Source organism: Ptychodera flava, unplaced genomic scaffold (genome assembly GCF_041260155.1).
Source record: "Ptychodera flava strain L36383 unplaced genomic scaffold, AS_Pfla_20210202 Scaffold_45__1_contigs__length_1260105_pilon, whole genome shotgun sequence".
NCBI lineage: Eukaryota > Metazoa > Hemichordata > Enteropneusta > Ptychoderidae > Ptychodera > Ptychodera flava.
In genome coordinates, this window is record NW_027248367.1 from 42,501 (window position 1) to 263,827 (window position 221,327).

A 221,327-nucleotide genomic window follows, 5' to 3' on the forward strand; every position below is an offset into this window, starting at 1 on the left:
CTTGCAGCTATATTTATTATTATTATTCTTCTTGCGACGAGCTTCTGCAACTCCTATGCGAACACCGTTGCACCTGGAGACTTCATATTTGGTACACAGGTACAACTCAGCAAAAGTAATTTTTTGGTCACATGACCATAACAATAGGTCACGTGATCTGGCGGCCATTTTGAAAATAAACTTTAAAATTGACTTCATTTGCATAAAAGGTGGTAAATAAAAATTCTGCTCCAGTCACTTTTTAGACCTTATAGCCTTGCTCCTTCATGCCAAATATCAAGGTCACAGGACTTGCCAATTTTGAGAAGAAGATTTTTAAAGTATTATTTTTCTGATTTTTCTATGACCTTTGACCTTCCTATACCTGTGCAGCTAAGCTATGGCAAAGGCTTTTTCTGGCCTATCTAAGGGTCCCAATAGGCAAGTGTGTCTTGAACAATGACCTTTTGGGGGACCACATTGAACACCGAAATTTTGGGAATGCCCCTTGACCTTTGACCTTGGCACCATTTAGCACATTATTAAATATGCACATATGCAATTCTGGAGTACCAGATACAGCAAGAGGTCTGATTTTTGCTATGAGGAGGCAAACAAAGTTTTTGAGGTCAAAGGTCATCCTGGTCACGTGACATTTTGTCAACACACTTTGCTCCTATACTTCTCCCTGTGTACCAAAAATCAGATCCCTAGCTCTATTGGCTAGCCCGGAATTAGATATGCGCATAATTAATGAGCGAGGTGATGTGGTATCATATTGTCTTCCATCCCACCAAATATCAATTCAGTAGCACTTGCGGTTACTGATTTACAAGCCTATTCGTGAAATCGAGGTCAAAGGTCATCCTGGTCACGTGACTCTTTGCCAAAATCTTGGCTTCCACTCGTCTCCCCATGTACCAAAAATCAGACCCCTAGCTCCATTGGTTTGCCCAGCATTGGCATTAGCAGCCCCTGTGCAGTAATGCTGGCTGAGCATATTCCCTATTCATAAGCTATAGGCTGGCCTCGTACGTAACTCAATGAGATGAACCCTCGCTGGCTTCACATTCTGAAAAAACTGATCTGATTTTGCCGTGAATCTCATGTTGGCTCTAAAATCAACTTACAACCCATGCTCTATCTTTGTAAGCCACAAACTGAGTGCTGATCAGCTGCTATTCAAGCATAGAGACAGGCACTACTTTTTGAACCGGACTATCTTCGTGGGTAACGGATGACCTTTGACCTAGTAGCTCTACCTTTGACCTCAGCATCTCAACAGCATATCCCCGTGTATGTGTACCATGGCCCATATGCCTACAGCTTTCCCCTATTGCTTTCATTGGGTTTTTCTTATTATTAGGGTTTCGACACCATGGGTGCGAAACCCTCTTGTAATCGTTCTGTTTTTTATTATTATTATTATTATTTTTCTTCCGCCTCCTAAATGCGCTTGCCATTCGAACACTGTTGCACCTAGAGTCTCCAAATTTGGCATATAGATAAAACACCTGGCAAGTAATTTTTTGATCTCATTACCATAACAATGGGTCACGTGACATTTCGGCCATTTTGAAAATAAACTTTAAAATTGACTTCATTTGCATAAAAAATGATAAATCAAAATTCTGCTCAAGTCACTTTTTAGACCTTATAGCCTTGCTCCTTCATGCCAAACATCAAGGTGACAGGATTTGCCAATTTTGAGAAGAAGATTTTTAAAGTATTATTTTTCTGATTTTTCTATGACCTTTGACCTTCCTCTACCTGTGCAGCTAAGCTATGGCAAAGGCATTTTCTGGCCTATCTAAGGGTCCCAATAGGCAAGTGTGTCTTGAACGATGACCTTTTGGGGGACCACATTGAACACCGAAATTTTGGGAATGCCCCTTGACCTTTGACCTTGGCATCACGTAGCACATTATTAAATATGCACATATGCAATTCCGAAGTACCAGATACTGCAACTGGTCTGATTTTTGCTATAAGGAAGCAAACAAAGTTTTTGAGGTCAAAGGTCATCCTGGTCACGTGACATTTTGTCAACAACTTTACTTCTATACTTCTGCCTGTGTACCAAAAATCAGATCCCTAGCTCCATCGGCTAGCCCAAAATTACATATGCGCATAATTAATGAGCTACATGATGTGGTACCATATTGTCTTCCATCCCACCAAATATCAAGGCAGTAGCACTTGTGGTTACTGATTTACAAGCCTATTCGTGAAATCGAGGTCAAAGGTCATCCTGGTCACGTGACTTTTTGCCAAAAATCTTTGCTTCCACACGTCTGCCCATGTACCAAAAATCAGACCCCTAGCTCTATTGGCTTGCCCAGCATTGGCGTTAGCAGCCCCTGTGCACTAATGCTGGCTGAGCATATTCCCTATTCATAAGCTATAGGCTGGCCTCGTACGTAACTCAATGAGATGAAAGCTCGCTTGCTTCACATTCTGAAAAAACTGATCTGATTTTGGAATGAATCTCATGTTGGCTCTAAAATCAACTTACAACCCATGCTCTATCTTTGTAAGCCACAAACTGAGTGCTGATCAGCTGCTATTCAAACATAGAGACACGCACTACTTTTTGAACCGGACTATCTTCGTCGGTAACGGATTACCTTTGACCTAGTAGCTCTACCTTTGACCTAAGCATCTCAACAGCATATCCCCGTGTATGTGTACCTGGCCCATATGCCTACAGCTTTCCCCTATTGCTTTCATTGGGTTTTTGTTATTATTAGGGTTTCGACACCATGGGTGCGAAACCCTCTTGTAATCGTTCTGTTTTTTAGGGTTTCGACACCATGGGTGCGAAACCCTATTGTAATCGTTCTGTTTTTTATTAGGGTTTCGACACCATTGGTGCGAAACCCTATTGTAATCGTTATGTTTTTTATTATTAGGGTTTCGACACCATGGGTGCGAAACCCTATTGTAATCGTTCTGTTTTTTATTATTATTCTTCTTCTTCTTCTTCTTCTGTCGCGCTTCTGCAACTACCACGCGAACACCGTTGCAGCTAGAGACTTCATATTTGGTACACAGGTACAACTCAGCAAAAGTAATTTTTTTGTCACATGACCATAACAAAAGGTCACGTGACCTTTCGGCCATTTTGATAATAAACTTTAAAATTGAGCTCATTTGCATAACAAGTGATAAATCAAAATTCTGCTCCAGTCACTTTTTAGACCTTATAGCCTTGCTCCTTCATGCCAAATATCAAGGTCACAGGATTTGCCAATTTTGAGAAGAAGATTTTTAAAATATTATTTTTCTGATTTTTCAGTGACCTTTGACCTCCCCTATACCTATGCAGCTAAGCTATGGCAATGGCTTATTCTGGCCTATGTTTAAGTCCAAGACAGCAAGCGTCTAATGGACAATGGCCAGTGGGGGACCAAATTGCACTCCACAATTTTGGGGATTCCACTTGACCTTTGACCTTGGCATCTTCCTGCAACTCATTTATTATGCGCATATTTATTTCTGAGCCAGCTAATAGAGCTAGAGGTCTGATTTTTGGTATATAGGGATAACTTAGCAATACAATTTTTTTGACAAAAAGTCATGTGACTAAGATGACCTTTGACCTTGAAAATACGTATATGTCAATAACTAAGTAACCACAAGTGCTACACCCTTCATATTTGGTATGATGGGAGACCTTATGACATCACATCCTGTAACCTCATTAATTATGCGCATATCTAATTCTGAGCCAGCCAATAGAGCTAGAGGTCTGATTTTTGGTATATAGGGATAACTTAGCAATACAATTTTTTTTGACAAAATGTCATGTGACCCCGACGACCTTTGACCTTGAATATACATATATGGCCATAACTAAGTAACCACAAGTGCTACACCCTTCATATTTGGTATGATGGGAGACCTTATGACATCACATCCTGTACCTCATTACTTATGCGCATATCTAATTCTGAGCCAGCCAATAGAGCTAGAGGTCTGATTTTTGGTATATAGGGATAACTTAGCAATACAATTGTTTTGACAAAATGTCATGTGACCCCGATGACCTTTGACCTCAAATATACATATATGGCCATAACTAAGTAACCACAAGTGCTACACCCTTCATACTTGGTATGATGGGAGACCTTATGACACCACATCCTGTACCTCATTAATTATGCGCATATCTAATTCTGAGCCAGCCAATAGAGCTAGAGGTCTGATTTTTGGTATTTAGGGATAACTTAGCAATACAATTTTTTTGACAAAATGTCATGTGACCTCGATGACCTTTGACCTCAAATATACATATATGGCCATAACTAAGTAACCTCAAGTGCTACATCCTTCATGTTTGGTATGATGGGAGACCTTATGACACCACATACTGTACACATTAATTATGTGCATACTCTAATTTTTTTTTTGCTCTAATGCTGCCACTTGTGTCGAAACCCGGTCATCGCTGCTTGCAGCTATATTTAGGGTTTCGACACCATGGGTGCGAAACCCTATTGTAATCGTTCTGTTTTTTATTAGGGTTTCGACACCATGGGTGCGAAACCCTATTGTAATCGTTCTGTTTTTTATTATTAGGGTTTCGACACCATGGGTGCGAAACCCTATTGTAATCGTTATGTTTTTTATTATTATTATTATTATTATTATTATTATTATTCTTTTTCTTCTTCTGTCGCGCTTCTGCAACTACCACGCGAACACCGTTGCAGCTAGAGACTTCATATTTGGTACACAGGTACAACTCAGCAAAAGTAATTTTTTGGTCACATGACCATAACAATAGGTCACATGACCTGGCGGCCATTTTGAAAATAAACTTTAAAATTGACTTCATTTGCATTAAAGGTGGTAAATCAAAATTCTGCTCCAGTCACTTTTTAGACCTTATAGCCTTGCTCCTTCATGCCAAATATCAAGGTAATAGGTCTTGCCAATTTTGAGAAGAAGATTTTTAAAGTATTATTTTTCATATTTTTCAGTGACCTTTGACCTCCACTATACATTTACAAATGCCCATTACAGGCTAGCCAATAGAGCTAGGAGTCTGGTTCTTTTTTGACATAGACGATCATTGGCTATTAATGTTGACCAAAATATTTTGGGTCAGGTCACATGACCTTTACCTCATTAATTATGTGCATATCTAATTCTAGGCTAACCAATAGGGCTAGAGATTCGAATTTTGGTACACAGGGACTACTATGGGGTAGAAATCTATTGCAAATATGTCACGTGACCAGACCTCATTAATTATGCGCATATCTAATTCTAGGCTAACCAATAGGGCTAGAGATCCAAATTTTGGTACACAGGGACTACTATGGGATAGAAATCTATTGCAAATATGTCATGTGACCAGACCTTATTAATTATGCGCATATCTAATTCTAGGCTAACCAATAGGGCTAAAGATCCCAATTTTGGTACACAGGGACTACTATGGGATAGAAATCTATTGCAAATATGTCATGTGACCAGACCTCATTAATTATGCGCATATCTAATTCTAGGCTAACCAATAGGGCTAGAGATCCCAATTTTGGTACATAGGGACTACTATGGGATAGAAATCTATTGCAAATATGTCACGTGACCAGACCTCATTAATTATGCGCATATCTAATTCTAGGCTAACCAATAGGGCTAGAGATGCAAATTTTGGTACACAGGGACTACTATGGGATAGAAATCTATTGCAAATATGTCACGTGACCAGACCTCATTAATTATGCGCATATCTAATTCTGAGCCAGCCAATAGAGCTAGAGGTCTGATTTTTGGTATATACGGATTACTTAGCAGTAAAATTTTTTTGACAAAATATCATGTGACCTTCATGACCTTTGACCTATATATACATATATGGACATAACTAAGTAACCCCAAGTGCTAGAGAGCCTTCATATTTGGTATGATGGAAGACCTTATGACACCACATCCTGTACCTAATTAATTATGCGCATATCTAATTCTGAGCCAGCCAAAAGAGCTAGAGGTCTGATTTTTGGTATATAGGGGTTAGCTTAGCAATAAAAATTTTTTGACAAAATGTCATGTGACCTCGATGACCTTTGACCTTAAATATACCTATATGTCCACAACTTGATAACCACAAGTGCTACAGACTTCATATGTGGCATGATGGGAGACCTAATGACACTGCATCCTGTACTTTATTAATTTTGCGCACAATCTAATTTTTCTTTTGCTCTTAATGCTCCTACTTGTGTCGAAACCGGTCATCGCTGCTTGCAGCTATATTTATTATTATTATTATTATTATTCTTCTTTTTCTTCTTCTGTCGCGCTTGTGCAACTACCACGCGAACACCGTTGTACCTAGAGACTTCATATTTGGTACACAGGTACAACTCAGCAAAAGTAATTTTTTGGTCACATGACCATAACAAAAGGTCACGTGACCTTTCGGCCATTTTGAAAATAAACTTTAAAATTGACTTCATTTGCATAAAAGGTGGTAAATCAAAATTCTGCTCCAGTCACTTTTAGACCTTATAGCCTTGCTCCTTCATGCCAAATATCAAGGTAACAGGTCTTGCCGATTATGAGAAGAAGATTTTAAAGTATTATTTTTCATATTTTTCAGTGACCTTTGACCTCCTCTATAGATTTACAAATGCCCACTATAGGCTAGCCAATAGAGCTAGGAGTCTGGTTCTTTTTCGACATAGACGATCATTGGCTGTTAATGTTCAGCGAAATATTTTGGGTCAGGTCACGTGACCTTGACCTCATTAATTATGCGCATATCTAATTCTAGGCTAACCAATAGGGCTAGAGATCCGAATTTTGGTACACAGGGACTACTATGGGATAGAAATCTATTGCAAATATGTCACGTGACCAGACCTCATTAATTATGCGCATATCTAATTCTAGGCTAACCAATAGGGCTAGAGATCCAAATTTTGGTACACAGGGACTACTATGGGATAGAAATCTATTGCAATTATGTCACGTGACCAGACCTCATTAATTATGCGCATATCTAATTCTAGGCTAACCAATAGGGCTAGAGATCCAAATTTTGGTACACAGGGACTACTATGGGATAGAAATCTATTGCAATATGTCACGTGACAAGACCTCATTAATTATGCGCATATCTAATTCTAGGCTAACCAATAGGGCTAGAGATCCGAATTTTGGTACACAGGGACTACTATGGGATAGAAATCTATTGCAAATATGTCACGTGACAAGACCTCATTAATTATGCGCATATCTAATTCTAGGCTAACCAATAGGCTAGAGATCCGAATTTGGTCAGATCCGAATTTTGGTACACAGGGACACATATGGGATAGAAATCTATTGCAAATATGTCACGTGACCAGACCTCATTAATTATGCGCATATCTAATTCTAGGCTAACCAATAGGGCTATAGATCCGAATTTTGGTACACAGGGACTACTATGGGATAGAAATCTATTGCAAATATGTCACGTGACCAGACCTCATTAATTATGCGCATATCTAATTCTGAGCCAGCCAATAGAGCTAGAGGTCTGATTTTTGGTATATAGGGATAACTTAGCATTACAATTTTTTTGACAAAATGTCATGTGACCTCGATGACCTTTGACCTTGAATATACGTATATGTCCATAACTCAGTAACCACAAGTGGTACACCCTTCATATTTAGTATGATTGGACACTTTATGATGACACATCCTGCACTTCATTAATTATGCACATATCTAATTCTGAGCCAGCCAATAGAGCTAGAGGTCTGATTTTTGGTACATAGGGATAACTTAGCAGTACAATTTTTTTGACAAAATGTCATGTGACCTTCATGACCTTTGACCTTATATATACATATATAATGCATAACTAAGTAACCCCAAGTGCTAGACCCTTCATATTTGGTATGATGGGAGACCTTATGACACCACATCCTGTACCTAATTAATTATGCGCATATCTAATTCTGAGCCAGTCTATAGGGCTAGAGGTCTGATTTTTGGTATATAGGGATAGCTTAGCAATAAAAAATTTTTGACAAAATGTCATGTGACCTCGATGACCTTTGACCTTGAATATACCTATATGTCCACAACTTGATAACCACAAGTGCTACAGAATTCATATGTGGTATGATGGGAGACCTAATGACACTGCATCCTGTACTTCATTAATTATGCGCACAATCTAATTTTTCTTTTGCTCTTAATGCTGCTACTTGTGTCGAAACCCGGTCATCGCTGCTTGCAGCTATATTTAGGGTTTCGACACCATGGGTGCGAAACCCTATTGTAATCGTTCTGTTTTTTATTATTATTATTATTATTCTTCTTCTTCTTCTTCTTGCGACGAGCTTCTGCAACTACCATGCGAACACCGTTGCACCTAGACACTTCATATTTGGTACACAGGTACAACTCAGCAAAAGTAATTTTTTGGTCACATGACCATAACAATAGGTCACATGACCTGGCGGCCATTTTGAAAATAAACTTTAAAATTGACTTCATTTGCATAAAAGGTGGTAAATCAAAATTCTGCTCCAGTCACTTTTTAGACCTTATAGCCTTGCTCCTTCATGCCAAATATCAAGGTAAAGGTCTTGCCGATTTTGAGAAGAAGATTTTTAAAGTATTATTTTTCATATTTTTCAGTGACCTTTGACCTCCCCTATAGATTTACAAATGCCCATTATAGGCTAGCCAATAGAGCTAGGAGTCTGGTTCTTTTTCGACATAGACGATCATTGGCTGTTAATGTTCACCGAAATATTCTGGGTCAGGTCACGTGACCTTGACCTCATTAATTATGCGCATATCTAATTCTAGGCTAACCAATAGGGCTAGAGATCCGAATTTTGGTACACAGGGAGTACTATGGAATAGAAATCTATTGCAAATATGTCACGTGACCAGACCTCATTAATTATGCGCATATCTAATTCTAGGCTAAGAAATAGGGCTAGAGATCCCAATTTTGGTACACAGGGACTACTATGGGATAGAAGTCTGTTGCAAATATGTCACGTGACCAGACCTCATTAATTATGCGCATATCTAATTCTAGGCTAACCAATAGGGCTAGAGATCCGAATTTTGGTACATAGGGACTACTATGGGATAGAAATCTATTGCAAATATGTCACGTGACCAGACCTCATTAATTATGCGCATATCTAATTCTGAGCCAGCCAATAGAGCTAGAGGTCTGATTTTTTGGTATATAGGGATAACTTAGCATTACAATTTTTTGACAAAATGTCATGTGACCTCGATGACCTTTGACCTTGAATATACGTATATATCCATAACTCAGTAACCACAAGTGGTACACCCTTCATATTTGGTATGATGGGAGACCTTATGACATCACATCCTGTACCTCGTTAATTATGCGCATATCTAATTCTGAGCCAAACCAATAGAGCTAGAGGTCTGATTTTTGGTATATAGGGATAACTTAGCAGTACAATTGTTTTGACAAAATGTCATGTGACCTTCATGACCTTTGACCTTATATATACATATATGGGCATAACTAAGTAACTCCAAGTGCTAGACCCTTCATATTTGGTATGATGGGAGACCTTCTAACACCACATCCTGTACCTAATTAATTATGCGCATGTCTAATTCTGAGCCAGCCAATAGAGCTAGAGGTCTCATTTTTGGTATATAGGGATAGCTTAGCAATAAATTTTTTTTGACTAAATGTCATGTGACTTCGATGACCTTTGACCTTAAATATACCTATATGTCCACAATTTGATAACCACAAGTGCTACAGACTTCATATGTGGTATGATGGGAGACCTAATGACACTGCATCCTGTACTTCATTAATTATGCGCACAATCTAATTTTTCTTTTGCTCTTAATGCTGCTACTAGTGTCGAAACCCGGTCATCGCTGCTTGCAGCTATATTTAGGGTTTCGACACCATGGGTGCGAAACCCTATTGTAATCGTTCTGTTTTTTATTATTATTATTATTATTATTCTTCTTCTTCTTGCGACGAGCTTTTGCAACTACCATGCGAACACCGTTGCACCTAGAGACTTCATATTTGGTACACAGGTACAACTCAGCAAAAGTAATTTGTTTGTCACATGACCATAACAAAAGGTCACGTGACCTTTCGGCCATTTTGAAAATAAACTTTAAAATTGACTTCATTTGCATAAAAATTAATCAATCAAAATTCTGTCCTAAATTTTGTAGACCATAGGGTTACGCTCCTTCATGCCAATATCAATGTCACAGGTGTTGCCGATTTTGAGAAGAAGATTTTTAAAGTATTATTTTTCATATTTTTCAGTGACCTTTGACCTCCCCTATAGATTTACAAATGCCCATAATAGGCTAGCCAATAGAGCTAGGAGTCTGGTTCTTTTTCGACATAGACGATCATTGGCTGTTAATGTTCACGGAAATATTTGGGTCAGGTCACGTGACCTTGACCTCATTAATTATGCGCATATCTAATTCTAGGCTAACCAATAGGGCTAGAGATCTGAATTTTGGTACACAGGGACTACTATGCAATAGAAATCTATTGTCAATATGTCACGTGACCAGGCCTCATTAATTATGCGCATATCTAATTCTAGGCTAACCAATAGGGCTAGAGATCCGAATTTTGGTACACAGGGACTACTATGGGATAGAAATCTATTGCAAATATGTCACGTGACCAGACCTCATTAATTATGCGCATATCTAATTCTAGGCTAACCAATAGGGCTAGAGATCCGAATTTTGGTACACAGGGACTACTATGGGATAGAAATCTATTGCAAATATGTCACGTGACCAGACCTCATTAATTATGCACATATCTAATTCTGAGCCAGCCAATAGAGCTAGAGGTCTGATTTTGGTATATAGGGATAACTTAGCATTACAATTTTTTTGACAAAATGTCATGTGACCTCGATGACCTTTGACCTTGAATATACGTATTTGTCCATAACTCAGTAACCACAAGTGGTACACCCTTCATATTTGGTATGATGGGAGACCTTATAACATCACATCCTCTACCTCATTAATTATGCGCATATCTAATTCTGAGCCAGATAATAGAGCTAGAGGTCTGATTTTTCGTATAGAGGATAACTTAGCAGTACAATTTTTTTGACAAATTGTCATGTGACCTTCATGACCTTTGACCTTATATATACATATATGGGCATAACTAAGTAACCCCAAGTGCTAGACCCTTCATATTTGGTATGATGGGAGACCTTATGACACCACATCCTGTACCTAATTAATTATGCGCATATCTAATTCTGAGCCAGCCAATAGAGCTAGAGGTCTGATTTTTGGTATATAGGGATAGCTTAGCAATAAAAATTTTTTGACAAAATGTCATGTGACCTCGATGACCTTTGATCTTAAATATACCTATATGTCCACAACTTGATAACACAAGTGCTACAGACTTCTTATGTGGTATGATGAGAGACCTAATGACACTGCATCCTGTACTTAATTAATTATGCGCCCAATCTAATTTTTCTTTTGCTCTTAATGCTGCTACTTGTGTCGAAACCCGGTCATCGCTGCTTGCAGCTATATTTATTATTATTATTATTATTATTATTCTTCTTGCGACGACCTTTTGCAACTACCATGCGAACACCGTTGCACCTTGAGACTTCATATTTGGTACACAGGTACAACTCAGCAAGAGTAATTTTTTTGTCACATGACCATAACAAAAGGTCACGTGACCTTTCGGCCATTTTGATTATAAACTTTAAAATTGAGCTCATTTGCATAAAAGATGGTAAATCAAAATTCTGCTTCAGTCACTTTTTAGACCTTATAGCCTTGCTCCTTCATGCCAAATATCAAGGTCACAGGTCTTGAGGATTTTGAGAAGAAGATTTTTAAAGTATTATTTTTCATATTTTTCAGTGACCTTTGACCTCCCCTATAGATTAACAAATGATCATTATAGGCTAGTCAATAGAGCCAGGAGTCTGGTTCTTTTTCGACATAGACGATAATTGGCTGTTAATGTTCACCGAAATATTTTGGGTCAGGTCACGTGACCTTGACCTCATTAATTATGCGCATATCTAATTCTAGGCTAACAAATAGGGCTAGAGATCCAAATTTTGGTACACAGGGACTACTATGGGATAGAAATCTATTGCAAATATGTCACATGACCAGACCTCATTAATTATGCGCATATCTAATTCTAGGCTAACCAATAGGGCTAGAGATCCAAATTTTGGTACACAGGGACTACTATGGGATAGAAATCTATTGCAAATATGTCACGTGACCAGACCTCATTAATTATGCGCATATCTAATTCTAGGCTAACCAATAGGGCTAGAGATTCGATTTTTGGTACACAGGGACTACTATGGGATAGATATCTATTACAAATATGTCAAGTGACTAGACCTCATTAAATATGCGCATATCTAATTCTGAGCCAGCCAATAGAGCTAGAGGTCTGATTTTTAGTATATAGGGATAACTTAGCAATACAATTTTTTTGACAAAATTTCATGTGACCTCGATGACCTTTGACCTTGAATATACGTATATGTCCATAACTCAGTAACCACAAGTGCTGCACCCTTCATATTTGGTATGATGGGAGACCTTATGACATCACATCCTGTACCTCATTAATTATGCGCATATCTAATTCTGAGCCAGCCAATAGAGCTAGAGGTCTGATTTTTGGTATATAGGGATAGCTTAGCAATAAAATTTTTTTGACAAAATGTCATGTGACCTCGATGACCTTTGACCTTTAATATACCTATATGTCCACAACTTGATAACCACAAGTGCTACAGACTTCATATGTGGTATGATGGGAGACCTAATGACACTGCATCCTGTACTTCATTAATTATGCACCCAATCTAATTTTTCTTTTGCTCTTAATGCTGCTACTTGTGTCGAAACCCGGTCATCGCTGCTTGCAGCTATATTTAGGGTTTCGACACCATTGGTGCGAAACCCTATTGTAATCGTTATGTTTTTTATTATTATTATTATTATTATTATTATTATTATTCTTCTTCTTCTTCTTCTGTCGCGCTTCTGCAACTACCATGCGAACACCGTTGCACCTAGAGACTTCATATTTGGTACACAGGTACAACTAAGCAAAAGTAATTTTTTGGTCACATGACCATAACAATAGGTCACATGACCTGGCGGCCATTTTGAAAATAAACTTTAAAATTGACTTCATTTGCATAAAAGGTGGTAAATCAAAATTCTGCTCCAGTCACTTTTTAGACCTTATAGCCTTGCTCCTTCATGCCAAATATCAAGGGAACAGGTCTTGCCGATTTTGAGAAGAAGATTTTAAAGTATTATTTTTCATATTTTTCAGTGACCTTTGACCTCCCCTATAGATTTACAAATGCCCATTATAGGCTAGCCAATAGAGCTAGGAGTCTGGTTCTTTTTCGACATAGACGATCATTGGCTGTAATGTTCACCGAAATATTTTGGGTCAGGTCACGTGACCTTGACCTCATTAATTATGCGCATATCTAATTTTCTAGGCTAACCAATAGGGCTAGAGATCCGAATTTTGGTACACAGGGACTACTATGGGATAGAAATCTATTGCAAATATGTCACGTGACCAGACCTCATTAATTATGCGCATATCTAATTCTAGGCTAACCAATAGGGCTAGAGATCCGAATTTTGGTACACAGGGACTACTATGGGATAGAAATCTATTGCAAATATGTCACGTGACCAGACCTCATTAATTATGCGCATATCTAATTCTAGGCTAACCAATAGGGCTAGAGATCCGAATTTTGGTACACAGGGACTACTATGGGATAGAAATATATTGCAAATATGTCACGTGACCAGACCTCATTAATTATGTGCATATCTAATTCTAGGCTAACCAATAGGGCTAGAGATCCCAATTTTGGTACGTAGGGACTACTATGGGATAGAAATCTATTGCAAATATGTCACGTGACCAGACCTCATTAATTATGCGCATATCTTATTCTAGGCTAACCAATAGGGCTAGAGATCGAAATTTTGGTACACAGGGACTACTATGGGAAAGAAATCTATTGCAAATATGTCACGTGACCAGACCTCATTTACTATGCGCATATCTAATTCTGAGCCCGCCAATAGAGCTAGAGGTCTGATTTTTGGTATATAGGGACAACTTCGCATTACAATTTTTTGACAAAATGTCATGTGACCTCGATGACCTTTGACCTTGAATATACGTATATGTCCATAACTCAGTAACCACAAGTGTACACCCTTCATATTTGGTATGATGGGAGACCTTATGACATCACATCCTGTACCTCATTAATTATGCGCATATCTAATTCTGAGCCAGGCAATAGAGCTAGATGTCTGATTTTTGGTATATAGGGATAATTTAGCAGTACAATTTTTTTGACAAAATGTCATGTGACCTTCATGACCTTTGACCTTATATATACATATATGGGCATAACTAAGTAACCCCAAGTGCTAGACCCTTCATATTTGGTATGATGGGAGACCTTATGACACCACATCCTGTACCTCATTAATTATGCGCATATCTAATTCTGAGCCAGCCAATAGAGCTAGAGGTCTGATTTTTGGTATATAGGGATAGCTTAGCAATAAAATTTTTTTGACAAAATGTCATGTGACCTCGATGACCTTTGACCTTAACTATACCTATATGTCCACAACTTGATAACCACAAGTGCTACAGACTTCATATGTGGTATGATGGGAGACCTAATGACACTGCATCCTGTACTTCATTAATTACGCGCACGATCTAATTTTCTTTTGCTGTTAATGCTGCCACTTGTGTCGAAACCCGGTCATCGCTGCTTGCAGCTATATTTATTATTATTATTATTATTATTATTCTTCTTGCGACGCACTTTTGCAACTACCACGCAAACACCGTTGCACCTAGAGACTTCATATTTGGTACACAGGTACAACTCAGCAAAAGTAATTTTTTGGTCACATGACCATAACAATAGGTCACGTGACCTGGCGGCCATTTTGAAAATAAACTTTAAAATAGACTTCATTTGCATAAAAGGTGGTAAATCAAAATTCTGCTCAAGTCACTTTTTAGACCTTATAGCCTTGCTCCTTCATGCCAAATATCAAGGTCACAGGTTTTGCCGATTTTGAGAAGAAGATTTTTAAAGTATTATTTTTTATATTTTCAGTGACCTTTGACCTCTCCTACAGATTTACAATTGCTCATTATAGGCTAGCCATTAGAGCTAGGAGTCTGGTTCTTTCTCGACATAGACGATCATTGGCTGTTAATGTTCACCAAAATATTTTGGGTCAGGTCACGTGACCTTGACATCATTAATTATGCGCATATCTAATTCTAGGCTAACCAATAGGGCTAGAGATCCGAATTTTGGTACACAGGGTCTACTATGGGATAGAAATCTATTGCAAATGTCACGTGACCAGACCTCATTAATTATGCGCATATCTAATTCTAGGCTAAGCAATAGGGCTAGAGATCCAAATTTTGGTACACAGGGAGTACTATGGGATAGAAATCTATTGCAATTATGTCACGTGACCAGACCTCATAATTATGCGCATATCTAAATCTAGGCTAACCAATAGGGCTAGAGATCCGAATTTTGGTACACAGGGACTACTATGGGATAGAAATCTATTGCAAATATGTCACGTGACCAGACCTCATTAATTATGCGCATATCTAATTCTAGGCTAACCAATAGGGCTAGAGATCCGAATTTTGGTACACAGGGACTACTATGGGATAGAAATCTATTGCAAATATGTCACGTGACCAGACCTCATTAATTATGCGCATATCTAATTCTAGGCTAAGCAATAGGGCTAGAGATCCAAATTTTGGTACACAGGGAGTTCTATGGGATAGAAATCTATTGCAATTATGTCACGTGACCAGAACTCATTAATTATGCGCATATCTAATTCAAGGCTAACCAATAGGGCTAGAGATCCGAATTTTGGTACACAGGGACTACTATGGGATAGAAATCTATTGCAAATGTGTCACGTGACCAGACCTCATTAATTATGCGCATACCTAATTCTAGGCTAACCAATAGGGCTAGAGATCCGAATTTTGGTACATAGGGACTACTATGGGATAGAAATCTATTGCAAATGTGTCACGTGACCAGACCTCATTAATTATGCGCATACCTAATTCTAGGCTAACCAATAGGGCTAGAGATCCGAATTTTGGTACATAGGGACTACTATGGGATAGAAATCTATTGCAAATGTGTCACGTGACCAGACCTCATTAATTATGCGCATATCTAATTCTAGGCTAACCAATAGGGCTAGAGATCCAAATTTTGGTACACAGGGACTACTATGGGATAGAAATCTATTGCAAATATGTCACGTGACCAGACCTCATTAATTATGCGCATATCTAATTCTAGGCTAACCAATAGGGCTAGAGATCCGAATTTTGGTACACAGGGACTACTATGGGATAGAAATCTATTGCAAATATGTCACGTGACCAGACCTCATTAATTATGCGCATATCTAATTTTCGAGCCAGCAATAGAGCTAGATGTCTGATTTTTGGTATATAGGGATAACTTAGCAGTACAATTTTTTTGACAGAATGTCATGTGACCTTCATGACCTTTCACCTTATATATACATATATGGGCATAACTAAGTAACCCCAAGTGCTAGACCCTTCATATTTGGTATGATGGGAGACCTTATGACACCACATCCTGTACCCAATTAATTATGCGCATATCTAATTCTGAGCCAGCCAATAGAGCAAGAGGTCTGATATTTGGTATATAGGGATAGCTTCGCAATAAATTTTTTGACAAAATGTCATGTGACCTTGATGACCTTTGACCTTAAATATGAGTATATGTCCATAACTCAGTAAGCACAAGTGCTACACCCTTCCTATTTGGTATGATGGGACACCTTATGACACCACATCTGGTACCTCATTAATTATGCGCTTATCTAATTCTGAGCCAGCCAATAGAGCTAGAGGTCTGATTTTTGGTATATAGGGATAACTTAGCAATACAATTTTTTTGACAAAATATCATGTGACCTCGATGACCTTTGACCTTAAATATGAGTATATGTCCATAACTCAGTAACCACAAGTGCTACACCCTTCATATTTGGTATGATGGGACACCGTAAGACACCACATCTGGTACCTCATTAATATGCGCATATCTTATTCTGAGCCAGCCAATAGACCTAGAGGTCTGATTATTGGTATAAAGGGATAGCTTAGCAATACAATTTTTTTGACACAATGTCATGTGACCTCGATGACCTTTGACCTTAAATATACCTATATGTCCACAACTTGGTAACCACAAGTGCTACAGACTTCATATGTGGTATGATGGGAGACCTAATGACACTGCATCCTGTACTTCATTAATTATGCGCACAATCTAATTTTTCTTTTGCTCCTTATGCTGCTACTTGTGTCGAAACCCGGTCATCGCTGCTTGCAGCTATATTTATTATTATTATTATTATTATTCTTTTTCTTCTTCTTCTTCTTCCGTCCTCTAAATGCAACTGCCACGCGAACACTGTTGCACCTAGAGACTTCAAATTTGGCACATAGGTAAAACTCCTCACAAGTAATTTTTTGATCACATGACCATAACAATGGGTCACGTGACCTGGCAGCCATATTGAAATTAAACTTTCAACTTGGCTTAATTTGCATAAAAATAAACCAATCAAAATTCTGTCAGATATTTTTGTAGACCATAGGGCTAGGCTCCTTCATGCCAAATTTCAAGGTCATAGGCCCTGCCGATTTTGAGAAGAAGATTTTTAAAGTATTATTTTTCACATTTTTCAGTGACCTTTGACCTCCCATATAGATTTACAAATGCCCATTACAGGCTAGCCAATGGAGCTAGGAGTCTGGTTCTTTTTCGACATAGACGATCATTGGCTGTTAATGTTCACCGAAATATTTTGGGTCAGGTCACGTGACCTTGACCTCATTAATTATGTACATATCTAATTCTAGGCTAACCAATAGGGCTAGAGATCCTAATTTTGGTACATATGGACTACCAGTCTGAAAGGAGGGTACTTCATTTGCATGCATAATTAGGGATTTAGTTCAAATTCGAACAGCGCCCTCTAGCCAGTGAGTGACGGTTATGGCATTTTCGCCAGAATTTTATCCGCAGATATCTCAGCCTTCGTTTAGCATCCGTCCTGTTTCCAGTTAGCGGCTGAATTGTACTCTTAGTTAGTGTTCGCCGATGATTTTTTATGGGGTTTTATCGATTCGTTTTTGCGTTAGCCTTATTTTCATGGTTTTCGAGCGACCGAAAATGCCGTTCACTAAACACTGCCGCAAAAGCATATCCAAAGTCAAATTTCCATGAGAAGTAGGGAGAAGACGTATCTTGAGTAGGTCCATACGATCTGAAAAAATCTCAGTGGCTTAAGCCTCCGTTTTTGAAATACGTCTCGTTGAAGTTGACTATGCAGCGACATTCATGTGTTAATCTAACATGGCGACCTACAGTGCAGCGTGAGTGTACACGTATAGACTCTTTGACTCTTTCAGCTCTTTCTCGGTCCTCACCGGCTTGGCAGATTTTTTCGGTTCTATTTATGTTTTCAATGATTGTGACGAGGAAGCAAGACTGCAAGCTTGTGTTACCTCACTGGCCAACACAATCTGCCTGCTGGCTTCTCGGTAAAGTCTAGTCGTGGACAGCGCAAATGGAAAAAAAAACACTACGGTGACAGAAAGGCTACGTTTATCACTGTCTGCGGCCGTACACGCAGTGGTAGACACCCGTCGCACTGACTAGCAGTGCTGTTTTATGAGTGATTTTTTCCGTTTTCGCATTCTAGTAGCTAGCAAGCATACAAAAACTGTAGGAAATAACATCGACTGCAAAAAATCTCCGTGGATAAATACGGCTACTCTGTATCCCGCACACGAGTACGTGAATATAGATGCGGCTAGAATGATAGCCGGTAAACAGCTGCGCGTTGCGGCCATCCCTGCTAGTGGGTGCTCGAACTAGACTGGCACATTTTATAACTCATGTAACTAGCAAATTTTTTTTAAGTATTGATGGTCATAATATGACATTAATTAAATACTTTATTTATATATAACATCAGTGACCCGATTATAGGAGTAAACTTTGAAAAAAATGAAAGATTAATCGTGTAACACCCGCGCCGTGTGAACTACAAGTGGTTTGGTCGCGGTAAACAGCGTGGAGTGTACGTAGCGTAACGGGTGTTCGTATACTCATAGACCCTCGAGATCTACGTATACAGCGATATGGTAACTGCATGCCAACATTCAACACTGCCGCAAATACATGTCCATGGTCGCACGGTCATGAAAATTTCACCAAATGTTGATAATAGTTAAATGAATATTTTCTGAAATTTTCGGCTTGGCTTAAGACCTCTAAGGTCATTATCGAGCTGTTTTACGAAAAAGGTGAAGTTTACTTCCGCATTTGGCAGGTCGACCTCGCCACCCACTTTGTAGCGATTTAAATAAAATCTTCTCAACTTTTGTGAGTTTACCCTAGGAAAACAGATCATTAGTATGTATGCTACAACTGAAAGCAAAAATTATAGTTCTAGCTATTGTACGTTTTGCTGCACGTCGATATTTAAAGGCCACCCTTTCGCCGTATTTTATCCCTCACTGCAGTGGCGGTCAGCGTAACGAAAACGAGGCTCTACAACACGAACTTTTATGCAAATTTCATAGGCTCCTTTCAGACTGTACTATGGGATAGAAATCTATTGCAAATATGTCACATGACCAGACCTCATTAATTATGCGCATATCTACTTCTAGGCTAACCAATAGGGCTAGAGATCCGAATTTTGGTACACAGGGACTACTATGGGATATAAATCTATTGCAAATATGTCACGTGACCAGACCTCATTAATTATGCGCATATATAATTCTAGGCTAACCAATAGGGCTAGAGATCCGAATTTTGGTACACGGGACTACTATGGGATAGAAATCTATTGCAAATATGTCACGTGACCAGACCTCATTAATTATGCACATATCTAATTCTAGGCTAACCAATAGGGCTAGAGATCCGAATTTTGGTACACAGGGACTACTATGGGATAGAAATCTATTGCAAATATGTTACGTGACCAGACCTCATTAATTATGCGCATATCTAATTCTAGGCTAACCAATAGGGCTAGAAATCCGAATTTTGGTACACAGGGACTACTATGGGATAGAAATCTATTGCAAATATGTCACGTGACCAGACCTCATTAATTATGCGCATATCTAATTCTAGGCTAACCAATAGGGCTAGAGATCCGAATTTTGGTACACAGGGACTACTGTGGGATAGAAATCTATTGCAAATATGTCACGTGACCAGACCTCATTAATTATGCACATATCTAATTCTAGGCTAACCAATAGGGCTAGAGATCCGAATTTTGGTACACAGGGACTACTATGGGATAGAAATCTATTGCAAATATGCAACGTGACCAGACCTCATTAATTATGCGCATATCTAATTCTAGGCTAACCAATAGGGCTAGAGATCCGAATTTTGGTACACAGGGACTACTGTGGGATAGAAATCTATTGTCAATATGTCACGTGACCAGACCTCATTAAGTATGCACATATCTAATTCTAGGCTCACCAATAGGACTAGAGATCCGAATTTTGGTACACAGATAGTAGTTTTGGATAGAAATCAATTGTCAATATGTCACATGACCAGACTCATTAATTATGTGCATATCTAATTCTGAGCTAACCAATAGGGCTAGAGATCCGAATTTTGGTACACAGGGACTACTATGGGATAGAAATCTATTGTCAATATGTCACGTGACCAGACCTCATTAATTATGCACATATCTAATTCTAGGCTAACCAATAGGGCTAGAGATCCGAATTTTGGTACACAGGGACTACTATGGGATAGAAATCTATTGCAAATATGCAAGTGACCATATCTCATTAATTATGCGCATATCTAATTCTAGGCTTACCAATAGGGCTAGAGATCCGAATTTTGGTACACAGGGAGTACTATGGGATAGAAATCAATTGTCAATATGTCATAAGACCTCATTAATTATGCACATATCTAATTCTAGGCTAAGGTGATAGAGCTAGAGGTCTGATTTTTGGTATAAAGGGATAACTATGATATTGAATTCTTTTAACAAAATGTCACATCACCTCGACTACTTTTGACCTCGATTTCACAAATACTACCATAGCCTCCCATCGTTTTGCATATGTATTTCTCTATTGCCCCTGTTGACAGAGATGTCTCGAAACCGGTGATTGCTGCTTTGCAGCTATATTTCCAGAATTGTAATGGTAAAAAGATTATTGCTTTGACAATATATGAACACTTAGTGTGAATGGATTAAATTTCACAACTTTGATGTTTGATAATTTTTACTGGAATTTTCTTGAAAAGTGGATTTATTCATGAAATAAAATCCCAGTCAATAATTATGCAATATTACATTATTTGACAGGCTTTGTTGAAAAATGCACTTTATTCAGAACAGAAATAGCTTGTCGTAGAGGGCGCACTTGTTCCAGCATGATTTCATGTCACTGACCTGAAATCATTATGGCATGATCAAACAAAAATTATCACACATCAAAGTTGAGAAATTTGATGCATTCCCTTGAAATTTATTTATTTTATTTAGTTATTTACTTTATCTTTAACACAAACTGTTTTTGATGAACAGTGATTTTCTTAGTCGATATTGATCACCAATTTGAGTCATCGGGACCTCTAAGACAATGAAAACAGATATTTCAGTTTGTAAACTTTATCCCAAAATTCATCACGCAATGGTTTCATAACTTTATGGTTCAGTCCATATAATGTAATGTAGGGGTGTAAAGAGTACACTTGCAGAAATCTAGTGAATGATATGGATTTGATTTGCTTGTAGCTGTTACAGAATGTACTGGATGAAGTGAAATAAGACAAAATAGCCAAGGAGAATTTATTACAAGTCAACTTGAATGGTTTACTTCAGACAGATGATAGGATTGCTCTCAAGGAAATTACAAGACAGCTACAACTGGAAAATACTCTTGGAGATGAAGTCTTTGTAAGTGATAGCATTTCTGATGTTACCATACACAAATGTAGGTAACAGACAAAAATTACTGGTACAAATTGTTTTGCCCTACTTGAAGGTAGAATGTGCCTCTATGTTCCATTTGGTGTATTGAATGTTTACAATGTACAGAAAAATAATTTCAAAGTTTCAACATATTCACAGTGTTACATTATATCTATGCTGTACCGGTACATTTAATCTATGTTGATGAGGTCATTTTGAAAAAGAGTTGCTGGTATATTTGTTTTGTGGTACCAATATACATGTGCTGTGGTATCAGTTATATATGTATGGTGGTACTGGTATTCATGTATGGTGGTATTGGTTTACCGGGTACATGTACAATGATACCACCATACGGTACATGTATATCAGGTTGGGTATACATGTATAGTGGTACCACTTTACATGTGCGGTGGTATCAGTGTATATGTATGGTTGTACTTGCGTACATGTGTGATGGTACCAGCATATATTTATGGTGGTACTGGTGTATATGTGCAGTGGTACTACTGTACATGTATGGTGGTACCATTTTGCATGTGTTGTGGTACCACCATCAATGTATGATGGTACTGGCATACATGTTTGTACCTGTATAAATGTATGATGGTACTTGTGTACATGTGCAGTGGTACCAGTATATGTGTATGGTGGTACTGGTGTACATGTGCAGTGGTACCTGTATATGTGTCTGGTGGTACTGATGTATATCTGCGGTGGTTCCGCTGTACATGTTATCAGTTTGGTATACATGTATGCTGGTACCATTTTACATGTTTGGTAGTACTGGTGTTTATGTGCAGTGGTACCACTGTACATGTACAGTGGTTCAAGTATAGTTCTACCATCTTACATGTAGGATGGTACCTGTATACATGTATGGTAATACTGGCATATGTGTATGGTGGTACTTATGTTTTTGTTGACAGTAGCATAATGTTGGACAACATGATGCAGAAAAGAAATGATCAGAGGCAATGTGATCATGTTACATCTCCCAACAGTAACAGTATTTGATGATAGCGTGTCTAACCTCAGTACAGAGTCTTTCAGTGTACATGGTTTCAACCCCAACCCCCTCTTCCCTACACGTGACATCCATCATTTCTGAAATCTTTGATTTCCATTTCACAGGGTTCATTTGCAGAAACACTGGCGTTTCGTCTGGAGGCATTGAAAAGTGGTAAGTAGTTGTCGTCTCTTTGTGATTTCTGATAATCACCTCTCCTTCAGTTGAGTACTGTGTTTACTCATACAAATCTCCCTTAGACCATGGACTGGTGAACTAAAAGTCTACTTTATTACTGTGCCTGGCACAAGTGTAGGATTCCGTATATAAGGTCTTGCTGTGATGCCAGAGACAATCAACAGTGGTGTCCAAATATGTTCAGTTGGTATGAATATTCATGAGTACAGCACACAACTCAGAACTGACACATCTGCAAGTGTAAATGTGACAGACATTTGACCATATTAGAATTGCTAAATTATTTTCCTCGTCACTATGCAGGGATCCATCTTTGCCACTGAAATCATTTTGTGATCAAATGGGTCACACATGGAACACTGAGGCAATTGAATGCTGGTAATCTTAACAACGTCATGTCTATTTTCACCAAATAGGAATGATTTTTTTCTGTGTTGCAGGTGACAAGACATCGTGGCCAATCCTTTTTGTATGGGAGGAATTTGATCTGTTTCCACATAATGAAATAAGACATTGTTGTACAATCTGTTTTATATCTCCCAGTCAGCTCAGACACCCACTGCTGTCATCGGACTCAATTGTAGACGTACAGGTCACTCTGATAAAGTTTGATATCTCCCAGTCAACTCAGACACCGATTGCTGTCATTGGACTCACTTATAGGCTGGTAAGTTACTGCGATACAGTTTGATATCATCCAGTAGGCTCAGACAGTCATTGATGTCATCAGACTTAATTGTAGACTTGTAAATGGTTTCGATAAAGCTTGATATCACCCAGTCAGCTCAGACACCCATTGCTGTCATCGGACTCACTTACTTACAGACTGGTAAGTCATACAGTTGATGTCACCCAGTTAGCTCAGACAACGATTGCTGTCATCGGACTCACTTATAGGCTGGTAAGTCACTCTGATAAAGTTTGATATCCCCCATTCAGCTCAGACACCTGTTGTTGTCAGTGGACTCACTTAAGACTGGTAAGTCACTCCGATGAAATTTGATATTTCCAAGTCAGCAATGGAAATTGATTCATAACATTCTTATGACAAACAGAAGATTACATAAAACAATTCCATCTAAAGTACCTACCTCAAATTGTACCTTTTGTCGGAGTGATATTGAAACTGTTTTACATTTGTTTTATGAGTGTGAGGTAACTAAGAAATTTTGGTCTTCTCTTTCCAGACCTGGGAATATATTTTCACTGTACAAATATTGTGTCAGCCAGAGTAATTTTGTTAGGAGATCCCGCATTACCAGAGCCGTTAAATTTCGTTTTATTAGTTGCCAAGAGATATATTTACATTAGTAGATGTGAAAATAAAACACCACCATTTGTCAGTTTCAAGTCCTTTATTTTCAACAAACATACTGCAATACAATTTGAATCTCCAAGTAGGCTCAGACACTCATTGCTGTCATCAGACTTAATTGTAGACTGGTAAATTGTTCTATAAAGTTTGATATCCCCCAGTCAGCTCAGACACTCATTGCTGTCATCAGACTCACTTGCAGACTGGTAAGTCACTGCGATATAGTTTGATATCTCCTAGTCAGCTCAGACACCCATTGATGTCATCGAACTCACTTGTAAGCTGGTAAGTCACTCCGATAAATTTTGATATCTCCCAGTCAGCTCAGACACCTTATTCTGTTATCGGACTCACTTACAGACTGGTAAGTCACTGCGATACAGTTTGATATCTCCCAGTCAGCTCAGGCACCCATAGATGTCATTGGACTCACTTGTGGACTGGTAAGTCATTTCGATAAATTTGATATTGCCCAGTCAGCTCAGACACCCATTGCTGTCATGGAACTCACTTGTAAGCTGGTAAGTCACTCTGATAAAGTTTGATATCGTCAAGTCAGCTTAGACACCAATCACTGTGAATGGACTCACTTGTAGACGGGTAAATCACTCAGATAAAGTTTGATATCTCCCAGTCAACTCAGACACCCATTGCTGTTATCGGACTCACTTGTAGACTGGTAAGTCATTTTGATAAAGTTTGATATCGCCCAGTCAGCCCAGACACCCATTGCTGTCATCGGATTCACTTGTAGACTGGTAAGTCATTTTGATAAAGTTAGATATTGCCCAGTCAGCCCAGACACCCATTGCTGTCATCGGATTCACTTGTAGACTGGTAAGTCATTTTGATATAGTTTGATATCTCCCAGGAGCTCAGACGCCCATTGATGTCATTGGACTCACTTGTGGACTGGTAAGTCATTTCGATAAATTTGATATTGCCCAGTCAGATCAGATACCCATTGCTGTTATCGAATTCACTTGTAAGCTGGTATGTCACTCTGATAAATTTTGATATTGCCAAGTCAGCTTAGACACCAATCACTGTGAATGGACTCACATGTAGAAGGGTAAATCACTCAGATAAAGTTTGATATCTCCCAGTCAACTCAGACACCCATTGCTGTCATCGAACTCACTTGTAAGCTGGTAAGTCACACCGATAAATTTTGATATCTCCCAGTCAGCTCAGACACCTTATTCTGTCATCAGACTCACTTACAGACTGGTAAGTCACTGCGATACAGTTTGATATCTCCCAGTCAGCTCAGACGCCCATTGATGTCATTGGACTCACTTGTGGACTGGTAAGTCATTTCGATAAATTTGATATCGCCCAGTCAGCTCAGACACCCATTGCTGTCATCTGACTCACTTACAGACTGGTAAGTCACTCTGATTAAAGATTTCATATTTTGAAAGGACTCTAAATGTTTCATGATATAGTATTCCTTTTTGGGATATTAATGTATGATTAAAATAATCATTTCCAAAATTTGTCTAAAAAGACTGACAATTTTGTATTGAAGGTTTTATCAGTAACAGTAAAACAAGTTGCAGTGCCTGTCAGAATGGTGTCACAACAGCAGAGGAATTGTTGGAAGTTGTACACAAACAGTTGTTGATACAATTGTATTTCCCATATGAATACAGTGTTGAATGTTTAATCTTGAAGTTAAAGAATTGGCATAGCCTTCCAGATCAATAATTTTATGATGTCACTTGTTTCAACATCTCTCACTCTGTGATGTCATACATATTCACAAAACTGATCTCCTCATCATATTAGAATGATGTCTGTCTTGCTTTGATGTGCAGTGATACAGGAGTAAACTCAACAATAAAAATACTAAACCTGTTCATCCCCTATTCCACACAGACAGGTCCACACTCACCATTGTCAACAATGAGTTTAGGCCAAACCATGGTTTTAAAAGGGTTACAACCTTTGCTGGGCAGAGCAAGGCTAGACAGATTTTCAGGGGATAAATCACATTACAGAATTTGACAACTGAACTTTTGTTTCATAATTATTTGATTTATTGCTCACACTTTATTTCTAATAAAATACAACCAAATTTTTTGTTTGATTTCGTACAGGATGTCAAGGAGTTACTTGAGAAGAGGATGAAATCATGTTTCTCACACCGGCAAATTCACATCTTCAGATCACTTACATTTGAAGAGTACAAAGAAGTCTTTGTTAAATTCTTAGTCTTCCAAGAGAGAAAATCTATGCAGCAATGGAATCAACACGTGAAGATGAGTCATGTCATATCATGAACCAATCACAGACGAGGGCTAGATAAAGGAGGTAAGTCATGTGATATTTTGAGCCAATCACAAAGGAGGGTCACATCATGGAGGCATGTGATGTCATACTCCAATCAGTAAAAAAGGGTCATATCATGTTTAATTTCAGTTAATTGCTACAAAATCAACTCATATTGCTGAGTTAGCCCATTAAGAAGAATCCCAGTAGGATAGCTGTATACCATGTCTATGTTAAATATTACTGTGCATAACAAAATTACTGTATTGAAGAATATGGAAATCATTATTGTGACATACGCACTGTTACAATTGAACAATCTCACTGCAGACATGACTTTCAAAAGGCATCAGTGGGTTTTGCTATCAAAAACAAAAAGCAATTTTCAAAAAACTTGTATTTATTTTTTTCCTGTTTCATTGAATGACAAATAGTTGTGTGTGCATATCATTTTTGGTGATAGTATTGGACTTGAAATGGTGAGGAAGGCTTGACATTATCTCTTTGTTTTCTTTCTGTGCAGGAATTGTCAGAGGAGACAATGACAGTTGATGTCTTGCAGAGACTCTATCACTCTGATAAAAACATCAGAGCTTTGAAGTCATTTCTGGTGAGAAAAGTCAATAGTATCCTAAAACCTGTCCTTTTTGACACCTCTGTGTTTAGGAAACCTTGTTATCAGGTCACCTTTATAATCAGGATACTCCTATAATCAGGACATCTGTATTGTCAGGACACCTCTGTAAAATGGATGTCTCTGTTACTTGTTTATACGGATGCACCTCTGCTATGTACAAAATCTACAAGTAAAATGTTTCAAGTTTAAAGGCCTGCGTTGGCGTTGAATTGTCTCATCAGAAAGTTAACCCACAAGATTACAATTTAAATGGAAAACAAAAGGCTATCACACCTCCATAATCCTCTTACAGACTAGAACAAAGGTGATCCAAGGGATTGCCAAAAGGCCTTTAAAGGTAGCGGACTCCATCCCAGTGATTGAGTTTGTTCTAGTCTGTAAGAGTATTATGGAGGTGTCATATCCTTTTGTTTTTCCCTGATATTGTAATCTAATAAGTAGATTTTCTGGCAAGACAATCTGACGTCAAGCCTGCACCTTAAATTGAATTGAACCTTTCTGTAAAGGACATTTGATTCTTGAATAAATCTTGAGATATTTGTGTTGTAAGAGTTTGAAGACAGACATATATACTGAAGTTTAGTGTAGAAGACAGACATATATACTTAAGTTTAGTGTAGTATCAATGCCAGAAGATTTTAACTGACATTTTGGTTGAAATCACTCAAAATGGCACAGAATACTTTTGGGTAAAATTCAAAAAAGGTAAAATCTCTGTGTACAACCAGAATATATCTATTAAAATGGAAGTAACATTTATATAATAAATACAGTCAGTACAAGACAAAATTGTTTTTGCACACTTGCCAAACAATGAAATTTGCCGCGTACAGCATTGTAGCACTGACACATGGCTTTGTAAAGTTTGCAACGTCAGTGTCTGCAGGCCACTTTAATAATTGCAATTAACATTTGTTATGAACATCTGTACAACAGAGATCCAGCAATCATAAAATAGTTGTGTGGCTGATATTGATTAGATTTCTACATCATGTCAGTGATGTTGAAATAAGTGTATGTTTTGAGTAAGAGAAGACTTCATAGACCATTGTTTTGTTTATTCATGGATATAATTTTGTTATTGTTGCAGCTGCTTCCAGTTTGTAAATTGACACCAGACCACTGCCAATTGGAGAGCACAGATTTTTTAGAATCCAGCCAATACTTGACAATGGACTCCAAAGCTGCTATGTTACATGGTGAGTAAAATAGTCCAATCTTTCAGATTCTATGATATTTTTTATTTTGAATTTTATGTTTACAAGGATGAGTAGCTCTGTTCACTGTACCAGTGGTCCATAAATCAGCATCAAAGCAGAGAAGGTTGTCCCTGTTCCAGCTTGCTTTTTCCAGTAGACACTTTTATTGTACAACTATAGTACCACAAAGTTGTCTACTAGACAATTAGAATGATGACCATCATGTGATCATTGTGGTTTTGGTGTAAAACCTTGGTGACCTTTGACCTAAGATCCTTTGAATTAATAGTGGGGTGACACTACAACAGAACATACTCATGCAGAAGCTTTAATGACACACCTACAAAGATCCAGTAGATTTTGTTGTTAGATTCTCTTTCATGGGATTTTTACCAATATTAGCAAAATGTTACAAAATTTGGTGAAGCACTTTCTTTTTGATTCTGTATCACATTGCAGGAGTGTCTGTCCTTGAGTTGTGTCTGATCATAGCAATGAAACAACTAACTATTCTGTATCACCTTGCAGGAGTGTCTGTCCTTGAGTTGTGTCTGATCATAGCAATGAAACAACTAACTATTCTGTATCACCTTGCAGGAGTGTCTGTCCTTGAGTTGTGTCTGATCATAGCAATGAAACAACTAACTTTTCTGTATGATGGAGATCCTGTCAACTTTGAGATGGTTTATAATGGTTTGTTAAAGTCATCTTTCTTCCAAGTAGTTCCACTCACCCACAGTTATTAAGCTTACCCTTTCACCGACATGGTTTGGCCCTAACCCATTGTTATCAGGGGTGATTTTGGACCTGTTCATTGCAAACCGGGGGTGAACAGGTCACTGTTAGTTGATTTCAGACTCAATTTTCAATGTAGACACTGTCTAAATCAATAAGTATCAATCTCCTTAAAGGTCTATTTATTTGTCCCATGACTATCAATAATCTGCAAATACATGTATATTTTTTGAAATATGAAAACTACACGTACTATTGCCAGATGTGTTGTACATTAGTGTTTGACTTTTTTCAACTTAAGGACATATAACAGACATTAAATAAAATTCAACTCGGTCAAAAGACGCTAAGTACAGTTATCACATGCACAAGCCAAGTTTGTCCTCTCCGAACAAAAAATACGGGATTTATTCTCTGGTCGTTCTACGTCACGACAACCCGCGTCTATGTCATCAATTTTGGTGCGTCGGACCTTTTTTTGTCGATCTTCGATGTGCTCGTAAATATGTAAACAAACAACATGGCGGCCGATGATCTAAAGTCATGTAATAAAATCGATATTTTCACAGACTACGACATTACTAATCCGAACAATGTAAACACAAGAGTGTACCGCCTGTGTATTCCGAAGGAATTACGTGAATAATTTGCGGAAGCAACGAACTCGAAGCTGGTCGCGCATACCGTGGGTTCCGTACGCATTGCAAACAGGGTCAGGCGCGACGTTTACAGTGGTCTCGCCGTCGAGATTTAGTCGATATTTGTTCCCGAAAAAAAGCGTATCTTCGTCTGTGATAAATTTCTAGGACTATGCTATCTTTGAAATAGAGTATAACTTTGCGGAAGGTAGCCTACATGTATACCGAGAGCTGTCATTTGCTCCACACACGAACGAACGTGAGCGCTAACGCACACGACGGACGACTGGAAATGATTGACAACTTGTGCACCGCGTACTGATATTATTCCTAAAGTAGTTCAAAAGTTTAAACGCGGAATCGTCATGGAAAACTTATTTACTTTGCAAAAAATAACGAATTCTTGGCTTGTGCATGTGATAAGTATATTATTCCCTAATATTTTTCTTCGTTCAGCTCGGAAAATACTCGTGACGTAATGACCGTGTCACCACTCGTCTTCGACTTGTGGTGACACGGTCATTACGTCACTCGTATTTTCCTTCGCTGAACGAAGAAAAATATCAGGGAATAATATCTAATTATCCTAAATTTCTTTGACATATTTTTACAGTCAGACACTTTTGTAAGTTTTCAGATGAAAATGAGTAATTTCACCAAGATACCAGTGACAATAAACAAATAAATAAATGATTCAATCCTAGAAAACTAATAGCAAATAATCGCCAATTATAGAAACAAAAAAATGAAGAATTATATTTATGCCTTTATTTACAAACTAAAGTTGTCTTTGTTATTTGCAGAATATCAGACATTTGTTCAAAGGAAAGGCCATTCAATACAGTGCTATGAAAAACCAGTTGTGCTGAAAGTAAGTGTACATTAGCTTAAACAAGTTTCATGTTTGTGGAAAATGTTATGAAAATCTCTTGTTGATATTGTTAATAATTTTTATCTGACCATCACCTTTATGCATAATGTACTTCATCTGGCAAACATTGAGATTGCTTCCGATGAACAGAAACTTTGTTTAAGTTAATACAGCTCTGTATAGTTTTTGCAAGATTTCTTTGATTTGGTAGATTGTTAAAATGAGAACAGTAGATATTACTGTCTTGGAGTCATCATTCCATGAAATGTTGATTATTGAAAAATAAGTTGAAATCACAAAGCAAATTAAAAATGATCTTTCTCAGGGAATTTGTCAAAAGAAATTTAAAGATAATTTTTTGTAACTGAAGATATAAATTAATTCAAGTTGTATCTCCTCTTTAAGGCATTTGAACATTTACAAGCTCTGGAGTTGTTGAAGCCAGCAGATGGAGGTCAAAGGTCACAGAAAGAGTATCGACCTATGACCTTACTAGTGGATGCCTCACAGATCAACGACGCATTGCAGAAATATCCAAACTGTCCAACAGAAGTTAAACAATGGAACACACAGGAAGTGCATGCCTAATTATGCAAATGAACCTCAAGTTATTTGAATGTTAAAGCCCCAGTAATGCTAACTTTCGATGATTTTTTCATTATTTTTTTTTTATAATCAATTGCAACTTCTTATTCTACTCCCAAAGAATGTTGAAACACCCACTATTTAGCTTGTCAACTTATCATTCAAATGTGTAAAATGCATTTTTATTGTTTACATTTGAATTGTAGTCTGGACCAGAAGTCACTTTTCAACAATAACAATGCAGTTTACAACCATAGGGGCTGAGTTGACAAGCTGGATACTGTGTATATCAACATTCTTTGGGGAGAAGAACAAGGAATTATGGTTCACATTCAAAATAAAAATGGCGAAATTATCATCAAAAGTTAGCATTACTGGGGCTTTAATCCCCACATTTGGTATCTGTTCAACATAATATATTCAAATGGGAAATACCCTGGCATTTTGCTGGCAAGTTTGATATTAATGCTGAGAAAATGAACTGTCAACGTAGATGCTGTATTTTGTTACTGAATAAAATGCTTTCATGTTTATTCTAAGTGCTTTCTTTGAATTAATTCATTCATCACCTCTGACCAATACACATGTCAGGAGCATACGTGAAAAGGGCCCATGAAATCTTGATTGTTTAAAATTCATTTCAGTCTTTAAAAGTACACTGCCATTATCATTTTCCAGGATGCTTTCAATCCAAGGATTTGGACAAGTTTCATGTTCCTAGGCACACTTATGACAATTTTCTATTGAAAATCCAAACAAGAATTTGTAATCGGCTAAATGTGAAAATGATGAACAGAAAGATGAAAAAGTCAATCTTAATGTTGCAAAGGTGTTTGACAACAGTCAGATAGTAACAGGATAAAGTTCTGTTCAAATGCCCATGTAGATCGACGGTCGAAATGTCACAGTAATTAACACAGGTAAATCACTGAAATCAGCAATCCGAGCAGGTAACTTTGAAATGTTGTCTTTCCTTTGTCTATTTTTGAAGAACAATAATTGGATGTAATGGTTCGAAAATTTTCTTTCAGTAAGTCGTCTTATACTTTGGAATCTATGTTGGTATTGTACGTATTTTGCGCAGATTTACTTCACAAATCAATTTGAGGCTATATTAATATAATTTTCTCATAAATATAATGTGCAGTACAAGATTATATAACGTCCGATTTGACCCTTATATAACAGGTTTTGTCAGACTTGTTTCTAGGCAGGACGTACAGTTTGTATTGAGGATATCTTGGCAATCGCCGAGCGAAGTGAAAGGTTCATTGTAAAACAAAAGTAGTGGAAAGTATTTGACTCGTGATGGCGCCCTTCTATACACTCTGCTCAGCCATGTAATGGTCGCGTAAGTTTTACCGTCGGGTGACACTCTTATTTCAGATACTGTGACACGGAGTAATCTATCCAAAAAGACTTACCACACAAAGGCATTTGAACCACTCTCTTGCCAATCTAAAAACATCATCTATGGCATAGAGTGTTCTTTGTGTGGTTTAATATATGTTGGAGAGACCGGGGAAAAACTTTCAAAGAGGATGTGTGGGCATAGGTCTGGCATAAATAACAATTTGCCTACCTGCCTATACACCCACTTTAATAATCCTCTACATTCAGTTTTAAATATGAAAGTAAAAATATTGGAGATCTACCACCCTTCCAATAGTTCTAAACTAAGCAGGAGCTATCGCAAACAGCGTGAACACCATTGGATCACTGAACTCGGCACAGCTATGCCATATGGCTGTAATGACAATGTTCTAGGTGTGGGTAATCTATCAAGCCCTAGAGGGAAATCTGTCAATGTCATGGGTTTGTTCAACTCTCGTCCGAGAAGACGACGAAGCCATGGTCATAGACATGGTAACAACACTAGAAATCCCCAGTTCAGTGATCTCTTACCCATGCTTAACCAACCTTTTGGTGTTCACAAAATAAGAACTGAGCTGTTTGGATGTTCCTTGCAAAAGTTAAGATCGCTTTTGTTGACTGTTGATAACATGAATTACAATCTGGAAACACCCGAACATCGGTTGATATCTATTATTATAGATATAGGCCATCATCGGCTATTTAGACCTGTTCGGACGGACAGCATCAACAGTCAGCAGAGGATGTTTTTCCCTGTACGGTTTGTCAACAAAGGAATTGACAGTATTAATATCAGCAATATTTTACACAACAAGGATGTCATTGATAAAGTTCCTCCACATTTTAAATTTCAAGAACCACCTATAGTTTCCTACAGCTATTCTAGAACTATAGGTAGGAAACTATTTAATTACAACAAGGTTTTAAAGGATCTAGACCTGGAGAACATTCATGACATTACTTGTGATTGCACGTCATCTTCCTTTTGTTACAAGCCGTATGGTCATGTAATAACTGGTGACCTAAACATCGTCACGAATAATAAACTTCGGCAGTTGTTCCAGTATGGCCCTAAATATCGTGAGCCACCAACCATAAACTGGAACTATAATTTTAAAATCATTATGGATGCTGCCGAGACTTATGCAAAGAAGTGGGCCTCTGTAGAAGATGAAGACGTTGAGTGCCTCTCTGACTGGTTACGTACTGTCAGAGATAAAGTTCAGAAACGTATATCACGTCTTCGTTCTTCATATACTGTCATCAAGACAACATCTTCATTTGATGACTCCACCATACGTGAATGCCTAGATGCATTGCATGATAAATATGTTGTCGTGCCTGCAGACAAAGCTTCTAATAACATCATTTTTGTCTGCAAGCAATTCTACATTCAGTGTTTGATGAATGAACTGAAAATTAATTCAGGTGACAGTAATACCACCTACTGTCCATCAAGCCTGTCCAAACAGGAAATATTTGATAATCATTCATCGGTTTTGAATGCATTTGGCATCAAGCTATCAAATGATGACAATGTTCTACCTCGACTATATTGGATTCCCAAAATCCATAAGAATCCATATAAGCAACGTTTTATAGCAGGTTGCAGCAGATGTACAACCAAACGCTTGTCACAACTCTTGACCACAATTTTGTCAACCATCAAATCTGGTCTGGTACGATATTGTGACAAGGTTTATGAAACGAGTGGGATTAATCAGATGTGGATATTGAAAAATTCTAAAGAATTATTACATACTCTAGATACCAACAAAAGCAAGTATGGTTCAATCCGCACATTTGATTTTTCTACACTTTACACCACCATCCCACACAACAAGCTTAAAACTAGGTTGTCATCATTGGTTAAGCAGGCCTTCTTTTACAAGAATGGCAGTCGTAGGTATGATTACATTGTCATCAAACACAATTCAGGCTATTTTAGTAACAACAGTGATGCCAAATGCAAATACACTGATACGGAAGTAATTAAGATGCTACACTTCCTAATTGACAACATATATGTCTCATTTGCCGGTATGACATTCAGGCAAACTATAGGCATTCCTATGGGTACAAACTGTGCACCACTTCTTGCTGATTTATTTTTGTATTCATATGAAGCTGAGTTCATGCAGACTCTTCATAGTTCAGGATCTAAAAGAGGTGCAAAGTCCTTTAACAATACCTATAGATATATTGATGATCTCATCAGTTTGAACAATCCTGGAATTTCTAATTACCTCCATCACATATATCCAGATGAATTAGAAATTAAAGAAACAACGGAGAGCATGAACTCAGCATCGTATCTTGATCTATTTATTGAAATTAGACACAATGCAATACACACCAAGTTGTATGATAAAAGGGATGATTTTAATTTTGAAATCATTAACTTTCCCTACTTGACCAGTAATATTCCGTCGAGTCCAGCTTATGGTGTGTACATTTCACAACTACTGAGATACTGTAGAGCTTGTGATTCATATGGAGATTTTCAAGAGAGACACAGCTTATTAGTCTTAAAGCTGGTGAGACAAGGATTTTCACAAAGTAGGTTGGTTAGATCTTTTAAGAAGTTCTATGGTAGATATGGAGATCTTATATCTAAATATGGCAAATCTGTCACTCAGATGATGAAAGACAGTATTCCCGACTTTGACTCAGAACAGTAATTTAGCAGATAGCTGAATTACCGTACAATAACTTTGTCACACTAGTTCAATCTTGACGGGTGTAGCATGCTAGCAGGGTACGCTTACCCATTCCGGACACTGGTACCACCACTTATATAGTGGTTCAAGATTGTACTACCGATTTTGTCAGTGATCTTATGTTTCTTTGTGTGTTTGTTTTACTGTTTATTGGACCTGGTAATTTATTTGCCTTGAATGATAATGATTGCTGGAATCGATTTGATGTCATATATATATCACTATAGGGAAAAAGTGCGTGACTAGAGCGAGAAACTGACGCTTTCTCGCAATCGGTGAGAATCTGTTCTTATTCTCACCGCTGTCGGTGAGAAAATTTTAATCTCCACTGGAGATTGGTGAGAAATGCACTCCTTGGCGAGAATCAAGTGTGAGAATAAATTCTCACCGGTGAGAATGGAAATTCTCACTAAGTACAGCGAGAATTGAAATTCACTGGCGAGAATCATCAAGACTCGCCTTTCGGAGTCTTTATGATTCTCGCCAATGAACGGCGAGTCTTGATGATTCTCGTGAGTGAATTTCAATTCTCGCTGTACTTAGTGAGAATTTCCATTCTCATCGGTGAGAATTTGTTCTCACACTTGATTCTCGCCAAGGAGTGCATTTCTCACCAATCTCCAGCGGAGATTAAAATTTTCTCACCGACAAGCGGTGAGAATAAGAACAGATTCTCACCGATTGTGAGAAAGCGTCAGTTTCTCGCTCTAGTCACGCACTTTTTCCCTATAGTGACTTGTTTCCCGGTGTTGTTCTCCCAGCCAACCTATTGTTTTGTCAATTTAGATACCAGGAAAGAAACCCGTCTTTATTTGAAGTTTGTAAAAGTGAAATTTAAGGGAAAACACTTGTGTGCGGCTAGATGATTTGACTATTAGTGTAATACATGTATGTCCAAACACCAAGCCCTACCCGGTCCCGCCCTGCTCTGCAATGCAACGGCCGCCTTTTTCATAATCGGAAATGCCCGAAATCCGAGAGTGAAATATAAGTAATGACAAGCAAGATAGGCCTGTTGTTTGATATAATATACAAATGATGTTGACAATAGTATTTCAGTATCCTCTGAAATTTCACTTTTTTCAAAACTGTACATAGTCACTGTTGGGGGAACGTAAATTTAGTGCGCATTTCAACACTGTGGTGAATGATTAGTGTCAGCCCTGCACTCAGATAATAAACATACATCTGAACTTCGCTCAGACCAGATCTCTCGAACCAAGTGAAATATGGGAGTAAGTTTATTCATGCTTTGTAGTAACTGTGATAATTGTAGCCCTCAGGCCGTGCGCTTGTTCCTACTGTCGTGTGGTAGGGCCGCGCGGCGCTTCACAGTCAACACGACAGACGAAACTGGTGCTCGGCACGAGGGCTACAATAATTGCAGCTAGGTTTAAAACAATGCATTATTCGTCCTTATTATAGCTGCAAGCGAACTTTTATCACAAAGCTTCTGTAGTCAAGTATTAATACAATGTCTTTAATTTCACAATTTACAAAGTGACCCTTCGATTACACGTGGGAACATAAACGGTCGCGGTGTACAATTTGTATGAATGTTCATCCCTTTATAAACAAAAATCTAAAAACAACTTACAGAATTATATGCGGACACTGCAATATTTTGACTAATATCACATTTGATCTTGTGTGTAAACGAACCGTCACAGCAAAGACACATACAAATGTTTAGTCGAGTCGTGCCGCACACGAGAGAAATTCGCTGAGCAAAATTTCGTTCGAGGCTGTTTAGGGACGGACCATTAGATCTTGGGAGGGGGGGGGTGGTCAAAAACAGAAAAAAAAATTTTCAGAGCAGAAAGTTAGGAAAAAAAAATCTTCAAACTAGTTTGCAAAATAAAAAAAAAATAAATCAGAAGACAAAGGCGAAAAAAAAATCTGCAAAAGTCTTTAAAATTTGAATTTTTTTTAGATTTTACCGACAGAAAGCAACTTTCTGTATTTTTTAGTACATCCTCCAGGCACATTTTTAATTGTAATTTATACATTTAGAGTGACTGTTTCCCTTATACTGGAAGTTGTGATTATCTTATCTTTTCAGGACTTTTGTATTCTGATCACTTGAAAATTATGAAATTATAGAGCCTGTTTTCTACTTGTTTCCTGCGTACAAACCAAGCAGGTACACTAGGTAAAACATTGAAACTATGGTATGGTTGTCAAGACAGAAAGTTGCATTTGCCTTTTAAGATCAAGGTAAACAGATGCAGGCCACATCAGTTTCATTTTTTTGACAGCATTTTATTTCAATGATGACTGCAAGAATGGTGAACAAGTAGAAACACGTCAATAATGATAAAACAACATATCAAGTCATTATGTATTATTTTGCTTTTAAAAAGGCATTTTCAATTCTTTTTTCTCAAAAAACAGCCTCAAAAAACAACAGCAACACATGTTTTAACATTCAACAATACACTACGTAGAATGCCATCTATCCAACAAATCCCAACACAAAAACACACAAAAGGGTTGAACTTTGAAAGTTTCTCGATAGCAAATACTGAATAAATCTGCATGAATAATCGTTTTTGTGTAGCAAATTTCAAAGAAATTGGACAAGCCCTTTCAGAGAATACAGATTTTTTGACCATGAATGGCATAAATTGCCCTAAAAAGACAAATATTGAAATTTCAACAGATCTATACACATCCAATCAATTGGACATGCTGCTACAGCGAAATAGATGTTTTGATCAAAAAAGTGCATCAATTGCTCTAAAAACACAAATATGCAAATTTAACTATATTATTTAGCTTATTTTAGCTTCTCAGCTTGTCAAAATCAATTGTAAATCATGAGATATGCATGATGTTTGGTGGGGTGAATGTAGGCATTTCACCACGCAGTAGAAAGGGAAGCCAGGAAACCAAAATAGTCAATTTTCAAAACTATAGGAAGCTACTGAGGAGCAAGAAGACCATGTTTCAGAGGAAGATGTGTAATCCGAAAAAAATGCTCCCAAAAGTGCCACAAATAACACCATTTTTATCTCTATTTTTCAAAAGCTCCAACAGCAGGAGGGGGGACACCCCCCTCCTGACCTCCCCCGCAAAAATACTCCCCAAGTGCCACCAAATAACACCATTTCAATCTCTATTTTTCAAAAGCTCCAACGGCAGGAGGGGGAAACCTCCTCCTGACCACCCCCTGCAAAAATACTCCCCAAGTGCCACCAAATAACACCATTTTAATCTCTATTTTTCAAAAGCTCCAACAGCAGGAGGGGGGACACCCCCCTCCTGACCTCCCCCCGCAAAATACTCCCCAAGTGCCACCAAATAACACCATTTTAATCTCTATTTTTCAAAAGCTCCAACAGCAGGAGGGGGAAACCCCCTCCTGACCACCCCCCGCAAAAATACTCCCCAAGTGCCACCAAATAACACCATTTTAATCTCTATTTTTCAAAAGCTCCAACGGCAGGAGGGGGACACCCCCTCCTGACCTCCCCCCCCCAAAAATACTCCCCAAGTTTAATCTCTATTTTTCAAAAGCTCCAACAGCAGCAGGGGACACCCCTCTCCTGACCTCCCCCCCCCCCGTGACCGCTTCGTGGCCGCTTGTGGTGCTTGGCACCACATCTTTGCCCTCTTTATCTTCAGACAGCGACGAACTAAAAAAAATTATAAATCTGAAAATTTACTCTGAAAAAAAAAATTTGCACAGCTAATCTCAATTGGAAAAAAAAATTTCAGAAATTTACAATAGTAAAAAAAAAATTTTCACAATTTCATTGTGACCACCCCCCTCCCAAGGTCTAATGGTCCATCCCTTACGCAGCATCGTTCACGTTTGCTGTGGCATTCATTCACAAATCACATCAACTTGATACTTTGATACACTGCAAGTCATAGCTACCAATATAATCAGAGAATTGGAGATAGTCACGTGGACTTGTAAATTTGTATACATTGTAACTTTACATCTGTCAATCATGGTTTAATTCAGAATGTCTAGACGCTTGATAAACTTCACTGCATATAGCTCTGCATGGCATGGCTGTGTGTTACCGGCGTTATGCGGCCTTTCACCACCACATGTACGTGGTGGGAGGCCGTATAACGCCGGTGATCTGCGACCTACCCTACCTGCGATCTACTCTTCCACTCATGAATAATTAATTAGATTTATGCAAATATTGCTACTTATGCCTGACAGCGAATTCTATTCAGACTACACTGCCTATTTCAAAACGGAGTGTGGTAAATACGAAAATGTAATGGGAGAAACGTGGTTTTTACGATCACGCAATCACAGAGAGGTTATGCATGTTATGCTTACGGATGTGATGAACTTCTTGTCCATCATGTTTAGTAACCTTTCAATGTTTTGCACGTATCACCGCGTATCATTATGATTTGATCATTGACAGTCCTCGCATGTGACTCGGAGTCGTTGACGGGTCAAGTCGTAGAGAGATAAAATTCGTCTAATTACCTCCATCCATGGCCAAGCTGAACTGACAGGTATGTTTTTCCTAGTCTTCTGAATGTGAAAATGTTAGGTCAAGACAACAACGCAACATGACAAGCCCGGCGAAGTCGTCAATGTGTGGCACGATTTTCATAGAGCTAGTGTATTGATCATAGTGTCGATTGGATTGATCAACAGTTGGAATACAGAATGTGTGAATGTGATGAAACTGTTCGACTTGTGAACGCTGATGGTCTTCATTAGTGTACTGTCGGTCGCTCATGTCAAAAAGCGCACTTGTTTTTGAAGTACCGCTGCTTATTGTTATTTTCCTGTACAGAGTGAAGACTTACACTTGCACGGAACTTGTCAAGTATGACCGATGAAGTGATAAAGTGTATGACAAGGCCAACGCAAGGCAAGGCTAAAACCTATGTGATACTCATTATTCAAAGAGCGGTACAATAAAGGTGTATTTCATCTTCTACAGAACTATCATTGCAATCATGGAGGTAGTAGTACCTCCATGTTGCAATAAATACATTTTGTATCTTGTATACTTCTTTCCCTATATCTACCAGTGTCTGTACAGGATGGCAATATCCCAAAGTAAATAGGGCATGAATTGGACAACCATCCTTCAGTAAGATGTTAAATAAATAGTTGTACCTTTCATGGGTGTTTTTAAATATTATATATCTCTCACTCCTTAGGATTTTTGGAAGGTATAATTCGGTTTCTCCATTTCTAGGTCAGGATTAGAAATGCAAAACTGTAAGCAAATGTTTTGTATTGTGACTTATTGTTTTATACAGTTGTTATCAGAAGAATTCTGTTTGACATACACCCATAAGTTATGGATAATTTTGCCTATCCTTTTTCACCAAAAGTCTGTTTTATTTGATCAAATCTCGACCCCATGTGAAGACATGGAAATAAAACACTTTAAAGTTATTTTGTTTTATTTTAATATGCCTTATTTAGTTGGCAGTGGGGTTGCTATCTATATGACCTGCATAAGAGACGACATGAAAAGTTCAACATATGATAAACAATGTATATTTCTATCGCTGTAAATTATCATAGGTTGATAGACGGAAGATAGCTGGCAATGGGAGTATAGATGGCAATGGGAGTATAGATGGCAATGGGAAAATAGATGACCTGCATAAGAGACGACGTCAAAATTTCTGACCCAACACCCAAACGCCCACCTCCATTGAAACTTAATTGATGCATATCAATAATCAGAGGTTCCCATTTAATCTTCACTGTGATAATTCCAATCATACTTAAAACATTACCAGGATGGAAAGTTGCAAATAACTACAATGTTCTAATGAAAAAAAAACCATTTATTTCTGTTCAAAAGGCTTATCGGTGAGATAAATCCCTGTAATATAAGCAGGTCAATATATAAATGTCTTTCAGACAAAATCAAACAAGAACATCGTTTTATGAAGGATGAAACTTTTTTGCGTTAAACCCCCCTCACCACAAACCCACCCCACCCCAAACTTAAAGAATTCGGATTTTTATCTTTTGACGTGGTCTACAAGGGAAGTGTTGAGGTTGCCAGGCTCAAGCTATACCTGCGAACTACACTTCCCCGGCGACCATTGACACTGGCTGTACTGAATAGCTGTGACGCCTGTGACTCTTATGTGGTGAGGTTTTTGGCATCGATAACCAACCCCTAATTATTGTTTTAGACTGGCTTAATATTGACTGGAGTCTATAAATTGAACGAAATCAGCAAAATGTATTTGGGAAGCGTAGATCGCAAGGGAAGTATAGATCGCAGAGGTATCGGCGAGGTAAACATCCTGCGACCAACACTGCACTTCCCCGTGGCGATGGATGTGAATTATGTTGCGGGGTTTGTGGTATCGAAAATTATTTGATCCTGCGTAATTGTTTTAAAATGTTTAGTATAAGTTTGAATTATCAATCGAACGAAACAGTAAAATGCATCTGGGAAGCGTTGATCGCAAAGGGAAGTATAGATCGCAGAATTACCTGCGAGCTATACTTCCTGCGATCAACAATGGCTGCCATTGTGGTGATACTAGTTAATCGTATGTTGCGATCTTTGTTGCATCGACATGGATCAACGGTCACGGATAATTGTTTTTTGGAGTGATTAGTATTAACTTGAATCTATAAATTGAACGGTAATAATAAAATACGTTTGAGAAGCGTAGATAGCAGAGGGAAGTATAGATCGCAGAGCTACCTGCGATTAACACTGGCTGCCAATGTGCATGCCATTGTGGTGATGCTAATGAATCGTATGTTGCGATGCTTGTGGCATCGAGGTCGGTCAACGATCTCGGATAATTGTTAAATCGAATTTATAAACTGAACGGTAATAATAAAATACGTTGAAGAAGCCCAGAGGCAAAGGGAAGGATAGATCGCAGGAGGAAGTACAGATCGCAGACTTACCTGCGAGCTATACTTCCTGCGATCAACATTGGCTGCCATTGTGGTGATGCTAGGTGAATCGTATCTTGCGAGGCTTGTGACATCGATAATCGATCCCTGATAATTTTCTGGTATGATTTAATATTATATCTAATTTATAAACTGAATGGTAATAATGAAACACGTTGGTGAAGCGTACATAGCATGAGGGAAGTATAGATCGCAGAGTTACCTGCGAGCTAAACTTCCTGCCACAACCATGCATCCCGGATAATTGTTTTGGCATGACTTAGTATTACATCGAATTTATCAACTGATAAGCAATAATATAATACGTTTTGAGAAGCCTGGAGGCAAAGGGAAGTATAGAATAGTAATAATAAATAGGTTGGAGAAGCATAGATAGCAGAGGGAAGTAAAGATCGCAGGGAGTATAGATCGCAAGGGAAGTATAGATCGCAGAGCAGAGTCACCTGCGAGCTATACTTCCTGCCATCAACACTGGCTGCCATTGTGGTGATGCCAGTGAATCGTATCTTGCGAGGCTTGTGACATCGATAATCGGTCCCGGATAAATGTTTTGGTATGATTTAGTATTACATCGAATTTATCAACTGATTAGCAATAATAAAATACGTTTTGAGAAGCCTGGAGGCAAAGGGAAGTATAGAATAGTAATAATAAAATAGATTGGAGAAGCATAGATAGCAGAGGGAAGTATAGATCGCTAGGGAAGTACAGATCGCACAGCAGAGTCACCTGCAAGCTATACTTCCCGCGATCAACACTGGCTGCCATTGTGGTGATGCCAGTGAATCTTATATTGCGAGGCTTGTGACATCGATAATCGGTCCCGGATAATTGTTTTGGAATGACTTAGTATTACATCGAATTTATCAACTGATTAGTAATAATAAAATATGTTTGAGAAGCCTGGAGGCAAAGGGAAGAATAGATCGCAGTGTTACCTGCGAGCTATACTTCCTGTGATCAACACTGGCTGCCATTGTGGTGATGCCAGTGAATCGTATAATTGCGAGGCTTGTTGCATCGAAAATCTATCCCGGATAATTGTCCAGGTATGATTAATATTACATCGAATTTACCAACTGAACAGTAATAATCAAATAGGTTGGAGAAGCATAGATAGCAGAGGGAAGTATTATAGATCGCAAGGGAAGGATAGATTGCAGAGTTACCTGCGAGCTATACTTCCTGCGATCAACACTGGCTGCTATTGTGGTGATGCCAGTGAATCGTATTTTGCGAGGTTTGTGACATCGACATCGATCCCGGATAATTTTTTTAGAATGATTTAATATTACATCAAATTTATGAATTGAACGGTAATAATAAAATAGGTTGGAGAAGCGTAACTTGCAAAGGGAAGTCTAGATCGCAGTCACCTGCGTCTACGATTACGATCATTGCTCCGCGATCAGACCGACACTGCCTTTAGATAGGGTGACTTCATTTATTGAAGTTAGATGTTGCGACATTCGCGGTACGTATCGAGGTGTGGCAGTTAGCTTGTGACAATTCTTCTGTGAACCGAAAGAATAGATATGCGTGCTATAAAGTTGTAAAATGTGTTGGAGTTGCGTAGATAGCAAGGGAAGTATTGATCGCAGGTGTGTTTGATAGAAAACCATGCGATCTACCCAACTCTATCTCGTCGTAATTTGATCTATAAGCTTACTTGTAGGCCTACCATTTAGATGAATATTTTATTTATTTGATTTATTAAAGGATGGATGTGCCGATTATGCTTAAATCTTTAAATTTATCAGGACATTATTTATTCCATCATGAGTTTCTTACGTTCACATCGCAAGTAATTACAACCATCTCACCATGACTAATACACCAAATAGCCGACAATACTCATGATAAAACATGAATATTAATAATTCCGAAATAATACACAATCAGACCATACCACATGTACGGGACATCAAAATATACTAATGAGAATTGTGGAGCAACCTTCCTCTATTTTACTCAGACATTAGTATAGAGTTTATGACACAATGCAAGGAAGTGATGGCTAGAGGAAAGTTTTAAATTTCCCACTTAGAAGATTTGCAGTCGTCACAACAACATTACTGGCTGCAAACAGATCGCAGCGAAAACGGTGATTAGCGAAAAGCACGCAAACTTTGCCGACTTTGCAGTTTGCTCCTACCGACGCTCGCGCTCGCTATAAGGATCTGAAGTACAAAATGAAAATGAAATATAAATCAACTGAAGGCCTCCTTTACATCATGCACCGTATCGGACTGAATGTACGGCTACAGTTGGTTGCAAATCTGCAATCGAGCGTAGATCGCAAGTCAGCATAGCTCGCAAGTCAGCATAGATCGCAGTATATACCTGCGATCTATTCACCCATCTTTCACGGGCGCACATGAAATTTGCATAAACCTGTACATTTTTGAATAAATCTAATTAATTATTCATGAGTGGAAGAGTAGATCGCAGGTAGGGTAGGTCGCAGATCACCGGTAACCCACAGCCCTGCCATGCAGAGCTAAGCTACAATCCATACAACGGTGTTACAGTACTCTAGAGCTGACTGGCGTGTCGGTATCTTATTATCAAAATAAAATCTAACAACACAAATCTGAATTCTGATCCAACATTTTAAAATTGTAACCATATATACAGCCTTGCTTCTACTCTCCGTCATGTAACATACATGCACCAACGGCCACTGTAATCTCATTATAAACACGTCTACGCGTACGACACTGATGATGTCACTGATTTAACTTCAAAAAATAAACTACTTGTAGAGTATTCAGTGCCGCCTAATCCCTGACTATCAACTATTCGTCTTCGCAGTGTCTTACTAATTTGACATCATTGCTTCTGCAAGACTCTGGCGGCAGATTTCCAGTGTACGCAGTGTTTGGAAAACACGTTTATACCTGATATGACCCCAATTAAAACACTGATCTCATCAAAATCACAAGGAACAATCATGGCGAGTAAAGGAATATTTGGCCATTTTTTTCGGAACAAAAAAGGAACAGATCAATAAAACATGCCGATAATAAAACATTAACGATTAAAACTATTTGACTTTTATTTCAGATCGTTTAAAATTGACATTTGTACATAGATGTATAAAAATTAAAATCTGAACATACTCAAAATAAACCACTGTTTGTTTACATCCGTTATTTTGTAAGATTATTAAAGACTTCCCATCAGACAAAAATATTGCCACTACTACACTGTGGTACTAGTTCATTGTATTCAAACTACACAGCAAAATCTATAAAATACATTCAACTCTCTTCTAGGATTCAAAATACATTTAAAATTGTACTGGCAGACAGTGACAAATTAATCTACCGAACAGTCAGTCTATGCAACAATTTTCAAACAACTTACATCTTTATTGTTAATACCTTAATTTCCATCAGTAAACAGCACAACAATGCATTGAAAATAAATTTCATATGTTTTTGTAAATTACCAAATGTCTGAAGAAAATTAAATATAAATATCAGTGTATCTGTACAATGTCATCATATTGCTGTTGTAGATATCAAAATCAAGAGGTGACGCTCACCTATTCCTGTACATGTTGGTAAAAGTTTGGATTGAAATCTAAAACAAAGGTTTGTTCTCATGAACGTCACGAGAAATAAACGACAATGCCTTAAAATGGCGATCTACGCTGGTGTCACATTCATGTTTGTTTACATCTTACACACGTCTACGTCTGTGATGTAAGCGTCCTTAGTTACTGGTCTAAATTTTGATACAATGTTTCATACAGCATCAACCACTTTCCCAAGGACCACCGATAATTCTCACTGTAAAGATGTCTAGAGTCACTATTTACAACAAAAGTAGGAAAACAGCACACTGATACAGAACGAAAGCATTGTGAATATTTCAAAACTACCCTTGAAAAGTTTGTACAATTGGTACAACGAAGTAATGCCCAGAGTTGACCCAACTCGCGTGCCCCTCTCAACAAAGTGAGATCGACCTGGATACAACGCCCTCAACGTGCGTTCATAAACTTAGAATGGCGGTGATTGCTAAGGTTGAAGTCGTTGTTTATAAACCATAAATCGGAGTAATCTTCCTCCATCGGATGGAAATATCGACAGATTTCAACAAAATTAACATCATCAGATATGCAGGTATTTTATCTCATCTTATTTTGCACACACAATTGATATTCCGCCCGATATTTATGGCGATGTGATGGAAGGTGTATCTGTACTATTCCCTGTAGACAACCCCTTGTCAAAACTGATCAAAATTTTCAATAAAAATTTCACAAAATTTGCAAGATTGTTTCACCGGTATACAAAGGAAGTGAGCGACTGCATCTCTAAGATTGTCCGATCCAAAATTTCAATTTTAAAATGAAAAATAACGCCAACATTTAAATATCAACAAACATTTTTGACCAATGTTGTCATTGGGGTATGCCGTGTACAACGGCAGTCAAATACCTCCATGACAAAATTGGTCAAAATTGTTGATGATAAATCCACAAAACATCTCCGTTTTGGATTTCTAACATCCCTGAGATGAATCGACTGACAAAAATCACAGTTTTTATCAACAACCATATTTCTAAATTTGTAAAAATAACCTTGCAATGGACTTGTTGCCATGACATCCTTGTCAACAATGCAGTCAAGTCAATGCAATGCGTTCAAAATTCAACGCTCACAAAATTATTCCTTTCAAAAAATTCCTCCAAATTCTGACATTTTGATGTCATGTAGACATACACTTCATGTTGGTGTATTTTATCTACTTGGAAAATACTTTGATTTGGTCACTGCCCCACTCTACAACACCAATTTTATCACCCATGACTGCAATGTACCAGGGTCTACTCACATTACCTTCCAACAGATAACAGATCCACTTTCCATCACATCGATATTTTAGGATTCTATCAAAGTAGTTACAAACATAAACATTATCATCTTCATCCACAGCAATGTATCCATATCCCACAATGCACCCTGATATCCTTGATAGCTGACTTTGTCCGAATTGATGTAAAAAATTCAGGTCGCTGTCAAAACACTTGATGCATCCATTGCCATAGTCATAAACCATGATGACATTGTTGCTGTTTACAACCACAGACACCGGCCAGTTGAATTGTCCTTGGCCTCTAATTTGACCATTGACTTCTGCTAGATATTCTCCACTTTGAGTGTACTTGACCAGTCTATCATCTCTGTCCTCAGGTCTCAGCAAGGTGTCCGGAGAGGTCAAACTCAAAGTGACCAAAACAAAGTCATCCATCAGAGCTATGTCAAAGACTACTTCAGTGTTTCAGGTAGAGTAATTATTTTGATAATTTACCATTTTCATCACAAACAACAATTTGTTTATTTTCATCATCAAGTATGAAATAGTGGTTGTAACCTGAGATGGCTACACTCAGTGGCCGGAATGGCTTTGCAAACTGACCATCAAAGCTTCCTATGACTTTGTCACAGGTATAATCTTTGTTCAATATCTGTACAATATTGTTACCACTGTCACACACCACAAGTTTATCACGGTGGAAGGCTAAACCTCTTGGACTCTTGAACTTTTGTCCTTGGTCTTTATGTTGACCATTAACCAATGTCACTGACCAGTCACCTGAAAGGTCAAAGGTCAAATCTGTGAAAATTATTGAATGCATTGTTGCACAGCTTACTTTTTGTTCTGCTGTAAAAAGAAACACTTTAATTCACATAATTTTTTCACTGCAACATAATTTTTTTAAACTCACATTGATTCTTTTAAGTGTAATATTATTTTTTTACAACTTCTATCTCAATTTTTGGTCATTTTGCAAATTTACCATGGCAACATTTTCAACAGAAATAGGCAAAATCAGTATTTTTGTCATACATTTTTAATTTTTTATACTAAATTTCCAATTCTTCCAATTATGCATATTTGTTTATTTTAAAGATGTAGCTATCATGTACCGAAATACGAAGTCATACATTTATTACTAGTAACCATGGCAACATGTTTTTAAGACAATTGCTCAAAATATTTATTTTCCTGTAACTTTTGTATTTTATGTAGTAGGTCCAAAATTTTTTCGCAAAAGATCACAGATTGTCATAAGCTTGTTTAATATGTATTAATGCATTAGTATTATCATGCATAACAAGTAACCATGGCAACATACATGTTCAAAATTTGCTTTTCTTCATATTCTGTTTTGCTTTTGAAGTAAAATGAAAATTCTTTCGCAAAAGTTGTAAGACTAAAAAGAAGCTTGTTCATAGTGTCGCAATACACAGATACACATAAAAACATATTTTTTTTTCCCAATTGCTCAAAATTACCATTGCCTCATAACTTCATTTGTTGTTGAAATAAAAATTATCAAGGAAATATTGACATATTGTAGTTAACTTTTGTCATAATTTTTTTAATTTCTTAAACTAAATTTCAAATTTTTCAAATGTATCACATTTGTGTATTTTAAGATGTAGTAGTCATGTACCAAAACTTGAATTCATTCACTAATTACTGTAACCATAGCAACTTTTTTTTATGACAATGGCCCAAAATATTTATTTTTCTTTTACTTTTGTATTTTATGCAGTAGATCAAAAATTTTTTTGCAAAAATTCACAGATGGACATTAGCTTGTTTATCATGTATTAATGAATTAGTACAGGCAAGCATAACAAGTAACCATGGCAACATAAATGGTCAAATTTTGCTTTTCTTCATAACCCTCTTGTTGTTGAAGTAAAATGAAAAATCTTTCGCAAAAGTTGTAAGACTGAAGTAAGCTTGCTCATGGTGTAGGAATACATTACTACACTAGAGAATTATTAGTCACCATGGCAACAGATTTAAGTCCATTTCTCTAAATTATCTTTATCTTTATCTTTTTGCAGTTGAAATATAGATTATCCTGGAAATATTCACTGGCACAGAATATAAACTTTTCAATGATATGCCAATGAATTGAAACACTCATACAATGTTTGGCTGGTATCCATGGCAATGTTTTATTAATATCGCTCAAAAATTCTTATTTAGTCAACAAATTTTGAATTAGTGAACATTTTTAACAAAAATTCTGTAGTGTTCTCCTGCAGATTTGTGAGTGTGAATATAAATGTTGGAGTTTCAGTGAATTTTGGTTTAATTTTACAGTCACTTTAACCAAGATCTTCTTCTGTACATAAACACATTAGTGCCATAGTGCATACAAGTAACCATGGCAACATAAGATTTAAAAGTTGCTTTTCTTTGTACCTACTCTAGGGGTTAAAATATAATGAAAATTCTGTTAAAAAGGTTAAGGACCGATGTAGACTTTCTATTTGTGTATCAATACCGTTACATTAATACACTTATGTGCTACTAGTGACCATAGCAAGTTTTATTTTATTTGTTTTAAAATTTCATCATAACAGTTTTCTCATTCAAAATAATATGAAAATTCTCTAGTATCAATAGTTCTCATACTGTTGCCAAATTCCAAATGATAATTCAATGAATTGATACAGTCTTGGAATATCTGTTCTCGATGGAAACAATTTAATGATTGTAACTCAAAATTCTTATTTTCTTTTCACAACTTTTGATGTTCCACCAGATGTTTGTGAGTTGAAGTCATATTTTTTAATTTTCTAGTCATTTTGACCAGAACTGTACATAAATACAGCTTTACTAGTTGACAGTAGTAATGTTATCTCAGTTCCTGGATCATTTACATATTCCTATAACTTTGGTAGAAACACACACAAATATTGCATTGCATTCCATAATGTGATTTTCTTCCATTTTAATGGTTAGACAGATTTCAAATTTTCTGAGATATCTGCAGTCTGGCATAGCATCACAGTTTTAGAGATCATTTAAATAATGTGTGAAGACAGTCTCTTGGTAAGTAACTGTTTCTTCAAAAAATCAATCGGCAATTTGCAATGTTTGACCTTTAATTCATTTTATCATATCCCTATGCCCAAATCTCTTCATTCTGGTGACATTTACTGTAAAACATCAGCCATCATATTATATGAGAACTGTCTAGTTTCTGTTACCCAAACTGCACTTTTGGCTGTCATCCGGCTGCCCCAACACAGTCTTAGGAAATCCCATTCAAAAATTTCTGAGCAAGATGGTGCATTACGGACAAGAGAAATGTGTCCTGGGAGCAACTGATCCACGACGTAATTTAGACAAAATCATGTATAATATAGCTTCAACATGTTCAAGGTTATGCTAAAGTGGCTTTTGAAGTCCAGCCTTTGTAATAAAGAGTGAACTGTGAATTTTATATCTTGGGTCCGTTGTATTCTACTTGTCTATAAACTGATCCAAGACATAAAAGCTATGGTTCACGCTCATACTAAAAAGGGACTTCAAAAGCCACTTCAGTGTAACTTTGAAGGATTATTTTTTCAGTGACTTTGTTTCAAAACATGATAATTACAACGTAAATCAGTTATTCCCTCGCCAGAATGCATGGCTCAAGTCCGTATTACACCATCTTGCTCAGAAATTTTTTGAATGGGATTTCCCCACACTGTATTGGGACAGCCAGATGAGAGCCCAGAAGTGCACTCTGACCCCCTGGGTAACCTAGACTAGATAAATGTCGAGATAACAACAACAAATGTTTTCAACTTTTGAGTGTTCCTGAGCCACATTTGCAAAAAACAAAATGGCTGCCACTCTCTGCCTTCATCTATAAATCTGCACTGTGTAAAGACAGCATAAACCCTTGAATGTTCTCAATGTCAGTATTTTACGAATTAATGTAGATTCATGTCATATCGAAAGGTTAAGCTTTTCCTAGCTTTGGCAGTTTAGATTCCTAATAGATTCCTAAATTTTATAATTTTTTTTCTTTTATTCTATTAGCAACAATTGGATGAAATGGTGAAAGTTTTTAAGATATCCAACTAACAGTAAAATGTCTTACCCTCTCAAGAAAGCAATACTCTTTTCAAATCTGTAGTGATGGGCAAACTGCATCAATATTATTACCGAAAATTTATGTGATGAATCATGGAATTTTGATGAACCATGAAATAGTCTATATTTATAAAATGTGCACTCTGACCTCAGGTCTATTCCAGAATGCATCAATTCTGATAAAATGGGTTTGTACAAATTCTTCCTACAGCTGATTACTGTTCATAACAGAGACAGGATTACTTGATCATCAAGGCAGATATTTATGAAATTCAACACATGGTAGACTGTGTTTCCATGTGATCAGAATTGATACATGTAATAATGATTACTTTCCTGCAGTCAGTGTGTTCATTACAGCTGTAGTGGAAGGTGTCAAAGTGACTTCTTTCTTGTAGGTTTTTTACAACTTGAAAAAAAGATGGTGTCAAGTTTAAGCATCCTTTGTCAATGACAGTGGTCTGTCAATAGTTGTTATTGTCCATGAAACCAATCACAACTGTAGTGGACTGCAGGTAACCATGGTGTTTACAAATTTATGTAAACAACTGATGCAATGCAATCAGCTCTCTGAATGGTGTAACAAAACCTAAAAAACAAGTCACAAATACAACACCTTCAATGAAAGCTACAATGTGCACTCTGACCAAAGATCTATCCTGAAGTCCATCAATTCTAATGATATAAGGTACCAGGTACTACCGGTATGGCACTCGTGTAACAATTTTTCTTTACATTTTTTTTTCTCTCAGATTTTGCTGATACAGAATACCACAGTGAAAGTCTCCAAGACTTCAAATTATATTGTTGTGTGATGTTCTGTGATGTTGAAAGTTCACAGGTACATGTAAGTGAGTACATTAAAATCGGGATTTCCATAAGTTGTCATTCCTGACATGAATGAAGGCATGGCAAGAAATGTCCGATGACGTCATAGAGTACCAGGGGGGTCAGGGTGCAAAGGGTTAATGTGAACTTGTAGTCAACAATCTTAGTCAGTTCATGTCAATACCATAGTTTATATCTTCGCCTTTCCATGGGACAATTAAGGGAGTACTTGTAGAGTGTAAGTTCAAGTTGTACATGTCATAGTTTTTGATGTACTAAACACAGACATATGAACGTTCCAATGATATCAGGATCTGACTGAATTAATTCGTGGATATATTTTCTACAGTAAAAGTTCACACATTTTGAAGAATTTTTCTGAGGCATTTGATGACAGTTCATAATAATGTTTCTATTGTTTTGTAGATTGTGACACATGGCTGATACAATGGTGAAAGTTTTCATGACTTCAAACGATGATTTCCTGAGTACCTCATTGTGTCAAAGTCAATGGTGAGTGAATCAAACACACTTTGTTTTACGGTAAGTAGATTTTCCCATCATGCGCGCAACTGCAAAGATGTTAGGGAGTGCTTTGTAGGTCTTAGAAGAAGAGAATGTAAGGTACAACCTGAAAAGCAATCTATAACAGCAAACTGAGAGTCTATTATCTGGGACACTGTGCTTTTCAAATGAATTGACACTTTTGCAGTGTAAGGTACTGTGGCTGGTACGACCCCCTGGGGAGGAGGTACTCCGAATATTTTTATGTGGGGGTATGCCACTTACGTTGAAAATATCTAACCATGAATTAAGAAATATATGACCCATTGTTAGGGATATTCTTGACAAATTGGGGGAATTTTTAGATATTATTTTACTGCATTTAAAGATCTCCTTGATTACTGACCCAGAATAATGGATTTCTGGATGAAGAGTGACCCATGTTTAGGGATTGTTTTGTGAAAAAGTGTTCCACTCAGGCGGCACATGCATGCACATTTTCATGAGAGTGTTAAATAATAAGGAAGTCATTATGATCATAAAATCAATGGTTTATCCCAGTAAAGCTACTATTGAATTTCATTGTTCTATGAACAGTGATATAAAAAACATTTTGACTAAAAAAGAGAAAACTAGCCTCTAAAATTGGTATATGTATATTTCTTCATCATTTGAAAGAAAACTACAAGAGGTCATCCCTGACAAGTTACAAACCAATGTGATTGGTATTGGACAAACAGTTTCAGAGATGTCAGAGATGCATTTGTTTGAAGAAAATTGAGAAAAAATTGATGATCAGTAAGGGGTAAAAGTGGGTGGTACCTAAACATTTCTAAATGAGATAGTTGTTCTATGAATATGAAATGATGTTTCTTTAACATCAAATCAAATTCTAAAAGTTCTGTATGAAGAGGGGGAACCCCCTCTCCCACAGGATCCTTGGAAATGCCTGGCCAATAAAGCAAAGATACATGTATCAGTATCTAGTAGAAATGTAGTGACTACAAACACTGAACCTGGCTTGAAACTATGGGCCTGTATTTTCTTGATGTAATATGCTTGTCTTTGTTGCATCTCTGACTGCTAGAGGACACTAAGTGAATTAAAGTGGTATAGATTCAGTGTCCATAAACATAAAATATATAAATGTGTGTTTGATGCACAGCTTTAACCCTTCAATTATTGTGCCATACAGAATCACTTTCCCAAATATGCCAAATTAGGAAAAGGCAGTAAATATGATCCAAAACGTTGGATATAATTTTCAACTATATGGCATGGTATGTCATATATAGCAGCTAGGGTTTATAGACCTGGTGTTTACAGTATCTGGATTTTCAGGGGCCTTCATATCTTCAAGCCCTTGTTAAAATGCAACAAATTGGAGGGATTATGCCTCAACTTTACCTGATTATGATTTGAACTTGACAGGATAAAGATGTACACTGTCAGTCAAAAACTGCTGTTATGGTCATCCCTATAGATCATTCACAACTTTACGTAAACATGGTGACTTGCAAAGTGTTCGTCTAACACTCCGTCATTTCTGTTGCACAGAAATTATTATTACGACATCTTACGTCACTTTGTAGCAGTCAATGTTCCCGGCCCTAAACAAAACAGGTACCTCACTTATGTGGTATGATACTCAATTTTGGTGCAAAACCTGTGTATATTGGTATAAGCCATGAATATCTGACTGGATGTCATCTGTCAAAACTGTTTACACTAAATTCAAAAAATATATATTTACTTTTACTGATTTCTACCCGTGTCACAGGGAGTCCACTCAAAAATGACATGCTTGTGTCATATGATTTTAAAGAGGCACATGACATTGAATGACATTATTGTCATCTTTTTTTCTGAATTCACTAGTCAACACACCACCTACACTGAAGCCTGAAGGTTATTCCATAGCCATCCTGTATAAAAGGGAGGCCACCTCCATATAGTGGTCAGTTTTTCTTGATCTTATGCATGACCATTATACATACACAACTTTGACTGTAGTTGTGACATGGACTTATTATTACAGCACTTAATTTTGAGTTTGGAGTTTCACTGTTTGGGACACATGGATTTCTTGACTGTGAAGCACAAGTTGTTTTAGTCGAAGACACAACATTGAAGGATGTGCAGTCGATTGCTGCATGTTCTCTTACCATACAGAACGTTAAAATAAAAATACACTGTAGCAGAACTTTCACCTCTCTAAATTCTTTTTTCCCGGTTCACACGTATGATTGGCTCAAAACTTTGCAGTCTGGATCAACAATGAATATACCGGTATGCCTGCCTTTCTTTCAGCAAGTCATAGACAAAAATGAACTCTGTGTGACTTAATGGATGAATTGTTGCATTTCGGTCAAGTGATTCTTTGTGTTTAACACGTACTATACCTTCGGGTGTAACAAACAAGAAATCTGTGCGTGTCGAACAGTGAACCTCCTAAGTCAAATGACAAGCGCAGCTGTAATCTAACACATAAAATCAAACACTCCTTAATACCTTTCTCTCCTTGTTTCTTCAGATCAGATTGTTCCAATTGATGTTCTAATTCTGCTACGGGTACTTTGTCCTGAAGTTCCTTGATCAGCTTCTGGTTCTGTTCAAGTTCACTCTGTAATTTCTCTCTCTCCATACTGTTCCCAATACGTTGACTGACCAATGACTGCTCAGCACTCTCTAACTTCTGTGTCAGTTCCTTACATCTGTCTTCCAAGGTACCCTTCTCTTCCTTTGCCTCCTTCAGTTGAGATTCTAGAGTTGTCCTTTCCATCTCAGATTTAGATTGGATATCTTCAGTGGCTGACAGCAACAAAAAGTGGACACATTTAATTAAACCAACAGTAAGTGTGCACATGCAAAAGCTAAGTTTGTCACCTCTGAAAAATAAATACCAGGATTAATACTCTGGTTGTTCTACATCAGGACAATTAAACATTGTCTATGTCATACATTTTGGTGCATCATAAGTTTTTTGTGTCGATCGTTTTGATATGCTTGTCAGTGTAAACAAACAGATAGCCCATAACATGAACATTTTGAACAAATCAGTCATAATTATTAGAGTCCAACAAAATACATCCACTTGGCAAATTTTGAGTCCTTGTATTTCAGTTTTGTTGCCAATGTGGGAGTTTCCATTTTTATAAACCCAAATGCCACCGGAACTTTTGAGGCACAGAGTACACTTTCATGTGTTAGACACACAGTTTCAACTGCACTGCAACAAGGGGACCTGGTCATTAAGTGCTGCATCCAGGCCACACTCTAAACCTCCAAAGTTGTGAAATGAAATCAATACTTTTAAAGACTAAGGCAATAATAATCCTCGAACAATGAAAACAGGAGAATGTAATGCCTGCATTAAAGGAATATGTGAAAATAATGAACCTGAAGCTGGTCGCATTTCCGTGGGTTCATTAAGGTAGAACACACCTTGGGGATCACAGTTGGACTCCGTGTAATTTCTACAATTCTGTTCTGATCTACTACTTGTTGGGGATCATTTTAAAGTGCTTGGAGAAAGAAAAACTCTTGACGTCTTAGTTTCTCGAAAATCTAAACTGTAATTTTTCCCCATAGAGTTAACACAGTACAGGTGGGTTGCCTTTTGAATTTCAAGTATTGCGAAACGTTGGATAGCTTGTTTCATTCCAAACTTTGCATGGTGACCCCAGATTTTTATTGTTGATTTGGTAAGAGAATGGTTGAAAGTCTTTCACTTTTTAGGTGCATACTGCTGTAAAAATTGAAACCAGGGTCAGGTGTGATGTATGTTACACACACACTGTCTATGCTGTTGAGATTCAGAAGATTTTTGTTCTGGAAAAATAGCGTAACTTTGTCTGAGGTAAATTTTTTGGGCCTGTGCTATCTTTGGAAATCGTGAATAACTTTGCAGAAGGTACGTGTGGACTGAGAAGACCATTGGTATTTGCTCTGCTCACAATAGGTGAATGCCATTTTCCTCACTCAAGCAAAGCACAACCAGAAATGATTGATAGCTCTCCCATGACGTATTGATATTACCCCAAAAGTTGTTCAAAGTTTAAATGTGGAATCATTATGGAAAACTGCTTGTATATTGCAAAAAATAACGAATTCTTGGTTTATGAATATGATAAGTATATTATTTCCTAATACTTTTCTTCATTTAGGTTGGAAAATACAGTGACGTAATAACCATGTCACCACTCGTATTTGACTCATGGTTGCACAGTCATTACATCACTCCTGTTTCCCTTTGCTGAACGAAGAAATATATTAGGGAATAATATCTAAGTATCAGTATTGCTATTGATGAAATGATAATAATCAAATATCCACAATATCTGTATCTTCTGTGACGAATGTAAATGGATGCATGAATGATTATCTTCAACTGTGTTATAACACTAATGATGAGTGTCAATGTGGCCAAAGATCAGAATAGATTACATGAGGATTGATATACCGGTATGTCATAAACTCCTGGATATAGATACCAATCAGAATTTTTATGTTAGCTAATAATTTTTTTGAATATCTTGTGATCTCAATAAGAAGTATAAACATACATTACAGTACTTACATTGTCTTTGTTCAGTCTGAGAACTACTATCCATTCTTTCTGTGACCATTGTGTCAGATTTCTGATCAGTGTCTTCATCCTGAAATTGTTAATGTAAAGTATAACAGGATATTTGATAGGCTGTCCTTTCATTGGTTTTAATGAGATCATGAAATTAACTTTCTATTGTGAATCATGATATATAAAAGGTCTGGCCTGAAGGTGAGCACAGTGTAAGGTTTTGACATTGATATTATAGATTTGTGCAGACCCTCCAGTTGCCTTCCCACACTGAAACAGTTTTTGAAAGTAAAGTAAAGTAAAAGCCTTTATTAAGTCCCCGCAAGCGGGGACTTTATGGGTTAGGTCATGTCCGTCCCGGCGTCCTTCCGTCCGTGCACCTGTCATCAACGATTTCTGTGGCATCTGTGAAGCGATCGTTTTGTAACTTGGCATAAATGTAGTACCATATGGTCTCTTGATGCACAGTCCTTATTATCTCAAAATAATTCAATTTAGTCACCAAAATTACTCTTGATGTCTTTTATTCAGACTTTTTTCTCTGAATCCGAATCTGAAGCCAATGTTTGGATCATGTAAATACACTGATGACGTAAATCACCGGACTGTACGATTATTTATGGGGGAGACGCTAGCAAAGGTTGTAGTCGATTCCAAAAGGTATTTCGCAGGACTGGTGACGGTTTCGGTTGGTCAGTTTTAGGAGTTTTAGGCGTCAAGCGTTGTCTGTCGTGATGAACGAGAGCCACAGAAAGCTTTAGTAATTTGCAAAAAAATGTCATCTCGTCAGTTTTAAACGTCATCGTTGACAAGCACTACGGTTGTTTATGCGGGCTCCCGTAAAATAATGGTATGTTCAGACGATTTGAATGGCTGGTAATCATCACATGCCTCACAGCTGATCAGTTTTATGTCGCCCTACTATTGATTGTGCCCAACCACGGTCCCTCCACAAACGCGTGTGATGGGTGAGTGCATGGAGGTAGCTACCTCTAGAGTGTAACTACATGTTCCGAAAACCATTTCGTTTAGTGTTACCGGTATGTCGTCTTCAAATTTCCTGATCTAATTCATTTGTTAACGTGCAAAAAAAAAAAGAAACTAGCAAACACAACAATCAATTTGACGTTTAATGCATACTCGACTCGGAAACAAATCCATGGCATTGTTTTCACATGGAGTATAAACGAGACCAAGTTTGCTCATACAAAGATTTTATCGGTATGATTTGATTTTCTAGAGTGCACTATTTTTTCTAATGTAATCGCCTTTTCCCGATATTCCTTTACGAATTGTGAGTCATTTCATGGTGGTAGCAGCAGGAGTTTCGTTCAAGTTTAACTGTCTGGTTTTGTATGTCTCCTGCCCGTAGTAGGCACGTAGTGTGCCGTGGATTGGAACGTTTTAGGCGGGCTCTGCGTGAGAAACAGCGTGCTTGACATGTCATTGCTGCGAAAACGAGCCCTGCCACTCCTTGACGTGTTCACTCCAATGACCAACCTACCTGAGTGGTAGAGGCTACGGATTCGCAGCAAGACATGTCAATGACTGTTGGTTTTGATTGATTGAAATTGTGATTGTTTGATGAAATTGGATCAGTACACATGCAGAGATATTTACCAGTATTTCATCCCGTGATTTGTCAGCATACGTGTCATGTACTACTAGATGCAGTTTCCGTTTGCTGAAAATTTTGCGTACTTGCGTAATTACACGCAACGAAATAATTTGAATGCATATTGAGCCGGTCATTGCGTACGGCATACGTTACTAAATTGGCTGCTTTATCTTGCAAAAATATACAAAAACCCGCTTCAAAAGGGGCACTGATTGGCACCTTCTGTTCTCCGTGTATTTTGAATAAGACTGAATCACTCTAAACTACGCGACCAGCTTCTGATAAAATGTAACAATATCACTATAGAGAAAAAGTGCGTGACTAGAGCGAGAAACTGACGCTTTCTCGCAATCGGTGAGAATCTGTTCTTATTCTCACCGCTGTCGGTGAGAAAATTTAATCTCCACTGGAGATTGGTGAGAAATGCACTCCTTGGCGAGAATCAAGTGTGAGAACAAATTCTCACTGGTGAGCATGGAAATTCTCACTAAGTACAGCGAGAATCATCAAGACTCGCCGTTCATTGGCGAGAATCATAAAGACTCCAAAAGGCGAGTCTTGATGATTCTCGCCAGTGAATTTCAAATTTTCTCACTGACAGCGGTGAGAATAAGAACAGATTCTCACCGATTGCGAGAAAGTGTCAGTTTCTCGCTCTAGTCACGCACTTTTTCCCTATAGTGTATTGTGTCAGCAGCAAGAACCGATATACTAATCCGTCGATCACGCGTCACAGTGAACACGTGTTGTGAAATGTGGCTGTTTGACAAAGTTATCTGTTTGGGATCAGACGGTCCGTCATGACCAGACGAAAAAATGAAGGCGGCGTTCGACGTCGACTGCATTGGCCACGAATGATGCCGTCCGCAAAGTAATGCAGTACCGAAAAACCGTCATTAATATTCAACTTTTTTCGCTACTCGGAAGTTGAAAGAACGGCTAGTACGGGATCGAAATAAAATACTCGAGAAAGAACGTCGACTTTCAAAGTCTGAAGGAGCCATGCTGTGCCCGATGGCTATCCCTTGGTGGAGCGTAACGGTGCGAAGGCCCGCGCTGTTTTTGGAGTTTGGTGATGAATGCCGCAAATAACAACGTTGCAGACGGCTTGCTGAAGCAAACAATATTCGTTCGTATAGCCATGACATGCATGTTGATGATGCCGATCATTGACCAATGTAATTTTGTCTTTCATAGTCAGGATGCAAACCTTTCGATAATACAACCAATGAATGATACAGTCGACCATCGCAGAATTACGGACAGTGTTAGATGTAAAGGAATCATGACGCGGGTTCAGAGAAGAAATCGAAGCCAACCACACGACCTGACATATGCTAATGAGAGCTGCGTCATCCGCTTTGCCTTTGCAAACTCGCGTCGACGCTTCATCGCGCCGAACATTTGATACAGCGAACGGAGGAGCGATTTCCTGCCAACTGTACTACATGTACTAATATCCTATTGTGTCTTGACAAAGTCATAAATGCAAGTAAATACCAGAGATTGACAATGAACTCCGTGACTACGGTATCGAGGACTTGAAACTTCATCGATCATCTTGGATCAGACTACGTAAACCGTGAGCACTCACGGCAACGCGTATTCTTGACCGCGGACATCCGGGAACTTGCGGATTTTTACGTCATTTTTGCGTCACACTGCCGTGAGAACAAAATATGAAGTGTGGATTTTTCAACATTTACAACAGTATTCAAAGTTTCAACATTATGTCAATGATAAACACTAAGTTCTGTACTTTGTCACATAATTTCTGCATTGTTCACTGTCCTGTATAGTCAAATCCCATTTCACCTCACTCGCGTGCGTGAGGTGAAAGTGACGTCACTCCGCGGTCAAGAATAAGAAACGACTTCAGACAAGCGAAGTTTACACTGAGAACTCGGAGTCATGTCGTTTGCTAATTCAAGAATATGCGGAAAGGTGTCCTGCAGTTCGACAATTGACATGTATTGCAGTAGTAATTCCTGTATCCTTGGTTGCATGCGAAAAGGGCTTCAGCTGCTAAGACAGGAGCCCGTAGTAGATTTTCCGACGGCAATGTAGATAATTTGATGTTGCTCTCAATGGAAGGGCCGTGTGTTGCCGATTTCCCGTACGGCAGAGCAAGGGAGATATTTGCCTCGAGGGCTCGCAGAAACCCTAGGAATTCTTAGATGTTGAATGTTATTGAGATTTGTCAAAGTAAACAATGGCCCGTTTATGATAGTGTTGGTGTCGCTACCGCTGTCCATTGCCTATCGACAGACCATTGTTCACATTTCCTTGCAGACGCAATAAAATCATCCAACCCCACCGGCAGCGCCCCCAAGCGGTGAAATGATGTAAAAACGAAACAATCAAGACATTTCAGAAATCGCCTAATGATACTCAGAATTCAACATTAATACAATTATCAGTAGTTTACAGCTACTAAACATTCCAAACAATGTAAACAGCGGGGACTGTGTCATCTTTCGATGACTTGTTAAAATCATATTCCTATTGGGATCTTGATCATAAAGTACAATAAAGGTTTTGCAAAATCAACAATGAAAGAGTATTAAAATAAAAGATATATATATATATATATATATATATATATATATATATATATACCACAGTCTCTGCTGGTGAGAATTGAGTAAAATATAGATTGATTGATTATTATTTTATTCTCACCATTAATTGCTCATATACCTATCACTTTGTTTGCTACATGTTTTAGAGGTAAAATGGCTGTCAATTATTTTCAAAAATAACAATATATTTCAGCAGTTTAACTTGAAAACGCCAAGTGATAAAGTTGACCAACTGAAATAAGTTAAAACTAGCAAATTACGTAGTAGATCAGTTTATACATGTAGTTGGTCAGAAACACAAGACACCTGAAGCAGAAAAAATAATTGTTTTTGTGGTTGGTGGCACTCTGCAACTCGAATTTGAATTCCCTCGCAAGTTGGCAATTCATTTTTATGGACCTATGTAATTCTCGTGAGAGTTGGGGTGTTTCAAAATGGCAGCACACAGTAACTGAACCTGGCTTTTAAAAATGATCAAAAATAATCATTTATGACAAAATTTTCTACTGTTTTTGAACAGAGCAGAGCTTCCCTTGTGAGAAAAACCTATTGCCCAGTAGGATTTGTGGTCGATGACATCTTTTATTTCACGCAATCCGTGACAAAGTAGCCAAAATTGCCACCCATATGCATATAAAGATCAGTATAAGTGCACTACTATTTCCTAAATCATAGATATAGAAATTACATTCCAATTCCAAATAAATTGTACACACAGTATCTTCAGTGATCGCTTTGCGAGTGGCTTTCGTAAATAATTATTACTTGTTGACATTTCCCAAATATGAGAATTCTAAATAGAAGTAAATCTATTGATAATACTTTTAATTTAGATCCTAGTAGTTTTGTTTAATAATAGTAAACTTACATCAGTGAGTATCTCTTCATCATCTTCTCCCTCAATGACATCATGATACATTTTGACAGGTTCAAGTCCACCTCCATCTCCTGAATGAAAATACGGATATATGAAATACCCATGCTGATTATTGCTAATAAACAATGGTCATGATTGTCAGTCAGAGGTATATGTAAGGATTGATATCAATAATTCAAATAAAAATGGATCAATGTAGTATGCGCCTTCTTAATGAAGACTTTTACTCAAACATTCCTAAATGAAACTTTCAACCATTCTCTTATCAAATCAACAATAAAAATTGGGGGTCACCGTGCAAAGTTTGGAACTAGCGAAACAAATTACCAAACATGTTTTAAATTCAAAATGGCTGCCATCCCTGTGTTAACTCTATGGGGAAAATTAAATTTTGGATTTTCGATAAACTAGGAAGGCTTGAAAAGGAATCCCAACAAGTGATAGGTCAAAAAAGAATTGTAGAAATTTTTGAGTCTGAATCTGTCCCCGAGGTGCGTTCTACCTTGTAATGTCAGAAGGCATGCAGATATTTTACAAACGGCTAGCACATATAGACATAGGCTTACACCTGTTCTCTAAACCAGATTGACAACTTATTGACTTAGGGATTTTTTCTCTCAGGAAAGAGAATTTGACATTTTACATCTCCTGGTATTTGATTGATATTGGTAAATTTTCAGAAAACATTTAGTTTGATTAAAACATCACTTAAATATCAAAAGGTAGCGGTTTGAAATGGCTAGATGTACATCTCACACATTGTCCAATAACCTACCCCAGCATTTGAGTTGTATCTCATGGAGCCTGGACTCTGTTCAAGAAATGTAGAGAATGCATGCAGCGCTAATAATGTGACTACAATTGAAAACTATCAACATCCAATTGTCTAATACTTGAGAAGACTCTGTTCAAGAAATGTAGAGAATGCATGCAGCGCTAATAATGTGACTACAATTGAAAGCTATCAACATCCAATTATCTCATACTTGAGAAACAACAAATGTACCATAAAGGTAATACATATTCAGAGACCTGAAGTTTTCCATTTACCATTTATGTTAAATGTATGAAACACAGCAAACTTACTGTTTATGAAGAACAGTTCCAGTTCATCAAATCTGGCTTGGTCATATGTTGCTGTCAACTTGAGTTGTAATCCAACTTTGTCAGCCTCCTCTCTCATCTTATCAGTTATCAATAGTGGTTCAAATGAGTCAGGAAAACTACCAGATAGACATGTTTGTTTCAGTCTGTACAGGTTATACAGAGAAGGTAGGTCAATTGAGATTGCCAAGGAGTCTCTTTTTGTACTTTTGGTCACTGTTCCTTCACCAAAGCTGTCCCTGCAGTTTTGATCTACTTTTTGGACAGAAGTGTTATTTGTTATAGCCTCACTTTCAGTTTTGTCAAGCTCTCTTTGGATCTTCTCCCATGCTGCTTCCAGTTGCTCCGTTTTCTTCCTGACACTTCTTGTTTGGACTTGACTGTCAAGATCTCTCATTTGTTGCTGGTAGGATTCTTCATCTAGTCTAACATGTACCATGAAATCATCTGAAGCTGGTGTGTGTAGAGACCAGATGAGAACAGCTTATTTGGTTATATCTAGCTTTGCACTGAAAGTCAGTATACTCTCAAAGTTTGTAATTTTCATTCACAACACTTTTACTCATTGCTCTACTGTGCAGTGATAATATTTGAAAAAGCAAAAAAGCATCAAGTTACTCAAACATAAGCAAGCGATGTAATCTTTGTATATCAGAAAAACTGAACATTATAAATGCTGACAAATCTACACTGTTAAACAAACGCTCAGAGATGGTTTCAAAATGTCGCCACCAAAACAAATATTATCTATCAAATTTAACACCACCTATAAAAAGAATGGTACGTCCCGATCATATATATAAGAGTGTTGAGCTAGTATTACTTTCACTTCATCTGTCTGATGATTGCAGGATGCATGAAACTTAAGTAACAGATACCATTACTTTGTACTTGAAGTAATTTTGTGTATTATATATATATATATATATATATTATATATATATATATATATATATATATATATATATATATATATATATATATATATACTGGTATATGCATTATAGCATTAAAATATTGTCCTTTTACTCTGATTGAAAAATCTTAACCATTATACATTACCTGGTTTTCCTACAGCTGTTATGGAATCTAATGGTGATGGATTGCTTTGATTGGTACTGGTTTCTTTCATCCTCTGACTTTTGTGTTCAGTCCATTTTGTTTTTATAGGACTATGTTCATTTCTTTCAGTCCTTCCAGGATTGGATTGTTTGTGTTGTCTACTGCTGATTTCTTTTCTTGGCATCTTAGGATTTCTTACTTTGTCACTTTCATGCATCTTCTTTCTTTTCCGGTGATGTCCTTGTTTTGTTTGTGTTTGTTCTTTACTGGCACTTTCTTTTTGACGAAATGTCCCACTTTGTTTGCTGTTCTTTGAAGTTGTTTCTTTGTCTCTGACTACCCAAGATTGTTTTTTAATAATATCTGTTGTCTCCACACCTGCTGTATCTGACATCCCAGGCTGCATTGCTGTGCTTTTACCAGTCTCTGTGTTAGTGACTGACGTCCAATGGTGCACGGCTGTGGTGTCTGTACCCTCCATATCTTCTTTGACTGACTTCCCATGGTGCAAGGCTGTGGTGTCTGTACCCTCCATATCTTCTTTGACTGACTTCCCATGTTGCATGGCTGTGGTGTCTGTACCCTCCATATCTTCTGTGACTGACTTCCCATGTTGCACGGCTGTGGTGTCTGTACCCTCCATATCTTCTGTGACTGACTTCCCATGTTGCACGGCTGTGGTGTCTGTTATACCCTCCATATCTTCTGTGACTGACTTCCCATGTTGCACGGCTGTGGTGTCTGTACCCTCCATATCTTCTGTGACTGACTTCCCATGTTGCACGGCTGTGGTGTCTGTACCCTCCATATCTTCTGTGACTGACTTCCCATGTTGCACGGCTGTGGTGTCTGTACCCTCAATATCTTCTGTGACTGACTTCACATGGTGCATGGCTGTGTGTCTGTACCCTCCATGTCTTCTGTGACTGACTTCCCATGTTGCACGGCTGTGGTGTCTGTGCCCTCCATATCTTCTGTGACTGACTTCCCATGTTGCACGGCTGTGGTGTCTGTACCCTCCATATCTTCTGTGACTGACTTCCCATGTTGCACGGCTGTGGTGTCTGTACCCTCCATATCTTCTGTGACAGAATTCCCATGTTGCACGGCTGTGGTGTCTGTACCCTCCATATCTTCTGTGACTGACTTCCCATGGTTTGTATCCTCACTATCATCCACTCCTTTGTCCTTGTCTTTTGCATTTACATTATGTTGTTCTGTAATAATAAAGGGCATACTGTAAATGTCATGTAAACATCTGAAATATGTTATTACATCATTGCACAAGCCACGTTTGTCGTCTCTGAACAGAAAATACCAGGATTAATACTCTGGTCGTACTATGTCAAGACAACCTGTGTCTGTGTCATCAATTTTGGTGCGTCGGAACTTTTTTGCTTCGATCTTCGATGCATTGTGATGTGCTCGTCAATGAAAACAAATGACAGGGCAGCCCATATTTCTCCCATTATCATAATTAATTGTCTGATGTGAAAATTTGTGAAAATCAGCCATCATTTTTGGAATCCGACAAGTACATCCATTTAGCAAATTATGAGCCCTTCTCTTTTAGTTTTGTTAACAATGTGGGGTTCTATTCATATAGACGGGTACCTACTACCACCTGAACTTTTTATGCACTGAGTATACATACTGTTAGGTGCAAAGGATAACAGATTACAGAAGACTGATGGTTATGACAACCACCAGTTTGATAAGCTCAGCATTGCTTATAGCAGAGCTAAAAAAGTCACAGGGATACTAGCCGCATATTAGGTTCAAACATACCAATTGTGTATTTGCTATATGATCAAGTGAACGTTTGTGCTATTTGAGTTTATGCCGTAAAAATTTTTTATGGGTTACCTAAAAATTCTTTCTTTCTGTGGTGAAATAGATATGATATAGAGGTTTTCAATTGGTTTTTAGTAAATAAAATAGCGTTTGACAAATAGAATAATGTTCCAGCTAAACAGATCCCTCCTATTTTATCATATACCTACATTCACGTGCCTGTGTAAAGCTATGGGGGAAGCGCCCTCAGATTTGGGCATTTTTTTACATATCAATCACGCCCCTACCCAGTGCCCAAATATGGGCAGTCGCGTGCATCTCCAAACTACCTTGATTCTTCTTGCTATGCGCATGCTATCTGCAAACGTCCAATTCGTACACAAAGCCAGCACGAGATTAGGAAAACGTCTGCTTGTTCATATCCTAGTAGTGCATTGCAACAGTGGAGCCCGGATGGTGACATCAACTGATATTTCTCAGTTCTAGTGAAATCCTGTGTAAATCAAGTCCGTGCCTATTCAGTATAAATTACCATAAATTGACATCCCGCTTTTTGTCCTTCTTACACCTTGATTTCAGCCATAGTATCTTGGTCACATACTAGTACGCATGTTGCTTTGCGCGGTTTAGAATTCTGCTGGTAAACAAATGACGTCATTATGTATGTCAATCCACGACCGGAAGCAGCCTTCACATTTATAAAAATTGACACGAATGGCGATGATTTTTTGATATCGCACACATTTTATCTCCTAAACAATGTAGAATATTATGTAAACGACATATTTTCAAGCCATAAGGTATATGATAAAACCCTAATGACCCTCATACAGCATTGCGGCCCTTGGTCGTACGGCGTACAGGCCCCCACACGCTCGGGCCCTTCCGCAGTACTACCTCACGCCGCAAAAGCCGTATCAGGGCCGTAAAGATTGTTATTACAAATATCAACATTTTCCTTTTTTATGAATATATGTATATATATAGTCTCCCATATGTATACCTCTCTCAAAAAATCAGGGTGCCATTTAATTTTTTCAAACTTTAGCAAAACTACCATTAAAGATCTGAATGAAAATTCTTAATCATGGATCATGATGCAAAAAATTAAGCCATTGGCTTTGATTAAGGTTAAGATTGACAATGGTTAAAAATGCCTTCAACAATTTTGTATAGTTATTATTTCAGAGCTATTACTTTTCTTAAATACATAAATATCCGAAGGATTCAGAAAAAATGGCTGTCATAGGGGACTTGCAACACCATTTACATATATCATAGAAAACTTCAAACTGAAACTTCAGCTATTCTACTAGTGGCACAGAAAGAGAAGAATTGAATTGAGACCTTAAGGCGATACGGAAAGATAAACACACACGTGATTGCTAATGCTGGCATGGCAGTGTTCCAAATGGGCGCAATTGCACATGAAAATCATTTGCTGGTTACGTAATTTTCTAGGCACTCTGGCCTTCTGCTGTTGTGCAAATGTTCAGAATTTTTAAAGTCGATAAATTTTCAGTCTGTGTAAATGAATTTCAGCAGAATTTTAGACACTTCCAAGATAAATAAGGCTAAGCATGCGGTTTAGAAAATTCTTAATAATTTTTGAGATATGGCAAGAATAGTATTAAAAACGGTACAAAATTACAAAGTAACATTTGCCATTCAAGAACATAGTGTTTGTTTCACGGCTTAATTTTCCATGTCCAGGACAATGAAGAAGTATGTCAAGTATCACTGAGTAAAATTCCAGGGGATTTGAGAAAACCAAGAGTGGCTTTCTCTTTCCAAAGACATGCTATGCAAATCTGCATATCTATGATGTCACCTATTCCCTGACTGGCAACTATGCGTCTGCTCTGCGTCTTTGGTTCAAAAAATGCACAAAACTAATATTTTAGTGGATTTGACAAATTTTCCTTATTAGCAACTGTTGCCTAGGTACTCGAATCCTTCAGTATCGCCTTCATGTGTCCCATTGGAACATTGAGTCACTATGGCACTAAAGTGTCCTGTGTGATTACCATTTTATATCTACCAGACAATACAAGACAATATGTTTGGCATATTATGTACGTAACACCGTGGCGCTTCAATATTTATTGATATTCTTTAAGAAATTTTAAATTGTTGTCAGCATAGAATGTATCAGTACCTGATTTCTTGGTCCTTTTCTCCCATTTGAACAGAGAAGCAAATTTTGCCAAGCTTGCTGTGACCACTTCACTCTGGTAAAAATCTTTTTTAGTAAATTCGCTTTATCAAAAGCTTCAGTGTTTAAAGTTAGACTTCTTGATATTTCGTCTATGTATGTCTCCTGACGAGTCATGACACAGACATCCTTATGCATTGGAAAGTGCTTTTTAATCATACAAGCAATATGTGAATCATCCTGGACTGTTGTTGGTAGACCAGCTGCCATTGCTTCCAAGCCTTCAAAACTGTAGTCAGTGTAGCATGATGGAGGAAGGCATAGGTGAGATTGTTGGATGGACCGTAGCAATTTCTGTACTGAATAAGTTGGATAAAGTTTTGGCATAACATGAGCACTGTTAAGTTTTTGAATGAGATATTTTCTTGTTTTCTTTTTATTCCGCTGGGAAACTCCTGTGATCTTCCAGTCTGGGGATACCTTATGAGATTCCTTGAAGTTGTTAGCAACATTTCCGATAGATACAGCTATTGACTCACAAGCTTTTAAGGCTTCCTGCGTGCCAAGCTGTCCATATGTCAATATAATAGGAGCTCCGGACACAGTTTCAGTCACTAATTTACTATCAAAGTAAATTTGTCCAGGTTTTGGAAGAATCTCTTCATGAGGGATATCTGAAAGCTGTCTTCCATCAAAGTTTGTTCTGTAGACATTTTTAAAGTACTCATATATTTTAGGACCAATTGAAAATAGCATATCAGCTTCACTTGCCATTTTCAACATATCTTCTTCCAATTCAGGATTTTCCTCACCACCATTTTCCAAGAGGCAGTTTTTCTCTGGGTAAGCATGGTTTATCAAGACAAGCTTGGCATAGGGGAACAGTGTCTCTCTAATATCTGCAGCAGATAATGCAGTCTTTGGAGCATAACCAACCACATACTTGATGTTCTCCAATTTTCCAAGGTTAGGGTAACGGCTCTGATGCTCCATCAACCACTCTAACTTTGGCAAATCTTTTTTCTGATTAGCTCTTTTCTTCTTTTGTGCATGAATCAAGGTAACTCCACATTTCTTAGCATCTTTCTTCTGGTCCGCACTGACTTCTACATCTATTACAGTGGAATATGCAATGAGAACTTCCCCAGCCTTGGCCTTCCTTTCACAGAAATCATGGATTATAGTTCTGTGATAGTTTGTCAGTCCACAAGCATCCTTATCCCAAATGTCAAAAGTAAACAAGACCCCATTCGGCACAGGAGGAGATAGCTGGTGTAACTGAGCTTGAGGAAAAAGACTTTCATGGATAGCACCTGCTGCATTCTTTGTCTTGGGTGAAAAGCTGACTACATGTTTTATATGCTGCAACTTCTTTAGTCCAGGGTAGTATGTGCCATGATTTACAAGCCAGTTAACTCCAGGTGGGTCTTCTACAGGATCTGACCATTTACTTCTTGTAGCTGGAATCAAAGTAACTCCAACACTCTTTGCATCCGTCTTTTGGTCTTCACTGACTTCAACATCAAGGGTAGTACAGTAAAGTTTGTACACTTCATCAGACTTCAGTGTGCTGTCGGAGAAATCTTTGACCAGTGTTTTTGTTGGTTGTGATGTCAGGTCATCTGATGCTGTATTCCAAGATACTGACACAAAGCAGTGCTTGAGAGACTGTATTGGCCATCGTCCCTGCAGGAAAATAATGAGTTAATTGGCAGGATTGAAAAGAGAAATAATTGTATTGTGATTATTGATATGAACAAAAATTTGTGATCACCCAAAGGGCAGAATTAATGTAGTGTTTCCTTCAACTCTTAAAATAGTTCATGAAATGACAATGTTGGTAAGCAGTAAAATTGCTTGATTTCATCGATTTCTTTGTAGAAGTTGAAACACAACTACTTTTCTTTTCTTTTGTATGTTTCAGAAAATAACCCTTTGGTAATGATGTTTATCAAGATTTAGTCTGTTTTAACTCTGCTGTCAGCGACGCGGAGCTTATCAAATAGGTTGAGTTTCCGTCGACAATTGCCTTCTCCTCTGAAACCGCAAGTCCGATTGCTTTGAAATTGTATATGCAGTTCACTTGGGGTGACCTCACTTAAGTTTGCTCAAATTGTGGTGAAATTTGCATATTTATATATTTGGGGCATTTTTTGCTGTTTTTGGTAAAAAAATCTTTTCCTCTGAAACCGCATGTCCAATTGTTTTGAAATTTGATATGCAGTTTACTTAGGGTGACTTCATTCAGATTTGTTCAAATCGTGGTGAAATTTGCATATTTGTATTTTTAAAGCAATTTTTGTAGTTTTTGGTAAAAAAATCTTTAAAAATCTTCTTCTTCAAAACTACCAGTCAGATAGCTTTGATATTTGGTACATAGGTCCCTAGGGATGATCTATTGCAGATTTTTTCAAATTATGCAGAAATATTCAAATTTGCATTTTTAAGGCAATTTTTGCCACGTTTGGTCACAAAATGTGTTTCTAAAAAGTACTGGTCTGATAGCTTTGAAATTTGGTATACAGGTTCCTATAGATGAACTAAGTGATCAATACATATTGAATTTCTGATGAAATCTGTAATTTTGTATTTTGGGGCATTTTTTGCCATTTTTGGTCAAAGTTTCAAACAATGTGTTTCTCAAAACGTACTGGTCTAATAGCTTTGAACTTTGGAATACAGGCTTCTACAGATAAACTAAGTAATTAATATATATTGAATTTCTGATGAAATCTGTAATTTTGTATTTTGGGGCATTTTTTTGCCATTTTGGTCAAACAATGTTTCTCAAAACGTACTGGTCTAATAGCTTTGAACTTTGGAATACAGGCTTCTACAGATAAACTAAGTAATATCAGGGCTCGAAAATTCTCGCCGCCCGACGCCCGGGACAAGTGAATTTTGAGTCCGGGCAAGTGAAAACAACATTCTCTCAGCCCGACGGACAAGTGAATTTCAATGAGGCCACTGTACGTACGCGCTGCCATTCTCTAGTTCTTTGAGTGTACCGCTTTAGATATGGCCGGCCGATAAAATAGCTCTGTTCTACTTGGTTACAAAATAGCAAAATATTGACGTCTTTGCAGCTCTTATGTTTTTTCTTCTCATGAAATCATGTCACGATGCCTCCTCAACAGAAAACTACAGCTTACAATAAAATGTTGTAAGGTGTTGAAACAATTTACCCTCCTTCCTACAAAGTTACAATGAATTGAAACACTTTACTCTCCTTTCTACAAAGTTACAAATTCCCTGGTACGTGAAGCAAACATTGTTGCAATCGCGGTCCCTCAGTCCATCATGGACGGACCGTGGTACAATACATCATGGAGGAATGATGAATATACACTGAGGCTTGGCTTTGCCTCCGTGAGTCCCGCGTACCGGTCGTCCTTTTTAGTCCAAGTTTTATTTACTTTGCTTGAATCAAAGTTTGGCCTGCAATTACTCAGTTTGATAGTAAAAACCATTATTTCAAAGGAAACTTTCACAAACAGAGTCAGAATACAAGGGAAACCAAAAGGAGAAAAATTTGAGGTTTTCTGAAAGGTCAAATCTGGGTCATCTTATGTGATGTCATGAATGAAGACCCCTTAAGTACACAATTATGGTTCAAAAGAAACCACCTAGGGAGGTCCAATAGGTACAATCTTATGATAAATGGTATTTCTTGGTGCTTTCCAATTTAATGGCATGTAGCTTGACTGTCAGTTTTAAATTAAATTTTATTAACAGTTATGGCAGAGGGAAATTGTCAACAGTAGTTGCAGTAAGCATATCCATTTCAAATCATCACATTAATATTTCTGCAGATTCCTCCAGTTTAATGATGTAATAGTGAACATCACTGGACATTTCTTGGTGATATCAAAATATCAAATGAAATGTTCCTGGGCTACAATGTTATCATTATCATTAAAACTATTATTACTCTTTAAAACATTGGGAAATGAATTGAACAATATCATTGTGTCTTGTTTTAAAGGATACTTATGCCAAAGATGTTATTGAGCCTGCTTGATCACAACTATACTTGTATCTACACTGTCACTATGCTACCGAATGCTTTCTTCTGCATGGAAAATTTGTATTTGTGTGGCTAACAAAATTTACATCATGACTTAAAGAGTGCATAAATGTGCCACATAATAAGGTAGTAGAGCTTGTAGTGTATATGTATGATAAGTTGTCATACTGTGAACACTAACTCAATGCTGCAGAAGTATTCTGTATCTGTGGTAATACACTTCACATTGCTACCTGATTTTTAGAATTGCCACCTAATTATTTCTTGTGGCAAAAAGTTTACCATCAGAAATGAAAAAGTATTTCGATCCCTTCAATGTCATAAAAACACAGATAATTAATGTAATAAAAACTAAACAAATATTTCTTTAATGTAAAAACTATCATGAACAATATACAAAACATCTTGATTTGTAAAATTAGTAACTCCTGAATGCCAAGAAAGCTGTTGCTACACTTGAGATCATAAACTGTTTAAAAGTTGCTCAAAGTGGCTACAAGATTTTTTATTTGGCTAAAGAGTTGGCTAATCATTTTGGTGACTTAGGGGAACCCTGCAGTTTATGAACATACCACGTGGTAGCAGTAAACTAAATGATACTGAAAGTTTCATGTGGGCACAATTTGACACAACACCGGTGGCCCATTATATACTTACCCTTAGTGCACCTACCTGACTTGCCTATTAAAATCAGGTACCAGGTCATGATGACACACAATGACAATGCACCGGTGTTGTTTTATTGAAATACATTACATGTCCCCCAAAAATTTAATTGGTCCCCCATTAAGACCTACTATGGGTCACTGTGTCCCCATGCTAGCAAAAGCTGGCTGAAACACTGTGTATGTGTACGTTACATAAGATATTATTTTTGATACACAGAATAAGGACACAAATTTATCAGTAAGTTACAGCTATTGTTTCTTTACAATGACATTAATAAAACCATACACATTTACTCTTAAAATCATCTGAAATTCAGGGCAAGTGAATTTTTCTTCCGGACAAGTGAAATTGAAAATTCACTTGCCCTATGGCAAGTGAGTTTTTAAAAAAAATTTTCGAGCCCTGGTAATATATATTGAATTTCTGATGAAATCTGTAATTTTGTATTTTGGGGCAATTTTGCCATTTTTGGTCAAAAATGTGTATTTTCAAACTACTATCTGATCTGGTGAAATGTGCATTTTTTATTTTATTTTTTTTTGGGGGGGGGGCAATTTTTGCCATTTTTGTTCAGAAATTTTTTTCTCAAAAAACTACTCTTCAGATAGCTTTGGTTGACATGTTCTTAGCGATGTTCCGATGTGATATATTCCAATTATGATAAAATCTTCAGTATTTTTGCAGCTATTTTAGCCACTTTTTTTCTGGCCACTGAAATGAGCTATCAAAGATTTCCACCCTCTTCATCAACATGTGTCAAAAATTGTTATGCTCTACATAAACACAGCGGAGCTATATCGGCTGTTAGGTCGCTTGTATCAAAATATGCTTACAAAACAGTAAGCCTGTTTTACGTGAATGCCATTGGTTTTTTCACATAATCAACAATTACCAAAGTCCCTCTACATGTCAGTCCAAAACTAATTGTATTTCCTGGTACACATTTCATCAAAATGAGTGGAGAGAAATAGAGAATTTTGTTAATTCTTGTCAGGGAAACTTTAAACATGCACTAATTGAATGTAGTATTCATTTACAAAATGTAATACAATTCAGAATTCTGATGTTTGTTAATGTTTGTCTATTTTCCTTACAACTGCATTGATCTTTATCAGATATATCACATTGTGCAGAAATTGCATATAAAAATGTTTTCAGAGATAATATCAAATATGTGGCTATATCATAATTCTTCATAGAGAGAAGTTATAGAAATTCAATGTATTGCCAGATATCAACTGAAAATGCTTACGTTTTATTATATATTGCAGCTGTGTGTAAATTTAAACTTTTGCCACATGTTTGAAACTTCATTGAAAGTGTTATGATCAACATAATGAACAATATTCACCACAGATTAATTCTTACACTTTTTCATCTATCATCGAACGCCCAACTTCAGAATATGCACCGTGCTCATATGGCTGGTGACACCAACACAGAAATTAGTTCGTTCAGGGTGGACGACCTCCTAAGACAACGGAGGCTTTGTTCGACCCACAACAGGTAAGTGATGTCTGTCCGTCATTGGATGTTACCGAAGGGACGGTTAATCCCGGTGAAACAACGCAATTGATTTCCACCGCGGGTTCTAATCTGCCCAGTTTCGCGCCAAGCGAGACCACGCCACATATCTCTGGGCAATCTGTAGTCTGGCAGAGACCCTGCGATTCGCGTTCTTCCCTGTTGGAACACGCATGCGCCCTTCAGAGACGCGACGCAAATCCCCGGGTCTGGACGTTCTTGCAAGCGACCGGTCGGATTTCTGCCTGATCCGGGTACTTTATAGAACTCCACAAATCCGTTAATCAAAACAAAAATGACAGGTAGCATAGCCAAATAAAATTAAAAATGAAAAATAAAAATATACCGCGTATATAGGTCTACCAGTTACTAGTATATATTCTCTCCGCCCAGTTAGATAGGTTTCTCTTTTGACGTCACTACCCTTATGAATATTCATACCCTTGCAAAAACGGAAAGTCGCTGTGTCTGGCAGCGCATGCTCACAACTGCACAGCTTCGAATGCAGGCCCATCACGGCGCGCACAAAACAAGGCACAGCGACTGTGGAGAGTCTAGGCAATCTGCTGCCGGTACCGGGGGTCCTGGACTTATGCACACTAATCAGGTTGTCCAGGGGCCAATCCCGCAACAGGGCGGGATAGTACCAGCTGGAGCACGATTAGGTCTCCCTAATCTCAACCAGGCTACAGTGAGTGGGGTCCCTGGTCATATGTACACTACTCAGATGAACCAGGGACTTTTACCACAGCCGGGTGGGGCAAGCCAGTCATACACTGCCCAACCTAGGGATCAGATGGGCCATCCTAACATCAACCAACAGTACCAAGGTTCGATGTTTGCCCCTAATGGGCCACATCAAGGCCCTTACCAAGGAAATTTCCAACAAACCAGCACTTTTCAGCCGTATGGAAATTATCCTCCCTTTTTCCACCGGGCACGTATTACCAGCCTCCAGGTTGGAATTACTTTAACCCAGTTGCTCCTGGGCAACAGCTACCATACCATCACCCAGTCGGGGTGAATGTTACACAGTCGGGGTTTCAACCGGGGCCTAACGTGGGTACAGGGCTTCCTGCTGAACACATTTGTCCCACGGGGCCTACACCTGTGCAGACGCTCGTCTTCGATGGGCAAACAGGCTGTCACTCGTTCGACTCATAAGTCAGTTTCCACTGGCAAGGGACGTCGTGGTGTTAAGCGCATGCATACGTCTCCTGCTAGCGTGAGTCGTCCTGGTGCCCCTTGTGACGGGCCCACAGTGTCGACGCATACTGGGCGGCCTAGCGCAACAGGGCAGCCTTCAGCGGTTAGAACCGGTTCTCAGGTAGTGCCCATTGTTGCAAGAACTAGAAAGTCTCAATCCCATGACGCTCATAAACGCCACTCGACCCCAGCGTCAAGCATTGAGGATAGCGAAGATGGCTTGCTGCCCACGTCGCACCCTCACGATATGGGCATTGACCTTGACAGTGTGTCCATCCACGCTTCCTCTGAGGATCGCGATTTGGACGGTCACGAGTAAGACGCAGCAGCTCCCGAATCAGTTGCCAGCGACGCTAGGTCAACTCGAGGAGAAGGGGACGCGGAGGAGTCACAGTCTTATGTCGAAGATACCGTTGTAAAGACATCAGACAATTATTTCCGTCGCTGCTACGGATATATCTATGAGACATTCGGGGAGGAGTGTCCTCTGCCTCCTCCGCTGTCTCGGCCTGAATCTCACGTGTTGTCGTATGTCAACCCAACAGAGAAACAGACCGAACCTCGTTTTTTGCCTAACTCTCTCGCGCTAATAACCGCAATAACGAAAGTTCAGAACGAGATTGCAGGGAACAATGCTAACACACTGCCATTACCTATTGGTAAGTTGCCGGCAGCGTCCCACCTCATGCGCAATAAACAATATAAGACGCATGACTCATTATTCACAGCCGGCCTCCCTAAATTGGATGCAGATGCCGGTAAAGTGGATAATCAGGCTGGCTCATTTAAATCTATCACGATTGACCACACCTTATTGCAAGTAGTGGGTCAGTCTGTCAACGCGACAGTAAGGACGCTCTCTCATTTGGACTGGCTCGTGGCTCAATTGGTACGTATTACCGAGACCACTGATCACCCAGACCAATTTGCGGATTTGACTCAAGCCGTGGGAAACACCCTCGTGCATGGCCTCGAGTTTTCCGTTCGTAGTCATGCTATGCTACAGTTATTGGAGCGTGATGCGTTTCTAAATCGCCCTTCGGTCCAATTAACTGACGAGCTTAAAGCCAGGGCCCGTGTCGTGCCCTTGGATCCTAAGGCTCTATTCGCTGGCAAGCTCGCTGAATTTGCCAAAGAGGCCACTAAAGATGTTCAGAGTAACGCTTGGCTGTTTGGTCGGGATGGGGGAAAGTTGGACGGCACTGGGGCTACACGCCCGAAACAGTCCTCCAAGAAGTCTAAGCCCAAGGGTAAGGCACAGTCTAAGTCATTTCGTACTCGTGCCCAACCCTACGACAAGGACAATAGAAATAAGGCTAAGAAGCAATTTTCAACGTCAACTTCGTCGAATGCGAGCCCCAAAGGTCAGCGCTCCTGACGCCCTAATAACACTACCGCCCATTCCGTCGCCAGACATTTCGGTGGGAGGGCGTCTTCGTCACTTCGCCACCGAGTGGCAGAAAGTGACAAACGATCATTGGGTATTGTCAGTGGTCCAAGACGGGTACAAACCAGTTTTTTCAATCGACCCTCCTCGGGCGTGGGACCCATCGTGTTTCGCCCGCCAGACAAGCCCATACTCGTCGGCAATGGCCAAAGGAGTGCAAGGGCTGATGTCAAAAAATGCGGTGCGAATTGTAAACCCCTCCGTAGACGGCCCAGGGTTTTACAACCATTTCTTCCTCGTCCCAAAAAAGACGGGGGGGGGGGGGGGGGGGGTGGCGGCCGATTCTCAACCTAAGACCACTAAATCGGTTTCTGCAAGTAGAATCGTTCTCCATGGAAACCACTCAGTCCATTCTAGCCGCGGTACAGCCGGCGATTGGATGGTCTCCATAGACCTCAAAGACGCGTACTTTCATATCGCAATTCACAAGGACTTTCGAAAGGACCTGCGTTCTCAATAAACGGGATTGTTTACGAGTACATAGTTCTCTCATTTGGTCTAGCATCAGCACCTCGCATGTTTACCAGAGTAGTGCTGGAGCTAATAGGGTTCATCCACCGCCAATCCGTCAGAACACATCCGTATCTCGACGATTGGTTAATACCCCATCAAAGAAGAGACGTACTCGAAACACATCTCACCCTGGTCTGGTCAATTCTCCTCCGCCTCGGGTTCATTCCGAGTGTCGAGAAGTCAACTCTCACCCCTTCCCGCGACATGGCATTTATTGGGATGATCCAGGCTCATTACTCACTCAGGGATTGTTTGCCCAACCCAGGAACGAGTGGACAGACTGTTAGCTGTTATCAACTCTATCCTGCCCCGTCCATCTATCCCGGTCAAGCTCCTGCTGGAAGCTATCGGCATGATGGTCTCTATGCTGGCAATCATCCCCTGGGGGCGCCTTCGCCTTCGACCGATTCAACTGTATTTGTTGGCACTTTGGCGCCCCACTCGACAGCCAATTACTCTCGTTATTCGTGTGAGACCAGCTCTCCGTGCCACCTAGGGTGGAGGCAGGACACAGAGAATTTGATGAAGGGCGTTCCCCTATGGGTACCACCGCCCACCCAGTTTTTGTTCACGGACGCCTCCACCACCGGTTGGGGAGCGCACCTGGAGGAACTGACAGCATCGGGCAGTTGGTCGAACAACCAACGGGAGCGCCACATCAATTGGCTAGAACTCCAAGCAGTGTTCCTGGTGCTCAAACGCTTTCAGCTGTCAGTAACCAACCAGCATGTCCTGGTCAATACAGACAATGCTACAGTGGTTGCCTACATAAACAAGATGGGAGGGACCAGATCCCCAACACTGTGTTACCTGGCATGGGACTTATTCATGTGGTGCAAGGAACACAACATCCGCCTTCGGGCTCGTCACCTGCCCGGCAAACGGAATCACATTGCCGACGCCCTATCTCGAGATCGAAAAGTGATTCCAACAGAATGGGAAATTCCCCAGGAAATTGCCAACAGGATTTTCGCAATTTGGGGAACACCCATGGCAGACTTGTTTGCGACGTTCAAGAACCGCAAACTACCTCTGTTTGTGTCGCCGGTCCCGGACCACAGAGCCTTGGCGGTCGACGCACTGTCAATGTCATGGAGGAACTTCTCCTGTATGCGTTCCCTCCATTGCCTCTGTTGCCACTAGTTCTACGGAAAATAGCAGACGAGGTAACCACCGTGATACTAGTAGCACCAGCATGGCCCAAACGGTCATGGTATCCGATGCTGCTGGATCTGTTAGTAGAGCGCCCTCTGGAGCTACCCCTCCGCGAGGACCTACTATTCCAGGGTCCACAACTAGTTCATCCCGAACCAGGCGTGTTCAAGCTTCACGCATTCAAGTTGTCGAGCAATACCTCATTGCGAGCGGATTTTCTCGAGCAGCTGCCGCCACATCGCTAGACTTCAGAGAGCCAGCACCTTGGCAACTCACGAGGACAAGTGGTCAAAATTCTGTGATTGGTGTGGTAAACAGAGTGTTGATCCGCTCAAAGTCTCTGTTAGCCAATTAGCTGAAATCTTTCTATTTTTACATAATGACAAAGAATTCTCCCCGAGCACCTTGTCTGTTTATCGCACTTCCATCGCAGCGACGATCAGAAGTGTTGGGGGCCCGGATTTTAGTCACAATACAGCCTTGACTGCAATGCTCAAGAATTTCAAAATTGAGAGACCCCCTTCGCGGCGTTTGGTCCCTCAATGGAGTTTATCTTTGGTTCTGAGTGGCCTACAATGGCCGCCATTTGAACCATTGGAATCTATCAGTTTAAAGGCACTTACCCTTAAAACTGTTTTTCTTGTAGCATTAGCATCTGGCAGTCGCAGGAGCGAAATTCATGCTTTTGGTGCCACAGATGGGTTGTTGACTATTACCAAGACAGAAGCAATCTTGCGTACTTACGACCAGGTTTCTTGGCTAAGAATCAAGTACTGGGTACTAAAACCACCCAGTTTACTATTAAAGCTCTTGACTCGCTGACAGGCCCAGACCCTCAAGAGCGTCGATTATGCCCGGTTCGTTGTCTTTGTTGGTATTTAAAACGAACCAAGTCCTTTCGTGCGGGGATAGTTAGACTTTTTCTACCTATTCCCCCCGCTTCCTCACAGGACATTTCCAAGTCAACCATTTCAAATTGAATTACAAAAACGGTCCGTTGGACTTATAATGAAAGTTCAGAAACTGACCGTCGCCTTACCAGAGTAATTAACAGCCCATGAGGTTAGGGCTCTCTCTGCTTCCTTGGTGTATTCGGCCGGTGTTCCTGCGGACGATGTCCTTCGAGCAGGTACATGGCGATCACCTAACTCATTTGTCAGTTTCTATCTTCGGGACATGGCATCAGAATCGGACGGTATGTTTTCCCTTTGTCCGCTTTCTGTAGGCCAACAGGTTATCCCTGGTAATAAATACTAGTTTCCCCGCCTCCTAAGGTCTGTGGGATTCTGTGTTTTTCCCGATAGTAACTGGGTGAGTATTTCAAATAAGCAGAATTGTAGTTTATACCTAAACTAATTTCTGCTATGTAGAAATACTCACCCAGCACACCCGCCCACCTCCCCACTTGGTGTTTTGTATAACCTGGGGGAGTGTATTACACAGATTTTTGTGGTGGATGGGTGTGTTACACCCCCTCAATACTTGACTAACCGTTCTTTTCTGGTTGTTTTTGCACCTGGCGGTTCTTCTAGTAGTTTGGGGAAATTGTCACTTCCTAACTGTCGTATTCTAACGAGCGTGGACAGTCTCTTATGGAGTATAACTGAGTAACTTAGAGAGTCCGGTGACCTACGTCACAGGAAGTCTAGGCAGGAAGTTCAAGTTTTTAATCTTGCATAAATGGAGTCCAAAGGGTTATTTCGATCCCGATAGTAATTGGGTGAGTATTTCTACATAGCAGAAATTAGTTTAGGTATAAACTACAAATCTGGTCGAGGTCGTCTGTGAGCGCGTATTACAGAAATTCTCGAGCACTATGGTACTTGAACAGTTCAAAATCCAAGTTGTTTATAAACATATCCCTCACGGTTGAAGAGGTGACAATTTTTTGCCTAATTACTGTTTATAAAGTGCACTCCAGTCTTCCCTTTTTATTTATTTATTTATTGGGGGAACCCTGCTCAAAACAGATTCAGACACCGGCCAAACCGTTTGTCTGTTGCAGAACAAAAGACGGAATTTTCCTCTTACCCCGGGCCCCACACAGCACAGCAAACTTTGACTGTCAATCAAAAATTTGCTACAAAGTTGCTGCATGGTAAGATCACGACCTGGTCGCATGACCTAATTTCGAGAAGGTCATATTTACGTATGACTGGCTAATACAGTATTGCAAAAGATCGTTGACCTCAACCCAGTCGACTGATCACGCACTGAGTGACAGGTCAATGGCATGATGGCTGATGACAAGATCGACAGAGTGCAATGCATGCACCGTATTCACCGTTATATCATGTAGTGTTTACATGCTCTGATTTTGATCACGCACCGCGGCATCGAATTTGAAATGAAAATTCTATCCAACTTCAAATATTTTGCCTTTGGTTCTTTTTACAGCGAGGAAAACGTTTCCGTGTAGGGGTAGGGGTAATCAGACAACACAATAAATGTATTTGTAAATGTTACTTACATCATGATCACGATTTTTCGGCGATCCCAATACCGGTTGTTGAACGGGTTGGCGGGACTCCGACAGAGGCGACTCGTTCTGTAGAAATGAAAATGAAAAAAATTACATGAAATATTTTCCTTCAAAGGAATCCCTTTCTCACTTTAAAATAGTTTACATAAAATATGTAGAAAAAAACGGACGTGAAATTAAATTATGTCAATTTGATTACATGCACATGCAGCACGGATTTGTCACTTCTAACACAACAGTACGGAACCCCGATCCCTGAAAAAAAATCGACCACAAAAATAAAAAAAATAGATTAAATAAATAGATAAATAAATAAATAAATAAATAAATAAATAAATAAATAAATACTTACAGCATTTTCATAGTGTTGGTCCGCCAATGCAAATACTGTGTCCTGTTGGGAATTTGTCAGTGACAGATCATCCCACTTGCACTCATTATCATCCATGGTTAAGCTTACGGCTCTTTGAGTTCAGTCACCTCCGCCAGGGTCAACGAAGCCTAATGTCATGGCCCTTATGTTACCCTCTTTTTCTAGTATCCCCACGTTTGCATAAACCAATCAGAGTGCGGGGGCTATACAACCCAAGCACAGGGGAGGGTGGACTATATAAGCCCCTGCAGAGGGGTCGACTATATAAGCCCCTGCGCAGGTGGACCATACAAGCCGGGCTGGACTATCCTGACCCATATACCACTCAAGTATTTTTGAAAGTTGCCCAGTCGGTGCATTTGAACGTACACTTGTCCAAGTCTTAGACCCTAGAGAAAAACCGAAACAGTCCACTTTTTTTGAAAGACCGAGGACAGAATTATGATACACAGATAAAGTGTGGGGTTGTAACTCACCTCTTGGTAAAAATAAGTTGGGATCGATAATGAAATACATCTCTGAAGCATCACATTTGGGTGTGATGTACACATATTATTGCATTGAGGCGACAGCGCACCATGCGCTTTGCTTTTCACTTATATATACAGTTATAAATTGACACTTCCTCGCAGTAGCGGTATGTCAGATATTCTTTACCTACGGTAAGTTTGGGCTGTAACGATATAGACCAAGAAGTTCAAAATAACAATGGGATGACTCCTGGTGACTATGATGAAATTTGACATCAAATGCAACTAGCAGTGTCAGCGTCCAGCTCTCGCTGCATCAGGCAACACACTCTGCAGAACTGTTCATCACATTTGCGGTGATCGCACATCTGGATAATTTCAAAACTGCTTGTTTTCTGGTACAGTTAAGGTCCAAATTATCCATCAAAAATAGTTCCTGTAACTTCACTGTACCACCCTTGAATGTCGCGACGGTCAACGTATACCGTATACGCATATGCGGTACAGAGTGGGATAAATCTATTTTACGTATGCCACAAAAGGCAGGACTATTGTTCTTATGTAATTTTACGTAAAAATCTGTTACTTTTTCTTTGATCTGAACTCTCTAACTACCCGTTTTCTTTGTCTGCAGCAGCAGGTATTTTTAACAAGTGTAGTGTTCGTGTTCCATGCGAATAAAATGCAATGTTGATGAATGTACTGCGTATTTATCGTAGGATACGGTATGCGGATACGTAATCCCAACTTATAAAAATGCTCGGTCTTGGCCTAGAATTTCTGACATTCGATTTCTCAGACGTCCGTTTTCTGCATTTGGGGCTTAAAGCCCGCTGCGGTGGGACCCGGGATCCAGCTTACGCAAAATTTGTGTGGGTGTTGATCGGGTGTGTTCATGTATAATGAGTATGTAAGTAGCGGTCCAGAGCGTTGATAGTTTATTTGCGTAATCTGTTTGCGCCCAAATAAGCTCAGACTGGCTATAGCTGTACGCGTATAAGCTTCTTTGAACAACCTTCAGCGCATTTCGAGCGGTGATCTCACTCTAGAACGGCAGTTTTAGACGATCAGAGACTACGGTACAATGAATGTATACATACCTGCTACGATCTTTCGCAGCTTACGCTGATCGTGCTTTTGCCATTTTCAATTTACAGAACGGAAAGAAAGAATGTGTACTGGAGACCTTGATAAGTCATGAGCGGCGTGGGTTTGTAAAGTGAGAAACATTTCTGAGTGGCCGCACAGTGTGTTGTCGATGCCTGTTCATGCTTGACATGGACAAATCACGCCTAATAGTATGGAGACGACATTTCTAAAAATCAATCTGCCACCTTCGCGTGATTATGATACTTTATATCTTTGCTTTATTTCACATTATTGCTACAACGTTCCACATCATTGATTTCCGGGGTTGTGTCATGACGAGTTTTGAAGGACCAATTCACAGTGATTTTGAAGTCATCTACCAGACAACTCGGAAATGTACAATATTTGCTATTGCTTGAATATGATGCGAAAAGTAGAATACATTTCCGTCAATGTGGCCGCTGTACAGCCCGAAGTCGCAGAGTAGCAGAATTGCGTTTCTTAGGGAGGTTCACTCGTTCGAGGACGTTGGTTCTAATGAATTAGCTACCTAAATGCTGGTGTCGCAATGTCTTCGTTTTTCTCGAGGGTCTATGGTTATTCACACATTATGACACTTATTCACAATTATTGCATTGTTCCTCATCATACTGCTCTACTTTTTTTTATGTGTTGTGAGTGCTCGGCTGTAGCATGGCTCGGCCGCTGCAGACTACCCGGGCGAACACCAAAAACATGAATGCTTGTGCAGCGGTTGAAGAGCAGCGACGAGGACGGCTGCTCCTATGCAGGTCATCAAAGGTCAATCAAGCGATGTGTAGTGCCGATACCGTCGACCTTGTAATGACCCTCATCAGATAGACGCAATATTCCCCACCATATTTCCACAGCTACCTCAATGCATGCGTACACAGGTTTGAAATTCTTTTTTTCTCTAGCGATCAAAGTTTCTCTGGTAACACAGTCTAAGATTGTAGCCCAGGGAAGACAACTGTTAGCCCATTGTGTGCGAGCGTCTATTGAAATTGTGGAAACATCCACGTATGGCTCAAAAGAAACTAAAAAAAACCATGGCACAGTGTACTGTGGAGGGACTGTGGACAAGGGCGAAACTGCATGCTAGACAAGCTATATTTCCAATTCAAGTATGCGGTTGGTGATATCGAAGTTTGAACCATGCCTGTATGCCACTATCATATGATACCCAGTGCTAAAAATTATTGCATGTCATTCAGCTGTTGTGACGTGAAAGACGTGGAGTGTACACATCGAAAAGAATATATAGCCAAGATGTAGTTGCCGTTCAGTCTCCATGGATAGTGGTAAAGTATCAACGACAGAATTGTTGAAAACTGTAGCTAAAGCATTTTGTAAGGATGCACGTTGAAGTCGCCGAATGATCTCGATCGCAGTGAACCGCAATCGTTTGATCATCGCACATTTTCATGGCGTTGAAACCCAAAATCCTCAGACCGAATTGTGTAAAAGGGAAAAAATACGTCAAATTATGAGTCACGGAAACATGAGGGAGACAAATCGACAGCAACCGATCATATCACAAGCCGAACATTATATGTCGATGATGCATGCTACAAAGATGACGCAACTAAACTGGGTGACGTCGATCGTTACTTGGTGACCCTTTTATTTTTTTGTGTGTTTCTCATCTCAAGAGGAATACTCGGGCAGGGCGGGCGGTCGCAATAAAAAAACAAGTACAAAAAAAAAACCCTGTATTTGTTTCAGTTCATTGTTCTGTCCATTCAGTCACTGCAATTTCTTGTCTTTCAGTTCAGTGTTCTGTGCTCTCTGTCCTTTCAGTCTGAGTCGCCGCAATCTCACAAAATAGGTAGAGCCGTTGCTAGGATGATCGCCTCAGAGGCATCGCAAATAAAAGACGTTTTTTTTATTTCATGTCGGAGCTGAAATTTACGGTCGGTCATCGGGAGATGAGAAACACAAAAAATAAAAATGTCGCTCTAATATTGGGAGCGCTTCATAGGAAGGTAAATCAAAGCCTGTGCATGGTGGAAACACTTAGGCGATGTCTGTAGCTATAGCGACATGCGTTTCTCGTGACAAGCGAAGCCTGTTCGTGACAAGCGTATCAGTGCTGGTATCTGATAAGTCTACATCTGTCGAAGGTGTGTGAGGGAATTGCGATCATGGGAGGTGTGAAAGGGGTTTTTGATTAGCGGAGGTGCGTGTTGGCCCAAATGACAATACCAGAAGAATTTAGGAAGACAAAATATGCATGAAATTTCTGGGAAAATTTTTACCGAGAATTTCCAGGAAAATTTTGTCTGGTTGAATTTTTTTATTTGCTGCATTTATTGTCCTTTGTCCGATGTATAACAGCTTTTTACATGACACAGCTCTGAAAGTTTCTGATAACACTGCACCAGTCAAAGCCATGAAGCTTGGTGTCACAAAAACTGGACAGCGTTATTTTTTCAACCATAAACAGTATATTTAGGTTTCCACTTAGTTTAGAGACGTGGAAGTCCACAGAAGTTCCAATTTGAAAATGTAATTCACCCGATGAATGTTTTCGTTTCTAAATCAACTTTGGCCTACGTTTTGTGAATGAGATGTCCCTATTTTACCTAATTAATTAATAATCTTCACCCCGACCACAATCAAAGCATGATCGAGCAGCGGGACTGCCATTAGCAAACTCATACTCCCTATAGATGTGAATTGGAGGGACCTTGGAGTTTACTCGGCAAATGCCCGGAAAAATGAAAAGCGCGCCTGGCTTACGTGATTGATGTTTTCAGAAACGATTTCTTCGCATCGGTCATCATTGAAACAACGTTTGCAGTTGTTGATCAAGAGAATGTTACAGTAAGCTACATCTCTTTACGTTTATAAGCAGAAATTTTGTGTCACGAGCATCGATGACAAATGTGTGTATATGTGCTGTCATGGACGTAAACCCGACTCCCGTCTACGTATCTTCCGATATTTTTATTAATTATCCTGCGAGGAAAGAGAAAGAATCATAGCTTGTCAGCTGACACACATAACTAAAATTGCCTGTAGTGTGTCGGGGAATCCACTTATACACATGGTAGTCTCCAACAAAATTTGGTCTTAGTTAGGGACGAAACAAGTTGGGTTTGTATAATTTAGGGCGGAGCCGACTTCGATGGAAACACCTCGGCGGTGTCGGTCGCTGTATAGAAGACCTAGGATAAGTTTCCCCAATTCTCATAGTAGAAATATACGAATTTCACCATCGCGATGTAGAGGCATATTACTTTTCATGTTTCTAAATTGAGTTACTACAGTAAAACGCATGTGTCAAACGTACAACACATGTGAATTCGCCAAAGTCTGTCTTTTATACAAATTTACTGGTTATATCTGGTCACATCTTCCTTCTAATCTGCCACACTCCCACCGTTTTTGACGAAAATATCGTGTCTTGGTTAAATATTTGTGATGAGTACTGTTTGCTGAAAAGACCAAAGTGACTCCTTCATTCAATTTACGAAAGCGGCGTTGTCATCCAAATAAATAATGCGACCATGTGCGAACTTGAAATCGATCATGGAGAGGATTCCATACTGAATAACATCGTGAAAAATCTTACTTTACAGGAACGCAGTTTGCTTCATTTTATTGTAATCTTTAGTATGTAAATATATTTATTTTTCTTATAAATTTTGCTACACAGGTTGCGTATGTCTAATTATCCCATGGTTGACTTATAGCGACACAGAGGATAATTGACGATGTCCTCCTTTTATCTGACTTTCTAGTACCTTCTTACCCTCTTTCTGAAAGACAAAAACCACATCTTTTGGCTGATAGTGAAGTTTCAAACTTTTGGCGGGTGTTTCTTACAAGAAATCATATAACCAATTCCATTTGTTGATGATTGGGGGGGCTTTTCAAACTTATGAATAGTTCAACCAATAGAAAGCTTGCATATGCACGGTCCAGACGAGATGTCGCCAATGTGTCTGGATCATCAAGCTATAAGTTTCATTCATAAACAGTCAGTTGTTAGTAGAGTTACCCAACTCGTACATACAACATGGGTCGCGTACTCAGTATTGCCGTAACTCCAGAACAAGAAAATGCGATACGTGGTTTGTTCACGCATTATGGATGGGATCTTGAAGAAAGAGGCAGTGCCGATGAAGAGACGGTAGCAGATGATAGTCTCCCCAATGACAGTGTCGTCACTATCGGCATCCAAGTCCCTAGAGACTACGATGCAGTTGAATGTGAGCACTGTCTCTGTCAACCCTGTGTCACAGCATCGCGACAACAGTGGCTTGGCAGTGGTCAGAGACCGAGTATTACGAATGCTGCCGTCCGAAAAGGTATTTACCGAAAATATTGGACACTCCTGGATAGAAGAGGGGCGTGGAAGGACGAACGATACTTGTCGAGGAAAGCTGACCTGAGGATGCTGGCAGATGGGGTGGTCGTCACCAAAAGACAGGTAATGCCTGCTTGCGTTCTCAGGCAAGTACGGTACCTTTACCCAAATCTGCCGAACCAGCGCTACAGTGGTCATCGCTGGTTGTAGAATATATCTTCAGTGTGTTTCCAAAACACACACATACCAACGGCCCTTTTCAGGGCCAGCACATTATCCAGAAAGAGAACTACCGTACCCTATTTTTTACTTTTTTGGGAGCTTGCAAGTTTGGCATACAAAATGATTTTTCTTGATTGATTTGAATCTAAATGTGGACGTTTCGGAGGCAGCTTGACTAAACAAATGCATAACCTCTCATACTTTCATAACAAAGACAAAACTTTTGTTTTTGTTGTTTTACGCTACGTGGCATGGCGAAAGTAAAGGTCTTGTAGATGTATCGCAGTGGGTGCACACCGTTAGCCGTACAGCTATCCCATCGGATACGTGAGTTATTTACGCAGTGTAATTGATCCGTTTTCATTGCAAATGTTTGAACGTTTACGCTTCTGCGCGTCCCTCAATGATTGACAGCTGTTTGAAACAAGCAACAACCGTTTCCCATGGACGCTGAACAATGGGTTGCCGCCGATTTTCCGGCTAAATCTTCTTTATTTCGAAAAACTGCAAAATATTATGTGGATAGCTATGAGGCCGACAGGTTTACAAAACCAGACGTGCTCGTTTAGACCTCTTTCGGCTTGGTTGAAGCGCGTTCAGGGCGATTTTCATGGAGCACCGAGCTGAGCTCTTACCACTTGTCACTCACATTGCTAATGAATCTTTAATAAGTTAGGGGGCCTTTTATACCCCGCAGCGGCCTTTAAAAGTGATGAAAATACACCAAATAAGCAGGTATGTAAGGGTAGCTCAAACCCCTAACTGGGACCGCCAACTGGGACTCCCAGTTGGCTTAAAATGCACTCTGGGACCGGTCCCAGTTCACTTCTGGGACCGGTCCCAGTTCACTTCTGGGACCGGTCCCAGTTCGCTTCTGGGACCGGTCCCAGAAGCGAACTGGGACTGGTCCCAGTTGGCCTCTGGGACCGGTCCCAGTTGGCTTCCAGGACCAGTCCCAGTTGGCTTCAAAATTAACTCTAGGACCGCGGCCGCGGTCCTAGTTGGCCTCCAGGATCAGTTCCAGTACACTTCAGGGACACATCCAATTTGTAAACTGGGACCACTATGAAAAAACCCAGTTACTGGTACTTAATACTAACAATCTGTTAATGTTTTCATCTTTTACTCTGCCATAATCGTAGGTATACGCGACATTTAATAGATCCCAACTATTAAAGGCCAAAGTAATTTAATTCTTTGTTTTGTCTGTGTGCACATACTGGGTTTTTTTCTACTGCCAATGGTTTGAATAGGATTTTACTGAGCTTTCCTGTTTACAAAATTTCACATCTTGTGGTATAACTTATGATGATCACGATGAAAGGAAGTTTCTGATGATTTTGTATAGACACTTATGTTGTTACATGGAAATAATCAAGAAAATATAAGGTGTGTTTGATTTTCTTGTATGTGTTTTAGTATTGCCTTCCCGCTCATGTTTCGAAACATTTGAGTGGGCGTGCTAAACAAAGAATTTGATTACTTTGGCCTTACTGCGATGTACTCATTCTTAGAACTAGTAATTAGTCCTGTGCTATGGTGTGTGTTGAAATCTTACTGCACGGATCACGTTGATAGAGAGACTGTGTACTGAATCAGATGAAAAAGGAGATGAAAATACCTGTGCAAGACTAGCAATTAACTCATCAAGGCTTTCATTACATTAAAAACAGCAAGCAAAACCTTTAACGAAAACCCGCTGTGTTTTAATAGAATTGCAATTCACTTGCAGTATATGACTGATATCTTAATTTGGACCTAGTTATATTTCTGAACAGATAGACACAAATAGGAGAGGGGCAACCATTAGTGCATGCATGTGCTGTTACAGCAGAATCATTTCATTGTTATGCGAGGAAAAAATAGACATCAATGAGGTGATAATAGTCCCATTACATTTTAAGACAAAGGGTTTGAATATACAAGTCAACAACATGCACTGCTTCAAAACTTCATCGACAGCTAGTAGCTATATGTAGTATATGCTGTCTCAGTGGTTTCTATTTCAGTCTGTATGTCTGTCATAGCTCTATGGAGCTACGAGTCCCAGAATTGAAATGAGACCTGACTGTCCTTGAATGAAACTGGGAGATGTTAGCTTCCCACACAAAAAACATACATAATTTTCACAACAGTACAGAGAATATGAATAAAACAAGTGCATACAATTGCTACAAAAGGCATATAGTGGGATGGGAAACTTCTTTCCCATTAATATTATGGTTTCGTCATTACAGCATGGAGGTACCTTACCGCCATGGTACAGTTCATTTGATACAAGTGTGTTTCCCCGCAATCATAATGGTCCCAGTTACGTCGAGCAAGTACGCTTCTGGGACTGGTCCCAGTTCGCTTCTGGGACCAGTCCTAGAGGCCAACTGGGACCGGTCCCAGTTCGCTTCTGAGACCGGTCCCAGAAGTGAACTGGACCGGTCCCAGAGTGCATTTTAAGCCAACTGGGAGTCCCAGTTGGCGGTCCCAGTTGGGGGTTTGAGCTACCCTTACATACCTCAAGTAAGACAACAAAGACACACAAGTTGATATAATATAATAGCAGTAACCTCCGCCACAGTCGGGTATCCACTCAACTTTGGTACAATACCTAGCCTATCCCTTACGAAATTTTTTTTTGTGGCATATGTCCCACTGTCTTGCGGCTTATAAGCTACACACAAAAAAGGCTGCCAGAACTTATTTTTCATTATGTGCCGATATGTGCCACTAGAGGCACTTAACAGGCACACAAAGACAATCAGTCAAATCTTTTGTGGCAGGTATGCTAAAATATTTAAATAAACACAGTTTGAGCAAGATATTGCTCACTATAAGCCACAACATTGAGTTGACACTCCACTTGATCACGCATTCTTAGATGAGATATCCATTGACAGTGACACTACAGCTGGCACAGCAGGAAACCTTTGATTTTCAACAAATTGTGTGAAAAACTACCATTTGACTTTGATCGGTGCAATAAATCAATCACTGACTTTTTATGTACGTTTTGCAAATGATTGGTTCTCACTGACAGCGTAACTGTTTCTACAGAAAAAAAGGCTTTGCAAAATATTAACTCTGGCGAACCATATATCGACGTTAGTTAGCCCTGCGTACGATGCTGTGTGTTCCGCTACAGCTAATTGTGGTGAGCGGGGCGATTAGCTGTAGCGGAACACACAGCATCGTACGCAGGGCTAAATCGACGTATAATGAACTTATTTCACGTGCATATCTCCCTTGAAAAGACTAGTCTTTCAAAGAACTGCAACTCAAAAATAACGTATATCTTGTTCTTTTGTGTTTTCTTACGCCCTTTCCACACGCGGGTCTTAAATGAACTGCAAGTACGGAGTAGGTCTTGAAAGCGTACGTACGGCATGGAGGTACGTACGGTAAAGCTTACCAGCGTATAATAATGTACGCATAGTTTCATAGTGATCACGCTGGGCTTCAAAATACGGACGTGCGCGATGAAAGTCATCGTCGGGCAAAGTTTGTAAGTCACGAGACTGCTATGTCGGAGCCGTTTTTGTAGAGTTTTGTGTTGATCTAGAAAGGTTATTCCCATGTATTTGTGTCGTTTTGGTTTTCAAACGCAAGCTATGCAGCTGAGCTCGAGCTCGATCAAGCTGCTTGCTGAAGCAGGGAGACAATGCGTGGGTCAGACTTTGAACCGGAACTCTAGAATCACGCCTGATGATGTCATAGATCATGTGAAGATTTCTTTATGATTGGTCAGATTGCCAAAAGGTCATGGGTCAAATCCTGAGCGGCAAATTAAATCTGATATGCACTGGTAGGCCGTTAGGATGTTTGAGCGAGGAGTATATCGTCGCCGTTTTTCGCTCTGATTTTTGTACAGTTTAGCGTAAAATTACCGTAGGACATTATCATTCAGGGTACGTAAAGGTTAGCTATGAATTTAAAACCAACAAACAGCGTTTGCGATGCGTTGATGGCCCTTGGATGACCGATTCTGAGACCGCGATATCGTCCCGAAGAACAACGGTCACGGACACACTAAAGTTTGATCGAAGAGCTACAGATCGTTTAAAAATTCGGTAAGTAATTTTCAATACCACGAGTTGTCTCTATAATTTTCGCAGTTCTCACTGTCTTTACGCTTTTGAAAATTACGAATGCAAGAACGACGAAAATACAACTTAGTGGGCTAACTGCTAGTGTAACAATGAATACCAATAGGCATATCCACGACTCAGAGTACAAGCTGCAAAAAACAGCAATGTATGCAACATTGATAAAATTTGTCCGCATTTCAAGCTGCATGTCCGATATTGCGCGCGTACAGCTATATTTAGTAACAAACCTGTAACCATGCACTGCGCTATTATAAAGGGATACTTTTTGTTTTAAGGTAGAACGCACCTCGGGGACCAGACATTCGGACTCTCAAACTTTTACAGTTCTCTTCTGATATACTACATGTGGGGGTTCATTTTAAAGCTCTTGGTGAAAGAAAACTTTTTACCAGCTTAGTTTTTTGAAATTCGAAAATTTTTATTTTTCGCCATAGAGTTAACACAGGGATGGCGGCCATTTTGAATTTCTAATATCAGTAAATCTTGGGTTATTTGTTTCTCTACTACCAAAAGTTGCACGGTGACCCCCTATTTTTATTCTTGAATTTGAAAGAGAATGATTGAAAGATTATTTGAGGAAAGTTAGAGCAAAAGTTTAAGTCTTTCACTTTCGAGGTGCATATTACCTTAAAACACGCAGGGGGCTCATTTATGAGACAGTTTTCCATTTACATTTCTTCTGTTTGAGATGTGCTGAAACCCAATCACCGCTGGTCAATAGTTGTAGTTTGGAGTGGTGTGTCACAAGTAAATAGTGAAAATGAGGCTGAAAAGCAATGATTTGGTAATCACAATAACATAATGTATAGATATGTCATGAGTTTGTATCATTAGGTAAATTATTTAATATTAATTATTATAATTTCTTTCACTCACATGAATGCTCTTTTCCGTGAATTTTTGTATTAATATATAATAAGGGTAGTCGACAAAATACAAGCAATTTCACTTTGCACATGTAATAATATCCTTGTCTGTTATTTATCATTTTTATTCTCAGTGTATGGGCAAAGGCCATGAAGCTGAACAGACCAATGGATCAACAGGAACATTCAATCTGAAGTTTCAGAACAAGATCGTAAACATTAGGATGGCATCGAAAACAACTTTGGATAATGTGAAAAATCAAATGCAGACTTTTAGACGTGTTCTGTTATGTTTTTCACATGAACCTCATTAGATTATTGAATTTTGATTTTATTTAATTTCTTAGTGGTCCAGCCTAGTGTACCAACATCATTGTTTTACATATCAAAATAAACAATGGGGTATTATCGTGAAGATATGTGGTAAGTGTTTTTTTTTGTTTGCATATGTGAGTAGGCGGTTTAAAAGGCAGTAGCTGTAACTTAATTTTTATGCAGTATTTTTATACTGTTATGTGTCTTGATTTTTGCCTATTTTGCCAAGTGAGTAAAGTGAAAAGTTACCTCAACACACAAAAGTTAAAAGAACAACATCATAAGTTACAGCTACTGTCCCTTAAAACAAATGAAGATGTGAAGTGTATGGTAATCTCCTGGCTAGTATAAAACTGGTAGGTACAAATGCAGGTATGGTTGGGGAGGGAGGGGGTAGCTCAGGAAGCATGCATAGCAGCATTTTACCATGAAACCTTTTACCCCACCATTTTTTGTGGCATATTGTCTGCAATCACAGCGGCTTCTATGCCGCTAAAAGCCCCGTCCCATTTTTTTGCGGCATATCGTCTGCAATCACAGCGGCCTGTATGCCGCAAAACTGTGCCAGAACAGATCTTTGCATGATAAAATATGAATAACCTGCTTATAAGCCACAAACAGTTGCAGCTTGGTATCCACAACTATTGTGGGTTAGCATGCACAACTATGTGCCAGAAGCCATATTTTTTCGTAAGGGATCGGCTCGTGCTATATGTCGCGCATTGTACCAAAATCTCGTGTATACCCTCCTGCAGCGGGCGTTATTGCTTAATTATATTACAGCTTTGTCAATACCAGTGAATTTTGTGACGTCATATCCCCACATTATTACTGATAATGTATTCCATTATTCAGCATTGCGGCCCCACAGCGAGCATAACAATACAAGTTTTTTTTTAAAACGAAAAAAGGACTGCACATTTAAAAGGAGGGAAAGTATGGGATAAACCATGTAATACACAAAACGATAAATCTTGATAATGGTGCACAATATTGATAATAATGTCTTACTGTACGATTTATCAATTTTTTAGTCCTCCCGCATGCACTCGTCGTCTGCTCTGTCTGGCTCGCGCTCAGCATGCAGTCCCCGTCCGATACGCTGCAGTATGCAGTACTACTACTACATTGTTTACAACATGGTTCGCTTCGTTGCCGTATAGGTGAAACAGAACTCAGTACGCTTGCAAACTCCTAGATGATACTGGGTTTGACACATGGCATATTATGTATGTCAGTGGCCATGTAAACGATGCAAGCGTGAAAGGCCACTCGAACCAGCCATAAAGAGGCCAACAACGGCAGCTGCCACCAACCTTGGACCGAAAGTGTTTATGGAAATTATCACGGAGCCATTCAAAGTCTCGGTCCAGGGTCAGCTACTGCCAACAATCACGACAACCATGGACTCTCCATTGATCTTACATCTTGGCCACCTAGTTCTGATGCACTGACTGTAATCAGAGATACTTTCATTCATCTTTTTTTAGTCCCCACAGAGACCGTCTGGGGGGACTAATAGGTTTGGTCATTGCCGTCCGTCTTTGCATCCGCCGTCCATTCATGCAGATATGTCAGAGATGCCTGGCATGATTTCAGTCAAACTTGGTACAAGGATTACTTCATTACTTCAAGGATACTATGTCATACGTATGCATGTCAATTTGTTTCATGATATGATCCAATATGTCCGCATGGCGGCCATTTTGTTACAATTCTTTCATGTACGAGCCATAACTCAGGCACATCTCAACAGATTTTATTCAAAGTTGATACAAGAACATTGACCTATGTCATGCATATGCACATTGATTTGTTTTATGATAAGATTGAATATGGCAGCGTGGCGACCATTTAGTTATGATTTTTTCATGTCTGGAACCATAACTCACACATATATCAACCGATTTTATTCAAAGTCTGTACAAGCACATTGACTTATGTTATACATATGTTCTTCTATTTGCTTCATGATATGATCATATATGGCCACATGGCGGCCATTTTGTTATTTTTTTTTCATGTTGAGAGCCATAACTCTGGCAAGTCTCGACCCGGAAAGTTAGTACATTGACATTGACTTATGTGATACATATGCATTTGATTTTTAAGATGGTAAGATCAAATATGGCTGCAAAAATGTTTGGCAGCATCCTGTTTAAATCATTTAATTATCTTTTGTAATTAGGATGTCAGCCTACATTGTTTTTATGTGTTCATCACCATGGAACTCATTTTGGCCATAAGCCCCATCTGTATCGCATTATTTTAATCACAGACCTAATTAATGAAGATGACTCTATCCTTTCTGAGGACTTGTAATTAAAGTACCCAATAACAAGTGGGGACTGTGTCATCAACGATGACTTGTTCTCCCTGTCTATGGTTTCACCTTGCCTTATACTCGATATTGTGATGGAAGACCCCTGTGTGTTTGTCAAGTGTACCTTTCAAGCACCTGTTTACGTCGAGTTTTCTCGTTCGCCAAAATAAAATAGCTCTTCTCAAGAAGTCATCGAAAATTTAATTTATAGACAATTTTTAATGAAATTTAATAACATTGTTGGACTCTGTTGATAACGTTTGCAATTGAATGCTGTAATACTTGCGACATAACAATGATCGTATTGATCAGCTTATACCATGGATGCAGCTCGCTTATCATACTGATGTTGATGCATGAACATTCCGTTTTCTTTATGTCTGGCACTTCACCATGTCGGCTTTTAGAATGGCGTGATATTAAAATGTGATGTTTCAAGTTCGATATAGACGGTTGGGATGCAATTTCTTTTCATTTGCTTCGAAAATACATCATTTTATATTTCCAAATTGAACCATGGAAGTGCTGCTCATTTTTGTGTTGAACATAGGAGTTCAGTGCAATGCAGTGTTGAGTACTTGTAAATGTACAAAGTATACAGAGTCAGGGCGATCACGCTGGACAACGCTCACTGGCTTCAAACTCAGTTTCAAGTTCCTCTTTTATTAGTTTTCTACATCTAAAAGTTCACTGGCATTGCCAAAACTATCAAATAATAGCAATAATTAGCCCACCCCCAACCCTTCCACCCCACCAATAATTGGACGAAAGCAAACTTTACACTCCATAATGTACTCGGCTTCGCCTCGTACGTTATGTCGTGTAAAGTTTGCTTTCGTCCATTATGGGCCGGGAGGGGCTACATTATTGCTTATATAATATTTCAGAAATATTAAATTGTTGTACCTGATTTCTTGGTCCCTTTGTTCCCTTCAAACACAGAAGCAAATTTTGCAAAGCTTTTTATGACCACTTTACTTTTAATGAAATCTTCTTTAAGACTCCTTGCATGATCAAAAGCGTCAGTGTTGGAAGTGAGACATCTTGATATTTTGTTGTCCATGCATGTCTTCTGAGGTGTCATGACACAGAAATCTTTATGCATTGGAAAGTGCTTTTCAATCATACAAGCAATGTGTGAACCTTCCTGGACTCTTGTTGGTAGACCAGCTGCCATTGCTTCCAAGCCTTCAAAACTGTAGTCAGTGTAGCATGATGGAGGAAGGCAGAGGTGAGACTGTTGAAGAACTTGTAACAATTTCTTTACTGAATAGGTTGGATAAAGGTTTGGCACTATGTAACCACTTTTAAGTTTTTCAATGAGATATCTTCTTGTTTTCTTTTTATTCCGCTTGGATACACCTTTAATCTTCCAGTCTGGGCATACCTTATGAAATTCCTTGAAGTTGTTAGCAACATTTCCAATAGATGCAGCTATTGACTCACAAGTTTTCAAGGCTTCTCGAGTGTCAAGCTGTCCATACGTCAATATAGTGCGAGCTCCGTCAGTGTCTGTTCCAATCACCAGTTTGCTATCAAAGTAAACTTGTCCAGGCTTTGGAAGAATCTCTTCATGTGGGATATCTGAAAGCTGTCTTCCGTCAACATTTGCTCTGTAGGCATTTTTAAAGTACATATATATTTTAGGACCAATTGAGAATAACACATCAGCTAAAGATGCCATTTTCAACATCTCCTCTTCCAATTCAGGATCTTCCTCATCACCATATTACAAGAGACAGTTTTTCTCTGGACAGGCATGGTTGATCAAGATTAGCTTTGCATCAGGGAACAGTGTCTCTCTAATATCTGCAGCAGCCCATCCAGTCTTTGGAGCATAACCAACTACATACTTGATGTTCTCCAATTTTCCAAGGTCAGGGTAACGGCTCTGATGTTCCATCAACCACTCTAACTTTGGCAAATCCCTTTTCTTATTAGCTACCTTCTTCCTTTGTGCATGAATCAAGGTAACTCCACATTTCTTAGCATCTTTTTTCTGGTCTTCACTGAGTTCTACATCTATAACAGTGGAATATGCAATGAGTTGTTCACCAGCCTTGGCCTTCCTTACACAGAAATCATGGATTATAGTCCTGTGATAGCTAGTCAGACCACAAGCATCCTTATTCCAAATATCGAAAGTAAACAAGACCCCATTTGGCTCAGGAGGAGATAGTTGGTGTAACTGAGCTTGAGGGAAAAGACTTTCATGGATAGCAGCTGCTGCATTCTTTGTCTTGGGAGAAAAGCTGACAACATGTTTTATATGCTGCAACTCCTTCAGTCGTGGGTAGTATCTGTCATGATTGACTAACCAGGTTGGTGCAGGTGGGTCTCCTTCAGGATCTGACCATTTGTCTCTTGTAGCTGGGATAAGAGTAACTCCAACACTCTCTGCATCTTTCTTCTGGTCTTCACTGACTTCAACATCAAGGACAGTACAGTAGAGTTTAGAAACTCCATCAGACTGAGGTGTGTTTTCACAGAAATCTTTGACCAGTGTTCTTGTTGGTTGTGATGTCAGGTCATCTGATGCTGCATTCCATGATGTTGATACAAGCAGTGCTTCAGAGAGTATGTTTGCCATTGTCCCTGCAGGGAAAACAATGAGTTGACCAGATTGACTGGAGAAATAAAATTGTGTTGTGATATCATGGTATTGATATGAACAAAATTTTTGATTAGTGGTACACCTACATTATAATCAACAGGGCAGAATTTATGCAGTTTTTCCTGCAACAATATGCATAGGCAGTAAAATTGTTTGATTTCATCGATGTCATTGCAAAAGTTGATAGACTTGTACTTTTCTTAATATGTTTCAGAAAATAAACATTTGGTAATGATGTTACTAAGATTTAGTCTGTTTTCATATCAAAATATGCTTATAAAACCGTAAGCCTGGTTTACGTGAATGTTTTTAACGTAATTAACAATCACCATAGTCCCTTTACATGTACGTCAAAAACTAATTGTGTTTCCTGTTGCACGTCTTTTCAAAAAGATCAGAACAGATATACAACGTCTATAATCATTTCGTGTTAGGAAACGTTGAACGAGCAGTCATTAACTAAAACTAATACAATTCAGAATTCTGATGTTTGTCTATTTTTCAAAGATTGCTAGTTGAAATAATAATATATTGACCACTCAAAGTAATGTTTCCCAGAATAAATAATTGACATTAAGCAACTTTACCGGTATAATAAGATACACAAGATAAATGGTAAGTTCAGGTCATCTAATTTTACAACTGTTTTTCAAACACTAAATTTAGTTGTAAGTTACCATTTTTTTAATGTATTAAATGCTGTTATCACTTGAAATGTACCAAAATTGAACAGGTTTCAGAATGTGAGAGTATAATGCTATATATTTTCAGCTGCCTTACATCAACAGTTCCTGTACATTATTTTCACTTCATTACGATGCAATGATCTTCATTAGATAGATCACATTATGCAGAAATTAGAAAGAAAAATGTATTCATAGATAATTTCAAATGTGTGTATATTTGATAACTTTTTAATAGAGAAGTTATAGAAATGCAATGTATAAAAATCTTTTTATAATTACACAAAAATTGAACGAGGAAGCCTAAAAATATCCTAAAGAGTTTGTACTTTTGGATGAAAACATTGACAGGTATTGTAAATATATGATACTGTTGTTATGGCTTTGCTGAGTTTTAACTTACACAAATAGGCATCTGGATCTTCTGAATTTCCAAAGCAGAATAGTCCTGTGAAGCTCTGAGTAGCAAAAGAAAGCAAAAAGTTTACAAATATTCCTGAAGTTGGGTAAAAATTTACTCAAAAGGTGTCTGTAATGTTGCTGTGTTTGCTTAGAACAATACTTAAGTAACATAATGTATAACAAACTGATTGTGTTGCTGCTCTGTTGAAACATAAAACAAATGGGTCCATAGTTCCGTTGTCGCTGACCTTTGCCTGTCATGCATTGTGTACCATTTTGCTGACAACATATTGGTTTGTTTGCATTACCAGTCACATGATTGCTTTTCTGTATTGAAACAGTAAAGAAATGGGTTAAAGGTTCAGTTTTTTCTGACATTTGTCTGCCATGGTACTTGTGTACTGACACTTCAACTCATAAATCTTAGTTATTGATAGAATGAACACCTACATGAACCAGTTCAACAGCAGATATAATGTTTGTCTACGGCCTTGTGTAGTTGGCATAATCATCACGTTGCAAAAATTAATTCTTAGCAAATTGTTCAACACAAAGTTACATGGCTCAGAGGCACTATAGTGCATACACTTACGACAAGGAGTCACCTGTAAAATTTAAACGGCAAATAAATTTTGGACACCATTCTACCTGATCACAGGGTAATGCTTGGCAATCTTCCAAGGTTTCTACAGTTTTGTCCAGGGTATATGATTTGCATCATCGGCAACTTGGCATTTTCAACAGTAACAGATATATTGGGCATATTAAGAGATTATTTTAAAAGTAAGTATTCTTAAAGATCTATTACTCTTTTTTGTTAAGATTTAATATAATTAGTGGTTAATACTGAGTGGTTTATAAATGTGATATAAGATTCAAATGTGTAACTTTGAAATTTTCACCACACCTTTCAAATTATGTTCAATCTTGTAAAATTCAGCTGAACATTCATTCAAGTACTAATGTTTTGATTAACAGCCTTGTTGCATGTGACAGGCGGTTTTATGGACTACAAGCCCATTGGATTAATATTTTATATTAAGTATTTTTTTTTGTTGTTGTCTTGTCATTTTCTTTTATGTTTTTATATGGACGTTTTTTATGTCTGAATTAAAGATTAAATAATAATAATAATAATTCAAGAACAGAAATTTCAGCTGATTTTTTCCTAGACACTATAAGAACATTCCAATAAATATCTCCTATATTACGTGAAAACCCCATGTTTTTTTAGCTTATATATACCGGTATGTACAGCTGGACGGTTATTAAGAAGTATTGCATTTGTGATCAAACCATTATGTTCAGATTAATTTTTAAATCATGTTAATTATGGTTTTACACCATTTTATCATTTTTATGTAAATTTCCACATTTTCATCATCAATTTTTATGTATGTTATGATATTATCCTATATCAGCAACATTTGCAATAATTTTGCTGTGAGAAAATAATGAGTGTAGAAATGAGGAAGTCTTAATCCTTTCACAACCATGGTTTCGGCCAAAACTTATTGTATTCAATAGTGATCTATTTACAGGACATTTGGTGAATAGGTCAACCCGTGTTTTGAAAGCTATTGTACGGCACACTATACACACAGCAGATTATTATTTTTCGCTGAGTTGTTTCCAATTAAGTGATATTTTAGAAATTTTGAGAACGTTTTAAGGAATGCTAAGACATTTGTTGATCAGTTCATGGAGGTAGTAAATAGAGAATAAAACACGAATTCGAAGTTGGATGATGGGTTTGATGCACATACTGCAACAGTTTATAGATAGTCATAGGAATTTGACAATTACTGATAAAATTCAGGGTTCTACACAACCTTTGCACACAAGCCCGGGTCTAGTAAATTACCGGGACTAATAAAATTGGTAGATGGTAGTCAGACAAAACAGTGATTTTTGATAGGTACTTATAGATAGAATAAAAAAAATGCAAGTTTACAGTAATATTTTTCAGAAGCATAACTGTGAAGCATGTGATTAATGAGTCAAACTTCTTTAATATCAGATCAATAGAGGTCAAATACTTATTTTGTTAAAAATAAATCAAAATAATTGCAGGTTGAACAACAATTTATTCAAATGACATTACTCATCCTTACTCTGATCACAATCTCCTGGAAAGTAGTTTGGATAGTTGCTATTGTTTACTAGAATTATATTGTCAAGGATGCCAAAGTGATATATTTTTCTAAGTACTATATTCATAATCAATTTTAAAAATGATATCATTCATCAAATATAATCTGATGTTGAAGATAAGATTGCTTTGATACCTGCTGTTTTATGTATATTTTATGGGCATGTAGTTACAAAAAATTCAAAGTAAACTGCATCTGTCTGAAAACTGTTTTTTAACTCAGATATACGGTTACGCATAAACATTTTATATTTGTCTGTCATTAACGTATTATTTGAAAGAAATCAAACTGACACTTATTTTTTTTAATTAAAAAAAGCAAGAAATAAACAGTAAAAACTGATACAAAAATGTTTCTCAAATTCTTTAGGGGCATAACGGCATTGTGCAACTTTAACTTCTTTCAACATCAAGCAAATATGAGGATAGAGACAATAGATTACTGTACTTTAAGAATGAGTTCCACTTAGAGTTATTGGGAAATTCAAATTATAGTATTATAATGTTGATAAGGTTGTGAATCTTAATGCCAAGAAATGATACAGCCTACAAGGACTATAGTTTGACTGATAATCTAGGGATAATAGGCTGTCCATAATTCTTTCAGTTTTCACCTTAAATGTTCAAGTCATTAACTGTATTTATTTGCTAAATGTCTTCATGACCCTGTGAGGGGTGAAAAATCATGCACTTTTTACTGTATTGAATGCCGGGATCACTTGAAATTTATCAAAATTTGTAGGGCAGATCAGTTTTCAGAATTACAAAGGACAGTATTAATTATTAGCTGTCTCTCATGAAATATTTTTGTACAATATGTCCACTTCCTTGTAATCACAGTAATTTTTATCGGACATATATCACACTGCAGAATACAGAAAGACATGATTCAGAGAGAATTTCAAATGTGTATAAATGATAATTTGTTCAAAAGGGAAGTGGTGAAAATCCGATATTTAAAAATAAAATGACATTCTTTTTTATACGAAAATTCAACAAGGAAGCCTCATAAAAAATTGACACACATAGTAAACATATGATACTGGATAGAGAAACCATAGAGAAACCATAGCGTACCTTAGTTATTATGGCTTAGAAGTTTCCACTGACACAAATAGGCATCTAGATCTGCTGGATATCCAATGCAGATTGGTCCAGTGAAGCTCTGAGTAAAAGAATCGAAAAGTTTACAGGTATCCCTGGCTGTGGTAAAATTGACTCAAAAGGTGTCTGGAATGTTGCTGCGCGTGCGCAGAACAAGTAGGTATGTAAAACTGAAATCACATGATTTACAACAAACCTATTGTGCTACGCTGTGGAAACAGTAAAGAAATGGGTCAAGAGTTCATTCTTTGCTGACCTTTGCCTGTCATACGATTCTTGTGTACTCAAATGACCCTTGGTAAATCATTGCTGCTAGAAGAACCCCTAAAGGAACCAGTTCAACAGTAGACATTGAATTTATCTTCAGTGAAGTAGATGAGATATTATAAGGAAATTGCAAAGCAGCCAGGGTATGCAAAAAGACATTCCTGGCACTTTTTCAACACAAAGTAACGTGGCACATGCAGAGCCACTGTTCAAATTCCTACTCCCTGGTGAAAATGATGGTCATCATTGGTGAAATCTATTTACAGCAGATCTATTTTGGACACCACTTTACCTACCGGTATATACCGGTATATATACACACACACACACACACACACACAACTGATTAATAAGGACTACTTACATTTATGATCCAGCCATTCTCTTCAGATTCATTTTTAAATCGTGTTTATTTATTTATTTTATTTATTTATTTATTTATTTATTTATTTCGAGAACCAGCTCATACACCAAAAAACATACAGAAAAAAGGGGGACTGATAAACTATAAAAAACTATAAAAAAACTAAATCATAATGGAAATTAAAACTGTCAGACAGAAAACTTTAAAAGCAGTCGGAAAACAGTCTTTTCCAGAACAGGCTACCACACATAATATATGTATTGATAGCAGCACTAATAAGAGAATTTTCACTATTCATCAGCCTCCTATAAAATTTCGAGCGTAAAATGCGCTGTTTACTTTATAACAGTTTTACATCATTTCATGTGAAAGTTGTCTTTGCAGCCATTTTTCTATATTTATGTGCTCTTCAGTTTTTATGCACATTAATTAAGTGATAATATCATGTACTCTGAAAACTAAGCACCACATGCGATAATTTTATTGCGAGAACTAAAGTGTGCAAATGAGGAAGTCTTAATCCTTTCACAACCATTTTTGACCAAAACCAACTGTGTTCGTTAGTGATCTGTTACATGCAATTGTGTTGAACAGGTCAACCTGTAAACCACCATGCCCAAATACATTAATCTCCTGTATACAGCACTACACTCACTTGAATACATTCACACACATAAGGTTAAGTATAGTCTCTGAAAACTCAACACCACATTGTGAGAAGAAAAAATGTAAAAATAAGGAAGTCTTAATCCTATCACAACCATGGTTTCAGTCAAAACCCAATATATTCTATAGTGATCTGTTTACAGAACACTGGGGTGAACCAGGTCAACCTATAAACCGCCATTCCCAAATACATTCATCTCACGCATAGCACTACATTCACTTGAATACATTCACAAACAACAGCTTAATATAGACTATGTCCTCATTGTGGTTCAGAACTTTCCTTCTCGCCTTTAACATCACTTGACAATTGAAAATTCTCCTTTCCCTTTGCAGCTACTTCTATATATATAGGACTAAAATAATGATATCATTTATAGTCTAGCCATGGCAGGTATCATTAATGTTTACAGCAAAACTTGGTTAATTATTTTCGTCATTTATATTTAGTCAGGTAAGTCACTTATCAGCTGACTGAATATCTCAAGTCTACAGGCCATGCTGCTGAAATGAAAGGCATTTTGAAAACATTATTATGGTAGCTACACAGAAGATAATTATTTTTGCTGTAGTGATATTTTAGTATATGTTGAGAATGTTTCACTGAAGACTTTTGTTGATCAGTCAACGGAGGCAGAAAACAGATGATTTAACATGATTCTGAAGTGTTGATGGTGGACTTAGATCAATACACATACATTTTTATACTGCAACAGTTTATGGATGAGTCACATGAAATTTAGTGATTAATGATACAATTCAGGGTTTGACATGACAAAGCTTTGGTCAACTATCCGAGGTCAAGTAAATTTTAAGGACCATTAAAAATGTTCAATGGTAGTCAGACAAAATAATGAGTTTTGATAGGTATTTAGGGATGACACAACAAATAAACACAAGTTTACAGTAATATGTTTCAAATGCATATGTTTGAAGCTTGTGAGTAATGTGTTAAAATGTCATTTAATATCACATCAATAGACGCCAAATTCTTATTCTGTTGAAAAAATAACAAATTACTCACAGGTTAAACAACTACGGATTCAAATAACATTACTCAACCTTGCTGTGACTTGATTCTCCTGAGAACTATGGGTGGATATGGTTGCTATGGTTACTTGAATAATGTTGTCAAGATGCTTAAGGGATATATTTTTCTAAGTGCCAAATTCAGGATCAATAATGAAAATTACAACATGATCAAATATAATCTAATACAGAAGATGGCACTGACAAATGCTGTCACAGTTGTACCCATATTTTGTGTGTATGTAGTTACATGCCCTTACAAAATAGACTATAGAATTATGTAAAGTTCTGTATCTGTATATATGTCTATCTATAGAAGATCAATGGAAGTTTACACAGTCCTGGCAACATTTATAGCTCCCATATAATATGCATATGTATATATGCAAATGGGAGGTATTCGTATAAGGTGGATAAATGTCGTCTGTATGTATGTATGTATGTATGTATGTATGTATGTATGTCCGTCCACATCAAAAACTCCTAAACCGTAGCACCTACTGTCTTAGTATTTGGTGTACAGGTGCACCTAGGGGTGGAGATCAGTGTGCGAAATCAAGAGAAAATAGCTTCAGGTCATAAGGACCTGCACCAAGCCAAAGCTTCCGGTCCTTACAGAAAACTGCCGGTCCTCAATAAATGCAGTTGTTAACGACCATTAAAGTCAACTTCTCCACCATACTATACTTTTGAATGCTGTAATATTTAATTTTTCATGTCCTTTTATCAATAGAGTCAGCAAGTATTCACTCCAAAAGACTATTGTTCACATAAATTGCAGAATAGTGTAAGTGAATGATCATGAAATATTCATCTACATGATCTGGAATCTGACAGGATCTGTCATGCGCACACATTTATCAATGTTTCCACCACGGGGAGGAGGGAGATTATGGGACTAAAAGGAGAATTTGACATTTTTTCTAGCCATGTCAATCCCCACTCTCGGACTATAAAATGATGTCAAACACCCAGGGGCCGGGGAATACAGGCTCATGCACTGGCTACATGTGGATGATGAAAGCGAGAAAGTTTGTCTCTCATGACTTTCTATGGGGAATGGTGTTCTCTACATTGCTGTGTACAATTGTACACTACACCAGGGCATGTGATATTGTGATTTGAAAATGGTTGGCGAGCTGAAAATCACTTCTGAAATAAGCCAACGCAGGTGGTAGAAGAGTGAGTGAATAACTTAGTACCCTGAAAACAGTCATGAGTAAGGGGAGTGTATTGAATAAATGATCGCTACGACTTTTTCATTGTAACGTAAAACAGAAGGGAGAAAATACCTGGTATGTTTTTTATATGACGTATAGATTACTTTCAAAATTTTTCAATAAATAAATATGCTTAAATATGACCTCTGTTGCATTCATGAAGAAATAGATGAAGTTATATTTTTAATTAAAAGAACAAGTATCGTAACTTTTTCTCAATTATAGAAATTGCAGACAACATGAATGGCACATATTTTCTGATCGAAAAGTTTTGCCTGAGTGATTGCTGGGTCTCATCGCCCTTTGAAAGCTTAAAGTTATTAAAATGACTCTGAAAAGTTTGACAGACACTCGATACTGCTGAAAACCATCGACACGATCAGTTAATGATACCGTAAAATCTTAAAAGACGTAATTTTTGCGACATTTAGCCCCATACAGTTCAGGATGACGGTGAGTTTTGCCTGCCTGTCGACAGCTGTCGTAAAACGGTATACATCGAAACAATTTGAAGCCCTACTCTCGGCCTCTGAGAGTATACACGACGGATCGTGCAACTCGACAAAACTGTTAATGATAAGGCCGCTCTGTTTAATGTACACTTGTTTCACAATATATCGTGGTAACAGTTGGCCTTGTGAACTTTGGTTAAAGACCAACGAGCAAGCAAGATGTTCTAGCGGTCCACAAACAAACGCAGCGAAACGTGAACTTGCCTGTCGACTGCAGGTAGCACAATCGGGCTGTCGTGTAACATCTAGTCCTTGTATCGGGCGTAGTTCAAAACCATGGAGGTAAAAAATACCTTCATGTTCAAAACCAAATGTGTTTATTTTAGTCAACAGCACTGTTCTCGTAGTAGGTTTTTGTCTTAAACTCTTCTATGGACCGCTTATGTTTTGAAGTCAACGCTTCAATGGAAAATCAAAGCAAAGAAAACGGTTTTTTATATGACGTATGGATTACTTTCAAAATTTCAGTTTGATAAAATGAAGGGCTGTATTATGCACACTTGTGTAGGTCTACATGTAAATTCCAAACTCCAAAATTCCAAATTCCAAATCCAAAAGTTTGTGGAACTAGTGAAGTGATACTGGGTGTTGTTATCATATGACACAGATATGCTACCATTACCAGGGTTACACTCACTAGACGAGTATTATTGTAATATTTTGTCACATTGTTGCACCAAAATCAATGCATTCCATTGCTAGAATCTGCATGCACGGACGTAATTCATACTGATCTGAGTGTAATCAGCTGCACCGTGCTCTGCGCGTCGATCGGAGGGATTAGACTCTTTGTAAATGTAAAAAGTCGCAAGACCAAAAATTACTATGTTGCGACATTGTCAACCCCCCCCCCCCCCCCCGGTCTGGCGTACCATAGAGATCGAATTCCCCACTACCAGGACACGAAGTGCGATCAATATCCCTTGTTGCCCCGCACTCCCACGGTGGAAAACATTGATAGGTGCATGACATTCAAGTCTGAATCACATGATTCAGAGTCAGTCATCATCTGCATCTGTTACAGGTCTTGATGGAGAAATTTTCATCATTTATTCCAAATTCCAGTCGGTCATAAGGACCGACATGTTGCTTAAAACTTTCGGCCCGACGAGTAATCTGTCGGTCTCGGACCGTCGGACCGACGTTAATTTCGCACACTGGTGGAGATGTGAATTTGTTCAAATGAACATGTCAGTGCCAAAAATATGCAAATGAGGGGGAAAAAAAGGAAAAATCCTGCAAATGGCTAAAACTCAGTAAGCAGTGGTCAGATTTGGTTGAAACTTGGTATGCAGACTTTTTTAGGTATTCTAAAGTAAGTGTGCAAAAATTGGGATGAAATTGCATGTTTGTATTTTTAGGGTATTTTTTTCCATTTTTAGTCAAAAAATCTTGTTCTCTGAAATCGCTCATCTGATTGCTATGAAACTTCATATTCATGTTCCTCAGAATGACCTCAGTCATGCTTCTGCAAATTGTATTGATATTGTCATATTTGTAATTTTGGGCAATTTTCATAATTTTGATAAAAAAATTTTTTATCCAAAAACTACTGATTTGATAGCTTTGATATTTGGTATACAGGTATCTAAGATTAATCCCAATATAATGTATTGAAGGTATGTTGAAACTGGCAATTTATTTTTATTTTGGGGCAATTTTTGCCTTTTTGGTCAAAAAATTTTTCTCCTAAAACTTGTGATCTGGTAGCTTTGTTAATTAAGGTTTATGTTAATTTGATATATTTAAAATTAGGATGAAATCTGCAATTTTGTATTTTGGGGGGGCAATTTTTCTCATTTTTGGTCAAAAAATTTGTTTCTCAAAATTTACCAGTCTGATTGCTTTGATATTTAGTAAACAGGTTCTTTGGGTTTTGTTAATAAGATATATTGAAATTAAGTTGAAATCCGGAATTTTTAATTTTTGGGCAACTTTGCGAAACTTTCAGTTTTACTGGGATATCTTTCATTTTGTATTTTTAAGATTTTTTTGGTAATTTTATACCTACTGGAACTAAGAGTATATAATGTGCACTGCATGAAAACCCGATAATTCATATAAATTCACATTAATGAGTTCCCTGTATTATAGTATAATACACGTGAATTCACATAAATCCACATGAATACAGGCTTGCTGAATACAAAAAATGGATTCTTGACTGTATTCATCTGTATATGCACTCTTCAGCTAAAATACAAGCAATAATCCATGTTAATACAGTAAGTATTATAGGGTTTTATGCAGTGTTGGTGATTTAGTAAGCATTTGATATGGTAAACTGTATTTGGTGTTGAAATGCAGTAAAAAAATCCTGGTAATTTTTTGAAAAAATTCCAATTAAATAACTAAAAAATTCAGCCAGAGAAGGTTTGACAAAACGAAAAGATGGAGAGTGGGGAAAAAAGAATGTACAATGGATCGGATAAAAAAAATACTGTAATGTACCTCATCGATCTTCCAGACACAGTCCCTTATCAAATAGTCCACCCCGATGTATTTTTGTGCACAATTAACCATGCAGTGTATTTTAGTTTAAGATGTCAAGTTAGGTGAGGATTTGAAAGGGATGGTCAAGTTCACCACATTTTAATTTTATCTCTTGTTTCATCATCCTTGTGTAATTGGTTAAGTTTGTAAGTTGTTCCAGATGATGATGCACCAGCTGTTCTGGAAGAAAACAATGTTTACTTTTCCGTGTAGGGTTTCTGAGTTGATGATTGTATGTTGAAATTTCTCCATGTATCTGGTGTATGGGCAAAGTGTAAACATAGGTTGCATGTTATGTATTTCAGTCTTTGTCAAATATTGTAAATGAAAAATCAAGAACAGTTTACTGTGTGCTTGTAAAAGATAACATATTTGTCAATACATAAACTGCCTTGCAGATTGATTGTCTTAAAGATTATCACAGGAGTAGAAAAGGAAAAGAAACTAATCAACTGAACTAATCAAATTGCTGTAACATATTCACTCTCAGTGCCTGTATAGGTCTATACTTAACTATTTTATCATAACATTCAGCTGTTCGTTATCTCCATGAGCCAAGGCACACTTAGGGTCAATGTCATCACTCTGTGCCAGTCTGTGTATGTCAGTCTGTCTGTATATGTATGTCCATGTTTCATACAATTGTTGACTTGTTTTGATAACTACCGGTATATGGGAGCGAACAGTGATGTTGTCACTATTTTTATAAATAGAATATACTATAGAAATTGAAACAGTATTCTTTAGAATTCTGTAATTCAAAGTTTAAATAACATTTTTCCTAAACCTTGGTGCCATTGTATATGAAACCACAACCCTGAAATATTGACCAAATGGACCGTCTATATACAGTGATAAAGGCTTAATTACCATAAACAACAATATGAACTAAACTATCTCCACAAACATGAATATTTTGTCCACTTTTCCTCTACCATGTGTTGAAGTGATACTCGTGATTAGAGTTGTGATATTATACAGCTATGGTTAGCAGTCCAAACTTTTTAAAAATAATCTCCCATATGCCTCTACACGAGCTCATACCTTTACCCATGTATCTTACCCTAACCCTTACCCAAACCAAGAATGCCCTGGGACATGTGATATGTAGACTTTCTTCCATTGCTTAAAACAGGTTTAACTAAGGTGGTGGATGCATTATTCTTCAAATTGGAGAGATTTGAAGTATGCACAGCTCAGCCGACACAGATCATAATAAGGCCAAAGTAATTAAATTCTTTGTTTTGCGTCCACTCCATATGGGAAATGGTACACGTCCGGGCGGCTGAAAAACACACACAAGAAAATTAACACAATGTAATTTGATTGCAGCAAATAAAAAATTGTAACAAAATTTTAGTTCAGAAAAGCTAAGCGGTTATGTCCTAAAATTTCCTATTCAAATACACTGTGTGTGTTTTTCATGAAAACCTTAAAAACCTAAGCGGGTGTGGACGCAAAACAAAGAATTTAATTACTTTGGCCTAATTATTGATTTTCTTGTGCTTTAATTTGCTTTCTCAAAGAAGACTATATTGTGGCTCAAAAACTTGGAAAAACACCTCATTATTTATTTTGACAGCTTATAATGACTTCATATTGTCAAATACAAGCTGTTCAGTGATTGGTTGGTGAAGAACATTTTGTTTAATAAGTTATTGACTGTCAATAAAATGGTCCGGATTTCATTCCATTTTCATGTCACTTGATAATGCACTTTCATCGGAATCTGGTGGAGAACAGGCATAACAGACTTCCTGAAAAGAGGATTCAGAAATACAAAGGTGATGTTCACAGACAAATTGCAGTAACAATAGATTGGATTGGATTTCTTCTTAAAATACATAGGCAGTGGCTAAAAGTGAGTTTCCAAGGGGAGATCATGATGCACTGATTTGGTTTTAAATGTCTCATACATTGGCCATGTGATCAATTTTAACCAATTGCGATTTCGTTTTGAATGTCTGCAATGATGATCAGGTGACCGTTTTGAACCAATCATTAAACTTGTTGACATTTTTTGTTTAACGGCTGCAATAGCTTCTTATCAAATTAAATCATGTAACCAAAGTCAGACATCAGAACAATATGAAACAATCATTTTGCTGTAGAGTTTCATTATAGTGATACAGTTGACTGTACATAGCATATTCCTGTTACTTTTCAGTTTATAGAAAGTGACATTCACAGACCACATATTACATTTCAAGTAATCATTACCTGCATACTTAAAGAAGACTGGGCAAAATCTTATGTATAAAAACAATTGGACTTTCTTAGGGAGCCTCCTACTGCTTCATGAAACAACAGTTTACCAAGCCCCCTAGAATTATGTTAATTTGAAAAGTTGTACAGTGCAGGTCCAGCAGACTTCTTCAGTCATGCATCCTTCTATTGTTTCAAAACTTTTATCCACCAACTGTATGTCTTCATAACACTCTTTTCAGCGTTTCATAACCTTTATTAACCCACCTGTATGTCTTCCCAAACCTCTCTGCAGTAGGCCATGTTACAGTTCTCAGATTCACAGTGATGTGTGTTGGCATCCTTTCCTTACAGATCAGACAGCGTTTCTTGCCAAGTCCAAGCAAAGCCAAACTACAACACAGCTTTGGAAAACTGTATCAGAGTGATGTCAGTATGCTGTGATCAGCCTGGATTGAAATATTGAGAATTGAAATTGGTGTATCTCAGTTAGCTTTTATATATTTTCAATATTTTTGAATTGCCTACCATACTGCTCGAGTGTGTTGCTGAGAACTAAAGTAAATAAAGTAAAGTAATGTGAAGTATGATTTTCAACCACAATTGTTCTTTCACCCATTTGCCAAGTATATCGAACAGAATCTGTGAGACAGTGAGAGATTATCATGATTGACCTTTGACCCAAAAATTGTGCACCTTTAACTTGTTCACCCTTTTATCTGTATGTAGGTCAGTCTTGGCCTACCCTATGGTAATCGGATAATATGAGGTTATCCCTCGATATCACCCCTTGGTGGGGTCGTTTGCTGCGAGTGCGGTGAGTGTGATGCGGCCCACAACCACACGAGCAGCAATACGACTCTACCAAGAGGTGATATCGAGGGATAACCTCTTTATCAAATACCTATGCCCACGTTATTGAATGAATAAATCTCGTATATTAAAATATGATACGTTTCACAGTGGTTTTTCTTGATGGACTACATTTGTGTGCGTCATCTTGCTAAGGCGGATTCATATACTAGCGTCTGACGTAATCTATCAGTTGGCTCATTGACAATTATTTTACGGTTGAGCAGAGAAATGCTTGAACTCTGACACCAAACATGTAGGATATCTACCGAATCCCTACGGTACGTGCAAGTGTTGTGTTTGGTATTATTTTACAGAACGCATTTACCATGAATACATGATATTTTTGAAAGTTGTGCTTTTGAATTTGCCGGTCCTCCGACATGTTCGATAGCACTTTTGCTTGTCGTCTGTGCGTCTGTGCTTATGCATGGACGGAACAGCTGGTCGGTCATCTATCTGTCAGTGCCCGTACGGTGTGATGCTCTGCTCTTTAATTTGTTCAAATTGGTAGCACACTAGCAGGTCAATCCGATATCGACACATGTGTTTTATTTAGATATCCCGCATTTCCCTATGCTTAAAAACCCTGCCACTTTTGGAAATCGGACATGATATCGTAGTCAAAGTCAAAATCATAGACGGGCACCACGGTTTGTTTTGATTAGAACGCCACCATGTAAGTAGTCCAGTATGCAAATCAACAGGCCGTATCAGGCTTTGTTATGTAAATCAACATGCCTTATCGTTTTTTCATATGCAAATATTCAATTGAATGAAAGAAAGACGCGCTGATCATTCCTTTCATATGCAAATCAACAAGGCGTATCACTTTATTGACATGCAAATCAACATGATAAATCATGTCACTGAACTCAGTACAGACACAATACAGGGCATAGGTATATGATAATGAACCATTTTGAATTTCAAATATCGATAAATCTTGGGTACTTTGTTTCTCTGGTACCAAGATTTGCACGGTGACCCCCAATTTTTATTCTTGATTTCTAAAGCGAGTGGTTGAAAGATTCCTGGAGGAAAGATATAGCAAAAGTTTAAGTCTTTCACCTTCGAGGTGCATACAACCTTAAGTCACTCCACGTCATTATATGCGTAAAACATTGTGTCATACATTATAAAGTGATTAACCTTTGCATCTGTAATCCAGTTTTTCTCTGTAATTGTCTTCAGGATTCTCTTTTCTCTTTTCTCTTGGTCTCTCAAACTCAACTTCCTCTTCTATTTTGACAAATAATTTTTTCAGTTTTCCTGATATGTCAGACCAAAACAGATCTGATGCCATTTCTTTACAAAATTCAAAAGCTACATCTTAGAACGATTTTTACGATTTATTTTGCAAATTTAGACTAAACAACATCTGATTTTGGCAACATACACTAACAACTCAAGAGTCCAAATTGTAAAATTGTGCCTTCTACCATATACTGCATGATTGGCCTTAGGATGATATCTTATCACAGTTTTCCACATTATTTCTTTGACAAAATCAAATAAAGTTTTCCCAATGGCTTTGAAAGATCACCTCAGGGGTCAAAGTTCAAGGGTGAGTTTGTTACCTGTATATCTTTGAGGACATCTGAAAAGGGTTGATGCATTAGTTCGTAGAGTAATTTACTGTTGTTGTAGGTCAGTGATGCAGTACAGCTGATGGACCGTGAAAGCTCCCTGGCATTGGTGAAGATGTTTGTGACCGGACCGTACATAAACAAAAAGAATACTTTGATGATACAGTACATCTCATTATGGCAACCAGAGGAGATCAACGATGAAAATGATGATAACATGGAACGATAATGACGATGATGATGATGATAACATGGAACGATAATGACGATGATGATGATGATGATTATGATGATGAGAATGATGATGATGATGATGATGATGATGATAATGATGATAATGATGATGATGATAATGATGATGATGATGATAATGATGATAATGATGATGATGATGATAATGATGATGATGATGATGATGATGATGATAATGATAATGATGATGATGATGATGATAATGATGATGATGATAATGATCATGATCATAATGATAATGATGATGGTGATAGCGAAACTGTTCATCATAGTCATCACAAATGAATGACGAAGAACAATCCAGATACGGCGACGATAATGTTGCTGCTGCTGCAACAACGATAATGTTGAAGACGGTGATCGTGATGATGGCAGTTTTGTTATAGTCGATATCATCTTACACAACTTGCTGATGACATGATGTAAATATTAACTATTCAGCCAGAGGGATTATAATGGGATTTTTATTATTAATGCTTTTGAATAATAAACTGGCTAGTAAAGGGAAAGCAACTCGAGTATAGCACTAAGAGGATCTCCACATATTGTTATTCTCTAAACATAGTTGGTTTTTTTCACTAAAAGAATGAGTTAAATCGTAAATTGTGTTGTTCGAATTCACACTGCAATAAAATTTAGATACCTTAATTCAAAACAACTTACCACTTAGTAACATAGCGATAGTCATGGTGCTGACGATATTTCTGCCATACTTGCTGAACAGATATGGGATAACCAGGATTATGGTACATCGAATCTGAGTGGATGTTGCAAAGCACAAGCGCTCCTTAGCCGGGTAGTCTGCTAAAAAGGTCGATTTTTGGCTTGATCTATCGATCCCGTGGTCGATATACCCGCCACTGCAACCTGAGTATTAAGATTGCAGAGGCGGGCATATCGACTACGGGATCGATAGATCGATCCGAAAATCGATCTACGTAGCAGACTACCCAGCTAACGAGCGCCTGTGTTGCAAAGCCTATAACCAGCAGTGCCTTGAGAGCGCCCCCTATCAGCAACTTTTCCCCATCAGTGAAAGGTAGCCGGATCAACACAGTAAAATAAAGAGCTGAAAGTGGGGATGAGAGAACTACGTGTTTCGTATTTTAAAGACTTAATCGACAATAATGTATGAGTCGCCTGAAAATCAACTTCAAATCACAAAGATTTTGAAAATGTCGCACTGTAACTGTACAAAGAATAGATAACTAAAACGGCATTCGCTGAAAATAAGAAAATACGAAAACAAATCAAGAGTCGTCGAGTTTCAAATAATGTAGGTGATGAACCGTACGCTACATTATTTTAGTCCAATTTAGGGGTGAATGCCGTACATCACAGCTTATCGGCGTGCTTGAAAACAGATTTGAAAAAACTTAGTCAAAACTATTTTTGTTGTTTAAACTTCTACCATTTGAAGAAACTCAACGATGAGCATCGCATCCTGGAAAATCAACTAAAATCTCAGAAAAAGAAGATTTCTTGCCGAGAGATCGGAGCTGAGAAAGGAACTATCTTCATGAACACTGACCAACACCGACCGCTGAACCAAAACAGAACCCAAGCACTGCTTTAATTAATCTGCTTATAAACCTATTAACAAAGTTCATTAAATATGCAAATGAACCCTTAATTAATTTCACACTACTAAATGCTTTACACTACAGAGTTAGATGTCAGTCAGATCAGTATCTGCAGCAAATTTCATCACATTTGGTGAAGTTATATCGGAGTCATATGACCAATTACAAACCTTCATAAAATATGCAAATGAGCTATTTATTAACTTGACACTGCCTAATGCTTCTAAGTATAATTAGATATACATCAGATTTATATTTGTTGCAAGTATCATCAAGTTTGGTGCAGGAATTTTAGAGTTATCTCACTAATAACAAAAGTTCATTAAATATGCAAATGAGAAGATAATGGACATGACACTCACAGTATCATCATAATGTTCTTAGATTGTCATCTGTGAAAAGTTTCATTAAATTTTGTGCAGTATTTCTTGATATATGACTACACTGTCATTACCGTCTCCATAGGGAAACCATTGTACGGAAAAAAACGATATTGCATAACTTCATTAATATGCAAGCCACACTAACCAAAATCTAATCAGTTCTTGCAAGTAGCATATGGTACCTGTGTATCAAATCTGATTTGAATCCGTTCAGGCGTTTTTGAGTTATCGTGTAAAGAGACAGACAGACACACACACACTAACACACACACACAGACACGGACAGACAGACAGACATCGCTATGACATTTAGCCCACGTGTTTACACACGTGAGCTAAAAATGCTCTGTCTCGGGCGCAGAATTTCCGCCATTCAATCTCTCAGACGTCCGTTTTTAGCTCACGTGTCGATGACGATCTAAGAACATTATGATGATACTGTGAGTGTCATGTCAATTACCTTCTCATTTGCATATTTAGTGAACTTTTGTTATTAGTAAGATAACTCTGAAATTCCTGCACCAAACTTGATGATACTTGCAACAAATATTGAACTGATACATATCTAATTATACTTAGAAGCATTAGTCTATGTCAAGTTAATAAATAGCTCATTTGCATATTTTATGAAGGTTTGTAATTAGTCATATAACTACGATATAACTTCACCAAATGTGACGAAATCTGCTGCAGATACTGATCCGACTGATATCTAACTGTAGTGGAAAGCATTCAGTAGTGTGAAATTAATTAAGGGTTCATTTGCATATTTAATGAACTTTGTAATTAGGTATATAACTCTGACATTACGGCACCCAAGTCTTTGAAATTCTGCACAGATATTGTTTTGATAAATATCTAATTGTACTGAGAAGCATTTGGCAGTGTCAAGTTAACAAATAGGTCATTTGCATATTTTATGAAGTTTTGTAATTAGTGACATAACTCCAAAATAACTTCACCAAATGTTATGAAATCTGCTGCAGATACTGATCCGACAGATATCTAACTTGTGTGAAGTTAATTAAGGGTTTATTTGCATATTTAATGAACTTTGTAATTTGTGTTATTACTCCAAAATTACAGTGTTAAATTTGATGAAACTTGCTACAGATGTTGATCTGATAAATATCCAATTGTACTGAGAAGCATTGAACAGTGTCAAGTTAATAATTAGCCCATTTGCATATTTCATGAAGTTTTATAAGTAGTCATATGACTCCGAAATAGCTGCATCAAATGTGATGAAAACTGCTGCATATACTGATCTGACAGATATCTAACTGTGTTGTAAAGCATTTAGTAGTGTAAAGTTAATTAAGGGTTCATTTGCATATTTAATAAACTTTGTAATTAGGTATATAACTCTGAAATTACGGTACCAAATGTTATGAAACCCGCTACAGATATTGATTTGATAAATATTTTATTGTGCTATGAATCATTGAACAGTGTCAAGTTAATATAGGGATTATTTGCATATTTAATGAACTTTGTAATTAGTGACATTACTCTAAAATTACTTCATTAAATTAAATGAAACGTGCTACAAATGTTGATCTGATGGATAGCTAATTGTCCCATGAAGCATTGACCAGTGTCAAGTCAATTAACAGCTCATTTGCATATTAAATAAAGTTTTGTAATTAGTGATTAAAATCTGAGAGTACTGTGCGATGTTGAAAAAACCTGCTTCATTTAGTGATAACATATATCTTATTGTTCTGTGAAGCGTACTTCTATTAATGAACCTGTTGTAAAACACGTGAGCATATTCAGTTCATATCTGGTCTGCATTTGGGGCTTAGAGTGATAAAAATACCTTTGTAAGACAACAAAGACACGTAAGTCGATATAATATATATAATAGCAATAACGCCCTTCGCAGGAGGGTATACACTCGATTTTGGAACAATTCGCTCCATATAGCACTCGCCTATCGGCTCGTGCTATATGTCGCGCATTGTACCAAAATCTCGTGTATACCCTCCTGCGGCAGGGGTTATTGCTTAAATAATAAGAATAACAGAGAAAACAATGACACTGGTTCTGTATACATGATATTGTGTCTACAGTCGTAATTTCTGTCGCAATATCCTTATTCTTGCCCGCATACTCTATATGCCCATATGCTTTTACACCTGTACTCTAATTCGATATGAGTTTGCCTTCAGATCTGCAGAGATGCCTCAACTCTTAGGCAGATTACCGTACAGTGGTGAGATCCGCCGTTTAGTCAAGTGTCCTTTTCTGTCTGTATGGTGCGAAATAGCCATGAAAAACTACTTTGCGTTCTTCGCCGTAAAAATTGACAGCAAATCAAAAGATTATACAGTATATATCTTTGCATTTACATTAAGGCGTACTGCGTATTTCAAATCTACGCCATGGGGTAAAAATCAGTGCGGTGGTGTTGCTGAATTGTGTGCAAAAGTTCTCATAACTCAGTTTCACCGCGATATTAGGAGTTACCCTCTACCGATTCTGTTTCATCATATTATTCGATATTTCATTTTTACATCAAATGCAATCGATACATAAATTGATCTCTTCTAACTTTCAAAGAGAAAAAAAGTATTTCCTCCGTATTCCTTGGATGGGATAGACAGATAACAAGGTGTGATACATCTTATTCGAATGCATTTTGAGCTAGCTATTTTATGGTTAGGTTTGACAATTTTTTAACGAAGAAGTCAAACAAAATTGTTGAGGTGAATGATTAGTCACAACTATTCCCTTTACAAACAAACAAACAAACATACAAACATACAACAAATCATAAACGTTAAAATCCTTTGATTCCTAAGGCTTTGTCTGGCCATATTGTCTTTTCTGGTACAATTAAATTTTTAAAACATTAGTCAATTCAACGGCTTTTTTGAAGTCAGATTTAATATCTACTTTTGTTCACGAAAACAAAAAATACTTGACTATTGATAGAATATTTCAGAGAACATAGCACATGCAATTTAAGTGACTGAAATGTGTTTTTTAAATTCCTTTCTCAGTAGTTTCCTTCCCGTAATAATGTACATGATGAAAGTATTTAAATTACACTATGAAAGGATTTAAACAATTCTCTTTTTTTGAAACGAAACCCCGATAAAAACAAAAATATCAAAAACACTCGCAGTTTTCCGCATTTATTGTAAATTGATTGTGACAAGTAAAAGCCCTAAATGTATCACAAAATGGAAGGTATACGATTACGATATGTAAAACAGGCAATTGAATTTGAAACACATGTAAGACACATTAATGTTAAACTGACTTTAGTAGACAATCCCCGACATTGGTGTACAGAATCGTCAACTAAAACGTACAGTAGTCTAAGAAAGCATTTTGCCTTCTTACACACCAAAATGACTTTTACTTAATGATTCCAGGGAAGTGCTGTCCCACACATCACATGACATCGGCCATGATATATTAAGTTGTGTACATTCAGCAAATTGAATGAAATTGATTTATGGAAAAGCTCGATATGTTAACGCTCCTGTGCCTGTTTTTAAGTATTCCTTCAGTGTTGTTCTGTTCACATACTAGGATTTCCTGTTCTGAATCAAAAAGTCATCGAAATGGTGTCAAGCTTATCAACACCGTGTTTGTATGTAATATCTGGTGTTAATTGTTGACAATTCCATGTCATCGAAATGTCGATACTTTGTAAACAATAACGTTATTTACACACTGTAATATCATCCTACTTCTTTCTTGAATAAAAATAAATTGTCAAAAGTTAGAAATCTTCTTCATTAGCTCATTAGCGTTACAAGCACGGTTTCGGAAAATATGTTGATAATGACTTTCACGCGACAATAGCCAGAATATTACATATTATATTTCAGCTTTGTCAATACCTGTGAATTTTGTGCCGGAATACCCTCAGATTATTACTGATAGTGTATCTTATTACCCTGCTAACAAATGTTTTCAACATCTACAAGTTAAATTCACTGACATTGACAAAACTATAAAATAATAGCAATAATGTACCCGCCCTTCTTTGTTTCTTGATTTCTTTGTTTGGCAGCATTTTGTGTTCTTTTTTTGTTTTCTTTCTTGTTGAATGTATGTAAAAATTGTCAGTCTTAATGTACGAGGTATAAGGGAATATACTAAACGGAAAGCTATTTTCAGATTTTGTCGAAGACAACAAGCAGATATTATCCTTCTGCAAGAAACCCACAGTACTTTGGAAGTTGAACGCAAATGGAAATCGGAGTGGGGTGGTAATATAATTTATTCGCATGGGACAAATAATAGCTGTGGTACTGCTATTCTTTTTCATAGAAAATTTAAGTTTCACCTCAACAGTGTTGTAAAGGATACTTTTGGTAGATTTGTATATGCTGAAATCGGTATTGATGACTTTATGATTGTTATTGCAAGTTTTTATGTCCCAAACAAAGAACGTGAGCAAATTGAGTTTTTGGAAAGTGCATCAGCAGCTTTCCATGCAAATTTTCCTCACAGTAAAATTATTGTAGGGGGTGATATTAATATTACGTTGGATCCAATATGGACAAACGAGGAGATACTCTTTACACTAGAAATGTTTTTAGAAGTGAGGTCCATGAATTTATTGACACTTTTAGCCTTGTAGATATTTTTAGAATACGCAATCCAAACGCTTATAGATTCACATGGAGAAGGGGCAACTCGGCATCCCGTTTAGACTACTTTTTTATGCCTTCTTCTATTCAGAAGCAAGTAAAACAAAGTAATATTATTCCTAGCATCAAATCAGATCATGATGCAATAACGCTTACATTAGAGATCTCAACAAGCAAAAGAGGCCCAGGTTTTTGGAAATTTAATTGCAGTTTATTAGAAGATACACAATACACGCAAATGATAAATACACTGATTACAGAAACAATACATGAGAATGTAAACTTAAGTGATAGTGCTCTTTTTGAATTTTTAAAATATAAGATAGGGACTCAACAATTACATATTTAAAAAAGAAAGCCAGAGACAGAAAAGATAAGGAAAGAGACCTTTATTTAGAATTGCATAGATTGGAAGAAAGAATTGATGATAATCTTAATGAAGGGGTTCTGAATCAATATGAGTCTGTAAAAATAGAATTAGATAAGATAACAGATGTAAAGGTGAAGGGATCAGCAGTCAGATCTAGAGAACAGTGGTATAAAGAAGGGGAAAGAGTTCAAAATATTTTTTAAATTTAGAAAAAAGAAATTACACTAAGAAAACAATAAGTCAACTGAGAGTGAGTAATCACCTTATTCAAGGTGAAAAACAGATTTTGCATGAGATAAAAACATTTTATTCCAACTTGTATTCTTCGTCTTCCGTAGATTTAGATACAGCTGATGATTATGGTTTTTTCAATCATTCAAATATTCCAAAAGTGCCTCCAGATAAAGTTCATCTGTGTGAGGGTCCACTGACAAAGGATGAGATCTTTAAAGCACTAAAACGAGCTCCAAAAATAAGTCTCCTGGTAGTGATGGTCTACCTCCAGAGTTTTACTTGTTTTTCTGGGAAGTAATTAGTGATGCCTTGTTGGCCTCTCTGAACTTTGCTTATAACAGAGGAATGCTCTCAAATTCACAAAAACAAGCTGTCATTACTTTATTACCAAAGCCGGACAAAGACCTATCCCAGCTTCGTAATTGGAGACCAGTATCTCTGCTCAATACTGATTACAAGCTGGCTAGTAGATGTATTGCCAAAAGATTGGAAAATGTTTTGCCGTTAATTATTCATGAGGACCAGTCCGCATTTATCCCAGGAAGAAAAATTATTGACAATATTCGCTTAATTTCAGATATTATAGATTTGTATGATAGCACTGGGCAACCAGCAGCAATGATGTTTATCGATTTTACTACAGCGTTTGACACCTTAGAATGGAATTTTTTGAACAAAGCCATTGATTTATTTAATTTTGGAGATTCCTTTAAGAAATGGGTATCTGTATTTTACAATAATATTGAAAGATATGTTCTTAACAATGGTCACTCTACTGGCTGGTTCAAATTACAAAGGGGAATTAGACAAGGTTGTCCCCTGTCTACTGCACTTTTTGTGATAGCAATAGAGCTACTGGCTATAGCAGTCCGCTCCAATTGTAATTTAGAAGGTATAAGACTACCAAATGGGCAAAAACAAACCATTTCCGGATTTGCAGATGATACCACTTTAATTTTAAAAAGATCAAAAATCTGTTAAAATTGCTTTGTCAATGCTTAGCCATTTTAAAGACTTTTCAGGGTTGGAAGTTAACTTAGAGAAGACAGAATTATTGCTTTTGGGTACTTTGAAACATCAGTGGAAAGCGATGGATGAAATAACACCCACAAATGATCCAATAAGGTATTTAGGTATCTTTCTAGGCCACAATGTCTCAAAGAATTTATATCTTAACTTCAGTTGTAAATTAAAAAATGTGGGACAAGTTAAATATTTGGAAATCAAGAGATTTTTCTCTTAGAGGAAAAGTGGTACTTTTAAAAGCTTTTGGAGTCTCAAACTTACTTTATGTTTTGAATTCGATTTCAATTCCAGATAAGGACATAAGTTGTACAAGGTCTCATTTGTTCAGCTTTTTATGGAGGGGAAAGAAACACCATATAAATAATGACTCACTGATTGGAGGGTTGGAAGAGGGTGGACTACGTATGATTGACATTGACATTCAAAATAAGGCCTTCAAATTAGCATGGGCCGTACGTATTGCTGAAAGTACTGCTTCATGGGGAATAATACCCAAATTTTATTTCCGTCCTTATGGGGGATTGAAATTTTTATTGAAGTGTAATTACAATATTCAAAGAATGCAAACCATCATCCCCTTGTTTTACAGGGATGTCCTGAGATTTTGGAAAGAGTTACAAAATTATAGTTTACCTACAACTCCTCAAGATGCTATCTCAGAGATAATTTGGAATAATGAGAATATTCTAGTTGAAGGTAAATCAGTTTGTTATAAAAAGTGGATTAACAAGGGCATCGTATATATTCATAATCTTATTGATGATGATGGTAAATTCATGTCATTTGCTAGCTTTATTAGTAAATACAGTGTTTCCACTGATTTTGTAACGTATTTGGGCATTATTAATGCCATACCAAGAGAATGGAAAGATTTAATTTTTGCTTGTAACCACATTTCAAATGTAGATATTTGTGAGAGGATTGTTGTGGATATTGGTAAAGGTAAATCACAGGACTTTTATAGTTTACTTGTTAAAAGAAAATTTGTAAGACCTACTGCTGAGATTAAGTTTGAGCAAATGGACTATGTTAAAGATACAGAAGTAAACTGGAAACAAATTTGGCATCTTCCTTACAAAGTTACCAAGGAGGAAAAGCTTAGAGTTTTCCAGTTTAAGGTTCTTCATCGTATCATAGCAACAAATCTCTTCCTTTTCAAAATAAAGTTAGAACTGATAATACTTGTGAACATTGTAGCCAGATTGAAACTGTAGAGCATTTATTTTGGCATTGCGAAATTGCACAAAAGTTGTGGAAAGCTATAGAAAATTTTTGAAGGTCTATGTAAGTGTGTCATTTTCATGTAAGACCATTATATTAGGTTCTCCAAGTGATTCTAATGTACTGAATCATACCATACTTATTGGGAAATATCTATTGTATGCAAGCAGATATACAAAAATTACACCATCTTCTGGGAGTGGAGATTTAGCCGAGCGGTTCTGTCTCTGGCCTCTCAGCTAGGCGACTGATGCCGTATGTTGTGGGTTCGAATCCGATTGAAACTATCCGTATTTTCTACCCTGGGTTGTAACACTGCTGGTGGACAGAATTGTCCCCGAGTTATCGTTCGCCCAGTTAAAGCGATTAAATTCGTTTCTCTTCGCTTCGATAAAGTGTGTATGTGCGATGTATGATAGTGAGCATGCGTGAGTGAGTGCTTCACGAACTCTACAACGTGTTGAGCGGTCTCAGTCAGAAAAATGTAACAACTTAGCCGGCTATTGAACCACTCTTTTTTGGGAGTGGAGATTTAGCCGAGCGGTTCTGTCTCTGGCCTCTCAGCTAGGCGACTGATGCCGTATGTTGTGGGTTCGAATCCGATTGAAAACTATCCGTATTAATAACCTTCACTGAGAAAGTAAAAGAAATAATGGCCATTGAACAGAAAGTTTTAAGTGAAACGAAATTTAATACGAAATGGGGTATGTTTGTGCCCCTAGTAATGTAAGCTTCTTTACCTCGTACACCTGTGTTTTCTGTGTTATGTATTGTTTTGTTGTCGTTTTGTGCGCTTTTTTTCTTCAAAGTAAATAAAAATTAAAAAAAATGTACCCGCCCCGGCCTATCAATGGACTCAAGCAAACTCTGCACTCCATAATGTACTCTGCTCTGCCTCTACATGGTGTTGTTAGAAGTTTGCTTTCGTCCATTATGGGCCAAGAGGGGGTACATTATTGCTTAAATACATTACATTATATATGTATTGTTTTTTTATTAATACAGTTACATTTTCTGAATGGTACCCCTAATGTTTGTTTAAATACCAAGTATTTGCTTTGCCAACACAACATGTTGCAATTGGATTAAATATACAGTATTATTTTTACAAATACATTCTAGTCAGGAATACATTTACATTCTGTATGTCGTCAACAATACCATTTGACATTATACACACATAGAATGAATCAATAAGTTGCACACTGGGAATATCGATAATTTTGGAGTACAACACGAAAACAGTGGAAAGTACATAAAAAGCAGTGAAGCTGTCAGATTATGATAGTGTCAAGTACGTTATTAGCTATAGTAACCGTGTCAAAACAATGATTACTAAGTTGTAGTAAACTTGAGAATCTAAGAGAACTGAAAGTATTATACAAATACTCTACAAAAATGTATAAAAGCTATTAACCACGAGTTGTATAGCCATGTTACGGAGCAGAGCTCCTCCAGTCGAATTTGTCATACGAAATACATGAAACAAGCTGACTGCTCCAAATAAACATGACGGAACAATTCATACTAAAATCATGAAAAATCTATATTGAATGTGATTTGTTCAATGTAATTTAAAATGTCACTGCGCGAACACCTTGACACGATGATTGTAACTGTCGGCCACGACCACTCTGCAAGGCACATCATCTGTCAGTGCTATACCAGTGGGGGTTTTCAGTCCATCCTTGTCACAATCAATGCGGCAAACAAAATCACCGTTACTCTCAAACTTCAGCAGACACCTCGGGTGAGCCGTAACATAGAGGTGTGTATTATTGTCGATGGATATTCCTCGGGGCTTTTTCTTACCTCGGCCCCCGCTCTTACAGTCAAACGAATTCAAGTACTTCTTGTCGGCGTTGAATACTTGGATACGATGGTTGTTACAGTCTGCTACATAAACCATTCCTGTACTTTCCACTGCAATGCCCCAGGGCAAATTGAACTCCCCTTGACCTTTACCCTTTGACCCAAATGACTCGAGGTATTTGCCATGTTTTGTGTAAACTCTGACACAATTCCCACCATAGTCTGTCACGTACACATTGCCATCCACAGGCTTAACAGCTATCCCCTGGGGATCTTGTAACTCATTTTGTCCAAAGCATCTGATTACATGTCCATTCTCATCACTGACAACTACTTGATTATTGCTGTCATCTAAGCTGTAGTATGTATTGTCACTTGAAATCACTATGTCACACGGTCTGAAGGGATGATTGAATTGTGTGAACACCAAACTTTTCTTAAACTTGCCGTCTTTATCGGTTACTTGTAATCTGTTGTTGGCAGTGTCGGCAATGACAATGTCTTTGTCTTTGTTTATCGCCACTCCAAATGGATGTTGTAACTGTCCCTCAGCGTTTCCCTTGCTTCCAATGGTCTTCACCAAACCTCTGATGACAGGACTTTCTTGTGGTGGGTGGGTTCCTATTGTGACGGTTACCTCATATACACCATCGACTTGACGACATAGTGTAACTGTGTAAGTTCCATCTTCATTATCGGAGACGGAAAGCTCTTCTAAAGCTCCGCATGGTTTTCTTACCTTGGCTTTTACTTGTTGTTTTGGGATGACTTGTTTTCCTGATGAATCTCTTGTTGTGATCAGTAGGTCTACAGAGTTACCTTTCACCTGTTGATTTGGAATGTTTTCATCTGTACAGGTTGAGGTGCTTCCATCCCACCTTAATGATCCAAGCATTCCAATTTCATTGAACTTTTCATTTGCTTCAAACAGATCTACATTTTGTACACACGGTTTCATAAAGACGCCAAGAAGTTGCTGAATGCGAGGCAATGCATCAGCTCTGGTTGACAGCAGCTGGGCAGAATTCCCGTGGTGCATCAGTGCTTCCAAGTAGGTGCATGCACTCTTGATATTGGCATGTTTTAGTTCCAAGTCATCGATGTCTGTAGCTGCTTTTGCAATTTTATCTGTATAGATATGATTGAGTTCATCTATCAGTCTCTGCTCCTCTCTCTTTGTTTTCTTGATGATTTCTTCTGCTTTCATTCTCACCATCCTTTCTTCTCTGCTGTACCGCTCTGTAAGATCAGTGTGTATCTGCTTGGCCAGGGTTTTGTTCTTTTCAGCTTCCTGTTCTTTCACTTTCAGTTTGTCAACCATGGCTTTCAATTCTGTAAGATACTCATCTGCCGCATCTTTCAAGTCTCTGTGTACATGTTCTGGTATGCGGTGTTTGACAATAGTACAGTTTACACAGACAGGTACCTGACAGGTTTCACAGTAGAATTCAAGTTCATTGTTTGGATGAGCGCTGCAAAATTCCAATGGTTGCAGCACCACTGGGTTAGTTGACTGGACTGTTCTGAATTCATCAATGGTTATGAGTTGATGTGACCGAGTGACTGGAATAATTCTATGTGCCTTAACACAGACATCACAAAGAAGAAGTTCACACTCAACACATCTGCGGGTGCCGACATTTTCCTCGCAGCCTGAACAGTCAATCTTAGCTCTTTTCACGGTCTCTAATCTTTGTTCGAACATCTCGATCAGATTAGTCATAAAGGTATTACCTTTAAGTGCCTCCACTCCTCCAACAGGAAGCTGATGTTCGTGTCGACATTCTGGGCAGTTTAGAGATCCAATCTTCTCGACCAGTGTGACTAAACACTGCTCACAGAATGTATGCAGACATGGTAGAATTTTCGGTGATTTGAAGTGCTCCAGACAGATGGCACAACACAAAAAATCTTCACTTATCTTTTCAAGAAACTTGCTTTCGGGAGTAGCAGCCATTTTGACGCTCATCTGCAGTTAAGAGTTTTTCTCCCTGTGCTGCTGAATATTGACACAATCCCTTCCATTCTCACAGAGTAGCAAAGAACACATTATGCACAGGTTGCAGCAAATTTCTGGTAACCTAAGAGTTCTACAAGGCCTATACTCTGTATACTCGTTGGAACCCGAGACAAGGGTCACTGCATGTGAATACTAGCTGTCATAATGTCAGAGGTCATTCTTGATCCCACAATCTTCAGCAAGCGTTTCCATTCAGGCTACAAGAAAGGAATGTTAGGTCAAAGGTCAAGCGACTGCAAATTCTTTTCAAGGACTTCTATAGTGACTATTTATGTCTGTAACTGCTATTAAGGTAGTACATGACTCTAAAGTGAAAGACTTAAACGTTTGCTCAATCTTTCCTTTATGAAATATTCAACTATTCTCATACCGAATCAAGAATAAAAATCACGGGTCAGAGGGCAAAGTTTGGTATACAGAAACAAATCGCCCTACATTTACCAACATTTCAAATTCAAAATGGCTGCTATCCCTCTTTTAACTCTATGGGGAAAATTAAAATTTTCGGTTTTCAAAAAATTAGGGTGGTTCAAATTTTCTTACTCCGAGATATTTAAAAATAGCCTTCACAAGCAGTAGGCTAGAAAAAAAATGAAAAAATGGCGAGTAATGTATGATATCTTTCTCCTAGGCGCATACAACCTTAAAGCACATCGGTTGTTGATTGTTTTTGACCCAGTTAACGACACAGGTACCGCCATATACAAGCTGCTCAACAAGTGTTTTGCTGGGGGTAATATACAGCTGCTGACACGCTACCATATACAGCCAGTTTAAAGGGACACATAAACTGTTACTTGTGGCAAGTTTTTTTCAGTATTCTACTTCTGTATATCAACTAACATGTCTGACCCTAATCTGTTTGTCATGCTGAAATTTCGAGTATTGTTTTTGTCAACTCAGCTTGTGCGTAGTGATCATTGCATATTGTTTACTAAGCTTACACGATAATACGAACTTTTGTGTTGACAGAAAACCTTGTTAAAATGTGTAACAGAATGACGTTCAGGTTGAAATACCAGAGAAGCGCCTGCAGCTACATGACCGCTCACAAGCGCGATCACATTGACCAGCCATTTTTTCGTTATGATCGCGGAAAAAACATACGCATACGTATGAACACTCGAGCGACCTGAGGTCTGTCGTCTCGCGCAACTCTATATCTATATATCTATCATCTATCTACATATATATATATATATTATATATATATATATATATATATATATGTGTGTGTGTGTGTGTGTGTGTGTGTGTATGTAAGTATATATATATATATATATATATATATATATATATATATATATATATATATATATATATATATATATATATTATATATATACGCACATACACAAACGTGCGCCAAATCATTTCTTGGCCGTGTGTACGTATTTACCAATGATGTGAGTCGTATTCCATTGCACAAACGAAGTGTAAAATTTGAAATGACATTGAAAACGTTTGGATCTAATTTAGGATAATTAGATGGTGAAGTAAGTTTGTATTAACCCGCAAATATAATCTAATCTGCTTTTCTCTTTAAGTTACACACTTGTTTTCATGAGTAATTTGTAATTATAGTCAGCTATATGGCAACTAACACTTCTGAGAAATTTGAAAAATATGAAGATCCAACTGTCAGGTTCCATGGGCGCATGCGCAGACCCTTCTGTATTAACGTTTCTGACACCGGGACAACAGACGAAAGTTCTGAGCCGGGCAGGTATGCAATCAGTCAGTGTATTTTGCCCACTGTTCAACGTCCATGACGTCAAATTTGGATTGTCCTGAGCAAAATATGCAAATTCATGGTATTTTTTCATTGAATGGAACACAAGTCACCCTTTCTCATTGACAGCTGATGAATTATTGCAGAGACACACCGTGTGTTGAAATTATTATATCGTTAACCGGCGGCATTTGTCCAACATTTAAGAAGTTTTTGGATTCATGGCCTAAAATACTCAGCAGAATTCGAAAGAGAAAAAATTATCAGTCGATGGGAAAATTCAGTTATTATTGTGGTGACGCAAATTTAAAATGAAAAAACAAACGGAAAATCACGTCATCGACCTAAATGCGCTGGTGCAAAAGTTATGAGGCTCAGAGCGCCCTCTATTGCACAGTAAATGTCAATCATTTTAATCTCGTTTTGATTATTTTTTCTAATATTAGTTCGCACAGTTCTATTCCAATTTAAGGTCAAACAAATTCGATCGAAATCGGAAATTGAAGGCCTTTACTGTAATCCTACTATTTTTAAATGATATGTACCCATGATTTTGTTGGACTTGAAAACTCGAGCACGTGTAGCGTTCCTGTGATGTGGCTAGCGATTTCCCTGGAGACACTCTGATAAGTCCTAAAATAGTTCCTTTGTAAAATTGACACAAACAGAATGATATGTGTTTCAATAATTGTAAATCTCAGGTACCATTTCTAAAGGATATTCAAGGGAAATAAATTATTACCTGAAGCATTGTTGTGAATGTATTATGGCGCTTAATTGGAAAAACAAGAAGTTTATAAACAAAGGAGCATACAGAAGACGATATTTGCACTTGAATTTCAATTTTATCACCATTTCTCATGGTTCCGTAGCCCTTCCAAAAATATCGGATCCGTTTCCAGTCCACGAAGAAAATTATCGAGAGTCTCAGGTCCTGCGACTTTGAGTACTTCTAACAATTAGGCTGAATGAAAAGTTGATCACTCAGTAGCAAAAATGTGAAGTCATCAGCCTTTATCTGTGAGTCAGTAGAAAGATAGTCCCTGTTTTCCAAAGGTGTCAATGGTCGGCAATAAGAGAGTGATTCATTACGCAATAAAACAAACCCACACCGAACACTGGCAGTACTGTACCAACCGTGACAGCTCTCTGGATTACTTTGAATGATATCGTTGTTAAAGTTAGATAAAATGTTGCTCATCTGGAGTGGCAAAACAGAAGTAAACATCGCTCTAGGTAACAAACCACGTATAAGAGAAGCAGTGACATTTTGACGTTACATTTGCGGAGATAAAGAGTTTGTTGAAGGATTCTGCCAAGTCGGAGGGTAACCCGCTGTCAAAGATGAACAGCACAGATCTGACTGACAAATCCGAATATGCTACCGTAAAATCTGGCCGTTGTGGAAAGAAAACGAAGATCATCGTGTTTGTGGTGGTCGTGCTGGTGTGTTTAGCAGTGACCGTAGGATGCTTGGCGTATTTTTTGATAAAGGATGACACGAAAGATGAAAGTGGGTTTAATGGGTCTCTCTCTCTCCTCTCTCTCTCTCTCTCTCTGATTTGATATTTGGAGTAGCTCAGTTACTAAGCTCAGCAAACTTAAATATAACCCTTTCATGTTGTTAACAGCTATTACAACTACTTGGTGATTTTCTGTAAGAATATTTTTCGTTGCCATCGCCTCAGCCTGTGGTGTTGTCAATATTCACAGTGCTGGTTTTTCTCTGGACTGAAACACTTTCACCTTAGTCACCAAAAATTCGGACAGTTATTGTAAACAACTCTTGTTCGTTTATTTTTTAAACTAAATTAGCCGGATTTGCTCACCGAAAGATATTCTTGACTTGGCAACTTCATAATTGTTGTTAAGAAAGAAAATAACAAGAACTAAATTTTGTTTTATGGATTTTTAGTTTTCCCTTTGAGGGGCATAAAATCGGAGGCGTTGACAAGAAGCAGCTTTTCTGTGCACCAACCACCCTGACTTCCTGTATTGATAACTTTCTTGATATATCGTTCAATCTCTTTTTATTATTTTTTCTGTTCTGTGCAAATTTATAAAGATATCTCGGTATATGTTATTAAAAAAATTAATATCTTACATTTTTTATGATGATGTGGCACTCTTGATGTGAAATCGAGATAATTATAGTGATGTTAATTGTATGAGACGCTTAAAGATCAGAAAGTAAATTTAAACAAACAGTTTTGACCAAGACTATTCACACATTCACAGCCTGTAAATTGAGAGAACTTCGGTGGAAGTTTTGTAGCGCTGATAACTACGATTGGTTCAAATTAGTAATTCGGGACATGGCGATGCAGTATACCAATATGTTTTTTCTGTCTCGTGTTTTCTTTGCAATGTCAATAATTGTAATACGTACATTCACTCAATATCGGGTATTACACAAAACTAGGAAGAATAATTAAAATTAATTTTCGTAATCGCCACCCCTCGCCACTTTGGAATTTAACAAATATAGTGACAAATATATAACTTAATCATTGCAACTTTTAGGGCAGTTTTGTTGAGCATTAGGTTTTCTTTTCTTTTCCTTTCGCTGCTTGTGGAAAAATTCAGAATTTGTTCTGTAAACACTGCCAGTATAACATATGATGCCTCTATAACTTGTTGACAGTTTGTGAAATATAGTCCAAATCGGTGGAATATTTTGTTGGTTCGTAAAAAAATTAATCAAGTCACTCAAAGCTCCCATAACTTTGCCAAAAAACCCGAAGGAGTGTTATTTTTACTGTGCTTGACGATAACGTTTCATTTTTATTGCCACTATTTCAGATGTGTCTTCAACAACAGATTCACCAAGACCAGATCCGCCACCTTACATCAGAGGTGAGTAAATTAAAATCCATTAAAACATGATTGTCACTGTCTCTGAGAAGAAAATGCAACATTTGTACCAAAGAGTAATGTTCAAATTTCAAAGTACCAAATAAATCATTACTTGAGATTGTTGAACCCGTCATGCCCGATACGTTAAAGTGTGTTTTATAGCATGAACTAGTCGTTTGTTGTCTCCGGACCAAAACTACAAAGAAAAACCTCAGGCTGTTTTGTCGTCTATGTGGAAATTCGGGTACGAGAACCCGAACCCTCTACGCATGCACATGCGCATTGTTAGGGACCTTACTTCGTTGTGATATCACCATTTCGTCATTTCATTAAAATACGACAATTGCTAAATCTTGAAACGATATTATCGAGTTGTGATTGCGATAAAATGCAAAAAGTAATGTGCGGGCCCCGTTTTCGTATCTGCATTCTCGCGAGCCAGAGCAATAGTTTCCGCTCCGCTGACCTACGCAAAAATCAAGAGGTAACGGGTAGCGCTGAGCTGTTGCCGTAAAGAGGCATGTGTAATGTGTATCTGCTGTATGGAAGCATTCTAAGATCGGGCTTCCTTAAGTTCCTTAAACGAATTTTGTCACCGAACTCCACAATGTCAGCGGACAAGGACTAATGGGGTTCACCGATTTGTGAGGAAGAAGAACGTCGTAAAATAGTCGGAGGTCATTTCAAGCTATGCGGTGTAGGTCGTTCGATAACTGTTCAGTAGGCAGAGGGGAAGATGAAATAATTCTTCCTTTTTTCCCGACCGTTAGCTAGACCAAGATGTAATAGTCCGTGGGCTGGAGGGGCCCACCGTGCACCCCCCCCCATAAACCTACTACATGGGAATTTTTTTGTTCTTTGGGATCTGCTGAACTAGAAAAAAGATGTTAACATTGGATATTTTGGGATGCACTACCTGTCTGCACTGGTTTTTGATTTGTATGTACCGCAAAAAAATGGCGAAAAATGGGTAGGGGTAGGGGTACTATATCCTCCCCTAAATTGAGTAAACTAGCATGAAATAGCACAAACCTTACATTTTTGGAAAGCTCAGATACTGATCTTTCTGAGGAATACCAACTTTAGCAAAATTAATTTGTGTACATAGAATAGGACGACTTTAAAATGAATTTTTTTGACAATTTTGAAATTTTTTACCCAAAATACCATGTAACAATTGTGATTTACTTTTTATTAAGCAAAATTTTCACAACTTTTTGTGTTTAAATTATTTATTCCGACATATTAAACAAGAAAAAAAGTGTTAACATCAGATATTTAACTATACACTACTTCTCTGGCGTCAATTTTGAATTGCGTGTATCTGTATGGGGTGTACAAAAGCTGGGGGTAGGGGTACAACATTCTTTCCTTGATGAAGTAAACTGGCTTGAAATGCCATATACCTTATAGTTTTAGAAAGCTTAGATACTGGTCTTTCTAAAATGCATAAGGTTTTAGTAAAAAAAAATATGACGTCATAGAATTGGATAACTTTAAATCGATTTTTTCTGGTAATTCAGCAATTTTAACCGGAAGAAAATACGATAACTATTGTTTCCTTTTAATACAGCAAATCAAACAGATTTATGGATGTTATTTACTAATTGTAATGTGCTGAAGAAGAAAATAAATGTCAAAATTGGGTATTTACAATGAATTATTGTCTCTACTCACTAAAATTGCAAGTTTTGCTACATTGGTATATCTCGAATGGGCATTTTATTGTTATGCAAAGAACTAATGCACAGGCTCAAAAAGAAGACTTTAAAACGCACACACATAGTCATATTTCCATTTTCTCCTAAAGTAAATAGATTGTTGATGACTGGCTATATTAATAATTTACTTTTTAAATATTTTTTTATAAAATAATTTTGATAAGACGTATTTGGAAAATTGTCTATGCCTCCTTGTCTTACTTATACAGCAAGCATTACTGACAATCTATTAGGCCTTGGGCTAAAGAGGGCGTCTACGTGCACCTCCCCGCCCCCCAACCGCATCGGATAACAAACCTGTATTTTTCAGAAGCCTCGGGATCCCTAGAATAGGAAATAGGATTTTAACAGACAAAATATAGGGACTCAATAGCTGTTACGGTCATGTTTTGAAGGGTACCACAAAATCACGATTTTGTGACCCACATGGATTTTTGTCAAACCTGTCTTCATGTACGTCATCTGCTGAGCTTACTGTTTAACATGACCTGGCTTATGGGGTACCATTAGAACGGTGATTTATTCTTCTTGAAAATGGTATATAGAAATATGTAATATCTTCTATAGTTTTCATGAAATAGGGCCATAATTTATCCCATATCCCAAAGTTTATGTCGCAAATTACTGTCAACACTAATCTAAATTCTACCAATTATTTACCTAGACATAATACAAAGGGCAATGCTGTGTATTAACTTTGTGTTATTTGCTACAGGTACATGTTAGAAACCTGAAATAAACTTTTGACAGAAAAGTATTGGTATCCTGTAGCTGTAATAGTCATATTTTGAAGGGTTCCGCAAAATCACAGTATTACTGAATCAAATTCGTGTTTGTTAAACCTGTCTTCTTGTAAGTCTTCTGCTGACCTTATTTTGAAAATAAAGAGACATATGCGGTATCATTTGAAAGTTAATTTACTTTTCTTTAAAATGATATATTGCAATATGCAATATATTCTATAGTTTTCATGAAATGAGACCAAAACTTACCCCATACCCCAAAGTTTTATGTTGCAAGTTACAGTCAAAACTAATGTCAAATTCTACCAATTATTTTCCTAGACACTTTACAAAAGGCAATGCTTTGTATAAAATATATTTTATTTGGTACAGGGACATGTCAAAAATATGAGTTAGACTTTTAACAGACAAAATATTGGGATTGAATGACTGTTACTTGCATGTTTTGAAGGGTACCGTGAAGTCAGTGTATTACTGACTCGCATATGTTTTTTGTTAAATGTGTCGTCTTGTAAGTCATCTGCTCAGCTTACATTTTACCATAACCAAGCTTATGGGCTGTCATTAGAAAGACAATTCATTTGGCTTTAAATGACATATTGTAATATACAATATCTTCTATAGTTTTCATGAAATAGGACCAAACTCTACCCCATACCCCAAAGTTTTATGTCGTAAATTACTGTCAAAACTAATCTTAAATTCTACCAATTATTTACCTAGACATTATACAAAAGGCAATGCTTTGTATCAAATTGTTTTATTTGATACAGGTACATGTTAGAAACTCGAAATAAACTTTTAACACAAAAATATCCGGATGCTGTAGCTGTAACAGTCATATTTTGAATGGTACTGCAAAATCACAGTATTGCCAACTCGCATACATTTTCGTTAAATGCTGTCTTCTTGTAAGTCGCCTACTGAGCTTATTTTTTATTATAACGTAGCAAGTTGGGCATCATTAGAAAGTTAATTTACTCTTCTTTAAAATAATATATTGCAATATGCAATATCTTTTACGGTTTTATGAAATAGGACCACAACTTACTCCACACCCCAAAGTTTCATGTTCCAAATTACAGTCAAAACTAATCTCAAATTCTGCCAACTATTTACCGGGACATAATACAAAGGGCAATGATTTGTATTAAATTTAGTTTATTTGCTACAGGTTCATGTTAGAAACTTGAAACGAACTTTTAACAGAAAAAATATTGTGATGCTGTAGCTGTAACAGTAATATTTTGAAGGGTACCACAAAATCATGGTATTGCCAACTCACATACGTTTTTGTTTAACCTGTCTTATTGTAAGTCATCTGCTGAGCTTATTTTTTTAACATAAGTTGGCTATTGGGGTATCATTAAAAAGGTTTTTTTTTCCTTTGATATAACATATTGTAATATACAATATCTTCTTTAGTGTTCAGGAAATAAGACCAAAACTTACCCCATACCCCTAAGTTTATATTGCAAATTACTGTCACTACTGATTTCAAATTCTACCAAACTTTTACCTAGACATATTACAAAAGACAATGATTTGTATGAAATCTGTTTTATTTGCTACAGAGACATGTCACAAATATGAGATAGACTTTTAACAGACAAAAATACTGGATCGAATGGTTGCTGCTGTCATGTTTTGAAGGGTACCGTAAAGTCACAGTCTTGCCCACTCGTATGTGTTTTGTTAAATGTGTCATCTTGTAAGTCATCTGCTGAGCTTACTTTTTACTCTAACCTATCTTATGGGCTATCATTGGAAAGACAATTTTTGCAAAAAAGCAACCGACATAATGTAGTATTTAATATCTTCAATAGTTTTCATGAAATAGGACCAAAACTTACCCCATATCCCAAATTCGCAAACTGCAAAGTTTTAGAACAGATGTAGTTTGCAAATCAAACAACGGGCTGGGGTGATGAGGTTTTTTGCTATTTCATTACAACTTAAGATGATAATGCACTTTATGATATGCTAAAAATAAGAGTGATAAAATCTTTGTAATCATACCCTACAATCTGGGTTATGGACAAAATAAAGGTTGGCAGATAAATTTCATGTAAACCTGTTTAATAAAATTTCACGGGTTTCAGCAACATATCCTGCTATCCTTCAAACCATGATGCTAACAGCTATTAAATCGCAATAATTATCCTGTTAATGGTATCTTTCATAGTTGAAAATGTCCCTGTAACAAATAAAATAGGTTTCATACAAAGTTTGTCTTTTTTATATAATTTTTCAAAATTAAATGTTAGTTTTGACAGTAATTTACGACATAAAACTTTGGGGTATGGGGTAAGATTTGGTCCTATTTCATGAAAACTATAGAAGATATTGTATATTACAATATGTCATTTTAAAGCCAAATAAATTGTCTTTCTAATGGCAGCCCATAAGCTAGGTTATGCAAAAAAGTAAGCTGAGCAGATGACTTACAAGACGACACATTTAACAAAAACGTATGCGAGTCGTTAATACTCTGACTTCACGGTACCCTTCAAAACATGCAAATAACAGTCATTCAATCCCAATATTTTGTCTGTTAAAAGTCTAACTCATATTTTTGACATGTCCCTGTACCAAATAAAATATATTTTATACAAAGCATTGCCTTTTGTAAAGTGTCTAGGAAAATAATTGGTAGAATTTGACATTTTTTTTACTGTAACTTGCAACATAAAACTTTGGGGTATAGGGTAAGTTTTGGTCTCATTTCATGAAAAGTGTAGAAGATATTGCATACTGCAACATATCATTTTAAAGAAAAGTAAATTAACTTTCAAATGATACCGCATATGCCTCTTTATGTTCAAAATATGACTATTACAGCTACAGGATACCAATACTTTTTCTGTCAAAAGTTTATTTCAGGTTTCTAACATGTACGTGTAGCAAATAACACAAAGTTAATACACAGCATTGCCCTTTGTATTATGTCTAGGTAAATAATTGGTAGAATTTAGATTAGTTTTGACAGTAATTTGCGACATAAACTTTGGGATATGGGGTAAATTATGGCCCTATTTCATGAAAACTATAGAAGATATTACATATTTCTATATACCATTTTCAAGAAGAATAAATCACCGTTCTAATGATACCCCATAAGCCAGGTCATGTTAAACAGTAAGCTCAGCAGATGACGTATATGAAGACAGGTTTGACAAAAATCCATGTGGGTCACAAAATCGTGATTTTGAGGTACCCTTCATTAAACATGACCGTAACAGCTATTGAGTCTCTATATTTTGTCTGTTAAAATCCTATTTACTATTCTAGGGATCCCAAGGCTTCTGAAAAATACAGGTTTGTTATCCAGTGCGGTGGGGGGGGGGGGTGTACACGTAGACGCCCTCTTTAGCCCAAGGCCTAATAGATTGTTAGTAATGCTTGCTGTATAAGTAAGACAAGGAGGCATAGACAATTTTCCAAATACGTCTTATCAAAATTAATTTATAAAAAAATATTTAAAAAGTAAATTATAAAAATAGACAGTCATCAACAATCTATTTACTTTAGGAGAAAATGGAAATATGACTATGTGTGTGCGTTTTAAAGTCTTCTTTTTAAGCCTGTGCATTAGTTCATTGCATAACAATAAAATGACCATTCACGATATACCAATGTAGCAAAACTTGCAATTTTAATGAGTAGAGACAATAATTCATTGTAAATACCCAATTTTGACATTTATTTTCTTCTTCAGCACATTGCAATTAGTAAATAACATCCATAAAGCTGTTTGATTGCTTCATTGGGAGGAAACAATAGTTATCGTATTTTCTTCCGGTTAAAATTGCTGAATTACCAGAAAAAAATCGATTTAAAGTTATCCAATTCTATGACGTCATATTTTTTTTACTAAAACCTTATGCATTTTAGAAAGACCAGTATCTAAGCTTTCTAAAACTATAAGGTTATGGCATTTCAAGCCAGTTAACTTCATCAAGGAAAGAATGTTGTACCCCTACCCCCAGCTTTTGTACACCCCATACAGATACACGCAATTCAAAATTGACGCCAGAGAAGTAGTGTATAGTTAAATATCTGATGTTAACACTTTTTTTCTTGTTTAATATGTCGGAATAAATAATTTAAACACAAAAAGTTGTGAAAATTTTGCTTAATAAAAGTAAATCACAATTGTTACATGGCATTTGGGTAAAAAATTTCAAAATTGTCAAAAAAATTCATTTTAAAGTCGTCCTATTCTATGTACACAAATTAATTTTGCTAAAGTTGGTATTCCTCAGAAAGATCAGTATCTGAGCTTTCCAAAAATGTAAGGTTTGTGCTATTTCATGCTAGTTTACACAATTTAGGGGAGGATATAGTACCCCCTACCCCTACCCATTTTTCGCCATTTTTTGCGGTACATACAAATCAAAAGCCAGTGCAGACAGGTAGTGCATCCCAAAATATCCAATGTTAACATCTTTTTTCTAGTTCAGCAGATCCCAAAGAACAAAAAATACCCTTACAGTAGGTTTATGGGGGAGGGGGTTGCACGGTTGGCCCCTCCAGCCCACGGACTATAAGCTTTGATGTTATTTTCACTTCATTCCCTTTATTCTCGTACTATTACTTTCTGTCAAAATACAATGTCAAAAGATATGGCCATGACGGGGGTAGGGAAATAAATAGTAATTATATACTTTCTTAGCAAAACACTGAAAACGAAAATGTCAGCAGATGCTTAAATTTCTGTTCATCTTGCATTGTAAGAATCCACAAAACATTTTTACGTGTGATTGTTTAGCAAGGATAATGTGTGTAAGTGTCAAGCGGCTTTCTAACGGTACATATCTGGTCTTGGGTTGGGCATAATTTGTAATTTGTTTATGTTGTTTGGTTTTATGACCATTTCCTTAAAATTTAAATGAAAATAGATCTGTTATGGAGTGTCCGTTTCGAAGTACAAGCTACACTGGGGGTTTAGCGAATTACACAAACTTTACATAGGATAGGATAGGATAGGTTAAATAATTTACATAGCGCCTAGTATCCATCAGCAATGTTCACTGGCGCTTTACACTAGGTCACAAGTAAGCTCTCTTGAAGAAATGAGTCTTGAGCATAAATCTGAAGGTGCGAATGTCCGGGGCTGATCGAATAGGAGCTGGCAGTTTGTTCCATAGAATTGATGAGGAATAGGAGAAGGATCTGTACATTTCACTTAGCACAATGAAGCAGTCAGGTCATGACCTCCAATGTTATGAATCATGCTGCAGCAGCCAATGTGTAAAGAAAGAACGTCTTTCTAGTGACTGACTGACAAAAGAATATTTATAATCGCGACCCACTTTCATCAGTCAGTAAAAGAATGTTGCATTCATTCTTCACAATAGAACAGCTTTGTTACACAGAACGAACAGACTAAACCATTCAACGTATAGTGTGTCAGTGGACGAGATAGAACAGCCTGGCACGAATGATGACGTCAAATGCCATCATCTTTGGTTTGATAAAGTGTTGGAACCATAATTTATGGCTGGAAATGTCTTATATAATGAAAGGCTCATTTAGAAAGATCACGAAATTGAAAGGATCGACGGAAGGAATGGTACCCCCTCTCGTGCTATCCCCCCTGGGGATGTTCTAACAGTGTTATTACTTAGTAAAAAATAACTAATTCAAACCTCTCAGATTGCAGCAGACTGCACCTTTGCACACGTCAATTTCTCAACATTTTCCATACAAGATAGGGAAGAGCCCCTCTTATTCCAATCAGCCTTTCGCCAACCCCCCCCCTCCCACCGTACTTTCAAATTCTATCCAGTCAGATATCCTAGTGAAAACCCTATCACATACCCTACTATATGGTTGGATACTGGTTTTAGCATTAGCTTTTATTTTGTTGTAACTTCGAATTTCATTTTGTTGGTTTCACCTTTTTCAACCGTCATGAGATAACCGATGATAATTTAGCAAGGTATATCAGATTTGAAAGGTCTTTACTATTTTTGTATTTTTGTACATTTTAAAAATACATGTATTGGTATTAAACTTTTCTAAGTTTGGGGAGTCAGTCAAAATTCTGAGTTAGAGAGGGGGGTACTCAAGTTCATCATTGTTGGCAGGGGGTACTCGAAATTTCGGAGTTTCCCATGAAATTCCTCCGACCCCCGGCCGTAAGTAATGACGGCTCCCTTATCCTTTTTATCAAGTATTGCAGAAAAGAATTAAAGGCCAACCCAGATGAAATATGAAAGTCGTTTTATTAATATTAATGTAAAATTTCATACTTAGGATATTCCCAATTCACCTATTTTTATCTCTAACAATCTACAGTTTCTTACACTAGCCATGATACTTCTCTGTTCGTGTATTGTCCGTCTCTTTTCTGTCTGTCTGTCCCCGTATGTTTGTCGGTTTGCTTTTGTGTATCTGTGAGAGCTTCTTTGTCTATCTCTCTGACTCTTTGTCGGTCTTTTTTCTCTGTTTCTGTCCTTGTGTCTCTATCTCCCTCTGTACTCCTTCTTACTCATGCTCTCTCCTTCCATCCACCCGTCCATCCCGGGGTCCATACATTCTCTCTCTCTCTCTCTCTCTCTCTCTCTCTCTCTCTCTCTCTCTCTCATTCTCTGTCTGTTTCTCTGTCTGTCTCTCTGTCTATCTGTTTCTCTGAAAATACTCATATATGTGTTGAGTAGGAAGCACAGGCTGGGTAACCTGGGGTGAATGGTCTGCCTGTGACGTCACGTGTGGTGGTGGAAGCCAGATACGTTCAAGGACATGTTACTCACTTGACGAGACAAAGACATGTGTTGGTAATCCAACACAGTCACGGACCTGTGGTGGCTGGAACTGTCCAGGTAGGGCATAAGGTCTTCCCTAGTAACAACCTATAGAACTTTACCCGAAAATGGCGTCGTGAAAAAAATGCTTTTTTCTGCACAAAAAATTAAATGGTGTGTTGCAGAAACGAAATAAAGGCTGAAGTGACCTAGAAGCCAAATCGGAGAGGGTCGAAAAGGGGGAGCGAAGCTTTACGAAAATATTTCGTGAGAGATTTCATATTGCCATCAAAAAGTTGGACTAAATGAAATGACAAATGATGGCATTTTGAACAACATTTGCTTGTGCTTCCATTGGCAGTGCTGCAATTATCCTTTAATGTCGATATGGCTTTAGGTTAATCGTGTTTCTTTCTTTCAGCGATATGTTCTCGTACACTTATTGAGGGACAGAAACTGTAACATTCGATAACATTCTCATTGTTTTTTTATTTAACAAAAAATCAAAATTGTCATATTGCTAGTCCAAAACTGGCCTAGCTAAAATGTACGGTAGTTTTTCCTGATGTAAAGATCTATGACAGTACATAAGCTTACCTGTCTGTTGTGAGAAAAGTTAAATCAAGAAATATATTCAGAAATGTCACATTTTATTTTTTAGATTGTTCACAAACTTGCTCTATGGGGCAGCTGGATCCTCTATGTTTATTTTGTATTTGTGATGGTGATACTATTGATGGCATTGTCCAAGATGTGTACGGGAAACCTTTAGAGGGCGCTATCATATACAGAGCAGAATATCCACTCGAGGCCATTGGTCATTCGAACGACACTGGGCACTTCATGCTTGAAGGTGTATGCGTGAATGACTATATATTGATTGTGGAAAGGGAAAAATTCGTCAGGGAAGTAACATTTTCAGAATCACGGAAGAAGCGAGACTTGGACTTGCTTACTATTGAATTGAGTCGACAAGGTACGTGACAGATTAGCACCGTCACATGTACTTTTTATAGAAACAGGACTGGAACTAATTTTGGATAATTGGAGCTTATATTTTTCAAATTTCTCAAAAGTGTTACATGCTTTATAGCTGAATGTTGCAATACTACAAATTACTCATAAAAACAAGTGTATAACTTAATAAGAAAAGAAGATTAGCTTGCATTGCAGATTAAATCGACATTACTTTACCATCCAATTTATCCCAAATTAGTTCCAATCGTGTTTAGATGATATCTATATTGGATTTCAGTAGTTAAAGAGATATTGATAAAGTCTTCACAGCCATGAGGTTTGTTCAGCTTACCAATTTTTGCTGCTTCACCGTAAAATTCGGCATATTTTTACTTGATACATCATAGGAATTAAGCATACTCAATCAAAATCAAATTCGGAAAATAAAAAATTAGTTGAGCACTTTATGATGACAAAAACTGAAATCTGCCGAGAAATTATTTTAGGATCTATTGAGATGTTGCAGACTTTTTCACTCAACCTGTGTATTTTGTCATATTAACTGAACTATCCAATTCAAATGTCTTCGTACAAGTCAATGAAAACATTTGGGGTGCAGTTTTACAAAATCTTAATCGACAATTATTATTTTCTTTCTCCATCCTGGAAAAGAACACATTGTTCTGCTGATTATAAATTAGGTTCCAAAAGAAAACACCCCAATATTGGTTTTTGAAATTCGTTTGTGTGATGTTACTGGAAAACCACGTTTTCTGTCTTGCTCAAATGAAGTTGTCACTCAGACTCTAGCGATAACATCTCATCGTAGGGTCTATGGCTGAGGGATCTTTAGGGAAAGAAAGATTTTTAGAGGGAGTAGGCGCTGCAAGGAAACAACGCGGAGGATCATTTTTAATCTTTGACATGCTGCAATTTCTCGGGGGAGTGTCGTTGTTGTTTGAAATTTTTGCGAGGTTTAAGTCATTTTTATTTCATTAAGGGGAAAGTTCTTTAAAACTAAGATGTTCCTCCTTCTGTTATTAGTGCACCCTCCCCCTTGGTTAGAATTGCCCCGTCCCTTAGCAGATTAATTTGACCTTCATCCTCAGAATCACCGGTAATAACAGAACACCCACAGTCCAAAGTCCGACAACAAGGTCAAAGTGTAACTCTTTGTTGTGAAGCACATGGAGTTCCTCCTCCAAGCTATTATGAATGGTGAGTGAGTGATATTATAAAGACGTTACTTCGATGTTTTCAGTTTTATGGTATTATTGTTTATTGCATTATATGCTAAAATGTTACAAAATAATCTGAAACTGACATCTAGCTTCGTTTTAATGGAGCACAAAATTGTATTTAATTGAGTATCCTGCGGTAGATATGTATTACTAAACGAGAGAAAATGTCCGTCTTCCTGCAATGAGTGATGTAAGATTATGTGAAAGCAGAAAGGTAGTGCAATCTGTAGGATAAGTCTTCATTATTTATATTCATTTGCAACTGATTGCTTCACAGGAATATTGGCTGCCGGTAACCAGTATGTAATGGCAAGTCTGAAAGGCCCAACAGTAAATTTGGTAAACAGTCGCAACTTAAAATTTCTTAATCTTCATCAAACACTAAACATACTTAACATTTCCCCTGTTCATTTTCTCTTAGGTTCAAAGATGGCGACATTCTGAATTTCGAACAGTACTTTGAGAACTCGATGACGTTGACCAACCTGGAGTTATCTGACGGTGGTCAGTACACATGCAGAGCAAATAACGATGCTGGTGCACAATACTCGGAACCCGCAACATTGTTCATCAACGGTAAATTATTCACAATTGCTGTCCTTTAGATCCTTTCGATATGTAATCCCCGAGGCTTTATTTATGCCACTGCGATAGTTTATGAAAATAACGACATATAAACGAAGAATGTTCCAGCCAAAGACATCGATTCTGCATAAACTGTTCCCCGTAGGACTTAATAACATCATGCGATGTCTGTAAAATGTTCCTTAGAGTTTTGGCCTGGATGAAGCTTTGGTCAATTAAAAGCTAAATCTCAGCTGTTTATGATTTATTTACTAATAGTGTGGCACACTCCGAGAGGGATACGCCTGTACTTTAAATTTGTGATCGCTGACAATTTTACTGGAAAATCTTGATAACACTGATATCTTGAGTGTGAGGTATATTAGCAGCTGTTAAGTCAACCTGCCCTGTAAGAAAGGATCACTTTTGGTCACCATTTAGGAATTTTTTGGAATTTTATACTTGGATACACATCAAAATAGACTAGAAGAGAAGTGTATATGAATGATTCTGATGCTATTCCACTTTCTGTATATTTGCATGTACCACCTTTTTAAATTTAATTACAAACTCCTGTATTTTTTGCTCACGTGTTCACACACGTGAGCATATGTCGCAGCGATGTCTGTCTGTCTGTCTGTCTGTCTGTCCGTCTGTCTGTCTGTGTGTCTGTCTGTCTGTTGGTCCATTTTCTCAAAAACGGCTGAACGTATTTCAGTCAAATTTGGTAGACATCTTCAGAATTCAAATGGCTAGAACTGAAAAGGTTTTGGTGGGCGTGGCTTGCATATTAATGAAGTTATCACAGTTTTAATTTTTCTGATACATGGTAGTCTATGGGAAGCCGGTATCTGTGGTTTGAGGGCGCTATATACACTCTGGCTAGACGATGCTGAAATTAGACTCGGTTTCGGATTCGGTTTCGGATTCGGTTTCGGATTCTGAAAGAAATTTTATATTTTCAGCCAATTGTTACACTGTGGAATACTGGATTTTCCTTACTTTCCCTGGACCCTTTTTTCAGCTAAAATAATATCTAATCACACTAAACAAAGTGAAAATAAGTATATAGGGATAACTTAGCAATACAAATTTTTTGACAAAATGTCATGTGATCTCGATGACCTTTGACCTTAAATATGAGTATATGTCCATAACTCAGTAACCACAAGTGCTACACCCTTCATATTTGGTATGATGGGAGACCTTATGACATCACATCCTGTACCTTATTAATTATGTGCATATCTAATTGTGAGCCAGCAAATAGAGCTAGAGGTCTGATTTTTGGTATATAGGTATAACTTAGCAATACAATTTTTTGACAAAATGTCATGTGACCCCAATGACCTTTGACCTCAAATATACATATATGGCCATAACTAAGTAACCCCAAGTGCTACACCCTTCATATTTGGTATGATGGGAGACCTTATGACACCACATCCTGTACCTCATTAATTATGCGCATATCTAATTCTGAGCCAGCCAATAGAGCTAGAGGTCTGATTTTTGGTATTTAGGGATAATTTAGCAATACAATTTTTTTGACAAAATGTCACGTGACCTCGGTGACCTTTGACCTCAAATATACATATTTGTCCATAACTCAGTAACCACAAGTGCTACAGCCTTCATGTATGGTATGATGGGACAGCTTATGACGCACGTATTGCACCTCATTAATTATGCGCATATCTAATTTTGAGCGAGCCAATAGAGCTAGAGGTCTGATTTTTGGTATATAGGGATAACTTAGCAATACAATTTTTTGACAAAATGTCACGTGACCTCGGTGACCTTTGACCTCAAATATACATATTTGTCCATAACTCAGTAACCACAAGTGCTACAGCCTTCATGTATGGTATGATGAAACACCTTATGACGCCACATATTGTACCTCATTAATTATGCGCATATCTAATTTTGAGCGAGCCAATAGAGCTAGAGGTCTGATTTTTTGCTCACGTGTGAACACGTGAGCATATGTCGCAGCGATGTCTGTCTGTCTGTCTGTCTGTCTGTCTGTGTGTCTGTGTGTTCTGTCTGTCTGTTGGTCCATTTTCTCAAAAACGGCTGAACGTATTTCAGTCAAATTTGGTAGACATCTTCAGAATTCAAATGGCTAGAACTGAAAAGGTTTTGGTGGGCGTGGCTTGGATATTAATGAAGTTATGAAAGTTTTAATTTTTCTGTTACGCCGCGTATGACAAGTGAAAACAATCGACTGTTTGAGGGCGCTGTGAAATGTGCTTGTCCAGGTTGGCTACAGCTGGATAGCTCTGGTTTCAACACGGTCCCTCCGTGTTTCAACCTCGTATTGAACATTAAAAATATGATATTTTATTACTCATTCAACTCACTATTCAAGATAAAATATCGTTTAGCAAATTAGCTTTATCCTTGGTAATTGATTGTTTCCCTCGCTGCTCGATCGCCAGAAATGAGTAGGCCTACATACGTTCTCTACCTAGCCCTGCGTACGATGCTGTGTGTTCCGCTACAGCTAATAGCCCCGCTCACCACAGCCCTGCAAAGACCCGTACGTAGAGTTGGTGACTTCAAATCCATTTTGGACTTGACGTAAAAGCCAAATTACTGCCGAAATCAGCGTTCTTGGGCCCAAGTCGTATCCCGGCCTACCTCAGCTACTCGATCGCTTCCGCTGTGTGTTAGGAACGCACACAGGGAATGCACAGCGTACACTGCGTACGTACGCAGGGCTAGCGAGAGAGTTGCCGACATCGACGGTTATTTACGAAAAAAGAATAAAAGACTGGCATTTTTGGAAGCGATCGAGTAGCTGAGGTAGGCAGGGATACGACTTGGGCCCAAGAACGCTGAATTTCGGCAGTAATTTGGCTTTTTACGTCAAGTCCAAAAATGGATTTGAAGTCACCAACTCTACGTACGGGTCTTTGCAGGGCTGTGGTGAGCGGGGTTATTAGCTGTAGCGGAACACACAGCATCGTACGCAGGGCTAGTTCTTACCTAGCCTCATGGCATGGAAGTGCTGATGAATAAAAACTTTGGGTCAAAGGTATTGAAGTGTCCAATCAGGTTCGTGCACAGAGTCCAAGGCCATGACCTACTTCATGTACTTCTGCACTGTTTTGATTTTGCTTCGCCAAGAAACGTGTTCGTCATTGTCCATAGAAGTATGTTTGCTCTCCTTTGAGGTTGTTTGTGAAACAAATTCCGGGATAGGCCTTGGAATGCATACGATCGGCATCGCGGCAGTGCATGTAGCTAGCCCTACGAGTATGACGAGAGTGTCCGGCTTTGGCTACGCCGCCTCCCACCTCCGGTAGGCGCCGCGTAGCCAAAGCCGGACACTGTCGCCATACTCGTAGGGCTATGCATGTAGCGTACCATGCTTGTGTAACTGCCGAGCTCAACGTGCATTCACGGTTGATACTCGTGTACAATCATGATGTGTTCAATTCTGATGAAGATTCATAAGTCTTACTTTTGCAGTCTTTTTTCCGTACGATAATCCCGACAATACGTGTTACTGTTAGACGAGGTGGCCATTTTATGATAAGTTTCAATACTGCACAGCTACATAGCGTCACTATCGTGTGATCGAGGTACAGCGTTGTTGAACGGGATACAGAAACTCTGCAGAGGGAGAAACGATCGTTGACATGAACAGTCAATGTACTTCAGCACGTAGTCCGCAGATAGCAGATCGAGAAAATAAACGTGTCCCAGTAAATAACGGAATATTTATGTACATTAACTCGATATTAATCAAATTTCCAGCTCATCGCAAAAAAATGTATTGGAAAGATTATTTGTCACTGACAAATACTGCACTGTATGGAAAAAAACAGTCTGTAGAATAGTCACTTCAAGTGGTATTACCCGAGACAAACACTTGTGTTGTCAATTTTGATTTCATTTCATTAACTTCATACTTCATCGAGTATCGTGTATTTCAGCCTTTGTGAAGCCATTTTATTGATATTTTCAATTTTTGTCTTGGCTTTGTTGTGGAACATGTTGAATCGTCTCCGTGGACATGTAGGCAAAAGTGTGACGGGGTCGAAGTGACTTGGGTACCTGGGGCCGACCAAAACCAGTGTGAATTACTGGGGTCAAAGCGGACAGCGGCTGGGATGACGTGTTCCCCAAGCGAGCTACCTTCAGAAGTCTGTTTCATCGCAAAAAACGTCAACTTTTAAAACCCGTCATTTATTTACTGATGTTATTCTCAGCATCACAAACATATAGCCTCTGCTATGTATCACAGCAAATAGTTATATTTGAGCGCCCGTAAATGGGATCCTCGTTTTTTTGCGAACCCGGAAGTGTGTCTTGCTCAATGCATTTCCTACCCATAGCGAGGGAAACTGCCCGCGTTCCCATGCTCCCATGCACCCTTTTTCAATGCCAGTGCAACGCCATCTGTGCAAAATTTGTGGTGGTATGCTCCCGTGTGATGGAAAACCCTCTCTTATTCTAACAATGACGTAGTTGACTTTGGACTTCGATTTCGTAAATGTGATGTCCATGCAGTGAGTTTGGGTTGGCGCGCTTATAATGCAATCTTCGCCCGCCTGCGGTCCGATATCCCGCATTTATTAGCGATATTTATCTGTTTTGACTTGACCAAAGTTGGCAAAACTTGCTATGTACATTAAAGATACTATGATACAAGATTATTGAAAGTCATTTGACATTTTTTTCAGCCAATTCCCAATATGCATATTTAATGAACCTTCCAAATTAGGGATATATACTGGCATTTACTTGATAAAATTTGGCGAAACATGCTGTGTACATTGATCATTATACCAGGTTATAACAGTATTGAAAGTCATTTTGCATTTTCATGTCAGCTAATTCATAATTTGCATAAATAGCTAACAAGCTTTCACGGTTTGGCATATAGAGCTTGAAGGACTTGACCAAAGGTAATTACACATGCTATATTGTGATACAATGACAGTACTCAAAGAAATTAATTATTTTTATTTCAGCTAATTACATATTTGAATACTTAATGACCTTTAGAATTGATCTGTGGTGAAATTCATTGTGTTGATCATAACACTTTAAATGTAGCAAAGCATGTAGCAAAGGTTCAAACTTGCACATAAATGCAATATATAATGAAACACGTGAGCATTTTCAGTTCATATCTGGTTGGTATATAGGGATAACTTAGCAATACAATTTTTTTGACAAAATGTCACGTGACCTCGGTGACCTTTGACCTCAAATATACATATTTGTCCATAACTCAGTAACCACAAGTGCTACAGCCTTCATGTATGGTATGATGGGACACCTTATGACGCCACATATTGTACCTCATTAATTATGCGCATATCTAATTCTGAGCGAGCCAATAGAGCTAGAGGTCTGATTTTTGGTATATAGGGATAACTTAGCAATACAATTTTTTTTTGACAAAATGTCACGTGACCTCGGTGACCTTTGACCTCCAATATACATATTTTTCCATAACTCGGTAACCACAAGTGCTACACCCTTCATGTTTGGTATGATGGGACACGTTATGACGCCACATACTGTACCTCAATAATTATGCGCATATCTCATTCTGAGCGAGCCAATAGAGCTGGATGTCTGATTTTTGGTATATAGGGATAACTATAGGAGAGAAATTTTTGACCAAATGTCATGTGACCTCGATGACCTCTTACCTAAAATATATGTTTATGTCAATAAATAAGTAACCACAAGTGCTATGTCCTTTGTATTTAGTAGGATGGGAGACCTTATGACAACACACGCTTTACCTCATTAATTATGTACACATCTAATTCTGGGCAAGCGAATAGAGCTAGAGATCTGATTTTTTGGCATATAGGGATTAATTAGGAATATAATTTTTTTTTTTGAAAATGTCATGTGACCTTGATGACCTTTGACCTTGATTATACATATATATGCATATTTCAGTAACCACAAGTTCTATACCCTCCAATTTTGATAGGATTAGACCTTAAGATGTCACATCTTGTACCTCATTTATAATGCGCATATGTATTTTCTGGCTGGCCAATACTGCTAGAGGTCTGATCTTTTTTCCCGATTTAGAACCGTAACTTAGACATGCCTCATGTGTTTCAAATTGGGAACAACGACATAGACCTATGTGCCCATAGATCTCAACATATACACTCCAATGATACTTCTTAATGACCACATTTTCCTGCCCCATCAAGACTAGTACTCCTATTACAAGTGGGACTATGTCATTGTAAATGACTTGTTGAGTTAATGGTTGTATCACAGTATTCGATATATCTAATTCTGTATTTTTTCCATTTATATTCTGAATAATTACATTAAACATATTTCACTGTCTTCAGTACATTTCATTTAAAGTATTTTCACTTCATGCACTTTATCCCTTTCACACATGTTCAAATATCTGACCAGAAACAAACACTAAATAGTCCAGGATGGAGCTACAGTGTCATTGACGCTATTTTTACTTCAGCCAATTCCTAATTTGCATATTAAATGAATTTTCATACTTAGGGATATTCATCTGAATTGACTTGATCAAAATTGATGTAACTTGCTATGTACATTTCAGACACTGTAATACAATATTATTGAAAGTCATTAATCATTTCTCTTCAGCAATTCCTAATTTGCATGTTTAATGAACTTTCCTAATTAGAGATATATATCTGAATTGACTCGACCAAAGTTGACAAAACTTGCTACATATATTGCAGATACCATGATACAACATTATTGACAATCATTAAGCATTTTTACTTAAGTCAATTCCTAATTTACATATTTAATGAACTTTGCTTATTAGGGATATATACTGGGATTTACTTGATCAAAGTTGGCAAAACATGACAACATTGATGATATACCTGGTTAAAACAATATCGAAAGTCATTTCACATTTTCATGTCAGCTAATTTACAATTTGCATATCTAATGAGCTTTCACAGCTCGGCATATATGGCTGAAGGACTTGGCCAACGGTAATTACACTTGCTATATAAATGACAGCAGTCAAAGAACTTTAATATTTTTATTTCAGCTAATTACATATTTGTATACTCATGACCTTTGAGAATTAATCAGCGGTGATTATTGTTCATTATGTTGATCATAATACTTTCAATGAAGTTGCAAACATGTGGCAAAGGTTCAAATTTACACATAACTGTATGAAACACGTGAGCATTTTCAGTTCATATCTGGTTATATGACGTCATTAGGAGCTAGAGCGGTATGCCATTCTACACCTCTAGCCTACATGATGAAGTTGCCAGAGGGATGTTCCTCTGCTGGAAATGCAGGCTACTACAGCGTTGGAAGGTGTTCAGGAGAGAGATGTCCTGGTATGCTGGGAAACACAACTCAATGTACTGATGAAGAGGAATACTGCTGTATGGCAACTTCCACTGAATTGCACAGCGTTGAGTGTGACTTGTTCAGCATATCAGTGCAGGTTGTAACTGGTTGTGGGTGTACTCAATGCGGACGACAAACAATTACAGTGTGAGGGAGTGCGGCAGGTACAGGGAAGGACTCGAGCATTCCGCTAGTGGGTGGGTATATCTACTTTGGTGATGAAGAGGTCGGTCAGACAGATGAAAATGGTTTGTTTGATTTTGAAATGCCAAAGGGCACTAAGAAACTGGTTTTAAGATTTAAAGATCGCTGGAACTACTATGCTGAAACGGTGAAGGTGATGCCTTTGAACGATGACCAATCTAGTGTTTATCTTGTGGTGTCACTGTATAGGAAGGGTGAAACCGTCACCATCCCAGGAGACAAACCTTCAGTCATTGTTCTCGGTAATACTGATGTCAAGGCTAACTTACAGGTTGAAGGAAACTCCTTTTACAAAGAAGATGGTAGTCTCTACACTGGCGAAGTAGAAGCTGACGTCACATTTTATGACCCCTCTGACCCTGCTGCTGTGGACGTCATGCCAAGTGATCTGACTACAAGAGACGTCGAGGGAAACTCACAGCCATTGAGAACATACTGGTATGTTTTCATTGAAATTTGAAGACACAGATGGAAACAAGTTGCGAATTGACAAACCAATTCAGGTCTCTATCGATGCGTCAAAGGCTGGAATTGACTTGAATGATGTCGATGATAATGGTGAACATCGAGTTCATTTGTGGGAACTGAATAGTCTCAGTGGACAGTGGGATAATATCGGTGCTCTAAAAGTTTCACAAAGCGGACGACGTAAACGACAAAGTGAAGAGTTCCTTATCGGAAACATTGATATAATTGGTTATGACATGAATATTTTTAATTTCGATACACCGGAGGACAGGTTCATATGTTTCTTGAAAGTTCGAGTTTATGACGACAGCAACTTCAGTGGTAATCTGCAGAATGCACTTATCACGGTTGTTGCAGCAGATCCTACCAATCAGTTTGGTTTGGGCTTTCTATATTACTTCAGCAAAAGTCAAACGTCACAGGACGGCAGTGCTTGTTTGATGTCATTCTGCGACAGAAGTGGAAACTTATTCAAGACCCATGTAAATGCAAAATATGAACACGAGATTTTATCCCCGATTCATCTAAGCAATGTCCCGACAAATATCCATCCAGCTGCATGGCCGAATAACCTGTTACAATCGTTTGTGTTACCGCAACCAGGAGACGAATCAGGGTTTGCGTCCATGGATGGCATCACACCCCAGTTGGCATATGATAATACTTGGTATGACTGGATTTATGACGATCCTAACTATGATTATGATGTAATCGTTAATCAAGACTATGGTCCATTGTATTGGCAGTTTTCTGATATATGGATCGCAGAAACAGAGTGTCTTCCGCTGACACCAGTGAGAACTTTGTAGCTTTCGTCTTGCCTGAAACAGGTTTAGAAGACTATAATACAATAAATCAACAAGAAGAAGACCCCCGAGTTCCATTGTCTTGGTACGCCTTTGAAGGAAATCAAAAGAGGGCGTGCTTCATCAAAATATCTGTCATCGGAACAAACGTAGCGCGGTTTACCATCTCTAGCTCCGGAGGTGACGTACCGGAAGTTGCAGGCATATCTTATGGATTTCGAACGGACAATTCGAAATTTAGCGACCAAGCAGGCATATCTGCTGCCTGCATTGAGTTTAAATGTAGCGGTCAAATACGAGAGGGAAATCCCTATAACAATGTACCACCAGGTAGTGCTACAAGTCATGGTGTAGACAAAACTGTCGTAAGTATCAGCCCATCCTATCCAAATTGCCAACTGGGAACAAATAACAATGGTATTAACCCTGGTTTGACAACATTCGTAGCCAATACCGGTGGAATCACCATTGCTGGCTCTCAGGTCACTTTTCAAGTACCCGATAACAACATCAATGGTCCAACAACTGGAATCTATACGTCTACTGGACAAACTGCATACGACAATGCCTACCTGAATTGCCATGTTGGAGATGATGATGGCTATACCTTTAATCCGCCGCCTCCAGATGATCCCTCCCTGGGCTGGGCTTTCCAGTATGAATGCTCGTAACTTGGACACAGTCAAACTTCTCCTGAATATTTATCAAGATGTTGAACACTGGGTCTCTAGAGTTTCTGCATTAGAGAGGTGGTGCATCATTTAGTATAATTATCTTTTGGAAAATAATTTTGCCGGACGTTTTCTTTAACTTAAATGCGAACTCTCTCCGTTGCCCGCCAATCTTCATGCTATAGTCGATTTTACAAGAAAGGTGTATACTCTTCCATTCCTTTCGACACGGCATGGTAGTTACTTGGGAAAGTAGCAGTGTGTATGAGAACAGAAGGTACGTTTCTTGCTTAATGATTCTCTTCGCTGAAGGGATGGTGCTTTGAAATCTAAACGCGTTCACAGGCGTACAAATACATTTCTGCTTGGTATTGCAATTAAATTTTAATTTACACATTTCATTATTATCTATCCTAACGTTTATTATTGAGTTATTCTGCATAAATAGAATAATATTGATGTTTCAAATGGAGCATTGATTCACGCAAAAGTGTAGTAAACGTATTTTATAATTTGAAAATGGCAGATTGACTGTCAGATTGATCAATGACTCAACTTTGACAAATCTTGCTTTGAATCTCTGTGGTTTATTTAAGTTAATACGTTTTCAATAACCATAGGAAATGTTACATCATGTCAATTAATCAATGTAATTTGTTAAAACGTATAAAGTGCATTTTAGTAATTTTCATTCTTTTCTAACGATTAAATATTATCAGTTAGGCGCATGTGTAATGATTCATAAGTTCCTGGTTGTCATAAAAGTAGTTATTTGTACATGTGGGAGATATTGTCCTCACAAAATAATGCCTTTTAATATCACGTACACAAGCCAAGTTTCTCCATGTGTGAACATGCAATTACACGGGTCAAACTTCGTAATACTGATTGATAATTCGGTTTACAAAATATATAACTCTTGTTATCCTTGCTATCCTATTGAGTTTAAAGGATACCGGTATGTAATCACTGTCTCCATAAACAGTACGTTCAATATTGTCATGCAGATTTTCCTATCACACAGTCACATAGACAAGAAATTAGATTTCTTACATCAACAATGGAAACATGTACTCGGATATTTTTAAGAGCACGTTACGTTTTGACAACTTTAATCAAGAGTTAACTGATGATTGCGCATAGTAAAGGAACCGTTATTAATTATACATTGTTTTTTTCATTTTCTTCTAATTTGAAATTTCATTGCCTGTGTTTTGTGTATTTTGCATCATTTCAGCGAACTTCATTTTGTCTCCCACCCTCTTAAAACAAAACAAACAAAAACACAAAAAGATATCATGAAATCTTTGCCCTTTCAAGTGATAAGTATTTTATTCCAAAATATATTTCATCGTTCAGTACGGAAAATTCTCGTACGTAGTGACCATGTCCATTAGTCCTTTTTGAAAGGTCATAACATGGTCAGGATGTCACTCCACCGGACGAAAAAAAATGAGAAGAGTATACAAATTGCATGTTCAACATTTTATCAGTTATAAAAAGTAACAAGTGGGTTTTCAAATACAATAAAATAATCACTTTAGTTACCTGTAAATGGGTTTTAATATTCTGTTAACTGTATACTGGTATCTATCAGCAATGTTCCGCTCATTAAATATCATTTTTAATTTTTCCAATCAAAGTCAATGGGACATGAAATCATTTTATTCCATCAAAATATATACTCGATATTTATAAGTGCAAGTGATATATCAACAAGTATAATTAAGATTTCATAGATTTAATACATAGAATAAAGTTACTGTTCATGGTTAATAGCCTTGCCATATGTATTCATTTCTACGTTGATCTTCCATCGCCTGTATCTCGTATATTTTGTCAGTCTGTCGGTGAACTGCTCATAACTTGGGTAGGACGCACAGAGGACAGACATTTTGACGCTTAAATTTTTCCCAATTCTTTACTGGTATGCATTTTGCATTGGTTCAGTTTTAAGGCTGTCGAGTAAATGAGGTTTTCACCTGGTTATTTTCGTGAAACTTGAAATCTTAATCCCCCAGGAGTTAGCAAATGAATAGCAGCCATTTTGAATTTAAGATTTTTCAGCCAGTGTGTTTCCCTGTCACTAGATTTGCCATGGTGACTTTTATTCTATTGTTGAATTTAATTTGTTATTTTCAGTGGGTTTATTGTGCTTCCTTTTTTCTTTGTCTGCCAAATAAATCAAAATCAAAATATGGTCTGGTATTTTGTGTTTGAGGTTGGGGAAATATGCAGTGAGAGGTACCAGACAGGTTTCTCAGTGTAATTCGATAGAAATAACACTGCAACACATTATTGCGTTAGTCTGACTGGTATGGTTGAAGAATATGTGTTGACATGTGTGTTAGATTATTGTGCCCTTTGACATTTATATTATATTGATTACATTTGATCTCCTCACAGCCGTGAGTATGTACGCCGTTAGTATGGCCAGGCAGCCTGCATGCTCACAATCTTGGCAGTAATACATCCATTCTTAGTTTCAATATATTGATGTGATTTTTAATTAACAAATTGCTATTCTATACTGACAATATCCTATAAAAACTGAGGTTCCTATCTAGAGAACGTGGCTGTTTAGGCAGTGTGACGAAACACTAATCACAGAATGTGCGCAGATGATTTAGAGCTTTAGGAGATTTGACCTTCTCCAGGCCTGTGCCACAAAAAAAAACTTCACCGATTATTTTTTATGTAGTGAGTGGTATAAATTTTACAGGATTAACAGGCTAAATACGAAAACCGTTGAAACTAATGGGTATCCAATTATCAGCTCAAAACACAATGAACAAAATATGGTAACTTTATACTGAACTAAAGAGTTCTTCACAACCGATGTGTAAATCAATAGGTAAAGGTCATGACATGTAAATACCACCACGCTTTCAGCACCAAAGGTCATCTTTAGTCCACAGCTTACAGCAAGCAATTCAGGTCACTTGAAATCCGTGCAAAGTTACTGACCAAGAAAACATACAGTATTTAAAGGGTTAGAAGCTTTACCTTTGGATGATTTTTCCCCACTATTTCCGTTCTTGATGTCAATTATGGCTTCGTGACCTACTTCCGCATGCACATTTGGATACTATGAGGTTATCCCTCGATATCACCTCTTGGTGGGGTCGTATTGCTGCGAGTGTGGTTGTGGGCCGCATCACATTTGTTTGCGTCATCTTGCTACGGCGGATTGATATACTAGCGTCTGACGTAATCTATCAGCTGGCTCATTGACAATTATTTTACGGTTGAGCAGAGAAATGCTTGAACTCTGTCATCAAACATGTAGGATATCTAACGAATCCGTACGGTACATGCAAGTGTTGTGTTTGGTATTATTTTCCACAACGCATTTACCATGAATACATGATATTATTGAAAGTTGTGCTTTTGAATTTGCCGGTCCTCCGACATGTCCGATAGCACTTTTGCTTGTCGTCTGCGCGTCTGTGCTTATGCATGGACGGAACAGTTGGTCTGTCATCGATCTGTCAGTGCCCGTACGGTGTGATGCTCTGCTCTTTAATTTGTTCAAATCGGTAGCACTACTAGCAGGTTAATCCAATATCGACACATGTGTTTTATTTAGTTACCGCGCATTTCCCTATGCTTCAAAACCCTGCCACTTTTGGAGATCGGACATGATAATCGTAGTCAAAATCATAGACGGGCACCATGGTTTGTTTTGATTAGGGCGCCACCATGTAAGTAGTCCGGTATGCAAATCAACAGGCCGTATCAGGCTTTGTTATGTAAATCAACAGGTCGTATCACTTTTTCATATGCAAATATTCAATTGAATGAAAGAAAGACGCGCTGATCATTCCTTTCATATGCAAATCAACAAGGCGTATCACTTTATTGACATGCAAATCAACTTGATAAATCATGTCACTGAACTCAGTACAGACACAATATAGGGCATAGGTATATGATAAATTCAACTTATCAACTCAGCTTGTACATGTTAGACTGCATTGTTGGCAAGTCCAGAATAGAAATCAGATGAAAACAATAATAGTTCATTCTACAGTTACAGAAGCTGTGTTAGCAGGCAAATACAGTACAGCATGTTACTTTAAGGTTTGTACACCATTTCACCAGTCAGAACACACACATGCTCGTGCAGTGCTTGATTTTATTCTCATTAATAATGTCCCTTACAATACGGGCAAGTTCGCTATCCAAAAATGTCGAATTGCTATATTTAAAGAAAGCCAAAATTCATATTTCAAGTACTCCACACAGTCCCCCTGTGTCTACTTGCTGCAGTTAAAGTTTGACTGATAATAATAATAATAATAATAATAATAATAATAATAATAATAATAATAACTCCGACGAGCTCATATAGATCAGTCACCTCGATTCAGATTGAATTCCTCTTCATTAATTTTCAAACACAGTTGAGACGAAACTGTACGATACTACTCTCATTAGAGAGGCTATATCAAGAATTCATATTACCTGCCACTAAAAGAAAGAAATTTCAGGTGTAGAGTTTTTTTTAGTCCATCAGATAAAATCACCAGGTTATAGAAGTGTAAGAAAAACAGTGTTCGCGGTGACTTTTTTCTCCTCGCGTACGCGTACGGCATACGCTCATAGTCTGCTAAAATTGCGTATAGGCTGTATTTGAGTGCGTAATGTCACTTCCGCACTCGATTGATGGAAAAAATACTGACTACAAAATAAAATGTGCCGTTCAATAAACCTACACTACATATTCGGATTGTACGATGTAAGATTATTTTCATGAAAACAGTTTAACGAACAACTTGAACAACTGGGCATTGTTTCAAACATGCTGAAACGTAACAGCACAGGGTATTTTTTGGTAACCGGTGCATCATCATCACGGCTCACGGCTTCACTGTGGCACTGATCCCCTGTTGTTGTATCGGGACAATATGTCATGGATTCCGACATGGGTTCAACTTCACTGCACTTCTCCGTGTTCTCCATGTTGGGTTGCCCGGTAGTGTCTTTCGAATGATCCTCTGAATCATTTTTTTTACGGACTCGTAGAGCAAAGTTGAAAGAAAATAGAGTTGTCTGCTTCGACGCCATGCTGCATGTGTGCTTTGATCAAATTTGGGGACAGAAAGACGCGATGAGAGTGCACAGTTGGCATTTAATTTGTTGCAACATTTCTGTTAATCACTCACTTTGTGTCAAAAGTTTCAGAAACTATCGCTGGCTTGAAAATTAGCAACGTAATTTACAGGCACAGCTGACATGATAACGTGCCTTTGAACTACGATGCCGCTTTTTCGGACCACGCCCAGAGAATCCGAAACTTTCCACACAAAATGAATGATTGACAGAAATGTGTTGCAACAAATTTAATGTCAAGCGGGCACTCTTCTCGTCTGGTTGTCGCCTAAGCTCAGTCGTGGGGAAACATTTTACTGTTATCCTTTGCGTATAGAAAACGCATAACAATGGAAAAAATGCGTACAGGGTCAATTTCAATGCGTAAATACGCATGATTTTTGCGTAAACGCGAACTCTGAAAAAGTTATGAATTAAGGTATATCCTTGATTTAATAGATGCTATAGACAAAGTTACAAAAATAACCCTTTTTGCAGCATTTTGAAAATAAAATAATCGCAATCATACCAATCCATAATCCAATAACACTAGGTCAAAATTTGTAAGACAATAGTTGTAAACATAGACACAAAACAGCACAGAACAGACAGTAAATAGACGGTACAAACAAAGTCAAATTCATGAAAGAAAGATATATGGACCTCTGGCCAAAAGACCAAGAAGTAATGTCAGGTGTTTCGAAAATAGTAAGCACAGAAGATTGCATGACTATTGTGGCTCAATGTCCTTATTTCGCTCTTAAAAACTTGAATGATAGCTATGGTGCATTCTTTTGATGGCTTCGTGAATATACAAGCTGATCAGTGAAAGTCTGTTTTACTCCTCTTGAAAGAATTTCCTAAGTGTTGCAGCTCACAAAAATTCGAACGGACCACGGTACGAGTGTTTACAAAACGCGCATAGCAATATGTATATTTCTAAACGCGTTTGTACGCATTGGCTTGTTTGTACCACCATAACTTGATCTTGTAGGTGCACTGAGTCTGATCTCAAAAACAATGGTACAGTGAAAGAACACATTTTTCTTATGTAGTAGAATTATTCTAACCGATGTCTTATTCTAATCGATGTCTTCTTCTGCAATGCAGCCACGTGTTCTTAAGACATGAAAATTCGAAATACGAACTAATACGAATTCATCCTTGTGGTTATGAATAACGACTATTCTATCCTCCTAGCACAGGGGGCAGATGAAAGTCCCCTGGGGTGGGGGAGGGTTTTTTGTGAAATGGTTTACCTTATTTGATTTTATTAATTTTGACTGTGTTATTTCAAATAAAGCTTTCGACTCCAAACTGTCTGACTGTGTTTCCAATACCTACAATTCCTTATCTCCTCTTCAACCAGTGCACATACCACTCTAATTGCTGCGCAAACATTGCCAACTTGTTAATGACTGAGCGTATCAGCGGATTAGCTTATTAAGTCAACACCACAGCCGTCCCACACGTAGTATTATTTTAATGCGAGTGGGACGGCTGTGGTGTTGACTCAATCACTTAATCCGCTGATACCGACAGCGAATTAGCAAGTTGGCAATGTTTTCGGAGCAATTATAGTGGTGTATACACAAGTTGAAGAGGAGATAAGGACTTGTTGGTAATATATAAAGCAGTCAGACGGTGTGGAGTCGAAATCTTTATTTGAAATTCCACAGTCAAAATTAATAAAATTACTTGTAGTAATAAAGAAAGCAGTCAGACGGTTTGGAGTTGAACTTTATTTGAAATATAACAGTCAAAATTAATAAAATAAAATAAGGTAAACCGTTGCACACAAAAACCTCCTCCCCGGCCCAGGGGACTTTCATCTGCCACCTGTGCTCCTAGTGTGTCTCTTCATGGAGAAGGAAGAATGCCCCTCCAAATTGAAACACTTCAACTTTTGCTAAAACTTTACTTTTGGAAACTTCCACAGAACGTCTTTCGAAATCAATGATAAAAACCGGGGATCGCTGTGCAAATTTTGGTAACTAGAAATCAAATTTTCATAAATTTGCCGATATTTGAAATTCAAAATAGAAGCAGCCCTCTAGTAACTTTTCAGATAAAAACTGACATTTAATTTTTATAATAGTAATAAGGTGAAAGCCTTGTTTACCTAAAGAGTTTTAAAATGAACCCACACAAGCGGCGGATCAGAATAGTTATGTAAGCAATTGAGAATCTGAATATCTGCCCCGATGTGCGTTCTACCCGAGGGAGGCTATTGGATCAGCTACAGAAGATACAATCAAAATACTGGTTCATAACTTGAATAATCAGGGCCGAATGATGGTGGACATTTAGTCTGGCAGTTTGGAGAGATGTACCGAATGTAATCAAAAACTTCCTTGGGCTGAATTCCATTGCCAGTGAGTCAAAAAGTTTTGTATTGTTGTAGCTGCCATTGCGGTGTGTGCTCCAAACGATATTGAGCACTGAGAAAATTGGTTTATTTTGACGGAACTAGAATGACCGATCTCACTCATATATCCTTAAAAAGCTTTAGCAGCTATTTGAATCATGCATATTTGAACATCCCATTGTGATCATGGGATACTAGTAACCTGTGTGTGATATCTTCTGTGCTAGGCACAGCATGAATTAACAAATTAGTAGTGATTGGACTGTAGGTCACTCTTATCTTAAATATATTTTCCTATTATATTCCAAGTAAGAAATGACATGAAAGCAATAAAATACTTTGATCATACAGCGTGAGAAAGTTTCTGGGAAGGGCAACTTTTTAACCACTCGCAATAAAAGTGAATGTACCAGTGCCTGGAATGGGTAATAGGCTTTGCTGCAATGAAAGGGTATGTACCCAGTACCTGGAATGGTAAAATCATGCTTTGCTGCAATGAAAAAAGGTTGTACCCGGTGTTGTGAATGGGTAACCATGCTGTTCTGCAATGAAATAGATTGTACCCAGTGTCTGAAATGGGGAACCATGCTTTGGTGCAATGAAAGAGGTTGTACCCGGTGTTGTGAATGGGTAACCATGCTGTTCTGCAATGAAATAGATTGTACCCAGTGTCTGAGATGGGTAACCATACCGTGGTGGTTTGGTACAACAACAGAGAGAAGTCCGCTCGGAATTGTCAAATAAAGTAGTAATTGGATGACGCCTCTGGATTATTATCTGCAAAAACATTTACAAAAGCAATTAATGATTACCTTTGATGTATTGTAAGATCGTTTTCAAAGAGTATAATTTCTACAAATATTTATCTCACTGCTCACTTTGGGAGAAACCATACCACAACAGTATCAATGCTAATTCGCAAATGATGAGTCTATATTTATGAAATAGTGTACATGATTAATCAGGACATTGTGGATTATGTTACGTTTGGCCCCGGCCCAGTTCTTGATGGCGATGTTGATGGCAAAGTGATGGCATCACAACGTTTACAGTATGAAATAAGGTACTTTTATTTTAATTCACCATCTCATGAGCAGATTCTTTTAATAACTTATGATAATGGTGCATGGACACAATAACATGTTGCACAATTTGGAAACCATTCATTAATGACATTATTAGATATATTTAGCAATATGTTTGAACAGTCTAAATATATCCGATTAACTCCACAACATTTATCCACATGATTTCGATAATAAACAACAAATAGTATGGGCCAAGCATAATACCTTAATATACATTTTTAAATGAGATACTATATCAATCAATCAATCAATCAAAAGCATTTATATAGCGTCAAAAGCCATTACGAGGTTATGTTCTAGGCGCTGAAACAAGAACACAAAAACGTATGAAAAATTGACTATTGTCATTTTGAAATCATGCTCAATCTTGACGAGGGTAGTATGCTAGCAGGGCTCGCTTACCCATGCTGAACACCTGGTACCACGAAGAAGCAGTGGTTCACCATTACCATATTGTTATTCCCCTTGTATATCTGTTTCTTTGACCTGGTAAATCATTTACTGACCTTGTCATATAACATTCTACTTTATTGTGGATACTTTGAAAATCCAGGTTTTAGATTCATTTGAATTTTATTTATGTTTTAATGTGAAAAGGTGTTCTGGGGCTAGCTTATATTAATCGCATAAGATAGTATAAATTTGACATGGCCGACTTAGGGTTAAAAATAACGAAACATAGAAAGCAAAAATATAATATAAATATAAATATATATAAATATAATACCGCACGCCTCTTTCTTCATACATTGTTCTAAGTCTAGTATAAAAGTGTGACAGAGTTACAACTAACAAATTAAGGTTTTTACCGGACTCAAGACTTAAACGTTCATTAATGCTTCTAGGAGTTCTCTAATTTCACTGGGTTTGATAGGAAGGCAAGACTCTGGTTTCAAGTGGCAGATAAAACCATTATTCAACGTTTCGGTCCTTCAAAGGGACCTTCTTCAGGAATCTAAAATGAATAAAAACACAGTCGGCAACGATAAAAAATACAGAACATTGGAATAAAAGGACGATGGAAATGGGTTAAAAAGAGTACATGAAAAAATAAAATTGCTTCCTTAGCCAAAGTAAAACCTTTTGAAGAGAATAAAAATTACTTACAGGTAAATTCACTGTTAAAATTTCACTGTTAAAATAGTCTTTACTCAGATAACAACTATCGGGTTTTCAATCTTCTTGCAGGTTTCATCATTTTTCTCCCGCTCACTGACCCTGATGCCGTGAAGGACTTAGGAGTAATAGTTACAGCGAGGTCACTTCCAAATGCTGTACATGATGCGGATACTGGTGGCGCTGTTGACATAGAATCCAAAGAGGTCCTACTATTAAGATTTCCAAATGTGCTTGTGGAACCAAAGACAGATGTACCAGGCATTCCAAACATCGTTGCAGGAATGGGTCCTCCACTCAGTGTTTCTGCCGTTTTAGTTGTTGATGGTGTCGCTGCCGGTGTGGTACACTGAATAAATACACTGGAATTTGTTTCGGTAGATGCACAATTACCTGTCCTCGACACACTGAGAAAATTGTTGCAGCTTGCCGACCCTTGAGATTTCCTGTGATCTACATTTGTTGACGATTGTGATTTGTTGTCAGACGGAGACACTTTCTCGATTTCCGCACCTGCTGTAACGCTGTCGTACAAAGTACTGTTTCCAGAGTCTTTCGGACTGTGCTTTGCATCTTGGGATGCAGCTGCAAAGTTGAACCCATTAGTATCTTCAGAAGTGGATTCAAGCCGGATTAACGTCAACATTCCAGTCGTTAGTTCCGTTTTGGTTGTAAAACCTTGTTTGCTGAGATGTTGCAAAGCATCCTTAAAAATCGGAAAAAAGGAAAGATTACTTAGTACAGGTAAAGTTTGAAAACAAACATTTTCTTTCAATTTTGTATAGCTACATCAGTGTTGTGTAGGATAAGGACGGAAAAAAGGTGTCAGTTTTTACTCCAAAATCTAGTGCTATTATTGAATTTAAGATGTCATGTTACAAAATTCTGTTTGGAGCCAGAATTCAACATTTGTGAAAAAAATTATAGACTTAACCATAAGATTAATGTTATAAAACAGTACTTACTGCTAATTATCAAAAATGCAAAATGCATCTGCGACACATATCAAACCTTGCTAAATTCATTACAGCAAAACATCTAAAATTACAGCAATGAGTATAATGAGAGTCAGTGTCAACCAGCATAAAGCCTTAAAGGCAATTCTTTCATTGCACCATGCTTACACTTTTAACCTATACTTTCTTTTATCTTCATTTCTGTTATCAAAAGCGCGAGGGCAATTATTTACAGCAACGATTCACTATAGCAACACTGTAAAAATTACATTACTTATGGCATATGCTGCTAGTGCAGGAACATTTATGTGGCACAATTTGTTCATGAAGGGGCAAAACCGAGAAATGTTTGTATACTGCATTAGAACATTATCTTTCTCTCATTACATACTTAACCGTTGATAAATGAGCGATAAAGAGCAGACACACTCAAGATCAATGCATAATATGTACAAGTTGCCATATTTCAAGTACTCGTATTTTAAGGTATAAAATTAGTGACTTTGTTTACATAATCACATAAAAACTGTCTGCACTGTTATCTGGTATTTAACAAGGAGGTATGAATAGATAAACAAGCTACCCCAAAACTACAGTAACATTGCAATCGTCGTCTCGTAATATCGCTTTTCAATTACAGTAATTTACAATTTTGCCTTATCCCTAACTCACAATCCAACCAATCCAAATACTGACAGTGTGCATTTAACACATATTGAATGGCTAGGGGTCTTGCTGCTGCCACACACTAGATAACACGAATTATCCATGACCTTTGACTCCAATGACCTAAATCTTTTGAGGTCTTCTTAGTAAAGCCTGACCTAGCCAACTAAAACCAAACATTGACACAAATACACTGCTATACAAAGAAGTTACTTTTGCCCTTGAGGATTTTTGGGACAAAATTTGTTCTCATATTTCCGTCACCTTCACAATCTGATACTATAAATGTCGTCTGCTGACGCGTCCTAGTGCTTACCTTAGCTTTCACGGTCTGCTTTGGCGTGCCCTGAGTTGATTTTGAATCTCTGGCTGTGAAAGGCAGATGTGTTGAGTTACCATTCAAAATTTGTTTTACACGGCTTTCCGTCGCACACTTTGAGATGTCAAATTTACAGTATGATTTTGGTAATCCGACAGTATCTCGCTCACAGAGCTCTCTGATTTGCTTGAATAATAATCCATTGCTTTGACCTCTTGGTTGAATTTCCATGGCGACTAGCTCAATGATGCCACTGAGGGCATCATGCCTCGTTGATAAAAGTTGAGCAGCAGTTCTGTAACACAGCAGGCTCTCTATATAATCGCATGCCCCTTTAATGTTACCGTATTTTAATTCCAGGTCGTTAATATCAGCAGCTGCTCTTATAACCAGTTTGTAATTGTTTTTCAGTTCATCTATCAGTCTCTGCTCTTCTCTCTTTATTTTCGTGATTTCTTCTGCTTTCAATCTCACCTTCCTTTCCTCTCTGCTGCACAGCTCTCTAAGAACGCTGTGTCTCTGTTTGGCCAGGAATTTCTTCTTTTCAGCTTCCTGTTCTTTCACTTTTAGTTTGTCAACCATGACTTTCAATTCTGTAAGATACTCATCTGCTACATCTTTCAAGTCTCTATGAACATGTACTGGTTTTCTATGTGTGTCTATAGTGCAGTTCGTACAGACAGGCAACTGACATGTTTCACAGTAAAGATCGATTTTGTTATTGATGTGAATACTGCAATATTCAACTTCTTGTACACTTTCTGGACTGGATTTCTTAGTCATTTCATACTCTTCAATGGTCATAAGTCTGTGAGACCTTGTAGGTGGAAGGTTTCTGTGAGCCTTGGCACATATGACACAAAGACCAAGTTTACAATCAAGACATCTGTGGGTGCTGGACTTTTCCTTGCAGCCTTCGCACACAATCTCAGCTACATCCAGTCGTTGAGGCATTACCTCCAACAATATCTTCATAAATCTATTGCATTTGAGTTCTGGCACTCCTGCGGGAAGTTGACATTGCTTTTGGCATTCAGGGCAGTTAAACGTTTGTGTATTCTTCACCAGTGCGACCAAACACTGTTCACAGAATGTATGTAGACATGGCAGAATCTTAGGTGACTTGAAGCGTTCCAGACAGATAGTACAACGCAAGAAATCTTCATGAAATTCTGAGAGAAACTGACGATCAGAAAGAGTAGCCATTTAACGGATCAACTGAAAGAAAGACTCCTTATCTTCCTTATGATTTGAACTTCCAGATCACAGCTCCTTCGAGCTCAAGCTTTCCTGTATTAATACGCTCATAATACACCAGTCTTCATACAATCTACATCACTATTATGTTCTGTGAGCTAAGCCTCTGAATTTTGTTGGTTTATATATGTTCTGTAACAATGTGAGCGCGTATAGATAGCACGACGGAAATAACGTGGGAAAGGTATGCTGGTAGGGGATTCCCCGAAGTGATGAGTCACACCGTTCCACACCAGCTGCGATACATCATTGCAGTGTTGAATACGGTCAGTAAATAAGGTAACGTATCTCTTCTTCGCATTCGAACTCACTGCCACATGCGAAAACATGCCTTTTTACTGTTATGTCACTATTGTTGATTCTACGGTTCGAACGATGCATAGGTAGCATGCTTTTGTTCTCAGTATCCGTTCCAAGACTCGCTGTTGGAGAGTTGTAGTGACGTAGCTTGATGTTTTCCCTGACGTAGCTTACATTTGACTCTGGGGGAAGTACGTTGCTCTCGTTGACACAAATAAACTCAGAAAATCCGCTGGCCATTACACTGGTACCCGGCGGTGCATGACGACACTCCAAGGGAAAGGATTGAAAATTGGTATCCTTGCGTCTTCAAAAATCAAAGAAAAGGGAGATTTTCTGTTCTCTACCACCACGCCGTATAAAAACAAGAAGAATGGGTACACGGAAATCGTCGCCCTCGAAAGGATTAGAATACCTACTGGGTACCCTAAACCATTGAGTAGGTAAAGTCTGTATTTCAAGAGGTGCTACAAAAGCGGTGTTCGGAATGCAGATTTTTGCCTTTTTCTGGGATTAGACCCCTATCTAATTAATCTATCCAGCAATTGCACCGCTGTAACTGTATTTTGATACTATCTCTCCTATCTCTTCTAGGTTTCGATATAATCGGGATTCGTCAAATTTGTTCCATCATTCTATTTTTTTCTTTTTTCGTGAAATTAGCTAGTGTAACATTCTCGGGATGTTTTAGAATATTTGAAAATATTTCATTACTTCATTTCAGTAGGGTTTTTTTCTAGCAAATGCATTAGATAGAAATGGCGGGACAAATTTCATCAGAAAAAAATAAGACTAATCTCTGTAGGTACATAACGAAGAATACAGTTTTCTACCAAAGCCCAAAAATGTTTGCGGTAAAAACCTGACCGAACCTAGGTCATCTCAGGGAATCGAAATTTTCATATTTGAAACAATCAGCAGTTTCTGAGAGGGACGTTTTAATAAAATCGCACAAATACCGTTGAAAATACAAACGGTGAAATTTGAACGAATTTTGAACAACATCTGAATTAGGCTACTCCTAGACACTATCTTGCAAAAGAAAACATCAATTGCGATAATGGTTGTTCAGATACAAGCTTTTTGACAAAAATATGATATACACATCATAAAAATTCGTACGTGTATCATGTTTCGAACAAATCTGAAAAAGGGTTTCCTTGGGCCTCCACACTGTTTATTACAAGAGTCACAAAATTGGTTTATAAGTTTTCAAGTTTACAAGTTAGTTTATTCTAATCATGCAATCTTCAGAAATTTCTTACAATCAGAAAATATTATGAAGTGGGTGGTCATAAGGTGGTATCATTGATGAACTCAATCAAGCCATTGACATCGAGAAGAAGTGAACTGATGTATGGCGAAAAAGACGAAGTGTAAACATTGGACTTCTCGCCGCTTTGTCATGTCATACGTTCTCTTCTGTACTAATAGACCGAGGTTCGGCCTTCGGCCTCACGCTTCGATCCCGGGCATTCGATCGACTATCCAAGCAACGCTGCGCGCTCCTGTGCCGTAAGTCAGTCATGATATGACTACTTTATGTCCATAAATTGAATTGACTACGAAGAATATCAGCAATACAGTTATTCTGAACCAATTTCGTTTTGTTGGTGGTGGTGTGGGGTGACGCCAAAATTAAGGAATTGCTTTTCTAGTGCGTCAGTTTTTAAGGTTGACAACCCCTTTTTCCACATTTGTGACATATTTGATTCCTGATGTATTCACAAAAATCAAGTACACGTGTATTTCTTTTCGAATATCTTTAGAAGTCACCCTCTATCATACTGTAACTCCACGTTACATATCTAAGAGTTTTCTTCATTTTGGGATAAACTATAATTAGGTCATGTGAGGTGGCGATAAAAATATTAGAAAAATATCCAGGGTCAAAATCACCGTGACTAGCTGTAAAGTGGTAAGGTTAATTGCATTCTGGAAGACAGTTCACAAAATTCATCTAACTTTACAAAAACTACAGAAAAGACAAACAGGGTATCGATATATGCTTAAAAAGTCCAGTAGAACCATTTCTGACACGACTATATAGATTACTGATTTGATATCATTAGATAAGAAGGCAAACGTGACCTTTCAGCTTCATAATTCATTGAGTAAAACAGTCGATGTGACACATCAGCGTGGATTGACAATTTTCGCTGCGTCGCTTTAGTCCCTGTAATTTTGATATTTAGCAAACACAAGTTTGATGGGGAATTTTTTATTAAACAGCCAAGCATATTCACCGGACAATTTGGTACCGTATATGTTAAGAGAGAAAAATACATTCAAGCAGTAAAATGCTTTTCTTTTGGATAATATGAACCACTGAAAGTACAAGTAAATCTCGAAGCTGGAATTCTGCGACATTGCGATGTATTTCATAGCCTTCACAAAGATCTCGATCACGGAAATTTATCAAAAATCTGTGTCAAGCTGGGAACAAAAACAATCTCACAAAACTGCTTTTTTCGTAGTGCATGTATCGTTTTCCTGTTATTTGGTCTACCCTGTCCAATTCTTTCGATAAAACCAACAACCTAAATAAAATGGAGTCGGTGTCACGCAAATAACTGAACCACTACCAGTGTAATGATTGAGAAACTTAGGGGCAGAACGCGCTTCGGAAACAGATATTTAGACTTTCAAAATTTTACAGTTCTTTTCTGATCTACAAATTTTTCGCTCATTTTAAAGATCTTTGATCAAAAATAATTTACTGTCTTGTCTTTACAAAACTCCAAAGATTTATTTTTCGCCCGGGCCGCAGAGTTAACACAGGGATGGCCGCCATTTTGAGTTTGTCGGTTCCTGTTGTTTATTCTTGACTTGGTTAGAGTATGGCAGAAAGTTTTATGTCTCACTTAAGCATCGCGTGTTACCCTAGGCGCTAACTAGTGTCGCAAACACAGGAAAACGGACATGAGAACCACAAATATGAAACTCAGTAAAATTGACGAAGCAGCATCTCCAACAACGGGCGTACGTGTTGTTTGTGTCGATTCAGGTGGTATGTAATCTTCCCAGTTCGTTACATTGTACATCTCCAAGACTTGATCCAGAAAATCGTTCCATTTTGAAGTCCAAATATCGGTACATTTTACTTTTTGGACATCACTCAGACTACTGTATCTGAATAGACAAAGTAGATCGATCGATACATGGATCGATCGATAGATAGATAGATAGATAGATAGATAGATAGATAGATAGATAGATAGATAGATAGATAGATAGATAGATAGATAGATAGATAGATAGTAGGTAGATAGATATGTAGAAAGATGGACAATCGATTCCATAGGTCATTCGATATATAGACAGGTGAATAGATAAACAGAAAAATATATGCAATATTAATTTAACTTTAATTGAGATAAATAGTTAGATGCATGGACACAGAAATAGGCACACGGAAAATATATGTAAAATGGATACACATAATTAGGTAAATTATGAAGACACGAAATCGAGTAAATAATTAAATAAAAACATGATATAGGAAGCATTCTATTCTGTTTTCGAAGAAGCAAAATTCTTTTCGTTTATTGTTTTTTTATTTGTGTCTCTACCATTCCACTACGTCACTAATCGTGTACAGTGACGAACATATTACGTCAACACAGCAACTTACTTGATCGAATCTCTTGTCAGCTGTTTCAATAAGCGTAGATCGGCTTTATATAGCACTGGCGATACCCATGAACATCTCGTAGTAGTCATGTGATGCGGGACTCGCTCCCCAGCATGCCCTGTTGTCTGACGTCACAACCACGGGATAACCATGTGATAGTAGGTACGACCCAGGATGGTTGCGGAGGTCAGGAAAATGCATTAGCACCTTTTGATAATTTAAATATACCGTGTATGAAATATAATTCCATTAATAAACGGCATTTTTTTGTCGATGATAGACATGAATTAAGAAATGAGTTGCTGGATATAATCAAGCGACTAGAAATCTTACACAGCAGCATGTTTCCTTTTTATTAATTCGTATGATGTATGTATGTATGTATGTATGTATGTATGTATGTATGTATGTATGTATGTATGTATGTATGTATGTATGTATGTATGTATGTATGTATGTATGTATGTATGTATGTATGTATTTATGTATGTAAAGAAGTACTTGTTTACTTCAATACAAACCTGACCAGATATCGGGCTTATCTCAATGGGAATATCGCGATCTCTAATTTGCTTTAACACAACTGGATGCTTTACAGCTGCATAGGCATGTCCAATTCGTACAGCTTTCAGAAGTAGTGCGTCGAAAAGATTTTCATCCGCAAATGTTCCCTGCCAGTCTGTAGGATATAAGGGAAGTTCATACCGTGTAAGACTCTGATGTTTTTTCTCATATTTTATGTTCATTGTGTCAGTTAGAAAACACGCCTTTCTGTTAATGTTTCTCTGTCTTCATTTGGGTAATATTTTATTTCTCTCTTGTCAAATACGAAATTTTGAAAAGCGAAGATTACTTAGAACATGTCTATTAGCGCTTCCTCACAAAGTAATACCGTTTAAGACGACGGATACCGACGTCGACAACGGGTACCAACGAGGATTTGAAAATTTTTGTTCAAAACAGTTGTGTAATTTCTTTTTTACATTGAATTTTCGTTGATTTCTTAATTTCTGTATCAGTTGATAAGATTTTCATATTTAATTTTTTACGAGAATTAAAAAAATACAGGAGGTAAAGAGATGTTAATTTCGTTTATCAATTGGCGCCCCATACGACCATTTTTCGGTTGTCGTGGTGCCGACCCTCTCCCTTTATCTCTCTAAATGTTATGTTGCAACATCCTCCTATAGTTTGTTAATTCATAATAACTGGCTATGATTTATTGATAATGCTCGTACGTCCACCTACTTGATTCGCTGGCATGTAGGTAGTACGGTAAGTCGAAGCCCTCCTGCGACGGTATTTGAAGCTCTTCCCAGAAGTGAACCAGGGGATACGGTTTGTTTTCATGTCCAGCTACGTCGAAGCCGCTGACGAAATTTGAGTACTTTCTTTTGAGGTCCATGGACAGCCGTACTCTGCTTTCCATTGCCGGTTTGGTAAGAGCTCTAGATTTTAATATGAGATGTCATTGAGTTAGGTTACAATACACACTATTTAGGTAGCTTCATGTGGTTGATGATTTGCTAACAAACTGGCTATCAATAAGTGTATGTATGTATGTATGTATGTATGTATGTATGTATGTATGTATGTATGTATGTATGTATGTATGTATGTATGTATGTATGTGTGTATGTGTGTATGTATGTATGTATGTATGTATGTATGTATGTATGTATGTATGTATGTATGTATGTATTGTGCACGTATAACTAAACTAGTATGTATGTGTTTCTGTATGCAAATCACTGAATATATAATTCGACTCTGGATGCCTACCTCGGTTGACCGATGATGACTTTGAAGCCCATGGAGTCGGCATAGTCTGCCAGAAAAGCTCGGTTGGCGGCTTTCAATTTTTTAATTACGTATTCTTCATCATGTGTTGTACCATTCAGCTCGTATAGCTTTGTCAGTGTAATGAAAAGACAGAAATCATCACTTAATTAGTACTTGTACGGTAGTATAGACACTAGTGGGGAAGGTTTAGTCTGACTAATCATGAGTTTATACTCTAACGATCGGAACATACTTTTTGTGTACTAAATTGATTTTCTTTTACTCCTTTGTGGCCTAGACAGTGTGCACAAGAACACCTTTCTAGTTTGTATGAGTGTTTCTGTTCCCCAACACTCTCTCTCTCTCTCTCTCTCTCTCTCTCTCTCTCTCTCTCTCTCTCTCTCTCTCTTTCTCTCTCTCTCTCATTCATACCTATGAACAGGCAAGAAATTAGCCAGGTTATCACATTGTTTGGGTTTCACGTGGCAAAATTACTGAATACAATAAAGCATCACATACTGACAATAGTAGCAAAGGCACAGGTCGAGTAGGCATTATTTGTGATGATTTTTCCTATTATTATCATAAAAATGATTATGAATATTAATAAATTAATAATATGAATGTTACAGAATATCAGAATATAAAGAATATAAAAACTTTTTTTACAAATAACGTCGTCTACTTTGTGTGAATACCGTCTGGAAACCCATTGTTGTGATAATTATGATTATTAATAAATTACGATTATGATTAATAAAATCATATTTTACACATTGTAATCTGCTTATGTAAACAAACCTCTGGAAACCCGTGTATAGTTTCACAATCTATGCCAAAGTATACAAGTGACACCATTGCCCAGGTTCAGTCTACGGCGAGAGTAACCATTGCCCAGGTTCAGTCTACGGCGAGAGTAACCATTGCCCAGGTTCAGTCTACGGCGAGAGTAACCATTGCCCAGGTTCAGTCCGCGGCGAGAGTTACTACACAGTGTATATACATGCATTTTTGAAACTATACACGGGTTTCCAGAGGGTTGTTCACATAAGCAGATTACAATGTGTAAAATACGATTTTATTAATCATAATCATAATTTATCAATAATCATAATTATCACAACAATGGGGTTTCGAGACAGTATTTACACAAAGTAGACAACATTGTTTGTAAAAAAAGTTTAAATATTCTGTAACATTCATATTATTAATTTATTAATATTCGTAATCATTTTTATGATAATAATAGGAAAAATCATCACAAATAATGCCTACTCGACCTGTGGCAAAGGTAGAAACAATTGCTTCACCAATTATGCAAATTAACAATGCTATATGACAAGGATCAGTTTCCTCTTTTAGATCAAAACTAAATTGCTTGAAATGGTGCTTCTCAGCACATTTCGATGGTATAATCGATATCTTTTGGAGAAATTTGTTTCTCTGCTCGTCACTGTCCATTCCTTGTTGCATTGCCGTCATCTCAGACTTAAACAAGTTGCTATGCTCTGAATCACAACCAAAAGAACATATGCACATGCACTGTTTAACTTACAGGTGTCAAATCGGACCGGACTTCGACAAATTGAACCCCGTCTTCGTGAAACTGTCGTAAACCTTCGTAGTAGCGATCTGCCTCGACATCGGCAAAATTCACAAGTCCGCGACTGCTCGCAAAGTAAATCCTAAAATGGGTCCAAATGTTGTTCTGATCTGTATACGTTGTGTGTGGGTCATCCACTAATAAGGTCATTTTCCTGTACAATCTAACTGAGAAAGATGACATAGACTTGACAAGGTGTTGTGTTGAGTGAGGAATTCAAAGTTCTTGATTTTTAACGACTTTACAGCACCATAAACAGATTGTTTTCACAATATTCTTTGCATTTTAAAAATGCAATTCTTCGCTCTTCTAACAAATTGTTGTGTAAAGCTTTTCGACTCGGCCTGTGCGTACAAATTGTCCAATATCTGATGACAAATGGATTTAAGTCCGGACAAGAAGAGTTAGTCTGTCAACAATGATATCATGGTTTATTGTACACGATTCCGTATGCAAGTAACACTATGAATTTGTTTTTTCAATACAATTTCCTGATAAGAGTTAGGTAATAGCTATTGCTTTTTCCCTTTAAGTACTTTATGCGGACTCTCAATTTCTACAATATTCTTTTGGGCTACGACTTGTGAGGGCTAATTCTGAAGTTTATGGAATAATAATATATATTATTGCCTGAATACATGGGATTTTGTGCCTGAGCAGGTTACAATTTGCCCGACGCCAGGAGGGCAAATTATCTCCTGCGGCATTATATCAGTATTGTCTCCCCCGGTATTATACCAGTATTGACGGTACAAACACATTGATCTGATTGGTTAGTGAGGCTCCGTGGGGCAGTGTTTAGGGTACCGGACTCACTGTCAGAGGATGGTGAGTTCGAGACCCGGTAGGTCTAGAGTAACAGACTCGCTGTCAGAGGATAGTGAGTTCGAGACTCAAGCATCGTGTTGTGCCCCTGAGCAAGGCACTTTACTCCCCGATGCTTCATAAGGCAGTGGGTAATGGGTTCCTCATCCTGAAATTGGGTTCGCCTGTTCGATGAGTAATAAATAAATAAATACATGAATAAATAAATAAATAAATAAATAAAATAAATAAATAAATAGATTGGTTGAGACGTGAATATAACTGTGGTACATTCGCAATATAGCGCTGTTGGCACATGAAAGCGTTTTTTGATGTTCAACACCAGAATTACAATATACTGTTACGATATAATAGCAATAAACCACAACCAGCGACGGTATACCACTCGATTTTGACCAGTTCACTTCATATATGCACTCGCTATGGATCGGGCATAATGTCATGAACTGGCCAAATCTCGTAGCATACCGTTGCTGGGTGTGCTTTATTTCTTAAACATAAAATTACATAGACCTTACTCTTCATCAAACAAAGTTGCATTTGCAGCGGCTGCTCGTTCAGAAGCCACTAAATTCCAAGAACATTGCTCGTCGTCTGGTGGTGCTTCTTCGCTGAAACGGAACAACAGCATCCCGCCATTTTTGGTGTAACACATATAGCAGTGAGGGCGGTATGTCACGTTCTTTACAAGCCAGTCTATATCAGTGATTGAGTCGGCGTGCAGATGTAAACTAGCTCCTAGAGGTGAAAAGATTAAAAGGAAAATAGGAAAAAGCGACAAAAACGGAACAAATAAAACCATGACAACTATAAACATACAATACTATAAATATACGTGAAGATACATTTGTATAATTTGGAATGATGGGTTCTGGCGAAAGGAAAGGGGTATATCGAAGCCGCGCTCAAAGTTCGTAGGGGGGACCAGTGTGACGGATATAAACAATGTTGGTAGATACGGTGGCGATAGGTGGAAGTTAAACCATGTTTTCCATAATGTTCATCGTAAAACTTAAGTGTTGCAGCTATGTTGACGTGATGCATCTCAACTATGCATGGTATTCATTGTTTGTAAACATGAAAGTTGCACATGCTCAGTTCCGACGACATCCTCCTTTAACTTCGGAGCCAAGCATCAAGGTTTGGTGTACTTTGTCCTACGATTGAAATTTCACAGGATTTTTGGCCTGTTAAATTAGCAACTTTGTATCAACTCTAGCCAATAATCGAAAAAAATTGCAACCCGAATTAGTATGTCCCGTTCCGTTCATATTCTCCCATTGCAAAAGATGCCCCTTGTTGTCAAAAAGATCTCCATAACTTTCTTATATTGTTTGATTTTGTCCTTTGAAAAACCCTAGAAATATCAGGTAACCTATGTCGAAATTTCAAGAATAAACTGTTCCTCCCGCTGAAAATTAAAAATAATCCTGAACAGCCATTTCACCGCCCTCTAACGAGAGATAAAATACACTTCTGCTAAAACTTTGACTGCTAACACTCTTTATCCGGCGTCTGTGTTCTTTGTTCACTGCGACTCTTGAAATGCCTAATTGCGACAGCCAAAGTCAATAAATCTTGCTCGTGCCAGTGGCCTACCTTACAGTATGACAATATCATACAAACGAAATCTCAAGCGAAACAGTATATCGGAATTAGTTTTTAGTCAGTGAATATTTCAGTTTAAATCAGATAATCGCGCCAAAATGTAACCCCTCCCCCCCGGTATGTGCAAGCAACAAGGTCTATTGATCGATTCCTGAAATATACTACGAGCGCGTGGTCAGTTGACCGCTATCAGTGACCCATATATGTTTGTTGACTGCGCATGCCATGACGGGCACATTATATATTAGGGCGTTTATCTGATTGATATAAAATATATCTAGATTGGGTGGTTATTTTCCTTCTTGATAATGTTCATTGAATGAAATTAGCTTCCGATATAATGTTTTGCACGAGGTTTCTTATGTGCCACGCTGTCATGCTGTGAACAGCGCCTATACTACACGCCACAGCAGTAGAGTGTACACAGCCGGCCGCCAGTAAATGCCCGCTGTTTAATAAGGGGCGACTTCGAGCACATGAGAAACAATGTCACAAATTCGAAAAATAATTTAATGTGAATGCAACATATATTGGGTGATATTATAGCCAAAGTTCGACCATTTAATTATGTCATTTTGTATATTGTGCACCAGATTGACATCCAGACAAACGTTGCATGGAAGTTCGCTTGAAAATCTTTAAACAACAAACGTAAATAGGTCAGTATTCTTGACATGACCCTGAAATGACCTAAAAATGGCGAAAAATGACAGCTAATTGTAAAAGCTGTGGCCATGAAGTGATAGAAAGAGCTAGACTGGTCGTAATCTTCGTTTAAAAGATATGAAATGTCATGACGTTAGACAATGTCTTTGAATCGTGTACGATTGTTGACCTCAAAATGTCACGGATTCAATGGACAGTTATTTCGTAGATCACAACTGTAGCATAACTCACCTTTTGGCATCAGTTTAATGATTTTGAATACCTCACTTTGTTCGATTAGTGGCTTTGCCTGAAAGAAATGCATGTTGGGCGGATAGACGCTGGTGTTGACTCCCTTCTCGATTTCCTTACCCTTGAAACTCATCAAGACATCGTTCACCGCCCATTCTTTACCCTCCAGTTGTATCTGGCTTCCAGTGGCGAACGACGCGTCCTCAGCCAACAGTTCTTCTCTTTGAGACAAATACGAACACTGGGCAATTACTGGTAAGATGAGAACCAGTGCGTTCACGAAACGGCCCATGGCTCACCAAAGCGATCTGATCTCAGCGAACCAACTTTTTGCGTTCACAAAGGAAATCAGACCAGCGCAGTGTCGTGCATTCTCACGCAGCCCAATCGAGAAACCAACGTCATGATAAGTAGCCTGGTTGCCACAGCGACATGGTTGGGCGGTTGGGCTTTTAGTCATGACTTTTGGCCGTTTCTTTAGGGTCTAAGTGGATAGAAAAATACAAAGGGTAGTGGAGATCATAAATTAGATAATTCTACAGTGAACTCTTCCAACGGCACTTTGTTTATTTTATCATTGAACTGGTCAACTACTGGTGTTTAAAGTATGTTTACAATTATTCGAAATTCTATTTGAAAGTATGCTAGATACTTGTTTGCCTCAACACTTGTTATGTATTGGTTTTGCTGTAATTTTAAAAGCGTCATATCCGCTTTTGACATGAAACAAAGTCGGTTCGCGAAGCATATAATCTCAGCCAAACTATTAATTAAAACATCGAATATCTTTCTAATATCTTTCGCTACCCTTGGCCGCGTCGATTTTGCTGAGAGTGATACGCAGCGCATGCAGCGGGTGCGATGTACTTTTCCTTACAAATTTTATTGAACGCATAGTTTTCTGTCAATTGAATGCATATTTTGCCATCTTAATTTGTTTGCAAAATGTCAATTAGGATGATCGAACGGGCTATAGTATAAGACACCGCTCTTCTGAGAGCCCAGAACAACATCCTTTGTGCCCTTGATAGACGCAAGGATTGATTTTACTCGATATATCTGCTGCCTTCCACACGATTGATCACGATATTTCATTACACAGTTTGTGTAACATTAACAGACTTGGTATCACGGGCACGGTGATGGATTGGTTTAAATTGATATCGTATATATGCGGGGGCGAACGCAGTCTGTGTGTGTTGTGTCAGTCGTGTTTGAGGCACAATGTCGCGATTGTGGTGTACCTTAATTTGAGGTCCTGTTCTCTTACCTATTTTACTCAATCTTAACCCTTTAAGGATATAATTTACAAGCAAGTCAGATTACATGATGTATGCCGACGACACGCAATCGTATATCACTTGTAAGACAGATCGAGTTCCGAAAACTTCAATTGAGTTTTGCGTTGAAATCAAGGGATGGATGTTTGACAATATGCTCGCTCTAAATGATTATAAAACCGAAGTCATTCATTTTCCTTCTAAATTTACAGGAGTAGGCCCGGTTCCTCGTTGTGATATTAGAATAGGTGATGTCATTGTTCACCAATCTGACACTGATCGTTATCTTAGTGTCACGATGGATTCTAGTGGCAATATGTCTGTATATGTGTCGTCAATGTTTGTAAATCGGCCTCTTATGCTCTTTGGATGATTGGCAAAATCCCTAGTATACTTGATCAGCCTTCAACTAGGGAACTCACATGTGTATTTATATATTGCAACAGTTTACTTTTTGGCCTCCCTTCGTTTGAAATACGCAAATTGCAAGTAATTGATCACACGTAATTCACATTCTTTGTGACCTCCATTGGTTCCCTATTCAATAACGTATTCGATTTAAAATTCTTTGTATTATTTTCAATGTTTTCTGTAGTCATGTACCATCTTATGTTAGTGAATTCTTGATTACAAGTTGCATCAGCCACTTCTTGCGTGCAAAGTCTGCTGGGGAAATGAAGTTACACCCCATTGGTCGCACAGCTTATTATAGGAATGGAACTTTATCAATTTGTCAGTCCCGTTTGTGGAATTCTTTACCGTCACACCTTTATACACTTCACTCACTTGATAATTTTAAGGTCGGGTGAAAAACTTACTTTTTAAAGTCACTTTATACATGAGTTGTCTATGCTTATCCATTTAACCATTTCATGATTTTTACAAGTTACATGTTTATCGAACGGGTTTTTTTTGTTGTCGTGTTTCACTTTAATTTTACTAGAGGTTAATGCCTGCCATCTCTAATTTTACGTTCACAATATATTTCAATTAATAATTTTGATGAAGAAGAATATCAACAACACAGTTTTTAACCAATTTCGTTTTGGTGGTTGTGGTGGTGTTGGACGCGTCGCCAAAAATAATGACTTGCGTTTCTAGTGTGTCAGTTTTTATGATCGACGACCTTACTCCACAGTGGTGACATATTTTCATATTGTGAGGAGCTCAGCGTTGCATATCTAAGAATTATCTTCATTTTTGGATAAACGATCATTAGGTCATCGGAGGTCGCGATCCATTTTATTAGAAAAATACCCAGAGTGAAAATCACTTACTGGAAAGCGATAAATTTTAATGCATTCTGGAAGGCAGTTCACAAACTCTGTCTACCTTTACAAAAACTAAACAAAGACAAACAGGGTATCAATAGGTGCTTTGAAGTCCAATACAGACCATTTCTTTACACAACTATAGAGTACTGATTTGAGATCACAAGATCTTCAGATAAATCAAACATGACCTTTCAGCTTCATCATTCATTGAGTAAAACAGTCGATGTGACATATCAGCGTTTTTTGACAACTTTCGCAGCGTTTACATCACACCATAGCCTGTAATTTTAATATTTAGCAAACAAGTGAAGTTTTTATTAAACAGAGAAGCATATTCATTGGATAATTTGATAACAAAAAAAAAAAGAAAAATTCACTCAAGTATAAATGCTTTTCTTTTGGATATTATGAACCACTGAAAGTACAAGTAAATCTCAAATCTGAAGTTTGACAAATGCCGTGAAATGACGATGTCTTTCATAGTCTTGACATATATCTCGATGAAGAAAATTTATCAAACGTCAGTGTCAATATGGGAACAAAAACAGTTTCACGAAACTGCTTTTTTCGTAGTGCATTTATCATTTTCCTGTTAATTGGTCTACCCTGTCGAATTCTTTCGATAACAACAACCTATATAAAATGGAGTCGGTGTCACACATATAGCTGAACCACTAGCAGTGTAATGATTGAGAAAAAATAGACTGAGAGTAGAGTGCGCCTTGGGAACAGATATTCGGACTTGAAAATTTTTACAATTCTTTTCTGATCTTTGTGACTCATTTGAAAGCTCTTGGAGCAAAAATAGAATTACACTCTTAATTTTTCAAAAATCCAATATTTCATTTTTTCCACGTAGAGTTAATGGCGGCCATTTTGAATGAACTTTTGATTGTGGACCCTGACTTTTATTCTTCATTTGGTAAGAGTATTGCTGAAAGTTTCATGAGAGAAAAGTTCAAGTCTTTCACTGTCGAGGCGCGTCCTGCTAGCTGTAACTCTTGAAATTTGTTGACCTCAAAATATCTTCCTATTCTCCCCTGGTTTCTCTGAATTCTACCCTATGAAAGGAAATTGGCTTTTATTACATTCGAAAACCTTTCCTTGTGAAACATTTGACAAGTAAATTCAAATTTTAACGGTCATTTTGATTTCCTGCCATTTTCAAACATCGGTAATAATATAAAGGAAACACAACATACAATGTCATAGTTGAAAACATTCACCCTTATGCATTACAACTTGGATTACTCTGTGTAGTTTATGTGAAGATTTCAGTGCAGATATGCATAGTATCAAGGGTTTTAGCTTTTCGGCATGAGGCTGCGATGTAATGTTTTGGCAAACATTTAATCGCAGTGTAATCTTTAACTTGTTCAAAATTGCAAATACAGTCACAACGGGTAGCTAATAATAAGTGTATAAGCTTACACACACCTAAATTAGTACATTCTCACAGACTTCTTTTAGCTTGAAAGTAAAATCATAAAAATAATGCTAAAAGATACAGCTAGTGGGGCTTTAAGTATTGACTAGTCGTGTCGCAAGCACAGGAAAACGGACATGAGAATCACAAATGTGAAACTCAGTGAAATTGACGAAGCAGTATCTCGAACAACTGGCGTACGTGTTGTTTGTGTTGATTCAGCTGGTATGTAATCTTCCCAGTTGGTTACATTGTACATCTCCAAGACTTGATCCAGAAAATCGTTCCATTTTGAAGTCCAAATATCGGTACATTTTACTTTTTGGACATCACTCAGACTACTGTATCTGTACAGAGGAAGAAGATCGATCGATCATCGATCAATCGATTGATAGATAGATAGATAGATAGATAGATAGATAGATAGATAGATAGATAGATAGATAGATAGATAGATAGAAAGAAAATGCATGTAAATGGATACATATAAATAGATATGGAGGCACGAAGTCGAGTAATAAATAAATAAATAAACATGAAATAGGAATTATTCTATTTTGTTTTGTTTTCGAAGTAGCAAAATTCTGTCCGTTTATCTTTATTATGTCTCTACCATTCCACCTATCAACCAAGCGTCTGTGTCTGCCACTAATCGTGTACACCGATGAGCACGTTACGTCAACACAGCAACTTACTTGATCGAATCCCTTGTCAGCTGTTTCAATAAGCGTAGATCGGCTTTAGCACTGGCGATACCCATGAACATCTCGTAGTAGTCATGTGATGCGGGACTCGCTCCCCAGCATGCCCTGTTGTCTGATGTCACAACCACGGGATAGCCATGTGATAGTAGGTACGACCCAGGATGGTTACGGAGGTCAGCAAAATGCATCAGCACCTTTGAAATAAATTTAATAAACAGCATTGTTTTTCCGATGATTGACATGGACTAAGAAATGAGTCGCTAGATATAATCAAGCGGCAAGAAATCTTACACAGCTGCATGTTTCTTGTTATTTCGTATGTGTGTATGTATGTATGTATGTATGTATGTATGTATGTATGTATGTATGTATGTATGTATGTATGTATGTATGTATGTATGTATGTATGTATGTATGTATGTATGTATGTATGTATGTATGTAAAGAAATACCTGTTTACATAAATACAAACCTGACCAGATATCGGGCTTATCTCAATGGGAATATCGCGATCTCTAATTTGCTTTAAAACAACTGGGTGCTTTACAGCTGCATAGGCATGTCCAATTCGTACGGCGTTCAGAAGAAGTGCGTCGAAAAGATTTTCATCCGCAAATGTGCCCTGCCAGTCTGTAGGGCATAATGGACGTAAAAAGTAGTTAGATAGAGATTCTGATGTTTTCTCATATTTTATGTTAATTGTGTCAGTTAGAAAACACGCCTTTCTGTTAATGTTTCTCTGTCTTCATTTGGGTTATCATATTTCTCTCTTGACAAAATGAGAAGATTACTTAGGACATGTCTATTAGCGCTTCCTCACAAAGTAATACCGTTTAAGACGACAGATACAGACGAGGGGTACCATCGGGGCTTTCAAAAATGTTTATTCAAAACTGTTGTGTAATTTTCCTTTTTTTCATTGACTTTACGTTGTTTTAATTTGTTAATCCGTTGATTAGATTTTTATATGCAATTTTTTACGAAAATTAGAAAAAATTCTTACAAGAGGTAGAAAGATGCTATTTTCGTTTATCAATTGGCGCCCCATACGACCGTTTATCGTTGTCTTGGTGACGAGTATTTTTGCGAAATCAAAAAGCACATCATCGATCCATCTCTGGTAAACGACACATTTAATTTACTTCATGTTTGAATTTGTTCCCTTTAAGGTAAAATGCGCCTCGCGGACAGATATTCGGACTCTCAAATTTTTTACAATAGCTTTCTGATATAGCACTTGTGGGGGCGCATTTAGAAGCCGATAAAATGTGGAGTACATAAATTTTCGGTCAATTCTGATGATTTTTGCCGTAATTGTATGCAACAACTTTGACCAAAAACCAATGATTGTAAAATTAGATCCCCCGAAAAAAACTATTTTGTTAAAATCATCCCCCTCCAGTTTCCATTGAATCCCCCATCCGCATTATTCGACTACAGTCTCCCACTAACTAGCGAGCATCAAGCTGCTCCGACAAAAGACCTTGGCAAGCGAAAAAAAGACCGTAAAAAACGCATACCGCATAATACTCACAAAAACGGCACACAGAAGTCATATGGCAGCTATACGAACAACATAAACACTGTTTCCTAGGTAAGTCGATTATTGATGAAAGTTTGTCATAATGCATACTATGAAATTTCAGGAAAGCTGCAGCAATGTCGACGATATGCAGGTAGATATCGTGCATAAAAATACATCGTTTGAAAACAAAGAAGTCGCACATGCGCAGTTCCGACGACCCTCTCACTTTAGCTCTCAAAAATTTACGTTTAAGATTCTATATTAAATTGAATACTCTCTTTGGAGCAAACAATATTTTCGTATATTCACAATACGTCCACTCACTTGTTTCGCTGGCATGTAGGTAGTATGGTAAATCGACGCCCTCCTGCGACGGTATCTGAAGCTCTTCCCAGAAGTAAACTAGCGGATTCGGTTTGTTTTCATGTCCATCTATGTCAAAGCCGCTGACGAAATCTGGGTACTTCCTTCTGAGGTTAATGGAGAGCCGTACCTTGCTTTCCATTTCCGGTTTGGTAAAAGCTCTAGATTTTGATATCAGATATCATCGAGTTAGGCTAAGATACATACTATTTAGGTACCTTTCGGCGACTGATGTGCCAAAAAACTATCAATTAAATTCGAAATGACTGTATTTGTCAAGAGGGATGCCTTCTTTATGCCTATATGTAGGTATGTACATGCATAATAATATATGCATTGTATGAATGTATGTATGTATGTATGTATGTATGTGTGTATGTGTGTATGTGTGTATGTATGTATGTATGTATGTATGTATATGTATGTATGTGTGTGTGTGTGTGTGCGCGCGCGCGCGCCAGCGTGCGTGCGTGCGTGCATGCATGCATGTATGGGTATATACTGTCCGTCTTAACTTGGTTTTGGCAGAAGAACACGAATCGTTGTGGACATTAATAACAAACGTTATGATAGCTTCATCAAACCTTACAACTAGCGTAACTTTAAGTCAGATTCCATTGTTGACCATGGAGAATGACCAAAACAATGGTCAGATTGAAGCAATGGCGAGAAAAGACTTGGTCGAGTACATGACTTCGTGTTTCTTTATACGATTTATAGGAGTGCCCAGAGCGATTGGCTGGAGAAATTTGGTGGAACCCTTCTGGCAATTTAACATTTTCTTCGAGTGTGATGTACTGCACCCATACCCATCGTGATGATGACTTCATTTACTATTGCACGTATCACCATCCTGAAATTAATATCTACCCGAATGACAATATTTGTAGACTTGAACCATGACGATCGACTCCTTAGAATCAAAATTGAGTGCTGATGAATAAACTCTCGTTTCAAATAAAAACTTTTTCACTGTTGTGACAATTTCAGCGACAGAGATCAATATTACAAAGGCTGTCGGTTATTTCTGTTATTTTGTGAACTCCTGTCTAAAAAAAAATAAAATTGTCCTTTGTTCATACCAAAAACAGGAGATAACTTTTCGAGTATTGTTATTTGTGAACTTGGGTAAGAAAACCAATCAGTTAACAGAATGTACAATGTAGTAGGTGCTTAACGTAGCCGATTAAAATTTTGAAGACAAGAAGTATGCTGTCATAAGTGCTGCAAATCCCCCCCCCCCTCTCTCTCTCTCTCTCTCTCTCTCTCTCTCTCTCTCTCTCTCTTAAATGCAATATGGACCAGTGACTTAAAATTAAAGAAAGCGAGGCTCGCACTCCAGTGGTACCCTTTGCAATTGAAAACCGCAATAAATCTAGGTATCTACGTTTGCCTAAGTCAATCAGGGTGGAAAAAACGGAATGATAGTGGAAGAGTAAATAAAAATAAAAAGTCAAGATCAGCCGCTAAAGGCAGGACTACCGTCTGAAAGCATTACAGATCTAGATCCACAGCTACTGCTATGCCGGATGATGCTACAGCTATCGCAATGTGTTGTTTTATTTTATAAAACGGATGTGAGTTTCACTTGTTGTTTGTATAAGGTGTGACCAAATATTGTCATGTAAATATCCCGACTGCGGCATTATCAACAAACATTATCGACATCGTTTTATCAGACTTAATCTCGATAAAGTATCTCTACACAAAATGACTGTTACTTGACAAACCACATGGGCAAGATGGTAAAGCGGAACACCAATGCATAATTGACCGTCAGAAAGAAAATCACGTGTAGAATAGTGGCCAAGCAGAGCGAGAGAACAATGATGAGAAATGCTCTGACTGGCTATCACAGCTTATGTTGCAGCACCGAATGTAGAGGAGTTCATTTGTCCTTTCGGTTGGAATGACACTGCCTTTCTTGCAAACAGAAAATATACCTAGATCCTATATATACCATAAACTTGATATTATCGGCTGCATATTTAACGAGAAGCGGGTGAATGAGATCATGACCTGGGGCTTTGTTGTGATCTATTAAACTCTCCTGATATCCTGTGCATTATGGAAGAGCGGTCACGACATGCGGGTTTTTTAAACTGCGATCTGCGGTTAGGGTTAGGGTTAGGGTTCGGTCGCAGATCACAGTTTAAAGACGCAGGTCGCATGTCGCAGGTCGTGACCGGTCTTCCATAAATTATTGGCCCTTTCAACCCGTTTCGACGTCTGTTTACATCTCTCGAAATGTAACTCTAGAGGGCGCTACATTAAAGTAACCGAACTTGTGTTACAGTAGTGCTTGCCGGTCAAATTGGTCAAAAGTAGGCTGAGAATTTAAGTCTAACTGATAGGTACAAAGCTACCTTATGCAGTTGTCTTAATTCAACAGGAATTGTCAGCAATTCAGTAAATGATTTAAATTGGAAGATTTTCAATAGAGGCCTAGTCACAGGAAGCCTGGCCAAAACTTTCAATTTAATTGATGGGAAATGCAATATTTTTGGCCAAACAGAAACCGTGACTGGAACACATCTTATTTGAGTGTAAATATTTAAAAGAAATCTGGCAGAAATGTATTCTTCTTTGTCAGAAAACACAACTTTGATAACGATATCAATATCAAAAACATTAGCGATTGCAGGAATCGAAAATGATAAAGGGACTGGTTAGTTTCTTCAGCCTGGGGGGGGGGCGTGGATTCATGGGGGTGTCACCCTGTTTTTGACTTTGGTGATAGGGGGGTCACCATGTTTTTGAAATGCCCAATAGGGGGGGGGGTCAGTGTGTTTTTGAATTTTGACACAGGCTCATCATTGCCTAAAATGCTAGTGTCAGCCACAAATTTCATCATTCAGTTGTATTTTTCGGCGCGCCCTTTGGGCGCGTAACTTTAATAATCAGTCATATTTTTCAGCACGCCCAACTTTAACATATCAAGCATACATACATCAGAGATATCTGTATGTTCAATATTTTTCAGCGTGCTCTTCAAGCTCATTACTTTAATATATCAGACATTTTTCAGCATGCCCTTCAGGTGCATGACTTTAATATACAAGGCACATATATCAGAGATATCAGGATGTTTCATATTTTTCGGCGCGCCCTTCGGGCGCCATACTTTAATAAATCAGAGATTCTTGATGTTTGCTAAGTGAAAGTGTACCATTATGAAATCTGCATTTCATATGAAAAGGATGACAAATTCCTGATACTTTTCTGTTCTCTCTGTGAGAATTCAGTATGAGAAAGCAACATGCACAATATTTTCACAATATATATTTGATACAGTGACTTATTTTAGAGATAGAAAAATGACAAGATATCTTTCCTTCTCATTGATGCAATTATTTTCTTTGTTTCACAGGTTTTCTGTAGAAAGATGCTTTTTTATGAACAAAATAACAGTTAAAAAGGCAGTTTTTGTCATTATTAGCTGTGCTTTTATGGTTTCAATGTTACAAGAAAAGGTCCTCTCAGACACTGTACACATCAGATTTGGTTAAAAAGGCTCTCTATGGCTCCTCAGGAGATTTATTTGGATGGTTGGCAAGTCTTAACACCCATCAAAGTTTTTGATTCACTGCTTTTTCCTCTTTGATATTAATGATTGACATCCATTTCTGTACAACAGTTAAGCAGAGAAAGTGTGAAATACATTCACAGCTCATTCAAAATACAGCTTATTCAAAATGTACTGTATTCAAACTTTAAGATTCACACTTTGAACTTCCTATCTTACAACTGACATGTCAACAATTTCATTAAAACATAGAATGACTATTTAAAATATAAATATATGTAAAATGTAAAATATATATGTATATATGTATATATATATATATATATATATATATATATATATATATATATATATATATATATATATATATATATATATATATATATATATATATATATATATAATTTATGTCCACCTTTTGTTTTACCTATGTCGCACCCAGGGGGGGTGGTCACCCTATTTTTGAAATTTGGAATGGGGGAGTCACCCTGTTTTCAAAATTTGGAATAGGGGGGGTCAGCCACTTCTTGACGACGGCAAAAAATAATCCACCCCCCCCCCCCCCCCCGGCCGAAGAAACTGACCAGTCCTTAACGCAACAACTGACATTGGGCTATTAACTGTATTACTTCCTTTGTAAAATACAGTTTGGAATATTCAAAATTCGGTTACTCTTGATGGGTTTAAAGTTTCCCTGAATCCTATGTTATGCAATTAAAATGTTGTCTTTTCTCATGAATGAATACATTGTATTTCACTTATAAGATGATGAACAAAGCTGAGGATTTTATCACAAAGTTTTCAAGCCGTGTAAGACTTGAAGGAGAATGCATCCTGAATGCATTTATATGATGATCTTTGTAGTTAAATGACTGATTTTTTGGAGGGTTATTTTTTTCAGACAAGTTGCGTTGTAATTTTAACGCATTCACAGTTATGTAGACCTTTTTCATTGCGAATTTGTTGAAACAAATTTATCTTTAAAAAATGTAGTACTTCAGCACTGACCTCAATCTCCGTACAGAGATTGTGCTCGGCGTTGATAATTATAATCTAACTAGGGAGTCTCAGCTGTAGCCACGGCACTTGCTAACTAATTATAAACGGAAGTAATTTCACTGAAATAATTGATTAAGTTGATTAAGAATTTCAAATTCTAAATATTTTAAATTATTATTTTTTTTATTTTTATTTTTTGCGAAACGTTTGCAAAATAATTTACTAAAATATTATGAACGAATTTGAGACTAGGAATAACTTCAAACACATGTACACAATGGCGGCCTACTTGAACATACTGAACAGTGAAAGCCGTTTGAAGTGTTCAGGTGGCTATTGTGCAATTCTTATCCACACGTTAGATTGCCGAAGGACTTCTGGACACATGGTACTTTATTTCACGAAAACCTCTTCTTTCTAATAGTGTTCAACTTAGACAGTCATCTGAAAAGTTCGTCATGTTTCGTAGGAAGTCCATCGTCAAACTTGCTGAAGATGAGTGTCTTCGTGAAGTCCAGCGGATTTTGAGAGAGATACTTTCTCAGAAGTCTGTTCAAACGAAAGTGTATGGCCTTGACAGCCAGAGGAGGTTCGTATTTTGTTGTTGCTTCGATCCACTGCCGTTTTGACTATATTCGCAATTGCTCAATACGACCACAGGCCACTGCTGACTGCAGTTTCGTAGCCCATAACCACAGGCGCTTTTTAGCTGGGTAGTCTGCCAAGTAGATCGATTTTCGGATCAATCTATTGATCCCATAGTCGATATGCCCGCCACTGCAACCTAAATACTCACAAGGTGTGCAACACAATCACACGTAAAACACACCACCCGATTTGTCAACTGGCCGTGCGCTCGCACAAAACATTCAGAACTACACTCCCATATACCTAGTTGGATCACAAATTTAACCATCTCCTCAAAAATCACGCCGATGAATGTGTTACTCGCGTCATCTTGAAGAAATCGGCCGTGTTTTGAGACCAAGCGCGGTGAAATGAGGTCTGCAGAACGATTCTACCATATGACGTCATTTTTTCCACTGCTGATTGGTTCAACTATACTTAACCAGTGACGTCTTGCCATGACCTTTGTTTTGGCCGTTGATTAGCCAATCAGTAGTGGAATAAATTACATCATATGGTAGAATCGTTCTGCACGCCACATTTCACTACGCTTGGTCTCAAAACATGGCCGATTTCTTCAAGATGACGTGAGTAACACATTCATCGGCGTGATTTTTGAGGAGATGGTTAAATTTGTGATCCAACTAGGTATATGGGAGTTAGTTCTGAATGTTTTGTGCGAGCGCACGGCCAGTTGACAAATCGGGTGGTGTGTTTTACGTGTGATTGTGTTGCACACCTTGTGAGTTTTTAGGTTGCAGTGGCGGGCATATCGACTACGGGATCAATAGATCGATCCGAAAATCGATCTACTTAGCAGACTACCCAGCTAAGGAGCGCCTGTGCCCATAACTCACCCCAGCGATCACAGGCTCGTGACTCAATGCAGGCGAACCGCGAGCCGTCACTGATGCAATAAATGATTGCATAACTTGCCATAAGTGACGGCCAGCGGTTCGCCTGCATTGAGTCATGGATGTAAAAAATCTATTTTTTTACATCCATGATTGAGTCAAGAGCCTGTGCCAGCGATCTTGTGTGGTGGGGACCACAGTCGTTTAGAACCAAACACGACGGCAGCTTTGGGTACAGCATGGGTACATGGGTACGGTGTTAAATGCTCACCACACAGCGGCTGTCGTGTATCGGTTCACAAGTGACTGTGGTGGGGACCGTTCAAAATCGCTGGGGAAAGATGTTGGCTACGGAGGTGCACGACGTCTACTCATGCTTTTAAGGCGTGACTAAATATTAATTAATAAACTCATTTCAGTTTTCCAACAGTGTGTATCATCCCTACTGCTCTGCAATACTTGAAAAATCACAGTATATGGGTTTAGATCGTACTCAACACTGTCATTTCCAGTACCTTTTAATATGATACAAGTTGATTCAATGATTGTGTTTCATTCTAGACATCTTTTAGATCTTATGAGAAGATGTGTTTCGATGGGGGAAAGCAACTCAGCTTTAGTGACTGGTCCCAGAGGCAGTGGTAAAACAATAGTAAGAATTGAATAATTTCTTTTACCTTAGACCAAGGACAGTATTCGCTAGACAAAGTGGGAGAAATTGCTCCCTACCCATGAATCAGGCATATTTCGCCTGATGTGTAGACTGTTTTGACATTTTATGGTTCATCATTGTTTTCCCACGTTTCTCTCACAAGGGGGGGGGGGGGGGGAGGGGGGGATACTGCCCTCTGCTTCAAAACAGGATTTTGTTTTTGAAGGGGGCACTATGATAAATGAAGCAAATCAGACCTTATCTTTTGTAAGTTTTTTACAACACAGTTCTCATAAGAAACCTAACAACAAACTGATTGGGGAACCCAGGTATTTAACTGTTTACTATCCAAACCAAAAAAGGTAAAATGACTCTAGGGATTACTATGGTAACATTTACCTTCTTTATACCACCCAAATAAAAAACACGATACTGTAGGGTCAAGCAAGAAAACATTTGTTAGTAAACAAGAAATTCAGGTATGATAGTATTTTCAAACATTTCAGCTACTTTCCATGTAAAATGTCAAATTCATCAGCCAGAATTACAAAAATGAGTTCTCTATAGGACCTCCAGTTTAGCACATCGCTTTACAAGCAACGAATTTAATTCTGTCTTCACAGTGGTCTGTATGTTTATCCAACTGTGAACAGTAAACTAAAGGGTTTATTCCAGAATTGTAATAGTAAAAAGATTATTGCTTGGACAATATATGAACACCAGTGTGGATGCATTAAATTTCTCAATTTTGATGTTTAATAATTTTTACTGGGATTTTCTTGAAAAGTGGATTTTATAAATGAAATAAAATCCCAGTGAATAATTTATACAATATTACATTATTTAAGAGGCTTTGTTGACAGAGGCACTTTACTAAGAACAGAAATAGCTTGTCGTAGAGGGCGCACTTGTTCCAGCATGATTTCATGTCACTGACCTGAAATCATTTTGGCATTATCAAACAAAAATTATCAAACATCAAAGTTGAGAAATTAAATCCACTCCCTTGAAATTTATTTATTTTATTTAGTTATTTATTTTATCTTTAACACAAACTGTTTTTGATGAACAGTGAATTTCTTAGTTGATATTGATCCACAATTTGAGTCATCGGGACCTCTAAGACAATGAAAACAGATATTTCAGTTTGTAAACTTTATCCCAAAATTCATCACGGATGGTTTCATCCTTTTGTTTGTAACTTTATGGTTCAGTCCATATAATGGAATGTAGTGGTGTAAAGAGTACATTTATAGAAATCTAGTGAATGATATGGATTTGATTTGCTTGTAGCTGTTACAGAGTGTACTGGATGAAGTGAAATCAGACAAAATAGCCAAGGAGAATTTATTACAAGTCAACTTGAATGGTTTACTTCAGACAGATGATAGGATTGCTCTCAAGGAAATTACAAGACAGCTACAACTGGAAAATACTCTTGGAGATAAAGTCTTTGTAAGTGATAGCATTGCTGAGGTTACTGGACTTAGGTCAAAGACAAAAATTATAAATTGTCTTACCATGCGGGTAGAATGCAACTTGTGTTTGATTCTGTGTATCAAATAAATTTACAATATACAGAAAATTTGTTTAAAATTTCAACATTATATTGACAGCCTCACATTATATCTGTGTTGATTAGGTCTGGAAGAATAAGAGTTATTAGGCTTGTATAGTGGTACCAGTATACATGTATGGTGGTACTGATATTGTATAGTGGTACCAGTATACATGTACAGTGGTACTGGTATTGTATAGTGGTACCAGTATACATGTACAGTGGTACTGATATTGTATAGTGGTACCAGTATACATGTACAGTGGTACTGGTATTGTATAGTGGTACCAGTATACATGTACAGTGGTACTGGTATTGTATAGTGGTACCAGTATACATGTACAGTGGTACTGGTATTGTATAGTGGTACCAGTATACATGTACAGTGGTACTGGTATTGTATAGTGGTACCAGTATACATGTACAGTGGTACTGATATTGTATAGTGGTACCAGTATACATGTATAGTGGTACTGGTATTGTATAGTGGTACCACTATACGTGTATGGTGGCACTGATATTGTATAGTGGTACCAGTATACATGTACAGTGGTACTGGTATTGTACAGTGGTACCAGTATACATGTATAGTGGTACTGGTATTTTATAGAGGTACCAGTATACATATACAGTGGTACTGATATTGTATAGTGGTACCAGTATACATGTACAGTGGTACTGATATTGTATAGTGGTACCAGTATACATGTACAGCGATACTGGTATTGTATAGTGGTACCAGTATACATGTACAGTGGTACTGATATTGTATACTGTGGTACCAGTATACATGTACAGTGGTACTGGTATTGTATAGTGGTACCAGTATACATGTCAAGTGGTACTGATATTGTATAGTGGTACTAGTATACATGTCCAGTGGTACTAATATTGTATAGTGGTACCAGTATACATGTCCAGTGGTACTAATATTGTATAGTGGTACCAGTATAAATGTACAATGGTACTGGTATTGTAGAGTGGTACCAGTATAAATGTGCAGTGGTACTGGTATTGTATAGTGGTACCAGTATACATGAAACGTGCTACTGATATTGTATAGTGGTACCAGTCTACATGTACCATGGTACTGGTATTGTTTAGTGGTACCAGTATACATGTACAGTGGTACTGGTATTGTATAGTGGTACAAGTATAAATGTACAGTGGTACTGGTATTGTATAGTGGTACCAGTATAAATGTACAGTGGTACTGGTATTGTATGGTGGTATCAGTATACATGTACAGTGGTACTGATATTGTATAGTGGTAGCAGTATACATGTACAGCGATACTGGTATTGTATAGTGGTACCAGTATACATGTACAGTGGTACTGGTATTGTATAGTGGTACCAGTATACATGTCAAGTGGTACTGATATTGTATAGTGGTACTAGTATACATGTCCAGTAGTACTAATATTGTATAGTGGTACCAGTATACATGTCCAGTGGTACTAATATTGTATAGTGGTACCAGTATAAATGTACCATGGTACTGGTATTGTAGAGTGGTACCAGTATAAATGTGCAGTGGTACTTGTATTGTATAGTGGTACCAATATACATGTCCACTGGTACTGATATTGTATAGTGGTACCAGTATACATGAAACGTGCTACTGATATTGTATAGTGGTACCAGTCTACATGTACAATGGTACTGGTATTGTTTAGTGGTACCAGTGTACATGCACAGTGGTACTGGTATTGTATAGTGGTACAAGTATAAATGTACAGTGGTACTGATATTGTATAGTGGTACCAGTATAAATGTACAGTGGTACTGGTATTGTATGGTGTACCAATATACATATACATGGTACTGTTATTGTATTGTGGTACCAGTATACATGTACCGGTACAGTGGTACTGGTATTGTATAGTGGTGCCATTATACATGTGTAGTGGTACTGGTATTGTATGGTGGTACCAATAACATATACAAGGGTACTGTTATTGTATAGTGGTACCAGTATACATGCACTGTATTGTAGAGTGGTACCAGTATACATGTGTGCATTGAAAGTAACATAATTTTAGACAACATATACCGGTACTGAAGACAAATGATCAAAAGGCAGTGTGGTCATGTGACATCTTCTGTACAGAAACAGTTTTTTAGCTGCCACAGCCATATCTATATATGGCAATGGAAGCTATTCTTATAGGCTAGGGAACTGTCTGTATGTATGTATGTCTGTGTCTGTATGTCTGTATGTCTGTCCGTCAACATCAAAAACTCTAAAAGCGCTGCACATTTCATCTTGATATTTGGTGTGTATATGGATGATGGGCTGTAGATGAGATTTTGTTTAAATGAAGTTGTCATTGCCAAAAATATGCAAATTAAGTGAAAAAATGTAAAAACAGTCAAAATTGAAAAACTCAATAACCACTGAGCAGATTACATGAAAAATTAGCATGTAAGTACTTTGGGCTGACCTGAAATGATTGTGCTTTTTTGATTTTTGATATTGTTGAAAATATGCGAATTAGTGCCCAAAAAGGCGTTTTTGGTAAAAAATCTTCTTCATAACCGCTGGTCAGACAGCTTTGATATTTGGTATACAGGTCCCTAGGGATAACCCAACGTGGATTTGTTCAAATTGTGATGAAATATGCAAATCTGTATTTTTAAGGAATTTTTTTGTCATTTTTGGTCAAAAATTTATTTCATCAAAACCGCTCGTCTGACAGCTTTGATATTTGGTATACAGGTTCCAACAGATAAACTAAATATGATGTATAGAATATATGATGAAATCTGCAATTTTGTATTTTTGGTGCAATTTTTGCCATTTTTGGTCAAAAAATGTGTTTCTCAAAAACTACTTTCTGATGCCTTTGAATTTGGTATACAGGTTCCTAGGGGTTCTCTTAGTGTGATATAGTGAAATTTGATGAAATCTTCAATTTTTGTATTTTGGGTCAGTTTTTGCGTTTTTGGTCAAAATATTTGTTTCTCAAAAGTTACTCATGTGATAGCTTTGATATTTGGTATACATTTTTATACATAATTATGATGAAATCATCAATTTTGTATTTTTGCAGCTAATTTTGCCATTTTAGGTCAGGCCATCCTGAAATGAGCTATCAAAGATCTCAACCTTCTTCATCAATACATATGTCACAAAAAGTTGCTCTCTACATAACACAGCAGAGCTCTGTCGACTATTGGGTCGCTTGTTTTTAGTCCCCACGGACACCGTCCGGGGGGACTTATAGGTTTGGTCATGTCCGTGCGTGCGTGTGCGTGCGTGCGTGCGTGCGTGCGTCCGTGCGTCCGTCCGTTCACGCAGATATCTCAGAGATGCCCAGGTCAATTTCTTTCAAACTTTGCACAAGGATAGTACCCTACCCAATACAGATGCACGTCGATTTGTTTCACAATGCGATCAAATTTGGCCGTGTTAGAGGACTTTTTAGTTTTCACCTCCATAGACTCCCATGTATAAGGCAGTCTCCATAGACTCCCATGTATAAGGCAGTCCATAGACTCCCATGTATAAGGCAGTCCATAGACTCCCATGTATAAGGCCAAGAAAAATAAAAATTTAGTTTCTCATCTTATTCATATTGCAAAAAGGATGCAGTGACACAGTTTTTAGTCCCCAGGGATGAAGTCCAGGGGGCTTATAGATTGGGTCATGTCCGTCCATGAGTCCATCCGTGAGTCCATCCGTTCACGCAGATATCGCAGATATTTATACAAATGTCGTGTGACCTTGGTGACCTTTGACCTCAAATATATATATATGTCCATAACTCGGTAACCACAAGTGCTACACCCTTCATATTATATAGGGATAACTTAGCAATACTATTTTTTTTCAAAATGTCACGTGACCTCGGTGACCTTTGACCTCAAATATACATATTTGTCCATAACTCAGTAACCACAAGTGCTACAACCCTTCATGTATGGTATGATGGGACACTTTATGATGCCACATATTGTACATTATTAATTATGCGCATATCTAATTTTGAGCGAGCCAAGAGAGCTAGAGGTCTGATTTTTGGTATATAGGGATAACTTAGCACTACAATTTTTTTGACAAAATGTCATGTGACCTTGGTGACCTTTGACCTCAAATATACATATTTGTCCATAACTCAGAAACCACAAGTGTTACACCCTTCATATATGGTATGATGGAACACCTTATGACGCCACATATTGTACCTCATTAATTATGTGCATATCTAATTTTGAGCGAGTCAATAGAGCTAGAGGTCTGATTTTTGGTATAGGGATAACTTAGCAATACAATTATTTTGACAAAAATGTCATGTGACCTCGGTGACCTTTGACCTCAAATATACATGTTTGTCCACCCTTCATATATGGTATGATGCAGGGCTCGAAATAATACCTGTCTGCCTGTCCCGGACAAGTGAAATTTGGCCTGGGACAAGTAGTTTGAAAAGTACTTGTCCAAGTTGACAGGTAGATTTTTTCAGCCTGCAACCAGTATTTCAACCTATTGACTACAGCAAATATTCATAAGTTTAAATTTATGTACCTTTTAAAATTTTGAAAATCATTGTTTGGATATTTACCTGTCAGAAAAAAGTAAAAGAAAGTTCGATAATATCTAATCACTGTTTACAGGAGTCAGCCATGTTGATTTATCTAAGGTCACGTCTCAAATCTCTTAGATTGGGAGATTCTCAGAGCCATCTCGACACGGATGGCGTTGTTACGCCATTTTGCATACAACACAGACGTGAGTTTGTTGAACTTTCCCAGATTCACTCGTTGGTTCTGTCAAAAACTTCCTATCAAACTAATTAAAAATGACATTCAATTTCTCTGGACATTGTCTCAGGTGAGTTTAAATTAGTTTCTTAGAATAAGTTATGCCATTTTGGACAGGTACTTTCTCACTGGGACAGGCACTTTTTATTTTGACTTGTCCAGTGGACAGGTGGTTGAAAAAAAGTATTTTGAGCCCTGTGATGGGAGACCTTATGATGCTTCATACTGCACCTCATTAATTATGCATATATCGAATTCTGAGCAAACCCATACATATGCACATAGATTTGTTCTGTGATACGATCCAATAAGGCCGCCATGTGGCCATTTTATTACGATTCTTTCATGTCCTGAACTACAGCTCAGACATGTATCAAGCGAATTTATTCAAAAGTATTTTTATCACAGACCTAATGAAGAGGACTCTATCCTCTCTGAGGACCTGTAATCAAAGTACCCATTAACAAGTGGGGACTGTGTCATCAACGATGACTTGTTTTCAAAACCGCTTGTCAGACAGCTTTAATATTTTGTTAACAGGTCCCTAGGATGACCTTAGTGAGATGATTTCATACAGTCAGGAAATACTTAATTTTGTATCCATGTCTATAGTAGCTTCAGGACATTGGCCCCATGTTTAAGATAATGTGGTGATTCAGTAAGCATTTGAAATGGTGAACTGTATTTGGTATTGAAATGCGGTAAAAAATAATGAGAAAACATAGCTGAGGTGATTTCAGCAGGTTTGGTTTCCAACAAATATATTCAAAGTTTTTTCAATGTTAAAGAGTGATGGAGGGGGGGGGGGGGGGTCTGGCAGATTTTGAAAAAAAATCCAAACAAATGTCAAAAAAAAAAATCAGCCACAGAAGGTTAGTCAAACAGAAAAGGTGGGATAGTGGGAAAAAGGAATGTACAATGTATCGGATAAAAAAGATAATGTTCCTCATCAATCTTCCAGACAACCCCTTTTATCAAATGGTACACCCCTGATGTATTTTTGTGTGCAATTAACCATGCAGTGTATTTTACTTTAAGATGTCAATCAAGTTAGGTAAGGATTTGAAAGGAATAGTCAAGTTCACCACAGTTAAATTTCGTAACTTTATCTCTTGTGTCATCATCCTTGTGTAATTGGTTAAGTTTGTAAGTTGCTCCAGAAGTACAAAAGAAACTAATCAAATTGCTGTAACATATTCACCCTCAGTGTCTGTAGGAGTGTAGGCGTATACTTAACTATTTATCATTACATTCAGCTTTTTGTTATATCTTTATCACTCTCCATGGGCCAAGGCACACTTTGGGTCAATGTCATCACTCTGTGCCAGTCTGTGAATGTCAGTCTGTCTGTATGTTTCAAACAATTGTTGGTTTGTTTTGATAACTATATGGGAGCGAACAGTGATATTGTCACTATTTTTATGTTATTTGTTTGTCTAACTTAAGAGTGTTCCATATCCAGTACACATTTTTCACCTCTTTCCCCCTGCCCTCCCACACAGACACCTACACAAACCTCCTGGGCTGCCACCTGCATACTTGTTATGTACATCGTTTCTGAAATCTTTCATTTTTTAATTTCACAGGGCTCATTTGCAGAAACACTGGCGTTTCTTCTGGAGGCATTGAAAAATGGTAAGTAGTTGTCTCTGTGTGATTTCTGATAATCACCTCTCCTTCAGTCGAGTACAGATTTGACCAATGCATATAAATCTCTCATGGACCCGAAAAGGGAAATTAAAATTCAAGTTTGTTACTGTGCCCAGCAATAGTTTGTTTCTAGCTCAGCGCCAGTGTAGGATTCAATATGTAAGATTCTGCTTTGATGCTTGACACAATCAACAGTGATTTCTGCATATTCTAAGTTGGTATGAATATTCATGAATACAGCACCACAACTTAAGAACAGACACATCCGTAAGTGTAAATGTGACAGACCAGTTTTTCCCTGACTTCATGTTTACTGTGTCTTCCTAGGTAATTGGTTGAAATTGTGATGCAATTTGTTCATTTGTAATTTTAGGATAACTATCTGAGATAGAATAAAATGAGGAACAATACACCAAATGTTGCCACTAATTGTAATAAAAAACATTTGACCATAGTAGTGTTGCTAAATTATTTTCCTTGTCACTATGCAGGGATTCATCTTTGCCACTGAAATCATTTTGTGATCAAATGGGTCACATATGTAACACTAAGGCACTTGCATGCTGGTTATTAGTCCTCGCGGACGAAGTCCGGCGGGGACTTATAGATTGGGTTCCGTCCGTGTGTCCGTCCGTCCGTGTGTCCATCCGTCCGTCCGTCATCAACGGTTTCTCAGACACTGCTAAACCAATTTTGTTCAAACTTGGCACAAAGGCATAGCACTATGACCTACAGATGCACGTCGATTTATTTTGTGATACGATCAATATGGGCGCGAGGCGGCCATTTTGTTGCGATTTTTCATGTCTTTGGACCATAACTCAGACATCCTTGAGCACATTCTGCTTAAACTTGGCACAAAGGCATAGCATTATGGCTTTCATATCCATTTCAAATTTTATTGCGATATGTTTCAATATGGGCGCGTGGCGGCCATTTTGTTGCGATTTTTCATGTCTTTGGACCATAACTCAGACATCCTTGAGCACATTCTGCTCAAACTTGGCACAAAAGCATAACACTATGGCTTAAATATCCATGTCAAATTATTTTGCGATGTGTTTCAATATGGATGCGTGGCGGCCATTTTGTTGTGATTTTTCATGTCTTTGGACCATAACTCAGACATCCTTGAACAGATTCTTATCAAACTTGCCACAAAGGTATAACACTATGGCCTACATATGCATGTCAAATTATTTTGTGATACAATCCAATATGGCCACGAGGCGGCCATTTTGTTTGCGATTTTTCGTGTCTTTGAACAATAACTCAAAGATCCTTGAACCGATTCTGTTCAAACTTGACACAAAGGCATAACACTATGTCCTACATATGCACGTTGAATTATATTGCGATACGATCCAATATGGGCGTGAGGCAGCCATTTTGTTGCGATTTTTCATGTCTTTGAACCATAACTCAGACATCCTTGAACCGATTCTGTTCAAATTTGGCACAAAAGCAAAACATTATGCCCTTCATATGAACACCAATTTATTTCGTGATATGATCCAATATGGCTGACAGGCGGCCATTTTTTTTGCGATTTTTTCATGTCTTCGAACCATATAACTCAAACATTTTTTGAACCGATTTGGTTCAAACTTGGCACAAAGGCAAAGCACTATGGCATACATATGCATGTATCAATTAAGCTCGCGATAGGATCAAATATGGCTGCAGAACTGCCATTTTGTTGGAATTTTGCATGTCTTTGAATCGTAATTCAAAGGTCATTACACCCATTTTGTCCAAACTTGGCACAAAGATCAAGCACTATGGCATACATGTACATGTCAATTTACTTTGTGACATATGTTCCAATATGGCTGCCAGATTGTCATTTTTTTTCCAATATCGCTGTCAGATGGTCATTTTTGGATTTTTTCATGTCTTTGAGGCTTAATCATATGCAAATATTCTTTAACCAATGTTGTTGAGACTTGGTACAAAGATAAAGTACTATGGCATACATATGCATGTCTACTAATTTTGTACTATGATCCATATGGTCAATAGACAGCCATTTGATTTAAATTTTGGTGTGATTTTTTTATGTCTTTGAAACATAAACATAGGTCACTATCCCTCGATGGACTGATTTTGTTCAAACGTGATACGAAGATAAAATACTATGGCTGCATTTTTGTGTACATTAATTTGTTTCATTATATGATCCGAAATTGCTGATTACAACAACATCCCGATCCCATACCATTTCGAAAATTCCACCAAACCATGTGTATAGTATGTGCCATCATGACACTGGAGGCAGTAAGGGCATCGTTATGTGTGATGTAATCAAAAGTTCCTTGAGTGGTCATTACCGGCAGAGATGAGTCATTTATTGAACGTTCCTCAGATTACTTTATTATGCAAGTCACAGGCCTAATGCACCCGTTGCATGAATGTCATTCCACAGCTACCTAGACCACAGCTACCTAGACACCAAAGATTATAACAAATGGACAAGCGGGGACTGTGTCATCAACGATGACTTGTTTTAAACAACTTCATGTCAATTTCACCAAATTGGAATGATTTTTCTGTGTTGCAGGTGACAAGACATCGCGGCCCAATCCTTTAGTGTTGGATGAATTTGATCTGTTTGCACATCATAAAAACCAGACATTGTTGTACAATCTGTTTGATATCTCCCAGTCAGCCCAGACACCTATTGCTGTCATCGGACTCACTGTAGACTGGTAAGTCACTCCTATAGTTTGATATCATCCAGTCAGCTCACACATCCATCGTAGTCATTGGACTCATTCATAGGCTGGTAAGTCACTCAGATAAATGTTGATATCGCCCAGTCAGCTCAGACAACCATTGCTGTCATTGGACTCACTCAGAGGCAGGTAAGTTTCTCTGGTAAAGTTTGATATCACACGGTCAGCTCAGACACCTATTGCAGTCATTGGACTCACTTGTAGACTGGTAAGTCACTCCGATAAAGTTTGATATCGCCCAGTCAGCTCAGAGACCCATTGCAGTCATCTGACTCACTTGTAGACTGGTAAGTCACTTCTATAGTTTGATATCATCCAGTCAGCTCACACACCCATTGCAGTCATTGGATTCACTTGTAGACTGGTAAGTCACTCCAGTAAACTTTTATATCACCCAGTCAGCTCAGACACGCATTGCTGTCATCAGACTCAGCGTTTCCGTTACAATTTCAAAACTTGCGTACGATTTTACGCAACTGAGTTTTTATTTGCGTAAAATGTATTCAAAATGCGTACGGTAGGAATCTATCTGAAGTGAGCTGGGCAGTCTTTTCTGTAGAACTTGGGGGTTTCCTGTAATGCGCATGCTCTATTAACAAAAAACAACAACTGGGGGGCTTAAAGGTTTAGCTGAACGTTTGCCATGCCGTGATGCATGTCCCGTATGATCGTTGAGCAGCCAAATGAGTTCATGTCCAAAGAAAATACCTTCTGACTACGAAATTAGTGTTTTCAAAGGGCCAAACAAAAGCAGATACTGTTCAAAGTCCAGCGGGACCTCTCAAGAATGCAACCTGACAGAGTCTAAATGGTCACCCGTAAACACTTTCCAAATAACATGCGACGTAATGACCATTAACTGTATTGTGTTACCAACAACGTAGACTCGATCGATTCTCGAATTTTTTGCATCTGTAGTGCCATTGTCTGTACAGAACTGATTGACATGACGTTTTGTGATGATGAAATACAATGTTGCATAAAGTGCTGCGGTCTGCTAAAGTCTAAAATGTTGCAATATCATGATAAATGTCACTTGCAAGCAGGTGCATATGTTCTATTTTTGTCCTGCATTGAACCATGTTCAGGCATGTAGTGCGGGCCAAGTACGTCATATCATTGGGCGGCATTTCTCAATGCGTATGTGTTTACGCAGTCATGATTTTTTTTGCGTATTTCCGAACAATTTTGCGTAAAATACGCAGGATTTTGCGTTAACAGAAACACTGAGACTCACTTGTAGACTGGTAAGTCACTCAGATAAAGTTTGATATCGCCCAGTCAGCTCAGAACCCATTGCAGTCGTTGGATCCACTTCTAGACTTGTACCAAGTCATTCAGATAAAGTTTGATATCAACCAGTCAGGTCAGACACCCATTGCTGTCATTGGACTCACTCAGAGGCAGGTAAGTCTCTCTGGTAAAGTTTGATATCACCCGGTCAGCTCAGACATCTATTGCAGTCATTAGACTCACTTGTAGACTGGTAAGTCACTCCGATAAAGTTTGATATTGCCCAGTCAGCTCAAACACCCACTGCAGTCATCCCACTCACTTGTAAACTGGTAAGTCACTCCGATAAAGTTTGATATCACCCAGTCAGCTCAGAGACCCATTGCAGTCATCTGACTCACTTGTAGACCGGTAAGTCACTTCTATAGTTTGATATCATCCAGTCAGCTCACACACCCATTGCAGTCACTGGACTCACTTATAGACTGGTAAGTCACTCCAGTAAACTTTTATATCACCCAGTCAGCTCAGACACCCATTGCTGTTATCGGACTCACTTGTAGACTGGTAAGTCACTCAGATAAAGTTTGATATCACCCAATCAGCTCAGACACCCATTGGAGTCGTTGGACTCACTTGTCGACTTGTAAGTCACTCCGGTAAAGTTTGATATCGCCCAGTCAGCTCAGACACCCATTGCTGTCAGTGGACTCACTTGCAGACTGGTAAGTCACTCTTATTAAAGATTTCATGTTTTAATAGGATTGTAAAGGTTTCAAAATATACCTTTATGGGACATTTTAGTGAGATGATCATTTCAAAAATTTGTCACAAAACACTGATATACTTTTGTTTTTAAAGTTTTATCAGTAACACTTGTCAGAATGGTGTCACAACAGCAGAGAAATTGTTGGATGTTCTTAAATACAAACAGTTGTTGATACAATTGTATTTGGCATTTGAATACAATGTGGAATGTGGGCATAGCCTTGAAGACCAATAATTTTATGATGTCACTTGTTTCACATTCAACATCTCTCACTCTGTGATGTCATACATATTCACAAAACTGATCTCGTCATCATATTAGAATGATGTCTGTCTTGCTTTGATGTGCAGCGATACAGGAGTAAACTCAGTTATAAATATACTAAACCTGTTCACACCTATTCCACATAGACAGGTCCACACTCACTATAGTTAACAATAAGTTTAGACCAAACCATGGTTTTAAAAGGGTTAAGGTCTGATCAACCTTTGCTTGGTGAAGCCAGGCAAGACAGATATATTCAAGGAGTAAATCACATGACAGGTTTTGACAACTGAACTTTTGTGTCCTATTTATTTGATTTATTGCTTTATTTCTGAAAAATACAACAAAGTACTTTGGCTTGATTTCTTACAGGATGTCATTGAGTTACTTGAGAAGAGGGTGAAATCACGTTTCTCACATCGACAAATTCACATCTTCAGTTCACTTACATTTGAAGAGTACAAAGAAGTCTTTGTTGAAATTCTTAGTCTTCCAAAAACATTTCCAGAGAGAAAATTTATGCAGCAATGGAATCAACATGTGAAGGTAAGTCATGTGATATCATGAACCAATCACAGAGAAGAGGTAGATGAAGGAGGCAAGTCATGTGATATTTTGAGCCAATCGCACAAGAGTGTCACATCATATGGAAATTGTGTGTTGTTATGAACGAATCATAAACAAAGGTCACATCATGGAGGCAGGTCATGTGATGTCATGAACCAATCATAGTGAAGGCACACTAATTGAAGCAAGTCATGTGATTTCATAAACCAATCAGTGAAAAGGGTCACATGTTTAATTTCAATTAGGTGCTAAAAATCATCTCATGTTGCTGAGTCATCGTATTGAGAAGAATCCCAGTAGGATAGCTGTATACCATGTTAATGTTAAATAAGTTACTGCACATAACATAACTGCTGCATTTAACAATGTGGAAATCATGACATACGCACTGTCACAATTGAACAGTCTCACTGCAGACATGACTTTCAAAAGGCATCAGTGGGTTTTGTTATCAATAACAATAAGCAATTTTCAAAAAACATGTATTTATTTTTTTCCTGTTTCATTGAATGACAAATAGTTGTGCGGGCATATCATTTTTGGTGATAGTATTGGACTTGAAATGGTGAGGAAGGCTTGACATTATCTCTTTGTTTTCTTTCTGTGCAGGAATTGTCAGAGGAGACAATGACAGTTGATGTCTTGCAGAGACTCTATCACTCTGATAAAAACATCAGAGCTTTGAAGTCATTTCTGGTGAGAAAAGTCAATAGTATCCTAAAACCTGTCCTTTTTGGACACCTCTGTGTTTAGGAAACCTCTGTAATCAGGTCACCTTTATAATCAGGACACTCCTATAATCAGGACATCTGTATTGTCAGGACACCTCTGTAAAATGGATGTCTCTGTTACTTGTCTATACGGATGCACCTCTGCTATGTACAAAATCTACAAGTAAAATGTTACAAGTTTAAAGGCCTGCGTTGGCGTTGAATTGTCTCATCAGAAAGTTTACCCACAAGATTACAATTTCAATGGAAAACAAATTGGCTATGACACCTCCATAATTCTCTTACAGAACAGAACAAAGGTGATCCAAGGGATTACCATAAAGGCCTTTAAAGGTAGGGGACTCCATCCCAGTGATTGAGTTTGTTCTAGTCTGTAAGAGTATTATGGAGGTGTCATATCCTTTTGTTTTCCTCTGAAATTGTAATCTAATAAGTAGATTTTCTGGCAAGACAATCTGACGTCAAACCCGCACCTTAAATTGAATTGAACCTTTCTGTGAAGGACATTTGATTCTTGAATAAATCTTGAGATATTTGTGTTGAAAGAGTTTGAAGACGGACATATATACTGAAGTTTAGTGTAGTATCAATGCCAGAAGATTTTAACTGACATTTTGGTTGAAATCACTCAAAATGGCACAGAATACTTTGTTGGTAGAATCAAAAAAGGTAAAATCTCTGTGTACAACCAGAATATATCTACTCAAATAGGAGTAACATTTGTATAATAAATACAGTCAGTAAAAGACAAAAAATTGTTTTTGCACACTTGCCAAACAATGAAATTTGCAGTGTACAGCATTGTAGCACTGACACAAGGCTTTGTTAAGTTTGCAATGTCGGTGTCTGCAGGCCACTTTAATAATTGCAATTTACATTTGTTGTGAACATCTGTACAACAGAGATCAAGCAATCATAAAATAGTTGTGTGGCTGATATTGATTAGATTTCTTTATCATATCAGTGATGTTGAAATATGTGTGTGTTTTGAGTAAGAGAAGACTTAATAGACCATTGTTTTGTTTATTCATGGATATAATTTTGTTATTGTTGCAGCTGTTCCAGTTTGTAAATTGACACCAGACCACTGCCAATTGGAGAGTACAGATTTTTAGAATCCAGCCAATACTTGACAATGGACTCCAAAGCTGCTATGTTACATGGTGAGTAAAATAGTCCAATCTTTCAGATTCTATTATATATTTTATTTGAATTTTATGTTTGCAAGGATGAGTAGCTCTGTTCACTGTACTAGTGGTCCATAAATCAGTATCAAAGCAGAGAAGGTTGTCCCTGTTCCAGCTTTCTTTTTCCACTAGACACTTTTATTGTACAACTATAGTACCACAAAGTTGTCTACTAGACAGTTAGAATGACGACCATCATGTGATCATTGTGCTTTTGTGTAAAACCTTGGTGACCTCTGACCTAAGATCCTTTGAATTGCTCACTTTAAGAGACACAAGTTGTATAATAGTGGGGTGACACTACAACAGAACATTCTCATGCAGAACCTTTAATGACACACCTACAAAGATCCAGTACATTTTGTTGTTCACTTTCATCGTATTTTTACCAACGTATTTTGTGGAAGAGAAAACAACATCAGAAAATTTGATTTACTAATATTCTTTTGATTCTGTATCACATTGCAGGAGTGTCTGTCCTTGAGTTGTGTCTGATCATAGCAATGAAACAACTAACTATTCTGTATGATGGAGATCCTGTCAACTTTGAGATGGTTTATAATGGTTTGTTAAAGTCATCTTTCTTCCAAGTAGTTTCACTCACCCACAGTTATCAGGTTGTCCCTTTCACCACAATGGTTTGGCCCTCACCCATTGTTATTAGCAGTGATTTTGGACCTGTTCATTGCAAACCAGGGGTGAACAGGTCACAGTTAGTTGATTTCAGACCCAATTTTCAATGCAGACACTTCTTTTCAACTTAAGGACATATAACAGACATTCAACAAAATTCAACTCGGTCAAAAGACGCTAATAAGTACAGTTATCCTTGATTTCTTTGACATATTTTGAAGTCAGTCAGTTTCGTAAGTTTCCTGATGAAAGTGAGTAATTTCACCAAGATACCAGTGACAACAAACAAATAAATAAATGATTCATTCCTAGAAAACTAATAGCAAATAATCACCAATTATAGAAAACAAAAAATGAAGAATTTACGACTATTTATTCGCTAAACCTTACTCTGTTTATTTACAGAATATCAGAAATTTGTTCAAAGGAAAGGCCATTCAATACAGTGCTATGAAAAACCAGTTGTGCTGAAAGTAAGTGTACATTAGTTCAAAGAAGTTTTCATGTTTGTGGAAAATGTTATGGAAATCTCTTGTTGATATTGTTAATAATTTTTATCTGACCATCACCTTTATGCATAATGTACTTCATCTGGCAAACATTGAGATTGCTTCCAATGAACAGAAACTTTGTTTAAGTTAATACAGCTCTGTATAGTTTTTGCAAGATTTCTTTGATTTTGATAGATTGTTAAAATGAGAACAGTAGATATTACTGTCTTGGAGTCATCATTCCATGAAATGTTGATTATTGAAAAATAAGTTGAAATCATAAAGCAAATTAAAAATGATCTTTTTCAGGGAATTTGTCAGGAGAAATTTAAAGATAATTTTTTGTAACTGAAGATATAGATTAATTCAAGTTGTATCTCCTCTTTAAAGCCCCAACTCCCGTATAAAGCGCGAGAACCTACGAGAGTGGTCATAATGGTGGGATATTCAAACGTACTCGGTACGCTCTGGACGTCGTCAATAAAAACCGTTAATTTAGAAATCTACCGATTAATTTTTTTCTTGGAAATTTAGGGATATGTGTATAAGTATTTGGAGCACAATATACTTGGTTTCTGACGAAATTAAATTTGAAATGACGTCTGGAACCAGAAAAGGATAAAATATTTGCCGGTAATATCGCCGTATAACGTTACGTTGATGTTCAGTTTGAATCTGCATGATTGACATGATATGCAAATTGCAAATGAGTCATGAGGGATACGTTGTTTACTTTTTACGTACGTAGCGTTGATTGTTCAACGCGGGGAAAAACACCAAATACTCGGAGCGTACCGAAAGATACAAACGCACACACACTGTGTATAATTAATACATGCAAACACATTTGATTCGGTAGTTCTCTTTTTGGAAAATTTGTTGGTCCTGAAAAGGACCGTTTTCATTTATGTTGGCCTACCTGAGCCGTACATTTTACAGACAGGAAGGGCTACACTGTCATTTATGCCCGACATAAAGTACGTCTCGTATGTTCGCGTTGAGACCACGGACAAGTACTAGCACAAATTCTGGCATGATCTCTCACTTTGTCTACACTGTCTGTATATCTTCTGTCTTCTTTTCAAATTTCAAGTTTTACCCTCGAGTCAACGTACTGTTGTAAGCGCAATCATCGCAATGCGATATGCGTTGAACTATCGCTTACGCTTAGCTGTTTCCAAAAGTGATATACATTTTCTTTCCCGATCTAAAGCCGTGCATGCCTATGTAACACAAAACAAGTAGCCACCAGAATCCAATATGCTGACAAAACCGGGATTTTTTTTTGACGCCTGCTATCGCCTTCGGCATATTCAGTCGTCACTGCTGGGTCACTTATGCTGATCAGACGTCGAGTTGACAAACGTCGCCGGCGGCAGCTGAGGTCACCATACTGAACAATTCCAGAAGTTGCACTCAAATGTCCGCGCTCGATCCCCATCACAGCTAGCTCCAATTCATTCCTGGCAAAGAAAATTCCCGAGACTACCTCTAGTGCTCATCAGTGACCGCTATCTTCATAAAGCCAGTTGACATAGTGTGATTAGCAGTCTGACTCTGACTACCACGCGTTTGTAATGAACTAGTATCGCGACTGCGTGGAGAGTGTAAAAGTGCAAGTGCACTCGATTTTGGCGGGATCGTTCAAAGTAGCGAAATACTAGAACTCACCATTTTATAAGGAGGGATGGAATACTCCGAGAGATCATGCGATCACTTTATTCTGATTTTATTTTAGGTGATTAAATATTAACAGCTTTGATTTCTAAAATAAGTATTTTTCAGAAGCTTTTTGAAATAATCATAAGACAACAAATCGACACCACATTTCATTTCGGTCACCATAAAACGTGTAATCGAAGCCGGGGGAATAGTCGTCGGTACCCTCCCATCCGCGACAGCGCCGAGTTCATGAGACAACGAAATTTTGAAAAGGAAACTACAACTACCATCCAAGAACTGTGGAAAACTACGTTTTATAATGGAGACACAGCCCTGCCTCGCTAAACTAAGGTCGAATAAGGAAAGGATTGTTTGTAAGACAAAAGCTCTACAAAATTTGGTAGACGACTCGGCCGTTGAGCATTGTGGTAAATGTCCAACGTCGTCCATTGAAATAACCACACTCGATAAATTTGGACATCTAGTAGGCGAATTTGCTGTTCTTTTAGAACTGTTTTGATTTTTCCCGTTCTTTACTGAAATGCGGCATTTCTAGGACGGTGTTTGGACAAAACGGTGGTTCATTATCAAGGCAAATACGACTCTGCAATCAAGACTCCCTGCAAGAGTGATGTACACTATGACGAGCCGAGGAAAACTCCGATAATAGATCCCGTGGAAGAAAAACTACTCGTTGGATTTCTGCATCGTTTACCCGTATACAAAGATGCGGATAGCTATTGCCACTGCCATGATATGCATTATGTTGAATCATTCAAAAACGCGCAGAATACAATGACAAACGCTTCGTTTTCGGACGAGAAACGTATACCATGACGCATGAGATCTAAGGAGTGTCGATCGATCGCCTGGCAACGTCATCACGGTTTGTACAAATCCGAGGCGACGCCGCGCCGAACCTCTGCTCCAGTAAGACTTCGAAAAAGTCTATGTTCAAGAAAAATCTATGGGGGAAATGAGTGGATGTATCGTATGGAAAGTAAACCGTAACATTGGGTGAAAATAGTATACGTAAAGTCACCGTGCAGTCAATGTTTACATTATGTGGCGTGCACGTTCTATTTTGGAGGTGTTCAACCAGCTGTTTTAATTTGCTACTTTTTGTTCACAAAGAAACCATATTAGTTATGTTTGCTCCGCCCATTTTTATCGATTTTTCTCGGTAGGGCCCTACCGAGAGTTACCGGTTTAAGGCATTTGAACATTTACAAGCTCTGGAGTTGTTGAAGCCAGCAGATGGAGGTCAAAGGTCACAGAAAGAGTATCGACCTATGACCTTACTAGTGGATGCCACACAGATCAACGATGCATTGCAGAAATATCCAACTGTCCAACAGAAGTTAAACAATGGAACACACAGGAAGTGCATGCCTAATTATGCAAATGAACCTCAAGTTATTTGAATGTTAAAGCCCCAGTAATGCTAACTTTCGATGATTTTTTTCATTTTTATTTTTATTTTATAAATCAATTGCAACTTCTTATTCTACTCCCCAAAGAATGTTGAAAACCCACTATTTAGCCTGTCAACTTATCCTTCAAATGTGTAAAATGCATTTTAGCTCCCATATTAGCATATATGCAAATGGGAGCTATTCGTATAAGGTGGGAAAATGGTTGTCTGTATGTATGTATGTATGTACGTATGTATGTATGTATGTATGTCCGTCCTTATCAAAAACACAAAAACCGCAATACCTACTGTCTTCATATTTGGTACAAAGGGGCATCCTAGGTTGGAGATGTGAATTTGTTCAAATCAAAATGTTTGGATCAAAAATATGCAAATGAGGTACAAAAATGTGAAAATCCATTGAGCTGCTGCAACTCAGGAACCAGCAGGCAGAATGTGTTGATATTTTGTGCATAGGTAGGTAGCACCAATCGTTTACAAAAATGTTAATTTTTACAGGGATATCTTTAATTTTTGTATTGTTAAGATTTTTTTTTTCATTTGTGGTTGAACAACTGTGCTCTTCAAAAATACATGTTGAATAATAAAAGGTTTAGAATTGTTATACCTTCTTGCCAGTGGGATTGCTCTTTGTTAACTATTTGTGGGTAAAGTTTAAATTTGGAAAGTCAATTTTCTTGATCAATTTATTTTTAACTGCGTCATTGTTGCTTATGCAAGTTCAGCCTATGTTCTATTGCGTAATTGCTGTTACGATGATAGTGTAGGACCCTATTGTTGCATGGTGAAACGATACATGTAAGGAGGGAATAGTAACAATTAATGTAATAGCCAATTTGCCAGCGTATGCACCATTGTCTAAAACAAAGTGAACGACGACGAGACTGTGCTGTGAGGAATCCGGATTTTTTCCTGCCGCTGGCGCATACTTTACGATTGAGGAGGTAAGCTAATCTGTATGTCTATTAATAGCTGTTTTCAGATGTATGTTCTATCATATTTGTACATTTAGAAGTGGTGGATTGTAATTTGTGAATGATTATTGTGGCCTGTATACGGGCACTTGCCGAATCTCTGTGCGGCTAGCGGCTGTGAAATTGTTCAAAACGGCATTGCCGTGTCAAGATGTTCCTATAAAATGACAAAGCGGATTACTTGTTGTGAGGTTACATCTAGTGAACTGTGTAGCATGTATTTTGATGTGAATTTGAATTTGATTTAAGTCAAAACGGCATGTCGATTATTGATGTCAGACTGACGTCTGTTATAAGCCCTAGCGAGTAGCGTTGAATGTCTGTCTGTTCAGTTGGGAGGCGTTTGTGGTACTATACGTCTATCGTCGGTAAACTCGCTTTTGAAGTAGCGTGATTTTCATCAGTAAATGTCCCGAAATGACGGGGCGGATTACTTGTTGTGAGGTTATTTTGAGATTACGTCCAATCCGCATGTCGACCATTTTCATTTTGATGTCTGACTGATTCTGTGTGATTGTCATCAGTAAAGTCGCTTTTGAAAGGGCCGGTGTGATTTTCATTTTCTGCGTAAGGTTTACAGTGTTTACGCACGGTGCTGTCATCCGCGCAACATTACCTCTACAATCAGCCTGGTATCACGAATATCTCGATTATATTTTAGTAGATTTTTTAACTGATGTTTCGCAGCTTGAATCCTCCTAAACTTTTCAATTTTCGATTGAGTAAGAAATACTGGCCGAGACCAGCAACTAAGAACACGACGATTCAATTTCGCTGCTGCGACGGGCGGTCGGCATTGTCCTGATGAAAACAAAGTCAGTTATAATTCTTGCGAGATCAAGACTGCCTAGCCTGTGTAAAATGCATTTATACATGTGCTTATGTACACGTGTGACGTCAAAACTCTCGCGAGAATAGCTGCAGTAAATCCGGAAGTACATGTAGTTTTAGCGGGTCATTGAGCTACCGGTCGGCGAACGACTAAAACGAACCAGTGTTTTTCTCTTGTTTTTCTACTTTGTCTAGATAAAAAAATATTGTTGCCTTTATTGCGATTAATCAAGGTACTCTTTCGCCACTTCGGTTTTCAAGTTTCGATGCTCGCGTCTGCGCTATATAAATAGAGTGCATATGATTAGGACGAAGTGTTTATGTGTCGATGTCGCGTCGTTGAATATCGGCACAAGTCAGTCGTGTGTAGTCGATCGGTACCACCTAGCTCGCACGTACCGGTACGTGTATTGTACCCGGTACCCGGGTATTGTAGCACCAGTTTGTGGCATCAGTTCATGCAATGAAAGGTACATGACTTGTGGGTCTGTAATAATGTAATGGAGGGTTCGAAATTCGTTTTTAGCTCATATTTGTGGGTTGTTTTGTTTGTTTTTTTTTGGGGGGGGGTTACGTAGCTGTTGTTGGTAAATTCTTTCATTGTCAAGTTTGGGGTGAACAAGTTAGTTTATTGTTTCATTTACGGTCCCCGAGGGACCGTGTTTCATTCTCCAAAATTTTTGTGAAAAGATGGTTGTTCTTGTTCTGACAAAGTATAGTATTTTCCTAAGTGTGTACTGGTAATGAAAAAATGTCAATCAGCAAATAGTTTATAGCCACATTTTTAGTTGTAATTCATACTGGAGGAAACCTGCACTTTGAATTATAAAACGTGTGTGACCATAATTTACCTTTATCAAACCTGCATTTTGGTTGTTTTGGTATAACAAACATATCCCACCATACATTTCCTGCTAAATTACTCTGAATATTTACCCACACCCACTTCATATTTGATAATTAAGTCCACCCAACATCCACATGTAATTGTAACTTTAACTAACTGTTTTTAATATCTCTTCTCATTTCAGATGCACATTTTGCAAACAGCGGCAAGGCCCATCATCACGAAAAGGTGTAATTCTTAATCTCTCACTGGAGAATGACATGTCCTCAACCACCTACAAGATATACCCAAACAAGCAAAGATCCTATTAAGAAAACTCAAAATCGACCCTTTCAATAACACCGAATCCCAACTACAACAAGAAGTAGCAGCATTTTGTGATGGCCAAGAAATTAATTTCAACGCTAACACCACCAATACCATCATTGCCATTAAGAGCATAGAATCTACATAAGCATGAAAACATCCAAATATTTTCTATAAGACACAAACACCAATTCAAATTCAAATAGTCACTATTACAATCATTGTTGATGCATTTGAAGACAAGTTCATTTATTTTATATAATAGTGCATACATATCCTCATAGTGAGTATTATTGTACTTTCAATAGTTACACATCAAAGCCCATACGCTAGCCCCCTATTAGTTTTGAGAAAATCTTTTTCTTTCTTTCTTTCTTTCTTATTCTTCTTTCTATTGTTTGCCAGCCCACATCTAAAAAAAAAAACTGTATGTACACTTCTCAAACGTAGCAGAGTGTTTAGAGGCGATGAGAGATGGTGAACCAAATTCTTGAAATTTTAACAAGTTACCAGATTTACTTTTCACAAAACCCAACAGGGCTTCTCCCAATGACTTACAGGTCTGGGCAGTGTGAAAGTTTTATACAGCACACATGACTTCAAAATTTGATTTTCCAATAATAGCAATTTAATCTCTTAAAAATCTTAAATTCCAGAACAAAAAAAATTGATTGTGCTAAAATTTCACTCAAATCCCTGGCACCCATATTAGTTTTTACAAATGCTTGGCTCTGCCAACTCTGCTTGCAGCTTTTATTTACACTTTGTTCCTTGTTTTTTAGCTCCCATAGCCATATGTATATATGGCAATGGAAGCTATTCTTATAGGCTAGGGAAATGTCTGTATGTATGTATGTCTGTATGTCTGTCCGTCAACAGCAAAAACTCCAAAACCGCTGTACGTTTCATCTTGATATTTGGTGTGTACATGGATGATGGGCTGTAGATGAGATTTTGTTCAAATGAAGTTGTCATTGCCAAAAATATGCAAATTAAGTGAAAAAATGTAAAAACAGTCAAAATTGAAAAAACTCAATAACCACTGAGCAGATTACATGAAAAATTAGCATGTAAGTACTTTGGGCTGACATGAAATGATTGTGCACATCTTGGGTCAGTATTTTGGACTTGCTATTTTTCATGAATTTTTTTGTAATTTTCTCCCATTTTTGGTCAAAAAATCTTCTTCTCTGAAACCACAAGTCCGATTGATTTAAAACTTGGTATGGAAGAGCATAGGAGTGACCTTTCCCAAATTTGGGCAAATCGTGGTGAAATTTGCATATTTTTAGTTTACACGTCCATAGACTCACATGTATAAGGCAGATCTCCATAGACTTCCATGTATAAGGCCACGAAAAATAAAAATTTAGTTTCTCATCGTATTCATATTGCAAAAAGGATGCAGTGACACAATTTTTAGTCCCCATGGATGAAGTCCAGTGGGCTTATAGATTGGGTCGTCCATCCGTGAGTCCATCCGTTCACGCAGATATCTCGGATATTTTGACAAAATGTGCAGATCTCCATAGACTTCCATGTATAAGGCCACGAAAAATAAAAATTTAGTTTCTCATCGTATTCATATTGCAAAAAGGATGCAGTGACACAATTTTTAGTCCCCATGGATGAAGTCCAGTGGGCTTATAGATTGGGTCGTCCATCCGTGAGTCCATCCGTTCACGCAGATATCTCGAATATTTTGACAAAATGTCATGTGACCTTGATGACCTTTGATCTCAAATATACATATTTGTCCATAACTCAGTAACCACAAGTGCTACCACCCTTCATATAAGGTATGATGGGACACCTTATGACATCACATATTGTACCTCATTAATTATGCACATATCTAATATTGAGCGAGCCAATAGAGCTAGAGGTCTGATTTTTGGTATATAGGGATAACTTAGCAAAACAATTTTTTTGACAAAATGTCACGTGACCATTTTGACCTTTGACCTCAAATATACATATTTGTCCATAACTCAGTAACCACAAGTGCTACAGCCTTCATGTATGGTATGATGGGACACCTTATGACGCCACATATTGTACCTCATTAATTATGTGCATATCTAATTTTGAGCAAGCCAATAGAGCTAGAGATCTGATTTTTGGTATATAGGGATAAATAGCAATACAATTTTTACCTCGCGTGCGCATGCGCGCAGCGAGGTTATGTCGCAGCGATGTCTGTCTGTCTGTCCGTCTGTGTGTCTGTGTGTCTGTCTGTCTGTCTGTTGGTCCATTTTCTCAAAAACGGCTGAACGTATTTCAGTCAAATTTGGTAGACATCTTCAGAATTCAAATGGCTAGAACTGAAAAGGTTTTGGTGGGCGTGGCTTGGATATTAATGAAGTTATGAAAGTTTTAATTTTCTGTTACGCCGCGTATGACAAGTGAAAACAATCGACTGTTTGAGGGCGCTGTGAAATGTGCTTGTCCAGGTTGGCTACAGCTGGATAGCTCTGGTTTCAACCACGGTCCCTCCGTGTTTCAACCTCGTATTGAACATTAAAAATATGATATTTTATTACTCATTCAACTCACTATTCAAGATAAAATATCGTTTAGCAAATTAGCTTCATCCTTGGTAATTGATTGTTTCCCTCGCTGCTCGATCGCCAGAAATGAGTACATACGTTCTTAGCCCTGCGTACGAGCTGTGTTGTGTGTTCCGCTACAGCTATTAATAGCCCCGCTCACCACAGCCCTGCAAAGACCCGTACGTAGAGTTGGTGACTTCAAATCCATTTTTGGACTTGACGTAAAAAGCCAAATTACTGCCGAAATTCAGCGTTCTTGGGCCCAAGTCGTATCCCTGCCTACCGCAGCTACTCGATCGCTTCCAAAAATGCCAGTCTTTTATTCTTTTTCGTAAATAACCGTCGATGTCGGCAACTCTCTCGCTAGCCCTGCGTACGTACGCAGTGTACGCTGTGCATTCCCTGTGTGCGTTCTAACACACAGCGTACACTGCGTACGTAATACGTTCTCTACCTAGCCTCATGGCATGGAAGTGCTGATGAATAATAACTTTGGGTCAAAGGTATTGAAGTGTCCAATCAGGTTCGTGCACAGAGTCCAAGGCCATGACCTACTTCATGTACTGCTGCACTAAAACATTTTACACAAAGTGATTTCTGAATTCAGTCACTCGGCCGCGCTGATCGCTAATCTTGAGTTTTGACTGTTGATGTCGTCGTGTCGACGTTTGACTTTAAGAATCGTGTGGGTTACTCTGGACATAGCGAACCAAAAGCTAGATTATCGAAGGTTAGCGTCATAATATTTGATCAATGCATTTTTCTCTGAGAATGAGATGTAGAGTGACACTTTTCAATCTTGTGTGTGTGTCAGCGAATTTATATTCCGGCATGGTTCCGCTGAGATCAGCATAATATTATGGCGACGTATTGACAGTCTGTGTCTTTTAAGTTGCTTTTCAAGATTGTATTAGCTACAGAACCAACAATGACAAATTTTTCATGAGATTTCCATGTTGGCATTGATGTTAAATCAGGAGCAGTAGGCTAGCTCCTGCCATGCTCCTGCGTACAATAGGTCTGCGTTTCCCGGCGGTACGGTGGTAGGCCGACGGCTTGTACCACACTGTCCACAGGACAGCACGTGGTAGAGGCCGTGTGCACAACCTGTACGCAGAGCTTCGAATACACTAGACAGAGTTCGTGTTTCCGTAAATTAGGCATTGAACTTGACAATATAGGCAATAACCAGAATCATCGACCATCGCCTGACAAGTGCACCATAGTCAGCTGTACATGAGTTGCGTGGCGTGGTGAGCAGGTTCCCATGGGTATTTATTTTTGAAACGCGTACTTCAAAGGTCACGAACTCATTTTGCTGCTACACGGCGCGGCACAGATGATTGTATCGTTTTTGGGCGCATTGAGATACTGTGAAGTAGGTCAACTCGTTCTACATGGCAATTATATGTGAAATATGCAGAATTTATACGCAAACGCGACCTCTGCCAGTTAAGAGCCTGCTCAGCCATTTGCACTTGCATCGACAGATATTGTTGGATCATAATTTTTCAAATGGTTTCTTTTCTTTTTTTTCATTGCGTAATACAGTGGGGATAATGTCAAATTTAGATAGATTGGATTAATTTCGGGAATAAAAACAATGTAATGTCATAAAAGCCAATACCCCAAGAAGTACTTTACAAAATGTGCACGCGAGGCAATTCAGTTCATATCTGGTTGGTATATAGGGATAACTTAGCAATACAATTTTTTGACAAAATGTCATGTGACCTCGGTGACCTTTGACCTCAAATATACATATTTGTCCATAACTCAGTAACCACAAGTGCTACAGCCTTCATGTATGGTATGATGGGACACCTTATGACGCCACATATTGTACCTCATTAATTATGTGCATATCTAATTTTGAGCGAGCCAATAGAGCTAGAGGTCTGATTTTTGGTATATAGGGATAACTTAGCAATACAATTTTTTTTGACAAAATGTCACGTGACCTCGGTGACCTTTGACCTCAAATATACATATTTTTCTATAACTCAGTAACCACAAGTGCTACACCCTTCATATTTGGTATGGTTGGACACCTTATGACACCACATACTGTACCTCAATAATTATGCACATATCTCATTCTGAGCAAGCCAATAGAGCTGGATGTTTGATTTTTGGTATATAGGGATAACTATAGGAGAGAAATTTTTTGACCAAATGTCATGTGACCTCGATGACCTTTTACCTAAAATATATGTTTATGTCAATAAATAAGTAACCACAAGTGCTATGTCCTTTGTATTTATTTGGATGGGAGACCTTATGACAACACAGGCTTTACCTCATTAATTATGTACACATCTAATTCTGGCAATATAATATTTTTCAAAATGTCATGTGACCTCGATGACCTTTGACCTTGATTATACATGTATATGCATATCTCAGTAACCGCAAGTTCTATACCTCCAATTTTGATAGGATATTAGACCTTAAGATGTCACATCTTGTACCTCATTTATAATGCGCATATGTATTTCTTGGCTGGCCAATACTGCCAGAGGTCTGATCTTTTTTCCCGATTTAGAACCATAACTTAGACATGCCTCATGTATTTCAAATTGGGAACAACAACATAGACCTATGTGCCCATAGATCTCAACATATACACTCCAGTGATACTTCTTAATGACCACATTTTCCTGCCCCATCAAGACTAATACTCCTATTACAAGTGGGGACTATGTCATTGTAAATGACTTGTTGAGTTAATGGTTGTATCACAGTATTCGATATATCTAATTCTGTATTTTTTCCATTTTATATTCTGAATAAATACATTAAACATATTTCACTGTCTCCAGTACATTACATTTACAGTACATTTACCAATGATTTTGACGATGAGATACAGCTGGATATTGATACACTACCTAATTAGGTTTGTCAGTTTGCTCGCGAATTTACCCTTTTAGTGGTCAACTTTTACAACTTTGCGCCAACATCAGACAGACTTAAACAGCAGGTGACGCAGCAAGATGTCTGTAAACTAATTTACTATGTAGTATGTTTATATCTTTACAGCAGCTATCAGTTTCAATGGTGACACACACAGAGACTGGTTGCCAAGTTTTACAAGCAGTTCAAATTCACGGAGAGGTGGTAAAAGAACGATGTTACTGCAAATTTAGACTCAGAGGACAGTGTTCTTTGTAGTTGAATATCAATAAAGTTCACGACTTCATAAATAATAGAGTGATGTGGGATGTGATGCGTTTTTTGTCTGGTTCAACGTCTGTTTGTACAAATGTACAGATCATTACGCCAGTGAAACTGATAGCTGCTAATTACGTGTCAGCGTATGTATACAAAGCCCCACCATGGCTGGCAATACCAGAACATCTCGTTGTCTGAGTTTTATTAGACTAGAAAGTTGCTGACTCAAAGCCCTGACTTCCAGACATTGCTATCGCTACTCAAATGTTCTGATTCTTTCAGATCGATTTGTGTTGTTAGTTTTAGATTTTGTTTGAAGTCATGAACTTTATTGATATTCAACTACAAAGAACACTGTCCTCTGAGTCTAAATTTGCAGTAACGTCGTTCTTTTACCACCTCTCCGTGAATTTGAACTGCTTGTAAAACTTGGCAACCAGTCTCTGTGTGTGTCACCATTGAAACTGATAGCTGCTGTAAAGATATAAACATACTACATAGTAAATTAGTTTACAAACATCTGGCTGCATCACCTGCTGATTAAGTCTGTCTGATGTTGGCGCAAAGTTGTAAAAGTTGACCACTAAAAGGGTAAATTCGCGAGCAAACTGACAAACCTAATTAGGTAGTGTATCAATATCCAGCTGTATCTCATCGTCAAAATCATTGGTAAATGTACTGTAAGTATTTTCACTTCATGCACTTTATCCCTTTCACACATGTTCAAATATCTGACCAGAGAACAAACACTAAATAGTCCAGGATGGGAGCTACAGTGTCATTGACGCTATTTTTATTGTTTACATTTGAATTGTAGTCTGGACCAGAAGTCAGTTTTCAACAATAACAATGCACTTTACAACCATAGGGGCTGAGTTGACAAGCTGGATACTGTATATATCAACATTCTTTTGGGGAGGAACAAGGAATTATGGTTCACATTCAAAATAAAAATGGCGAAATTATCATCAAATTTAGCATTACTGGGGCTTTAATCCCCACATTTGGTGTCTGTTCAACACAATATATTCAAATGGGAAATACCCTGGCATTTTGCTGGCAAGTTTGATATTAATGCTGAGAAATTGTACTGTCAACGTAGACGCTGTATTTTGTTACTGAATAAAATGCTTTCATATTTATTCAAAAACTGCTTTCTTTGAATTAATTCATTCATCACCTCTGACCAATACACATGTCAGGAGCACACGTGAAAAGGGCCAATGAAATCTTGATTGTTTAAAATTCATTTCAGTCTTTAAAAGTACACTGCCATTATCATTTTCCAGGATGCTTTCAATCCAAGGATTAGGACAAGTTTCATGTTCCTAGGCACACTTATGACAATTTTCTATTGAAAATCCAAACAAGAATTTGTAATCGGCTAAATGTGAAAATGATGAACAGAAAAATGAAAGTGTGAAAATGGAGAAATGAAAACGTCGATCATGATGTTGCGAAGGTTCTTGAAAACGGAAATTACTTTGAAAAATTGAAAGCAGGATAAAGTTCTGTTCAAATGCCCATGTAGATTGACAGTTGAAATGTCACCTCTAAATCAACAGATGATACAACGGTAATTAGGACAGGTAAATCACTAAAAATCAGCAATCAGAGCAGGTAACTTTGAATTTTTTTATCTTTTTCTGTTTTTAAAGAACAATTTTATGAAATTGCCTGACAATTTTCTTTCAGTAAATCGTCTTATAATTATGGGCGTATTCTGCCCAGATTTACTTCACAAATCAATTTGAGGCAAAATTGATGTAACTTTCTCTTAAACATTATGTGCAGTACAAGATCATATAATTTCCAAATTGACCCTAAAATAACAGGTTTTGTCAGAGTTGTTACTAAGCAGGACGTACAGTTTGTATTCAGGATATCTTGGCAATCGCCGAGCGAAGTGAAAACTTCCTTGTAAAACAAAAGTAGTGGAAAGTATTTGACTCGTGAGGGCGCCCTTCTACCCATCCTGCTCTGCAATCCAATGGTCGCGCAAGTTTTACCGTCGGGTGACACTTGTTCTCTACGCCAACTTATTTTCGTAAATCTAGACACCAGGAAAGAAACCCGTCTTTGAAGTTTGTAAAAACGAAAATTGAGGGAAAACACTTGTGTGCGGCTGTATGTTTTGAATAATCTGTTCATTATATAAATTTAGTGCGCATTTCAACACTGTCGTGAATGAATCATCAACAATTTAGTGTCAGCCCTGCACTCAGATAATAAACATACATCTGAACTTCGCTCAGACCAGATCTCTCGAACCAAGTGAAATATTGGAGTAAGTTTATTCATGCTTTGTAGTAACTGTGATAATTGTAGCCCCAGGCCGTGCGCTAGTTCCTATTGTCGTGTGGTGGGGGCACGCGGCGCTTCACAGTCAACACGACAGGCGAAACTGGTGTTCGGCCCGAGGGCTACAATAATTACAGCTAGGTTTAAAACAATGCATTATTCGTCTTTATTATAGTTGCAAGCGAACCTTTACGACAAAGTTTTGTTGTAAAGTATAAATACAATGTCTTTAATTTCAATTTACAAAGTGACCCTTCGCTTAAACGTCGGAACAGAAACGGTCGCGGTGTACAGTTTGTCTGAATGTTCATCCCTTTATAAACAAAAATCTAAAGACAACTTATATGCGGACACTGCAATATTTTGACTAATATCACATTTGATCTTGTGAGTAAACGAACCGTCACAGCAAAGACACA

General features: G+C 37.9%; 7 protein-coding genes, 2 long non-coding RNA genes and 1 pseudogene across 11 annotated transcripts; 5 read left to right on the forward strand and 5 right to left on the reverse strand.

Moving 5' to 3' along the window:
- The first annotated feature begins 18,545 nt into the window (after positions 1 to 18,545).
- LOC139128175 (origin recognition complex subunit 4-like) lies at positions 18,546 to 31,711 on the forward strand. Its single transcript, XM_070694011.1, has 11 exons — positions 18,546 to 18,565; positions 21,345 to 21,400; positions 22,031 to 22,158; positions 23,308 to 23,356; positions 23,821 to 24,047; positions 26,798 to 26,977; positions 27,493 to 27,579; positions 28,697 to 28,805; positions 29,403 to 29,498; positions 30,982 to 31,049; positions 31,455 to 31,711. Exons 1-11 carry the CDS (start codon positions 18,546 to 18,548, stop codon positions 31,635 to 31,637), a joined length of 1,203 nt encoding a protein of 400 aa, XP_070550112.1. The 3' UTR covers positions 31,638 to 31,711.
- A 13,945-nt stretch (positions 31,712 to 45,656) lies between these two features.
- Positions 45,657 to 97,446, reverse strand: LOC139128154 (DNA ligase 1-like). 2 transcript variants are annotated; one of them, XM_070693991.1, is made up of 6 exons: positions 96,660 to 97,446; positions 63,608 to 64,078; positions 62,513 to 62,592; positions 57,445 to 57,523; positions 55,377 to 55,676; positions 45,657 to 48,233 (listed from the first exon to the last, which is right to left on the reverse strand). In XM_070693991.1, exons 1-6 carry the CDS (start codon positions 97,444 to 97,446, stop codon positions 47,932 to 47,934), a joined length of 2,019 nt encoding a protein of 672 aa, XP_070550092.1. In that variant the 3' UTR covers positions 45,657 to 47,931. The 2 variants fall into 2 exon arrangements, with proteins under 2 accessions (XP_070550092.1, XP_070550093.1); XM_070693992.1 differs by lacking the exon at positions 96,660 to 97,446 and adding an exon at positions 64,688 to 65,194.
- On the forward strand, positions 46,631 to 112,321 carry LOC139128166 (uncharacterized). 2 transcript variants are annotated; one of them, XR_011551213.1, is made up of 5 exons: positions 46,631 to 46,756; positions 50,413 to 50,498; positions 52,286 to 52,374; positions 52,788 to 52,874; positions 111,819 to 112,321. It is a non-coding gene; the product is annotated as an uncharacterized lncRNA (long non-coding RNA). The 2 variants fall into 2 exon arrangements; XR_011551214.1 differs by lacking the exon at positions 111,819 to 112,321 and adding an exon at positions 55,653 to 55,843.
- On the forward strand, positions 91,867 to 93,530 carry LOC139128197 (uncharacterized). Its single transcript, XR_011551218.1, has 2 exons — positions 91,867 to 92,210; positions 93,250 to 93,530. It is a non-coding gene; the product is annotated as an uncharacterized lncRNA (long non-coding RNA).
- A 6,774-nt stretch (positions 112,322 to 119,095) lies between the features above and the next one.
- Positions 119,096 to 127,568, reverse strand: LOC139128169 (tripartite motif-containing protein 2-like). Its single transcript, XM_070694005.1, has 2 exons — positions 124,425 to 127,568; positions 119,096 to 120,124 (listed from the first exon to the last, which is right to left on the reverse strand). Exon 1 carries the CDS (start codon positions 127,369 to 127,371, stop codon positions 125,173 to 125,175), a length of 2,199 nt encoding a protein of 732 aa, XP_070550106.1. The 5' UTR covers positions 127,372 to 127,568; the 3' UTR covers positions 119,096 to 120,124; positions 124,425 to 125,172.
- A 2,930-nt stretch (positions 127,569 to 130,498) lies between these two features.
- Positions 130,499 to 155,688, forward strand: LOC139128176 (cartilage intermediate layer protein 1-like). Its single transcript, XM_070694012.1, has 7 exons — positions 130,499 to 130,667; positions 131,957 to 132,010; positions 141,140 to 141,301; positions 141,885 to 142,199; positions 143,290 to 143,398; positions 143,843 to 143,997; positions 151,215 to 155,688. The coding sequence occupies exons 1-7, from the start codon at positions 130,499 to 130,501 to the stop codon at positions 151,499 to 151,501; spliced, it is 1,251 nt and encodes a 416-aa protein (XP_070550113.1). The 3' UTR covers positions 151,502 to 155,688.
- Positions 155,689 to 163,204: 7,516 nt separating this feature from the next.
- On the reverse strand, positions 163,205 to 166,602 carry LOC139128203 (E3 ubiquitin-protein ligase TRIM45-like). The gene is made up of 2 exons (XM_070694033.1): positions 165,104 to 166,602; positions 163,205 to 163,871 (listed from the first exon to the last, which is right to left on the reverse strand). The coding sequence occupies exons 1-2, from the start codon at positions 166,310 to 166,312 to the stop codon at positions 163,212 to 163,214; spliced, it is 1,869 nt and encodes a 622-aa protein (XP_070550134.1). The 5' UTR covers positions 166,313 to 166,602; the 3' UTR covers positions 163,205 to 163,211.
- Positions 166,603 to 167,876: 1,274 nt separating this feature from the next.
- LOC139128200 (adenosine deaminase 2-like) lies at positions 167,877 to 177,345 on the reverse strand. Its single transcript, XM_070694031.1, has 8 exons — positions 177,013 to 177,345; positions 175,026 to 175,245; positions 173,635 to 173,845; positions 172,080 to 172,207; positions 171,546 to 171,745; positions 170,819 to 170,976; positions 170,298 to 170,504; positions 167,877 to 169,795 (listed from the first exon to the last, which is right to left on the reverse strand). Exons 1-7 carry the CDS (start codon positions 177,302 to 177,304, stop codon positions 170,343 to 170,345), a joined length of 1,371 nt encoding a protein of 456 aa, XP_070550132.1. The 5' UTR covers positions 177,305 to 177,345; the 3' UTR covers positions 167,877 to 169,795; positions 170,298 to 170,342.
- A 2,615-nt stretch (positions 177,346 to 179,960) lies between these two features.
- Positions 179,961 to 183,756, reverse strand: LOC139128159 (adenosine deaminase 2-like). Its single transcript, XM_070693997.1, has 4 exons — positions 183,546 to 183,756; positions 182,169 to 182,326; positions 181,688 to 181,890; positions 179,961 to 181,339 (listed from the first exon to the last, which is right to left on the reverse strand). Exons 1-4 carry the CDS (start codon positions 183,724 to 183,726, stop codon positions 181,099 to 181,101), a joined length of 783 nt encoding a protein of 260 aa, XP_070550098.1. The 5' UTR covers positions 183,727 to 183,756; the 3' UTR covers positions 179,961 to 181,098.
- Positions 183,757 to 188,405: 4,649 nt separating this feature from the next.
- Positions 188,406 to 210,034, forward strand: LOC139128177 (origin recognition complex subunit 4-like; annotated as a pseudogene).
- The last annotated feature ends 11,293 nt before the right edge of the window (positions 210,035 to 221,327 follow it).

Coding starts and splice junctions, on each gene's coding strand:
- LOC139128175 (XM_070694011.1), top strand. CDS start 18,546: ATGGCGACCTACAGTGCAGC. Junction 21,401..22,030: donor ATATTTCCAGAATTGTAATG/GTAAAAAGATTA, acceptor AAGTGAAATAAG/ACAAAATAGCCAAGGAGAAT. Junction 22,159..23,307: donor CTCTTGGAGATGAAGTCTTT/GTAAGTGATAGC, acceptor TCCATTTCACAG/GGTTCATTTGCAGAAACACT.
- LOC139128154 (XM_070693991.1), bottom strand. CDS start 97,446: ATGTTGAAAATGGCATCTTTAGCTGATGTGTTATTCTCAATTGGTCCT. Junction 62,593..63,607: donor GGAACTGTTCTTCATAAACA/GTAAGTTTGCTG, acceptor ATTTTCATTCAG/GAGATGGAGGTGGACTTGAA. Junction 57,524..62,512: donor ATGAAGAGATACTCACTGAT/GTAAGTTTACTA, acceptor TAACAATTTCAG/GATGAAGACACTGATCAGAA.
- LOC139128169 (XM_070694005.1), bottom strand. CDS start 127,371: ATGAGCGTCAAAATGGCTGCTACTCCCGAAAGCAAGTTTCTTGAAAAG.
- LOC139128176 (XM_070694012.1), top strand. CDS start 130,499: ATGAACAGCACAGATCTGACTGACAAATCCGAATATGCTACCGTAAAA. Junction 142,200..143,289: donor TATTGAATTGAGTCGACAAG/GTACGTGACAGA, acceptor CTTCATCCTCAG/AATCACCGGTAATAACAGAA. Junction 143,998..151,214: donor CGCAACATTGTTCATCAACG/GTAAATTATTCA, acceptor TGACGTCATTAG/GAGCTAGAGCGGTATGCCAT.
- LOC139128203 (XM_070694033.1), bottom strand. CDS start 166,312: ATGGCTACTCTTTCTGATCGTCAGTTTCTCTCAGAATTTCATGAAGAT. Junction 163,872..165,103: donor AGCAGACCGTGAAAGCTAAG/GTAAGCACTAGG, acceptor CCGATTTTTAAG/GATGCTTTGCAACATCTCAG.
- LOC139128200 (XM_070694031.1), bottom strand. CDS start 177,304: ATGGGCCGTTTCGTGAACGCACTGGTTCTCATCTTACCAGTAATTGCC. Junction 173,846..175,025: donor GCAACTTTGTTTGATGAAGA/GTAAGGTCTATG, acceptor TTTCTCAGTTAG/ATTGTACAGGAAAATGACCT. Junction 170,505..170,818: donor TAAGCCCGATATCTGGTCAG/GTTTGTATTGAA, acceptor AATTATCAAAAG/GTGCTAATGCATTTTCCTGA.
- LOC139128159 (XM_070693997.1), bottom strand. CDS start 183,726: ATGGAAAGCAAGGTACGGCTCTCCATTAACCTCAGAAGGAAGTACCCA. Junction 181,891..182,168: donor TAAGCCCGATATCTGGTCAG/GTTTGTATTTAT, acceptor TTTATTTCAAAG/GTGCTGATGCATTTTGCTGA. Junction 181,340..181,687: donor CTGACAAGGGATTCGATCAA/GTAAGTTGCTGT, acceptor TCCTCTGTACAG/ATACAGTAGTCTGAGTGATG.